Source organism: Spea bombifrons, chromosome 5 (assembly GCF_027358695.1).
Source record: "Spea bombifrons isolate aSpeBom1 chromosome 5, aSpeBom1.2.pri, whole genome shotgun sequence".
NCBI lineage: Eukaryota > Metazoa > Chordata > Amphibia > Anura > Pelobatidae > Spea > Spea bombifrons.
This window is the reverse complement of record NC_071091.1, coordinates 42,100,881-42,389,238: the sequence shown is the minus strand read 5'-3', so window position 1 is coordinate 42,389,238 and position 288,358 is coordinate 42,100,881. Positions and strand designations below refer to the sequence as shown.

The 288,358-nt window shown below is 43.3% G+C and overlaps 1 protein-coding gene across 3 annotated transcripts; it reads right to left on the bottom strand.

The window, feature by feature from the left end:
• Positions 1–53,861: 53,861 nt before the first annotated feature.
• HUS1 (HUS1 checkpoint clamp component) lies at positions 53,862–206,520 on the bottom strand. Of its 3 annotated transcripts, XM_053467782.1 has the most exons (9): positions 206,262–206,519; positions 205,327–205,404; positions 181,787–181,914; positions 174,635–174,811; positions 153,943–154,050; positions 138,957–139,031; positions 100,797–100,896; positions 60,718–60,849; positions 53,862–54,761 (listed from the first exon to the last, which is right to left on the bottom strand). In XM_053467782.1, exons 3-9 carry the CDS (start codon positions 181,805–181,807, stop codon positions 54,679–54,681), a joined length of 696 nt encoding a protein of 231 aa, XP_053323757.1. In that variant the 5' UTR covers positions 181,808–181,914; positions 205,327–205,404; positions 206,262–206,519; the 3' UTR covers positions 53,862–54,678. The 3 variants fall into 3 exon arrangements, with proteins under 3 accessions (XP_053323757.1, XP_053323755.1, XP_053323756.1); XM_053467780.1 differs by lacking the exon at positions 205,327–205,404 and having other exon boundaries at positions 206,262–206,520; XM_053467781.1 differs by lacking the exons at positions 153,943–154,050; positions 205,327–205,404 and having other exon boundaries at positions 206,262–206,520.
• Positions 206,521–288,358: the final 81,838 nt, after the last annotated feature.

Below are 288,358 nucleotides of genomic sequence, written 5' to 3'. Positions count from 1 at the left end.
AAGTGACCGGGGTTCGCAATTCACCTCAAAATTTTGGAGATCCCTTTGTAAAGGATTAAAAATTGAACCGGCTCTATCCACTGGCTACCATCCTCAAACTAATGGACAAACCGAACGAGTGAATCAAAGTCTAGAGCAATACTTACACTGTTTTACTTCTTACCTCCAATCAGGCTGGTCCTCTTGCTACCTGTGGCTGAATTCGCACATAATAATGTTAAAAATGTGTCCACACAAGAGACTCCGTTCTTTTTGTTATATGGCTATCACCCACCTGATTTACCCATATCCATACCCTCAGTAATGGTACCCGAAGCAAAGAAAAGATTAAGAATAATACAAAGAGCCCTACGAACGGCAAAACATAACCTATCACTTGCTCAACAACGGTACAAGAACCAGGCAGATACACGAAGACGTAAGAGCCCTGAATACCAACCAGGTGACAAGGTAAGGCTATCTACCCGACATATGAGATTAGCCATTCCCTCTCTAAAGTTGGGACCCCGATTTATAGGTCCATATGCGATTACTCACCGTATCAATCCTGTTACGCACCGGCTTGCTTTTCCCCCGTCTCTCAAAGTCCATCCGGTATTTCATACCTCATTACTCAAATAAGTGATAACTAATCGATTGACAAAACGATCTTCACTTCCTCCTCCACCCATCGCTGTCGAGGGATATCCAGAGTATGTTTTTCAGGACATCTTGGATTCACGCCTCAGGGGAGGCCGTCTCTACTTTTTAATCGATTGGAAAGGTTAAGAGCCCACAGATCGTTCCTGGGAACCAGCATCTTCAGTTCACTCACCTACTCTGGTCAGACATTTCACAGGAATCACCCTTCTAAACCTGGTCCTATTGGTTCCTGGAGGGCACCGTTCTGGAGGGGGTACTGCCATGAACTTAGTACTCTCCTCACTCTACGCTCCCACGCTGAAACTCTGCTTCGTACAGCATCCTCCCGTCCCCTGTTCGCCGATCAGTCTTTCTCCAGCAGCACACCCCCGCAGCTGCCGTCTGAGGTCAGCAGGAGGGAGGGGCGCTCACTGACTCGTTGTCATGGAGACGCGTCCCTCTCTGCAGTCAGAGACCAGCTGAACGAAGGATGCGCTCTAACGTTGTCATGGCAACGCGTCCCACTTGATGACATAATTTGGCGCCAAATTTGACCACATTTAAGCATACAACACTCATCAACCCTTGCTGAAGTATCAGTTGAAGTTGTCTCCTGTACCCAAGCGTTCTCTATTTGATCCTTCGTTTACCAGACCCTGCTCCGTGACTTTGTCTATCGATACTTGCAGCCTGCCTTGACCCTTTGCTTCGTGACCTGAGCTCGCTTCTGGATTTTCCCTATTGTACCTTGCCTGTATTTACAGGTATACAATAATAATGTATGGAAACATAGCTTGCAGGTATAGCTCAACAGAACACACAAATCCAGGACTGCAGGTATAGATCAACTGGAAATCACATGTAAACTCAGCACCGAAGGAATAGATCAAATAAACAACACATGGAAACAGCACATCAGGTATTGATCAACTCAATAAGACATACAAACCCTGTATTTGCAGGTGTATATATAAATAATGTATGGAAACATAGCATAGCAGATATGGATCAACAGAATAACACAAAAACCCAGCTTTGCGGGTATAGATCAATTGGAATTCACATAAAAACTCAGCATTAACGGTATAGATAAAACCCTAAATTACAGGCATAAATCACAGGGTGCACACCCAAAAGCCAGCCCTGGCATCCACACTGCCCACATAGAGCCTGACCAGCACCCAAATTACACACATAGGACGTGCCTTCTTTGTCCCGAAACAGCCCAGCATGAGTCAACTTTGTCCCAAACAGCCCAGCGTACAAAATTTTTGCCCCATAAACACGCTACCTGTGCCATCTTTGTCCCATAAACACCCTGCCTGTGGCATCTTTGATACACGCAAACACTTTTACAGTCACTCACTAATTCAGACAATTCATCCACACATTAATTCATACTCTCACTCATTCAGACGATTCATCCACACATTTATTTATTAATTTATTCTCACTCTTTATTTAAATATTCTTACTACCCTCCTTTCTCACTATCAACCCCTCTCCCCCCTTTTCTCACTATCTACCCCCACTCCCTCTTTGTAGTTCACTTACCTTACAGAAGTTCTGCAGTGGGAGCGTGAGGCCTCTGCCACGATGCGCGCTGCTTCACTGCTGAGCCCCGGAGGAGAGTGAAGGGCGGCGAGCGGTTGCTGAAAACATATTACTGAGCGATCGCTTGGCATCCCCTCTCTCTCCTCCGCAGTTGCAAAAACAAAATTACGCAGTTTCAATTGGGGGGCACACGGTGGGGCACATGTAGGTTGTGTCACGTCCTACCCAGGCTGCGGAGCTGCATATCTCGCTCTTGCTTCAGTTTCCCTGTTTTGCTTCGATCCATTCCTGGATTTCCTTTTGCTCTGTTCTGATTTTCCATTCCTTGCTTCTGCTTCAGCTCTTTGCTTCAGCTCTGTTTCCTTTATAAGGTGTGCTCCACCCGTGTGTTCTGTTTGTTTCAGTCTGCAGTCTAAAGGTATGTCTCAGTGCTATGTGTTTGGGTTTCATGTTTGGTTTGTTTCGAACCACTGTCAGCAGGGATTAGCGTTAGGACCCACCGTCATTGGAGTACTTTGGCGTAGTGGTGGGCTAAGCATACTATGGCCATAAGATGTGACGGAATCTCCAATAGTTATCAATAGTCCTAGGCTAGTTTCTGTGTGTCAGTCTGATGTAACCTGTCTTGTATCCCCGGCAGCGGGGTGTCCTGTCTTGTATCCTGGCAGTGGGGTGTCCTGTCTCATATCCCCGGCAGCGGGGTGTCCTGTCTTGTTCACTGTTGTGCCCTGTATTATGTATGTCTTGTCTGGTTATGTTTCTAGCTTGGTCTCTCGCTCGCTCTGTTCCCCTTGCTTGTTATGTTTCTGCTACATCCTTTGCTTAGCTTCCATACTCCCAGCCTGCAGCATCCTGCACGTGATGTTTCATGCCTGCTCCAGGGTGCTTGCAGGATATCACTTCGTTTCCTTTTGGACTACATCTGCTGCTATGTCAGGGTGCTGGTATGTGGCTGCACAATCCTAGGTGCTCAACACCTGGGTGAGTGTGGTCGCCCTGCAACCAGGCCCTGTCCAACTCCGCTACTGCACCGTAACTCCTGCACACAATCTTTGGGTGCGCTGTGTCCTTTCAGTCATCTGTATGGACCCGGCTCCGTGACAGGTTGGGCCATGGCCCCCTCTGGCCCAACCTGCCTCCAGTTATGCACATGTGCCCCCCAGATATGCCTTAAACCCCCTTATATGCCACTCTGCCCCCTAGAAATGCCTAGTCTGGTGATCCATATAGATTAAAATATTATTGGAAAAGATAAAAGGATCAATTTTATTTTGCTGCCGTATCATAAGTTTATTATATGAATTGGTGTCTTGTTATGAAGCAATATTCAGTCCCATCAGTGGTGCAGATTGTAATACAATGCCAGTGGATATTTGTAGTACACGATGTTTGATTACCAGCTGTAAAATGCTTTGGGTTTAAAGCAATTGCTGATTGCCAGTGTGTCTAAATGTTGTCTCTAGATGTGGTCTTTGAAGACTTAGAAGGTGACCTTGAGTATAAGACGATGGTTATTTTTAAGAGCATTTGCTCAGGAAAAAAAAACTCGTCTTATAATCGAGCAAATATGGTAATATTTTGTGTACAATAAGTATGCAAGGAAAATTGTGAAAATGTTTTTTTTTGCCATTTTGTTTTTATTTTATTCATACAAAATGTCTTACATTTATGAATATGGCTTCAAAAGAAAGTCCTACTTGTACTGAAAAAAACAATATATAATTTGTGTGGGTACATTCATTGAGAATGAGAGCGAAATTATGAATAGAGACATAAAATAAAAATTGTTCTTTGTGTAAAAAAGGCCTGATCCTAAAGAGGTTAAAGTATTCACATTGCATGTTAATTTGCATGCTTCTATAGTGGGGTATCTTAAGCCTAAAAGTCCTTTATCTGATGATTTAGCTGTTATAATGAAATCAACTTATTGTTAGAACAATATTTGTGATTATCTAACAAAAAACATCAGGCAGGAAACTAAAATTAGAAGTGTGAAATGCAAATAAAGAGAAAAACCATTGCATACAATATAAAAATCTAGTTTCTAAGTGGAACTAGAACTAGAAGAGGTAAGAAAAGAATTAGGTTACCACCTGGTCTACATATTTAGCAGTAATTAGGTCAGAAGATAAATAGTATTATGTAGATTAGATTTATGCTAATCACTCACTTGGAAAGATTGACTACTAGAGAACAAATATTTAAATAATTAAGTAACATTTTCACGCCCTATTAAGAATAACATTTCTGGAATAATATCAGATCAGTATGCCCTTTCATTATTTGCCAATTTCAGTTGAAATAAACAAATTAACTTTATCAGAGATGTTTTCTAGTAAATTCATATATTTTCCTATTTTTATCAGTAGTTCTTTATAGTTTAAATTTTAATAGGCCGGACATTTGCCATCCATATCCATATCTCATAACACATATTGAATGGTAAAAGCTTTATGTACATATTTCCCCTAATGATATTGAAGACAGATTTGCTTGAATTTATCTCAAATAATAGGATACACTCTTTAGCTGTTTGTAGCATATGGCTTTATTTCCAAATAGGTAGATTAATGAAGATTAGAACCTTGCATGTGACTGACTAGCAAGGGAGGGGGAGGTAGGTCCCATAGGGCCAAGGTGAGGCAGGGTTTAACACAATTGCAGATGGAACATGTGAAATAGATTATTTCCTTGCATCTGGATATATTTGTCATTATCCCAAAAGTCTTTATGTGGCTTTTTTGAAGATCACCAACAACATGGAAAAAATGCAAGTAAGTGATGTATATATATCATAGAAGCAAAAATACAAATAAACAGCTTCAGCTAAGCTCCAAATCTTACCTTACTTCAAAGACTTAGTACCTACATACCCAGTAACATACAAATAAACACGATACAATATATTGTATATACATTTTTCTTTAAGTAGCTAAATATTTGTTTAAAAATTACCGTCTATGTCAATCAATGTGTAAGTACATGATCCCAGCACTTGACATATTGTGTGTCCTGCTGACATTAACGCATCATTGTTTTATGACCTTACTCATTTAAAGGACAGACAACCAACTGGATTTTTAAAGGCCACAGCCTTATTTATGATCTAAGCACTGTGACACATAAAACCTTTATTTTAGAACTTAAAACATACATACTAACTACATACCTTAAGACAATAATTCTAATTAAGCAAACAGTATCCCCTCCCTCTGGGAACTCTCACCAACTTGTACCCATACCACGAGCCGTAAACTGCACCAGCACGTGGGAATAAGCACAATGGCCCTTGGGACCATGCCCGTAGGAAAAGGCCCACAAACTTCACAATTACTTTGGTTCCCATTAAGGCTGCAACTAACGATTATTTTCATAATCGATTAGTTGGGCGATTATTTTTTCAATTAAACGATTAATCGGATATAAAAATGAATGGAATTTTTTTAATTTATTTAAATAATTTAATAAATAAACAGGATGTTAAAAACAAACAGCAGAATAAAAAAAACTTTGATAAAATGCATTTCTTGTTTTTATTTCCCAACCTGCCTCCCAGATATGCCACACTGCCTCCCAGATATGCCACATACCCCAGATATGCCACACTGCCTCCCAGATATGCCACTCCACCCTCCCCACATATGTCTTATGACCCCTGATACGCCACTCTGTCCTCCCCCGATATGCCTTATACCCCCTGATACGCCACTCCGTCCTTCCCTGATATGCCACTGTGCCCCCTGATATTCCACAGTGCCTCCCAGACATACCACACTGCCCTCCCCACATATGCCTTATATACCCTTTATGCCTTATACCCCCAGATATGCCACTGTGCCCCCTGATATGCCACTCTGCCCTCCCCACATATGCCTTATATACCCTATATGCCTTATACCCCCTGATATTCCACACCCCCCCAGATATGCCACTCCACCCTCCCCACATATGCCTTATACCCCCTGATATGCCACTGTGCACCCTGATATGCCTTATACCCCAGTATGCATTATACCCCCAGATATGCCACTCCGTCCTCCTAGATATGCCTTATACCCCCCAGATATCCCATAGTGCCCTCATAGATTCACAGACTCGTTCACAGCACACTGACACAATACTTTTATAAATAAATACAGGATTAATCTTCACTGCCCCCAGGATTTAGAGTCCCCTTGGATTGCCCCCTTTACCTCAAACTGCACCTTAAGTTAACTTTATTAAATTAATTAAATTAACCCTCAGTCCTCAGCATTAAATTAACCCTTAAGACCCCATTAACCACAACTGCCCCTAAATTAACCCTAAAGACCCCATCAACCACAACTGCCCCTAAATTAACCCTAAACACCCCATTAACCATAACTGCCCCTAAATTAACCCTAAACAACTCATTAACCATAGCTGCCCCTAAATTAACCCTAAACACCCCATTAACAAAACCTGCCCCTAAATTAACCCTAAACACCCCATTAACCATAACTGCCCCTAAATTAACCCCCACTCCCCTAACTTTCAGCAGCCCAAATATTAATTTTATACTCACAGTTAGATGAGTGTCTGAGCCATGTGGACGCTATGGGAAATGGTCATCAGTGTGACTGCAGGGAGGGACTGGGAGAGAGAAAGGGGCGGGGCCAATCATCAGAGTGACACACTGAAGCGCATGAAGAGCATGATCCCCTCCCTTCGGAGACTGGGCCGCAGGGCAGTATTCCAACATGATCGACCCCAAACACACCTCCAAGACGACCACTGCCTTGCTAAAGAAGGTGAGGGTAAAGGACTGACCAAGCATGTCTCCAGACCTAAACCCTATTGAGCATCTGTGGAGCATCCTCAAGCGCCAGGTCTCTTACATCCACCAGCTCCGTGATGTCATCATGGAGGAGTGGAAGAGGACTCCAGTGGCAACCTGTGAAGCTATAGTGAACTCCATGCCCCAAGAGGGTTAAGGTTGTGCTGGAAAATAATGGTGGCCACACAAAATATTGACACTTTGGGCCCAATTTGGACATTTCCACATTTGTACTCACTTTTGCTGCCAAGGCTTAGACATTAATGGCTGTGTGTTGAGTTATTTTGAGGGACAGCTAATTTACACTGTTATACAGGCTGTACACTCACTACTTTACATTGTAGCAGAGTGTCATTTCGTCAATGTTGTCACATGAAAAGATATAAAATATTTACAAAAATGTGAGGGGTGTACTCACTTTTGTGAGATACTGTATAGATGGATTGCAGCATCTTTTAGTTCTCTAGTTTTTTGGTCAACACAAAACAAAAATTAAGCATTTGACTGCGCTTGCACACATATAGTTGTTTATTTATACATAATACATAATATTATATTTACACTACCAGCCAAAAATCTGGTCATTTGTGGACGATTTAAAAAAAATGTTAGGATCTTTATATGTTATCATGTTCGTTGACAAATATTGGTGACAAAACCAGACATTTTAATGGGCTTGAGCACAGTGTTGCAGTTGTTTAAAATCTGTTTCTGAGTAGAGTTTTTTATTTAAAATTAGTTGCCTATTTACACTACAAGGACTCGTTGATGTCTCTCCTGCCCGACGGCCACCTAATGCGGGCCCACAGCTTACTGCTGTGGCACCTGCGCACTGTGTGAGGAAACTATTTTCCTGCGTAGTTAAAGCAAAAACCTGCGCAGGAAAAGAGCATTTCTTTGCACAGTGTGTGAGCTCCACAGAAGTAACTTGTGGGCCCGCATTAAGTGGCAGTCAGGCGGCATAGACATCTGTGCTGCTTGGCCAACTGCTGGACCAGCCAGCCCACTGGTTTCCTGGTAGGCCAGTCCGGCCCTGTATGATATTAAATCTCTAAATATTGGAGACAAACCCAGGCATTTTACTGGGCTTGCACACAGTGTGACTGTGTTTCAGTTGTTTAAGCCCTTAATGATAATTGATGGTCCGGGCACGTCACCCGAAAACAAAGGGTTAACGACAATTGACGTGCCAGGACCGCGATCTACACTATGGTTTTATAGGGCACACTGAAATGGCCGGGCATGGGCAGTGGATCACCAAATGTCTAAGTTCAACATTGAAAAACGTGCATGACCCAAATGTGGCCCTTTTGCCCCCAAACCGTCAGGTAAACCCATTCATGTGGGGTATCACTGTACTAGGGAGATGTTGCTGAACACATATTGAGGTGTTTTATGACAGTGACATATACCAGAACCTGTTAATTTATACCTGAAGTAAAATGTGCCAGACACAATCTGGCATTTGACTGTGTAAAATTCCCGAGTACATGGTGGGAGGCATGTATGTAAAAGTAGTCAGGTGACCTCTGGTAAGTCCTAAATAGGCAAGTAATCCCTTCTTGCTTGGGGTCAACTACCACATGCAGCAGCAATACCCAACATCCTTGTGCTAAAATTGTGTCCACCCCACCTACCAAAGTTACGACCAAGTACTCATTGTGCTAGTGACATGGTGGGATCCAGGGCAAAGACAGCTTGTAAATTATTTTATATTGAAGTAAGCACTAAAACCACCACTACCAGTGCCTCCACAAGCGCCCCTGGTGCCTTGACTACCGCATGCCCTGTCAGCACTCCCCAGAGCAAAGATGGGCAGGCACTGTCAGAGGATAGCAGCAGATTTACTCTTGCTCCAGAAGATAGTGATGAAGAAGATAGAAGGTCTACTCATGCAGCAGGAGTGGATTAAGTGCCATGCGTGACATATTTCCTAGTAATAATTTATTTGTTAGATGTGCTTAACTGGCACAAGAAAAACACGGAAACAAAATAAATTACTAACACAGAGTTTGACAAAGGCTGGTAGTATGATTAGTGCATGAAAATTGTTAAAATACAAGCATTTGAAATACCTAGAGGTGTCTACATGGTTTTATGGGGGTAAATTAAATTGTCCAACTTCAAAGATGTCCCAAATAGGACAGGGGACAGGATTGCCAGATTTGGGAGGGGGGCACATGAGTATTTCTAAACCCAGGTCAAATAGTAGAATCTATTTAGCCATTTTTTCCATTAGCTTTTGTAGATGAGTAAACAATGTTTCAAACAAAAGAGAGAAAAAAAGACTGGTCCTTAAGGGGTTAATGTATTGTTTATTAAACATTCTCTTTGCTAGTATTTGGATGCAGATTGTTGATTTGTGTATTGGTTGTTATGATATATAACTTACAAAATCCAGTATGCATCTGAAACCAGCTGCTCAAATGCAGTATTGGCAATGAGCTCATAAATTAGAAATAAATAGTTTTTTTTTTTCTCCAGTGCTTGGAACTGCATTTGGTTCCAGTAGCTTCACTTGTCTCTTTTTGTCTTTAAGGAGTGTTTGTTAGTGTAAGTAATACTGTAAACATTTTTATCTGGTGAGTGCTATGAGTGAAATGGGTTGAAGCGTCAATGTCTGGCTCAGTAAATAGTCATGGGGCATATGCTGCACTACCATCAGTATCTGGCTCAGTATATAGTGATACGAGCTATGCTGTACTAAATATGTTCAGTAAATGTTATTTATTTAAACTTTAATTTATTTTTTCAGATTTCTATTTTTTCTCAGTTGACATACAGGTTACAAATTTGCGTAATAAATATTTTTGTCAACATTACATTTTTTTGTGGGTGTCTTTATATTTAAACGTGGGGTGGTGCCACATACAGTATCCGCCCCGTTGGCCAAACACAAGAGTACGCCCCTGACTGACCCTCTAAGTTGTTGGGATAAGAAAACCACTCTCTGGCCAGCCCCCTTTTTAGTGGCCTAGCAGCTGTTTTCATGCATACCTACCAGTGTCCAACCTGAGAGGGTTTTCTCTGTGTCTGGCAACATACTGAACCCCAAGAGAACATTGCTCTTTTCAACACCTAGTGGAGCAGTCAATCTTCCCAAAGTCAGAGCATCTCCAAAACTACAGCTTTTGTGTGTTCTTGTGGATTCTGACCTCAGCTTCCTGACTACGCTTTTGCTACCCTTGTTTCCTCCTGTGTCTCCAACCTTGCTGTGTGTGACAGTATCAGAGGGCCAGCATGGAGACCCGCATCGGTGGGACAACAAGGGCCCTTTGCTGCTCGTCTGGACGAGATGGATCATCGCTTGGACCAATTTGCTCTTCAGACCTTGTTGCAGCTCACAGCAAGACCTCTCCTCCTACAGTTAAGCTCCAGCTCTTGCTCTAGTGGTTCACGCTCCTATGAACCTGCCCCCACAGCGACGCTATGGAGGAGATTCTACTGCATGTCATGGTTTACTGAACCAGTGTGACTTTGAGTTATCTCCTTATGAATTCCCTACTGATCGAGCTAAGGTGGTGAATGTCATTTCACGCCTCACCGACAAGGCCTTGGCATGGGCCACTCCTCTCTGGGAGCGAAATACCCCAGTTTTGCACTCCTACTCTGAGTTCATGCTCTGTGCTCAGTATTGAACATTCCTGGTAGAAGATCCATCGCATCGTCCCTATTCTTCACTATTCGGCAGGAGTGGTCTAGAAGAAGGAGAGAGGTACTTTGTATGTACTGTGGAGCGGCTGGGCATTTAGTAAGGTCCTGTCCCAAGAAGCCGGGAAACACACACACCTCTGGGGACCTGCCCAGGGCGTTTTAGGTTTGTCCCCTGATACCCCTGTCACTCGTATGATCGTTCCAGTTCGTCTGTCTTGGTTTATGGAGTCTCAGTCTTCATTAAGTTTTTTTCTGGATTCTGGAGCTGCAGATAACTTTGTTGACTTTGCATTCAGCAAGCAACATCTCATAGAGCCGCAGCCTCCGCAGAGGAGAGGGAGACCCTCCTACTTGCAGCAGGTTGGTCCTGTGACAGAGGATTTGCTACAGGACTTTATACTGGAAGGTTACTCCACACTCAAGATGGCAGTTTGTCTTGCTGTCATCTGGTATCAGTTCACCCACCAAGAACAAATTCTGCAGACTCAATCCAATGGTAACAAGGAATTCTGAATAATTTTGAGGAACAAGGTAAATTATATTTTGCAATTTAATAAATATCTTGTGAAACAATATTTTTGATGCACTTCATACTTTGTAGCTATGCCTCCTTGTCTAATAAAAACATCACATCAAATATGTAGTTATATTAGCATGCTCCAGATATTTATATAAAAAATATCTCTTTTTAAAATGCATTTCAAATAAAGCACGCTTCTTTGCTAATGCTTGCTGTCTTTTTGGGTATTTGTGCTCAGCTTGACAAACTGATTATGAAGACATTTTTTGCTCTAAAATCCATTCCCTCAAGACTAAAGTCAGTGGAAAATGCTGTTGTTAAATTACTTATAAGATTTTAAAGTATTTTACTAATTAAATATTTATGGTGAAGCTCTCAGGTTTGCAAGTGTTTAAATTATCGAGGAGGCTTTAACACATACTTTACTTTTAGAGCGTTCATACAATACACAGTTTTAACTGCAACCGGGTCCGCCACTCTAAGGCAGAGCCGGCCTTAGGTGTTCTGGCGCCCTGTGCGGACTACTCCTTTTTACCTGTCCGAAACCGAAATGACCTCCCCACACCATAAAAAAATCTAACACTTTAATTTAAAGTAAGTAACACACCAAAATAGGACAAAACAATTAAAAAAACAATATTATATGTATATATATATGATTGTTAACAGCAATCACATTCCTATCATGCCCAGGCATACCCAGATTCCAGGATGTACTCGCAGACTTGGCATGATAGGAGTATGATTGCCCTATCTACCCCTTCTCACTCCCTTCTGCCCCATCTACCCCTTCTCACTCCCTTCTCCCCTATCTACCCCTTCTCACTCCCTTCTCCCTATCTACCCTCTTTCCCCCGTCTCACGCCCTTTTCCCTATCTACCCACTCCTAACTATCTACCCTCTCCCTCTTTGAAGTTCACTTACCTTTCAGGAGTCCTGCAGTGGGGGTGCAAGGCCTCTGCCTCCCAGCTCTGCCACTGTATGGAACAGTATAGAGTGATGGGAGTTATGATGTACTTTTAGAGCATAATTAGATCATGAAAAAGACATTGGAAATGGTACAGCATAACACCCATCACTCTCACACACTTACCAATCCACACATATATACCAATCCACACGTATACCAATCCACACCTATACCAATCCACACATATATACTAATCCACACACATACCAATCCACACACATATACCAATCCACACACATACCAATCCACACGTATACCAATCCACACGTATACCAATCCACACGTATACCAATCCACACACACATACCAATCCACACACACATACCAATCCACACGTATGCCAATCCACACGTATACCAATTCACACATATATACCAATCCACACATATATACCAATCCACACATACACCAATCCACACATATATTCCAATCCACACATATATACCAATCCACACATGCACCAATCCACACATATATACCAATCCACACATATATACTAATCCACACATATATACCAATCCACACATATATACCAATCCACACATATATACTAATCCACTCTCACTGAATATTTTCCTACCTTTCCTCTTTTCTCCTTACAGCTCCTTTTCCTCCTCTTCGCTCCTCTTCTTCAGTTCTTCTGTCTTCTCTGTCTTCTTCCGGTTCAGAGGGCAACAGCTGCTGTGCGCCGGGGTTTGTTGTCAGATCCCGGCGCACAGCAGCTGTTGCCGCGCAGATCACAAGGGAGCGGTATCGGAGGTCTTTAACAGACCTCCGGCTCCCTTGAGTGATTTTAAGCCGGGTTGAACCCGGCTTAAAATCACTCAAGGGAACCGGAGGTCTGTTAAAGACCTCCGATACCGCTCCTATGCGAACCTGCTCCTCCAGCGGCGGACATTACTGTCCGTCTCTGGAGGGGTGCCGGGTGCCGCTCATCAGGGGGTGCCAACTTGCGGCACCCGGCACCCCTCCAGAGACGGACAGTAATGTCCGCCGCTGGAGGAGCAGGTTCGCATAGGAGCGGTATCGGAGGTCTTTAACAGACCTCCGGTTCCCTTGAGTGATTTTAAGCCGGGTTCAACCCGGCTTAAAATCACTCAAGGGAGCCGGAGGTCTGTTAAAGACCTCCGATACCGCTCCCTTGGTGGTGACCGCCCCCCGCCCCCTAGAGTGTGACGCCCTGTGCGGTCGCACACCCCAAAGGCCGGTCCTGCTCTAAGGGGCCGGGAAGCCCCCACCAGGGCCGGCCTTAGGGGTCTGCGGCCGCGCAGGGTTTAAATTAAAACATCGGGGTTTTTTTTCAACTTTATTTAACATCCTCCATGTTAAATAAAGTTAAAAAAAACTTTATTTAACATGGAGGATGTTAAATAAAGTAAAAAAAAAAAACCCGATGTTTTAATTTATACCCTGTGCGGCCGCAGACCCGTAAGGCCGGCCTTGGTGGGGACTTCCCGGCCCCTTAGAGTGGCGGACCCGGTAGGTAGGGTAGGGGCCTGGAGCTGCGGCTCCATCAGCCCCTAAGTTAATGCGGCCCTGCCGTGGCCCGGCCCACCGGGCAAATGCCCGGTGTGCCCGATGGCCAGTCCGGGCCTGGTGGAGACCCATAGACCGCTGCCTCAAATTCCGGCGACTGCATGCGGTCCATAATCCCCCGGAAGACTTCCTCCAAAAAGTGATCGCCCACTTTCCCTTCTTCAGGCTCTGGCTGCAGTACCAGGGGCAGAGTGGCTGAACTTTCAAGTCCGGAGGCTTGCCATTTACAGTGAGTGGCCTCCGGAGCTCGCTCTGTGACATCTGTGGACTCACACTGCAGGGCGTAGCACCCCTCAAACAGTGCCAAGTATTCTGCCTCGAGGCACCATTCTCTGTCTACTAGTCCCTCAAGGTCTTGACTGAGTTCACTTGTTGCAGTGGGCGGCAGGGCTCTCCGGCACTTGTCACTAATGTCCCACCATCAGTCCATGTTGCCATTGCCAAAGTCATCCCTTTCCTCGAATGCCTCCCACAACAGGCCAGGCCCGCCAACATCCATCCCTTCCGGAGAATGGGGCTTTCTGAATTTTCGCTGCGGGCCTCGGGCTTCCCAGTATACGGCTCGGTACTCCTCTTCGAGCCCAATCTCCTGTCAGACCAGCCTCTCTAGCTCCGCAACCTCACCTGGAGACGCAGGTCCCCCGAACAAGTAGAGCCTCCTATTAATCTGGTCCCTGACTCGTTGTTCTAGGGTGAGCAGATGTGTACCTTGGTGGGCGCTCCACTTTTCTAGGGCCGCTCTCCATCTCACGAGCCGGGCTTGGGTCCGTCTCTCAAACTCCCATACTGGAGTCTCCGATTCGAGGGTCTCGACTCCCCTCCAAGTCACCCTGTATCCCGGTGACTGTTCAATCCACTCCATCTGTAGATCTGTTTGGCTCTTCCTCGCCAGGGTATAACTGTGTTCTGCGGCTAGTTGCTTTGGTCCGCTCTGGTCTGGAAGGAGCACTTCCCACCGCTTGCCACCAATGTGACGGATCATCCTGCGCCCCAGACTAGACACATCCGCCCATCAGCTCCTTCCCTCTCCCAGTAAGCGGACACGCTGTGGCTGTCCGAAGAAAGCAGTCACAGACCAGCACTTCCCTCAATCATGAGACAGGACTTCATGCTTTGAGGTTAAAACAGAACTCCCTTTTATTACAAACACACAGAATTTATATACAATCTCCATTCACTGTGCACCGAACCCAACCCCCAATCCCATCAGCCACATCCCCTCACAAATCCCATCAGTATACAGGGGATGTATCAGGTGAGGAGATTAAGGGATAAAATGGGTTTCCCCCACCTGTGTTATCACCCCTGTAGTGCGGGTGCCATCTGGGCAGACAGGGCTGTGCTGGCTGATTAAGAGCCCCAGCCAAGTTACAGGATTGTCTCTTTGAAGGCCAGAGCCACAGCCAGGGCCGGCCTTAGGGGTGTGCGACCTGTGCGACCGCACAGGGCACCATGGTAGCAGGGGCGCCTGCCCGGGACTTAACTTAAAACATCGGGGGTTTTTTGTTCTTTTTTTAAACTTTATTTAAACTCATTCATGTTAAATAAAGTTTTTAAAAAAACAGTAAAAAAATGATGCTTTAATCTAAGTCCCGGGCAGGGGCGCCGAGCGGTTGCTCGTGAAGTTCTCAGCAACCGCTCAGCGTCACTTACTCTCCGCGACTCCATCGCGGGGCCGGCATCTCATGTTGAGCGCCGGACTATTCCGGCGTTCAACATGAAATGCCGGCACCGCAGCAGAGCGAGAAGACGGATGCCTCCAGCTCTCACCGCAGGACTCCGGCAACAAGGTAAGTGGGGGGGGGTTGTAGTTTGAAGGGGCAGAGGGGGGGTGTAGTTTGAAGGGGCAGAGGGGGGTGTAGTTTGAAGGGGCAGGGGGGTGTAGTTTGAAGGGGCAGAGGGGGGGTGTAGTTTGAAGGGGCAGAGGGGGGTTTAGTTTGAAGGCGCAGAGGGGGTGGTGTAGTTTGAAGGGGCATGGGGGGGTGTAGTTTGAAGGGGCATGGGGGTGTAGTTTGAAGGGGCATGGGGGGTGTAGTTTGAAGGGACGGGGGGTTAGTTTGAAGGGGCAGAGGCGGGGTAGTTTGAAGGGGCAGAGGGGGGTAGTTTGAAGGGGCAAGGGGGGGTAGTTTGAAGGGGCAGAGAGGGATGGTAGTTTGAAGGGGCAGAGAGGGGGGTAGTGAGGGGGGGTACTGAGTATCTGTCAGGCTCCTCACTTTACCTCCTCACCATGGAAGGTCTTCACCCGGTGGATACAACACCAGACGCCGGTTCCTCCATCCGTGGACCACACGGTCGCGTACTAGGCCGCATCCCCGGGCACTAGTAAGACACACACTGCGAAGGGCGAGTGCCAGCGCCTTACTGATGGCGAGGGGCGTGTCCTGCGGCCCAATGACGCAGCTCCAAGGGAGGTGGACAGACTGAAGGTGAGGACAGGTTACCTCTAATAGAGTCCTATTGGGAGAGGAGTCAGGATTTGGCGGACTATTTAAACCCCCAGCACTATTCAATCAATGCTGGTTTGTTCAAGTTCCCTCCTGGATTTTCCATACTTTGTTACCATATACTCCATTTTGGATTCCATGGACTTTGACCTTGTTAATGTCAACAAAGCTCCGGGGCCTGACGGTATTCACCCACGGAGCTGAGATTCTTTTCTTTCAGGAATTGTACCAGAGGACCGGAGGAAGATGTGGTTCCTATATTCAAAAAGGGTTCAAACTGGAAATTATAGACCTGTGAGCTTGAGTATTTGAAGGCTTATTAAGGGATAATATTCAGGAATTCATTGGGAAGAACAGTATTAGCAAAAATCAGCATGGTTTTATGAAACATAGGTCGTGTTAAACTAATTTAATTGCGTTGTATGAAGAAGTAAGTAGAAGTGTAGATCGGGGTGTTGCAGTGGATGTAATCTACTTGGATTTTGCCAAGGCATTTGACGCGGTTCCACACAATAGGTTAGTATTCAAACTGAAGGAAATTGGTCTAGATGCAAATTCTTGTTCTTGGGTAGAACATTGGCAGAGTACAGAGAGTTGTTATAAATGGTAAATTTTCAAGCTGGTCAAAAGTGGTAAGTGGTGTCCCTCAGGGTTCTGTTCTGGGACCAATTTTATTCAAAATTTTTATAAATGACCTAGCAATAGGCATTGAAAGTCAAGTTTCTGTGTTTGCAGACTAGGTAAAGTAATACAGTGCGAGCAGGATATTAATGTGCTGCAGAGGGATCTAGATAGACTGGGGGACTGGGCACACAAATGGCAGATGAATGGCAGATGAAATTCAATGTAGATAAATGCACTTCGGGGTAGGGAATGCACAAGCAACCTACACCCTAAATGGCAGTGAATTAGGGATAACGACAAATAACAAAGATATTTGGGAATTGTTATAGACAACAAACTAGGCAACAGTGTGCAATGTCAGTGAGCAGTTGCTAAGACGAGTAAGGTATTGTTGTGTATAAAAAGCGGCATTGATTCACGGGATAAAAATATAATTTTAGGGGGGCGTGGTTAGCCTGGCAAGGAAGTTGGCTGCTTAACTTGGGAGCTCCGCACCACACGCTCCTTCAATAGCTATACACACCTGCAAAACCCAACATGTGCAGGAATAAAAAGGCACCGGCAGAGCCGGCCACCCCAGGGACCAGCGGCAGACCGCAGACGACGTCCCTGAAGAAGTATTTTGGCACCCCGGCTCCGCTACACTCACAGCTTGAGGATCCCAACATGGCGCCGTCCCCCGCGTGCTCCCAGGCCTCGCACGGGACCCTGCCTCACCAACAAAATTGACTAACTCACCGGAACCCTCTACACGAGACTGACGACGCATCCTTTCCTCGCTTCCCACCAAGGACGACTTCAGTCTCCTTGTAACGGAGGTGAAGCAGACGGTGCGCGCCGAGGTCACGGCCCTGAGAGCAGACATTTCGCACCTAGACACTAGAGTCTCAGCTGTTGAGACTAGAACTCGCAAGGCAAGCTTTAAACGATCCTGTTCCTCCCAAATTGCCAACCTGTATTACCACCTGGAGGATCTGGACAACCGAGGCCGGAGATCCAACATCAGAGTGAGGGACATGCCGGGAGGTGAACGCCCTGAGGACCTCGGGTGACTTCTTGACAAGCTGTTCTCCATGATCCTGAAATGGCTCGAGGATCCGGGCAGGAAGGCCATCAAATTTGATCGAGCTCACAGAGCCCTGCGGTACAGAGGTGGTCCTGGGGACCCCCCCAGAGATACTGTTTGTTGTCTCCACAGCTTCTCTTTAAAAGAGGAGATCATGCTGAGGGCAAGAGCACAAAGATTCTGGACTTTTGAAGGGCACAAGATCTCCCTATTCCAGGATCTCTCCCGCTACACGGTTCAGGCCAGACGAGCGCTTCGCCCAGTCGCGGCGGTTCTTCAGGAGCACAAGATCGCTTACTGATGGGGTCACCCTTTTGCCTTGACGGCACGCAAGGGCACCACCACTGCTACGATGAGGACGCCTGCGGATGTGAGGCCGTTTCTGCTGGCGCTGGAGCTACCGGTTATGGAGACAGAGGACTGGCTACGCAGGGACCCGGGACCCTCCGACAACGGAACGCGTGGAGACTTATGGACCGGATCCTACCGACGGGCCGTGGTGGAAGACGCCCGAGACCTGCCTCAGGAGGACTGACGGACGCACTTTGTCACACCTTGGCAGAGCGATCCCGACCACGTCGGATACATTGCTGTACCCGCTCCATTTCCACACACTTTGTCCGCCTTCACAGGGACTGCACAACCGGGACTTAGAGACTTGGACTCTTCTCGCCATGCCGAGTTCATGACCCACGTGAGCCTCCACCTTATTTTATTTGATCATGATTTATCTTATGATGTTTTTTCTGTTTCTTATAGCGTACTCATACTGTATTGTTGTAGACATGCTGTTGTAGACCTCCGCGATATGATATATATGTGATCGTGTTACCCTACCTGTGGTGCTGAGCTACCCTGGACCCCCTGTCGCACCCTATCTGGGATTTACTGATGTGTCCATGTCTACGGGTCGGTGTCTCATACTGCAGTCATGTTTGGTGTCTGTACCGCTGATCACCCCCCCCATACACGATTGGTACTTTACACACTGACACTGCTTAGTGGCAGCCATGTCGCTCTGGTGCAGGATTCGATGTTCCCTACTATTCTGGAATCCCAGGGTCAGATGCCTGGATATGAATGTCAAATGCCAGGATATGAATAAGGTCAGATAGCTTAACTCGTCCCCTATAAAAGCACACAAAGTCTTCTGTATTTTTTTTGCTTTATTAGGAAAGTCACAGAAATAAAGGCACTTGTTCATTGTATAATGTTGGAAAAGTGCTTCTCTAGAAGAAGGTGCTTTGGTATGAGTGGAAGTGCTTCTGCAAGGGGAAGGTAAAAATGGATTGCCTTGCAAGGGAGAAGAAAATCAGAACCTGTACTCACAGAGGCTGCTGAGATAGAATGTCCAGGGGAGAGATACAGGGAAACAGGAAAACACCCAGGACAAACCAACTACAGAAAAGTTGCAGGGGAGGAGGAATAGCCCAATCTCAACTATGAGAATTGGAAAGTTGCCAGGGCAACCAGACACTTAATGGGAGAAAGGTGTCATGGAACAAGTTTGTTTCATGACACAGTAGGTGTCATGGAACAAATTTGTTCCATGACACCTACTGTGACTACTGTGACCACTGTGCCTGATACCCTCTCGACAGGCGACAGTTCGGTTGTTTCATGCTAGGTTTACACACCCCTCCCTGTCCTCCTCCTTATTGCCCTGGGACATTGCGTTCGTTACCTCCTCCGATGGCTTATCGCTCAGCCCCGTTGACATTTTATTCTGCAAATGCCAAGGGTCTTAATATCCCTGAAAAAAAGATCTAGAGCTCTTCAGGAATTCCGCTTTCATAAGGCATCTGTGGTATTTTTACAAGAGACACACTTTAAGGAGGGTTAGGCCCCTAGTTTTAGGGACTCACACTTCCCCGTAGGCTACTTCAGCAATAACACAGAGGCCAAAACTAAGGGGACGGCTATTTTGATTGCCAATTCGGTACCGTTTGTTCTCACAGACTCTCTGCTCGACAAATCGGGTAGTTATACCTTTATAAAGGGTCTCATCTCTCCTGGATTGGCTGGGTGAATGTTATTAAAATGAATCTGCTCCCGCGGGTACTATACCTGTTTCAAACGAATCCCCAGGTGTTCTTTACTTCCCTTCGATCTGCCGTGACTAAATTTATTTGGAGCAACAAGATCCCTAGGCAGAGGTACTCTCAGCTTACCCGCCCCAAATCCTCAGGTGGCCTAGCTTTACCAGATTTTTACAAATACCAATCAAGCCACGCATTTGCTACGGGTTGTTGAGTGGAATGGGTCGGGTCCAAAGGCCAAACCTTGGGTCGCTTTGGAGTTGGGCGACCTGGGGGGTAGGGTGTTGCATGCTGTATGGGGCCCTGATTGGAAGATCGAGGGTGGGTCACGTCCCTTCATATCGACCACCCTGTCAGTGTGGAGATCCACGGGGCAGAGCGCCAAACTATCCACATCCCCTTCACCTCTGCTGCTGCTGTGGTTCAACCCGGATTTCCCACCCTCCCCCGGAGTCTGGGAGAAGTCTGGGTTCCTGGGGTTGCCGATGCCGGTCCGGGCCCTCTCTGATGCGGACTCGGAGAGAATATTCACTTTCACACATAAAAGCTCCAGGGCGACTAAGACACAAGAAACGAACTATAAACTTCTGACACAATGGTACCGAACACACCTGATACATGCTGGCGATGTGGTGGGGCTGATACATGCTGTGCCCTTAGTCGTGCAGGTAGTTGTGATCGCTCTTTGATTAGCTCTTTCTCGCTCGCCCAGCTTCACTGATATTTATACACGCCTTGTGTTATGCAATGACTCCATGTACTGTGCTGACTTACTATGTACGGTTTGTACACGAATGTCCCTACCCCCCCATCCCCCCCATTTCCTTCTGTACCCTTATACCCCTCCCTCTTCATTTTGAAAATGTTGAAAATCACAATAAACATTGGATTTTGAAAAAAAAATATATAATTTTGCCTCTGTATAAATCAATGGTAAGGCCACACCTTGAATATGCTGTGCAGTTTTGGGCACTTATTCTAAAGAAGGATATCTTAGCACTAGAAAGGGTGCAGAGGCGGGCTATAAAATTAATAAAAGGAATGGAGCACTATAGTTATGAAGAAAGGTTAACAAATTTAAATCTGTTGAGAAAAATGGTGCCTCAGAGGGGATATGATAGCATTATATACCGTATTTGCTCAATTATAAGACAAGTTTTTTTCCAGAGCAAATGCTCTGAAAAATACCCCTCTTCTTATAATCTGGGTCATTTTATAATCAGACCTCAAGTAGGTCTGACTATGAGACTAAGATCCATATCCCCCACAGCGATGCAGGGGACCTGGATCCTCCTGTCTCCGCCCCCCCAACATACCGGTACTTCTGAGTCCCCAGTGCTTAGTCCGGGCAACATGTAGAGCTCTATGCGATTCGCGTACACAACTTCCACTGCAGCCTGGAGGAGGCGCGGTTAGCGGCAGGGGTTGTCTAGGTCCATCGCACAGACCTTCCCCATCTGTCAGAGATCAGAGTTCCCCGTGATCTCTGACAGCCGGGGAAGGTCTGTGCGATGGACGCAGACAACCCACGCCGCTAACCGCACCTCCTCCTGGCTGCAGCGGAAGTTGCCTACGCGAAACGCATAGAGCTCTACACACTGCCTAAGCACCGGGGACTCAGAAGCTCCGGTAAGTTTGGAGGAGGGAGGGGGAGGGAGTGTTAAATGGGGGGCATAAGGCATTTCTGGAGGCAGAGTGCTCTGTGAAATGCCTTTTAACCCCCGTAATGCCACTCTGCATCCAGAAATGCCTTTTAACCCTCTATATGCCACTCTGCCTCCTGAAATGCCGTTTAACCCCCTAAATGCCATATAGGGGTATAAGGCAATTCTGGAGGCAGAGTGGCACATAGGGGGTCAAAAGGCATATCATGGGGCACAGTGGCGGAGTGTCCAGCACCAGAGTGTTGACCAATGAATACAGAGAGGGTAAAACCCAAAAGATTGTGGTTGTCTCTGGTTGCCACAAGATCGATTCCTAGAAGGCCAAAAAAGGATGGAGAAGATCTTTTTGTTTAGGGATCAATTCGAACTGCTGAGGTCGTCTGCAACAACTGTCCCTTCCCCTGAAACGCGTGGCTGACAAATCTTCTTGGTTTTTTTGAGCCCATGCCATGACTTCTTCCGAGAAGGCCTGAAGTTTCGGAATCCGGGCGCCACCCTGTCTGTTGATATATGATATTGTGGTAGTGTAGTCGGATTGGATTCTTACAGCTTTCTCTTTTAGCCAAGGGCTGAACTACTTGAGGGCCAGAAAAAAACGATTTCAGTTCTTGATAATTTGAGGACTGGGAAGATTTTTAGTGACCATTTGCCCTGCCTAAAGAGGTAACCAAAATGCGCTCCCCAGTCTATTTTTGAGGCATCTGTGGTCAGAGTGATCCACTGAAGTTGATGTAAGCAAAGACCCTTGCTGAGAAGATCTATCCTCTTCCACCAGTTCAATTGGGCTTGGAAACTGAAGTTGATGTCCGGATCTTCTTCTTTCTGGGACAAATGCCTAAGGATGTCCCATCGAAGTGGCCTATATGTGCCTTGGAGCAGCTCGCTGAGGGATACAAGTCATCAGAATGCCCAAGATGCTCATAGCTTTTCTGAAGGACCAGATAGGATTTTGTTGCAAAGCTGACACAACCCTTCTTACTTTTCTGATCTTTGATCATGGAATAAAGAGCCGTAAGGAGCTGGAGTCCACTATCAGCCCCAAGCACTGCATACTTACCAACAATTACCAGCCGACCAACAATTCCATCAGAATTAGCCTAAGCTCTTGTTTCTTAGGATGTTACTGAAACATTTATCCTGGCCTTGTCTACAAAAATTCTGCACCTTATAAAAATGTTGAAAAGGCCTGGTGCTTTATATAGGCACCTCCTGTTCCATCTGGCCTTCTTATCCTGGGGAAGCGCACTCTTGCATTAGACATGTGCTTGATGAGCTCTGCCAATGGGGAAACACTGCCGTCTTCTTGAGAACAAAGGCCGGAGCTGAAATGGCTTTGATAAGCCAGTCCTCTAGGTATGGGATGACCCTGATACCTAATACTCTGAAAGTTGAGAGACCCAAACTGGAAATGGAGAACTCTTGCCTTGTTCCTAAAAGCGAACCTGAGGAATTTAGTGGATTCAACAGGAATAGGCACATGCACATAAGCATCCGTCAGGTCCATGGTCACCATGTAATCTCCTTGTTCAGTAGTTGGGTGACTGTGAGGATAGTTTCCATTCTAAAACGCTTGTATAAAATACAGGCCTAAACCATCTTTAAACTGGACTGAAGGATCCAACTGGTTCACGACCAGGAACAGCCTGGAGTAAACACTCTGAAAACTCCTGATGTTTGGGATTGATTCTTTAGAGGGATGGATCATGAGACAAAGTATTAGATATCCCATGTCTGCAGGTTTAAGATGGCTGAACTGGGCAGCTTCCCTCGCAACTCTTTCACGTTCACTAACTGGCTTGAGAAACAAAACGATACCAGTGATGATTTGACTGTGAAAGTTCTAAAAAAATAATGTTTCACAGGAGTGTGGCTTGTGTTGGCCATTTAAAGGCAAATCGTCTGCACTTTGTTAAATCAAACAAGGCCGACTTAGATGCTGAGTTTGCCGTATACGATCGCAGCCAAAAAGCTCTCCTGGCCACTGATGACAGACACATATTTTGGGCTGAGAGATTAAGCATTTCTTTGACAGAGCCTTTCTAATTGCTTTTCATTGTATCTATTTCCCAAATTGACTAGATACTTCTGTATCAGGAAGGCCTCCCATCCAAGTGCTAACCAAGCCCAACCCTGCTTGGCTTCTGAGATCAGACGTGATCAGGTGCATACAGGGAGGTAAGGCTCTAATGCCTGTTACCAGATGCCTAGAGCTCTAGCCGCTGAAGCGCTAGACAAAGCTACTTGCACTGGAATCCTGAAGATTGGAAAATAGGCCTACAGGATGTCTTTGCCCTCTTATCCATCAGGCTTTAAGACCAGACACAACTCCATGGGATGGATGTTCTCTTTGAAAGCTGAGCAATCTGAACTATTTACCTTTGTTCTCATTTCTCTTCACTTTAAAGCTAAACCCCTAAAATGCTCAGAAAAAGTCTCTCTCGCCCAGATAGACTATTCCCTATGCATCTGATCCTGTAGCTTAGGCAACATGCCAAATCCTTTGGATGCTTCTCACGGAAAACCTCTTTCTTAGAAAATTTACACAGCTCTTGTGGAGGAAGGGGAGCTTTATCTTCTGGATCCTCACAAGACGAGCCTGAATTAGTAGATTTTTAACAACTGGTATTCCCAGGTGGAAATTAACCAGGCCCAAGCTTTCTTAGCTACCGAGATGCATTAAGGGTGTTATGGCCATAGGCTAACTCCCTGGAAATCTCCCCCTAGGACAACAGATTCAGGAACCAACATTTAGTGAATCAAACTTGGGCTCCAAAGCATAAACAGAAGAAGTCTTGAATGGTTAAAAGGTACGTGCAAGGTTGTCTAGAAGCCAACGCCCAAAAACTGCATTTTCTGTTTTCCTTTAGCAAAAAGTTAAGCTGAGCAAGGATTACATAACTCCTTTTTGCAGCTGTACGGCAAGGGGGTGGCACACTCAGTACACGAAATATATTTGGACTCAAAAGGAGCCTTTATCTTTTTTAGAAAAAAATGTTACAGGGCAGAGGCTTTTTTAAGGTTAAGATAAATGAATCTTACCTTAAAACGCCTCAAACTGTGTGGGGGGTTGGTGCCACGGATATCCAGTACTGACAAGCCCCACTGCTGTCATACTGGACTGCACAGCTGAAATAACATTTAAATTTTGTGCCCTGAAGATCGGATCCGCGCATGCTCTGTAACACAATCAGATCTTCGGCGGAATGCAACGCCTCCCGGGTGTGCGTTCCACCGCTGTGCTTATGCTCCTTCCCTTGCCGGCTTGAAGAGAGAGAACTCTCATTCCGTTCCGTAACATCCGCCGATGTGGATGTTCCTACCTCACTCTGCTCACCACACGAGGAGCAATCGGAGGAGGGATCCCCCTGGATGTCTGTCCCTGACAAGGGACAAGGAGGAACTGGCTGTGTTTGGTCCGGTGTGCTCTTATGGGTAAGGAGGAGGAGGAGTTAGAGAAGGGGGAGAGTTTAACTCTTTGTATTTCAGATCCTTGTCCCTCAGGAAGAACAACACCCTTCTGTACTGCCACTATATGCCAGGAAAAACATCTCTCATATCCGCCCATTCCTCACCCGAGAATCCACAAAAACTCTGGTTCATTCACTTATCATTTCTCGTCTTGACTACCCCAACACTCTGGTTGGCACTCCACTGTCTCGACTCTCTCCTCTACAGTCTGTCCTAAATGCCGCTGCTAGGCTTATCTTCCTTGCACATCACACCTCTTCTGCTTCCCCCCTCTGTGAAACCCTCCACTGGCTCCCAATTACCTTTAGAATTAAATTTAAAATCCTGGTACTGACTTATAAGGCTATCCATAATACTGTTCCTCCATACATTTCTGACCTCATTAGCAAATACTCTCCTACTCGATCCCTACGTTCTTCCCATGGGCTAAGGCTCTCCTCCTCACTTATCATCTCTTCCTTTTCCCGTCTACAAGATTTCACTCGAGCTGCCCCATATCTCTGGAATCTACTCCCAAGGAACCTTTAGCATTCACCCTCCCTCCCGACATTCAAGAAACATCTAAAAACCCACTTCTTCAGAGAAGCATACCATCTTAGCTGCTAGAACTTCCTTGTCATTGATACAACCACCACACTACCTCTCACCCTTTCTCTATGCCTTATGTTTGTCACCCCATTTCCCTCTAGATTGTAAGCTTGCAAGCAGGGCTCTCTCCACCGAATGTATCGGTTTGTCTTAGTCTGTCAATTCTTTTCGCGGAGGAGAGAGGCGCCGAGCGATCGCTGAGGAAGAAGTTTTCAGCAACCGTTCGGCGCCTCTCACTCTTCTCCGCGAGGCCTCTGCCTTGGTCGCGGTGCCGGCATTTCAAGCTGAGCGCCAGACAATATTCCGGCGCTCAGCAGTGAAGCTGCCCACACCGCGGCAGAACAGGGAGACAGAGGCCTTGCGATCCCACCGCTGGACTTCTACAATCTAAGTGAACTTCAAAGGGAGGATAAGGGTAGATAAGGAGGGAGGGAGAGGGGGTAGATAGGGAGGGAGAGAGGGTAGATATGGCAGAAAGGAGGGAGAGGGGGTAGATAGGGAGAAAGGAGGGTGGCAAGAATATTGAAATAAAGAGTCAGAATGAGATAGAGAATGAATGGATTAATGTGTGGATGCATTAATGACTATGTGTAAATAATTTGTGTGAAAGAATAAATGATTGTGTGAATGAAAGTGAATTAGTGAGTGACTGTAAAAGTGTTTGTGAATCATAGGTGTATTATTGATTTGTCAAAAAAACAAAGATGGTATAAGCAGGGTGTTTAAGCACTGGGGACAAAGATGGCATAGGTAGCATGTTTATGGGGCAAAGATGATGTAGGCTCAGCTGTTTGGGGACAATCATGCTGGGCTGTTTGGTGACAAAGATGGCACGTCCTATGTATGTGTAATTGGGGTGCTGGTCAGGTTCTATGTGGGCAATGTGGATGCCAGGGTTGGCTTTGGGGTGTGCGACCTATGATCTATGCCTGTAATTTAGGGGGTTTTATCTGTACCTTTAATGCAGAGTTTATATGTAATTTCCAATTGATATATACCTGCAAAGCTGGGATTTGTGTTATTCTATTGATCTGTATCTGCTATGTTTCCATACTTTTTTTTATGTTTACCTGCAAATATAGGATTTGTATGTCAAAGGGACTCTGGGGATGATTACAGGGGAGAGGACCTCTCAATGTCACAATGCAGTCAGAAGGACTGACTCTCACTGTCTTCCCCTGTTCTGCAGTCAGTGTGGCAAATATATATTTTTTGGTGTGGTAGCTGAGTCCCCGGTGTGTAGCTGGGGCAGCGTGTAGATGTCTACGCGATTCGCGTAGACAACTTCCGCTGCAGCAGGAAGGAGGTGTGGCTAGCAGCGGGGGTTGTCTGCGTCCATCGCGCAGACCTTCCCAGGCTGTCAGAGATCACGGGGAACTCTGATCTCTGACAGTGTTAAATGGAGGGCATAAGGCATTTCTGGAGACAGAGTGCTCTGTGAAATGCCTTTTAACCCCCTTAATGCCACTCTGCCTCCAGAAGTGCCTTCCTCTTCCTCCTGAATGCCTTCAACCTCCCTATATGCACTCTTCCTCATAATATGCCTTTTAACCCTCTAAATGCCAGAGTGGGATATAGGGGTATAAGGCATTTCTGGAGGCAGAGTGGCATATAGGGGGTCAAAAGGCATATCATGGGGCACAGTGGCATTTAGAGGGTTAAAAGGCATATCATGGGGCACAGTGGCATATAGGGGGTATAAGGCATTTCTGGGGCAGATGTGCATAACTGGGGGGCAGGTTGGAAAATAGAAGGAAATAAAACCAAAATATTTTTCTCAATCATAGCTTTTATTAAAAAAAAAAATAGTTTTAGATGAATTAACATTTACTGGTAAAACTTTTTTCCTATAGGGTCGTCTTATATTCAGGCTTTTTCTTTTTTTCCTAAATTAATATTCAGATTTGGGGGGTCGTCTTATAATCAAGCAAATACGGTATTATCGTCAGCAGGGACGGATATTTATATTTTGTTAGCAGGGTCTAATATTAATATATATCAGTAGCAGGGGCTAATATTAATATATATCGGCAGCAGGGGCTAATATTAATATTTATTGGCAGCAGGGTCTAGTATTTATATTGTTAGGGATATTAATGAGACAAAATCGGTAAAACCAATATTTTATCACACACGCAAAATAACGACGCTACCAAATATTGTAGTACCACATCCACAATATTAATTTAAGGAGATACCCTATATTTTATCTCCGATCCTAAATCCTTTCAGATCGTCGAAAATTATAATTCAAATTAGATATATATCACGAAGATAATCAATCAAAAATATTATTTATTGTGAAGACAATTTATAAAATCTATATATAAGTCACACAGTGCAGAATACAAAATACAAAGTTCTTAAACATGTCAAATTGCAGTATATCCAAATACGGTATATTATCGAAAGTTATCAATATGAATTAATACTTTATGAGTCTAACACATGAGATCACTAACTCTATTATATTAGTTTAACTAATATGACAATTAAAAATAATTTAATAATGTCTAAGAGTGTTTAGTGAAATTCCTAATAGATGCAAATAATGTCAAACTCCATCTACAGGTAAAAATACCTTTTCATTATTGTCATTATCACGGGTTATAAGCTGCAGTCCCACAAGCCGTCATATACAATAATGCAATATAGTACTTCCCAGAAACAGGGAATTCTATACGAAGAAGACAAAATTCACCTCTATTTAGAATAATAAAACAATTATAATTACCACCACTTGTTGCTGTTGTCCAACTGGTCCTTGTAGAAGTTAATCCAGGTTCAGTGGCAAGAAATTAAGTGGAAAGAAATATAACTTACTAAAAGTTATAAAGGTTGGGACTCAAAGTAATTCTAAGAGTAAGATTATGGTGCCAGGATCTTGAGATTCCAATTCTTTGGGGTAAATTAAATGAAATGAGTCCGTCAGGGTCTGTCTGTTTCAGGGTGCGTTTCTCAGGTGAGCCCCTTTTTAGGTCAGTTCCCTAAATTATTAAAGACATAAGCTTTTAAAGACGTAGCTTATTATCATAGCCTCCACCTCTTGATTGGAATTATCCAATCATAACGGTGGGTTTTACCCATTATAATTAGGACTTCTACTCATTTTTACACGTTGTAATTTCTTAATTTACCTGCGAGAGACGCTCTGGTCTAAGAAATAACTTAAGACCATTACATATGTGTTAGGAATTCATTCATGGTGACCTTATCTTTAGATGTTACCTCCTAGATAGTAAATTAGGTTTTGGTGGTCTTACGACGTATCCCCCATTCCAATTTACATTCCTAAGGATATGCAGTGTCTACTCCTTAACTTTCTCATGGAAGATAACATTAATTGGATCATATATACGCTGAAACATCATTATACATGAATACTCCTTTGTTCTCAATTATAGAGGGAACAAGGACAAAAAGAAATAATCACTACATGATTAAATAAAATAAAATGGCTCTGACTCCATTTTGTGCTCATGTAAATACAGAATATATAGAATACATGTTTTCTAGCATAAAATATCTGACATAATCCCCCCTTTAGATTATGACAAAGCAAAATCCAGTTTGCTTTAGAATGATCTAAACAAGCGTCAGATTGCATATTAACGACTTAAAATCATGTTGTCTGACATGGGACTTGTAGGGGTATAATGCACAGATTGGAACACCTTTGCTCCTGTAAGAGAAGTCATTAATGAAAACTTTCTTTATCGACATTCATTTCAGTAATCATGTTACGAACGATGTCTCTGACACGAAATATAAAGAAATGTGTCCTCTGGTCAAATCAGTCATTCCAGATTGCACTTCTTCCAAAAATGAAGTTGTGTGGAATATTATCGGGTCGTGCATAAACAAAAGTTCACGTTTGAATTGTTCATGACTTTGGTGTAAATTAATGGAGTGAGAGATTAATTTAGAATGCATATTCGTGGTTACAATGGTATCATTTACCATAACCATTAAGTCTACTAGATACTCTCTTTGTCGTTCCATTTCCCGATGAATAGCATTGATTTCTCCTTTTAAACCTTGAATTTCGTTCTCCAAAATTTTAACAGAAACAGAGTTTGCGGCAGACATACCGGTTGCAACGACTGCACCTATGGCTGTACATACCAAGGCGACAATTAAGGCAACAAGGAATCTTTTAGCTCGATGATTCATTGTAATGGAGCTTGATACAAACGGCTTCCTGGCTTGTTCCAAAATGTCTTGAATGCGTCTTTGTGCTCTTTCAAGATGCATCTGGTACCAGGCCTTTAATTCAGGGAGCTGCATCGATGAAACGTTGTACTGTTTTTCGATGGAGATCTTCGGGTCTAAGCTGACAAACACACGTTGTGTTAGGATCCTCTTTTCTGTAAGGATGAATCCAGGAGTTTCTTGGATCATGATGCCAGAGGATGGTCCAGGCTCTGCGATCGGTTCCATCCGCATCTCGTGACACAGGAGTAATACGATCCAGACAATCGCCACATCCTTCTTGGACATCTTTCAGAACTCGAATCCTTGTCTTAATATTCAAAAAGAAGAAGATATGAGTATACGTACTTGTAATATCACTTGACATTAAAACATAGCTATCCAATCTACCTATCGATATTGATATAGTTGCTGGATGGTATGGAAATTAATGATATGGATATACATGATCGCATAACATAACACATCTGTCAAGTTGTATACGATACCACATTGTTGATTTGGATCTTCTGATTCCACACAGGTGTTCAGTCTTCTATTTCCGAATCATTATCTATAATTCTTAACTGAGATCTAGGATGACTGGTTAATGTGAACCCATTTTTCAACAAAATCACCATCTTTAGGAATCTTGATCTTATAAGCTACTGGTGAAATCTTGTCAATTATGACATATGGACCCTTCCAAGAAGGTAGAAACTTCTTTTCCTTCACTTGGTTTCGTGCAAAGTTATACAGATAAACTTGGGCGGAGATTTCATATTCTTTCTTAGTAGTCTTCAGATCATAGTAGGTTTTAGCACTGATTGCTGCTTTTCCTAGATTCTTTTGTGCGAAAGCAAATGCATGTTGAAGATGTTTACGTAGATTTTCGACATACTGATGGGTTGTCGCAGCGTTGATCAAATTATGATCAGATGTACGATATAGCAAATGTTGTGGTAAAACCATCTTCCTGCCTGTCATCAGTTCAAAAGGTGACATCTTAGTAGCAGTACTAGGTGTAGCTCTAATAGCCATTAGAACTAAAGGCAATTTAACATCCCAGTCCTTGCCAGATTCTTTCACATACTTCTTGAGTATATTTACTATGGACTGGTTATAACGCTCTACCCCTCCGCTAGAAGCTGCACGGTAGGCGATATGTAACTTGCGTTTCACACCTAGGATTTTCCACATTTTTGTCATCACTTCACTTGTGAAATGACTTCCACGATCTGACTCAATTCTCTGAGGAAGGCCAAATCTGGAAAATACATGATTAATTAGTAATGCTGCACACACAGAACTAGTGTTCTCTTTGCATGGGATACATTCTACCCATTTGGTGAACATACATGTAACAGTTAACATATACTTGTTACCTCTTGAGGATCTAGTTACAGGTCCTATGAAATCGATTTGTATGTCAGACCAAGGTAGAGACATTCCTCGTTTTTGAAGTGGTGCACGATGAGTTGGAGCATGAGGTTGGAATTGCGGACAAATCAAACATCCTCGACAATAAGTTTGCACATCTCTTAGCATATGTGGCCAATAGGCATAATCACGCAATATCTCGTAGGTGATCTTATCCCCACGATGACCAGAAGTAGGTGCATCATGTGCGTGTTGCAACATTAAACCTCTAAAGGCGGTAGGAACTACCCATTGTTGTATGCCATGTTTGGATGTTCTGATCAGCAATCCATCCATCAAGTTGAATTGGACTTTATATCTCATCAAGATTCGCAAGTCTTCATTATTCTTACAATCATCATCAGTGATAGGATTGGCAATGGGATCTTTTATATATTCATAAAATCGACCAATAACGGGATCGTTCTTTTGACTAGTGATCAGATCCTCATTGGGAAATTCATGACTCCATTGTACAATATTAAGGTCCACTTCATTTCTAGCTTGCTGTCTAGTTATGGCTTCAATCTGAATTGATCCAGTAAGATCATCAATGTTAAAAAGTTCTCCATTGATGGCTGCCTGTTTTGCTAATGAATCAGCCAAATCATTACCTTCTTTATCGATACTTTGTATCTTAGAATGACCTTTGGTTTTCTTCCAGTAAATGGTCAAACCATGTTTGATTACCAATTCATCAATCTTACAAAACAGCTTACCATGCTTCACAGGTTTATTGTTACTTCTCAGCATTTGGTTATGTTTCCAGCTAGGCAGATACTCGACAAAACTGTTGCGCACGTAGTTAGAATCAGTTATGATAACAAATTCTTTAACACCATACTCAATTGCCATTTGAATGGTTTTATATACGGCACAAAGTTCAGCTATCTGACTGCTTTTAGGACCAATGCTGTATCCTACAGATATATTTGGATAATCACCCGTCCAGGTGATTCCAATACCTGCGTTCAATTTTCGTTCATTATCAACAGTGATATGATATGAACAACCATCTATGTATACACATGATAGTGGTCGACAATATTCCTCGTCATAAGCTTTATAAGGAGAAAGTAATTGTTCCTCTAGGAAATCATATCCGGTAGAGTTATCATCCAGAGGTATAGCAGCACAATCATGTAGATCTGCTAGTCCTTGGGCAACTACATTCTTCTTATTTTGATTATAACGGACTTCTAACGGCCATCCCTGTAAGAATAAAGTCCATGCAGTAATTCTACTGTTAGAAAGATTACTGTCTCGTATCCTGTCGCTCTGCAAATATTGTAGAGGTTGGTGAGCAGTTTCTACAATAATCTTCTCGCCGTGGATATAGCTCCGAAAATTCTGTAATGCCCATACCGTAGACAATAAAGCTTTCTCACAGTTGTTGAATTTCATTTCAACCGGTGACAAGGTTTTGCTTGCATATGCGATAACCTTGTTCAGATTATCCTGTTTTTGATACAAAACCGCACTTATGCTTAAGTTAGTAAATCCTGTTTCCAGATAGAAAGGCTTACCTCCCTCCGGATATGCCAAACAGGGTGCCTGAGTGAGTTTTCTCCTCAGCTCATCTATGGCTTTGTCCTGGGCTTCCCCCCAGTTCCATCTTACATCTTTCTTAAGCAGCTGTAAAAGAGGTTTTGTTATTTCTGCATAGTTATCAATAAACTTACGGGAATAATTAATCATTCCTAAGAACGATCTTAATTCTTTGACATTGGTAGGAGTTTTGGCATTCAGAACAGCTTCAACTTTCTTCTTCTGCGGACTTAACCCTTCAGAAGTTACCTCGTGTCCAAGGAAGTTGACTTTGGTGCGACACCATTGGGCTTTCTGTAATGAAAGTTTAACTCCTGCCTCTCTTAATTGATTAAGAACATGTCGGATCTCCAAAATATGTTTATCAAAAGAAGTACTTTTGAGTAAAATATCATCCACATAGGCCAAGGTTCCCCTTTCAAATGCATCAGGCATAACTTTATGCATGAATACACCAAATTCATGACCAGAATTTATGTAACCAAAAGGCATCCGGGTCCAAGTATACTGCTGTTTTCCAAATGTAAAGGCCAACTTGTATTGGTCTTCCTTGTGTACCGGAATAGTCCAGTATCCCTGGGCACAATCTAGGGCAGTAAATATTTTGGATCCTTGCATTTGTACCAAGTATTGGTCTATGTAGGATACAGGCCATCCAGACATATACACACGTTTATTTAGCTGTCTTAAATCAGCACACAAACGCCATTGACCATTAGGCTTCAGAATTCCTAGGATGGGGTTATTATACGAACTGTGTACCGAACGGATAATGCCTCGGTCCTTTAAATTCCGAATGATATCCCGTAGCGCATCATAGGACGCTAAAGGTAGTCTATATTGCTTGATACATACGGGTGGTAGATCGGGATCAGTCTGGATCCTGGCGACATGAAGGTTAGTAAAACCACAATCATAAGAATCTTTAGCAAAGATCTCTTGGAACTCCATTAGGATTTCCCTTAGCTGTTGACGTTCACTGTCATTAGCGCAAGCATCAGCCATGGATATCTGTTCTTCCACCCTTTCCTGAAATCCAGGAAAAACTTCAGGTTGACCTATTTCAAAGGATTCCTCAAGTTTAGAGGTTAGATCCTCTCGAGGTGGATTGATTTTCTTTTGGTCATGATATTCTTGTTCATCAATTAGGTGGTCAAAGATGATGGATGATTCTTCAATCCTGCACGATCCTTCACCTATACTGAAAGGATAAACAGATTGGATAGTGAATAAACCTTCTGGAATAGAATTAAACGTTTGTTCCACTATTTGTTCTTCTGTCAGATATTCTTCAGGAATGAGACCTATAACATGATTTTGAAATCCAAAAGTATAATATTCTGAATCCAATGCCAAACCTACAACAGTACCTTTGGATAAGGTAATATTATGAGGTGCAATGTTGTTTATAACAACATAAATAGGGTTTCCTTGAATATTTACCATTGGTGTGGGTGTTACCATGACACCTAGCTGCTGCATCCGGTTGGATAAACAGATAAATGCATTAGGATTTCTCAATCTCTGGCCTTTCTTAACCTGTATGGGTAGAAGAAAGTTACTGCTCCCTTGTGGAATGGTTACATCTTCAGGAACTTGAACACTGATTGCATATGGCAATAACTGTGCCGATTTCAGTGCTTCATCTTCATCCTGAAATTCACAAGGATCGCTTTTTAATCTGGTCCAAAGATCAGAATTAATCAGATCCAAATTCATAGCAAAGTGATGTATAATATCATTGCCCACATAAATCTGGTAACGAGGTTCATCCAACACCAGAAACAAATGTTTGGCTGTCTTATTTCCAATAGAAATGGATAATAAACATTTTGCAATAATATTATGGCTATCCGATTCGCCATCCAGATTATGGATCCACCTGTCTTGGGGAGAAAGATACCGGATCACTTTAGGATTAGCGATCTGCTTTAACAGACTCTTGCTGATATAGCTGTTTTCGATCTCTAAGTTCAGCTTGGCATTCTTACTTCTCCCTAGATCATTCACTTGAACAGGGAAAAATAAATTGTTATTAACCCTTTCAATTTTGTCAAGGAATTGCACATGATCTGCTGATTCCACAGATTCCACATAATCCCTGTGAAGAGAAATGGTTAAAACATCGCCTTCCAGAGAGACATTTCGGATCCTCTCCGGTTGAACTTTTATGGAATGATCATCTGCAGGGGAAATAAAATCATTAACCTGCAAAACAGTAACATCAGATGACTGACTATTCCTAAAATGAATTTCAATTGAGTCCGGCCTTTCCTCAATCACATGGCAATTACGCCTGGATTGCTGATGAGACTTATCATATGGAATGGGTACTTTGGCTTGTGACCATACAATCCCATTCACACAATCTATGATTACATTAAGTCTTCTGAGTAGATCTATGCCCAAAATCAATCGGTCATAGGGGAGATTTACCACTATTACCGGGTGTCTCAAGGTCTTATTACCTATGGTAAACTTTAACCAGGTAGAACCTAAGACATGAAGGGAATTACCTCCAACACTCAGTAGAGTATTCGGAAAGTCTCTTAGCTTCGGCTTTTCTGTTGCTAAGTTCATTACCTTCTGAAAGTACACATTTGACAATATAGTTGCCTGTGATCCAGTGTCAATTAACCCCATGAAGGGTTGTGGCAATGAATCCTGTACATTTACAGAAACATAATATCTTCCTTCATATTCTTCTAGTTCACATAAGAACTTAGAATGTGTCAGCATATCACTTGTCTTCCATATGTTACCTGTCACAGCAGTAGTTCCAACCTGTACTGATGTGTGCGCACTCTTACCCACTAGTTCTTCCTTCTCAGGAATGTCTTGAGCATTCAAGCTCTTATTAGTGGTCGGCATCTCATCGGTTAACTCCTTCAGAGCCGGTTCCTGGGAACTAGGTGCTTTTAAAGACAAGTTAGCTTGCGGACTCATTTGGTCTGGCTGCAATATAGAAGAAAAAGTTACAGACACGTCCCCCCCAGCCAAAAGTGGAGGGACCACATAGGTTTTACCATCATTAACACAATCATCCGATAGATGATTAAGATCTGGAAGTAAAACAGGGTTAGGAATTATATCATCTGATAACCATCCCTGTATTGCCACATCGGCTTTAGCTTCGTTATGATCTATTGCGGGGGAGCTGGCATTGTGACAGGACCTGCCCCTAAAAAAGGATTGGTGGTCGCTGTAGCCATGGTTTGACTTAATTTAGTCATTTGCTCCGTTAACAATTTCATTTGGTCACTCATTTGATTGACATGATGACGAAAATTGTTTTTCCCATTCCTATACTGCCTATTAGGTTTGGAGTTATTTGGCTGAGACTGTTGGGAGTTGTCAGACTCAGATTGGCTGGATCTGTCCCTATTAGTCCTGTAAAATTTCCTCCTTGCCTGCGGGTTTTTATTCCACTGTGGATTCTTTTTGGCAGTAGGACTTTTTCCTTTGTTATCCTGGGATTCCACATTAAGAGTTTTAGGCCTGACAACAGGTGAGGCTGTAGCCGATTCCTGTTTCTGAGGTTTTGGGGATTTAACCACCTCAGCATAGCTTCTCTTTTTCTGTGACTCTAATCCCAGATGGGCTTGGGTTTCTGCCACCTCTTGTCCATGAAATTTCTGACTCTTTTTATCAGGCAAATCATCATTGGCATGCAATACTGTATACAGCATCATGCATTCATTAACAAGCCAGTCTAATGAACAATCGCTATCATAATCTCTAGCAAGATTTGTCCGAATTGGAGAAGGCATTGCATAGAAGAAAAGATCTCTGAATTCTCGAGAGTCATATCTGGGCTTACGTTCTGTAAGAGAATAAGCGTTCTTTAGAACTGTTAAAAACTCTCTAGGACTTTGGTGAGGCCTACATTTCAGATTATGCACAACCTTTTTAGCAGCTGAGACAGTTTTATACTGTCCAAACTCTAACTTAATCTCATATTTCATTTTAGACCAAGAAAGGGTTCGCATACTTTGTAAACCTTCAAAGTAATGTCTGTGATGACTTGAAAAAGTCCACGACACATAGTGCTTCTTATGGATATCATCATCCATTCCCAAAAACTGCATTGCCCTTTCAAATGATTCTAAATGGTCAGCAATATTAGCTGTGCCTTTTTTAGAAAATTCAGCAACAGTCTCCTTAAGGAATTTAATTACCTTAGGGGCATCATAGACAGGTACGGGTAATTTCTTAGTACCCTTTACCACTCCTTTAAAGTTACGGGAGCGCCCGTCTGATCTGTGTGTTCTGGCCGTATTGGCACCTTGTAACATCACAGAGGGTTCACCTGAAACATGACCTTCTGAATAAACGGAAGATTCACTATCACTTTCATCACTACTCTGATTCTCATCAGAGTCAGAGGAATCACATGTATCAGAACATTTAACCTTATGATTCCACTGTGATTGGACAGAAGCCACCTGATTAACCTGTTCTTGTAGAGTTTGTAATTGCTTACTTATACTCAGAACAGCAGACTCTGTTACGGTGGTGTGGGTTTTAACCCCTTCATCACCTTCACCATACAAAGATAACTTAGGCATTTGCACACTATCCTGGTTAGACAATTTGGCTTGGAGTTCTCGTATCTCCCCACGACAATTAACAAGATCATACTGACAATCAGTTACCCTGTTCTTAGCATCAAAGTACTGGCCATGAAGTGCCAAATGCTTATCAGTTAAATCATCAAACTTTAGTCTCAACTGTTTGTACTCTGCCTGGGTATCATTTAACTGATCCAGGGCTGCTTTAGAAGCATTCACCTCTTTCTGGAGACTAGACACTTCTTTTTGGAGACTAGACACTTCTTTTTCTCTAGTTTCACGATCTCGCAACAACCGAGAAGCCAATACAAAGAAATAGGGCCAGGATGATAAGATTAACCCTTCTCTCTCCTTTAAATCAGATGTTTGAACAATAGCATTCAAATTTCCAACCAAGGGTGATCCTTCAGACCTTTCATTTATTAGGGTCATTTGTACATCATCCTTAAGGGATTGGAGCCACTCTCCATAAGTCTCTTTGATTTTCATATTTTTATGATAACCTCTCATAATATCCTGTTTAATGTTATTAACATGTACCAGCATTTGTGCTTTATACATCAAAACATCTTCATCAGAAGTAGCACTCGATTTGCTAGATACAGACATGTTTTATGCACTGATCAGTATGCAATACACAGTACCAAAAATATACTATGTGAAACAACCGAAAATGACAACAACTACCGTATATCAATAATTTGAATTATTCTTTTACGTGAAATATCTCAGCAGTGCCTCCAAGTATGTTAGGGATATTAATGAGACAAAATCGGTAAAACCAAAATTTTATCACACACGCAAAATAACGACGCTACCAAATATTGTAGTACCACATCCACAATATTAATTTAAGGAGATACCCTATATTTTATCTCCGATCCTAAATCCTTTCAGATCGTCGAAAATTATAATTCAAATTAGATATATATATCACGAAGATAATCAATCAAAAATATTATTTATTGTGAAGACAATTTATAAAATCTATATATAAGTCACACAGTGCAGAATACAAAATACAAAGTTCTTAAACATGTCAAATTGCAGTATATCCAAATACGGTATATTATCGAAAGTTATCAATATGAATTAATACTTTATGAGTCTAACACACACAATTAATTTCCATTCCACTCAGCAACCAAAAATGATAATCAGGGCAGTAATAAAAAGATCACTAACTCTATTATATTAGTTTAACTAATATGACAATTAAAAATAATTTAATAATGTCTAAGAGTGTTTAGTGAAATTCCTAATAGATGCAAATAATGTCAAACTCCATCTACAGGTAAAAATACCTTTTCATTATTGTCATTATCACGGGTTATAAGCTGCAGTCCCACAAGCCGTCATATACAATAATGCAATATAGTACTTCCCAGAAACAGGGAATTCTATACGAAGAAGACAAAATTCACCTCTATTTAGAATAATAAAACAATTATAATTACCACCACTTGTTGCTGTTGTCCAACTGGTCCTTGTAGAAGTTAATCCAGGTTCAGTGGCAAGAAATTAAGTGGAAAGAAATATAACTTACTAAAAGTTATAAAGGTTGGGACTCAAAGTAATTCTAAGAGTAAGATTATGGTGCCAGGATCTTGAGATTCCAATTCTTTGGGGTAAATTAAATGAAATGGGTCCGTCAGAGTCTGTCTGTTTCAGGGTGCGTTTCTCAGGTGAGCCCCTTTTTAGGTCAGTTCCCTAAATTATTAAAGACATAAGCTTTTAAAGACGTAGCTTATTATCATAGCCTCCACCTCTTGATTGAATTATCCAATCATAACGGTGGGTTTTACCCATTATAATTAGGACTTCTACTCATTTTTACACGTTGTAATTTCTTAATTTACCTGCGAGAGACGCTCTGGTCTAAGAAATAACTTAAGACCATTACATATGTGTTAGGAATTCATTCATGGTCACCTTATCTTTAGATGTTACCTCCTAGATAGTAAATTAGGTTTTGGTGGTCTTACGACGTATCCCCCATTCCAATTTACATTCCTAAGGATATGCAGTGTCTACTCCTTAACTTTCTCATGGAAGATAACATTAATTGGATCATATATACGCTGAAACATCATTATACATGAATACTCCTTTGTTCTCAATTATAGAGGGAACAAGGACAAAAAGAAATAATCACTACATGATTAAATAAAATAAAATGGCTCTGACTCCATTTTGTGCTCATGTAAATACAGAATATATAGAATACATGTTTTCTAGCATAAAATATCTGACAATATTCATATTGGCAGCAGGGTCTGATATTTATATATATCGGCAGCAGGGGCTAATATTAATATATATCGGAAAGAGGGACTAATAATATATATCGGCAGCAGGGACAAATATTAATATATTTCTGCAGCAGGGTCTAATATTAATATATATCAGCAGCAGGGGCTAATATTTATATATATATTGGCAGCAGTGGCTAATATTAATATTTATTGGCAGCAGGGTCTAGTATTTATATTCATATTGGCAGCACCCTTACGAAAAATTACTGCAGTTTTTCTGAAGTAATACTGCTATTTTTTAGACATGAAAAAACTGCAATACTGCACATTTACTGCACTTTTACTGCATTTGTACTTCACTGTACTGCAGTTTTACTGCACATTTACCGCACTTTTTTTTTTATATTGCAAACCTACAGTTGTACTTCAAAGTACTGTAGCTTTATTGCATTTGTACTTCCGTACAAAAATAACTGCAGTAAAACTGCAGTACAGTGAAGTACAAATGCAGTAAAACTGCAGTAAATGTGCAGTAATACTGCAGTAAAAGTGCAGTATTGCAGTTTTTTCATGTCCAAAAAACTGCAGTATTACTTCAGAAAAAACTGCAGTATTTTTTTGTAAGGGCAGGGTCTAATATTTATAAATATTGGCAGCAGGGTATCATTTTTATGTATATCCGCAGCAGGGTGTAATATTTCTATATATCTGCAGCAGGGGCTAATATTAAAGAAGGAAAAATAACTGCCAGTTCAGCTGTTATTTTGAAATCATATTTCAATCACGGTCTTTACTTCAAAGAGATAAGTGTCACGGACCGGGTCCATACAGATGACTGCATTGACCCAGCGTGCCCAAAGATTATGTGCAGGAGTTACGGTGCAGTAGTGGCGTTGGATAGGGTCTGGTGCAGGGCGAATGCACTCACCCGGGTGTTGAGCACCTAGAGTAGTGCAGCCACATACCAGCACCCTGAAACAGCAGCAGATGTAATCCAAAATGAAACGAAGTCCTGGCACCCTGGAGCAGACATGAAACATATCACTAGAATCACGTGCAAGATGCTGCAGGCTTGGAGTATGGAAGCTAAGCAAAGACAGGACACCCCGCTGCCGGGGATACAAGACAGGACACCCTGCTGCCGGGGATACAAGACAGGTTACATCAGACTGACACACATAAATACAGGAACTAGCCTAGGACTGAATGATAACTATTGGAGATTCCATCACATCTTATGGCCATAGTATGCTTAGCCCACCACTCTGGGTGGTCACTTTGTGCCCACGTCCCATACTTGGGACATCTTTGAAGCCGGCCAATTCGATTTGCACCATCAAATCATAAATTTTCTAACATTAGGCACCCTATGGGCATTTATAATGCCAATATTTTAACTCTTTCCGTGTAGGAATTTTTTGGCAAGATATAGCGCAAATTGTAGGACCTGTCCGTAAAAAACTTATACATATATATCTATTTGCACTTTTTTGTGACAGTAGGGAATTATTTTTACATGTAACCATATATATATATATATATATATATATATATATATATATATATATATATTTATTTTTGAAATTTTTAAACAATTTTTTTTAACTATACACTGAGGTTGTGTAGCCAGCTCTGAGGCTACACAACCTCAGTGTATAGTTAAAAAACGTCATTGCCTCAATAAAGAGACATCCTGGAATGCCCCTCACCAGATTTGCATCTGGCTGGGGGAGGGGCGTGATTGACAGACCAGTGATTTCAGTCACTGGTCTGTCTTTTAACCCACCGATCGCCGCGATTCACTGTGAATCACGGGGATCTGGAGGTTGTGAAGCCCCCTCTGGAGCATTGCAGGCTTGTCTCAATGAAGAGGCAGCCTGGAATGACCCTCACCCAATTTGCATCGGACTCGGTGGCGTGTTTAACAGATCGGTGATTTGCATCACCGGTCTGTTGTTTAAACCGCCGATCTCGGTGATCGGAAGGTTTGAAAACCTTTTTGCGAAAGGGCCGCGATCAACGGCAAATAACGCTACCATGTACATGTACGTGGATTGTCGTTAAGGAGTTAATACAATTGTGACTTTACATCATGAAGGTTAGAAAAATCTGGAATTTTTTGGTATATAGATCTACAATTGTGGAAATTGATTCCCTTGGTGTATGCAGGACTCCTTTATGATAGTATATGTGGGTTCAAGTGAATACACAAGATCAACCTGTTTTGTTTCTTGATCCCGCTGTTTTCTGCCAATGCTGAACTGATGGCACTGCTGGACATCTTCCAATTGTGAAGGGAAATAAGCGTGATCATCTGCTGCACAAAGTTTCTTTGGCCAACCACAGCATCTATGGTCCCTTTAACAAGAGCTTGGACAGAACATCTGAAAACCCGTCTGCTTAAATTTTTTTTTTTTTTTTATATATATATTTCAAGTATGAGTGTTATGTAATGATTAGATAACAAATGATTTATAATTATTTGCACATTAATCACAAGTTTATGAGTCAATAACACAATATGTGGTCATCACTTTAATATTTGATTAGTTCATGAATTCTTTGATTATTCCATGAATTTTTTCTTTTGGTTTTATAATTTCACTTATTTATTAATCTCTATCATAACGTATTAATTTATATATATAATTTATATATATATGAATAATTATCACTGGCACTAATATTGTTTTGCACATTGATTTATACATGATATGAATTTATATAATAACCAAGAGGAATAGTTGCCACATGGATAATTGAGGCAAGATAACTATGCACTTTAATTAAGTTTTGGATGAAGCACTTAATACACTTTAATTGTTTATTTATTTATTTATTCGGCATAATGGTTTGTAGACTAGAAGTGAGGACCAATAAAGGGAGGATTAGTTCCATGTTGAATCTTAGCGCGCCGGCGTGGCGGTATCCACCCGGAGGTCCTGTCTTTGTCCGATGTTTGGACTGATGTGCGCATACTCGATGAAAGTTTTCTCGAGCCTGTGCACTACGGAAAAAGCATCAGATGCGGGGCAGTGAATGACTGGGCGGAGACATGGTGCCAGCGCCAAATTGTTTTCAACATGTAACTTCCGGTGGGAGTTACTTGCATTTTCTAAGTGACTTGGGGGGCTTGCATTTTCTAAGTGACTTGCTTTCTGTAAGTGACCAGTTTGTGCACCACAGCAGCGGCAGAGAAGTGGTATTATAAGTATACCAACAGTGGGTTTGTATCTCAACCAACAACAAGAGGGTTGAAGGGTTTGTGGTAAAAAAACAAAAAAAACAAACTGTGTTTTGCATTAACTGTTTGGTTTTTTTCTCTCCCATTTTCTATAGTGTAATTAGTTAAGGGTGGGGTTTATAATCAATTAACTGTGTTGCTCTGTATATAAGGAAGTGGTTAAACTCACGGAGCTTGCTCACTGTAAGGGGCTTGCATTTTCTAAGTGACTTGCTTTCTGTAAGTGACCAGTTTGTGCACCACAGCAGTTAGTGCAACACAAGAGTGCAAGAGCAAGGAGGGTAAGTGACATAAAGCAATTGTTTAAATTCTATACTCGCGTCCCTTTATAAAGAATGAGCAAGCTTGGAGATTTCACTCAGTGCACATCATGCCATATGTATGCATGCTTGGAACAGCAGTTCCTGGGTCCATATCGCTGTGGTAAGTGTGATCAATTGGTCTCTCTGGAAGCTGAGGTTGGTGCTCTGAAGAGGCACATTGAAACACTGAGAGAGATTGACAACCTTGAGAGGAGTCTGTTGCTCACTGAGCAAAGTTTAGATGGGGCCCCTAGCAATGAGGGAGGAGATCAGTCAGAAGGGAGTCAGGCACATAGCTGGGTGACAGTAAGACGTGGTTGCAGTGGGGAAGGGAAGAGGAAGAGGCAAGCCAGCCCAGAGTCTCTCCCTCCCAACAAATTTGCCCTTTTAAGTGAGCATGTTGGGGAGGCAGACTCAGAGGTAGGCTTTGCGGAAAAAGCTGTTCTCCCTAACAGCCGGGAGAGCAGCTCATCCAATGTGCAGGGGATCCGAAAGGAAATAAAGCCCAGGCAGGTTGTGGTGGTAGGGGATTCAATAATCAGGAAAACAGACAGGGTAATCTGTAGCTCTGATCGCAGCAACCGAATGGTTTGCTGTCTCCCGGGTGCCCGGGTTCGGCATGTTGCGGACAGAGTGGATAGATTATTGGGAGGGGCTGGTGAGGATCCAGCTGTCTTGGTGCACATTGGCACCAATGACATAGTAAGAGGAAGATGGAGTGTCCTAAAAGCTAATTTTAGGGACTTGGGTAGTAAGATTAAGAAAAGGACCTCCAAGGTAGTATTCTCAGAGATACTACCTGTGCCATGCGCTACACCAGAAAGGCAGCGGGAGATTAGGCAGCTAAATGCATGGCTGAAGTCTTGGTGTAAGAAGGAGGGCTTTGGGTTCTTAGAGCACTGGGCTGATTTTGCTTTGGGGTACAATCTCTATAGTCGTGATGGATTGCACCTAAATGCAAGAGGGTCCAATGTGCTTGGGGAGAGAATGGTTAGACAGTTGGAGGAGATTTTAAACTAGGAATGGGGGGGAGGGAATAAATACCGGGTTAGACAGTATAGAAAGGGAAGGCGATTTACTTAGTAACCAGGTGGGTGGATCTGGGGGCTTGGTCTATAAAGATAATAGGGAGAAGCATATGTTTTGCCCCCCAAAGCAAGGACAGAAAGTGATTGCAGCATCGGTGTTAAATGACAAGCTAAAGGTCATGTCTACAAATGCTCGCAGTTTAGGGAATAAGATCCATGAACTTGTAACAGTTGTGGCAACTGAGAATGTTGATATAGTGGCTGTTACTGAGACATGGTATAATGAGAAAAATGACTGGGACATATCAATACCGGGGTACTCTTTATATAGAAAAGATAGAAAGGGCAGGAAAGGGGGAGGGGTGGCCCTATATGTGAAAAATAACATAAAATCTAACTTAATACAAGTTGGTGAAGAGAACTTAGAGTCGGTTTGGGTTACAGTACAATTTGGCAAAAGTAAAGTAACTCGCATAGGTGTGATTTATAGACCCCCAGGAAAAGTAGAAGAACTCGATAATCTACTAGTGGAGGAAATAGCTAAAATGACAGTGAAGGGGGATGTTATAATCATGGGTGACTTTAATCTCCCTGATGTGAACTGGAAAACGAAAGTAGCTGGTTGTACCAGGAGTGTGGATATTCTAAACTCCTTATTGGGATTATCTTTAAAACAGGTGGTTGAGGAACCAACTCGTAAGGAGGCCACATTGGATTTAGTGTTCACAAATGGAGATTTGTTAACAGATATTTCTGTAGGTGAAAGTTTGGGATCTAGTGATCATCAGTCTGTGTGGTTTAATATACGAACAGTGACTGAGTCACACCACACAAAAACAAAAGTTTTAGATTTTAGAAAAGCTGACTTTTCTAAAATGAGAAAATGTATAGAGGAGTCATTATCAGACTGGCACAATTTAAATGGTGTTCAGGAGAAATGGGATTTTGTAAAAGCTGTTTTATCGAAGATAACAGAAAATTGTATTAGGTTGGTCAGTAAGAGTAAAAAATTAAGGAAACCGCTGTGGTACTCTGCAGAAGTGGCCAAAATCGTGAAAGACAAGAAGTTAGCCTTTAGTAGATACAAAAATACCCAAAGTGAGGAAGATAGACAGATCTATAAAATTAGGCAGAAAGAGGCAAAGAAAGTTATAAAAACTGCCAAATCACAGGCAGAAGAGCGAATTGCCCTATCAGTAAAAAATGGAGATAAAACATTTTTTAGATATATAAATGAGAAAAGGAAAGTTAAACAAGGATTAGTTAGACTAAAAACAAAAGGCATATATGTAGAAGAGGATAAAGGTTTAGCTGACTGCCTCAATGAATATTTCTGTTCAGTTTTTACAGATGAGAATGATGGAATGGGACCTCAGTTGGGAAAAAAGACTGAATCATTTGAAATATGTGAGTTTATCGAGGCGGAGGTTTTACTTCAGTTGTCTAAGGTAAAGACAAATAAGTCGATGGGGCCTGATGGGATACACCCCAAGTTATTAAAAGAGCTTGGGGGTGTACTAGCAAAACCGTTAACTGATATATTTAACGAATCATTGGTAACGGGAGTTGTCCCTGGGGATTGGAAAGTAGCGAATGTTGTGCCTATACACAAAAAAGGCAGTAGGGAGGAGTCAGGCAACTACAGGCCAGTTAGTCTTACATCTGTAGTGGGAAAATTAATGGAAACTATGTTAAAGGAAAGGATTGTTGAACATCTGAAGTCACATGGCTTTCAAGATCAAAAACAGCATGGGTTTTCCTCAGGAAGATCTTGCCAAACAAATCTTATTGATTTTTTTGATTGGGTGACTAAAGTAATTGATCAAGGTGGTGCAGTAGACATTGCGTATCTGGATTTCAGTAAGGCCTTTGACACTGTCCCACATAGAAGACTTATAAATAAACTGCAATCTCTGGGTTTAGATCCCAATGTTGTTGAATGGATTAAGGAGTGGCTGAGTGACAGAAAACAGAGGGTTGTAGTCAATGGCGTATATTCAGAACAAGGTCTTGTTACCAGTGGGATACCTCAGGGATCTGTACTTGGACCCATTCTCTTTAATATTTTCATTAGTGATATTGCAGATGGTGTTGATGGAAAGGTATGTTTATTTGCCGACGACACAAAAATTTGCAACAGGGTTGATGTTCCTGGAGGAAGAAGCCAAATGGCAAACGATCTAGGTAAGCTGGAAAAATGGTCAGAGCTGTGGCAATTGGCATTTAACGTGGATAAATGCAAAGTAATGCACCTGGGGCATAAAAACCCAAGGGCAGAGTATAGACTATTTGGTACTGTCCTGACCTCAACGTGTGAGGAAAGGGTAATTATTTCTGAGGATTTAAAGGTAGGTAGACAATGCAGTAGAGCAGCAGGTAATGCTAGCAGAATGCTTGGTTGTATAGGGAGAGGTATTAGCAGTAGGAAGAGGGAAGTTCTCATGCCGCTGTACAGATCACTGGTGAGACCTCACTTGGAGTATTGTGTACAGTACTGGAGACCATATCTCCAGAAGGATATAGATATGTTGGAGAAGAAGTGTTGGAGAAGAAGTGCAGAGAAGGGCTACTAAAATAGTTTATGGATTACAAAATAAACCTTACCAGGACAGGTTAAAGGATCTTAACCTATATAGCCTGGAAAAAAGACGGGACAGGGGGGATATGATAGAAACATTTAAATACTTAAAGGGAATCAACAAAGTAAAGGAAGAAAGTTTATTTAAAAGAAGAAATAAAACCGCAACAAGAGGACACAAGCATAAACTAGAGGGGCAAAGGTTTAATGGTAACATCAGAAAATATTACTTTACGGAAAGGGTAGTGGACGCATGGAATAGCCTCCCAGTGGAAGTGGTAGATGTTAATACAGTAAAGTCGTTTAAGCAAGCATGGGATAGGCATAATGCCAAGCTAGATATAGGATAAGGGCAAGTACTAAAGGAGAGTACTCAGAGGTTGGGCAGACTGGATGGGCCTTCTGGCTCTTATCTGCCGTCACTTTCTATGTTTCTATGTTTCTATATCTACATAAGAGGGAAATAACAGCGGCCCCTTGAGAAAGGAGAACCGAAACGGCGTAGGGGAAGTGGAGGTCATATTTACCAAATGGGTAAGCACTAGAGCACTTTATGGTCATATTTTGATTAATAATGATTATCGGATTATCCATGTATATATGTTATATTGCAAAGGAACAACATGTTATAATGGATATAGGTGCACTCCATAGTGAGTAACTGATGTGATAGCACCTTATTCTTATTTATACTATTGTCAATATGCACACAAGTCACTTTATATATACAATTATAGTACCTCCACATGCTCGGATTTGTGCCCAAGAGACTTTCTTGTCCAACATTTGAATGCTGTATGTGTTTTTATATTTTTGTATAATAAAGAAATATATTTTACAATAGAAGGGCTTGTTTGGAACTCTTTTTCTTTTAGTATACAATTTATAATGAGTTTCCCTAAATTTATGATACGATCCTAATATACACCAAGGAGTTTATATGATGAAATTACATATGAGAGGTGTTCTGGGATTCTTTTGTGTTACGAGTTGCATGTCTGCTAATTTATATATTTTAAGTTCTTACACGCAATAATGTACATATAATAGTGATAATGGTCCCATATTCCATTAAGGTGTTAAAATCGTATATTTTCCCATCATGTGATATAACAGCAAGATGCTTAAACATCTTTATAAATGAATCAATATAACTGAGCTGATAAAGCCTGCACACATAGGGCAGGGTGACATGAAGATGTGGGGACAGGTACAGGTTATATGCCATTGACAGCAATGGTAAAGGGTTATGGAAAGGTCAGGAGTTTAAAAAAATAAATAAATAAAGTTATATAAGCTAAGTGTGTTTGCGCCTGCGCTGGCGCTTTGCCGCGTTTTTTGGCCGTCTCGTGGGCGCCTCGCGCTGCGTTTAGAGGGCTCATGAAGGGGCTAGTTTACTTACCTGGCGAACCGCTGAGCCGATACTGCACTGTCCTTGAGGCTGGTGAGCAGTGGCCGAAGCGGCAAGCTGAAGATGGACGAGTTAATGAAGATGCTTCAAGTCTGGATAGCCGAGAAGGGAGGCGAAGAAGAGCCAGAAGAAGAGCTCCAGATACCGCACAAAGGAAGAAAAGACCCGCTTCTCGGGTGAAGGAAGCTGCAAAACGGGCGAAAACTCCCCAGGTCCCGGAGGAAGGCTGCAGCAAGCACTTGACCAGTCGGGGGAGGCCTCTGACTCAGGCTGTTCCGGAATCGGCTCAGCTGCAGGATGATGAAAGAAGAGATCTGAGGGAAGAGCTGGCGAAGTTAGTGGTGAGTCTGCTGGTTTATCTGTGAATACTTTGAATGAAGCTGTGTCAGCTTTGGTGAATATTTTAAAAAATATGCAGGAAAAAAGTCCAGCTCAGGCTTGGGTGTCTGATAACGTTGGTTTGAGGTCTAATATTGTTAACGAAGCATGTATGAAGGAGGTGATGTCTTGTGAGGTTTCACCCCTTGGTTTCCATTTAAGTAAAGCGGTCAAGGAAAAAATATGGAATAACGAATATTTGGATATACTGTCTTTGTTACCTGCTTCAAAGGAATTTCTTATGAAAAATGATAAGGATGAAGAGACGTAGACCAGTTGTGAGGTCATTTAATAATTGGCTACAGTCTTTTTGTATTTTAGCCAGGGTTTATTGTGAGAAGCATAGAGAAAGCTGTACAGGTCTTTTTCAACATCTAGATACGGATGAAACGTTTAGGCAAAAATTATCGGTTCATAAAAATTTGAAGTGGGGAATGAGAGATATGGGATCATGGGTCAGTATTATGTTACCTCAGAAGCATACTAATAATAGTCTCAGGCTAAGCATATTCCTGGAAGTAAGAATATTTTGGCTGATGCTTTGTCTCGTTTCAATTTCAAGCTTTTCAGGTCTTCGGCTCCACAAGCGGACAAAGAAGGGATTGTAGTTCCAGAACGCGTTTGGGATTTGACTTCGCCCAGTTGAGCGATCTGTTGGCAAAATCTGTGTCAAGAAAGACATGGGAATGTTATTCCAAGGCTTGGAAGGCTTGGACTTGTTTTGTTCGGGAAAAGGAATTGGATGTTTTTGAAGAGGAATTTATGGCGCATTAGCTTTTGTTGTTGGTTTAATTAGTAGGGGTATTGTGAGATCAAGTATTGATAGGTATTTAGTTGGTGTTGCTTTCTTCTTTAAGATGGCTGGCAGACAGCATTCTTTTAAAGATTTTCTGATTAAGCAAGTGCTAAGAGGGTATAATAATAGGTTGAAGATGCTGGATGATAGGAAACATCAGTTTTAAGAGGTTTAGTAGGTGTTTTATATAAAGTTTGTTGGGATAGTTTTGAATGTTTACTGTTTAAAACTACATTTGTGGTAGCATTTTTTGGAGCGTTCAGGGTGAGTGAGATGGTGGCGAATAATAAGAAGGGAGGTTCGCAGGGGCGGGCTGGGCCGGGGGGCAGGGGGGCAATTGCCCCCCAGGCCGCCCTAAATCCGGGCCGGTGGGCCGGACGGACGAGCATTCAATGCAGCTGCGGCCGCAAAGTTAAAAACTAAGCGGCCGCAAATTAAAAACTAAGCGGCCGCGAGCAGGATGGAATGCGGCCGTCATGCGTACCTGGCGGGGGGGGCGGTCCGCTTGATGTCAAATCCCGGCGCACAACACTGAAGCCACGCCCACCGTCTTCAGTGCACCGGAAGGACAGGAAGAAGAAGAAGAAGAAGAAGAAGAAGAAGAAGAGGAGGAGGAGGAGGAAAAGTGAGAGTGAAAGAAGAAAAGGTAGGAGAGAGTGGATTAGTAAGTGTGTGAGAGTGATGGGTGTTATGCTGAATGTAAGTGTGTGAGAGTGATGGGTGTTATGCTGAATGTAAGTGTGTGAGAGTGATGGGTGTTATGCTGAATGTAAGTGTGTGAGAGTGATGGGTGTAATGCTGAATGTAAGTGTGTGAGAGTGATGGGTGTTATGCTGAATGTAAGTGTGTGAGAGTGATGGGTGTTATGCTGAATGTAAGTGTGTGAGAGTGATGGGTGTTATGCTGAATGTAAGTGTGTGAGAGTGATGGGTGTTATGCTGAATGTTTGTGAATGAGGGTTTCAGATAGCATGGATGTGTAAGTGTTGGGGGATAACTTGGCATAGGGAGTCCGTAATCACATTCCTTTCATGCCCAGATTCCAGCATGTAGTGGCTGCCTAGGCATGATAGGAGTGTGATTGCTGTTATAAATTATTTTTTGGTCCAACTTCGGTGTGTTAACACTTTTATTGGACAGAATAATTCAATGACAGTATTAATATATATATATATATATATATATATATATATATATATATATATATATATATATAATTGCAAACAGCAATCACACTCCTATCATGCTAAGTCAACCAGCACATGCTAGAACCTGGGCATGATAGGATTGTGATTGTTGTTATATATATGTGTGTATATATATATATATATATATATATATATATATATATATATATATATGTTAATATTGTTGTTGATTTTTTTGTCTAATTTTGGTGTTACTTTTAATAAAGTATTTTAAAGGTTTTTTTTTTGTTTTTTTTTTTCAGTTTTGGCCAAGTGAATGCTGAATTTTTAGTTTCAGTCCAGAATTTTCATTTCGGTGCATCCCTACTATATACTATGCCAGTCACTAAAGTGGTAAGCCTACACCACATCAATGTTTGGCTTAGTATATAGTGATAGGGGTTGTCAGTGTCTGGCTCAAGGTATAGGCACACATTGACGGTGGTACCACATAATCCCTAAGTATATAAAGATAACAGTTATGCTGTACCCCTGTCAATGTTTGCCTAACCATAGAAACTATGCAGTTTTAAAGTGTGTGTATGTGTGGGGGGGGTGCCACATACAGGGTCTGCCACAGGTGCCAAATACTCTAGGTACGCCCCTGCATCATGCGGCAGTCAGACCCAACGGCCATGCCTCAGCTCCTCTTCCCACGTCTTAAAAGGGGTGTGATGAAGAGCTGAGGCATGCGGTGCGTGCACGCCGGCTACTTTAATTTCATTAGGTGCTGGTGGAGTGACTGCCGCACGACGGCCGCTTTCAATGTCGCTCGCAGCCGCTTTGATGGTGCAATGGGCCAGTTGACTAGACTTGCCCCCCAGGCCTTAGGCTGCCAGCCCTCCCCTGGAGGTTCGGGTTTGCAGTTTAATGATGTCATATGTAATATGGATTTGAAACTGTTCATTAGAGCGTCAAAGACAGATAGGGATGGAAAAGGTTGTTGGGTCTTGCTAAATAGGTTGAATGGTTCGGATATTTGTCCTGTTTTGGCAGCAGAAAGTTTTAATGCTCCCTGTCCTGGTGTCAATGGAAATTGGTTGGTGCATCGATCGCATCTGCCTTCGACTAGGTTTCAGTTTAGGAGGGTTTTGAGCTTGGGTTTGCATGAATTAGGTTTGAGTAGGGATAGATAAACAACTCATTCATTTAGGATTGGTGCTGCAACAGAAGCAGCTTTATTAGGATTAGATGAATCTTTTTTGTAAAGAGTTAATTTTATGTATAACCCCATCGTGACAAAGGCTGATTTTACTTTTTGTACCCTTCGGGGCAAAAGGGCCATATTTGGGGCATGCGCATTTTCAATGTGTTTGGTGTTTGGCGATCAACTGCACATGCCCTATTTGGTACATCTTTGAGCCAGGCCATTTCAGTGTGCCCAATAAAGCCATATATTTTTGAAAACTAGACACCCCAGGGTATTTAAAATGCTAGTATTTTAACTCTTTTTTCCAAATCTGGTAATTCTTCCCCCATGTACCATTTCGGGTATCCTTGAAGCCGGCCAACGCAATTTACCCCATCAAATCATATATTTTTGAAAACTAGACACCCCAGGGTATTTAAAATGCTAGTATTTTAACTCTTTCCATGCACCATATCTACCACCAGTCTTTGTCAAACTTTTTAGGAGTCATTTTTTTGCATTTGTTTTTTCACACACGTTTTACTTGAGGTATGAATAAACAGGTTCTGGTATATGTCACTATCATAAAACACCCCAATATGCGTTCAGCAACATCTCCTGAGTACAGCGATACCTCACATGAATGATTTTGCCTGGCTGTTTGGGGGGGGGGAGGGCCACATTTGGGGTATGCACATTTTTCAATGTTGAACTTTAGCATTTGGGGATCCACTGCCCATGCTCTATTTGGTACATCTTTGAGCTGGGCCATTTCAGTGTGCCCAATAAAGCCATATATTTTTGAAAACTAGACACCCCAGGGTATTTTAAATGCTGGTATTTTAACTCTTTGCATTCACACATTTTACCACCAGCATTTTTTCAAAGTTTGCAGTAGTATTTTTTTGTGTGTATTTTTCCCCCACACACCTACTTTATGTATGAATTTACAGCTTCTGGTATATGCTGCTGTCGCACGACACTCTCCTGAGTACAGTGATACCCCACATGCATGGGTTTGTAATTTTTTGGGGGAACTAAAAGGCCACATTTGGGACGTGTGCATTTTTCTAATTGGAAATTAGATGTATGGCCATCCTCCCCCCCCCCCCGTGTTAATTGGGACATTGTTGAACCCGGTCAATTCAATTTACCCCATCAGATCATACATTTTTTTAAAGTAGACACCCCATGGGCATTTAATATGCCAGTATTTTAACTCTTTCCATGCGAGAATTGATTTAAACTAATGTGCTAATTTTAGGACTTGCTCACAAAAATATATTTTTCATATATATATATTTTATTTTTTTTTGCCTTTTTTACATTTTTTTCAACTTGAATGTTCCCCTGATAGTGACATCAGTGGGAAATAATTTTTACATTTTACTGTTTTTTTTTTAACTATTTTTTTCTAATTATTATTAATTTTTTTATTTATTTTTAATCACACTGTGATTAGAAAGCTGGGCTCCATTGACTTGCATGGTTGAATTCAGTACCTGTATTCAACCTGCAAGTGAAGCCAGAGTTCTCTAGAGGGTCTAGAGACCTGGGGTAAGTGTTTGGTGTCGCTGAATGCCTCCTGATCGAGGCATTCCAGCGACAGCATTTAAGTTTAGGAGGTGATCGCTGATCGCCTCCTAAACGCTTTTAAAACGGGATGTTGACGCCCCGGGGAGGGGCCAGACATGGCCCCTAGTGCTGATCATGGCGTTGCTGAATGCCTCGAGGTCGAGGCATTACAGCAACACCGTTTGGTGTCTACGTTCGCTTTCTGCACCCGTTTAAAGTCATGACGGTCCTGGCACGTCAATTGTCGTTAACCGTTCGTTTCCGTGATATATTGTTTATCTGGTCCGAGATCATTCCTCGTCTTCTGTGGCTGCAGAGGCCAGAATTTTGTACGCTGTAGAGAGTCCGGCGTAAGTTCAATAGAACTATGGAAAAAATGTATGATATTGGAAGGGGGTTTTACAGGATGGTATTCATCTGTCTGACATTGGTTGCAATATTTTTAATGTTAATGTACAATGTATGGTTGAACAGGCCGTGGTTTTGTGGGAAAGGGCCTCAAATGGTTTTAAAAAAACAAAAACATTTGAGGCGGTTGGGGTGAACTGATATTTGAGTTATGCCAGCTGGCTTAGGATGTGCTCTGGGACTTGTGCCAAGGGCTGGAGTTTTTGTTTATATATGTATCAGTTATAAAGTTTCAAGTTATAATTGAAAGTTATTTGTATGTGATGGTAAAACTAAATAAAAGTCCACGGCCTGATTCATCCAAATTATGTGTTGTGTTTTTATTATTTGATTTAAAGACACTTATGTCAGTACATTCATTTCAATTATGTCCCCTACAGCTTCATGGCTTTCAATTGTTTAAAGAAGCTCACATCTTGCAGGCATGGATGTTTATTGCAGAAACAAAGAAACAGCAGGTATCTATACTAGAAAAGAATATCATTTGTATCAGTGGTATGCACTTTGATATAACTTCCCCTGCCCAACATTTAGACTAGCAAGAGTGAACATAAACAGAATACTGCAATATGTTTAATTAACAGAGGCACACTTGACATAATCTAACACTGACACGACAATAAAAACACATGAAAAAAAAGTCTGGATTTTAAACTGTTTAGGTTAGATGCTGAATGCCAACCTGCTGTGCACCTACTATAGATGCTGTTATACATTAAGCAGATCATGTATCAGAACCTTGGAGATATTTATGTGATTGTAATGTGGGTTTATGCCAACAATATTTTTATGACATGAATAAACAACTGAATATTAACATCGTAATCCTAAGGTGCCTAAAAATCACTTCTAATTTTTTCTCCCTATAACAAACTGCTTCAAAATGCACTAAAAGTTCTTATTGAGAATGCAAAAGTGTAAAAGTGAAAAGCATGTGTTTAGAACATATACAGAATACAATCAAACAAAAACATTGTTACTTTTTTATAGGGAAAAAAGGGTTATGTGTGAATGCATATTTTTTCATATTGGTGGTAAGTGTAGCCTAAATTAGTTCCAGGTCAGGTTTTTTTTTTGTTTGTTTTTTCAGTCTTGTTCAGTTTAAATGAACTTCAGGCATGGGCAGGGATAAAATATTGCAGGGACACTTCTTCGTGCATTAAAAGAAAATGCACCATCCGCTCATGGCTTATATCTGCAATTGAGAAAATACATTTAAACAGCATGAATTTTAAACAGCTAATCATATGCTAAAGATGATTGGACAAAGTGGTCTATTCACTAAAGATAAGGGGCATAAGTCAACACAACATGTGTACACGAACATACCACAACTCGACTAGCAGTATCAGTTTTCACTAAGTTCTCTGTAGTTGTTGAGGATATATGGGTGATAAGGTAATTTCTTTTCATAGTAGCAGATGGGTTTCAGGCAAGTTAACTTTCAACTAAACTTACATGTATTAGACACCCACTTTAATGTAACACCAGCAATCATCTCATTTTTACCAACTTTCCAATGCTTCATTGCCAGGATAACAGGAAGTGCTTAGCCCACCAAATGTGCCATATTTTCCCATTTGGTTCCCCACATACAAACTAATTTCAGAGCTGTCCATGATAAGCTGCCAGTTGTCCAAACTAGCAGAATGTTTATAGCTAAAGTTTACAACCAGAATATAACTTGTTGGTACTGCTCAGAAAATGATGAGATTGTTGGCAGATATGTTATTTTAAGATTTGTTCTCAGGGTTTCTATAATTTCTTCATTTACTTTTTTCATCAGTGTTGCCTTGTAAGGGTAGGGGAGGAGAATATGAGAGGAAACAATGAGTGGAAACAAAGAACGGATATTAAAGGTACACTAGCTATGCACTTTAATGGTAGCTGAGTGGTCCCTTTAAAATGTCCCTTTTTCAAATGCATAGGGGTATTTTCCTGCTATGTGATAAGACTTACCACCAATCCTCCCGGGCACTGGTTCGGTGTTATAGGGGACGAAGCATAACAAGACACACTATGTGCAGAAATTGTTCACATTGATTTAACCCCTTAAGGACCAGGCTGTTTTTTGCCTTTTGTACCCTTTGGGACCGAGGCTGTTTCAACACTTTTGCCGTGCTCGTGTTTAGATGTAATTTTCTCCTCACTCATTTAGTGTACCCACACAAGGTATATGTTGTTTTTTTCAGATATCATTTTTTTTTGTAGAAGGTATTCACTGGCAATGTCAGTTTGTTTTGTGTTTACATGACTCGTTCTGTTATAACATCACACGGTGTCTCTCCATTCTCCAAGTATGATATTATAAGCTTTATTCCTACAGATATGGGGTCCTATTGACTCTGGTATGTTGTTTTTTTTTTTTAAATCCTGTGGTACTATATTTTCTTTGGTGTTTTTACACTTTTTTTATCACATTTAATTTCCTATAAAAAATAAAATATGATGAAAAAAAAAAATCTTTTACTCATCCAAAAAAGATTCTACTATTTGTCTTGAGTTTAGAGATACCCAATGTTTTTATGTTTTTTTGCTTTTTTCTACACGTTATGGGGCAATAAGTACAGGTAGTGTTTTGCTATTTCAAAGCCATTTTTTCCAAATCTGGAAATTCGGAGGACTACACTTCAGCCACACACCTAGGCCTGATGGCAGAAAGGGTGGTGGTGTAGGCATCCTTCTCTCACCTCACTGCACCTTCCAGCATATACCAAGCCCTCCCTCCCTCTCATTCTGTTCCTTTGAAGTTCACACAATCCGTCTTTTCTCTCCACTCTCTCTTTAAATTGCTGTCATATATCGCCCTCCAGGCCCTACCTCACAGTTCTTTGACCACCTTTCTGCCTGGCTCCCTTTCTTCCTCTCTCCTAATATCCCCTATCTTTTTCTGGGTGACTTTAACATTCCTTTAGATATATCTAAAAACTATGCTAGCTCCAAACTCCTCTCCTTAACATCCTCCTCTGGTCTCTCTCAATGGACTAATTCCCCTATGCACACTGAGGGACACTCACTTGATCTGGTTTTCTCCAGATCATGCTCCCTTTCAGATTTCTCCATCTTCCCCTTCCCTCTGTCTGACCACCACCTTCTATCCTTTTCTCCATTGCTAACCCCTAACAAAACAAACTTACAGCGCTCACCTCCTATTTGTAGGCCACTACCAGAAAATACCATTACCCAACTGTCAGCCTCACTTGAACCTCTCTTACCTTCCACGTTAACCCTTTACTGCCCAGACACAGCAGCCTCTTTTTATAACAACACACTTGCTTCATCACTCGACACCATAGCTCCAATTACTACGTTACCCACTACAATTTAAACGCCAACCATGGCATACCAAAACCACACTGTTTCTTCAGAAGTGCTGCCGCACAGCTGAACGCTACTTCAGAAAATCAAAATCCAGCGAAGACTTTACTCACTATAAATTCATGCTTCACACCTACAACTCTGCGCTCTCTCTCGCCAAACAGCTCTACTTCTCCACTCTCATATCCTCCCTTTCTTCCAACCCACAACGCCTTTTTTCTACTTTCAACTACCTTCTCTGTCCCTTCACACCCACAGCACAAACCTCTCTCACTGCCCAAGATCTTGCTACCCACCTCAAAGAGAAGATCGAGATTATTAGAAAAGACCTCTTCCTTACAACTCCCTCCAACACCACCACTCTCTCCACTCCTCCCATACTAACTGCCTTTTCCCCTACAACCGAAGAGATAGCCACTCTTCTTTCTTCCTCTCACCCAAAAACCTGTCTCCTTGACCCCATCCCATCTTACAAAGTCTTTACGTCCATCCCTTGGTCCATCACTTACCCACCTATTTAATCTTTCTCTATCATCTGGAACTGTACCATCAGCCTTCAAGCATGCGCTAATCACACCCATTCTAAAGAATCCTTCCTCAGATCCCGTCTGTTTGACTGACTACCGCCCTATCTCTCTCTGCTTCCTTTTACCTCTAAGCTGCTTGAACGGATTGTGTACAATCGCCTTACTAACTTCCTCTACAGTCTGGTTTCAAACCTCTTCACTCCACTGAAACGGCTCTAACAAAAGTCTCCATTGACTTGCTCTCTGCCAAAGCAAAAAGTCACTTCTCTATTCTAATACTACTAGATCTCTCTGCTGCTTTTGATACTGTTGATCACCACATTATTCTAGACTCACTTGCTTCTATAGGCATTCGAGATACAGCTCTCTCCTGGATCTCCTCATATCCGACTAACCGTTCCTTCTCTGTCAACTTCTCTGGCAAGACATCATCGCCCCTTTCAATTTCGGTTGGTGTCCCCCAAGGTTCAGTCCTTGGCCCTCAGTCCTTGGCTGTTCTCTCTTTATACTTCATCTCTCATGTCCCGTATTACCAATTGCTTGTCTGCTATTTCTTCATGGATGTCACAACGCTATCTGAAACTTAATCTTTCTAAAACTGAACTCATTATCTTCCCTCCCTCCATCTCCACTCCACTACCTGAATTCTCTATCACCATTAACAACATGACTATCTCTCCTACTAACCAGGCCCGATGCCTTGGGGTCATCCTTGACTCTAACCTTCATCCATTGCATTCAGTCCCTCGCCAGGTGCCGCGTGCACCTAAAAAACATGTCTCGTATCCGCCCATTCCTCACCCAAGAATCCACAAAAACTCTGGTTCATTCACTTATCAATTCCTGTCTTGACTACTGCAACACTATTCTGGTTGGCACTCCACTGTCTCGACTTTCTTCTCTACAGTCTATCCTAAATGCCGCTGCTAGGCTTATCTTCCTTGCACGTCGCTCCTCTTCTGCTTCCCCTCTCTGTGAAACCCTCCACTGGCTCCCAATTACCTTTAGAATTAAATTTAAAATCCTGGTACTGACTTATAAGGCCATCCATACATTTCTGACCTCATTCAAATACTCTCTTACTCAATCCCTATGTTCTTCCCATGGACTAAGGCTCTCCTCCTCACCTATCACCTCTTCCTTTTCCCGTCTACAAGATTTCACTTTAGCTGCCCCATTTCTCTGGAATCTACTCCCAAGGAACCTTCAGCATTCACCCTCCCTCCCGACATTCAAGAAACATCTAAAAACGCACTTCTTCAGAGAAGCATACCATCTTAGCTGCCTGAACTTCCTTGTCATTGATACAGCCACCACACTACCTCTCACCCTTTCTCTGTGCCTTATGTTTGTCACCCCATTTCCCTCTAGATTGTAAGCTTGCGAGCAGGGCTCTCTCCACCGAATGTATCTGTTTATGTTAGTCTGTCAATTCTTGTCTTGTCATATCCCTTGAATTTATGTATCGTATTAAGCGCTGCGTAAACTGTTGGCGCCATATAAATAAAAGATAATAATAATAATAGTCTAGAACGAAGCAAAGTGATATCCTGCAGGCACCCTGGAGCAGGCATGAGACACAGCACTATAATCATGTGCAGGATGCTGCAGGCAGGGAGTGTGGAAGCTAAGCAGAGTAACAGCTGAAACATAGTGAGCAAGGGACAGGGAGACCAGGTACAGGGCACAACAGGGAGCCAGACAAGGAATACTCAAGATCCGACATGAACAGGACAGGACACCCCTCTACCGGGGATACAAGTTACATCACAGACTGACACACATAAGTACAGGAACTAGCCTAGGACTATATGATAACAATTGGAGATGCCGTCACATCTTATGGCTATAGTATGCTTAGCCCACCACTACACCAAAGTACTCCAATATACGGTGGGTCCTAATGCTAAACCCTGCCTACTGAGGTACTAAACAAACCAAACATGAAATCTAAACACATATCAAAGAGACATACCTTAAGACAGCAAACATAACGAGTGGGGCACACCTTATGAAGGAAACAGAGCTGAAGCAAAGAGCAGAACTAGAAGCAAGGAATAGAAGATGAGAAGATAAGGAAATCCAGGAATGGATTGTAGCGAAACAGAGAAACTGTAGCAAGACTGAGATATGCAGCTCCGCAGCCTGGGTAGAACATGACATAGTTACACATTCCTTCTCCACTATTGAATAATTATTTTCTCTAGGTTGAAGTTTCCTTCTTAGGTATAAGATTGGGTGCTCTTCATCTTGAGTTTCCTGGGAAAGTACTGCTCCCAGTCCTACATCTGATGCATCAGTTTGTAGGATGAATTCCTTTGAGAAATTCGGTGTGACCAGTACAGGTTGAATGCAAATAGCTTCCTTGAGACTTTGAAATGCTTGTTCAGGAGGAGACCACTTCACCATGACAGGGGCTTTTGCTTTTGTGAGATCAGTTAAGGGACCAGCTATAGTAGCAAAGTTGGAAATAAATCTCCAGTAATAGCCAATAAGGAATGTTCTGACCCGTTTTTTAGTCAATGGTCGGGGCCGATTTCGTATGGCTTAAATTTTAGCAAGTTGCGGCTTCACTTACCCTCTCCCAATGGAATGCCCTAGATACTTAGCCTCCTTTAGGCCAATAGTACACTTACTAGAGTTTGCTGTCAGGCCAGCATTTCGTATAGAATTAAAGAAGGCCTGCACTTTTGGTAAGTGAGACTCCCAATCTTCACTGTGTATAACCACTATTAAACAACACCCCAATATGTGTTCAGCAACATCTCCTGAGCAGGGTTTGCCTGGCTGTTTGGGGGCCAAAGGGTCACATTTGGGAGGTGCACATTTTTCAATGTTGAACATTGCCCTATTTTTGACATCTCTGAAACCAGCCAATTCAATTTACCTCATCAAACCATATATTTTTGAAAAATAGACACCCCAGCATATTTCAATTGCTTGTATGTTACGAGGAACTCTTTCGTGTGATCTTCATTAATGCACTGGGGGGCATGGTGCCTGCACTTCAAAATCATGAAGTGGATGGCGGAGGCATCCACAATAGCATCCCATGTGACATGGGTGTCCCTGCTATCACATACTTTGCGCTCCATTTATTTCACTTTATATAATACTGGATTTGACAGCTAAGCATAGTAATCCACGTAACTGGCTTTTATTGCATGCTTATGCCCATAACCTATAGGAAATACTTTTACAATTAAATCAACAGTGAATTGCAACACAACTATAAAGCCATTATGCATTAATGCGCATTACATCCAAATACTAAAAAAAAATAAAAATGAATTACAATGTACTTACTACAGATGGCTTTGGTAGGATTCACCTGCTGCCCTGCAAGAAATTGCAACAGCTTACGAATATCCACTCTAGCTTCTGACATTTTATCTGGATATTTTTCCTGGGTGCTATTTTGAGTTGCTTCATTACAAGCTGCACAAGAAATAGACAACACATATATCTTAAATAGAGGTTTAGACTATAAAATACCATTAAGAGTAAAGGAAAAATACTAAAATAGGCTACATACCGCATATAAATAGCCAAATTCAATAAAGTACAATACTGAGGTGCTACGATACCTAGTTATCAATAAGCAACTACCACCCTTAAAGAGAAACACCCTTAAAATAAGCACATTAGGGAATTATCAAAAAACATGTAATGGAATATTATTTCAAACCCCTCCTAGATCAAGAACATACAATTCATTAAAATCATATCGGTGTATAAAACTCAGGAATTAATACCAATGAGTTAATATGAACTCCACATTTGTGAAACAAAAATAAATATACGTGTGAAGCCAGGGCCGGCCCTGGCCGCCCCAAGCGCTTTTTTTTTTGGTTTTTTTTTTTTGAAGCGGAGGAGAGAGAGGGGGGCACCGAGTGGTTTTCGCTTACCCGCTCGGCGCCCCTCTCTCTCTCTCTGTTCTGCGGCGAGTCTCCCTGTTCGGTCCCGGTGCCGGCTTGTAATGCAGAGAGCCGGAAGTGACGTCAATTTCCGGCGCTCAGCATTACAAGCCGGCACCGTGGCAGAGCAGGGAGACTCGCCGCAGGACTGTTTAAAGGTAAGTACTGTGGGGTGGGGTGGGGGGGAGCGTCGGCGAAGTTTAAAATGCCCCGCCCCCCCGGCGTCGGCGGGGGGGGGGGCGGCGTTTTAAACTTCGCCCCAGGCGGCGTTAAGTCTTCGGCCGGCCCTGTGTGAAGCAAAATAATACATCTGCCGAAATTAAAATCAAACCAACAGATTAAAACATGCTCAGTTCATATCATATATTATTGTATACTGGTTTAATGGGATCAGTTTCATCAACCCAAAGTTTGATGCATATTGGTTAAGAAATGGCAAGGAGTCTGTCTTATGAGAGAGAGAAAAAAGTTTCTTAAAATACAATTTTACCCAAAAGTTTTGCAAATGTACAAACAAGGGGCAAGAACTAATAAGGGGGGGGGGTGATGGTTACATAGGGAGAAAGGAAGAAAGGAGAGGAGAAAGGAAATACAAAAAAGAGGAAGGGAAAAAAAGCATGAGAGAGAGGAGAGAACAAGGATAACCCCTAGAGGCATAGAAATGATGACTGGTTGAGGTGTTTATTATCTACACTTCCCACACAGTTCCTGGTAACGTATTAAGGGTTCCATTCATTCTAAATATTTTATATTGATGTCTAGTTTTATATATATTGTGAATTGAATTAACCACATAATAGTAGCATAGTTATGTCTTATTCTATCTGCAGTCTGAGTGAGATATAACTGACATCAGGAATACTGTTAATTGTTATATACATATCACTATATGTATATAATCAAATAAGGGACTTTAAATAATACATTATAGATTACTAAGGGTAAAGTAAAAATATTGGCCTTGTATTGTTGCATCATAACAACTGTTATTCTTCTTGGTATCACTTGGCAGGATTGTTGGATAGGTGTAACTAGTGGAGATAATTATACTATAAATGTGTAATATCTTATTATTGGCTATATATGCTGGGATTGGTCAATTAACTTGTATGTAGTCTAATTGTGGTAAGATTAGATACAAATAGGAACTTTGTTGGCCTGTAGATCTATCGGATAAAAGGATTGGCTTTGTGATTTAATAACTTAATGTAACAAATCAGTGGTAATTGGATGTTGATTGTGGTGTATCTTATTGTGGTGTGTTTTATTAAAATTATACCTATCCACAATGTAACAAACCTGCAAAACACAAATTGTTCTGGAGAGACTTTTACTGATGTTATGGCAACCCTCCAAATACAATAAAGCGCAACAGGTGACTCAACAGACTTTTTATCATCGGACAACAAATGGATGTTTCTATAAATTTCATAACATAAAATAATTGGTTAATTAAAACTTGGTCATAACTTTATGAAAAAACTGTTTAAGTTAATCAAACTTGCATTTTGATTATGATTGTTTCGTTGTTGATGAAAATGTATTGATTTGATTTTACACTTACATCTGAACTACATTTTTTCCATGTACTAGTTAAATTTGATCATCAATTAAATAATAAAAGAAACATAGAAAGTGACGGCAGATTAGAACCATTCAGCCCATCCAGTCTGCCCAACCAACTGCTTGATCACGTAAACGGACATTGACATAATAGCAAGGGCACAGCCTATCCAGCAAGACTTGTGTTTACAATTTTATGATCACCATAAGAGGTGGATGCAATAAACTTATTGAATTATTTAATTAGAATTAAAACCACCTTTTTGATGTATTAATTGATCATGATTGGTATTAATGAATATTACAATCATTACGAATGATTGTGACTATGTCATTATATATACAGTATAAATAGGTTTTATTTATGGAGGGATGACAGAATATAAGTGGAATATTCTCTACAGTATGGTTGGTGCATTCTTGATTAATATGGTATGGAATGTAATTAGTTTATTGAATCAGATATTTTTTTATCAGATTTAAATTGTATTTTTTTATACATTAATTGGTAATAACTGCCCTCAATAATGATGTAGCGGGCATTCTCCCAACACTTTAGGTCACTTTGTTTTTGTTTGTTACGTTGGGTCTTAGGAACGATTGTGGGATTAACCCCTTCGTGACAATCGCTGATTTTATTTTTTTGTACCCTTTGTGACAATGGCTGTTATATCGTTACTGCGGTTTGTTTAACTGTAATTCTCATTTACAGAACCCACACAAATTATATATTGTTTTTTTTAAGGACAGTAAATATTTTACTCATCTACAAAAGCTAATGAAAAAAAAACAGCTAAATCACAGGACATCCATGCTATCACACACACATATTCATTGACTCATTCACAAATATCTATTCACTAATTCACAGTTAATCATTCACTCATTCAGATATTCATTCATACATTCTCATTTACATATACTCATTCACAACATTCATTCACGCACTCACTCACTTCACAGATACTCATTAATTCACTCACGCACTCAATCCCACATACTCCTTCATACAGCCTCCCTCATCCCCTTACCTGAACTGATGATCTACGCGCCGCTCTCAGACTTCCGCGGACAACCTGTTCTACTGCACAGGGGAAGCAGACGCGCAGCAGGGTCATGTGACGTGTGTAACGTGACTCAGTTGGATTCCTGCGTCCCCCTGGGCGTAGAAGCTGCTCGCGCGCTTCTGCCAGGTGAGTGGCGGGCCAAGTCGCAGTTGCTGCGGGCTTAAAGGGCAGGTGCCCCTTTTGCCCTCCGTTAAGGACGGCCGCATAGGCCCAGTCAGTCCAGTCCTGACGGGCCTATTTTAAGGTAGGGGCCTGGAGGTGCAGCTCCATCAGCCCCTACGTCAATCCGGCCCTGCCGCCGCCCGGCCCCCCAGGCAAATGCCAGTGTGCCCGTTGGCCAGTCCGGGCCTGTTTGCACATACGACTTCTCTCTGGGAGAGGGGATAGACGTAACGTACCCATATTTAAATAGATTCTTCATTTATCGCGTCCAGGGATAATATTTCGATTTCTCAAGGGTATTAATAATCATTATCCTCTAGGTTGTCCTCTGAATATAATATCCATAGTTCCCAAATCCTGTTAATTTTTTTGAGGTTCTTTGGTTTAAGAAAGTATCCCTTTTCCATTATGTATTGATACTGAATTTGATTAATAACCATTGTCCAGTTGCTTGGACCAGCTTTTTCCCAATCTCTAGCCAGATTTTTATAGCAAGAAATATATGAGCAACTAAGATCTTCTGAGTAATCTGTAAATCTTCTAATCCCAAATAGAACAGGAACATCCACAGCTCCAATTTCCTCTGGGATTGAAACAACGTATTTAATAATAGTTCAATATTTTCTTTAAACTTAAGTAGTTGGGAGCAGTCCCACCACATGTGAACAAATGTTCCAATAGAGGTAAGACAATGCCAGCATCTATCTGAGTTTGTGTGGTTAATATTTTAAGGCTACTTGGAACTAGGTACCATCTATAAACAATTTAAATATAAGTCTCTATTAGGTTGGCCGAATGAACATTTTTTTTTAATTAAAAAGGCTTGTCACCATTGTTCCAATTCAAATTCTTCATTTAAGTCTGTTTCCCACCTCACGATTGGGGGGTCCTTTTTATCAAGATTCAATCTTTGTATCATATTATTCGTACTTGATATTTGCTTCTGTCTCTTATGTTAGGACAACCAGTGGTCGATATTAGAATGTTTTACTATTCTCATCTGTTTGATGAGATTCTTAACCCTTAAATATGTATATATCTCAGAGAGTGGAAGCGAAAATAGTTCTATCAGCTCGGGAAAGGGCATTAATTTATCCTGATCTAAAATATTTTCCAGGCAAATTATACCACTATTAAACCATTTTCTTAGATCTATATCTCTTATATAATATCGAATCATCTCTATAGGTATAGAAGATAACAATACATTATTTAATCTAGCTTTTCGTCTAAATCTGTCGACTGTATTAATTGTATCCTGGATAACAGGGTTCCATTTAATTACCCCTTTTATTCGATGAGAATCAACCCAAAAAAGAGAATGTAGATCTCTCTTTTCTATGTAGGTTTCCTCGATTTGCATCCACCTCGGAAAATTATTTGATCTTTTATCCCAAGCTAGGAAATGTGACAGCATTGTTGCTTCATTGAGATTGTTAATACAAGGGTAAGAGATACCTCCTCTAATAGGTTTTTTGGTTAATATACTTTGAGCTATTCTAGGCTTTTTCCTAACCCAAACAAATAAATCAATGACAGATTGAAGTTTCTTTATAATATGGTGATGTATCCTCATAGGAATTGTGCGGAAATAGTATAGAATTTTTGAAAGTAGATAGCCATTAATGAGATTTATACGACCTAGCCAAGCTACCTCTAGGTTTCTCCATCAAAAAAAATGAGATTTAATCTTTACCAATAAATTTTTATAGTTACAATCCACTAGAGAACCCAGATCTCCCTTAATTATAATTCCTAAATAATCTATAGCCCGAGCTTCCAAATCAATTTTATAGAGGGACTCCAGTTCATCTCTTTCCCTTTGGGTATTTGCTCGATTATAAGACGACCCCCCAAAATCCGAATATTAATTTAGAAAAAAAAGAAAAAGCCTGAATATAAGACGACCCTATAGGAAAAAAGTTTTACCAGTAAATGTTAATTCATGTAAACTATGTAAACTATTTTTTTAATAAAAGCTATGATTGAGAAAAATATTTAGTTTTTATTTCCTTTTATTTTCCAACCCGCCCCCCCCCTTATGCAGATCTGCCCCCAGGCTTGCCACTCTGCCCCAGAAATGCCTTATACCCCTCTATATGCCACTGTGCCCCATGATATGCCTTTTAACCCTCTATATGCCACTCTGCCTCCAGAAATGCCTTATACCCCTATTTGCTACTCTGGCATTTAGGGGGTTAAAAGGCATATTATGGGGCAGAGTGGCACATAGGGGGTCAAAAGGCATATCATGGGGCACAGTGGCATATAGAAGGTATAAGGCATTTCAGGAGGCAGAGTGGCATTAAGGGGGTTAAAAGGCATTTCATAGAGCACTCTGCCTACAGAAATGCCTTATGCCCCCCATTTAACACTCCCACCCCAACTTACCATGTGATTCTGACTCCCAGTGTGTTGTCCGGGCAGCAGGTAGACGTCTACGTGATTCGCGTAGGCAACTTCCGCTACAGCCGGAAGGAGGTGCGGTTAGCAGTGGGGGTTGTCTGTGTCCATCGCGCATACACCTTCCGACTGTCAGAGAGAATTCCCCGCACCGGTGCTCTGATCTCTGACAGCCATGGGAAGGTCTGCACGACGAACACAGACAACCCCCGCTGCTAACCACACCTCCTTCCGGCTGCAGCGGAAGTTGTCTACGTGAATCTTGTAATCGTCTACCTGCTGCCCCAGCTACACACCAGGGACTCAGAAGCACCTGTAAGTTGGAGGGGGGGGTAAGACAGGAGGATCCAGGTCCCCTGCAGAGCTGCGGGGGATCTGGATCTTAGTCATCGCATAGTCAGAGCTATTTGAGGTCTGATTATAAGACGACCCTGATTATAAGACGAGGGGTATTTTTCAGAGCATTTGCTTTGGAAAAAACCTCATCTTATAATCGAGCAAATACGGTACTTTGGTTTTCCCAAAATTAATTTTATAATTTAAAAAAGAGCCGTATTGATCTATCAGTCTAAATAGTGCAGGAATAGAAGACAAAGGATTCGATCTGCGTAAAGAGATATTTTATAAGGGACAGAATGAATTTCCACTCCAGTAATTTCTGATGATTGTCTAATTGCTTCTGCAAGGGGTTCTATACTAAGAACATATAGTAGTGGAGCTAATGGGAATCCTTGGCGCGTTCCATTGTTTATAGGGAACCAATCGGAATCCAACATATGTGCAACTACTTTGGCCGTCGGGTTAGAATATAGTGTCATGACATAATCTTTAAATATTCCATTAATTCCAAAGTTTGATAGAACTGCCTCTTAGTAAGTCCAATTGACTCGATCAAACGCTTTTTCAGCGGCAAGCGCCAAGAATATGGATTTAATTTGATAGTTGTTAACATTATGTATAATATTAAGAATTTTACGAGAATTACCCAGTGCACTTCTTCCTCCCACAAACCCAGTTTGGTCTTTATGCACAATAAAAGGGATAACCTGTTTCAATCTTTGAGCCAAAGTCTTCGAATATATTTTAGTGTCTAAATTGATTAAACCCTTAATGACCTTTGACGGTCCAGAACCGTCATTAAATAAGCTTAGAAAGTGATCACTTTCTTCGCTTAAACGGCGTTGCTGTAATGCCTCGATGTCGAGGCATTCAGTAACGCCGAGATCGGCATCAGGGGCGGACGCCCGTTCTAAAAGAGTTTAGGAGGCGGTCAACAATCACCTCCTACACTTCAATGGTGTCGCTGGAATGCATCGATCAAGAGGCATTCAGCGACACCAAAGACTTACCCCAGTGACTTCTCAGTATGTACCACTAAGGTAATAAATATAAAAGAAACAAATTTAAACCAATGTGGCTTAGTGGGGACATTAAGTAGAAAATTAAAAATAAGAAAATGGCTTTTACAGCATTTAAATCAGACGAATCAGAGGCATCATATATAACAGATAAGGAAGCCAATAAAGCATGCAAAAGGGTGATTAGATGGGCTAAACTAGAAAATGAGTGAGTGATTTTTTAAGTACATAAATTTTAAAAAAATAAAATAAAAAAAACCCATGGCAATGGATATACATATGACTACTGAAAAAAAATTACAGTCAAACTGCGATTGGATGGCTCAGGACAAGGTGCTGCAGCAATGTCAACAAAGCTCCGGGGCCTGACGGTATTCACCCACGAGTACTTAAGGAGCTGAGTCAAGAAATAAGTGAACCTCTGTTTCTAATCTTCCGGGATTCTTTTCTTTCAGGAATTGTGCCAGAAGATTGGAGGAAGGCAGATGTGGTTCCTATATTCAAAAAGGGTTAAAACTCTGTGAGCTGTGAGCTTAACTTCTTTGGTTGGAAAGTATTTGAAGGCTTATTAAGGGATAATATTCAGGAATTAATTGGGAAGAGCAGTATTATCAGGAAAAATCTGCATGGTTTTATGAAACATAGGTCCTGTCAAACTAATTTAATTGCATTCTACGAAGAAGTAAGTAGAAGTGTAGATCAGGGTGTTGCAGTGGATGTAATCTACTTGGATTTTGCCAAGGCGTTTGACACAGTTCCACACAATAGGTTAGTATTCAAACTGAAGGAAATTGGTCTAGATGCAAATTCTTGTTCGCGGGTAGAACATTGGCTTAGTGAAAAGAGTACAGAGAGTTGTTATAAATGGTACATTTTCAAGCTGGACAAAAGTGGTAAGTGGTGTCCCTCAGGGTTCGATTCTGGGACCAATTTTTTTCAACATATTTATAAATGACCTGGCAATAGGCGTTGAAAGTCATGTTTCTGTGTTTGCGGGATGACACTAAACTAGGTAAAGTAACACAGTGCGAGCAGGATATTACAGTGCTGCAGAGGGATCTAGATAGACTGGGGGACTGGGCACACAAATGGCAGATGAAATTCAAATGTAGATAAATGTAAAGTTACGCACTTCGGGGTAGGGAATGCAAACTACACCTAGGGCCGTAAGCTAGGGTGAGGCGAGTGAGGCACTCGCCTCAGGCGCAGCTGAGAGAGGGCGCAAAGCCGCCCGATCAGCAGCTGCAGCCTCCAGGACAGGTTGGGAAGATCACGGATCTCCCTAACCAGAACAACATTAAGAAACCATCTTAATGCATGGGCACTCTGGGCAGTTGCCCGGGGCCCAGAGTTCTAGGGGCACTGTGGTGAATTACATTGCTGCCAGCAATGTGATTCACCACAAACCCCCTAAAAAATAGCAGCGTATGTATAGGGGAGGGGTGATCAGAGAGGCCACCTCCCCTGGGGCGGTCTTCAGGGGAGTGTAGAGGCAGCTGCACGATTGTGCTGTCCCCAACCAGCCCTGCTCATTGGGCACCCGGTGGGCAGTGTGCTGATCTGGATATGAGGTGTCCGATGAGAAGGGCTGGTTGGGGAGATCACAATCCCCCTCTAACCAGCCCAACATTAGGGAGCGCGGGGTCTGTCAATTCAGACCTCGGCTTCCGTGCTCCCTAACCACTACGCGCCGGCAAATGATGCAAAACGCGGAGATATGACGTCACCCCGGTGCTTTGCATCAATAGCCGGAGAATAGTGATGAGGGAGCACTAAAGCAAAGGCCTGAAGTGACAGACCTCACGCTCCCATGACAGCATGGAAGAAAGAAGATAATGTATGATGAAGCATGATGGAAGATGATAGAAGATGAGAAAGGTAAGACATGGGGAGAAAAGGTTGTAAGGACTGTGTATATATATATATATATATATATATAGAGAGAGAGAGAGAGAGAGAAAGTATGTAGATAGTGAGAAGGGAGGAGAGGGAGTAGATAGTAAGAAAAACAGGGTGTAGATAGTGAGAAAAGGGAGGAGAGGCAGCTAGAGAGAAACGGGTCATAGGAATACTGAAATAAATAAAGAGAGAGTGAGTGAGCGAGAGAAGGAATTAATGTGTGGATGAATAGTGTGAATGAGTGAAAAAATAAATTATTGTGTAAATGAATTGTGAATAAAGCTGTGGATTAATGAGTGACTAGGAAATGTTATGTTTCCATACATTATTATTGTATACCTGCAAATACAGGATTTGTATGTCTGATTCCGTTTATTTGATCTATACCTTAAATGCTGAATTCACATGAGAATTTCAATTGATCTATACATGCAAAGCTGGGTTTGTGTGTTCATGTGTTGATCTGTTTCCATACATTATTTATGGAAATGTTTCCATACATTTTTTATATATACCTGCAAATATGGCGTTTGTTTGTCTTATTCAGTTGATCTATACATGCAAGTGCTGTTTTATGTATTTGATCTATACCTGAACTACAGGGAGTAAGTAAAAGAGATTAGTGAATAAGGGGACAAAGAGATTCTGGGGATGATTACGGGGGAGAGGACCTCTCAATGTCACGGTAGGGTCAGAAGGAGGGAAGACTGTACTGACTCTCACAGTCTTCCCCTAATTTGTAGTGAGTGTGGCAAATATTTTTTATGGTGTGGTAGTGGAGGAAATTATTGCATGCTAGGGAGTGTAGAGTGAGGCCCAAAGAAATGCTTGCATAGGGTCCAATTATTTCAATATAAAATTGTCAGCAGGGTCTTATTTATTTATATTGTCAGCAGGGGCTAATATTAGTATATATTGTAAGCACTGGCTAATATAAGTATATATTGTCAGCATTAATACAGATCGGCAGCAGGATCTCATATTAAATAATGAAAACTAACTGACAATTCAGCTGTTAAATCACAGTCTTTACTTCAAAGAGATAAGTATATATATATTATATGTATATATATATATATATATATATATATATATATATATATATATATATATATATATAATGTGGTCACCCCAGTGTGTGTGTGTGTATGAGCAATGAGAAGGATTTGGGAATTGCTATAGACAACAAACTAGGCAACAATGTGCAATGTCAGTCAGCACTTGCTAAGGCCAGTAAGGTATTGACGTGTATAAAAAGGGGCATCAACTCACGGGATAAAAATATAATTTTGCCTCTGTATAAATCAATGGTAAGGCCACACCTTGAATATGCTGTGCAATTTTGGGCACCTATTCTAAAGAAGGATATCATAGCACTAGAAAGGGTGCAGAGGCAGGCTACAAAATTAATAAAAGGAAAGGAGCACTATAGTTATGAAGAAAGGTTAACACATTTAAATCTGTTTAGTTTAGAAAAACGGCGCCTCAGAGGGGATATGATAGCATTATATAAATATATTTGGGGGCCAATACAAACCATTATGTGGAAATCTGTTCATAAACAGGACTATGCATAGGACACGTGGTCATGTGTTAAGACTGGAAGAAAGGAGATTTAGTCTAAAGCAGGGGAAAGGGTTTTTTTTTACAGTAAGGACAATAAGGATGTGGACTTCTCCACCTGCAGAGGTAGTTTTATCGGAGTCTGTACAGACGTTTAAACAGCAACTGGATGGATACTTGGAAAAACATAATATTCGGGGATATAATCTTTAATTATGGGGAAACAGCTTATTGATCCAAGGAGAAATCTGACTTCCCTGGTTAGTGCAAAATTGGAAAGAGCCAAACTGGGGTTTTTTGCCTTCTTTTGGATCAACAGCAACAAATTAACAGATATAGGAAAGGCTGAACTTGATGGACGCATGTCTTTTTTCAGCCTATATAATTATGTAACTATGTAGCATAATCACACACCCATGTTAACATACACAATTACATATCCATGTTGTGATGTCTTCTCTCTAGATCTGGTGCTGTGTGATTTGCTGCTCTCAGTGATATACACTCACTGGCCACTTTATTAGGCTTGCTTGTACTGGGTTGGACCCCCTTTTGCCTTCAGGACTGCCTTCACTCTCCGTGGCATACTTTCTACAAGGTGCTGGAAACAGTCCTCAGAAATTTTGGTCCATATGGACATGATGGAAACATGCAGTTGCTGCACATTTGGAGTACAGTGAACTCATTGTCATGTTCAAAAAACAGTTTGAGATGATGTGAGCTTTTTGACATGGTGCATTATCCTGCTGGAAGTAACCATCACAAGATGGGTACACTGTGGCCATAAAGGAATGGACACGGTCAGCAACAATACTCAAGTAGGCTATTGCGTTCACCATCCGCCTGAACCGTTGATACAAGGCAGGATGGATCCATGCTTTCATGTTGTTTACACCAAATTCTCACCCTGCCATCTGAATGTTGCAGCCGGAATCAAGATTCATCAGATCAGGCAACGTTCTTCCAGTTCTTCCCTTGTCCAATTTTGGTGAATGTTATTCATGGGTTAATTAGCTAAGTATAGTAACTTGAAACTTAGGCGTCAGACATCGACATGTACAGATCACCGTCCCAAGCACATAAGCACAACATGGCAAAGGACATCATAAAATAGAGGGCCATCCAGGGTCACAGAACAGAAGCCATCAAGAGAATACCATGACGCCCCTGGAAGATTCTTGAAAGTCCTCCCAACGGCTATAAAGACCCACTTCCGCAACTATAAACTTTGAAGCCTCACCTGCGGTGTTTGCAAGAACGCGAATGGGCAGCCCAGGATGGATCCAGGGATCCTTATGTCCAAGACAAGTGGTTCTTTGAAAAGTATGTTCTCAGGGGTTTCCCAGTCCCTGCTGAGTTGCGAGTTAATCAGCTAGAGCAGTAATAAGTACTTGGCTTGGTAATGTATTAATGTATTGACATTTGAAATTATAGCATTGATTGCTGTGATACTGATTGATTGCTTAACTCGTTTTACACACACACACATACACTCACTGGCCACTTTATCAGGTACACCTTGCTAGTACTGGGTTGGACCCCCTTTTGCCTTCAGAACTGCCTTCATTCTTCTTTCTACATGATGCAAATCTCCCGTTTCACCACATCTCCAAAGTGCTCTATTGGATTGAGATCTGGTGACTGCGGAGGCCACTGGAGTACAGTGAACTCATTGTCATGTTCAAGAAAACTACTTGAGATGATATGAGCTTTGTGACATGGTGCATTATCCTTCTAGCCATGGGTACACTATGGTCATGAAGGGATGGACATGGTCAGCAACAATACTTAGGCAGGCTGTCGTGTTTACATGATGCTCAATTGGTACTAAGGGGTCCAAAGTGTGCCAAGAATCTTAATGTCGCAGCTGGAATCGAGACTCAGAGCAGGCAACGTTCTTCCAGTCTTCCATTGTCCAATTTTGGTGAGCCTGTGCGAATTGTAGCCTCAGTTTCCCGTTCTTAGCTGACAGGCGTGTACATTATTGAAGTGTCCTCCAGTGCTGTGAGCTATACATACTCATTATTGTAGTAGTAACTAGATTATATTGTGACGTTAACTAGTGTGTTGAAATGGCTCTATTTGGAAATTTACCAGAGTTTATTTAAGACACAGATAACTGGCTATCTTGGGCAAAAAGATTTGACTAATTTTACAAATACAGTATCATCTGACAAAACAAGTAGCAGTATTTCTTTTTGCTGTTGGATCAAAGACTTATGAGGCTCTGTGTCATTTACTCTATCCAGATATACCGGGAATAAAAAATTCAGCTGAATTGTTGAGAACGCTTCATAATTTTTATCAACCTAAACCTTTAGACATGTCAGAAAGATTTAGGTTTTCTAAACATCTACAGCAACAAAATGAGGATGTAAAATCATATGTCATCGCATTAAGGAACTTAGCATCCACATATTCATTTGGGAATCAACTCTCCACTGCATTAAGAGATATGTTTGTCATTGGCGTTAAGAATGAGGTTATAAAAAAAAAACGTTTAACCGAAGATGACTTAATGTTGAAAACAGCAGGCGTAATGGAATTAGCAGTAAAAGACACAGAACAACAAATTCTACAAATACTACAGTGAAAGACAAGATTTTAGGGCTGTAACAACTAATCGATTAAATAGATAATGAAAATCGTTGCCAACAAATTTCATTATCGATTAGTTGAATCGACTATCGATTATAGGATTAGAGTTTTTTCTCCGGTCCCTCCCTACAGTCACTCTGACAATTAGCCCTGCCCCTTTCTGCTTCCTAGTCCCTCCCAGCAGCCACACTGATTGGCCCCGCCCCTTTCCTTATAGCATCCACACTGCTCAGCAAATCATCTAACAGTAAGTATAACATTAATATTTGGGCTGCTGAAAGTTGGGTGGGGGTTAATTTAGGGGCAGTTATGGTTAATGGGGTCTTTGGGGTTAACTTAGGGGCAGTTATGGTTAATGGGGTCTTTAGGGTTAATTTAGGGGCAGTTATAGTTAATGGGTCTTTAGAGTGAATTTAATGCTGAGGACTCACCGGGGCCACTGGATCCGCCCGGTGACCTCACGCACAATGACGTCACCGCGCAACTTAATTAATAACTGACAATTGTCAGTTAAAGAGGTATGGGGGCATGCTGCTTAGATGCCTGTCTCTCAGGCAGCTAAGCAGCTATAGACCCCCAACATATACCGTTGGAAAGGAAATCACCTTACCTTTCCAATGCTTGTAAAAAAGAATAAAACATATTAAGATCAAAATTGCATAGAGACCCCCAAATGAAATTATCTAAACATAAACTAGTTTAACTTCTTAAAAAGATCATTTCCTATCACTTTAAAATCTACCAAAGAGAATTTGTTACATATATTGGAAGAACTATAAGAGAGTTGAAAGTAAGAGGCCTGGAGCACCTCGGGGGGATACGTAATAAGAGTCAAAAACACAGTGTCCCGAAACATTGCAATACATGTAACAAATTCTCTTTGGTAGATTTTAAAGTGATAGGAATTGATCTTATCTCTCCACATTGGAGAGGGGGAGCCGTAAAACAAATACTTGCAAGAAAAGAAACAGAGTAGATATTTAAATTTCAAACACACAAACATGGGGGTTTAAATACTGATTTAGACATTCTAGCTTTTATGAATGATTAATAAAACAAAACAAAAAAAAAATAATAATTTAACTCATATAATTAACTCACCTGTACAGTACTGACGGTATTGACTGTATGAATTTATGGTGAAATATTGTCACCACCTTCTAAGCACGTTTTGCACTTTGTTATGCACTGGTTCATATATTTATGGTATGAAGTATTTGTATGTATATATAATTATAAATTACATGAAGCACTTTATAGCAAGTGCAATATTAAAATATCACATGAAGCACTTTATATTTATGAAGCACTTTATAGTAATGAAGAATGAATTTAGTATATATTCTGTATATGTGGATAATATCTGTGCAATATTAATGATTTTTCTTCTATTTATTCATTTACTTTTTTGGTTTTATACAATTAAAGTAGTATATTTTCTATAGCTGAGACAATATCTATGTGGCTGAGACTATATATATATGTGTATTTCCTTCTATAAGGTCCAGTGATTCCTTTATAATGTCTAGGATTCTCTTTTACAGGCTTATATCATAAAACATTATATTTTTATCTTGTTGCAGTATTTTTTGATTTATTAATATTTATGTAAATTAAAGGATTAAATACACTAACAATCATAACTATATACAGCAGCGTATCCGATGTTTTTATCTATTTATTTATTATTTGTGAGCCCCGGGACAGTATAAGATCTGTCAGCGAGTAATAGGACTTTACGGGATAAACGAGCCGCTCCGCCCGATAATAATAAAGAGAAAAGCTGCACGCCACATCGTACAATATGCAAATTTACACATTCAACTTGAGACGGGATGACGCCGACACGCAGCTCCAGCCAGAGACGCGGTGACGCCGACAGACAGTCCAGATGTAGGATCGCGGCGACGCCGGCATGTAACTGCATGCAGCCGTAACCAAGACGTGATGACGCGAATGAGGACGTTTTTTGACGCGATGACATACCCGGAAGGACTCCTATCTATTTAAATGGACGGTTGACGCTACACGGAACTTTATTATATATTTTATGCTGCTGTTATATTTACACTGCAGTTCTATTTATTTTTCTCCTGATGAAGCCGACGACCCATCGGCGAAACGCGTTGAGAGAATAAATTGGGAAGATTTTACCATATACCGGATGCTGTATTTTCTACTTGCTTTTGCACAATACTCATTGAGTTGTGCTACATCTTAATTGTAAGTGCATTTGTGATCTTTTAAGATCAGTTGTTTGAGGATACTGCACCATCTTGGTCTATGCTTGTTTTTACAGAAGACTACATATAGTTTTAGAAGCCTGATACTTGATGAGCCTGCTTAGTCCAGTCCTTTTGTGAGTGGAACTTACACATTTAATAATTCCCCTTTTGTTTGAAATATTACACTATTGTATTTGTTTTTGTTTCTTCTCTATGTGTATGCGCTCCATTATTCCTGGTTTGCTTCTGTGTACACTTTGAGGAAGAGTGTAGTTTGGTAGCTGCTCGCATTTTGGGAAGTATTTTTATTCATTTATTTATTTTTATTATTTTATTTTTTACATTCACGTGGTTTCTCGGTTTTTTATTTGTGTTCATATAGGAGGTATAAGGCATATCCGGGGCAGAGCGACAAGCTGGGGGTCAGATGTGCATAACTGGGGGCAGTTTGGCAAATAAAAGAAAATATAAACAAGGCTTTTTTTCTCATAGTTTTTTTGTTTGTTTTTTTTTAACACCCAGTTTGTTCATTACATTACTTTAAATAAAATAAAAATGTGCATTTTTTTATTCGATTAATCGAAAAAATAATCGATTATTAAAATAATTGTTAGTTTACTGTATTGTTATTGCTGTTCTGTAATTGTTGGAAGGAGAGGAGATATGATGTGATGTCTTCTTTCTAGATCTGGTGCTGTGATTTGCTGCTCTCAGTGATATATATAGTTGTGATGTCAGGCTGTGTGAGAGATGTCACATGATGTGAGGATGTTAAGTAAGGGTGTGTAGCGTTGAAAGGAAGCCAGAGGAGCAGAAACTGGTGATTTCATGAGAATTACTATGTTACCTCTACAAATCTTCTAATCTAATAGAGTTACAAAGGATTTCCATAATCATTTCTGCAAGTATATAACAATGTTCACATATATACATAAATACAAACACATACATCCCAGCTCCTGCAGCTTCCTCTCCCGACTGCTCGTACAGTGTGCGGGCAGCCTCTGTTTCACTGCGGGGTCACGTGATGTAACCTGACCCCGATATGTTCGCAATGATTTAGAAAGGACAGGATTTAGAAATCTGTATGAGGAGAAAAGAACATGGGGTCTCAGGGCTTGCCCTGGGCCACCAAGACAGCTGTGGCCCCTGTAGTTACACCAGTGTTTATAAACATTGATGATCACTCTTCTGAGTGATGTGAATGCTAGGAGTGTTCATGACATCCAGAGGGGTCCCCCAAACATGTAATTGCTGGGTGCCGCCATATTGAAACACTGTATTTCAAAAACGTAGGCGCCGTGCTGGAAAAAAAAGCGTTCAGGGATAATTTCCTTTGTTAAACAAGTGTTGTTAAAATGCCTCAACTTAAATTTGTAGAGACATCTTGGCAACACTAGCTGACCGAAGGATTGCAGCAACACCATTTGAGCAAAGAAAGCAATTTTAGATCACTTCTTATGCTCATTTAACCCCATGACGTACCAGGCACATCAATTGCCATCAAGGGGCTACAAAGCAGAATGCATGCTGGCTTTTGAAGGTACTGAAGAAATACTGTATACGTATCTCTATTCTTGTTAAGAAGAACATTTCCATAGTATCTCTGACAAAGCCCATACTGAATCCACGTCAAGATACTGTATTGTAGGGCTGCAACAAACAATTATTTTCATAATTGATTAGTTGGCCGATTATTTAATCGGATAAAAAAATTAATGTAAATTTTTCATTTATTTAACCTCTTAATGACAACTGACGGTCCATGCTGTGACTTTAAAAGGGTGCAGAACGTGATCTACGTTCGCTTACTGCACCCAAACGGTGTTGCTGTAATGCCTCAACCTCGAGGCATTCAGAAACACCACCATCGGCACTAGGGGCCATGTCTGGACCCTCCCCGGGGTGTCAACATCCGCCATACATTGTATGGCGGCAGACGCCCGTTTTAAAGAGTTTAGGAGGCGATCAACGATCAACTCCTAAACTTCAATGGTGTCACTGGAAAGCCTCGATCAGGAGGCATTCAGCGACACCAAATACTTACCCCAGCGTCTCCAGACCCTCTAGAGAACTCTGGCTCCACTTGCAGGTTGAATACAGGTACTGCATTCAACCATGCAAGTCAATGGAGCCCAGCTTTCTAATCACAGTGTGATTAGTAAAAATAAATTAAATAATAAAATTAATAATAATTAGAAAAAAATAGTTAAAAAAGCAGTAAAATGTAAAAATAATTTCCCACTGATGTCACTATCAGGGGAACCTTCAAGTTGAAAAAAATGTTAAAAAAAAAATTTAAAAGGCAAAAAAATATATACATATATATAAAATATATTTTTGTGAACAAGTCCTAAAATTAGCACATTAGCTTAATACAATTCTCGCATGGAAAGAGTTAAAATACTGGCATATTAAATGCCCATGGGGTGTCTACTTTTAAAAAAGGTATGATTTGATGGGGTAAATTGAATTGGCCAGGTTCAACAATGTCCCAATTAACACGGGGGGGGGGGGGGATGGCCACACATCTAAATTCCAATTAGAAAAATGCACACGTCCCAAATGTGGCCTTTTAGTTATCCCACATGCATGGGTTTGTCATTTTTTTTGGGGGGATCACTGTACTCAGGAGATGTTACTGAACACATATTGGGTTGTCGTGCGACAGCGGCATATACCAGGAGCTGTAAATTCATACATACAGTAGGTGTGTGGGGAAAAACACACACAAAAAATACTACTGCAAACTTTGAAAAAATACTGGTGGTAAAATGTGTGCATGCAAAGAGTTAAACTAACAGCATTTAAAATACCCTGGGGTGTCTAGTTTTCAAAAATATATGGTTTTATTGGGCACACTGAAATGGCCCGGCTCAAAGATGTACCAAATAGGGCATGGGCAGTGGATCCCCAAATGCCAAAGTTCAACATTGAAAAATGCGCATACCCAGAGGCGTATCTAGGGTATGGCACCTATGGCTCGTGCCATAGGCGCCATTTGAAGGGGGCGCCAGTGAGCGGCTTTCAAACGCCGTCTTTTTTTTTTTTTTTTTTTGATGCGGAGGAGAGAGAGGGGCGCCTAGCAACCGTTCTCCTCCACGAGGCCTCTACCTCCGCCCCGGCGCCTCATGCTGAGCGCCGTAATATGACATCATATTTCGGTGCCCAGCAGTGAAGCAGCGGGAACCAGCGAGCGGCTTTTAAATGCTGTCTTTTTTTTGATGCGGAGGAGAGAGAGAGTTATATATTGTTTTTTTCAGGACAAGAAGGGCTTTCTTTAGATGACAATGCTTTGATTGTATCATATTATTTACTATTAAAAAAAGTATAAAATATGGTGAAAAATTTAGAAAAAAATGACTTTTTCTAAGTTTTAGTTGAAAAATCTTTTACTCATCTATAAAAGGTAATGAAAAAAACTGCTAAATAGATTCTACTATTCATCCTGAGTTTAGAAATACCCAATGTTTTTTTATGTTTTTTTGCTTTTTTCTACACGTTATGGGGCAGTAAGTACAGGTAGCTTTTGCTATTTCAAAGCCATTTTTTCCAAATCTGGTAATTCTTCCCCCATGTACCATTTCGGGTATCCTTGAAGCCGGCCAACGCAATTTACCCCATCAAATCATATATTTTTGAAAACTAGACACACCAGGGTATTTCAAATGCTAGTATTATAACTCTTTCCATGCACCATATCTACCACCAGTCCACACACATTTTAGTTCAGGTATGAATAAACAGGTTCTGGTATATGTCACTATCATAAAACACCCCAATATGTGTTCAGCGATACCTCACATGAATGATTTTGCCTGGCTGTTTGGGGGAAAAGGGGCCACATTTGGGGTATGCGCAGAGGCGTATCTACTGAAAATAGCGCCTATGGCAAGCAATGAAATTGCGCCCCTGTCCAAATATCTAAAACCCATTTACTAGCCCCTGCTGCCCATATATATATATATATATATATATATATATATATTTATTATATATATTTATTATATATATATATATATATATATTTATTATATATATGTAACCCAGTGCAGTTATTTTGTCTAATAACATTACAGCTGGGTTGTCATGGATACTGACCTTTCCTTCCAGCACCAGGTTACTTGTCTCCTCTGAGCCAATCAGTATCTCTATGGGACATATGTCAGTTTTCCTAAGCTAGGGAATGTTTCTCAGCCTATCAGAGGAGAGGGTCTAGGAAGAAACTTCTGGAAGAGCAGAGCTAAGCAGGGGAGTGAAGAAGGAAGAGAGACAGACTGCCCTCCCTGTAAGCAGGCCTGAAGTAAACCTGTTGCCTTTAGTGTGTGTACTGCTGACATCCAAGCAGTACACTGAAGTTGAAGTAGAAGTGTGCAGAGAATACAGCATGGTGCTGTATGTTCCTGAGTGAGAGTGAGAGACTGCAAGTACCCAGAGCGTCCTGCATCCTGTACCAGTGAGGTGAAAGCAGAGCTGCAGACAGACATCTGTGTGGGAAGACAGTTATTATTCTCAGCCAGGAGGTTAAAGGGGCAGCATCCCAGAGCTGCCTGAAGACATTAAGGAGAGGTACTTCACTAATATATATCTATCAACATAAATATATCCTTGTCTCCCCGGGTAGCGCTACCTGCATCAAGGGCCCCAACAGTGCACCAACACTGGGACATCTGGGTGGGAAGAACACCTACATTTGGGGTGGGGAGCGGCTGTTGGCAGTTATCTGTGTTAAATATATATATATTCTCAGGACTGTTCACCCACTGCTAGAACTGAACTGCATAGGCACAGCAGCTGGGTCTTTATATTATAATACCTGTTTATTTCAATATAGTCTATAAATAATTTGCATTTTAGTTGTGTGTGTTATTTTCTTGTGTGAAAGGGGCCATTTCTCAGTGGGTGGGTTCCCCTACTCAACATAGTATAAATCACTGAGTGGAGGCACTGCATAAAGAAAGAAGATGTCCCGATCTCCCAGCAATTGCGGAGGCTCAGGTTTCCTGTCACCAGCGTCACTGAAATTTGTAACTACCAGCCTGACAGCGGAGCAAGGTAAAAAAAGGGTTACATATATATATATACATATATACACACCGTATTGGCTCGAATATAGGTCGCACTTTCCCCCCCAACTTTAAGTCTTTAAAGTGGGGGTGCGGCCTATATTCGGGGTCTAGCGCCCGACGCCCGGGACATGCAGTCCCGGGTGCCGGGCAGGCAGCGAGGTTAGGATACAGATCTCCCGCAGCGGTGCAGGAGACCTGCATCCTACTCTCTGATACGCTCAGACAGCCTCCCCTACCAGCACTTCGGGGGGGGCGGCCCGGGAGGTTGTCTAAGCACATCGTCCGGACGGTCACCGGCTGCGGCGATGCAGGTAAACAGCCTCCGGGTTGTTTACCCGCATCGCCGCAGCCGGTGACCGTCCGCACGATGCGTTTTACCTCTGCCCCCAAGACTTACCGGAGCAGACTCCCAGGTGTCTTGCGGGGCCGGCGGGGGACATCTGCGCAATACGCGTATACAACTTCCGGTTGTATACACGTATTGCGTAGATGCCCCCCGCCGGCCCCGCTAGACACCGGGGAGTCTGCTCCGGTAAGTCGGGGGGGGCAGAGTGGCAGCATATCTCGGGGGGGGACAGTGGCAGCATATCTCGGGGGGGGGAACGGTGGCAGCATATCTCGGGGGGGAGGAGGACAGTGGCAGCATATCTCGGGGGGAGGAGGACAGTGGCAGCATTTCTTGCCACGCTGCCTCCCAGATATGCCACTCCGCCCTCCCCACATATGCCTTATATACCCTATATGCCTCATACCCCCTGATATGCCTTATACCCCAGTATGTCACTCTGTCCTCCCCAGATATGCCTTATACCCCCCAGATATGCCATAGTGCCCTCATAGATTCAGACTCAGAGAATCGTTCAGAGAATCGTTCACAGCACACTGACACAATACTTTTATAAATACAGGATTAATCTTCACTGCCCCCAGGATTACGATTCCCCTTAGTTTGCACCCCTTTACCTCTAACTGCACCTTAAATTAACTTTATTAAATTAACCCTCAGCCCTCAGCATTAAATTAACCCTAAAGACCCCCATTAACTATAACTGCCCCTTAATTAACCCCAAAGATCCCCATTAACTATAACTGCCCCTAAATTAACCCTAAAGACCCCATCAACCATAACTGCCGGTAAATTAACCCTAAAGACATCATCAACCATAACTGGCCCTAAATAAACCCTAAAAACCCCATTAACCATAACTGCCCTTAAATTAACCCTAAACACCCCATTAACCATAACTGCCCCTAAATGAACCCCCACCTCCACTAACTTTCAGCAGCCCAAATATTAATTTTATACTTACCGTTAGATGAGTTGCTGAGCAGTGTGGACACTATCAGGAAAGGGGCGGGGCCAATGATCAGTGTGACTGCAGGGAGGGACTGAGCAGCAGAAAGCGGCGGGGTCAATCAGATTGACTGCAGGGGGGGCTGGGAGGTAGTAACTGCTGTAAGTGACATTGAATGAACCGAAGAATCGGATACGAACTTCATCGCACACCCCCCACCGGGTGTTAGAGAGGAGGATCCGGGTCCCCTGCAGCGCTGCGGGGGATCTGGATCTTAGTGTTATTATTTGCTCTGAAAAAACCCTCATTTTATAATCGATAAAATTGATTCAACTAATTGATAATTAAATTCATTGGCAACGATTTTCATTATTGGTTATTATCGATTTTATTGATTAGTTGTTGCAGCCCTACTGTATTGCCGAAATAACTCTACTTGGTGGACTGTAATGCTGGCAGTAAATAAACCAGGACTGCTATTTTATTATTTCTAATGAAGGTTTATGCACGTAAAAACAACACTAACTTTAAAAAAGTTTTTTCAGTTCCATTGACAATGATAGACAGTGACTGCTTTTGTGTCCCATTACAATTAAGTGTACCCAGAAAAAACATCAATAACCAAAATGAAAGAATTATATCAAGGAAGGCTTTGGGCACTTAGCAGTACTAGGGATTAAGTTTATAATGCTACATTTACCGTATTTCCCCATGTATAAGACGCACCTTTTTTTAAAAAATTAGTGGTGTAAAAACAGGGTGCGTCTTATACAGTGGTTGTAGATTGTATTTTTTCACTCACCTCTGTGTGGCTCAGCAGGGTCTCTTGTTCCGTTAAGGAGATACCGGAATCCAGTGGAATCACGTGAATGTACATCACATGACTCCGCTCCATTCCAGCTCCCGCTCCCCTGGCCAGAGAAACAAAGTCCGCAAGCGGCACCGGAAGACCTGCAGTTCAGGTAAGGGTGGGGGAGGGTGTATGAGTCTGCGTGAATGGGGGAATGAATGAATATGTGTGTGTGATAGCATGGATGTGTAAGAAGGGGGGGGGGCAGGGCACAGGGAGACCGAAAGTGATGTGCATGTGTTGGCTGCTTGTGCATGATAGGAGTGTGATTGCTATATTAAATATACATGATTGCTAACAGCAATAACACTCCTAGCACGCCCAGGCATACCCAGATTCTAGATAAAAAAGAGGTAAAAAAAAGGCTGTTCTTAAAATAACAGATATGAGATAAGCAATAATAGTTAATAAGCTGCTATGGTGAGAAGCTCTTAAAAGTGCATATAAAAACTCCCCCAACTAAATATGCAATAGTACAAATGTAAAAAAAAAAAATATATATATATATATATATATATTTCTAACCCAGCAAATATAAAATCTATAGATTATAAAGTAACCTTAAAATACTTAAATGCAGATATCGTATGAAATATAAAAGGCCAAGAGAGACATCATAGTGCAAAAAAAAAACTTAACTATAAAATGAAAATGTTAAAACCTATACACAGTCTGGTCACCGTATTCAGAGCCAAATCAAAAATTTAGGCTCATAAAAGACACATATGGGCACTCTTAAGGTGGTGTCCTAGCCCCTTTCTGAGAATAATCACTCAAGACATTCGTATTAATTTAAAAGCTTTTAAATAATTTAATACTTCAAGTAGTTACATTTTAAAAAAAATAATAAACACTTAAAATAAGATATATTATGATAAAAGTGCTCAATACGTTCACTGGGACGTGTTTCGTCAGTCCATGACTTCCTCAGCCAGTGTAATGAGCTTCCATCATCAATATTGCCTTTTTATACTAAAATCCAGTCCAACTCTTAAAATTCTCAATAGTCCACAGCTGTTGTTGTTTCCTGTGTCCATATATGGGCATACCATTTCCTGTGTTATGCAATATTATTATATTAAAAAAAAAAAATAAAATCCCTCCTCAAACACCTTTCGGCGTTAAAGTTTAAAAGCGTTTTTCGGTTTTTGGTATTCGGAACGGTAGCTGATACTCAATAATCACATTTTCGTTAAGAGTAGATCTGGAAAAAGTAATTTAAAAAGCATCAGATTTTTTTTTTTTTTTTAAGTCAGTTTATTGATGTTGACATTTACACAATTAATAGATAATGAGACAATTGTACAATCAGCCAAGGAACATTGTGCTAAGAACAGACATAGCATGTAAAAACAGCTACAGTAGGTGATGCTGACCGTTGTACATAGAAGAAAGAAATTACATACAGAGATGCATGTCACAGCATACAGTGTAGCAATATGTGAAAAAGCTGTCCAAATATCAATCGACATGTTTTTATTTTTTATTCAGTGTTGTGTTAGATGGGTCATTGTAGAAGGACGATAACCAATGGTAGCTGGGGAGAGGATAGGAGGGGTGACAGCGGACTGGGACATAGGGCAGAGAAAGGAAGAGGAGGGAGAAAGAGAAGAGAAGGAGAAACGAAGAAGAAAAAAAAGAGATTTCCCAATAGGATAGATCTTCGTATTGTCGGTCATGTTCATAGAGAGACTAACGGCATCACTACGCTCTCCCAGAAGCTCCAAATATCTGAAAATCTATGCATCTCGTCATGAAGTTTAGCTGTGATCCTTTCCATTGAGATAATATGTCAAATGTTGGATTGAATTTCATCATCAGATGGCGGGACACCCTCCCTTCGTCTTGCTAGTGTTTGTTTGATAGCGGCACAGATCCTAAACACCAATTTTTGGCCTGGCACGGTTACCTGTGGCGTCAGTATTTCCATGTTTAGCAGGGCTATTTTAGGAGATGCCGTCAGTTGGACTCCTGGGGCTGTTGATATGTCCAAATAGGGAGGACATGTGGACAGGACCACCAGGCGTGGAGGTAGGTGCCCACTTCGGCACAGTTACAGAAACAGCTGTCATCAGAACTTTGGCTTAATTTGGAAAGCCTCACCGGCGAGAGGTACCAGTGTGCAATGACCATATAGGAAGGCTCTTTTATAGTCGTGTTGGTAGTGATTTCATGTGTGTTAGTCGCTGCCTTGCTTCAAACATCGTCAGCAAAGGTTTGTTGTAAGGCTTCATGCCAGCGGGCTCTGTATGACGGGGGAGAGCCATACGTTATAGCCAGAAGATGCGCATAATGTAAAGAAATAGAGTTTTTCAGTCTGCGACGGGTAAGAAACCACTGTTCTGAGATTGAACAAAGTGCCTAATCTGAAGATAACAAAACCTCTCGATTTGGGGAATGCGCTTGTGTTGTTGTAGTTCATCAAAGGAAAGTATCCGTCCTCTCCGCACCATCGTTCCTAATCGGCTCAGTCCCACCTCGATCCACCACCTAAACCGACGAGCATCCGTGCCCTCCGGGAAGAGGGGGTTGAACAAGATCGGTGTCAGTTGGGACACACGTCCCCTCAGCTGGAATTTAAATCTAGATTCCTTCCACAGAGAGTAGGACGTTTTCATAGTGGACAGAAGCGGGGAGCCCGGCAGATGATCATGATCGAGCCATAGACTTAACTGTAGCTGGTGGTTAGGGATACAGCTGCGTTCAATGTCAATCCAGGGCAGCGTGCCAGCCGGAAAAGACCAGGCTTCCAATTGTGAGAGTCTCGCGGATAAATAATAAAGGTGAAGGCATGGCACTGCCAGACCACCCCGTTCCTTGGGTAAATACATTGTCTGTCGGTTTATTCTGGCTCTCTTGCCATTCCATATACATTGGTATATGCATGTTTGGAAGGATTCAATGTCGCGGGCATTGATAGCAATCGGTAGGGCACAAAATTGATACAACAGTCGTGGTAGAGCGTTCATTTTCACAGCGTAGTTTCGTCCCCTCCAGGAGATGTGGTATTGAGACCACTGTCGAAGATCCTGTCGAAGTATTGTCAGAAGTGGTGGGTAGTTGGCTGCATACAGCGTCTGAGGATTGTTAGCGATATTAATGCCCAAATATTTGAGCGACGGAGATTTCCATTGGAATGGGAAAGCGGCGGCTACAGTCTGTTGAGTCCGTGCATCCAGGTTGACATTTAAGGCTTCACATTTGGTAGTATTAATCCTTTAGCCCGAGATCTGTGAAAATTCACCTAGGACTGCGTAGAGATTTGGCAGAGATACGAGGGGTTGAGACAGAGTTAGCAGGATGTTATCCGCGAAGAGTCCCAATTTATAGTGACGGTCTTGAACCGTGACACCAGTGATATCTGGGTTTCGGCGAATAGCTGTCGCAAGTGGTTCAAAACATAAGGCAAATAATAGGGGCGCAAGCGGTCACCCCTGCCTTGTGCCTTTAAGAATGTCAAAGGACTGAGACTCACATCCCATCAGAGCGACCAAGGCTGTCGGGTTATTATAGAGTGCATGTATACCGCGAACAATATTGCCACGGAAACCAAACCACTCCAGAGTCTATGTAAGTAAGTCCAATCTATTCTGTCGAACACCTTTTCGGCCAACAGCATGGTCGGTTGATTGGTTAGCGTCGTAATTTCAATTAGGTCAATTGTGCACCTGATGTTATCTGGCGCTTCCCTGTGCGGAATTGTCATGTTCTGCCCAGGCTGCGGAGCTGCAAATCTGTCTTGCTTTAGTTTCCCTGTTTTGCTTCGATCCATTCCTGGATTTCCTTTTGCTCTGTTCTGCTCTTCCATTCCTTGCTTCTGCTTCAGCTCTTTGCTTCAGCTCTGTTTCCTTTATAAGGTGTGCCCCACCTATGCGTTCTGTTTGTCGCAGTCTTCAGTCTAAAGGTATGTCTCAGTGCTATGTGTTTGGTTTACATGTTTGGTTTGTTTCGTACCACTGTCAGCAGGGATTAGCGTTAGGACCCACCGTCATTGGAGTACTTTGGCGTAGTGGTGGGCTAAGCATACTATGGCCATATCATGTGACGGAATCTCCAATTGTTATCAATCAGTCTTAGGCTAGTTTCTGTATTCATGTTTGTTTGTATCTTATGTTCCTTTGCCCTTCTCCCTTGTATCATCTGAGGATTCTGGTTCCTCTCTCCTCTCCCCTTGTCCTAGTCAATATGGCCTATCCTTGCTTAAAGGAGAAGCGTCCGAGGATTCCGGCTCCTCACTCCTTCCCCTGTGTTCCTTGCCTTCTTCCCTGTCCTTTGTTGTGCCCTGTATCATGTATGTCGTGTCTAGTAATGTTTATTCCTTGTCTGGTTCACTGTAGTGCCCTGTAACATGTATATCTTGTCTGGTTATGTTTTGTGCCTATCCCTTCCTTGTTATGTTTCTGCTATACCCTTTACTTAGCTTCCATACTCCCAGCCTGCAGCATCCTGCACGTGATTCAAGTGATATGCTTCATACCTGCTCCAGGGTGCCTGCAGGATATATCTTCACTTCATTCTGGACTTCATCCGCTGCCATATCAGGGCGCTGGTGTTTGGCTGCACAACCCTAGGTGTGGTCACCCTGCAACCAGGCCCTGTCCAAACTCCACTACTGCACTGTGACTCCTGCATACAATCTTCGGGCGCGCTGGGTCCTTTCAGTCATCTGTTTGGACCCGGTCCGTGACAGGAATAAAGCCGACTTAGTCGGGATGGACTATGGAGTAGATGATCTTGCCCAAGCGGGTAGCCAGTATTTTAGCATAGAGTTTCAATATCAGTGTTGATGAGCTAGATCGGTCTATAGCTACCGCAACGAGATGGATCCTTCCCCTCCTTGTGAATTACAATAATTTTGGCCTGCATCATTTCAGGCTTGGGAATCGTGCCCTCCAAGAAGCTATTGAAAAGGTGCAGTAATCGTTGCTGTAACTGATCTTTGAATTTCTTGTAAAAAGATCCTGGGAGACCATCCGGCCACTATATCCAAGTGGACGAGATGGTCGGATATCCAAGGGAAAAGAAGAGAAAAGAAAAGAAAAAAGAAAGAGAAGGAAAAAAAAAAGGGGAGGGGAGGAGGACAAGGGAAAAAACACAGAGGGAACATGCCAAATCATTACAGCAAAGCAATCACGCATATCTGCAGCCAAAGTAAAAACATTGGATAATATGGCATGAAACACATAGTGAACCACAACAATGACTCTTGGTCCATACAAACTACAGCTCCGAGTAGTGGCTAATCCTCCCTCCATAAGCCGTCTGGGGGAAGAGCCATCATGCTGTAACGTGACCGCAAACGGTCGTATGGGGGAAGGCAACAGCACTTCCATCAAGGTGGATACTCCGCCCTAGCGGTATACAATCCTCCTAGCATATGAAAATAGAAAACCGAGGAGTAGAAAATACAAACATGTACATGGCAGATTGCTTAGACGTCGAAGAATCAGCCCAGTGTAGGTTAAAGGTGAACTTCCCGATCTCGTCTAGCCTCTAGATACCACAACCTTCTCTAGGTATAAAGGGCGACCGGCCTGAGCGTGGAGAACATCAACTCCAGTTGCCGCAGCAGCGACTCAGAGTAGAAGGTAACAAGGAGACATTCATTATGGATGCGCTAGGAGGGCCTGGTGTCCGTCTCCGGTTGGCATAATAGTGGTTTCAAATACATGTATGTAAGAGGGTGAAAGAGAAAAAAAACCCAATGAAGTATGAGTGTGGTCGCTATTAAGCATAGTGGAGAAGTGTTCCATATAAAAGTGTACGGTATCTGTGGCGCCGGATCTCGGCAGGTGTCCAGCCTCCCCATGTATGGGTGGGCACGTGTCACGAAGAGTGTCAACTCCAATTACCAGGGACCAAAGAAATATATGACCAAGTCATATCATAATGGCGGAAAATCAGTCAACGGTGGAAATGAGTGTGTGTAAAATAAAAAATAAAAAAAAGCCCCTTCCCGAAATCGTGATATTACATCAAGCTCTATATTTACATATATAGTAAAACACTAACGAATATTGCCGCAACAGATAAAAAGTCAGCCAGGAAAAATATAAACTATTAAAAGTCTGTCAAACCAGACAGCTCACTGTTTCGCTGCTGATTTCCGAAACTCGGGTCCCATCATGGGGGATTGACCGCCGGTATCTCTTGCCATTCTCCCGGAGTGTGGTCATCAGGTTCACATCTGCTCCTTTTTCGACCCAGGGAGAGAGGGGGTAGATCCAAGGCCTGTAAAAAGTCCTCCATGTCCGAAATGGAGCGTAGGGAACCTTGCTTGTCGCAGAGGACCTGCAGTGCGAATAGAAACCTCCAACAGTAAGCAATGGCGTGTGCGCGAAGCTGGTCTGTGAAGAAGCTGGTCGCGAAGCTGGTCGCTTAAGAAGTTTACGTCTCTGAAGCGTCTTGGGTGAGAGGTCTGCATTGACCTGGATTTCCAAGTTGTCGAGTGTAAGCGTCGTCGATCTAGCCGCCCTTCATCACCTCTTCCTTGATGTTGTAGTCACGCAGTTTGACGATGACATCTCGAGGCTTCTCTGTGGGGCCCTGGCGAGGTCTCAGGGCCCTGTGGATCCTGTCCACCAATAGACCCTCCAGTGAAGACTGCGGAATAAGTTATTGGTAAGGTATGTTTCGGCGATCCCTCTCAACTGAAAATTGGAGCGCCGGGATCTATTTTCTAGATCCTCTTGTGCTTCTTGGAGCGCATGAACTTCTTGCTTCAAAACTTCAATTTCATCTGCCATTTTGCGCTTTTCGCATTGGATGATGGTGTGTGATTTTTCTAGCGTCAGTGCGGGAGCCGATGTCGTGGATATCCCGTTTCAGATCTTTAATCTCTTTGTGGATATGGTCCATCAGGTCCTGTTTGACTGATTGGACAAGATCTTTTATTTCGGCAATTTCCTATTTCGTGCAAGGCTACGTCGCTATGTCATCCAGAGGCCTCGTGTCTTCCTCTAGGTTAAGCGCAGGAAGCTCCGGTGTTGTAGGCTTTTTAGTAAAGATATCCATTACTGACTTCTGTTTGGAGGATTTTCGAGGTCTCCCGGACATCCTCTAGTTTAGTTGCTGGCTACTTTTAGAAATGGTTTTAGGTTGGATTGTAGTGCTAAATTAAAACATTTGGAAGGGCTTGGTGGAGGAGCAAAAGCTCTACACGTCCATCTTGGGTCATTGCTTGCCACACCCCAAGCATCATACTTCTTAAAAGATATTAGTTGAAGTATATATTATAAAATTGAAGTACACTACAACAGAAACATAGTAAATATATAAAGGACCATTTAATGTACTAGAGGATTTCATAAAAACTAGCATTTTTGTCAAAAAGTCAAATATAATTTTTTTTAAAGCCATAAATAACTAAAAATCCAATAATTAGGAGAATTGTATAAAAAAAAACGTTCTTTCATAAAATACGTATCATAAAATTCGATAAAATGGCACAACTCAAAATCAGCTTTTAAACCAATCGGTTGAAGTGTGTTAAAATTATAAATAAAAACGCTTTTTTTCTTTCCCAAGGGTTTGATTAAAATCTCCACCCCTTTTATTTTGTTTGACCTTTTTTAAGGCTAAAAAGGTCAAACCCTTGGGATCACACGTTTAATTTTAAAATGCAATGACACACTATGTTTTTCAAACCCATTCCGTATGTTCCGGATATGTTCCTGTATCCTTTGATTAAGCTGTCTTGTTGCTCTACCTACCGTATTGGCTCGCATATAGGCCGCACTTTTTCCCCCCACTTTAAGTCTTTAAAGTGGGGGTGCGGCCTATATTCGGGGTCTAGCGCCCGGGCAGGAAGCGGGGTTAGGATACAGATCCCCGCAGCGGTGCAGGGGACCTGCATCCTACTCCCCGATACGCTCAGACAGCCTCCCCTGCCAGCACTTCCCACGGGGGGGGGGGTGCCAGCACGGGAGGTTGTCTAAGCGCATCGTCCGGACCGTCCGCACGATGCGTATTACCTCTGCCCACCCCCGACTTACCGGAGCAGAATCCCGGGTGTCTTGCGGGACCGGCGGGGACATCTACGCAATACGCGTATACAACTTCCGGTGCCGGCACTGGATGTGCCGGCACCGGAAGTTGTATACGCGTATTGCGTAGATGTCCCCCGCCGGCCCAGCAAGACACCCGGGAGTCTGCTCCGGTAAGTCAGGGGGGGGCAGAGGAGGACAGTGGCAGCATATCTCGGGGGGGGGTGAGGAAGACAGTGGCAGCATATCTCGGGGGGGAGGAGGACAGTGGCAGCATATCTCGGGGGGGGAGGAGGACAGTGGCAGCATATCTCGGGGGGGCAGTGGCAGCATATCTCGGGGAGGGAGGACAGTGGCAGCATATCTCGGGGGGGGCAGAGTGGCAGCATGTTTTTTTTGGTGCTTTTTTAAAGAAAAAAACTTTTTCTTTAAAAAAGCACCAAACTTTTAGGGTGCGGCCTATATACGGGGGCGGCCTATATCCGAGCCAATACGGTATATACCGTATTTGCTCGATTATAAGACGACCCTGATTATAAGACGACCCCCCAAAATCAAAATATTAATTTAGGAAAAATACAAAAAGCCTGAATATAAGGAAAAAAGTTTTACCAGTAAATATTGATTCATGTAAACTAATTTTCATATTTAATAAAAGCTATGATTGAGAAAAATATATATATTTTATTTCCCTTTATTTGCCAACGTGCCCCCCCAGTTATGCACATCTGCCCCCAGGCTTGCCACTCTGCCCCCAGAAATGCATTATACCCCCCTATTTGCCACTCTGCCCCATGATGTGCCTTTTAACCCTCTATATGCCACTCTGCCTCCAGAAATGTCTTATACCCTACTATATGCCACTGTGCCCCATGATATGCCTTTTAACCCCCTATATGCCCCTCTGCCCCATGATATGCCTTATACCCCTATATGCCACTCTGGCATATAGGTGGTTAAAAGGCATATCATGGGGCTGAGTGGCATATAGGGGGTTAAAATGCATTTCTGGAGATATATATATATACTGCTAACAGCAATCACACTCCTATCAAGCCAAGGCAGCCAGTACATGCTGGAACCTGGGGATGTTAGAAGTGTGATTACACCCTCCCTATGCCATGCTACCACCCCTACCCCCCCTTACACATCCATGCTATCACACACACACTCATTCACAAACATTTAAATACTCATTCATTCCATTAATCACACATACACACACACACGCTCAAACCCCCCACCCCCTTACCTGAACTGCAGATCTCCCACTCGAAGACTTCTGCAGGGGCCCGGCTGTGCGAGCAACTTCTCTGGCCCCGCCCCCAGAGGAAGGAGGGGGGGAGGTAGAGTTATGTGAGGACTGTGCTAGCTTCCTGTTTCCTGCTGCTAATAGTAGAGACGCTGCTCGCGATCAAAGCCCGGTAAGCAGCACGGTCGAAGCAGAATGAGGTCTGATTAGAAGACGACCTCGATTATAAGATGAGGGGTATTTTTCAGAGCATTTGCTCTGGAAAAAACCTCGTCTTATAATCGAGCAAATACGGTACTTTAATCGGCATGGGCATATTAAAAAATAAATTACATTTGGTAAAAACAGATCTTCGATCTTAAAAACTTCTCTTCCCATATCCACATCTGGTATAATCCTCTTTTTGCTACCAGTATTTTTACAGTTTAGGCAGTTTCCACATCCGTGGAAACCTTTAGGTATATCAAATGGGTTAGTTCCTTTTCTTTGATCTTGTATTTCGTCTTTAAAATCACTTTTTACTAAAACCTGCTTTAAATTATTTGTCTCTCTACATACAAAATTGGGTTTATCTGGTAAAAAAATTCTTTAAAATTGGATCTCTTACAATCCTGATTTGTCTATTCCAGGGGTGGGCAATTAATTTTCCCATGGGGCCACATGAGAAATTGGAATGGTTTTAGAGGGCCAGACCTCTACAAACTACAAACTCCGAAGCCTTGTCCATTTTGTTAACTTATGTGCTGTTTAATAAAGTTATTCAAGCCTACGTCATTGGTAGAGGTGCTTGAATAAGTAAGGCCTGAATAACTATTAGCACAGCACAGAAGTGAACAAAATGAACAAGGCTTCGGAGTGCATACCGTATTTTTCGCTCTATAAGACGCACCTGCTGATAAGACGCACCTAGATTTTAGAGGAGAAAAAAAAGGAAAAAATATTTTGAGCTAAAAAATGGGCTAAAATATTTATTACAATAACTGAATAAGCTATGAACACAGTAAGACACACGCAGTAAGACACACACAGACACAGTAAGACACACACAGACACAGTAAGACACACACAGACACAGTAAGACACACACAGACACAGTAAGACACACACAGACACAGTGAGACACACACAGACACAGTAAGACACACACAGACACAGTAAGACACACACAGACACAGTGAGACACACACAGACACAGTAAGATACACACAGACACAGTGAGACACACACAGACACAGTAAGACACACACAGACACAGTAAGACACACACAGACACAGTGAGACACACACAGACACAGTAAGACACACACAGACACAGTAAGACACACACAGACACAGTGAGACACACACAGACACAGTAAGACACACACAGACACAGTAAGACACACACAGACACAGTGAGACACACACAGACACAGTAAGATACACACACACACAGTAAGACACACACACACAAACACAGTAAGACACACACACACAGTAAGACCTCCCTCCCTAACCCCCCTTCTCAGTATCTCCCCTCTAACTCCCTAACCCCCCCTTCTCAGTATCTCCCCTCTAACTCCCTAACCCCCCCTTCTCAGGATCTCCCCCCCCCCGCCCCGGTCACTTACCTTAAACTCCTGTGTTGGAAGCGTGAGGCGTTTGTCTCGGGTGCCGGCGCTTCACTGCTGATCGCCGGCGTCTGACGTCATATGCCGGCGCCCAGCGTAAAGCGCCGGCACCCGAGACAAACGCTTCCAACACAGGAGTTTAAGGTAAGTGACCGGGGCGGGGGGGGACACCGGACTCATTGGTGAGTCACCAGGACACTCTTTGCGGGCCGGTCCGAGCTATTCAGCGGGCCGGATGTGGCCCGCGGGCCGTGCTTTGCCCAGGTCTGGTCTATTCTGTTGGTTAAAAATAAAAAATAAAAGGGATAACATTTTCCTTATTCTTGTTCTGTTTGTATTTTATCAATTCTTCACGTTCCAGCGTGAAGAATTGATATTGTCTAGATCTCTCGTCATATACTTTCTCGTCGAATGCATCAATTAAAGCACCTGCTGGCTCGAGGAACTCTTTTTCCTCGGTATAGTTCCGCTTTAATCTTAAAAACTGGCCTTTCGGTATGTTTTCCAGCCATTTTTGAAGGTGACAACTTTCTTTTAAAATATACCGTATTTGCTCGATTATAAGACGACCCTGATTATAAGACGACCCCCCAAAATCTGAATATTAACTTAGGAAAAAAAGAAAAAGCCTGAATATAAGACGACCCCAAAGGAAAAAAGTTTTACCAGTAAATGTTAATTCATGTAAACAATTTTTTTTAATAAAAGCTATGATTGAGAAAAAGATTTTTTTTGTTTTTATTTCTTGTATTTTCCAACCTGTCCCCCAGTTACGCACATCTGCCCCCAGGCTTGCCACTCCAATATGGCACTGTAGCCCATGATATGCCTTTTAACCCTCTATATGCCACTGTGCCCCATGGTATGCCTTTTGACCCCCTATGTGCCACTCTGCCTCCAGAAATGCCTTATACCCCTATATCCCATTCTGGCATTTAGGGGGTTAAAATGCATATTATGGGGCAGAGTGGCATATAGGGAGGTATAAGGCATTTCAGGAGGCAGAGTGGCATTAAGGGAGTTAAAAGGCATTGTATAGAGCACTCTGCCTCCAGAAATGCATTATACCCCTTTATGCCACTCTGCCATTTAGGGGGTTAAAAGGCATATTATGGGGCAGAGTGGCATATAGGGAGGTATAAGGCATTTCAGGAGGCAGAGTGCTCTATTAAATGCCCCCTTAACGCCACTCCAGAAATGCCCTATGCCCCCATTTAACACACACACACACCCTATACCCCCATTTAACTAACTAACACACACACACACACACACTCCCCCCCCCCCCTCGACTATTGCAACTATAACTCCCGATTGAGCACATCTGGGACATCATGTCTCGCTCCATCCACCAACGCCACGTTGCACCACAAACTGTCCAGAATTTGGAGGATGCTTTAGTCCAGGTCTGGGTGGACATCCCTCAGGAGACCATCCGCAACCTCATCAGGAGCATGTCCAGGCATTGTAGGGAGGTCATACGGGTGTGTGTGTAAATATATATATATATATATATATATATATATATATATGTATATGTATGTATATATATATATATATATATATATATATATATATATATATATATGTGTATATATATTATACATATATAATATATATCTCCATACACACACACATATATATATATCTCCATACATACACATCCATACATATATATATATATACATATATAAAAAATCTAGGGCTTCAACTAACGATTATTTTAATAATCGATTAGTTGGCCGATTATCTTTTCGATTAATCGGATAAAAAAATGCAATTTTTTTAAATTTAAAATAATGTAATAAAAAACGTACAATTTACACTTTCATCTCTTTATTGCAATGGCCTCTCTCTATTCACCTTCTTATTTTACTGATATAATAATAAAAGCTACAAGAACCCAAACACAGTGTTTCTCAAACTAGGTTTAAATACAAAGTTATTAGTAAATATTAATTCATATGTTAACTTTTTTTCATATTTAATAAAAACTATGAGAAAAAAGCCTTGTTTATTTTTTCTTTTATTTACCAAACTGCCCCAGTTATGCACATCTGACCCCCAGCTTGCCACTCTGCCCCCATATATGCCTTATACCTCTTATATGCCAGATTCCACTGTGGCCCCTGATATGCCACTGTGCCCCCGATATTCCTTATACTCCTTATATGCCAGTGATATGCAACTGAGCCCCCTGATATACCTTTTAACCCCAGATATGTTTTATGCCCCCCTGATATGCCTAATATCGATATGCCTTATACCCCCTATATGCCCTGAAATTCATAATACCCCCCCATACACCACTATAACTCACCCATACACCACTCTGGCTCCTACCCCTCCCATACACCACCCTGGCTCCTACCCCTCCCATACACCACCCTGGCTCCTCCCCTCCCATACACCACTCTGGCTCCTCCCCTCCCATACATCACTTTGGCTCCTCCCCCTTCCCATACACCACTCTGCCTCCTCCCCCCTCCCATACACCACTCTGCCTCCTCCCCCCTCCCATACACCACTCTGCCTCCTCCCCCCTCCCATACAACACTCTGCCTCCTCCCCCTTCCCATACACCACTCTGCCTCCTCCCCCCTCCCATACACCACTCTGCCTCCTCCCCCCTCCCATACAACACTCTGCCTCCTCCCCCCCATACAACACTCTGCCTCCTCCCCCTCCCATACTCCACTCTGCCTCCTCCCCCTCCCATACTCCACTCTGCCTCCTCCCCCCTCCCATACTCCACTCTGCCTCCTCCCCCCCTCCCATACTCCACTCTGCCTCCTGTCAGCAACGGAGGTTTACAAGACACCAGGGAGCCGGGTAGAGAGGCAGAGTGGCATATGGGAGGGGGAGGAGGCTCCCATACACCCCTATGACTCCCCCCCCATACATCGCTCTGCCTCTCTACCCGGCTCCGTTGCTGACAGGCACTTTCACTGCAGCTTCATAGAAGCCTCAACGTAAGTGAAGGTGAGTAACGGAGGCTGTGCGATGCAGACCCCCACCAGCTGACAGAGAGAATGATTAGGAACCATTATTAAAATTTTGTTTGAAGTAATTAAGGAGATTAGGGCTGCAACAACTAATCGATAAAATCGATAATAATCGATAATGAAATTCGTTGCCAACGAATTTCATTATCGATTAGTTGAATCGATTATTATCGATTATTATCGATTATATAATCCGTTTGAGTGACTCACAGCAGCAGCTCCTACTTACCAGTCCCTCCCTGTAATCACTGTGACAACTGGCCCCGCCCCTTCCTTCTCCCAGAAGGCCAGAACCACATGGCTGTGACACTCATCTAACCAAGTATAAAATTAATATTTGGGCTGCTGAAAGTAAGGGGAGGTGGGGGTTAATTTAGGGGCAGTTATGGTTAATGGGGTGTTTAGGGTTATTTTAGGGGCACTTATGGATAATGGGGTGTTTAGGGGAGCTATGGTTAATGGGGTGTTTTGGGGCAGTTATGGTTAATAGGGTGTTTAGGGTTAATTTAGGGGCAGCTATGGTTAATGGGGTGTTTAGGGTTAATTTAGGAGCAGCTGTGGTTAATGGGGTGTTTGGGGTTAATTTGAGGCAGTTGTGGTTAATGGTGTGTTTAGGGTTAATTTAGGGGCTGTTGTGGTTGACAGGGTCTTTAGGGTTAATTTAGGGGATGCTGTGGTTAATGGGGTGTTTAGGGTTAATTTAGGGGCAGTTATAGTTAATGGGGTGTTTAGGGTTAATTTAGGGTAGTTGTATTGATGGGGTATTTAGAGTTAATTTAGGGGTAGTTATGGTTAATTTAATGATGAGGACTGAGGGTTAATTTGATTAATTTAATAAAGTTAACTTAAGGTGCAGTTAGAGATAAAGGGGGGCCCAAATTAAGGGGAATCTAAATCCTGGGGGCAGTGAAGATTAACCCAGTACTTATTTATAAAAGTATGGTGTCAGTGTGCTGTGAACGGGTAAGTGACTCTATGAGGGGACTATGAGATATCTGGGGGGGTATAAGGCATATCTGGGGAGGATGGAGTTACATATCTGGGGGTATAAGGCATATACATTATATAAGGCATATGTGGGGAGGGCAGTGTGGCATGTCTGGAGAGGACGGAGTGGTGTATCAGGTGGTATAAGGCATATCTGGGGCCACAGTGGCATATCTGGGGGTAGAGTGGAGTGGCATATGTGGGGAGGGCAGCGTGGCATGTCTGGGAGGCAGTGTGGCATGTCTGGGGAGGATGGAGTGGTGTAGCAGGGGGTATAAGGCATATCTGGGGCCACAGTGGCATATCTGGGGGTAGAGTGGAGTGGCATATGTGGGGAGGGCAGCGTGGCATGTCTGGGAGGCAGTGTGGCATGTCTGGGGAGGATGGAGCGGTGTATCAGGGGGTATAAGGCGTATCAGGCACAGTGGCATTTGTGGGGGTGGAGTGGTATATGTGGGAGGCAGCATGGAATGGTATATGTGGGAGGCAGCGTGGAATGGTATATGTGGGAGGCAGCGTGGAATATGTGGGAGGCAGCGTGGAGTGGTATATGTGGGAGGCAGCGTGGAGTGGTATATGTGGGAGGCAGCGTGGTATATGTGGGAGGCAGCGTGGCATATGTGGGAGGCAGCGTGGCATATGTGGGAGGCAGCGTGGCATATGTGGGAGGCAGCGTGGCATATGTGGGAGGCAGCGTGGCATGTCTGGGAGGCAGCGTGGCATGTCTGGGAGGCAGCGTGGCATGTCTGGGAGGCAGCGTGGCATGTCTGGGAGGCAGCGTGGCAAGCCTGGGCTGAAATGTGCATCAATTGGGGGGGCTGGTTGGGAAATAAAGACAAGAAATGCATTTTATCAAAGTTTTTTTTATTCTGCTGTTTGTATTTAACATCATTTGTTTATTAAATTATTTTAAATAAACGAAAAATTTACATTCATTTTTTTTATCTGATTAATCGACAAAATAATCGGCCAACTAATCGATTATGAAAATAATCGTTAGTTGCAGCCCTAAAGGAGATACTAAACCTTAAAATCGCTCCATCTCCTCAAATATTTTTATTTCATGTTGGATTACATAAACTACCAAAAAAGCAGAAAATGTTAATAGTTCAACTAGCATTAGCTAGTAAATTGGTTATTGCAAGAAACTGGAAAAAAAACAGGAAAAATATCTTAGGAAGAGATATAGGCACAAATACAATTCCAGTGTAAAATGGAAGAGGGCTACTATATGAGTATCGGGAAAAGGACAAAATATCTAGAGATATGGAATCCTTGGACAACCCATGCACATTCAAAAGAAAGATCCATTGAATAAGTTAACAATTAAGCTTAATAGCTTAATACACATGAACGATACCTGATAAATTAAAAACAAAGTCGTATATTTGATGAATGAATGGATGAATGACAATTCTTTAACAATATAACTCGTTACATAAATTTATATTACTTACCCATTTAGAATACAGTTTATTAAATGAAGGTGTAAGGGTAAAGTAAAGATAATTCGGGTTATAATAAACATAATATATTAATATAATTAATGTAACGTGGTGTCCGTATGTCTATATTGCGTAGTTATATTATATATATTAGTATGATATAATATAATATGACTACTCATGATAAGAAATATTATAAATAGAATACGGTAAATTTTATATATCAACCGTTATGTTTATTTATGTTTGTATGTTTTAAATGTATTTTTATGTTTATAAATAAAAATAATAAATTATAAAAAAAAATAAAAAAATAAAATAAAAGTGCAGCCAGCTGACCAGCTTTGGGGTAAAAAATGGTTTTGAAATAGCAAAACGCTACCGGTACTTATTGCCCCATAATGTGCAGAAAAAACAAAAAAAACTTTGGGTATTTCTAAACACAGGACAAATAGTAGAATCTATTTAACAGTTTTTTATTAGTTTTTGCAGATGAGTAAAAGATTTTTTTTTAGTAAAGTGAGAAAAAGTAATTTTTGTAACAAAAATAATGATATCTAAAGAAAGCCCTGTTTGTCCTGAAAAAAACAATATATAATGTGTGTGGGTACACAAAACGAGAAAGAAGAAAATTACAGCTAAACAGCAAAAATGTGCCTTTGTCCAAAAATGTACTACGAGTAAGAAACGGTCTTGTCATTAAGGGGTTAACCTCCATAACATCCCCTCATGAGAGTTACTTGTGAAAACAAATCATTCATGCTTGAGCAATCAACAAACTCACCTGCAATTTATCAACACAGTGCCAGAGTTCACAGAATCTTCCTGCATAGTAGATATGTTATCTAATTTAACTTACATAATACTGTGATAAACTAAACGCTGATATGTGACTATGAAAATGGAAAGTACAATAAGTGCATCTAGTGTGAACATTTTTTGAACAATTAGTAATCTGCATTCATTTAAGTGGATTGTTGACTAAGTACAAAAAGTTGCCCATGTGTATCACTTCTACACCAAGCTAATAGAGTGTGCATAATAACTACTGAGACACATCTGTCAGTTTTTAATATAAAAAATAATTAAATTATTTTGAAACAGTTTAATAAAATTTTACTTTTAAACTTACCCCAAGGTGGGTTCCCCAGATCTTTGAAATGAGTTGAAACAGACACCAAATCTGTTTCTATCTTTAAATTAATAACTCCATTTCCATTAGCTTCGATTACCTGTTGTTATAGTGCAAGAAAATTTAAAACAAATCAGACTTTTTAAACATGACCTTTTATTCCATACAGTAATATTGATTCAAAAAGACAGGGGAGTGCTACTCTATTTGGAAGTCACTACAAGAAGCCTTGCTTTTTATATTTGAGCTCCAATTCCATATATGGACACAAATTATTCCAATCAGTGATTAACTGCTTCAGAACCGTGTTTTTTTTTTTGTATCATGTTTGTACTAAATGACCAGAGCAGATTTTGTGCTTTTGATATGACTTTATTCAACTGATTGCCCACTAACTGATTAGTTACCCATACACGCTTTGTTTTACTCAGTACAGATAGGGCTTTCTTTTGAAATACTAATTATATATATAAACCATTTAGTATGAATCTAAAAACGTGGGGAAAATTAGGGGGGAAAAAAGGAAATATTTTCAGTTTCACCTATAGAAACTATATATAACCAGTGCAAATGGAAAAACCTTCAAAAGTGTATTTAGGTATTTGTCCTGTTATTGGAAACTCCACATATGCCTGGTATTTTCATTTATTTGGGCACTTACAGGGTTAAATATGAATGACGGGCATCACTGTTTCTAAACAAGATTTTTTTAAAAGTGGTATGCTGGGAGTTGCGCCCCAATAGCGCACAGAAAAATAAAAACTGCTAAACAAAAGTACATATTTTTTGAAAGTTGACATCCCAAAGTATTTTCCTAGGGTTTTTTTAGTAAAAATAATTTCCCTAGGTATGTGAAATTACTAAAACAACTTGTGATTTGTATTCAAAAACACCCCCAGAGTACAGGAATACCCCATATGCATGGGTATTATTATTATTATTTATAGTTTTATATAGCGCCATCAAATTCCGTAGAGCTGTACAATGGGTAGACAGGACATAACAAGTAGCATGTAACAAATTGACTAACAGAGATAACAGGTGAGGAGGGCCCTGCTCAAACGAGTTTACAATCTAGAGGGATTTAGGGTGTATTACACAATAGGTAAAAGGTAAAAGTGCCAGTGTAAGGGATGGACCAGCCACACTAGTAAAAGTATTGCAGGAGAAGGACTAGGAAAGGTGAGCTAAAGGAATATGGGAGGGCGTTAATGGGCTATGTTGTAAGCGTCCTTAAAAAAGTGGGTCTTTTTTGAAGGAATAAAAGGCACGGAGAAAGACGGATAGGCCGGGGGACAGCATTCCAGAATATAGAGGCAGCCCTTGAGAAATCTTGTAAGCGTGCGTGAGAACTAGAAATCAGAGGAGAGGATAGAAGGAGATCATTGGATGAGCGGAGAGACCGGTCAGGAGTGTATTTAGAGATGAGTGAGGCGATGTAGGGAGGGGAACCACTGTGAAGGGCTTTGAAAGTAAGAGTGAGGATTTTGAAATGAATCCTGAAGCGCACAGGCAGCCAGTGAAGAGACTGACAGAGGGGAGAGACATTAGTAAAACAATGTGAGAGGAAGATAAGTATGGCAGCAGCATTCATGGTGGATGTTTTTAAGATGGAGAAAACAGTTTTTAGAGACAGACTAGACTAAATATGGTGTGTGAACGAAAGGTCGGAGTCAAGGGTGACACCAAGACAGCGTGCATGAGCAGACGGGGAGATGATAGGACTAGGGCTTAAACAACTAATCGATATTAATCGATAATGAAAATCGTTGACAACGATTTTCATTATCGATTAGTCGAATCGATTTTTATCGATTATAAAAAGAGGTTTTTTTCAGAGCAAATGCTCTGAAAAACTCCTCTCCTTATATAATCCGATCTCAAACAGAGATCGGATTATAACACTAGAATCCAGATCCCCCACAACGCTGCAGGGGACCTGGATTCCCCTCACTGTCAGCCGGTGGGTGCCCGTCTCTCCCCTCCACTTCCGCTCCTACGATGCAGTGGCAGCATCACCTGATGTAGAAGCCCCAGCGGAAGTGAAGGTGAGTAACGGAGGCTGTCTGTGCACATCGTGCAGACCCCCATCGGGAGAGAGGCAGAGCGGTGTATGGGAGGGGGAGGAGGAGGCAGAGTTGTGTATGGGAGCCACCCTCCCATACACCAGTCTGGCCCCTCCCCCTCCCATACACCACTCTGCCTCCGTTGCTGACAGGAGGCAGAGTGGTGTATGGGGGGGGAGGCAAAGTGGTGTATGGGAGGGGGAGGAGGCAGAGGGGTGTATGGGAGGGGGGAGGCGGCAGAGTGGTGTATGGGAGGGGGGGAGAAGCCAGAGTGGTGTATGGGAGGGGGGAGAAGCAAGAGTGGTGTATGGGAGGGGGGAGGAAGCAGAGTGGTATATAGGAGGGGGGAGGAGGCAGAGTGGTATATAGGAGGGGGGAGGAGGCAGAGTGGTGTATGGGAGGGGGAGGAGGCAGAGTGGTGTATGGGAGGGGGGAGGAGGCAGAGTGGTGTATGGGGGGTATAATGAATTTCAGAGTGGCATATCTGGGGGAGGCAGAGTGGTGAATCAGGGAGTATAATGAATCAGGGTGGTGCAGGGCATTTATGGGGGGCAGAGTGGCATATCAGGGTACACAGTGGCATATAGGGAGGTATAAGGCATAAATGGGGGCGAGTGGCATATTGGAAGTTATAAGGCATATCAGGGGACACAGTGGCATATAGGGGTATAAGGCATATCGATATTAGGCATATCAAGGGGGCATAAGACATATCTGGGGGTAAAAGGTATATCAGGGGGCTCAGTTGCATATCACTGGCATATAAGAAGTATAAGGCATTTCGGGGGCACAGTGGCATATCAGGGGTACAGTGGAATCTCTGGCATATAGGAGGTATAAGGTATATCTGAGGCAGAGTGGCAAGCTGGGGGTCAGATGTGCATAACTGGGGGCAGTTTGGTAAATAAAAAAAATATAAACAAGGCTCTTTTTTTTTATATTTACTAATAACTTTGTATTAAAACCTAGTTTGAGAAACACTGTGTTTGGGTTCTTGTAGCTTTTATTATGTCAGTAAAATAAGAAGGTGAATAGAGAGAGGCCATTGTGATGAAGAGATGAAAGTGTAAATTGTACGTTTTTTATTACATTATTTTAAATTAAAAAAATGTGCACTTTTTTATCCGATTAATCGAAAAAATAACCGGCCAACTAATCGATTATTAAAATAATCGTTAGTTGCAGCCCTAGATAGGACCATTAACATTGAGGGAGATTGATGGGGGAATCTTAGCATTGGAGGGAGGGAAGATGAGGAGATCGGTTTTGGAGAGGTTAAGTTTCAAGAAACGTGCAGACATCCAGGTAGAGACAGATGCAAGGCAGTTAGTTACATGATCTAAGACAGAGGGAGAGAGATCAGGGGAGGATAGATAGATAGCAATTGCCCCCCCTAGGTTATTCCTTGCCCCCCCCTGTTGCCCCCCCGCCGAATTTGTAACCCCTTGACTGCTAACAACGGCATGGTGCTGCCGCTAGCAGTACCAGTCAGGTGCTAATGACGGCACCATGCCGTCACTAGCAATGCCTTACCTTGATGGAGGTCTGTGGACCTCCATCACCACCTACCCCGGCGATCTGCCCTTAAAATGGAGGGCATCACCGGGGCCACCCGATCTGCCCGGTGACGTCTCGCGCAATGACGCGATGACATCACCGCGCAACTTTATTAACAACTGACAATTGTCAGTTAAAGAGATATGGGGGCATGCTGCTTAGATGCCTGTATCTCAGGCATCTTAGCAGCTACATACCCCCAACATATACCGTTGGAAAGGTAATCGCCTCGCCTTTCCAACGGTATATATATATATATATATATATATATATATATATATATATATATATATATATATATATATATATATATATATATATATATATATATATATATGTAAAAAATAATAAAAAATATTAAGTTAAAAAAATAAAAATGTAAAAAAAATGATTTGGGGGTCTCTAAAGGCAGATAAAAAAAGATCAAAATTGCCTAGAGACCCCCAAATTAAATTATTTAAACATAAAGTAGTTTAACTTTAAAAAAAAAAAAAAAAAAAGTTTAAGTATTCTAGCTAAATGATCACTGTGGTAGCCAATGTTACCACAGCGATCATATAGCTATAAAAAGTCACATTCCCTTTTTAAAAATGGCCGATACTAATTTTTAATCCTATGATCCCTTTGATCATGGGGTTAAATTTAGCCAACGGTAGAGGGAGGCAATTTTTGAAATCCTGATGAACTGCAAATATTATTAAAATCAGCCATTTAGAGTGTGCGGTACGTGAGTAACCATCTCATCCCTGGAGCACCTTGCATTTTTACTGCAAAACTTATTTTTGCTGTAAAAGTGATTTTTTTTTCTCCCTTTACCATCTTTTCTTTGGGATTGTAAGGGGAAAGAATGGTGTGTGAGTGAATGTATGGAAAGTATGGTGTGTGCTTCTGTGATTGAATGGAGATATGAAAGGCGTGTGAATGGTCAGTAATTAGGGTTGAAGCCTTGACGTGGCATTACTGCTCACTTAGGAAGTTAAATTATGGCACAAAAAGTACACATTTGCAAAAACGACATCCCTTGGCGCATCAAATGAGGGGCTGTATGTGTTTCTAGTACAAACCTGGAGTGCGCAAGACACAAATGAACATGTCGCTATGGTTAGAAAAAACATATTTTCTAGCCAAAGCGACATATTCTATCATTATTTGTGCACTCAACATTTGTCCTAGAAATACATGTAACCCCTCATTTGAAGCTCCAAGGGATGTAGTTTCTTAAAATGGATGAATTGTCTGAATGAGGGAGAGCATGCGTTAATATGTGGATGAATTGTCTGAATGAGGGAGAGTATGAGTTAATATGTGGATGAGTTGTCTGAATGAGGGAGAGCATGAGTTAATGTGATTGTGCGTATCATAGATGTATAATTGTGGAAGGGCAAAGATGGCACTAACAGGATGTTTGAGCCTTGGGGACCAAGATGGCACAGGCAGGGTGTATATGGGACAAAGATGGCAAATCGTATGTGTGTTATCTGGGTGCTGGCCAGGTTCTATGTGTGCAGTGTGGACACCAGGGCTGGCTTTGGGGTGTGCAACCTGTGATCTATCCCTGTAATTTAGCGGGTTTTAAATATACCATTAATGCCGTGTTTTTATGTGAATTCCAATTGATCTATACCTGCAAAGCTGGGTTTTTGTGTGTTCTTCTGTATATGCTATGCTATGTTTCCATACATTATTTATGTACACCTGCAAATACAGGGTTTGTATGTCTTGTTCAGTTGATTAATACCTGCAATGCTGTTTCCATGTATTTATTTGATCTATACCTGCGATGCTACGTTTCATATATTATTATTGTATACCTGCAAATACAGGATTTGTATGTCTGATTCTGTTTATTTGATATATACCTTCAGTGCTGAGATCACAAGTGAATTTCAATTGATCTATACATGCAAAGCTGGGTTTGTGTGTTAATGTGTTGATCTATACCTGCTATCGGCAGCAGGGTCTAATATTTATATATATATTTATATATATATCGGCAGCAGGGACTAATATTAATATATTTGGGCAGCAGGGGCTAATATATATATATATCAGCAGCATGATCTAATATTAGGCCCTGAAATCATTTAGTGCAAAAGTTAAGGTATTGTGTTGTTTAAAGGATTTCAAGGATTAGTCGTACTAAATTGTGGCTTCAGGCTTCCCATGTTGAATGATAAAGTATTGTATTGGCCAATAACAAAAGTATCATTCCATAGCACATTACTTTTGGCAATATATATATATATATATATATATATATATATATATATATATATATGTGTGTGTTTTTTCAGTGGTATGATTTAATGGTGGAAATTATTAATGCCCCCCCAGTTTGACTGTGGTATCTTGTGTGCCCCCCCTATATATTGTTTCTAGAGTCGCCACTGATAGATAGATCTGGGTGTCATCAGCATACAGGTGGTATTGAAAGCCAAAGGATGAGATCAGTTTGCCAAGGGAGGAAGTGTAAGGGGAGAACAGAAGGGGTCCTAAAACTGAGCCTTGGGGTACCCCAACTGAGAGAGGGAGGGGAAGTGTTACTGGAGACAGAGACGCTGAAGGTACGATCAGAGAGGTAGGAAGTGAGCCAGGAGAGAGCAGTGTCACGGAGGCCAAGATCATGAAGCATTGAAGGAGAAGAGGGTGGTCCACAGTGTCAAAAGCAGCAGAAAGGTCCAGTAGGATTAGCATGGAGTAGTGGCCCTTGGATTTAGCAGCGAGTAAGTCATTAGTAACTTTTGTAATGGTGGTCTTAGTAGTGTCGAGGGCGTTGTCTCTTTGGCACTACGGTTTCAAAACTGGAACGTGTATTACAGTTTTCAAACATGAAACATTGACAGATCAGGTCTTATTTTAACCCCCTAAAACTATATAGTTCCAAAAACTAGACCGCTCAGGGGATCTAGTTAGGGGCATATTGGCTTGTCCTAAGCAGCTGACTCCACACTTACGCCTTCCAAAGTTAGTCTAACAAAAAAAAAGAAAACATTTTTCACATCCACTTTGCAGTTTCACCATGTTTATTTTTCAGAGTGGATATGTGAAATAACAAAATAGTTGTTGATTTGTGTTCAGTAGCACACCACAAATATAGCAACCCCCAACATCCATGGATAAGTAATGTTTCTCAGATATTGTGGAGTCAAAACTGGAACATGTGCATTTAAATTTTTAAACTTTGTTTAATATATTTTTATCAGATCACTTGTAAGTTACAAGTTTAGGCCACTGACATTGATCAGGGAGACTAATCTCTCTTTCTAGGGCAGGGTCATTCACGGACTGCCATAATGATCAGACCACTCCTATTGGCTAGGAGTGATCTGATCATCATCAGCCCCAACTGCTGCAGAAACTTAACTGACAGCAATTGACCTGGAAGCACCCTTGTGGGGACAAATATTAACCCCTGCAATGCCGCGATGGTGTCATATGCTATCACGGCATTTAATGGGTTAACACTGCACGATCACTCTTAATGGAGCAATCAAGCAGCAGGGGAGGGTTAATCTTTACACTCATGTGGAGACCAAAGAAACCTTGGTCCCTGTTCCTGAAGCTGCCTCTGGCAGCAGGAACACAATTGCCGGTAAACAATCACAGCATTGAACTGATTAACGCTGCACTGTCGCTCTCAAGGAGCGATCAGGCAGCAGTGGAATGTTGTGGCAGGTCCCCACACTTGTGGGACCCAATCAACACACAACTCCCTTCCATGAAGCTGCCTGTGTCAGCTGAAAACACGATCAGAATTGCTCCCGTGGGAGTGATCAAATGCTCTGGGGTACTGTGCCGGTCTGCCCATACACCTGGGCAGACAGCAGCAACAGTGCCCCATGATCAACACGATTGTGGCGACGTGGTGGCATTTTTTTTTTTTATGAAGTACCAGGTCATAGAACCGCTGAGCCCACCACCATGCTCAGTCAATGCTATATTAAAGTATTGTGCAAAAATTTTAGGCAGGTGTAAAAAAATGCTATAACATAAGAATCCTTACAAAATAGATTTTTTTTATATATCATTTAACAAAGTACATTGAACAGGAGGAAAATCTAAACCAAATAAATATTTGGTGTGACCTTAAGTTCAGAAGACTTCAGTGATGATGTTGCACACAACATAGCATGCAACATAATTGCGTAAATATGGAGGCCCTTTAAATGTATATACCGTATTAGCCCGAACATAGGCGGCACTCCCCCCCCCACCACTTTCGGTCTTTAAAATGGGGGTGCGGCCTATATTCAGGGTCTAGCGCAATTCATATCTCCCGACGCCCGGGACATGCAGTTCAGGGCTGGTGTTTTTTTTCCTCTTTCATTCATCCCTGCTGCTTACCAACGCTGCTGGGGACCTGGTGACATTACCTTCCGGTGCTCCACCATAGAAGCCCAGCAAAAGTCCCGGCAGCGGAGGTTGTCTACGCGTTGAATGATGGTCGGCCCACCGGGAAATCGGTGTCCCTGTTAACGCACCTTGAAGTCCGACAGGCCGCATTTGGCCCGCGGGCCGCACGTTGGACGCCCCTGAAATAGCTACTTTACATATCTGAACTGGAGGCACATTATTATTATATTTATTATCTTGTATTTACCGTATTTGCTCGATTATAAGACGACCCTGATTATAAGACGACCCCCCAAAATCTGAATATTAACTTAGGAAAAAAAGAAAAAGCCTGAATATAAGACGACCCTAAAGGAAAAAAGTTTTACCAGTAAATGTTAATTCATGTAAACTATTTTTTTTAATAAAAGCTATGATTGAGAAAAATATTTTTTTTTTGTTTTTATTTCTTGTATTTTCCAACCTGTCCCCCAGTTACGCACATCTGCCCCCAGGCTTGCCACACCAATATGGCACTGTGGCCCATGATATGCCTTTTAACCCTCTATATGCCACTGTGCCCCATGGTATGCCTTTTGACCCCCTATGTGCCACTCTGCCTCCAGAAATGCCTTATACCCCTATATCCCATTCTGGCATTTAGGGGGTTAAAATGCATATTATGGGGCAGAGTGGCATATAGGGAGGTATAAGGCATTCCAGGAGGCAGAGTGGCATTAAGGGAGTTAAAAGGCATTATATAGAGCACTCTGCCTCCAGAAATGCCTTATACCCCTATATGCCACTCTGGCATTTAGGGGGTTAAAAGGCATATTATGGGGCAGAGTGGCATATAGGGAGGTATAAGGCATTTCAGGAGGCAGAGTGCACTATTAAATGCCCCCTTAACGCCACTCTGCCTCCTGAAATGCCTTATACCTCCCTATATGCCACTCTGCCCCATAATATGCCTTTTAACCCCCTAAGTGCCAGAGTGGCATATAGGGGTGTAAGGCATTACACACACACACACACACACACACACACACACACACACTTACTTACCGGTGCTTCCAATTTCCTGCTGCATTGCCGGGGCAGCGGGTTGACGTCTCATTCCGCGGCAGCCGGAAGGAGGTGGAGTTGGCAGCGGGGGTTTGTATGCGTCCGTCGCAAATACCTTCCCCGGCTGTCAGAGATCAGGAACTCTGGAACTCTGTTCTCTGACAGTCGGGGAAGGTATTTGCGACGGACGCATACAAACCCCCGCTGCCAACTTCACCTCCGGAAGCACCGGTAAGTGTGTGGGGAGGGGGGGGCGACGACAGGAGGATCCAGGTCCCCTGCAGCGGTGCGGGGGATCTGGATCTTAGTCTCCTAATCAGACCTCTATTTGAGGTCTGATTAGAAGACGACCCCGATTATAAGACGAGGGGTATTTTTCAGAGCATTTGCTCTGAAAAAAACCTCGTCTTATAATCGAGCAAATACGGTATATAGCACCAACAATTTACACAGTGCGTAATACAATACATATATTCGGTGGAAGTAGATTCCAGAGATATGGGGCAGCTCGAGTGAAATCTTGTAGACAGGAAAAGGAAGGGGTGATAAGTGAGGAGAAGAGCCTTAGCCCATGGGAAGAAGGTAAGGCTTGAGTAGGAAAGTATTTGTTTATGAGGGTCGAGACAGTGGAATGCCAACCAGAAGAGTGTTGCAGTAATCGAGACAGGAAATTATAAGTGAATGAACCAGAGTTTTTGTGGATTCTTGGGTCAGGAATGGCGGATGCAAGAGATATTTTTTAGTTGCAAAGCGGCAGGATCTGGCGAGGCACTGAATGTGAGGGATGAAGGAGGTTAAACCTAAGGATGACCAAGGATGACCCCAAGGCATCGGGCCTGGTTACTAGGAGAGATTAATTGTGTTGTTAATGGTGATAGAGAATGCAGGTAGTGGAGTGGAGATGGAACGAGGGAAGATAATGAGTTCAGTTTTAGAAAGATTAAGTTTCAGGTAGCGTTGTGACATCCATGAAGAAGTAGCAGACAAGGAGTTAGTATTACGGGACATGACAGACGGAGAGATCAGGAGAAGACAGGTAGATTTGGGCATCATCTGCATATAGATAATACTGGAGGCCAAATGAGCTGATTGGTTTGCCAGATAAAGTATAAAGAGAGAACAGCAGACAGCCAAGGACTGAACCTTTGGGGATGCCAACCGAAAGTGGAAGGGGTGATGATGGCTTGCCAGAGAAGTTGACAGAGAAGGAACTGTTAGACAGATATAAGGAGATCCAGGAGGGATCTGTATCTCGAATAGCTGTCGATGCAAGTAATCAACAGTATCAAAAGCAGCAGAGAGATCTAAGAATGGAGAAGTGACCTTTTGCTTTAGCAGAGAGCAAGCCATTGGAGACTTTTGTTAGAGCCTTTCAGTAGAGTGAAGTGGTTTGAAACCAGAGTGTCAAGGAGGGAATTAGAGGAAGTTAGTAAGGCGATTGCACACAATCTGTTCAAGCAATTTAGAGGAAATATAGAGTTAGGGTGGTAGTTAGTCAAACAGAGGGGATTGAAGGAAGGATTTTTTACAATGGGTGTGATTAGCGCATGCTTGAAGGCTGTAAGTACTGTTCCAAATGATAGAGAAAGATTAGTAAGAGACTTGTGTGAGGTGTGATGGGATGGGGTCAAGGGGACAGGTTGTTGGGTGAGAGGAAGAAAGAAGAGGCTATTGTACAGTTGTAGGGGAAAAGGCAGTTAGTATGGGATTACTCTGGACTCCTGAATTGAAATGAACAAGTTGAGAGATGTGCAGCAGCCTTTAAAAATAAATCAACAGAGATCATCTAACATCCGAGGATTGTAGGTGTTTCAATAAGTCCCATGTTGGCAAGTCTGGAAGAGACATCTGGATAACCTTGTCAGAAATCTTCAGACCCAAGAGTGAGAGGTCAAGTTGACGTCTAAAAAGGAACTCAAGACTGCAATATGAGCTTTACCTGTAGCCAGTCATATACCCTTGAAAAAGCCAGAATGTAGAAACTCTGGAGCTTAAGGAACCAATGGATGGAACAGAGAGGAGTTTCTGAGTGAGCACCACCTTTCAAGAGGATAATTATAACTAATATTGAAAGACTGCATGTGTGTAAAAGTGCCTGTTCAATCTCAAAGCCATCAGCTGAAGTAGATGGCTGGAGACGGGTGAAGAATAGGTCCTTGTTAGAACAGGTTTGGAGGGCAAAAAGGTGGACTTATGGATATCAGTACCAAATCCGTGTTCCCCGCACTCTACTTGGCCAATTTTGGGGCAACCAGAACAGCAGCTCCTCTCTCTGATCTTATCTTATTGAGCACTCTGGAAAGAAGGATGGAGGATAAATGTAGCCTGGACTCCCTGGCCAGCTTTGGGGAAAAATTTGCTTGTTGATAATGCCATCAAAATCTATGTCTAGGAAGCTGAAGCGAGTAACAACCCCCTGGAAATATCCATATGAAGAATGAATTATCCTGTTTGAATTTGATGTCTGCTCAAATAGTCTGCTTGAAGATTAGGGGAACCATCAATCATTATTTCACTTTTGTAAATCATACTCTGCCAAGTCTGTAAGGTCTTCTAAACCATCAAGAGTTCCAAATACTTCATATGGAGATGGGCTTTTTGAAGTGACCATAGCCATAGGAGGGAAGAAGTTCCCTAGACATGCAGTTTTGTGTCTGTATAAGTATGCGTTAGACAGAACACACTTGGAGCCAAGGCTTCACTGAAAAGAATTAGCCACACAAAGAAAGCCTGGCATCAAGACTTAGAGGGGCTGGGCTGCTCCCCTCTTGACTTATTCTTGGAGGAACTACTATGAGTGTGTGGTTTATCCTTGTATGACCTAGAAGATCTGCATGTTTCTTGGTCCTTTGTAGAATGAAAGGTAATTGATGTAGAACTAAGAGAATGCTTGAATAGAGTGCCAGTATTTATCTCTGAAACATTACATTTATTTATAAAGCGCCGGCAGATTCCGCAGCACTGTTACAGTCAGTAGAACAATTTCACATACAAAAACACATACAATAACAAACTGGTGCAAAGGAGAGGAGGCCCCTGCTTTTCGAAGCTTACAATCTAGTCGGAGGTTGAGGGGGAAGTGAGGCAATGGGGATGAGTTGATCTGGTTCCGATGATGTACATGTTCCAACTAGTCTTCCAGATTATTGCAAAATAAGTCTTTGGCAATTATTATTCTTAGAAGCAACTCACTTGAGTTGCTTCTGCATAGATAGTCTCTTTTGAAGTAGGCCATTTTAAGTATAAGTTTAAAAAGAAAACAGGAGTTTAAAAGAGAAAAGCAGATTAGACAAGGTACCATTATATAGATTTCTTTGGGCTATTTTTGTTTAACTTTTAGTTTTGTACTTTTAACTGTATCTGAAGGGTGTTTTTCTGTTTATTGTTTAGATTTCTCGTTATTAATTTTTCTTTCCCCATACTTGTTGATTCTGTGTGTGGTTATGGGAGTTAGCAAGATTGATGGTCTGGCTCAGTGCACATCTTGCTCCATATATGCATGCCTGGATGAATCCATCCACGGTCCATACCTCTGAGGCAGGTGTGAGCAAGTGGCTTCTCTAGAAGCTCATATTGGAGATCTGGAGAAGCAAGTAGCTGTACTGGAGGAAGCTGTTCCTTCTTACAGCCGAGGGAGCAGCCCCTCTAGTATGGTGGGGTTGAGAGTGTAAGAAAGACTAGACAGGTTGTGGTGGTAGGGACTCTATAATAAAGAGAGTAGACAGATTGGCTCAACCGGACAGTTTGCCGTCTCCTGGGTGCTCGGGTCCAGCATTTTGGGAGGGGATGGGGAAGACCCGGCTGTCATGGTCCATATTGGTACCAATGAAAAAGTCAGTGAACTGAAGAAAAGGACCTCCAAGGTAGTATTCTCAGAAAAATTACCTGTGCCGCGCGCAACAGTAGAGAGGCATCGGGAGATTAGGGAGGTTAATGTGTGGCTAAGGTCATGGTGTCATGAGCAGATCTGTCATCTGCCTTGAGCAGATTCACATGGTATATCTGCTCAGGTTTTCTTTTACCTGGTTGCTGTACTTTATAATTCACTTCACCTACTCTTTCTATTATAGTGAAGGGACCCTGCTATTTAGCTAGGAACTTGCTCTCTATGGAAGGGACAAGTACCAACACGCGATCCCCTGGTGTAAATGTACGGATCTTAGCACCCCTATCATAAACCCTTTTTGTATTCCTTGAGCCTGTTCTAAGTGTTTTTTTCACAGTTGGCATCACAGCTGAAATTCTGTCCTGCATTTGTGAAACATGTTCTATCACACTTTTGTAGGGAGTGACCTGCCCTTCCCAAGTTTCTTTAGCCACATCCAACAACCCACGTGGATGTCTACCATATACCAGCTCAAATGGTGAATACCCTGTAAATGACTGAGGCACTTCCCTTACCGCAAACATTAGATATGGAAGCAAAAAGTCCCAATTTTTTCCGTCTTTGTCCACTACTTTCTTTAACATCTGCTTAAGAGTCTTATTAAATCTCTCCACTAAGCCATCAGTTTGAGGGTGATAGACTGAGGTACGTAGTTCAGACACCTTAAACAATTTACAAAGTTCCTTCATCACCTAAGACATAAAGGGGGTTCCTTGATCTGTAAGTATTTCTTTTGGAATGCCCACCCTACTGAAAACCTGAACCAACTCCTTTCCAATGGTCTTAGATGAAGTAATGCGCAAAAGTATGGCCTCTGGATAGCGTGTAGCATAGTCCATTATGACTAAAATATGTTGGTGACCACGGGCTGACCTTATCAGGGGACCAACCAAATCCATCCCAACCCGTTGGTACTTCAATTATCGGTAAGGGAACTAAGGGGCTACGGAAATGAGGCATAGGTGCATACATCTGACACTCTGGGCATGATTCACAATACTCTTTTATATCACAATCCATGCCAGGCCAGCAGAATCCTAGCAATATTCTCTCTGTAGTTTTCTGGATCCCCAAATGGCCACCCACAATGTGCCCGTGTGCCAGATCTAATACTGTCCTCCTATAGGCCTTTGGAACCACTAGCTGCTGTACGGTATCCTCCCCTTTTTTTATCAACTTGGTATAGTAAATAATTTTCCAGGACCATATATGGAAAAGCAAGGCTAGCTCCAGGCTCCACATGTACCCCATTCACTATTTTTACGTTTTCTCTGGCTTGAACCAGTGTAGGGTCCTTTAACTGCTCACTTTGAAAATCATCTTTTCTGACCTCTAAATCGGATATACATGATTGTGGGACCCCTTGAGTTTCTGTCTCTGACAGTGGTTCTTCCAAGTCCCCTGTCATAACAGTAAAGAGAAAGGATAGGGGCCTTTCTGCCAACACCCCAACTACATCCTCCGTTGGGGAACTCTCAAATGGATCAGGGCTTAGGTTAGCCGGTGGAGGCCTATCAGGGGCACCATGTTTAATCACAAGATTGTTCTCCCATAATTTCCAAAAATAAGGAAAGTCCCTTCCAAGAATAACCTCATGCATTAAGGCGGGGACTATCCCCATCTTGTGATACACGGAACCATAGGGAGTTGAAATACAAGCTACAGCAGTTTGGTACTCACAAGTATCCCCATGTACACATGTTACTGTGAAAGTGTCTGGTTGCCTGTTAGAAGAACCTATGAGGCTGGCCTTTATCAGACTTACTACACTCCCGGAGTCTAACAAATCCACCACCTTTTTATCATCCACTGTCAGCTCGCACAGGGGTCTGTTAGAACCTTCTGAGCTGGTAGCGGTACACACTACTTCAGCAAACAGACATACGTTTCTTCAAAAAAGCTGCATCACACGGCATAGGTTCAACAGTCACAGGACAGATCATAGCAATATGACCCAACTCATGGCAATGAAAACATCTTATGACATCTCTGCTTTGTCCATAATCCTGCATGTTAGGTTTTCCTGAGCCCAGTCTCATCCTTCTCACGGAAAGTCTTTACATTCTTCCCAGCTCCCATAAACCCCGGAACAGTCTTACCAGGAACTCTTGCCATCCGGACAGTTGAGCGCTGGTGCTGGGTGCTACTGAACAGCTCGCCAGCGGCAGAATACCGTTCCACAAGATCCACAAGTTGGTCTGCTGTTTTAGGATCTCCGTGGCTTACCCACTTTCTTAATGCTGGGGGTAGAGCCCTTAGGTATCGGTCCATGACAACACGTTGCACCACCTCAGGTGCTGATAAAACATCTGGTTGTAGCCACTTCCTGGTCAGATGGACGAGGTCAAACATCTGGGAATGCGGTGGCTTATCCACATTGTATGCCCACTGGTGTACTCTCTGAGCTCTGACAGCTAAAGTGACACCCAAACGAGCAAGGATCTCTGCTTTGAGTTTATCAAAGTCTTTGGCTGCCTGCGGTTCAAGATCAAAATAAGCCTTTTGCACTTCCCCTACAAGGAATGGGGCCACCAAGCCTGCCCAACGTGCCCTGGGCCACGCTTATTGCATAGCTGTCCTTTCAAACGCCTCCACATCATCCGCTGGGGTGATCTTTTGCAAATAGTGGTTCACATGGATAACCCTTGTGCGGGGACTCTGGTTGCATGTTTGGCAAATTTGCCACACCCTGTACCACCTCCTGCAGCGTCTGGCGGTCCTTATTTGTGGCCTCGGTTAATGCAACCAGCTGGACTGCCAACAGGCGGTTTGCTTCCTGCAAGTGTATATTAGCCTCCGGCTGAGCTGCATTTGTGCGCTGTTGCTCTCTGGTAACCTCCAGCTGAGCAGCAGCCGATCGCACCAAGGCACTCACCACGTCATCCATTTTATGACACTTAAACATGTTGCGTCAGCCCGGTCGGTAGCCCCTGGCAACGGCTCCGCAAACTTTACAGCCAACGGGTGGGCCTAACGACGTGGTACCCGCATTCTCCACCAATTGTGAGATAGGTGTGGGATCGCCCCTCGCTGATGTCAAGGGGCAAGTGCCCGTCTTCATTCAAACCAGGCAAACAGCAGTAAGTTCGTGCAATCTGACACAGGGTCAGGTTTATTAGAAAGGTTGCAAAGACAAAAGAAATATAACACAGCAACAAAAGAAATACCGTATTTGCTCGATTATAAGACGAGGTTTTTTTCAGAGCAAATGCTCTGAAAAATACCCCTCGTCTTCTAATCGGGGTCGTCTTCTAATCAGACCTCAAACAGAGGTCTGATTAGGAGACTAAGATCCAGATCCCCCGCACCGCGGCAGGGGACCTGGATCCTCCTGTCTCACCCCCCCCCATCATACACACACTTACCGGTGCTTCCTGCTGTATTGCCGGTGCAGCGGGTTGACGTCTACACGATCCGCATAGACAACGTCCGCTGCAGCCGGAAGGAGGTGTGGCTAGCAGCGGGGGTTTTCTGCGTCCGTCGCGTAGACCTTCCCCGACTGTCAGAGATCAGAGTGCGGCACCGGTGCGGGGAACTCTGATCTCTGACAGCCGGGGAAAGTATACGCAACGGACGCATACAAACCCCCGCTGCCAACTCCACCTCCTTCCGGCTGCAGCGGAAGGCGACGTCAACCCGCTGCCCCGGCTGGAAGCACCGGTAAGAGAGGGCTGAGAGGGGAGAGAGGGGGAAGGGGGGGGGGAGAGAGTGAGTGTGTGTGTGTGTGTGTGTGTGTGTGTGTTAAATGGGGGTATAGGGTGTGTGTGTGTTAAATGGGGGCATAGGGCATTTCTGGAGTGGCGTTAAGGGGGCATTTAATAGAGCACTCTGCCTCCTGAAATGCCTTATACCTCCCTATATGCCACTCTGCCCCATAATATGCCTTTTAACCCCCTAAATGCCAGAGTGGCATATAGGGGTATAAGGCATTTCTGGAGGCAGAGTGCTCTATACAATGCCTTTTAACTCCCTTAATGCCACTCTGCCTCCTGAAATGCCTTATACCTCTCTATATGCCACTCTGCCCCATAATATGCATTTTAACCCCCTAAATGCCAGAATGGGATATGGGGGTATAAGGCATTTCTGGAGGCAGAGTGGCACATAGGGGGTCAAAAGGCATACCATGGGGCACAGTGGCATATAGAGGGTTAAAAGGCATATCATGGGCCACAGTGCCATATTGGAGTGGCAAGCCTGGGGGCAGATGTGCGTAACTGGGGGACAGGTTGGAAAATACAAGAAATAAAAACAAAAAAAATATTTTTCTCAATCATAGCTTTTATTAAAAAAATAGTTTACATGAATTAACATTTACTGTAAAACTTTTTTCCTTTGGGGTCGTCTTATATTCAGGCTTTTTCTTTTTTTCCTAAGTTAATAATCAGATTTTGGGGGGTCGTCTTATAATCAGGGTCGTCTTATAATCGAGCAAACACGGTACCTTGTCTGTCCGGCACTTACTATACAAGGGATGTCCCTCACTACCAGCTGGAGAGCTTCTCTCTGCCAACTTAACATAATATGTCCAGCAAACTTTACTCACATGTCTCTCCCACATACAGGCTTTCTGTGTCCTCAGCCAGAGAGCTATCTGCCCTCCTGGCTTCCCTTTTATATCCGCCCTCTCATTCACCTAAATTAATCACCTAGCAGGTGGAAGAATCTGGTGTTACTTCACATAGGAAAGGAATCTAGGAGAAACATACCTCCCTTCCACCACCAATCCTACATTAATGTCACAGTAATAATAAAAATTCACATAAAATACAAGAGACTCATTATAATATTAAATGTATGCTTACTAATGCAATAGCATACACTAAGCAATATGACATAATAGGCATAACGGAAACATGGGGGGATGAGATGCATGACTGGGCAGTTAACTTAAATGGTTACATGTTATTTAGAAAGGATAGGAAAATCAGGAAGGGTGGTGGAGTATGCTTGTATGTTAATGAGCTAAAGTCTAATATTAAGCAACTTGAATGTGACAAGCAAAAATGTAGAAGCTTTATGGGTAGATATCAGCTTGTGGCAAAAGAAAAAGGTAATCAAATACTGGATGGGATATGTTATAAACCACCTAATGTTAATACTGATGAGGAAGAACAGCTGTTAGAGCAAATTGAGAAAGCTGCATATTTGGACAACACGTTAATTATTGGAGATTTTAATTGCCCGGACATAAATTGGTATAAAGGGACTAGTAGTTCAACAAGGGGATTCAGGTTTTTAAATGACACCTTCATGTCACCACTGGTACAAGCACCAACTAGAAATCAGTCTTATATGGATCTTGTTATAACAAAACAATGTTGATCTACTGTCAAACATTCAAGTAGGGGAGCACTTGGGTAATAGTGACCACAATATGGTGTCTTTTGAAATAAACTCAAAAAAGAAATTGCAAATGGGGAATACTAAAACATATAATTATAAAAAGGCCAATTTCAATAGGATAAGGGCAGCTTTACAACATATTGACCGGTGATAAAAACACTGAGGGAAAATGGCATATCTTCAAACAAACAATAAAAAGGTACACTTCTCAGTATGTACCATTGGGTAATAAATATAAGAGAAACAGATTGAAACCAAAGTGGCTTAGTGGGGAAGTAAACCAAGAAATTTAAAATAAGCAAAGGGCTTTTAAAGCATTAAAATCAGACAAATCAGAGTCATCCCATAAAAGATATAAGGAAGCCAATCATGCATGCAAAAAGGTGATTAGATGGGCTAAACTATGTCAACCGGAAGTTCATCGGAGGACAGGATATCCCCTGCAGGGGATATCCTGTCCTCCGATGAGGCACAGACGCTGCGATCTCTATGCAAGTCTGTGGGGACTTGCATAGAGATCACAGTGTGATTGGTGCAGGGGGATCACGGGGAGGAGAGTGAGACACCACGTTTCTTATCCTCCTCCCATGCTGAAAAAAGAAACAGAGAAAAAAATGGTCATTTAAAAAAAAAAAAATCATTAAAATAATACAATAAATGATAATAAATAAAATCAATAAAGTGAGCTAAGTGATGTCATTGTGACTAGGGCTGCAACAACTAATCGATAAAATCGATAATAATCGATAATGAAAATCGTTGCCAACGAATTTCATTATCGATTAGTTGAATCGATTTTTATCGATTATAAAATGAGGGTTTTTTCAGAGCAAACGCTCTGAAAAATACCCCTCATTATATAATCCGTTTAGTCTGACTCACAGCAGCAGCTCCTACTTACCAGGAGCTGTGACAACTGGCCCCGCCCCTGTGACAACTGGCCCCGCCCCTTCCTTCTCCCAGAAGGTCAGAACCACATGGCTGTGACACTCATCTAACTGTAAGTATAAAATTAATTTTATTTGGGCTGCTGAAAGATAGGGGAGGTGGGTGTTAATTTAGGGGCAGTTATGCTTAATGGGGTGTTTAGGGTTAATTTAGGGGCAGTTATGGTTAATGGGGTGTTTAGGGGCAGCTATGGTTAATGGGGTGTTTAGGGTTAATTTAGGGGCAGCTATGGTTAATGGGGTGTTTAGGGTTAATATAGGAGCAGCTGTGGTTAATGGGGTGTTTGGGGTTAATTTGAGGCAGTTGTGGTTAATGGGGGGTTTAGGGTTAATTTAGGGGCTGTTGTGGTTGATGGGGTCTTTAGGGTTAATTTAATGATGAGGACTGAGGGTTAATTTAATTAATTTAATAAAGTTAACTTAAGGTGCAGTTAGAGGTAAAGGGGGGGACAGACTAAGGGGAATCTAAATCCTGGGGGCAGTGAAGATTATTTATAAAAGTATGGTGTCAGTGTGCTGTGAACAGGTCTGTGACTATGAGGGGAATATGAGATATCTGGGGGTATAAGGCATATCTGAGGAGGATGGAGTGACATATCTGGGGGTATAAGGCATATACGGTATATAAGGCACATGTGGGGAGGGCAGCATGGCATGTCTGGGAGGCAGTGTGGCATGTCTGGGGAGGATGGAGTGGTGTATCAGGGGGTATAAGGCGTATCAGGCACAGTGGCATATGTGGGGTAGAGTGGAGTGACATATGTGGGAGGCAGCGTGGAGTGGCATATGTGGGAGGCAGCGTGGAGTGGCATATGTGGGAGGCAGCGTGGAGTGGCATATGTGGGAGGCAGCGTGGAGTGGCATATGTGGGAGGCAGCGTGGCATGTCGGGGAGGCAGCGTGGCATGTCGGGGAGGCAGCGTGGCAAGCCTGGGTTCAAATGTGCATAAATTGGGGGGGCTGGTTGGGAAATAAAGACAAGAAATGCATTTTATCAGTTTTTTTTATTCTGCTGTTTGTATTTAACATCATTTGTTTATTAAATTATTTTAAATAAATGAAAAATGCACATTCATTTTTTTATCCGATTAATCTACAAAAATAATCGGCCAACTAATTGATTATGAAAATAATAGTTAGTTGCAGCCCTAATTGTGACATCACTGGCATTAATAACATCATTTTTAAAAATATATATATATAAAAAATACAAAAAAATATAAAAAAATATATAAAATATATATATAAAAAAAATAAAAAAAATTACATTCCATTGCCCTAACACAACATCTACCCAGTATAAGCTGTCCACGCAAACCAAAAAAAAAAGTTTTCCAGACCTTCCAATCGCCGTAATTCACAGCGATCGACAGTTTAACCCCTTAATGACAATTGCCGGTTCTGGCACGGCACGGAAAAACAAGTCGATTATGACAAATGACGTGCCAGAACCGGCACGTCTTTAAACGGGTGCAGAAAGCGATCTACGTTCGCTTTCTGCACCCAAAACGGCGTTGCTGTAATGCCTCGACCTCGGAGAGCGGTAATGCCTCGCTCCGGAGAGCGGTCACAGCCGCCGCTACTGGTGATCTTCACCATCAGCAAGATGGCGGCGGCCAGGGGAAAAAAATAATAAAGATGAAAAAGTTCGCTAGACGGTCTCCAGACCCTCTAGAGAACTCTGGCTCCACTTACAGGTTGAATACAGGTACTGTATACTGTATACAGGCAAGTCAATGGAGCCCAGCTTTCTAATCACAGTGTGATTAGTAAAAATAAATAAAAAAATAAAATTAATAATTAGATAAAAAATGGTAAAAAAAAAAAACAGTAAAATGTAAAAATAATTTCCCACTGATGTCACTATCAGGGGAACCTTCAAGTTGAAAAAAATTTGTAATTTTTTTTTTAAAAAGGCAAAAAAAATAATATATATAAAAAATATATTTTTGTGAGCAAGTCCTAAAATTAGCACATTAGCTTACAACAAGTCTCGCATGGAAAGAGTTAAAATACTGGCATATTAACTGCCCATGGGGTGTCTACTTTTAAAAAATGTATGATTTGATGGGGTAAATTGAGTTGGCCGGGTTCAACAATGTCCCAATTAACACGGGGGGGGGAGGATGGCCACACATCTAATTTCCAATTAGAAAAATGCACACGTACCAAATGTGGCCTTTTAGTTCCCCCCAAAAATGACAAACCCATGCACCGGTGCGGGGAACTCTGATGTCTGACCCCTGACAGCCGGGGAATGTATACGCGACGGACGCATACAAACCCCCGCTGCCAACTCCACCTCCTTGCAGCTGCAGCGGAAGGCGACGTCAACCCGCTGCCCCGGCTGGAAGCACCGGTAAGAGAGGGCTGAGAGGGGGGAGAGAGGGGTGAGAGGGGGGTGAGAGGGGGGGAAGGGGGGGAAGGGGGGGAGAGAGAGAGTGTGTGTGTGTATGTGTGTTAGTTAAATGGGGGTATAGTGTGTGTGTGTGTGTGTGTGTGTGTGTGTGTGTGTGTGTGTTAAATGGGGGCATAGGGCATTTCTGGAGTGGCGTTAAGGGGGCATTTAATAGAGCACTCTGCCTCCTGAAATGCCTTATACCTCCCTATATGCCACTCTGGCCCATAATATGCCTTTTAACCCCCTAAATGCCAGAGTGGCATATAGGTGTATAAGGCATTTCTGGAGGCAGAGTGCTCTATACAATGCCTTTTAACTCCCTTAATGCCACTCTGCCTCCTGAAATGCCTTATACCTCCCTATATGCCACTCTGCCCCATAATATGCATTTTAACCCCCTAAATGCCAGAATGGGATATAGGGGTATAAGGCATTTCTGGAGGCAGAGTGGCACATAGGGGGTCAAAAGGCATACCATGGGGCACAGTGGCATATAGAGGGTTAAAAGGCATATCATGGGCCACAGTGCCATATTGGGGTGGCAAGCCTGGGGGCAGATGTGCGTAACTGGGGGACAGGTTGGAAAATACAAGAAATAAAAACAAAAAAAATATTTTTCTCAATCATAGCTTTTATTAAAAAATAGTTTACATGAATTAACATTTACTGGTAAAACTTTTTTTCCTTTGGGGTCGTCTTATATTCAGGATTTTTCTTTTTTTCCTAAGTTAATATTCAGATTTTGGGGGGTCGTCTTATAATCAGGGTCGTCTTATAATCGAGCAAATACGGTATTTAGCATGTTTTTTCATTAGTTTTTGCAAATGAGTAAAAGATTTTTCAAAGAAAGGTGAGAAAGTCATTTTTTAACAAAAGATCACCATATTTTATAATTTGTTTTATAGTAAATTAGATATGATAAAAAGAACGGTATCTAAAGAAAGCCCTGTTTGTTCTGAAAAAAAAACAATATATAATATGTGTGGGTGCAGAAAATGAGAAAAGAAAATTGCAGCTAAACAGCAACACTGAAAAATGTTAAAAGAGCCTTTGTCCCAAAATGTACTACGAGAAAGAAACAGTCTTGTCATTAAGGGGTTAATGAGCTAAGTCTGGAAATAAGTGAACCTCTGTTTTTAACCTTCCGGGATTCTTTTATTTCAGGAATTTAGTCTAAGGCAAAGGAAACGTTTTTTTTTATAGTAAGGACAACAAGGATGTGGAATTCTCTCCCTGCAGAGATAGTTTTACCAAAGTCTGTACAGATATTTAACCCCTTCGTGACAAAGGCTGATCTTACTTTTTGTACCCTTCGTGACAATGGCCGTTTTAACATTTCTGCGCTGCTCGTGTTTAGCTGTAATTTTCTTCTTTCCAGTTTACTGAACCCACATAAGTTAGATATTGTTTTTTTCATGCCCAGAAGGGCTTTCTTTAGATGAAATTGTTTTGATTGTATCATATTATTTACTATTAAAAAAGTATAAAATATGGTGAAAATTTTAAAAAAAATTATTTTCTAACTTTTAGTTGAAAAATCTTTTACTGATCTATAAAAGGTAATGAAAAAAACATGCTAAACAGATACTACTATTTGTCCCGAGTTTAGAAATACCCAATGGTTTTATGTTTTTTTGCTTTTTTCTACATGTTATGGGGCAATAAGTACAGGTAGTGTTTTGCTATTTCAAAGCCATTTTTTCCAAATCTGGTAATTCTCCCCCCCCCCCCATGTGCCATTTCGGGTATCTTTGAAGCCGGCCAATGCAATTTTCCCCATCAAATCATATATTTTTGAAAACTAGACATCCCAGGGTATTTCAAATGCTAGTATTTTAACTCTTTCCATGCACCATATCTACCAACAGTCTGTGTCAAACTTTGTGGTAGTAATTTTTTTGCATTTGTTTTGTCACACACATTTTACCGTATTTGCTCGATTATAAGACGAGGTTTTTTCCAGAGCAAATGCTCTGAAAAATACCCCTCGTCTTATAATCGGGGTCGTCTTCTAATCAGACCCCAAAAAAATGGCTGGGGCCATGCTGCTTACCGGTCGCGAGCAGCGTCTCTTCCGTTAGAAGCAGGAGGACAGGAAGCTTGTAGCTTCCTCACAGAACTCTATCTCCCCCTCCCTCCTCTGGGGGCGGGGCCAGAGAAGTTGCTGGTACAGCCGGTCCCCTGCAGAAGTCTTCGAGTGAGAGATCTGCAGTTCAGGTAAGGGGGTGGGGGAGGGTTTTTGGGTAAGTATGTGTGATTAATGTGTGAAGTATGTGTGATTAATGGAATGAATGAGTATTTAAATGTTTGTGAATGTGTGTTTGTGTGTGATAGCATGGATGTGTAAGGGGGGTGGGGGTTGTAGCATGGCATAGGGAGGCTGTAATCCCACTACTATCATCCCCAGGTTCCAGCATGTACTGGCTGCCTTGGCTTGATAGGAGTGTGATTGCTGTTAGCAGCAATCACACTCCTATCAAGCCAAGGCAGCCAGTACATGCTGGGTTAAAAGGCATATCATGGGGCTGAGTGGCATATAGGGGGTTAAAATGCATTTCTGGACCTCCAGAAATGCATTTTAACCCCCTATATGCCACTCAGCCCCATGATATGCATATATACCTCCAGAAATGCATTTTAACCCCCTATATGCCACTCAGCCCCATGATATGCCTTTTAACCCCCTATATGCCAGAGTGGCATATAGGGGTATAAGGCATATCATGGGGCAGAGTGGCAAATAGGGGGGGTATAAAGCATTTCTGGGGGCAGAGTGGCATAACTGGGGGGGGGCAGGTTGGCAAATAAAAGGAAATTTAAAAAATATATTTACATGAATTAATATTTACTGGTAAAACTTTTTTTCCTATAGGGTCGTCTTATATTCAGGCTTTTTGTTTTTTTCCTAAATTAATATTTTGATTTTGGGGGGTCGTCTTATAATCGGGGTCGTCTTATAATCAAGCAAATACGGTACTTTAGGTATGAATAAACAGTTTCTGGTATATGTCACTATCATAAAACACCCCAATATGTGTTCAGCAACATCTCCTGAGCACAGCGATACCTCACATGAATGATTTTGCCTGGCTGTTTGTGGGCAAAGGGGCCACATTTGGGGCATGCGCATTTTCAATGTTGAACTGCCCTATTTGGCCATTTGGCCCTATTTGGTACATCTTTGAGCCGGGCCGTTTCAGTGTGCCCAACAAAACCATATATTTTTGAAAACTAGACACCCCAGGGTATTTTAAATGCTGGTATTTTAACTCTTTGCATGCACACATTTTACCACCAGCATTTTTTCAAAGTTTGCAGTAGTTTTTTCAGAAGTGCTGCCGCACGGCTGAGCGTTACTTCAGAAAATCCAAATCCAGCGAAGACTTTACTCACTATAAATTCATGCTTCACACCTACAACTCTGCCCTCTCTCTCGCCAAACAGCTCTACTTCTCCACTCTCATTCCTCTCTTTCTTCCAACCCGCGACGCCTTTTTTCTACTTTCAACTCCCTTCTCTGTCCCTCCACACCCACACCACAAACCTCTCGTACTGCCCAAGATCTTGCTACCCACTTCAAAGAGAAGATCGAGACTATTAGAAAAGACCTCTCTTCCTTACAACTCCCTCCTACACCACTCACCACCACTCCCTCCACTCCTACTATACTATCTGCCCTTTCCCCTACAACCGAAGAGAAGCCACTCTTCTTTCCTCCTCTCACCCAACAACCTGTCCCCTCGACCCCATCCCTTCACACCTCACAAAGTCTCTATGTCCATCCCTTGGTCCATCACTTACCCACTTATTTAATCTTTCTCTATCATCTGGAACTGTACCATCTGCCTTCAATCATGCGCTAATCACACCAATTCTAAAGAATCCTTCCTCAGATCCCGTCTGTTTGACTAACTACCGCCCTATCTCTCTGCTTCCTTTTACCTCTAAGCTGCTTGAACGGATTGTGTACAATTGCCTCACTAACTTCCTCTCCTCTAATTCCCTCCTTGACCCTCTACAGCAGGCATGTCCAAACTTTTTTCGAAGAGTGCCAGATTTGATGAAGTGAACATGTGCGAGGGCCGACCATTTTGCCTGACATTTTCTGAACCATTAAAATTAAATGCAAATTAACTATTTTATGCAAAGATTATTGAAAACGACATACCACATCTATCCCTTCCTCACTATCTCCCCTCTCCCTCGCTACCCCTTCTCACAATCTCCCCTCTCCCTCCCTACCCCCTTCTCACAATCTCCCCTCTCCCTCCCTACCCCCTTCTCACAATCTCCCCTCTCCCTCCCTACCCCCCTTCTCACAATCTCCCCTCTCCCTCCCTACCCCCCTTCTCACAATCTCCCCTCTTCCTCCCTACCCCTCCTTCTCACAATCTCCCCTCTTCCTCCCTACCCCTCCTTCTCACAATCTCCCCTCTTCCTCCCTACCCCTCCTTCTCACAATCTCCCCTCTCCCTCCCTACCCTTCTCACAATCTCCCCTCTCCCTCCCTACCCTTCTCACGATCTACCCTCTCCCTCCCTACCCCCCTTCTAACGATCCACCCTCTCCCTCCCTACCCCTCTTCTAACGATCTACACCTCCCCCCCTTCTCACGATCTACCCACTCCCTCCCTACTCCCCTTTGTAGGTCACTTACCGTCAACTCCTGTGTTGGGAGCGTGAGGCGTTTGTCTCGGGTGCCGGCGCTTCACTGCTGAGTGCCGGCATATGACGTCATATGCCGGCGCGCAGCGTGAAGCGCCGGCACCTGAGACAAACACCTCACGCTTCCAACACTGCACTCTGGGCAGCGCAGAGGCAGGCGGCGGCAGCAGCGGCGGCGAGCAGAGGAGTCCTGGATTTCTGTCAGTCAGGGGGGCCCAAGAGGTGCCGAGCGGTCGTTTTCAGCAACCGCTCAGCACCCCTTAGGCCCCCCTGACTGGCAGAACTCCAGGGCCCGGTCGCAGTCGCGACCCCGGTAGTTCCGCCACTGCCTACAATTTCTTCGTCAGATGCCCTTGTGGCTGTGTGTGCCGGCGCAGGGAGAAGGAAAGCCCAAATCTAGCGACGTCCGAGATCGCAAGATTTGGGCTTTCCTTCTCCCTGCGCCGGCACACACAGCCACAAGGGCATCTGATGAAGAAATTGTGTAGGGGAGGGTTAGATTTCAACCCTCGTCTACAGTCAAACATGAACCCTGTTTAAAGTTACCGTATATTCCGGCGTATAAGACGACTGGGCGTATAAGACGACCCCCAACTTTTACAGTTCAAATATAGAGTTTGGACTATATTCGGCGTATAAGACTACCCCTCTACCCAGCATACAACAACCAGCCAATCACGGCAAGCAATGTACCTTACCGGTGATTTGCTGACATATACATACATGCACTGCCCTTACACACACACACATGTATATATATATATATGTGTGTATATATATATATATGTGTGTATATATATATATGTGTGTGTGTGTGTATATATATATATATGTATATATCTACACATATGCCTGTCCATACATACACATTTATACACTGCCCTCACCACACACCCCTGCCTTTACACACACATGTATATACATATATATATATATACACACACACGTATGTATATATATATATATATATATACACACACACACACACGTGTGTGTGTATATATATATATATATATATACATATATATATATATATACATATATATATACATATATATATATATACACATATATACATATATACATACACACAACAGCTTACAAATACACCATATCACACCAACATACATACACTGCACTCACACCCCTTTCTCCCCATCTCTTACTTTATCTTGTTTCTTCCATCCAGTTGTGGGAGCGCGAGGTCTGGCACTTCAGACCTCAGCTTCCCTGCTCCCTCATCACTACGCGCCGGCAATTGATGCCGAGCGCCGGGACATGACGTCATCCCTGCGCTCAGCATCAATAGCCGGCACGTAGTGATTAGAGAGCAGGGAAGCCGAGGTCTGAAGTGCCAGACCTCGAGTTCCCTAATGTCGGGCTAGTTAGAGGGAGGTCGTGATCTCCCCAACCAGCCCTGCTGATCAGGGCTAGTTGGGGGAGGTCACGATCTTGCACCTACCTCGGCACGGCCCTGAAGACCGGCCCAGGGGAGGCGGCTTCTTCACTCGCCCCTCCCCTAGAGATTGGTGGCTTCGTGGGAACCTCCGGCTTGGTAAGTACCCGGTGGATGCCCAAATCTCGCGCTTTCCTTCTCCCTGCGCCGGCTGATGACGCCAAGTCCCGGTGCTCACTTGGGGGGCCGTATCAGTCCGGAACGCGGGCCGCAATTGGCCCGCGGGCCGGACTTTGGACATGCCTGCTCTACAGTCTGGTTTCAAACCCCTTCACTCTACTGAAACAGCTCTAACAAAAGTCTCCAATTACTTGCTCTCTGCCAAAGCAAAAGGTCACTACTCTATTCTAATACTACTGGATCTCTCTGCTGCTTTTGATACTGTTGATCACCACCTTCTTCTAGACTCACTTGCTTCTATAGGCATTCGAGATACAGCTCTCTCCTGGATCTCCTCATATCTGTCTAACCGTTTCCTCTCTGTCAACATCTCTGGCAAGACATCATCACCCCTTCCACTTTCGGTTGGTGTCCCCCAAGGTTCAGTCCTTGGCCCTCTGCTGTTCTCTCTTTATACTTCTTCTCTTGGCAAACTAATCAACTCATTTGGCCTCCAGTATCACCTATATGAAGATGATACCCAAATCTACCTGTCTTCTCCTGATCTCTCTCCATCTCTCATGTCCCGTATTACCAATTGCTTGTCTGCTATTTCCTCATGGATGTCACACTACCTGAAACTTAATCTTTCTAAAACTGAACTCATTATCTTCCCTCCCTCCATCTCCACTCCACTACCTGAATTCTCTATCATCATTAACACGACTATCTCTCCTACTAACCAGGCCCGATGCCTTGGGGTCATCCTTGACTCAAACCTCTCCTTCATCCCTCACATTCAGTCCCTCGCCAGATCCTGCTGCTTGCACCTAAAAAACATCTCTGGTATCCACCCATTCCTCACCCAAGAATCCACAAAAACTCTGGTTCATTCACTTATTTCCCGTCTTGACTACTGCAACACTCTTCTGGTTGGCACTCCACTGTCTCGACTCTCTCCTCTACAGTCTATCCTAAATGCCGCTGCTAGGCTCATCTTCCTTGCACGTCGCTCCTCTTCTGCTTCCTCCCTCTGTGAAACCCTCCACTGGCTCCCAATTACCTTTAGAATTAAATTTAAAATCCTGGTACTGACATATAAGGCCATCCATAATACTGCCCCTCCGTACATTTCTGACCTCATTAGCAAATACTCTCCTACTCGATACCTACGTTCCTCCCATGGGCTAAGGCTCTCCTCCTCACTCATCACCCCTTCCTTTTCCCGTCTACAAGATTTCACTCGAGCTGCCCCATATCTCTGGAATCTACTCCCAAGGAACCTTCAGCATTCACCCTCCCTTCCAACATTCAAGAAACATCTAAAAACCCACTTCTTCAGAGAAGCATACCATCTTAGCTGCTAGAACTTCCTTGTCATCGATACAACCACCACACTACCTCTCACCCTTTCTCTATGCCTTATGTTTGTCACCTCATTTCCCTCTAGATTGTAAGCGGGCTCTCTCCACCAAATGTATCGGTTTGTCTTAGTCTGTCAATTCTTGTCTTGTCATATCCCTTGAATTTATGTATTGTATTAAGTGCTGCGTAAACTGTTGGCGCTATATAAATAAAGGATAATAATAATAATAATAATAGTATTTTTTTGTGTGTATTTTTCCCCCACACACCTACTTTATGTATGAATTTATAGCTCCTGGTATATGCCGCTGTCACACAACACCCCAATATGTGTTCAGCAAAATCTCCTGACTACAGTGATACCCCACATGCATGGGTTTGTCATTTTTGGGGGGGAACTAAAAGGCCACATTTGGTACGTGTGCATTTTTCTAATTGGAAATTAGATGTGTGGCCACCCCCCCCCCCGTGTTAATTGGGACATTGTTGAACCCAGCCAATTCAATTTACCCCATCAAATCATACATTTTTTAAAAGTAGACACCCCATGGGCATTTAATATGCCAGTATTTTAACTCTTTCCATGCGAGAATTGTTTTAAGCTAATGTGCTAATTTTAGGACTGGCTCACAAAATTATATTTTTTATATATATATATATTTTATTTTTTTGCCTTTTTTTATTTATTTTTTTTAACATTTTTCTTCAACTTGAAGGTTCCCCTGATAGTGACAATAGTGGGAAATTATTTTTACATTTTACTGTTTTTTTTACTATTTTTTTCTAATTATTATTAATTTTATTTGTTAATTTATTTTTACTAATCACACTGTGATTAGAAAGCTGGGCTCCACTGACTTGCATGGTTGAATGCAGTACCTAAACACTTTTAAAACGGGTGTCCGCCGCCATGCAATGTATGGCGGATGTTGACGCCCCGGGGAGGGGCCAGACATGTCCCCTGGTGCAAATCGTGGCGTTGCTGAATGCCTCGAGGTCGAAGCATTACAGCAACACCGTTTAAAGACATGACGGTCCTGGCACGTCAATTGTCACTAACCTGATGTTAGTGCATGACATGCCAGAACCGGCAATTGTCATTAAGGGGTTAAACAGCCACTGGATGAATACTTGCAAAAACATAATATTCAGGGATATAATTTTTAAATTATGGGGAACAGCTTCTTGATTGCCATTCTGGGGTCAAGAAGGAATTTATTTCACTAGTTTGTGCAAAATTGCAAAGAGACAACAGTTTTTTGCCTTATTTTGGATTTACAGCAAGAAATAAATGGAAAAGGCCGAACTTGATGGACGCATGTCTTTTTTCAGCTTATGTAACTATGTAAGCAGAGTGAGCTGCCTATGGCTTTAACCCCTTAACAACAATCCACGTACATGTACGGGGCCACGATGCGATGTGTTAGTGACAGTGCCCGTACATGTACGTGGTAGCGCTATGTGCCGCTGATCACGTTGATCGGCGGCATCGCGGTTTTCCTGGAATTCCCAAAATGTACTACGAGTCATTAAGGGGTTAACCAAAGATTTGTGCGAGCAACAAAACAACAAGGCTGAAGCCACATAAAATGCCACACATTTTTCTGCTTGTTGCAACCACAAAAGAGTGGTCAACAGCATGAGCTACATATGCTGCTGTAACACTAGGACAGAATCCAATAACAGCTTATTTGAAAGTCTTCTTAACTGCTCAGTTTATTTTTTATATCAAGATCTTTTTTATTGTCAAAAAATCCACATATCAAATAACATAGGCCTATATGTCCTGAAATGCATGTTGCAACCAAGGTATATCACTCATTGCTCAAAGTGAGATACATCCCTGGGTGATATATCGCATCAAAGCATACCACGACATTTAAAAAGGTCACGAAAACCGAATTCTTCAGAAACAGAAGTAGAACAACAGTAACGTGAACCAAAAAATACATTGCTCGGTTGGAGGTAAGCATTAAAAGCCTCCAGTTATGTTAGGTTCTCATATATTAATCAGACGATGCCCTTGGCACTCCCTGATCCAAAAATCTGCACCACAGAAGCCATTTCATTTCGCATTGTGCCCCTGCCCCCCCCCTAGACGCCTGAACCAGGGCCTCCATGCACCTTATCCTATCCACCTCCTCTTTCCAATAACCCATTGTGGGAACCGATGTCTGCTTCCAATGTCTAGGAAACATTAACTCGTATACGGGCAGAGGAGGTATGATATAGAGCCGTTATAACATTCATCATATTAGGCCCGATACCTAGCTGGCAGAGGGTGGAGAACAAAAATGGCCACCCCACCCTATCGAAGGCCTTCTCCGCGTCAGTTGAGAGAAGGACCATTGGGATCCCCCCGGGACTTGGAACAGTGAATAGCGTTGAGAATTTTGGTAGTATTGTCGCCGGCCTCTCGGCCAGGGACAAACCGGACCTGATCTCTATTTAACCATTCCAGGAGAAGGTGTCCCAACCTATTTTCCAAGACCTTCACCAAAATTTTGATATCGACATTTAATAAAGAAATCGGGCAGTGGCTGTGGCACAGCTCCGGGTCTTTACCAGGCTTAGGTATAATCACTATGTGAGCCTCCTGCGCCTGAGGTGTTAGTCTGGTGCCTTTGGCTAGAGATTGAAATAATTTGGTAAGGTAGTAGAAGCGACCTAAATGTTTTGTAGTAAGTAATGGTGAACCCATCTTGACCTGGGCTTTTATCAGCTGGGGTGGATTTAATAACTTCCTCTATTTCTTCCTGTGTGATATCCCTTTCCAAGAGATCTCATACATCTCTCTCCATACCGTCGTTCAGATATCTAGAAAGGTAATCATGAATACGACTATCGAGTGCCCTCTGGGTTACCCCACTCTGAAGGTCAATATTGTATAGTGAGTGATAGAACTTTCAGAAACAGTCAGCTATGTGGTCAGAGCGGAATCGCAGTTGCCCTTTGTCATTCCTAATTTTAGGGACGAATGTAAGAGCCTGCCTCTGTCTTAGTGCCCTTGCCAAGGCCCTGCCCGTTTTGTTTCCATGTTCGTAATATCGAGATTGGGTATAGGTTCTCCCCAGGGACTGTAAAGTGAAGGCCGTGAAAAAATCTCACTCTGTATGATGCTGTCGGTCTCTGGATTGCTGCATCAGGGAACCCGGTCCCGTCAATCTCTCCCCGATGGTGCGTCTCCTTCTCTGTGGCCTGAGTAACCTGTGGCAGTCCCGAGACCAGCTGATTCTCCTCAGACCAGTCCGGTAGAGGGGTTGGAGGTATGTCCAAGGCTGTACAAAAATCCAGTACATCCTCCGGCCTGCGTAGAGAGTGAATAACGGAGCCTTTCTTCACTGAGAGCCCTATAGGAAAACTCCATCGATAGGGTAAATTTTCTTTCCGCAGTTGTTCTGTTAGAGGTCTCAGAGCCTTCCCTGCTTGCAAGGTATGCCACGACACGTCCGGCAAAAAATTTAAAACAGCACCCTTAAAAGAAAATTTGTGTTATTTTCTCGCCGCTTGCATAATTTCTTCCTTCACTCTGTATGAGTGGAGACAGCATATGATGTCTCGTGGCGGTGAGCCTTCAGCCCCCTTCGGTCTTAAAGCTCTGTGGACCCAGTCTATGTCAATTCTGTGATCGGAATCCCTCTAAAGCAGAGTATTAAATATGACAGGTATCACACGTTTCAGATCTTTTGCATCACCTCCTTCCGGTAGGCCTCTGATTCGTATGTTGCATCTCCTACCCCTATTATCCAAATCTGTGATATGTGCCACAAGCTATGAGATTGTGCATTGCTGGGTGAGTAGTTTGTCATCCATGACTTTCAGTGCGGCATGGAGCATCGTCTGATCTTCCTCCAAAGTATTGATTCTGTGGCCTTGTTGTTGCAAGTCAGACTTGATCTCCGATAGTTCCTCTTTAATGGTGGATTTAAGTTGATCAGCGAGGGCTGCAAAATCTGTTTTGATCTGCTGAGTAAGAGCCTGTAGGTCTTCTTTTGTAGGGATATTCATGATTCTGCTCCTCCACTCGTCCGTATCGTCGCTTTGTAAGGATTCTCTGTCTTCGCGTGCGGTTTCATGGCTTGATGCTACCTCCGCCATATCGTCGGCAGGATGCTCGGCCTGTTGGATCGGCTTTAAAAAGTATTTCACGGAGGAAACTCCACTCATCTTTACCCCTTGTGAGGTGGAAGGAGTCTGGGGCTGTTTCTTCAGGTGTTTCCCCATAGTAAGCCTCTAAATCTCCACTTGTGATGGCGAGGGAGCTACTCTCACTAGCTTCTGCTCACGTCGGCGGTCGGCCACGCCCCCCTTAACTCATTCTGCTTTCGTATTGATAGGATCAGCAAAGTAACTACCTCCAGGGGAATAGTGGATTTTATTGTGGCTTTTGTTACAGCCAAACCTGGCCTAAGCACTTGCCAAAGAGCCATCACAAAAATACATTAACCCTTCTGGAGCTGAAAAGACTTTTCTTTGGGTGACTCCACTGCTTCAAAATTTAAATGCCTCTGGCATTTTAGAATAATAGGCTAGAACTTAGCAGATTTTGTGTCCACGGCTTCTTCAGGCATCTCTAGGGTCATTCTCACAGAGTTTTCGGTCTCTTCCTCTAGAAGATTGCGTCTTCTCTCTTTCGATCTTCTTCTGAAGAAAGGGCTTCATAAGAAAAACCTTGAGGCTCAGGGATGGAAGATGTCCAATATCATCTGTTTAGAGATGTTGCTGGAGGGCTCTGGTTTCTGAAAAACTCAAAACGTACTCTCAGCTCAGACCGAATCCACTTAAAAATTTCACTGCCAGCTTCTTCTGGAGCAGACCTTGGACTTGGAGTCACTCAGAGGCATTTACAAAGGAAGCATGTTAAACATTTAGCTTTTAAACAGTCTTTCCAAGTAGTCTACTCCTTAGCTTGTTCCCTAGCCCTAGTAACAACATTACCTGTAAATAGCATTTTTCCCTTTAAGTATCGTGTCCATGGAGCCAGACCCCATGCACATGTTTCCAGAAACAGGTGTACTTGAAAATCAAACAAAAGACAGGCTTATTATTATCCTTAACCTAAGTGTGCCTCCTGCCGAATGTACCAGTGACCTCCCATCAAAGGAAGGAAAGAGCAGATCTATACAGGCCTGAGGGGACAGCCCGTCCAAGAGCCTCCCTCATCTGTGACTGCCACCACGCAATTGCAGGACCAGGGCTTCAAGGATGCAAGTACATCAAGCCCAAGGTATCTCACCTCTAGGATGGGTGTGGTGTCTGAGCACCAACCCCCCCCCCCAGTGGAAGCCCAGGTAGTCTTCTAGAAGTCCACCTGAGGACCCATCCACTACCTGGCTTTATATTCCCACAACTGTTCTACTGCGAACAATTTTGGTGAGTGTACAGGTCTTGACATGGCAAAATGAAAAAAAGGCAAAGAAATGGAGCTCATACTTGAAGTCGGGCATGAAAAAACACTTTTTTCCCTCCCCTACGTGGAGAAGAAGCTACACCTCATAGGTCAGTGCTGCTGGGGATCACAAGAGAAATTCTTTTTAGACCCCTGTGCACAGTAAGTGCTCCCACTGACTTCAGTGGCCATAAAGTAGAGGAGGAGGGCAGCCGCAGTAATAGGGTTACAGATAAGGTCACATAAGTGGTTTTTTAACTTAGTTATTACTTTTGTTGCTACTCCTTTTCTGTCAGAGCCTCTTGAATTGGCCTTTCCTGCTACAACATATCAAACAAATGCACTAGACTTTTCAAATGGCATTTTCCTGTTCTGGTATTCCCTAATCTGGCTCCCCACATACCAATTCAGGTCTTCAAATATAAAACTTTGTACACTGACTCAGGGGCGTACCTAGAGTATTTGGCACCCGGGGCGGATCCTGTAAGTGGCACCCCCCCCAAATGTAAAGACATCTACAAAATTATGTTGGCAAGAATATTTATTGCACCAATTTGTAAACTGTATGTTAACTGTAAACAACAAGAAATCTGAAAAAATAAATTAATAACTTATAAGTAAAATAAATATGTTTAAATAACATTTACTGAACATATAATAGTGCTTTCTTTAATAACCCCCCCCCAAAAAACAACAAACACAACAAGTTTCTAAGAAGACCTAACAAATGAGTGACAAACATTACAAATTAAGTACTGGCTAAGCAGCTAAAGACACTATAAACTAAAAAAAATTCTGATATTATAATCAGGAGTCACCATAACATTGTTCTCTTTTCATTTAAGCATTTGCATATATAGTGGTGTTGCCATGTCGACTCATGATTATATATACCATATGAACCAGACACTGACTGTGGTATAGCATGACACCTATCACTATATACTGAGCCAGGCAGTGACGGTGGTACAGCATAATGCCTATCACTCTATACTGAGACAGACATTGACGGTGGTGCAGCTTAAGTAATTTCATTATATATTGAGGCAAACATTACAGTGAAACAGCATAACTCCTATCACTATACACTGAGCCAGATACTACAGTGGAACAGCATAACACCTATCACTATAACTGAGCCAGATATTGATGGTGGTACAGCATAACCGCTATCTTTATATACTGAGCTAGACACTTATAGTAGTACAACATAACTATCATTATACACTGAGGCAGACATTGACAGTTGTGCAGCACAACTGCTATCATTATATACTGAGACACGCGCTGACAGTAGTACAACATAACTGTTTCCATTATATACTGAGGCACGCGCTGACGGTGGTACAACATAACTGTTATTATATACTGAGGCCCACATTGCCGGTGATACAGGATAACACCTATCACTTTATACTGAGCACACATTGACGGTGGGGCAGCGTAATCCATATCACTATACATTGAGCCTGACATTTACAATAATGCAGCATAACCCATATCACTATATACAAAGCCATTGATGTGGTGTAGGCCTACCACTTCAGTGTCTGGCTTAGTATATAGTGGTAGGGGTTATGCTGCATTATTGTAAATGTCTAGATCGATGTATAGTGATAGGGATTATGTTGTACTGCCCTCAACTGCAGATCAGGGGAAGACTGTGAGAGTCAGTACAGCCTTCCCTTCTTCTGACTGCACCGTGACATTGGGAGGTCCTCTCCCCGTAATCATCCCCAAAGTCCATTTGTCCCCTACGTCACTAAACCACAACTCTCTTTTAATTACTCCCTGTAGTTCAGGTGTAGATCAAATAAACAACACATGGAAACATCACGTGTAACTGAATAAGACATAAATATCCTGTATTTACAGGTATACATAAATAATGTATGGAAACATAGCATTGCAGGTATAAATCAACAGAACACACAAACCCAGCATTGCAGGTATAGATCAACTGGAAATCACTCAGCACTGAAGGTATAGATCAAATAAACAACACATGGAAACAGCACCCCAGGTATTGATCAACTGAATAAGACATACAAATCCTGTATTTGCTGGTAAACATAAATAATGTATAGAAACATAGCATAGCAGATATAGACCAACACATTAACACACAAACCCAGCTTTGCAGGTATTGATCAATTGGAATTCACATAAAAACTCAGCATTAAAGTTATAGATAAAACACCCTAAATTACAGGCATAGATCACAGATTGCACACCCCAAAGCCAGCGTCCACATTGCCCACATAGAACCTGACCAGCACCCTGCGGTGGGGGTGCAAGGCCTCTGTCTCCCAGCTCTGCCACTGTACGGAACAGTATAGAGTGATGGGAGTTATGATGTACTTTAGAGCATAATTATAATGAAAAAGACATTGGAAATGGTACAGCATAACACCCATCACTCTCACACATTTACCAATCAACACTTACCAATCCACAGATTCCACACATACCAATCCACAGATTCCACACATACCAATCCACAGATTCCACACATACCAATCCACAGGTCCCACACATACCAATCCACAGATTCCACACATACCAATCCACACATTCCACACATACTAATCCACACATATACCAATCCACACATATCAATCCACAGATTCCACACGTACCAATCCACAGGTTCCACACATACCAATCCACAGGTTCCACACATACCAATCCACACGTTCCACACATACCAATCCACACATTCCACACATACTAATCCACACATATACCAATCCACACATATCAATCCACAGATTCCACACATACCAATCCACTCTCACTGTCACTCAGTCTTAATGAATGATTTCCTACCTTCTTTTCTACTTCTTTTCTTCTTACAGCAGTCTTTTCTTTTTACAGCAGTCTTCCTCTTCTTCTGTCTTCTTCCGGGTCAGAGGGCACTGTGGGCGCGGCTTCAGTGCCGCCGGGGTTTGTTGTCAGATCCCGGCGGCACTGAAGCCGCGCCCACAGTGCCCTCTGCACAGCAGCAGTTGCCGCGCGGATCGCGAGGGAGCAGTATCGGAGGTCTTTAACAGACCTCCGGCTCCCTTGAGTGATTTTAAGCCGGTTCAGGGGAACCGGCTTAAAATCACTCAAGGGAGCCGGAGGTCTGTTAAAGACCTCCGATACCGCTCTCTTGCGAGCCTGCTCCTCCAGCGGCGGACATTACTGTCCGTCTCTGGAGGGGTGCCGGGTGCCGGCAAGTTGGCACCCCCCTGATGAGCGGCACCCGGTGCGGACCGCCCCCCCCGCCCCCCGCTAGGTACGCTACTGCACTGACTACTTCATCATGTCTGACACACATTTCCTTTATTATCGTTACCTGCCGCCATTAAAACATATATGGCTTTATTTCTTACATAATTTTAACTTTACTCATTTTTCCACAGATTAACAACCAACATAAAGTAAAAAAGAAACCAAATAAACTTGCACCAGCACTGCAAAATGCATTTGTTATTCATGGGTAATAAAAAAAAAATGCAGGACTCCTGTATTGGTCTTGAGAACGTCCAATACAATGTTTTTTACTAGGTGATGTAGAAGGTAATTTTAAGCATATAACTTACCATAAAATTACTAAGATTCTTCATTCTCTCTACAACATTCTTCATAGTCTTGAGTGCTGGCAAATATATGCTGACCTGAATAAAGACAAGCATGTAGTATTAGGTGATATTTGATTAAATATATTACAGACTCTACCTGAATATACCGTATTTGCTCGATTATAAGACGACCCCCCAAAATCTGAATATTAATTTAAGAAAAAAGGAAAAAAATATAAGATGACCCTATAGGAAAAAAGTTTTACCAGTAAATGTTAATTCATGTAAACTATGTAAACTATTTTTAATAAAAAGCTATGATTGAGAAAAATATTTTGTTGTTTTTATTTCCTTTTATTTCCAACCTGCCCCCCAGTTATGCACATCTGCCCCAGAAATGCCTTATACCCCCTATATGCCACTGTGCCCCATGATATGCCTTTTAACCCTCTATATGCCACTGTGCCCCATGATATGCCTTTTGGCCCCCTATGTGCCACTCTGCCTCCAGAAATGCCTTATACCCCTATATGCCACTCTGGCCACTCTGCAGCTTCAAATGCCCAATCAGGCATTCCCTTCCAGGTTGCGTCACTGCTGACGTAACCCAGAAGGAGGCACAGACGCTGCGATCTCTATGCACATCTGTGAGGACCTGCATAGAGAGCACATTGTGATCGGTGCAGGGGGATCGCGGGGAGGGGAGTGAGAAACCATGTCTCTCACCCCCCTCCCGTCCTGAAACGGAAAAAAAAATGTTAATTCGTTTAAAAAAATAATAATAAAAAAATCATTAAAATAATAATATAAATAATACTAAAAAAAATAATAATGTGAGCTGTGATGTCATTGTGACATCACTGGTATGTTCAGGAGGTCCCTAAGAGGCCCTCTAAAATAAAAAATAAAATATATATATATATAAAAATATAATAAAAAAAATATAATTAAAAAACCTTACATCCCATTGCCCTAGCATAACATCTAGCCAGTATAACCCTCCTGCCCCAGTTCACAACCCCCCAAACCCGTTAAGCCATAGGCATAAAGATTTTACAAAAAATGTACACCTTATAGTATGCTCCCTGGTGCAGGGAAAATATGGAAAATCTATATAAGTTAGGTATTTCTGAAATCAGGACACCTGAATTGATAAACTTGGAGGGGATTTTCCATCACTTTACCTAATTTTGTGAGGATTCAGAGGGAAAAGAAAAAAAAATCATTTTTTTTCCCTAATTTTCTCTAGCTTTTACTAAATTTCTCATTCTAAATTTTCAGCTAATCATCCAACTATGGTATCAAAAGAAAGCTCTATCTCTCCTTGAAAAAAAACAATATATAGTTTAAATGGGTACACCGTTCACAGGAAAAGAGAATAATCTCTGAACCGACATAGCGCAAAAATGGCAAAATTGCTCTGGGGCTTTGAGGTACCAAAAACCCCTGGGATTGAAGGTGTTAAGGAGCGAATCGAATCTAGGCTCGTACGTTTAAGAGAAGCGCCGAGTCCGACCAGGTGGCACCTCACAACCGCCTTATAGGCCTCTCAAACGACTGGAATCAAAACATCAGGAGTGGTATTTTCTTTCAAATAGTTGGTAAATGTAGAGTCTCATTGAGTCTCCAGCTCCACATAGTTTTAGGAAGACCTGCCAAGGCAAGTTGGAAAAAGACAGGGGCATGGTCACCAAGAGTCATGCTTCCTATCCCAGCAGAACGCAGGAAAGGTAGATGTTAATGAGAAATAAAAAAGTGTCAATCCTGGTGTATGTATTGTGACATGGGGAAAAGTAAGGGCTGCAACAACTAATTGATAAAATCGATAATCGATAATGAAAATCGTTGCCAACGAATTTCATTATCGATCAGTTGAATCGATTTTTATCAATTATAAAATGAGGGTTTTTTCAGAGCAAATGCTCTGAAAAATATCCCTCATTATATACCGTATTTGCTCGATTATAAGACGAGGTTTTTTTCAGAGCAAATGCTCTGAAAAATACCCCTCGTCTTCTAATCGGGGTCGTCTTCTAATCAGACCTCAAATAGAGGTCTGATTAGGAGACTAAGATCCAGATCCCCCGCACCGCTGCAGGGGACCTGGATCCTCCTGTCTCACCCGACCCCCCCCCATCATACACACACTTACCGGTGCTTCCTGCTGTGTTGCCGGGGCAGTGGGTTGACGTCTACGCGATCCGCGTAGACAACGTCCGCTGCAGCCGGAAGGAGGTGTGGCTAGCAGCGGGGGGTGTCTGCGTCCGTCGCGTAGACCTTCCCCGACTGTCAGAGATCAGACTTCCCCGCACCGGTGCGGGGAACTCTGATCTCTGACAGCCGGGGAAAGTATACGCGACGGGTGCTAGCCACACCTTCTTCCAGCTGCAGGAGAAGGCGACGTCAACCCGCTGCCCCGGCTGGAAGCACCGGTAAGAGAGGAGGGAGTGCGGGGGAAGGGGGGTGAGAGAGGGGGGGAGAGTGTGTGTGTGTGTGTGTGTTAGTTAGTTAAATGGGGGTATAGGGTGTGTGTGTGTGTTAAATGGGGGCATAGGGCATTTCTGGAGTGGCGTTAAGGGGGCATTTAATAGAGCACTCTGCCTCCTGAAATGCCTTATACCTCCCTATATGCCACTCTGCCCCATAATATGCCTTTTAACCCCCTAAATGGCAGAGTGGCATAAAGGGGTATAATGCATTTCTGGAGGCAGAGTGCTCTATACAATGCCTTTTAACTCCCTTAATGCCACTCTGCCTCCTGAAATGCCTTATACCTCCCTATATGCCACTCTGCCCCATAATATGCATTTTAACCCCCTAAATGCCAGAATGGGATATAGGGGTATAAGGCATTTCTGGAGGCAGAGTGGCACATAGGGGGTCAAAAGGCATACCATGGGGCACAGTGGCATATAGAGGGTTAAAAGGCATATCATGGGCTACAGTGCCATATTGGAGTGGCAAGCCTGGGGGCAGATGTGCGTAACTGGGGGACAGGTTGGAAAATACAAGAAATAAAAACAAGAAAAATCTTTTTCTCAATCATAGCTTTTATTAAAAAAAATTGTTTACATGAATTAACATTTACTGGTAAAACTTTTTTCCTTTGGGGTCGTCTTATATTCAGGCTTTTTCTTTTTTTCCTAAGTTAATATTCAGATTTTGGGGGGTCGTCTTATAATCAGGGTCGTCTTATAATCGAGCAAATACGGTAATATGTTTCAGTGACTTACAGCAGCAGCTCCTACTTACCAGTCCCTCCCTGTGATCACTGTGACAACTGGCCCCGCCCCTTCCTTCTCCCGAACCACATGGCTGTGACACTCATCTAACTAAGTATAAAATTAATATTTGGGCTGCTGAAAGTTAGGGGAGGTGGGGGTTAATTTAGGGGCAGGTATGGTTAATGAGGTGTTTAGGGTTAATTTAGGGTCAGTTATGGTTAATGGGGTGTTTAGGGGCAGCTATGGTTAATGGGGTGTTTGTGGTTAATTTAGGGGATGCTGTGGTTGATGGAGTCTTTAGGGTTAATTTAGGGGATGCTGGGGTGTTTAGGGTTAATTTAGGGGCAGTTATGGTTAATGGGGTGTTTGTGGTTAATTTAGGGGATGCTGTGGTTGATGGAGTCTTTAGGGTTAATTTAGGGGATGCTGGGGTGTTTAGGGTTAATTTAGGGGCAGTTATGGTTAATGGGGTGTTTAGGGTTAATTTAGGGTAGTTGTGGTTTAGGGTTAATTAAATTAATTTAATAAAGTTAACTTAAGGTGCAGTTAGGGGTAAAGGGGGGGGCAAACTGAGGGGAACCTAAATCCTGGGGGCAGTGAAAATTAGCCCAGTACTTATTTATAAAAGTATGGTGTCAGTGTGATGCGAACGGGTCTGTGACTCTATGAGGGGACTATGAGATATCTGGGGGATATAAGGCATATCTGGGGAGGACAGAGTCACATATCTGGGGGTATAAGGCATATAGGGTGTATAAGGCATATCTGGGGCCACTGGCATATCTGGGGGTAGAGAGGCATATCTGGGGGTAGAGTGGAGTGGCATATGTGGGGAAAGGAGCGTGGCATGTCTGGGAGGCAGTGTGGCATGTCTGGGGGGGACGGAGTGGTGTATCAGGGTGTATAAGGCATATCTGGGGCCACAGTGGCATATCTTGGGGTAGAGTGGAGTGGCGTATCTGGGGGTAGAGTGGAGTGGCATATATGGGGGTAGAGTGGAGTGGCATATCTGGGGGTAGAGTGGAGTGGCATATGTGGGGTGGGCAGCGTGGCATGTCTGGGAGGCAGTGTGGCATGTCTGGGGAGGATGGAGTGGTGTATCACGGGGTATAAGGCATATCAGGGGCCACAGTGGCATATGTGGGGGTAGAGTGGCGTGGCATGTCTGGGAGGCAGCGTGGCATGTCTGGGAGGCAGCGTGGCATGTCTGGGAGGCAGCGTGGCAAGCTCAAATGTGCATAAATTGGGGGGGGCTGGTTGGGAAACAGACAAAAAATGCATTTTATCAAAGTGTTTTTTATTCCGCTGTTTGTATTTAACATCATTTGTTTATTAAATTATTTTAAATAAATGAAATATTTACATTCATTTTTTTTATCCGATTAATCGAAAATCGGCCAACTAATCGATTATGAAAATAATAGTTAGTTGCAGCCCTAGTAAGTGTAATCTCCACACATCCATGAGCAGGTGCATTTTAACCCCTTCGTGACAAAGGCTGATTTTACTTTTTGTACCCTTCATGACAATGGCCGTTTTAACATTTCTGCGCTGCTCGTGTTTAGCTGTAATTTTCTTCTTTCCTGTTTACTGAACCCACACAAGTTATATATTGTTTTTTTCGGGACAAGGGCTTTCTTTACATGTGCCATTTCGGGTATCTTTGAGGCCGGCCAATGCAATTTACCCCAAAAAAATCATATATTTTTGAAAACTAGACACCCCAGGGTATTTCAAATGCTAGTATTTTAACTCTTTCCATGCACCATATCTACCACCAGTCTTTGTCAAACTTTGTGGTAGTCATTTTTTTGCATTTGTTTTTTCACACACATTTTACTTCAGGTATGAATAAACAGATTCTGGTATATGTCACTATCATAAAAAGGGCCACATTTGGGGCATGCGCATTTTTCAATGTTGAACTTTGGCATTTGGGGATTCACTTGGTACATCTTTGGCCAGGCCATTTCAGTGTGCCCAATAAAACCATATATTTTTGAAAACTAGACACCCCAGGGTATTTTAAATGCTGGTATTTTAACTCTTTGCATGCACACATTTTGCCACCAGCATTTTTTCAAAGTTTGCAGTACTATTTTTTTGTGTGTGTTTTTCCCCTACACACCTACTTTATGTATGAATTTACAGCTCCTGGTATATGCCGCTGTCACACGACACCGCAATATGTGTTCAGCAACATCTCTTTTGATTGATACCCCACATGCATGGGTTTGTCATTTTTGGGGGGGAACTAAAAGGCCACATTTGGGCCGTGTGCATTTTCCTAATTGGAAATTAGATGTGTGGCCATCCTCCCCCCGTGTTAATTGGGACCTTGTTGAACCTGGCCAATTCAATTTACCCCATCAAATCATACATTTTTTAAAAGTAGACACCCCATGGGCATTTAATATGCCAGTATTTTAACTCTTTAAATGCGAGAATTGTTTTAAGCTAATGTGCTAATTTTAGGACTTGCTCACAAATATATATTTTTTATATATATACCGTATTGGCTCGAATATAGGCCGCACTTTTTTCCCCCACTTTAAGTTTTTAAAGTGGGGGTGCGGCCTATATTCGGGGTCTAGCGCCCGACGCCCGGGACATGCAGTCCCGGGCGCCGGGCAGGCAGCGGGGTTAAGATACAGATCCCCCGCAGCGGTGCAGGGGACCTGCATCCTTCTCCCCGATACGCTCAGACAGCCTCCCCTGCCAGCACTTCCCACGGGGGGGGGTGCCGGCACGGGAGGTTATCTAAGCGTTTTACCTCTGCCCACCCCCGACTTACCGGAGCAGACTCCCGGGTGTCTTGCGGGGCCGGCGGGAGACATTTACGCAATACGCAAATGCAACTTCCGGTAACGGTACCGGAAGTTGCATACGCGTATTGCGTAGATGTCCCTCGCCGGCCCTGAAGACACCCGGGAGTCTGCTCCGGTAAGTCGAGGAGGACAGCGGCAGCGTATCGCGGGGAGGGAGGACAGCGGCAGCGTATCGCGGGGAGGGAGGGCAGCGTATCGCGGGGAGGGAGGGCAGCGTATCGCGGGGAGGGAGGGCAGCGGATCGCGGGGAGGGAGCGCAGCGGATCGCGGGGAGGGAGGACAGCGGCAGCGTATCGCGGGGAGGGAGGACAGCGGCAGCGTATCGCGGGGAGGGAGGACAGCGGCAGCGTATCGCGGGGAGGGAGGACAGCGGCAGCGTATCTCGGGGAGGGAGGACAGTGGCAGCGTATCTCGGGGAGGAGGACAGTGGTAGCATATCTCGGGGAGGGAGGACAGTGGCAGCATATCTCGGGGGGGAGGACAGTGGCAGCATGTTTTTTTTTGGTGCTTTTTTAAAGAAAAAAAACTTTTTCTTTAAAAAAGCACCAAACTTTTAGGGTGCGGCCTATATACGGGGGCGGCCTATATCCGAGCCAATACGGTATATTTTTTATTTTTTTTTGCCTTTTTTACTTTTTACATTTTTTTCAACTTGAAGGTTCCCCTGATAGTGACATCAGTGGGAAATTATTTTTACATTTTACTGTTTTTTAACAATTTTTTTCCCCAATTATTATTAATTTTATTTTTTAATTTATTTTTACTAAACACACTGTGATTAGAAAGCTGGGCTCCATTGACTTGCGTGGTTGAATGCAGTACCTGTATTCAACCTGCAAGTGGTCCCAGAGTTCTCTAGAGATCACCTAGCGAACTTTTTCATCTTTATTATTTTTTTCACCGGGCGGCCGCCATCTTGCGGATGGCGAAGATCACTTGCACTGGGGGCTGCTCTCCGGAGCGGTCACAGCCCGTCCTGGGGTAAGTGTTTGGTGTCGCTGAATGCCTCCTGATCGAGGCATTTCAGCCATTTAAGTTTAGGAGGTGATCGTTGATCGCCTCCTAAACGCTTTTAAAACGGGTGTCCGCCAAACATGGCCCTTAGTGCCGATCGTGGTGTTACTGAATGCCTCGAGGTCGATGCATTACAGCAGCACGGTTTGGGTGCTGAAAGCGCACGTAGATTGCTTTTCTGCACCCGTTTAAAGTCATGACGGTCCTGGCACGTCAATTGTCACTAACCTGATGTTCGTGCAATTGTCATTAAGGGGTTAAAGTGTTTAATAACCTTACGGAATGCGAGAGCGCCCTGAAGTCGTGTCTAAAATTGGGTCATACCATATTGAAATCCCCTCCCAGGACAGCGATGCCCTGCTGGAAGTCCGACAACCGGTTGAAAACGGAGATAATATAATATAACAACCGTGTTTCTTGTTAGGAACATAAATGTTCGCAAAGGTAATTTTTTGAGAGCCAATATACCCCTTCACAAATATGCAACGTCCCTCAGTATCCCTCCATTCCTCACATAATTGAAAACGGACAGCCTTATGGAGGAGAATGGCAACTCCCTTAGTTCTGGTGGAGGGTGAGCTAGAGAGGAAGGAATGTACAAAGTTCCTGTCTAGAAGTCTGTATTCTTTGCATCGTCAAAAAATAAAAAAGGAAAATAAAAGGAAAATGTGTATATCAAAACAAATAACGCAGCAGGAAAATGCGTGTAAAAAAGTAAAGGTGTTATGGGGCAGATTAAATAAAAGTAAGAGCGATAGCAGCGTCGCTTAGCAGAGTAATCCCGTGGAGAGCCAAATACAGGCAACAACCTGGGGATGGATATAGATGTGTTAACTCCACAGGGAGCCCCCGGTTACTGACTGGGGGATCGAGTGAAAGAGAGGAAACAATAAAACATAGCATTAAGTAAAATAAATTATATGTTATGTATCCCACCACCCTCCCCAGCAGAGAAACGTGAAAACTGGCGGGGGGGGCATAAATCAAAAATAATACCGTGTATGGGTGCAAAAAGTTCGACCAACAGTCCTACGGAATCCAACTGTATCAACCCACTGGAAGCAACTGGAAATTCAGCGGACGAGTAGTCCAACAATTCAAGTCGAAGGGAGCGGTCCAACGGGACATAGCGGAGAACAAATTTCTGTGGAAACTGAAGTTGTTCATCCTTCCTTGCCATCCGATGAAGCTGCATGGCGGGCCCTCTTCATCCGGGTGGAGCGCATTGACCAGGAGCGCACTGGGTCTGTCAAAGGCTGAAGAGGTGAAGGTGTCGGATCCCATTCCGGGATAGAGGCGGCAGGCAAGCCAAGTTGATCCAGGAAATTCTTCATCTCACTGGGTTGTCGCAAAACGAAGGTCTCTGTACCTCTCCGAGCAAGTAGGGCAAAGGGGAAGCCCCATTGATAGGGGATATGCGCCTCCCGCAGTGCAGACTTGATGGGTTTTAGTAGCCTCCTCTTCTGAAGGGTTATTGGGGAAAGATTCTGATAAACGGAGATCTTCTCGCCTTCAAACTCCAAGTGATCGGAGGAGCGACATGCTTTAAGGATAGCGTCCTTCACCGAGTATTCGTATAAACAGCACACCACATCTCTTGGCGGGACAGATGAAGAGCCCCTTGGACGAAAAGCCCTGTTGTGAGCTCTGTCAAAACGTATAGGCTGATCTTCTGCTACTGCAAGTAGTTTGTTAAAGATTTGCTGTAGTGTTGAGCGAAGAGATGACTCAGACCCAGGTGGTGATCGCGGGGGCACAGGTGCTGCTGTCTGCCCGGGTGCCCAGGCAGACGAGCACAGCCACCCTGAGCAACCCCCCCCGACCGATTCTGTGGGCTCAAAATGTTATCACCGGGGATGGGGGTTGTTTGTTGATTGGGTCTTCACACAAGTGTGGGGACCTGCCACAACATTCCCCTGCTACCTGATCGCTCCAACTAATCGATTATGAAAATAATCGTTAGTTGCAGCCCTATATCGCTGTATATATGTATATATATATATATATATATATATATATAAACACACACACCTTTTTTTTGGCTAAAACAGTTATAAAACAGTCAACAATATTTCAAGGCATCAACTGAATTTTACAATTTGGTACAATATTCTGCTTTTTTTTTTTTTTTTTTTTTTTTTTTTTTACAAACCGCCCTCTGAATGCTGCCCTGGATGTTCATCTCCTTCTGGAGATAGGGTCTACATTGTACACAATACGTTAAGTGAGATCTGACTAGAGATCTGTATACCATTAATGCATTTAGCTATACAACCCAGCAACTTACTTGCTCTTTCCAATGCTTAGTTGTCCTCAAATAACTACTCTAATAGCAATGCCTTTTTTACTACTTCAGCATTCTTCTAATTTACTTACATCATTAGTCTTTTGGCTTATTTTACCATGAATATCTACCGTACTTTGTTGCAGACAATTTGCAATATCACTAACAAGAATACTAAAAAGCATGGGTCCTGAATGCTGATTCCACCACCTAGTAAAATGATCTTTCCTTGAATATACACTATTAACTAAAACCTACTGTATCCTGTCACACAGCCATTCCCAAACACTGCAATTTATGTATGAGTCTTCTATAAGGGACAGCGCCAAATGCCTTACTTACTTTTAGATGGGCTAAATCCTCCAGGTCTATTATTTTAGTAACCCAGTGATGTTTCCGATGTTGCAAACCATTTACAGCTAGATATTTTTCAATTATTTCTCTTAACAGTTTCCATTAATTTCCTAACCGCTGACGTAAGTCAACTTTTTTGTAAAGTGGTTCTACAATTGTCAAATTCTAGTCTGTATCAGTAAGTGGTTTTTGCCAAAACCAAAAAACATTAAATGGTATTTCAAATGCTGGTATTTTAACACTTTCTGTGCACTGATTCTACCACCAGCCTTTGCCAGAATTTAAGTAATTTGTTGATGTGTTTTCTTCACACACACCTTGTATTTCAGGTATGAATTTACAGCCATATGAATATACCTGGTATATGGCACTGCAAAAGAGCACCAAAATATGTGTTCAGCAACTTCCAATGTCCCATGATAGCATTCGTGCGAAGGTTTGTTGCATTGCTTAGGGGCTAAAAGTCCACATTTGGGGCATGCACATTTTTCAACTTGTAACTTTGACATGTGCCCATGTCCTATTTGGGACAACTTTTCAACCAGCCAGAATGTGTCAGATTTTTCTTTAAGGAAAAGTGACAAATTTGTGACAAAAAAGCCTGGTAGAGGAGACCAGGATGGTCAGTGGTAAACTCCTTCCTTATGTCTGTTTTACTGTGTATTCTGCTTGCTTATGGGCAGCCAGGGGAATTCCTTGAGGCAAAGACCTCAGTGGGACTATATTTTCTGACAGCAAGTTTGCAGGAGTATGGGGCTGCTCCTATTGGGTATGCATAAATGCTTTTATCTGGTGTTCTAGGAAGCTACATGTCTTCCCTATACAGCTTTTTCGTGCAAAATGTACAGGCCATTTGAGTTAAATATATACATACTAGGTATTTGATTTGTGCTGCACAAGGTATACTATTATAAATTGCTCTGCAAGGTCCACTACTTCATGTCTTTTTGACTTTATGTATTGCTTGAAAAGCAATCGGTCTTTAAATCGCATAAGTGATTCATCTATGCAAATCTTTTGGTTGGGCACATATTTGAGATGTTTTGTGACAGATCAGTTAGAAGGGACTTTAGCTTAAAGAGCCTGTCATGTGAGGGATCATTTTTTGGCAGAAACTAAGCAGTTTCATTGAAGTGGAGGAAGTGTACCTCTGCCTGGTAAATATGGCTGGAAAAGGCAGGGTGCCTAATGTAGGATGTTTGCTCCAACAGGAACATATACTCGGCTTTTTGATAATCTCAATCACCACCAAGAGTAAAATAACTCCAGTATGTCAGTGGGGTGCCAGGTCTGCTGCCTTGTGTGATATGAGGTGGGGTTAGCTACAATGTACTGCTCGGCATAAGGATTTATTTGCGCAGCAATAGACTCAAATAATTGATCAGTAAGTGTCACGCACAGGGCTATCGATCGAGCCATGAGAGTATGGGTGTAACAAGGGTTAAACCAGTGCGTTTGGTCACTTTTACCCGCAGAGCACCAAGCAACCGCCACCAACCACAACCAGTCGCTGCCTGAGAAAAAGCAATAAATACCCGTTTTTTTTATCTCTAAGATTTTGTTTGATAAATATCTCTCTATACTTCTGTCTCTCTAACTGACTAAACCAATAACAATGTAACATAATTCTTTTTTTTTTCCTTTTTTGACTTTTTGGTCTGCACATGCTGGACTCTGTTGTCGATCATTGATTTGCCTAGGTTAGTTGGGTACAAGGCCTCCCTCTGCAAATTCGAATTATTGGTTAAGCAGGGCCCTCCTCACCTGTTGTGTCTAAGTCAATTAATGTAATGTTATGTTACATTCTACTTGTTATGTCTTGTATACCCATTGTACAGCGCTACGGAATTTGATGGCGCTATATAAAACAATAAATAATAATAATACACGCTCACATACTGCTGCTGAATATCAAGCGATTCATTGTGGAGGCCGTCCCGCGCTACTTTGTGCACAAGAGCACTTATGTGTGAATGATGTGCAGCTGATTCTGATATCTTGCGCCCTTTGGGAGGCTTTGGCAATTAAATCTTTATCAATATACTGAGCATCCAAGAACAAATGCTCTGAAAAATACTTCGTTTTATAATCCGGTTCATTCAATATCTCTTACATCAATATCTCCTATCATCAACTGAAAGCTTGGGAAAAGGATCTGGGAGGATGAATAGAGACTGAGTAATGGCGTAGGGCCTGGTTCAAAACTTTAAAACACGTCCACTGCCTTAATCATTTTAAAGTAATCAATAGGTGGTATCTGGTTCCATCCAGGCAGGCTGACATGCTTCCGTCCATCTCACCCCTTTGTTGGAGGTGTGGTAAAAAACAAGGTACCTACTTACACATCTGGTGGGGATGCATTGAAATTAGGGCTGCAACTAACGATTATTTTCACAATCGATTAGTTGGCCAATTATTTTTTCGATTAATCGGATAAAAAAAAAAATTTTTTTATTTTAAATTATTTAATAAAGTAACATATCCTATGTTACTTTATTAAATAATTTAAAATAAAAAAAATTTTTTTTTTATCCGATTAATCGAAAAAATAAAACGGCAGAATAAAAAAATTTGCTTGTTTTTATTTCCCCAACCTGCCCCCCAGTTATGCATATTTGAGCCCAGGCTGGCCACACTGCCCTCCCCGACATGCCACACTGCCTTCCCCACATATGCCTTATATACCCTATATGCTTTATACCCCCAGATATGTCACTCCGTCCTCCTCAGGTATGCCGTATACCCCCCTGATATGCCATAGTGCACTCATAGGATTTGCAGACTCATTAACAGACACAATACTTTTATAAATAAATACAGGATTAATCTTCACTGCCCCCAGGATTTAGATTCCCCTCAGTTTGCCCCCCTTTACCTCTAACTGCACCTTAAGTTAACCTTATTAAATTAATTAAATCAACCCTCAGTCCTCAGCATTAAATTAATCCTGAAGAGAAGACCCCATTAACCACAACTGCCCCTAAATTAACCCTGAAGACCCCATCAACCACAACTGCCCCTAAATTAACCCATTAACTATAACTGCCCCTAAATTAACCCTAAACACCCCATCAACCACAACTGTCCCTAAATTAACCCTAAACACCCCATCAACCACAACTTCCCCTAAATTAACCCATTAACTATAACTGCCCCTAAATTAACCCTAAACACCCCATCAACCACAGCTGCCCCTAAATTAACCCTAAACACCCCATCAACCACAGCTGCCCCTAAATTAACCCTAAACACCCCATTAACTATAACTGCCCCTAAATTAACCCTAAACACCCCATTAACTATAACTGCCCCTAAGTTAACCCTAAACACCCCATTAACTATAACTGCCCCTAAGTTAACCCTAAACACCCTATTAACAATAACTGCCCCTAAGTTAAGCCTAAACACCCCATTAACAATAACTGCCCCTAAGTTAACCCTAAACACCCCATTAACTATAACTGCCCCTAAGTTAACCCTAAACACCCCATTAACTATAACTGCCCAAGTTAACCCTAAACACCCCATTAACTATAACTGCCCCTAAGTTAACCCTAAACACCCCATTAACTATACCTGCCCCTAAGTTAACCCTAGACACCCCATTAACTATAACTGCCCCTAAATTAACCCCCACCTCCTCTAACTTTCAGCAGCCCAAATATTAATTTTATACTCACAGTTAGATGAGTGTCACAGCCGTGGCGATGCTAAGGAAATGGGCGGAGCCAATCGGCCATTTGGCTCCACTCCTTTCTTCCTCCCTGCCCCTCCCTGCAGTCACTGCTGATTGGCCCCGCCCCTTTCTTTCTCCAGCAGCGATTGCAGGGAGGGACTGGAAAAAGGAAGTGGGCGGGCCAATCGGCAGTGACTGCAGGGAGGAACTGTAAGTAGCAACTGCTGCTGTGACTCCTGTGAGTCAGACTAACACGGATTATAACACGAGGGGTACTTTTCAGAGCATTTGCTCTGAAAAAACTCTCATTTTATAATCGATAAAAATCAATTCAACTAATCCATAATGAAATTCGTTGCCAACGAATTTCATTATCGATTATCATCGATTTTATCGATTAGTTGTCGCAGCCCTAATTGAAATGAATCGATTGCAAAGACCTTTGAATTTATTTAAAACCTTTCCGGTGCCAAGCTAAATAGGACACCGGAGGTGGTCCTATTGCATATCCCCTAAGGAAGGCCGAACTTTGTTTAGTTACTCATTGTTTTGTGGCTCTCAAGGTAGTATTGGCCCGTAGTTGGAAAAAGCGGACCACTCTACCTTGGATTCAAGTCCAAAATCTGATTATTTTGCAAATTAGAATGGTCATTCCTGAACTCCCCCAAAACTATTTGGCATTTGGGATAAGTGGGGGAAAAAAAAGTGGACCATTCCCTCCAACTGGGCCCTGTGCCATTAAGTAAAAAAGCTGCAGGATTCCCCCCTTCCTCTCCTCCTTGTCCCCTAGCCGGCATCTTATCCTGTCTTTTTTTTTGGTGCCATATTGTATATGTCATATATATGCTGTATGTATATCTAAAGGCTATATCTGCTCAACTTTGGTCTAGGATCACAAAATATGTGATACAACACCCGCTAAGCTTGGCATAATTATAACACCAGGATCATCATAATCTGGTCCTAGAGATCATTTTCATACCAAACCCCACACCTGTATCAGTTGGCAAAAGGACACGTTCGCGTAACACTTGTTACGGTCATGCCTGCATGGCGTGTTTGGTTTCCCTGAAACAAACACATTGCAGGCATAAGGATGCGATGTATGATGGGGCCCAAAAGTTTTGCACCCATCATATTTTGGTAATTATGCGTTCAATAATTTTACCCTGTGTCCCTTGATACCCTGTCTCCACACCCCAGGGAGATGTAGCCACAATGCCTGGCCCTTCACTCTTCCACAGGAATCCCTTCCTGTCAAAGGTGACAATACCCAGTATGGGGTAATCAAATTTTATATTGGGTTCTGGCTCCAAAGGGAATAGTGTGAACAAATGTTCATGGTCAAATCTCTTAACCATTCAGTGGCAAGCCCAAGTTACTCATGCCGCGGCATGACAGTAACTAACAAATGCAAAAGTTGATGTGGCTCACTATCTGTTATATATGGGGTATGACCAGTTGCGCAAAATTAGGTGGCACCCACGTATTTTCATCAGGCATAGACTCTGTATCCTTCCTTTTTGGGCAGGCAATGGTCAGGAATTACTTATTTCTGATTAAAAAAATATTTGTAAAAAGTATATTTTTAGTATACAGTGCCTTCACAAAAATATAAATTACTCACATCAAAGTTGGGTACTCTGGGCTCTCTATAGTCATTCCACAGTCTCCTGGGAATAATTTTCACAGGAAGGTCATGTGTAACAATGCGGCTGGAGCCTGATAAAGAAATCTATCAAGATAAGATGACATTAATTCATTTACAGAAATAAAAAAATAAATAGCTCTTAAGAGTTATGTTTCTACATCAATTTTTCGATATTAACAACATATTTTATTATAATACTGTAGCATGGGCCTAAAACCTGGTATAATATTTTTAATTAATTCACCTATTATATATATATATATATATATATATATATATATATATATATATATATATATATATATATATATATATATATATATATATATATATATATATATATGTGTGTGTGTGTGTGTGTGTGTGTGTGAATAAATACAACCTCTGTCAATTTAAAGTACAGAAATATGTAGTTGTGATATAGGTACATTATAATACATTATGGTCCAAGACAACGCAAGCAGGACCTTAGGATGATACAACAATGAAAGTACATAATCACATAAGAATGCCAAGTAGTACCTTACAATCATACAATGTTCTGCACAGAATCATATTGTTTTGAAAAAATAAAACCATTTAACATATAATAGTAAAGGTTAGCGAGGATTCTGTGAGATGCCCATCAATCAAACAATTACACAAGACTTATGTTGCAACACATAAATGGTATTTGCTGCAACTTTATGCTCAAATTATCTCACAGAGTTACCAATTCACTGGGGGCATTGGTCAAAATTAGTGAAGATGTGATTAGGTTAGAATGTGGATGGTGGGTCTGGTGGCTCAATATAGATTGGAACGTTGGTGAAGTCAGAAATGTAGGCCAAAGAAGCTACTTGAAACCATTTTTATATGTATGTCCTTGAGCCATTGTAACAAGATCTTTCATATTGCATATAATTATTACTCTTTTAATCTAGGCTAGGGGAGCAGGGGTAGACGGAACCATCCAATATTTCGGGATCATTGCCCTTGCAGCGTTTAAAAGGTGAACCATAAGCGAGCGCTTGTAGGTGTCCACTGGGGAATGCGTGAAATGGAGGACGATTAACTCCAGTGTAAGCTGGAATCCGGAGTCAACCACCTCCTGAAGGACCCTTTCAAGTGTTGGGGTAAATACAAAGTATGTATATCTGTAATTAATATGTGCTTGATTAAGTTTATGTGTGTATATATGTATGTATGTATGATAGCTGCAAGCCACTTAGGGGGGGAAGTAACAGGAAAGACAGCTGTAAGAAGATATCACACCTACATACTATGTAGAGAAGGAAGGAAATGCATCACCTAGAGATAGGCATGGGAAATATAGCAAGTCAATAACATCACACGGTGGGGTCTTGGGAACACAGGACAGGGACCTCATTTACACATCAAGAGAGAAATCCCTTAGGCTAGGTTTCCACTTGGGTTTTTGTCCGGCGTTTTTTTCTTGATGAAAAACGCCAGGAAAACTGCCAAGAAAACTGCCACTGCATTTACCTGCGTTTTGGCGTTTTTTCTGCAGTTTTTTCTGGCGTTTTAGCCTTTCTGTGGAAATTGCTTTTTTTGACCTTAGGCAGTTTTTCCAGCCTTTACAAGTTAGAAGTTTCACCCAGCTAAAAGGGATTAGGATAAATGGCAAGTATCTGCCCTCTCCTGATGTCATTTACTTGGTAGACCCTTTTGTCTCTTTTCTGTGGTTTGTAAGGAATGCTTTATTTCGAATGTCTGCTCCTCTGGGAAGATTGGCCCCAAATGATGGTGCAAATTGTTTGCTGTTGCTTTTGGCACGCAGGATCCGGTCGCGTATGTTTGTTTGTAATGGCATGTTTGTTCCAAATGGTGTAAAATTCAATATGAACCAGTCCAGGACTTTGTTTTGTGTGAAACTGTTTGTTTTCAGCCTATTTCTCGTAGGACACACAGATACTGGGTCCATCCTCTGCATTGTAACTGTGGAAAAAACGCCATAAAAAACGCCAAGGCAATAAACCCACATGGCTTTTTCATGGCGTTTTTTCACTCTCACATAGACTTCTATTGGAGAAAAAAAGCCAAGATTTCTTGCAAAAAACGCCAGAGTGTCAACATGCTGCAGTTTTGAAAAACTGCCACAGAGCCCAAAAAAGCAGAAAAACGCCAAAGAGGACTGAAAAAACGCCAAACAGAAAAACGCCAAGTGGAAATGGCATTTTGCGATTTCCCATTGAATTACAGCTAACATCTGGCTGCAGCCGTTTTTCACAAAAAAACGCCAGGTGGCGCTATTGGCGTTTTTATAGGCGTTTTTAGCATAAAAAACCCAAATGGAAACCTAGCTTTAAAAAGACATTGTAGAAACACACACAAAAGGAGACTGGATTGGAGAGTCTCACCTTTGGCACATCACCCACACAGCATACACACTTAGCAGCAGATATTAGATAGATGGGATGTTTGTGATCGGTATGAATGATTGTCATCTGTATATCACTGTAACTCTGGTTTTGTCTTTGCTGTAACATTAATCTGGGTAGATTCTAATTAAAGCTCTCTCTCTGGTAAGAATCTTGGGTTGGCTGTTTTATTGTAATATCAGGTAGAAAACCTTAGTAGAACTAGACATATATATTATCTGGAAAAGGGGATACGGTTATATGTTAGTTCTTGGAGGAGGTAACAAGGGGTATTACATTTATCATTAATACACAACGCAGAGCAGATTATTCTCCACGCATATCAATTGGTGGTATTGGTTTGAGAGAGGAGAAGTATATACAACATCAAGAACAGCCCGAAATGAACGTATGAGGGCACATTCCCACCATATATGTGTATAAGAGCCTACCGCCCCTTCACATCTCCGAAAACTCAGGCGGCACTTGTGAGATAAAATGATAAAGGTCTTTTGGGACCCTGTACCACCATGTGAGCAATTTGTAGCTAGCCTCTTGTCCTTTACTATAAATGTCGCAGTTATGGGTTAACCTTGTACCTAAGTCCCCTTCCCATAGCCCCATGAAATACGGTTTAGTTGTTGAATAATCCCGTAAAGTTTGGAAAGTAAATGGGAAGTTTTAGTTCCCTGAGCTTCTCAAATGGTGTAAGTTGTCTAGAAAAGTTGTGGGTCGCAATGTGGTGAGAAAAACTGGGCCAGTGGGGACTGATATCTGCCTTTAGCGGGGCCCTGCTATTTGGATTAGTTATACGGTTGTAGTGAAAATAACGTGGAATCTCCAATGTGGGGGGGGGTACTTTACTCGTTATCAAATATTTTTCTACTTACCTTCGGGCTTTCTGTCTTCTACGTATACTGCCTTGAGGGAGTCCATATCCGAGAAGAGCACAGATCCTTCTTAAAGGGCTATTCTATGCCCTATATGATATAAGGGGCTGTATTTGTATTTATATCCTCCACATTTATCTACTTACTACATTATATAATGTTTACGTTTTGTTTCTTTTTTCATATATTTGGATCCATTTGAGTCTCTTCCAGCACATCAAAGATTTGTTGTGTATTTTTTTATTAATCACTCACACACGTGGCTTAGCAACCAGAGTGCGCGATTATTTATTGTTTCTCTTTATTTTCTTTGTCACTAAATCAGCGGTGAGGTCTGGATTTATAACACACAGCACCAGCACATTTGTGTTTATTATTGCTTTCTTTTATACCAACACATCACTTTGTTTTTTTCATTAGAAATATTGGTAGTGTTTGTATAATGCATAGAAACCGAGGAAGCATATTCATCTTCAGGACCCCTATTCGTCAAAATCAGGACAAACGAAGAAACGACCATTTCCTTAAATCCACAGTGACAGCAGAGAGTAAAGAGTGATAGTTCAAAGTAGCCAGCTGCGTAAAAGATACAAAGGAATTTTCAACCCCAAATATGTTAAATAAGAATCACACCATCTAAAGAGAATTTCTGGATAATGTCACTTCTCATGGCCTCTGATATGTTAATTTCTAAAATTAAACTACTTTTGGAGATTTATTTTATAACTGGATATCTCATGAAATGTCCGAGGCTCTGTGGTAATATTGAAAAGGGAGTCTGTGGGATTGGAAACCATATATAATAGGTAATCTGCCAAGGGCTCAATGGAGAGAACAGAGGGGAAATTAAGACAGGGGACAGGCCTGTCAGGTGCCATTCGACAGGTCGACCCTAAAAACTGGCATATTACTGTATTTGCTCGATTATAAGCCAAGGTTTTTTGTTTTTCTTTTTTAGAGCGAATGCCCCTCGTCTTATAATCGAGGTCGTCTTCTAATCAGACCTCAAAAAAATGTCCGCCGGGGCCAGGCTGCTTACCAGTAATTTGGTCGTGAGCAGCGTCTCTTGTACTAGCAGCAGGAGAACAGGAAGCCAGCAGAGTCATCATATGTTCCTTCTTCCTCTGGGGGCGGGGCCAGAGAAGTTGCAAAGGGAAGCAGTTGGGCCTCTGCAGAAGTCTGCGAGTGAGAGATATCCCCAAGGGATAGGTTCAGGTAAGGGATGGGGGAGGGTTTATGAGCAAGTATGTGTGATTAATGGAATTGAGTATTTAAATGTTTGTGAATGAGTGTATGTGTGATAGCATGGATGTGTAAGGGGGGTGGTGGTGGTGGTAGCATGGCATAGGCAGGCTGTAATCACATTCCTATCATCCCCAGGTTCCAGCATGTACTGGCTGCCTTTGCTTGATAGGAGTGTGATTGCTGTTAGCAGTTATATATATATGCATTTTAACCCCCTATATGCCACTCAGCCCCCTATATGCCAGTGCAGTGAGGCTGCATATCTTTATATTAAAAAAAAACTAGTTAGATTTGCATACTTTTAATCCAGACACGTTAGGCCTACCCTACACCACTTCCATTCAGGCCCGGACTGGGACAAAAAATAGGCCCGGGCATTTAAGACTGAGCAGCCCATTTTTATTTATTTTTTTAATGTATTTGTTAAACCAAATTTTGACAAATTTAATTTACCATTTCTTGTGTTCTATTAGTTATATTTCAGCATGCTTTTGTCACTGTAATCAATTAGCATTACATAAATATATAATGAATCATAATGTCATGCAATTTATAAAGCACTATATCTTTAACGAAAGATTCGTAACTAATCTTTGACCATTTAGTTGGTACTTAGAGAAAAAACTAGTGGCAGTGTGGCACTCCTTGAGCCTTGGCTGGTCAGATCACCCTCATGACGAGCGAGTCTGTCAGTCACAGACTCACAGCACAGCAGAGCCTAGAATGTTTTGTCCTCTGAAGTGACTACAAATTCAGGAGGGTGTTTTATCTCCGGACAAGGAAAAATTAAATAGTTCAATTTATTCCTACAGAACGTAAAGGGTCAGAAAACAGATGACTAAATATATAGCAGGACAGGCTCTGCCACCCAGACACACACACAAGGACAGACTGCCACCCTGACACCCAAACACACACACCAGGACAGGCTCTGCTACCCAGACACCCAAGCACACACACCAGGACAGGCTCTGCCACCCAGACACACACATCAGGACAGGCTCTACCACACCGACTGAAGATTAGGGGAAGAGTGTGAGAGTCTGTGCAGTCTTCCCCGTTCTCAAAGTCATGGTCAGGGTGAGAGGTCCTCTCCCCTGAAATCATTCCCAGTCCCTTTGTCCCTCATTCACTAAGCCATACCTCTCCTTTCCTTCCTCCCCGTGAACTATAGATCAAACACATATAAACAACACTTTCATGTACAGATCACATACAAACCCTATATTTGCAGGTATGCATAAATGATGTATGAAAACATAGCATAGCAGGTATAGATCAACAGAATCAACACAAAAACCAAGCTTTGCAGGTATAGATCAACTGAAAATCACATGTTAACTCAGCGTTGAAGGTATAGATCAAATAAACAGAATCAGACATACAAACCCTCTATTTGTAGGTATACAATAATAATGTATGGAAACAGAACATACCAGATACAGATCAACAGAATAACACACACCCAGCTTTGCAGCTGTAAATCAATTAGAATTCACATATAAACTTAGCATTAAAAGGTATAGATTAGGGCTGCAACTAACGATTATTTTAATAATCGATTAGTTGGCCGATTATTTTGTCAATTAATCGGATAAAAAAAATACATTATTTTAAATTGAAGAAAAATTGCAATAAAAAACGTACAATTTACACTTTCATCTCTTTATTGCATTGGCCTCTCTCTATTCACCTTCTTATTTTACTGACATAATAATAAAAGCTACAAGAACCCAAACACGGTGCTTCTCAAACTAGGTTTTAATACAAAATTATTAGTAAATATTAATTCATATGTTAACTATTTTTCATATTTAATAAAAACTGAGAAAAAAGCCTTGTTTAAATTTTTTTATTTACCAAACTGCCCCCAGTTATGCACATCTGACCCCCAGCTTGCCACTCTGCCCCCATATATGCCTTATACCTCTTATATGCCAGATTCCACTGTGCCCCCTGATATGCCACTGTGCCCCTGATATGCCTTATACTCCTTATATGCCAGTGATATGCAACTGAGCCCCCTGATATACCTTTTACCCCCAGATTTGTTTTATGCCCCCCTGATATGCCTAATATCGATGTCTTATACCCCCTATATGCCACTGAGCCCCCTGATATACCTTTTACCCCCAGATATGTTTATGCCCCCCTGATATGCCTAATATCCATATGCCATATACCCCCTATATGCCCTAAAAATTCATAATACCCCCCATACACCACTATAACTCACCCATACACCACTCTGGCTCCTCCCCCTCCCATCCACCACTCTGGCTCCTCCCCCTCCCATCCACCACTCTGGCTCCTCCCCTCCCATACACCACTCTGGCTCCTCCCCCTCCCAAACACCACTCTGGCTCCTCCCCCCTCTCATACTCCACTCTGCCTCCTCCCCCCTCCCATACACCACTCTGCCTCCTCCCCCGCCCATACATCACTTTGGCTCCTCCCCTCCCATACATCACTTTGCCTCCTCCCCCTCCCATATACCACTCTGCCTCATCCCCTCCCATACACCACTCTGGCTCCTCCCCCTCCCATACTCCACTCTGCCTCCTCCCATACATCACATTGGCTCCTCCCCTCCCATACATCACGTTGGCTCCTCCCCCTCCCATACTCCACTCTGCCTCCTGTGAACCTCCGTTTCTGACAAGACACCAGGGAGCCGGGTAGAGAGGCAGAGTGGCGTATGAGAGGGGGAGGAGCCAGAGTGGTATATTGGAGGGTGGCTCCCATACACCCCTCTTGACTCCTCCCCCTCCCATACACCGCTCTGCTTCTCTACCCGGCTCCTTTACTGAAGGCACTTTCATTGCAGCTTCATAGAAGCCACAGTGTAAGTGAAGGGCCGTAACGGAGTCTGTCTGTGCGATGCAGACCCTCACCGGCTATCAGAGAGGATGATTCTCTGTCAGCCGGTGGGGGTTTGCATCGCACAGACAGACTCCGTTACTCACCTTCACTTACACTGAGGCTTCTATGAAGCTGCAGGGAAAGTGCCTAGCAGTAACGGTGCCGGGTAGAGAGGCAGAGCGGTGTATGGGAGGGGGGAGGAGGCAGATGGGAGGGGGAGAGAGACGGAAGTGAGAGACCGGCCGACAGTGAGGGGAATCCAGGTCTCCTGCAGCGTTGCGGGGGATCTGGATTCCGGTGTTATAATCCGATCCCTGTTTGAGGTCGGATTATATAAGGAGAGGAGGTTTTCAGAGCATTTGCTCTGAAAAAAACCTCTTTTTATAATCGATAAAAATCGATCCGATTAATCGATGATGAAATTCGTTGACAACGATTTTCATTATCGATTTTATCGATTAGTTGTTTCAGCCCTAGTATAGATAAACCCCTAAATTATAGCATAGATCACAGCCAGCTCTGATCAGCACCCAGATTACACACACACACATTACAGCCCAGCCTGAGCCAACTTTGTCCCCTAACAGCCCAGTGTAAGACATCTTTGTCGACAAACAGCCCACTCTTCATGTACAATTCACAATTCATCCACACATTTATTCATTAATTCTCGTATGCATTCACACAATTCATCCACACATGAATTCATTCTCGTACGCATTCACACTACCCCCTCTCCCCATCTACCCGATGGCCAGTCCGGGCCTGCTTCCATTCCATGTTGCTTAAAAACGGTGAGCAGGTTATCTGAACTATGAGCATATAAAGGTGTAAAGTGTTTTGACTATGCTAGGGAAATATCAGTGCCTACTTTTAATTACCTTAACTGGACCAAGATTCATTTTCCTGCCAAAAAAACGTCATATTTTTGTTTAAACATGGTCACGTGGCACGTTAATATTCTCAATATAGTGAGCTATTCTTTGTTGCAATTGTATAAAGCCTTTCACACGTTTTGTGTTCTGGTTTGCCATTTGCTGACTTGCTGAGTGGATAACCACATAGGCCTTGTTTAATCTACAGGGGTGTACTAGTCAAAGGGGAACTCTCTCTACGCTGCCTATTTTTTAACAAAAAAAAGTTTAGATGTTGCACACCATAAAACGGTATTAGACTCTTTACACGAACACTCATATTTCCGAAAAGGCATCAAAACGCTGCCTTGTTTAAGGCAATATGTGGCTTCATGACATCAGCAGAGGATATCACTACACTCAAGAAAATCACAGCAGTCTGTGCTCACAGGAGTAACCAAATACTGAGAACACAACTATAAAAAAAAGTAAGGTTTCCCCTTTAAATTAGAAGTATGTAGTCACTTGCCATGGGTGGTTTCCTTAGTTTCTTTGAACATGAACATCTTGTATGCCAGACTCAGTCTTGAGTACTGTTCTTGGGTATAAAACGCACATGTAAGATTAAAATCTACAAAGCTGAACATCTCAGCTAACAACTGCAGAAAACCAAATGTGGTTGACTAATAACAATAAAACACCACTTTGCTAGCATCAGTTGTAGTGTGAATCTGTGACAGTTAACCTTTGTAGCAATTGGTGTGATGGTGATGGTGTTCACAGCATTAAAAGATTCAGGTTACAAGCACTTTAATTTTATTTACAATAATTATAATAAAAGTTGTATAATAGACATAAAAACAAGTTAAACAAAAAATACACAAGCCAATTCACACCAGATACCCAAGCCTGCTTCGCAATTCAGCTTAATCAGAGGGGTAGATATGCGGAGTAACCTTATCTGTGTGGATAGATAGAACAAAAAGAAGAAAGGAAAAAGTTAAGATCCAAGGAAATGCCAGATGTTATGATAATTCATTGTGTTTGCGTTTACTTTAGTTTTAATTGGTGTTATGAACCGGATGAAAATTTGTATGTGATTAAGTTGTGTTTTATTTAATTTATTATAATATTCAGATTAAATTTAACATTAAAACATGTTATAAATGAGATTAATAACATTAATATTTTTTTCATGTTGTGTGATTCATTATAATTTAGTTGGGATTTTTTATTTTATCAGCTACTATCAAGAGACTTACTTGTAGGTTATGTTCACTCAGTAAGTAGCAGTAATATCCTTATGGTGAATGAGCAGGGTTTTTTTTTTTTAATCATAAAAGGACCGCAAAAGAGAAAAGTTTTAATACAATGAAGATATATTCATTCTATCCATAGTTTAAATATGTCAATTAAGTTTTACTCACATTTGCAGTTTACTGTCACCCCAGGATAGTTGTTTTATAGCGATTAGAAAATTGTAAATAACAGAGCTATTAACCCCTTCAGGACTTAATTCAACTCTGATTGTCCACTAACACTAATATCTAAAAATGTGGGAAAATTAAGAAAAAAGGAAATATCTTCAGTTTCACCTATAAAAGCTATATATAACCACTGCAAATGGGGAAAAAAACATAGTTGTGCACCATGGGAGGGGTCTGATATTAAAGTAAACAATGGTGGTCACTCCGTTTTTTTTTTTTGTTTTTTTTTTTACACATCATTTCTTTGTCACCCTTATGATACAATGCATGCATTACTCACAATTTCAATGATAACTTTGCAAATGCATTCTCAGAATGTCTATACCCATTCAAAGCGGTAAATCACTGTACTCTGGTGTTCTGGATATTTTGTTAGCCAATGCTAAGAAACGTCCACCGGAAGCTCTTAGCTTGGTTCACCCAAATCCAGGAGAGGAGTTTTGAGTTCCTTTCCAAATAGACAGAGATGCATCTCTTCAGATCTAGAACAGTACCAACAACCTTCAAGCATGCGCTAATCACACCCATTCTAAAATATCCTTCCTTAGATCCCACTTGTCTGACTGTCGCCCTATCTCTCTGCTTCCTTTTACCTCTAAGTTGCTTGAACAGATTGTGTACAAATGCCTTACTACAGGGCTCGAGAAATCCCAGACGCCAGGTCGCCATGGAGACTTAGAATTTTGTCCTGGCGCCTAGGAGTTTGTCAGCCTCTTACATCCACAAAAAAATGCCCCCGCGTCACCACGCGGGGGCGCTGCTGCTGTCTGCCCAGGAGTCTGGGCAGACAGCACAGCCACTCAGAGCCCGCCCCGAGCCTGAGATCACTCCCACGGAGTGATTCTGTAGGCTTAAACCGCGATTGCAGGAAAACCTGCAATAGCGTTTTCAGCTGCCACAGGCAGCTTCAGGAAAGGGGGTTCAGTGTTGATTGGGTCCCCACACAAGTGTGGGGACCTGACACAAAATCCCCCTGCTGCCTGATCGCTCCATGAGAGCGACAGGGCAGCGTTAACCCCTTCAATGTCGCGGCATTTTAGGGGTTAATTCCCGTTTTGTACGGGGCTCTGCTGCTGGTGGTCTGCCAGGCAGGCCAGCAACAGCAAAAACGAGCCCCCCCACAAGCCCTTTGATGACTCCTGTAGGCATGGAAGCCTACAGCAGTCATCAGAGAGACTCCCCCCTGCAATAGCTGGTCTATAGACCAGCAATTGCGTCCCAGACAAATGTTAACCCCTGCAATGCCATTCGTGGCATTGCAGGGGTTAACATTTGTCCCCACAAGCTTCATGACTCACTTGCTTTGACAGGCATTCAAGATACAGCCCTCTCTTTGATCTCCTCATATCTGTCTAACCGTTCCTTCTCTGTCAGCTTCTCTGGCAAAACATTATCACCCCTTCAACTTTTGGTTACTGTCCCCCAAGGTTTAGTCCTTAGCCCTCTGCTGTTCTTTCTTTATACTTCATTACTTGGAAAACTAATCAGCTCATTTGGCCTCTAGTATCATCTAAATGCAGATGATATCCAAATCTACCCGTCTTCTCCTGATCTCTCTCTCTGTCTCTCATGTAACATATTTCCAACTGCTTGTCTGCTATTTCTTCATGGATGACACAACGCTATCTGAAACTTAATCTTTCTAAAACTGAACTCATTGTCTTCCATCTCCTCTCATCTACCTGAAATCTCTATCACCATTAACACCACCATTAATCTCTCCTACTAACCAGGCCTGATGCCTTGGTGTCATCATTGACTCAAACCTCTCTTTCATTTCTCACATTCAGTCCCTCGCCAGATCCTGCCGCTTGCACCTAAAAAACATCTCTCGCATACGCCCATTCCTCACCCAAGAATCCACAAAACTCTTCATTCACTTATTTCCTGTCTTAACTACTGCAACACTCTTCTGGTAGGCATCCCACTGTCTTGAATCTCTCCTTATCAGTCTGTTCCAAAGGCTGCTGCTAGGTTTATCTTTCTTGCACGTCACTCCTCTTCTGCTTCCCCACTCTGAATTCCTCCACTGGCTCCTTATTACCTTTAGAATTAAATTTAAAATCCTGGTACTAACATATAAGGCCCTCCATAACACTGCTCCTTCATTCATTTCTGCACTCATAAACATACACTCCACTACTCCATGGGCTAAGGCTCTCCTCCTTATCCTTTTCCCGTCTATAAGATTTCACTCGTGCTGCCGCATATCTCTGAAACCTACTTCCACCAATCCTTCAGCCTTCACCCTCCCTCCCAAGTCAAGAAACATCTCAAAACCCACTTCTTCTGAGAAGAATATCATTGTAGCCACTAGGAACGTCCCTGTTACTCATACAAACCCACACGCTCACCCTCTCTCTGTTCCCTATATTTGTCATCACCCCATTACTTCAAGATTGTAAGCTTGCAAGCAGGGCTCTCTCCACCTAATGTATCAGTTTGTCTTAGTCTGTCAATTCTAGTCATGTCATACCCCTTGAATATATATATATTGTATGAAGTGGTGCATAAATTGTTGGTGCTATATAAATAAAAGATAATAATCTAGAGCACGAAGGCACTCTTCCGATGCATTTTCAGGAGACAGGGAAAACAATTGACAGATTTATTTCCTGCGTCCGACAGAACGAAGAGTAGACTTTAGGTGCGAATTCCGAGGGCAGAGAAAGGACCACTTTATCTGGAAAAATCTGAAGAAAAGGTTTTACTAAATATATGTAGCTCACTGATGCTTGTAGCAGAGGTAATGGCAATTAAGAATGCTGTTTTCAATGACAGAAGGTGATGAGAAACAGATTGAAGAGGCTCAAATGGAGGGAGAAAAAGTTCCAGACTTTTGAAAGGCCATCACGTCCACTTCTGATGAACCCCAAATTGCTACGATGAGATTGAAGGATTTCAAAATTCAAGGCCCATTCTCCTCCCAGACTGACGTTCTGCTTAGGAAGCCTGCGTGCGTTTTCATAGATCCCTCTACATGAACGGAGGATTGGAAAATGGAACGAGCCTCTGCCCCTTAGGAGGGCTATGCAAAGCAGAACAGGGCTCCTGGTGTCACTTTTCTTGTTTATAAAAGCCACCACACATCGATTGATCAAATCAGAACATCCTTTCCTGCAAATGATCTAGAGCTCAAGGTGGGATCCCAGAAGCCTTGAACGAACTGGTTTAGGTAAGTAGCTCCCCATCCCTTGTAACTTGCGTCTGTAGTTAAACTTCCTTTTTTGATATTGACCAAAGTCTTCAAGCTGACACAACTACTGTTTAAGGCCAACATGCAGGAGATGTTCTGACGTGAGCATGCAGTCCGATCCGGCGATTCAGCAGTGTAGGATGACATGCTGAAGGACCCGTAGATGGGAGACCCCCCAGGTGACTGCATAACAGGAAGAGGCCATTTTGCAAATTAAGGACATATAACTTCTTATGGAGCATCTGTTGGAAGACAAGACCTTATGGACCAATGACACAATGTCTTCCATCTTTGAAGGAGTTAAGGAGGCTTTCCCTGACTGCGTGTCCAGGAGTAGGCCCAAAAACCCACAATTTCTTGGGTTAGGATGAGGCTTGACCGTTGATAGGCGAGACTACAGGGAGGATACTGAAAAAGCCCGGACAAGCCAGTCGTCCCAATACGGGATGACTGATATGTCCTGGAGTCTGAAGTGTGCAGCCACTACTGCTACAAGTTTTGCAAAAGACCCTGGGGGCTGAGGTGAGTCCAAAGGGAAGGGTCTGATATTGATGGACCACTCCCGATACGCAGGTATCTCTAGTGAGATACGTACATGTACGTACGCATCCTTCAGGTCTATAGTACCCATAAAATCTAAAATATCTAGGGTATTCAGGGTAGATCTGACGGTTTCCATTTTGAACCTGGAATACATGATGTGCTGGTTTAGAAAACAGAAAACGTAGGTCTATAATAAGGCTGCCACCTCCTGTGTATTTTGAGACCACAAATATGGGGAAATGTATTCCGTGACCTTGCTGCACCATGGGGACCGGGATGAGAGCTTGCAATTCTTGAAACTGGTTCACTGCCTCAATGAGGAAAGAACGTTTCAAAAGATTTCTTCATCGACACTTCCACATTTTTGTCCATGTGATCTGAAAAGTAAGGGTAATCTGGTTTTCTTGGACACCTTCATAACTGCTGTATCAATAGTAGATGTTTCACAATCCGATAAAACTATTCATCAAAGGTAAGATCACGTCTGGATAGGTTACGTTTGTGCTCTGGATGGTTCCATTCTTGCTTTATGATGTCTGACAAAACATGGTGGACAGGAAAGCAGGGATTCTGTTTAGAGAAGCCAGAGGAAAAAAAAAAAAAAAAAAGGGTCTTTAAAAGCAGCAATCAGGGCGTCCACTTCCTCAAGTGGAAAAAGGAAGGAATTCTTATCTGTCACTTCTCCCTCTTCGCGTTATCTTCCAATTCAGGATAATCAAATTCAGAGAAACGTGATGATTGGTTGAACATGGCCGGCTCCGGGGAAGCACAGAAGAGTGTCTAAGGAGTAGACATAGGTTGTTTGAAGGTGGAGAATGTGGTTACATCTCACCCTTTAGCCAGGTAAAAAATATTTACCTCCGGCTTTTCTTAGGGTCTTGAAGAGACTTATGGCAGCCAGCACATTAAATGTGGGATAATAGCTTGTTGAAGTACTGAACTTAGCATCTTCTGCAGCCATGAGGTCAAGCTGTGGTGCTTAGTGAATGTGTGGAATTTTTTTCAGGTGGCAGCCTTGTATATTATAGAAGGATCTAGGCATGAAAGTTCAGCCCAGGAGGTAGAAATGGATCTTGTTGAATGAGCTCTCAAGTTGGATGGAGGTTCCAGACCCGCGAGACATTACATTCAGATATTGCTTTTTTAATCCAGCAGCCTATCAAGGTCTTGGTCACTTTAATTCCCTTTCTGAGAAGGAAATGAACAGGCAGCTGGATTTCCTCTGAGGTTCTTTTCTGATAAGGTATATCTCCGTAGGTCTAATGTGTGCAGCAGTTGTTCTTTGGGATTTAGTTCTGGACAGAATGAAGGCAGGACAATTATGGAAACCGGAAAACACTTTCCGTACAAATTAAGGGGGGTAGTTTTAGCACCACTGCTTCTGATAGAATTCTGATGAAGTGTTCTTTCATTGACATTGCTTGAATTTCACCAATCCTTCTTGCAGAAGTGAACACCACTATGAGCACTGCCTTGAGGGTGAGTGTTTTGAAAGCAATGTCTTCCAGAGGTTCGAAGTGGGAAGAGGTCAGTTGTTGTAACACAGGATTAAGATCCCACGGGGGAAATGTAGGTTGATGTCTAGGTGTTAGGCTACAGATCCCTTTGCAAAACAACTAGATACAGGGTTGTTCGGCTAGGCGAAAATCAAGCAAGATGCCGAGTGCAGCTACTTGTAATTTCAAGGTGGTTGGTTTTAGACCCCTATTAAACCCGTTCTGCAGAAAAACGAACACAGAGTGGATATCTGATGGCGAAGCTTTGTGGACTTTGCACCAAGAGAGGAAAGTCCTCCAGATCTTTTGCGAAAGTGGAACCCATCCTGCTGGAGATCAAGGTTTCGATAACAGCTGGGAGAAAGCCTTTGGATTTCGATATTTCCCTTTCAGAATCCATGCCGTAAACTTGAGACGATCTGGGTGACAGACTGGACCCTGTAGAAGTAAGTTCTTTCGAGGAGGTAGACGGAAAGGACTGTCACAGGCCAGTTGGATGAGATCGGTAAAAAAAAGCCCTCTTTGGTCAGTATGGAGTGATGAGTATCACCGGGTGAGAACCTTCTCTTATTTTCTTTAGGACTCTGGAAAGGAGTGGAATTGGAGGAAATACATAAAGACAGCTTGTATTCCCATGACCGTGACAGAGCCTCTAGTCCTTTTAGATGCCCTATGGGAGAGGAAAATTCTGACCTTAGTTTTGGATTGGTCTATTTCGGATGAGCCCCATTTCTTCGTAATTAACTGAAAAACATCATCGTGCTCAGAAGATCATGTGATGCCAGTGCTCCATCATAAAAGCCCCACCGGAAGTGAAGGGCAGTAGAGGACTGCATTGGGAGGCGGGACCCGCCAAGAAAGTCGCGGGCAGGAGCAGGCGGTCAGGCACTGTACCTGCGGGTCCCGGTAATCCCGCAAGGCTGCCTTCTCGCTGCTCCCTTTCAGTGTCTCCTCTCTTGCTCCGCCAGGAACAAAACAGAGTCACGTGATGTGATGTCACTTTCCGTGATTCCGCCTTGTTCCTGGGCGCAGCAAAAGAAGAGATGCTGTGAGGGAGCAACACGAGTGCAGCAAATGCAAATGTGGCGGGATCATGCGGGATTGGCCACAAATATGGCGGAAGCAGAACACCCACATTGCGGGAGCGGGTGGGGTTGGTCAAAAAATCATCGGGAGCGGGATAAAAAAAAACAGTCCCGCGCAGGGCTCTAAAGGGCAGTAGCGGATGTTGTCTGCGTGCATCATTCAGTCGTTCATCGGCTGCCAGAGAGGAGTATCCCCGCAGCGCTGAAGGGGACCTGGATCCTCCTCTTTGGCAGCGGGTGGACGTTTATGCGATGCACAGAAGTGGAGGTTGCCCGCGCGCATTGAGCAGACGTTCACCGGCAGTCAGGGAGGAGGATCCAGGTCCCCTGCAGTGATGCGGGGATCTGGATTTTAGTGTTATAATCCGACCTCTATTTGAGGTCAGATTATAAAACGAGGGGTATTTTTCAGAGCATTTGCTCTGAAAAAACACTCATATTATATTCAATAAAATCGATTCAACTAATCGATAATGAAAAATGTTAAAGATTTTCGTTGTGGTATATTATCGATCCCAGTGCTCAGGGTCTCATTGTCAGGCGAGACTGTGGTAGGACTTCATAGGGTGCTGCAATCAGCCAGTCGTCTAAATACGGGATTACTTTTATGCCTTGTTGCCTGAGAAACACAGAGACCGCCAACATGACCTTACAGTTATTGAAACTTATAGTTCATAAGGTTAAAAAAGACCTAAGTCCATCAAGTTCAACCGTTCTACCGAACCTTCCTATTCCTTGGTAAAGATCAGTGGTGCAGATGCCACTCCAATAGGTAGGGCCTGAAACTGAAAATGTCGAATCCCTTGATTTGATGGATAAGCGAGACGAAGGAATTGTTGAATGTTTCTTGTAGATTGGAATATGGAGGCTAGCATCTTGTAGATCTATTGATGCCATGTAGTCTCCCGGTGAAAGGATCTCTGCAGTTGATTTCAAGGTCTACATACGGAACCTGTAATTAGTGATGCACCTGCACCAAGCATAGGTTTATTATTAGCCTGTATTTCCCTGAAGGCTTTTGTACCACAAAACCGTGGGAGTAGGTACATTTTCCCCTTGGAGGAGGGGTATTGGGATCAAAGCACCCTTTCTTATGAACTCCTGAACAGTTAGGTACAGACCAAGAAGTTTTTGAGAATCCTTTGGGGGCTGAGAAATGAGGAAACTAAGTAGGTCGATGATTGAATTCCATCATGTAACCCTGACTGATTATGCTTAGAATCCATGGGTTTGAAGTAATCTCTGTCCAATGTCAGAAGAACTGTGTCAGCCCCCCCCCAATTGGGTCTGCTTGTAGTCAATCTTGTACTCTCTATCTCTTCTTCTGCCTCTCTGATTTCTTCCTCTGTATGATCTGTAAAGAAAGGATTGATAATCTTCTCTACCCAGTCCACATGACACCTTATTCTTGTAAGGTCGGAAGGTGGTGGACCTAAAGTGAGGTGGCACTCTTCTTTGGGGCAACCAATTTTTCTCGGCTGTTTTAGACTCCATAATTTCCTCCAGGTTTCTGCCAAAAAGCTGTTTTTCAATGGTGTTGCTGAAATGCCTCGATCAGGAGGCATTCAGCGACACCAAACGCTTACTCCAGGACGGGGTGTGACCGCTCCGGAGAGTAGCCACAGCTGCTACTGCGAGTGATTTTCGCCATCCGCAAGATAGCAGCCGGCCTGTAAAAAAAAAAAAAACAATCAAGTTGAAAAAGTTCGCTAGATGGTCTCCAGACCCTCTAGAGAACTCTGGCTCCAATTGCAGGTTGAATACAGGTACTGTATTCAACCATGCAAGTCAATGGAGCCCAGCTTTCACAGATGTATACGCGTATTGCATAGATGTCCCCCGCCGGCCCCGCAAGACACCCGGGAGTCTGCTCCGGTAAGTAGGGGGGGGGCGCAGAGGAGGACAGTGGCAGCATATCTCGGTGGGGGGAGGAGGAGGACAGTGGCAGCATATCTCGGTGGGGGGAGGAGGAGGACAGTGGCAGCATATCTCGGGGGGGAGGACAGTGGTAGCATATCTCGGGGAGGGAGGACAGTGGTAGCATATCTCGGGGAGGGAGGACAGTGGCAGCATATCTCGGGGGGGGCAGAGTGGCAGCATGTTTTTTTTGGTGCTTTTTTAAAGAAAAAAACTTTTTCTTTAAAAAAGCACCAAACTTTTAGGGTGCGGCCTATATACGGGGGCGGCCTATATCCGAGCCAATACGGTATATATAAAATATTTTTGTGAGCAAGTCCTAAAATTAGCAAATTAGCTTAAAACAATTCTCACATGGAAAGCGTTAAAATACTGGAATATTAAATGCCCATGGGGTGTCTACTTTTAAAAAATGTATGATTTGATGGGGTAAATTGAATTGGCCGGGTTCAACAATGTCCCAATTAACACAGGGGGGGGGGGGGATGGCCACACATCTAATTTCCAATTAGAAAAATGCACACATTCCAAATGTGACCTTCTAATTTCCCCAAAAAACGACAAACCCATGCATGTGGTATCACTGTACTCGGGAGATGTTGCTGAACACATATTGGGGTGTCATGTGACATGTATATATTTATATATATGTGTGTGTGTAAAGGCAGGGGTGTGTGGTGAGGGCAGTGTATAAATGTGTATGTATGGGCAGGCGTGTGTGAGTATGTAGAGATTATATATATATATATATATATGTGTGTGTGTGTGTGTGTGTGTGTGTGTGTGTGTGTGTGTGTGTGTGTGTGTGTGTGTGTGTGTAAGGGCAGTGTATGTATGTATATGTCTGTATAACAACCAGCCAATCACCGGTAAGGTACATCGCTTGCCGTGATTGGCTGGTTGTTGTATGCTGGGTAGAGGGGTAGCCTTATACGGCGAGTATTGCCCAAACTCTATATTTTAAGTGGAAAAGTTGGGGGTCGTCTTATATGCCCAGTCGTCTTATACGCCGGAATATACGGTAAATAAGATACAATCAAAACAATGTCATCTAAAGAAATCCCTTCTTGTCTTGAAAAAAACAATATATAACTTGTGTGGGTTCAGTAAATGAGAAAAGAAGAAAATTACAGCTAAACGCAAGCAGTGCAGAAATTTTAAAACGGCCATTGTCACGAAGGGTACAAAAAATAAAATCAGCCTTTGTCACAAAGGGGTTAATATAGAACTCTTACTACAGCAGATAGAAAATAATTATGTGTGTAAACTTATATGTATGTATATGTGTATACACAGAGCCAAGTATTTATCACCCTCTAGCCGATTAACTTGCAACTCAGTGGGGACTTGAAAACCCCTCATAACAGTCTTTTCGAATAGCCACTTGTCTCTGAGGCAAGGATCGCTGCATCCTTCTTGGGCTGCCCGTGCACATTCTTGAAACACAGCAGGTGAGGCTTCAAAGACTAGGTCGCTGCCATGGGTTTTTCTAGCCATTGTGGAGACTTTCCAGAATCTTCCAGGGGCGTGTGTCTTTACGTTGTGGTGTTATCTCTAGCTTCTGTTCTGAGACGCAGGCTGGACCTCTATTCTATGGTGCTGGCCAGGCACTTTAAACAGAGGTCATTCGCCATGTTATGTGCTTGTGAGTTTATCTATTCGGCACAGTGATCTGTACATGTTGAAGTCCGACGCCTAACTTACAAGTTATATACTTAGCTAATTAACCCTGTCGTGACCAGGCCCAGGAGTCATAACTAAAACACATTACACCGTCGCGCCAAAAGTGACACACACCGAAACCGGAAGTCTGTTCGGCATCATGCTGGAGCTGTGCTGTGTCTGTTCCTAGCGGACCAACCTTCCTAGGTGGTGCAGGGGAGTTAAAGAAATGCAGTAAGCTTCTTAAAGGAACCTGTTTAAAGGTTACCTCTTCTGAAGTCTTTTACCCGCCGGGGTAGTGGAGTGTACGGGGCCTTTCCACATAAGTATCGCCCAATTTCTACAGTACCCCGTAGGGTTCCCGTAGAGGTTATAATCCAAAACTAGAGGATCAGAGGTTTAGATATAACGTAAGGATGTTTTTACTTTACTTAGAGGTTGGTAGAGATTAATAATGTAAGACTTTAAAATGTATAGGTTAGGCATACAGCTATTCGGAACAGAAAAGGAGACTGATTTCAGGACTGTATTTCTTATATGCCATGAAATTCTACGTTCCTATGTATCAATAAAACAATTTTCAATTTCTGCCAAAATCAATGAAGAAAGTGTCTGCCCCAATCTAAACAATCTTGTTCATGGTGAATTTTCTTGTTGGCTTCCTGTGCCTGTTTAGTTGTTTGCTGTGAGCGGTGTAAATTTTTTTCCTGTAAAAATCTCCTAGATACAAACTCCTGCTATTCTTGGCATTCTATAACGAGGACTGTCATTGTCACACTTTGGACCCTGGTAGAAGGATATCCTGCTACCAAACTCTGAGTTAAGCATCCAAACAGCCTGTTGTGATACCTTTGTAAAAATTGATTTAATTTGTATGTTTTCCAGATGTTTAACTAGCATGAGATACAAACAAGATCTCTTGTCCATTAAACAAATCTCAGACTCATTTTCACCAATATAAATATCAAGCATCCTACCCCGTGTATATTTGGTTAAAAAAAGTGCAGATATAAAAATGAATTTATGTTTTTAGCACTGAACATCAAAGGAGTATTCATTTAATTATCTTACCAATTCTACCGCCACTGTAAGACACGGTGATTGCTTGTTCGTCAGTTTGATTTTAACAGTTTTGGCATTCTGTGCCATTTTCAATGCTCGAGAAAGATTCTCAGGAACCAACTCTAGATATATTTCATTTTGTTCTGCAGACACTCCTTCCATCTGATATTCATCAAAGAAGTTACCCTTAATTGGAAAGACACAATCTTGAATGAGTTCACAAGTGAAAGCACAGTTATAAAGCAATGGACAAAAGCACAACACCACAAGTTTGCGCATCCTTGCACCTATAAAGCAGTAATTAGGGATGCACCGAAATGAAAATTCTGGTCCGAAATCAAAAATTCAGCATTCACTTGGTCGAAACAAAAAAAAAAAACAAAAAAAAAACCACTTCTATTAAAAATAAGTAACGCACCAAAATTGGACAATAAAATGCAATAGCAATATTATATATATATATATATATATATATATATATATATATATATATATATATATATACATATATACACAATGTCAAAAAATAGAGTATTGCAGAGTATGCGGTGATACCTTTTTTATTGGACTAACATAATATTAAAAAGACAAGCTTTCGAGAGTTATCCTCCCTTCATCAGGTCTGAAGCAATACTAATCAACATGATAGAGGTTACAACTTAAAACTTGCAACCATGGATGTGGATGGATGTGGAGTCTTTATATAGCAACATTCCCCATAAAGATGGTATTGAGGCCTGCATCAAATTCCTCTCCTCCAGCAATGCAACACAACAAAGTGAAACCATCGCCAGGCTCATAGAATTTATACTGGCACACAACTACTTCAAGTTCTATGACACTAACTACCTACAAATGACCGGGACAGCCATGGGCACCAAAATGTAACCGCAATATGCCAACCTTTTCATGGCTGACTTGGAACAGAGATTCCTAGCCACTCACCCCCACAAACCGCATAATTATTACCGTTACATCGACGACATCTTCATAATATGGACAGAAGGAGAAGAAAACCTTTTAAAATTCCACGAATCTTTCAATTCATTCCACCCATCTATAAAACTCAAAATGAATTTCTCAAAACACAGTGTGAGCTTCCTGGACTGCACTATAACTGTCACCTCTGGCTTTCTTCACTCTTCCGTGTATCGAAAACCCACAGACAGGTACAGCTACCTTCACAATTCAAGCTTTCAACCCAAACACACTAAACAAGGTGTCATTTACAGCCAAGTCATAAGATACCACCGTATCTGCTCTGACACTCAGGACAGAGACAAACACCTGGGCGCGCTGGCAGAGTCATTTCAGAAGAAGGGCTACAAGGAAAAAACTATATCCAAAAAAATTAAATCTGCTGTAAGAACGCCACGGGAAAGGCTTCTAGAATACAAAAAAAAGGATAACACAAGCAGGATCCCTCTGGTAGTTACCTACAACCCAACTCTTGAGGAAATCCGCAAGACCTACAGCTGATATTCTCAGAAGACCCCATACTTAAAAAAATATTCCCTCAGCCCCCAATATTGGCATTCAAACAACCACCAAACCTAAGGAAAAGATTAGTGCGCAGCAAACTGGCCCCAGAACAGGAGCATATACAGAATGTCACTGTACCATGTAACAAATCCCGCTGCAAACTTTGCCAACATATATGTGACAGTAACACAGCCAGTCACAACAACAAAACATACAGCAAAGATTCTTACTCATGTACATCGGCAAACGTGGTGTACATGATACAATGCTCTGCATGTGACAAAGGGTGCTACATTGGAGAAACTGGGCTTAAGCTGCACCTTAGAATGAACCTGCACCGAAGCTCCATCAAAAACCATGAGGAAGAAAAATATTGCACCCCGGTAGGACATCATTTCACACAGAACAATCACTCCATCCAAAACCTAAAAATTAAAGTACTCAAAGGAAATTTCAGAGACTCTCAGGAAAGAAAAACATTTGAGATGAAAATGATTACACATTTTAACACCATAAAAGAGGGACTTAATGTGGATTCTGGTTTCCTTACACACTACCAGAACTTCGTATGAACTTCATCTAGTCATCCAATGTCTAATTGCTGTTATCTTTGATGTTTTACTGTGGTTATTGGTTTCCCTAAATTTATTTGTTCTGTCCCTGGGTTATCTCTCTACCTCTCTGCATTTCTCACCTCCAGACCTATTATTTACGACACCCCACTCAACCCCCCCCTTCTCTTATACCATCACTTGTTTTAAGTTGTAACTAGGGCTGCAACAACTAATCGATAAAATCGATAATAATCGATAATGAAATTCGTTGCCAACGAATTTCATTATCGATTAGTTGAATCGATTATAAAATGAGGGTTTTTTCTGAAAAATACCCCTCATTATATAATCCGTTTGAGTGACTCACAGCAGCAGCTCCTACTTACCAGTCCCTCCCTGTAATCACTGTGACAACTGGCCCCGCCCCTTCCTTCTCCCAGAAGGCCAGAACCACATGGCTGTGACACTCATCTAACCAAGTATAAAATTAATATTTGGGCTGCTGAAAGTAAGGGGAGGTGGGGGTTAATTTAGGGGCAGTTATGGTTAATGGGGTGTTTAGGGTTATTTTAGGGGCACTTATGGATAATGGGGTGTTTAGGGGAGCTATGGTTAATGGGGTGTTTTGGGGGCAGTTATGGTTAATAGGGTGTTTAGGGTTAATTTAGGGGCAGCTATGGTTAATGGGGTGTTTAGGGTTAATTTAGGAGCAGCTGTGGTTAATGGGGTGTTTGGGGTTAATTTGAGGCAGTTGTGGTTAATGGTGTGTTTAGGGTTAATTTAGGGGCTGTTGTGGTTGACAGGGTCTTTAGGGTTAATTTAGGGGCAGTTATGGTTAATGGGGTGTTTAGGGTTAATTTAGGGTAGTTGTTTTGATGGGGTATTTAGAGTTAATTTAGGGGTAGTTATGGTTAATGGGGTGTTTAGGGTTAATTTAATGATGAGGACTGAGGGTTAATTTGATTAATTTAATAAAGTTAACTTAAGGTGCAGTTAGACATAAAGGGGATCAAACTAAGGGGAATCTAAATCCTGGGGGCAGTGAAGATTAACCCAGTACTTATTTATAAAAGTATGGTGTCAGTGTGCTGTGAACGGGTCTGTGACTCTATGAGGGGACTATGAGATATCTGGGGGGTATAAGGCATATCTGGGGAGGATGGAGTGACATATCTGGGGGTATAAGGCATATGTGGGGAGGGCAGTGTGGCATGTCTGGGGAGGACGGAGTGGTGTATCAGGGTGTATAAGGCATATCTGGGGCCACAGTGGCATATCTGGGGGTAGAGTGGAGTGCCATTTGTGGGGAGGGCAGCGTGGCATGTCTGGGAGGCAGTGTGGCATACCTGGGGAGGATGGAGTGACATATCTGGGGGTATAAGGCATATACGGTATATAAGGAATATGTGGGGAGGGCAGCGTGGCATGTCTGGGGAGGATGGAGTGGTGTATCAGGGGGTATAAGGCGTATCAGGCACGGTGGCATATGTGGGGGTGGAGTGGCATATGTGGGAGGCAGCGTGGAGTGGTATGTGTGGGAGGCAGCGTGGAGTGGTATGTGTGGGAGGCAGCGTGGAGCGGTATGTGTGGGAGGCAGCGTGGAGCGGTATGTGTGGGAGGCAGCGTGGAGCGGTATGTGTGGGAGGCAGCGTGGAGTGGCATGTCTGGGAGGCAGCGTGGAGTGGTATGTGTGGGAGGCAGCGTGGAGTGGTGTGTGGGAGGCAGCGTGGAGTGGTGTGTGGGAGGCAGCGTGGAGTGGTATATGTGGGAGGCAGCGTGGAGTGGTATATGTGGGAGGCAGCGTGGCATGTCGGGGAGGCAGTGTGGCAAGCCTGGGCTCAAATGTGCATCAATTGGGGGGGCTGGTTGGGAAATAAAGACAAGAAATGCATTTTATCAAAGTTTTTTTTATTCTGCTGTTTGTATTTAACATCATTTGTTTATTAAATTATTTTAAATAAATGAAAAATTTACATTCGTTTTTTTATCTGATTAATCGACAAAATAAAATCGGCAAACTAATCGATTATGAAAATAATCGTTAGTTGCAGCCCTAGTTGTAACCTCTATCATGTTGATTAGTATTGCTTCAGACCTGATGAAGGGAGGATAACTCTCGAAAGCTTGTTTTTTTAATATTATACAAAAAACAAAAACTGTCTGCGCTTCTTACCCTAATAAAGTTGGCAACAAATATATAAACATAATATAAATGAGAGGTTTTGGTTATATGAATTGGCCAAAGCATAATTAAGCTCACCCGCCACGTCAAGGCACACTCTCAATAGGGTGAGAACCTATTCTCACCTCCTACATAGTGGACACACAAAGCAGTTTATACTGACACCAAAACCTTATTAATGTGTTGGGGGAGGTGCAATTAAACCTCCTCCCCATTGACCCCTGGACAGCAAGCTGCAACCAGACTGATGAGGAGCCAACAACCTCAAATATGTGCAAACAGGGGGGAAAAAAATGTCGGTGCACTAAGCTAGTCACAGGCTCTAATAATATAAATGTGTAATACTATTAATACTAATAATTAATACTAATACTAATAATTAATATTATGTTAGTCCAATAAAAAAGGTATCACCGCATACTCTGCAATACTCTATTTTTTGACATCGTGTCTACTGGACTAATACGGCTTCACTCTTTTACATATATATATATATATATATATATATATATATATATATATATACACACACACAAACGAATTTCATTATGGATCAGTTGAATCGATTTTTATAGATTATAAAATGAGGGTTTTTTCAAAGCAAACACTCTGAAAAATAACCCTCATTTTATAATCCGTTTCATTCAGTGACTCACAGCAGTTCCCACTTACCAGTCCCTCCCTGCAATCACTGCCGGAGAAAGAAAGGGGCAAGGCCAATCGGCAGTTACTGCAGGGAGGAACAGGGAGAAAGAAAGGGGCGGGGCCAAACTGCTGATTGGCCCCGCCCATTTCCTATTGCATCCACATGGCTGTGACACTCATCTAACTGAGTACAGAATTTATATTTGGGCTGCTGAAAGTTAGGGGAGGTGGGGGTTAATTTAGGGGCAGTTATAGTTAATGGGGTGTTTGGGGTTAATTTAGGGGCAGTTGTGGTTGATGGGGTCTTCAGGGTTAAATTAGGGCCAGTTGTGGTTGATGAGGTGTTTAGGGTTAATTTAGGGGCAGTTGTGGTTGAAGGGGTGTTTAGGGTTAATTTAGGGGCAGTTATGGTTAATGGGGTCTTCTCTTCAAGATTAATTTAATGCTGAGGACTGAGGGTTAATTTTATTATTTTAATAAGGTTAATTTAAGGTGCAGTTGGGAGGTAAAGGGGGGCAAACTGAGGGGACTCTAAATCCTGGGGGCAGTGAAGATTAACGTCTATTTATTTATAAAAGTATTGCGTCTGTGAACGAGTCTGCAAATCTATGAGTGCACTATGGTATATCAGGGGGTATACGGCATACCTAGGGAGGACAGAGTGACATATAAGAGGGTATAAGGCATATGTGGGAAGGGCAGTGTGGCATATCTGGGAGGCAGTGTGGGAAATAAAAACAAGAAAAAAAAACAAGAAAAACAAGAAGTTTTTTATTCTGCCATTTGTTTTTAACAGGTTACTTTCTTTATTAAATTATTTTAAATAAATGAAAAATTTACATTTTTTTTCCGATTAATTGAAAAAATAAAATCGGCCAACTAATCAATTATGAAAATAATCGCTAGTTGCAGCCCTAATCACACCCCTATCATGCCCAGGAAGCCAGTACATGCTGGAACTTGGCCATGATAGGAGTGCAATTACAGCCTCCCTGTGTCATGCTATTCCCCCCACCACCACCACACACACACACACACACACACACACACACACACACACACACACACACGTTCATATACTTCATTCCCTTAATCACACATACTTGCTACTGATACACCCACCCCCTTTCCTGAACTGCAGATCTCTTACTCGCATACTTCTGCAGGGGCTGCTGCTTCCCTCTGTGTTGCTTGCAGTCTGTGCGAACAACTTCTCTTGCGCCCGCCCCCATCCGGGGAGGTAGAAAGAACAGAGCAGAGCCGTGTGATGTGTATTCACGTGACTCACACACTATGCGACCAACACACAGGCAAGCAGCCTGGCCCCTGCGGACAATTTTTTTTTTATTTCGGCATTTTGCCGATAATGGCCTTTCCGGCCGATATGTTTCGTCCACAGATATATCGGTGTATCGCTAGCAGTAATATATCTGGACTTTCTGCTATCAAAGCTTATCAGATATTTACCTATAACCACCTCCAATGTGATCACAATGTGGATTGCAAAATCCATGCAATGTACCATACAACGTAATATCCTTCTCCTTGAATTCAGATTTCATATTGCTAGAATATTCTCCAACAAATAAATAAATTCAGATCACAAGCATTCTCATAGCAAAATTTAATCGGACAGAATACCGTATTTGCTCGATTATAAGATGGGTTTTTTCAGAGAAAATGCTCTGAAAAATACCACTCGTCTTATAATCAGACCTCAAATAGGTCTGACTATGAGACTAAGATCCAGATCCCCCGCAGTGCTGCAGGGGACCTGGATCCTGCTGTCTTATGCCCCCATTTAACTTCCCCCCAAACATACCAGTGCTTCTGACTCCCCGGTGTGTAGCTGGGGCAGCGGGTAGACGTCTACGCGATTCGCATAGACAGCTTCCGCTGCAGCCAGAAAGAGGTGCGGTTAGCAGCTGGGGTCGTCTGCGTCCATCGCGCAGACCTTCCCCCAGCTGTCAGAGATCAGAGTTCCCCGCACCGGTGCACAGTGGCATATAGAGGGTTAAAAGGCATATCATGGGGCACAAAAGTGGCATAAAAACTAAATATTTTTCTCAGTCATAGCTTTTATTTAAAAAAAAAAAAAATAGTTTACATGAATTAACATTTACTGGTAAAACTTTTTTCCTAAAGGGTTGTCTTATATTCAGGCTTTTTCTTTTTTTCCTAAATTGATACAGATTTTTGGGGGTCGTCTTATAATCGAGCAAATACGGTAATGTTTGTTGCTTTCTAAAATGCGTATGAAGGAACAGTTGGCTGAGAGTTTATTATGAAAGTACTTACTTGACTTAACTCACACCACATGCTTACTCCTCCATTTGCCACTTTATCAGTCAGAATCAAATAAAGGTTGTCAACTGTAAGTCTCAGGGCACATGACTTGGTGAGTTTGGTTATTGTATTCACAACCCCTGCAAGAAATAGAATTAATTCCACATGGTGGGAAATAAATGGAAGCCTTTGGGATGTTGACAAATGTAATACAATATGTCACTATATGACAACTATTCTTAAAAAATGAAGTACAGTAGCCACCCAGAATGCGTTAAAAAACACTGCACACCTTTAAGCCATGATGCACACAATCTTTTAATGAACCCTATGTAGCGTAGGTAGGCTGGTTGAAGAGATCTCCCATATAAGCAGCCCATTGTGCACCAGAACACCAGGGGCATCACTGGTGACAGCATGTACAATGCAACCAGTGATCAGTGGCAGCCCCTAGCCACACGATATATCTGGAACCACTAACTTTACACGTTTTAAAGCTCTAGTAGCACATAGTTCAGTTCAAGTACCGGCAGTGTGCCAATGATGAAAATGCACAACCTTGTCAGACACATACACTGACCCCTTTCCTTCTGGCAATGCTACTCCCCGTCCTGTATTAATCCTAATTTTAAATATAATATATAAAATTTGCAACACTAGATAGAAACAATGCACTAATAACCAGTCAATGATTACCAAAAAAAGTTGTGCTGAAATGTTAACCCCTTAAAAACTTCATGATGTTCCATGCAGTCATGAAAATAAGTGCCCAAGAACTATTATGATGGCATGGAATATCCTGAATAACGCAGCAAGTGTCTGCCTCACAACCACAACAGTCCTCATGTGGCGACATAAGACTTACTTTAAGAATAAAAGCCTCACATTCAAAGTAAAAAAGATGCTTCGTTCATGTGTAGTGTGTGCTCCAGATTAGCAAGCTCAGAAAAGTTAGACACATTTTATTTATTTATTTTATTTAGTAAATAACTAAATAAAATAAATAAATAAAATGTGTCTAACTTTTCTGCATTGATCAATTTTTTTCTTTGTTCTATAAATAATAGAACAAAGAAAAAAATTGATCAATGCATTAAGCAGACAGACTACTTTGACCGCTACCTTGCCAACAAAAATTTAAAAAAGTAAACAAAAATGTGCCATTATGTTGCCTGCTGGTAGTTGTAGTCCACAAAAGCAGACGTACCAGAAAAGTGAAAGGCTGCCATCAGCACCTTGTCCCCTTGCCCTTGTAAATCACATATACACTACACAGGCACACATTTACAAACACATCCCCTAACCCCCGGGCAGCTCCTTCAAAATATAAAAATAAAATGTTTGTATAGTGTATTATGTCATTTAACTCTTTATATGTCATGCAATGAAATAGGTGTGTATTGTAGTGTACCCTGTAGATTTCAAAGAAAATGTATACAATAACCTATACATGTGGAGTATTTCTGTAATCTGACAGGGCAGCTGATACATTTTGGCATTTTTTGGGGGCATCTGCATACAACCTGTGCAAAAATATGCTACCCAACCCAAAAGCATTTTTGAGGAAAACAAAAACACAGAAAAATTATAATTTACAAACACTGGTGGACAAAGGTTGCATAATAAGAGCCTAAAACCTTTCAGTTAAATACCTGAAATTCTGGATTCTGGGTAATTGTTTTATTTGTGATTACCGTTACAAACCTATATGTTTTGAAAATAATGCAAAAAAAAATAAAAAATACTTCGACCCTTGCTGCACACAATTGTGGAGTAGGCCGAAGCCGCAGGATAAAGTTTACACTTGGGGAGAGACCTCCAATGGCCTGGGATCAAGCTAGCAGAGGGATGTATTGTGGAAAGTCCTCAATCAAGGCAGGGGAGGAATGGACACCTGTTGCACTATAAAAAACCCTCAGGCATCTTTCTCATGGTTCCAGGGTTCCAGTGAGTCCTCAGACTCCAGATCTAGCCTCCTTTTTACAGTATATCCTTTGGATTACCCAGTATTTGACCTCTTGTCTGTCTTCTGGATTACCCTATTTGCCTTTACCCTTGACCACTGCTTGACTCTCTAGCTCACTATTGCTGCCTGCCTTGACCTTTTGAATGGTTCCTGATTTTGTCTGCTACTCATGCCTTTACTTTTGCATCCCTGTGCTTCCACCTATACCAAGGAGGGTCCTGCCTATTTACCACAGCAGACCACTTGATAGGGGGTCCAGGGAAGAGCATCTCTTGTTCTAAGCTCCCACTACAACCCTGACAAACTTTTCAAGTATCTACATTCAATTATATTCCTGCTTACACCAATCAGCCATAACATTATGACCACCTGCCTAATATTGTGTAGGTCCCCCTTTTGCCGCCAAAACAGCCCTGACCTGGCGACGTATGGACTCCACTTGACCTCTGGAGGTGTGCTGTGGTATCGGCACCAAGACGTTAGAAAAAGTTCCTTTAGGTGAGAAAATGTGATTCATCAGACCAGTCCACCTTCCATTGCTACGTGGTCCAGTTCTTATGCTTATGTGCCCATTGAAGGCGCATCCTGGTCTGCAGCTACGCACAGCTCACACGGGCTAGCCTTTGCCCCTCCCATGTGCATCCCTTGTCAAAGTCACTTGCCAATTTTTCCTGCTTTTAACACATCAACCTTGAAGACAAAATGTTCACTTGCTGCATACTATATCCTACTCGCTGGCAGGTGCCATGATAACAAGAGTATCAGTGCTATTCAGTTCACTTATCAGTGGTCAAGCCGTCAAAAGTTTTTTTTGTTTGAAATAGTATTAGAAATAGTCATAAATGAAACTATGGTTAACCTTAGGCAGAGTTGTAACACATATCCCCATACAATAGTATAACTTTACTATAACGTTTTAAAAAGGTATAGAAAATCAAATATCAGTCCAATTGACTGGAAAAATCTCCCAGTGGATATATTTGTAATATATTTACATTGTGTTAACCTCACACATAACCCCATCTATAATATATTATACTACGGTATGAGTTCACTGTGGACATTTAAAGAAAGTAATATTTTTCAACATTCCATATAGGATAAAATCAAAATCTCCCATTGAATCAATGTTTACATACAGATGTGTCACACATCTCCCTCTATAATATATTACAACATTTAATATAATACAATAATTTACCGTGAAGATGTAAAGATATGGGCTCTAGATTTTTCAATACGTCTATATTTGGTAACAAAAAAAAAAAAACAGTTTCCCTTCTGACCAATATGTTTAAAATGCATAAGTGTCATATACACACACCTGTCTATCTAACAATATAGTATCATTTTATTAGGAAATTTAACCCCTTCAATCCCAGGGGTTTTTGGTACCTCAAAGCCCGGAGCAATTTTGCTATTTTTGCGCTGTTAGTTCAGCGTTGATTCTCTTTTCCTGTGAATAGTGTACCCATATAAACTATATATTGTTTTTTCAAGGAGAGATAGAGCTTTCTTTTGATACCATAATTGGATGATTAGCTGAAAATTTAGAATTAGAAATTTAGTAAAAACTAGCAAAAATTTTAAAAAAACATCTAAGTTTTTTTACATTTTCCCTCTGAATCCTCACAAAATTAGGTAAAGAGACAGAAAATTCCATCCAGATTTATCAATTCAGGTGTCCTGATTTCAGAAATACCTAATTTATATAGATTTTCCATATTTTCCCAGCACATATAGGCAACATACTATAAGGTAGGGCTGCAACAACTAATCGATAAAATCGATAATAATCGATAATGAAAATCGTTGCCAACGAATTTCATTATCGATTAGTTGAATCGATTTTTATCGATTATAAAATGAGGGTTTTTTCAGAGCAAACGCTCTGAAAATACCCCTCATTATATAATCCGTTTAGTCTGACTCACAGCAGCAGCTCCTACTTACCAGTCCCTCCCTGTAATCAATGTGACAACTGGCCCCGCCCCTTCCTTCTCCCAGAAGGCCAGAACCACATGGCTGTGACACTCATCTAACTAAGTATAAAATTAATATTTGGGCTGCTGAAAGTTAGGGGAGGTGGGGGTTAATTTAGGGGCAGTTATGGTTAATGGGGTGTTTAGGGTTAATTTAGGGGCAGCTATGGTTAATGGGGTGTTTAGGGTTAATTTAGGGGCAGCTATGGTTAATGGGGTGTTTAGGGTTAATATAGGAGCAGCTGTGGTTAATGGGGTGTTTGGGGTTAATTTGAGGCAGTTGTGGTTAATGGGGTGTTTAGGGTTAATTTAGGGGCTGTTGTGGTTGATGGGGGTCTTTAGGGTTAATTTAGGGGATGCTGTGGTTAATGGTGTGTTTAGGGTAGTTGTGTTTGATGGGGTATTTAGAGCTAATTTAGGGGTAGTTATGGTTAATGGGGTGTTTAGGGTTAATTTAATGATGAGGACTGAGGGTTAATTTAATTAATTTAATAAAGTTAACTTAAGGCGCAGTTAGAGGTAAAGGGGGGCAGACTAAAGGGAATCTAAATCCTGAGGGCAGTGAAGATTAACCCAGTACTTATTTATAAAAGTATGGTGTCAGTGTGCTGTGAACAGGTCTGTGAATCTATGAGGGCACTATGAGATATCTAGGGGGGGTATAAGGCATATCTGGGGAGGATGGAGTGACATATCTGGGGGTATAAGGCATATACGGTATATAAGGCATATGTGGGGAGGGCAGGGTGGCATGTCTGGGGAGGATGGAGTGGTGTATCGGGGGTATAAGGCATATCAGGCACAGTGGCATATGTGGGGGTAGAGTGGAGTGGTATATGTGGGAGGCAGCGTGGAGTGGTATATGTGGGAGGCAGCGTGGAGTGGCATATGTGGCAGGCAGCGTGGCATATGTGGCAGGCAGCGTGGAGTGGCATATGTGGCAGGCAGCGTGGCATATGTGGCAGGCAGCGTGGCATATGTGGCAGGCAGCGTGGCATATGTGGCAGGCAGCGTGGCATATGTGGCAGGCAGCGTGGAGTGGCCTATGTGGCAGGCAGCGTGGAGTGGCCTATGTGGCAGGCAGCGTGGAGTGGCATATGCGGGAGGCAGCGTGGAGTGGCGTATGTGGCAGGCAGCGTGGAGTGGCTTGCGTGGCAGGCAGCGTGGAGTGGCTTACGTGGCAGACAGCGTGGAGTGGCTTACGTGGCAGGCAGCGTGGAGTGGCTTACGTGGCAGGCAGCGTGGAGTAGCTTACGTGGCAGGCAGCGTGGAGTGGCTTACGTGGCAGGCAGCGTGGAGTGGCATATGCGGGAGGCAGCGTGGAGTGGCATATGCGGGAGGCAGCGTGGAGTGGCATATGCGGGAGGCAGCGTGGAGTGGCATATGCGGGAGGCAGTCTGGAGTGGCATGTGTGGGAGGCAGCGTGGAGTGGCATGTGTGGGAGGCAGCGTGGCATGTGTGGGAGGCAGCGTGGCAAGCCTGGGCTCAAATGTGCATAAATTGGGGGGGCTGGTTGGGAAATAAAGACAAGAAATGCATTTTATCAAAGTTTTTTTATTCTGCTGTTTGTATTTAACATCATTTGTTTATTAAATTATTTTAAATAAATTAAAAATGTACATTCATTTTTTTTATCCGATTAATCGACAAAATAATCGGCCAACTAATCGATTATGAAAATAATCGTTAGTTGCAGCCCTACTATAAAGGTGTACATTACTTTATACAAAGCCGTTAAATTTTTACATTACGTATGATGGGACTGCAACTCTAATTTTAAACAAATAAAACAAAAACACCCACAAAGGTATATATTTCTGTAAAGCAGACAATCCAGGCTATCCTATCAGGGGTATTTGGGCACTCTACATGCAGGTATTTGGCCACCAATCACTGTCAAAGGTGGCCACAGAAATTAATTCCTGCACTTTTTTCACGAACGCATCTTAGTATTTTGTAGTATTCTTAGGATTTTTTGTACAGGGTATGTGTTACGGCAGAGAAATCTATCCTAAATTGTTCAGCTGCCTCTCCTGATTACAGAAATATCCCACATGCCTAGTTTTTTTGGGGTTTTCTGGACATTACAGGGCACAAACAGGACCATGCGCGTTATAGATTCCAAACGTGACATTTTCACATTTTGCTTTAGTAGACCTATGTTTCATTTGGGGCGACGCTGGCTTCTGCTGCCAGGGGGGAGTACAGGCTGTCAAATGATCTCCCGTGCGGCGGGACGTCCATAGGGGTCCATAGGGGTTTCTTAGTGGGCGTTTTTTGGACGTCCCGGTACGTCTTTAGGGGATTGAAGGGGTTAAAGACACATTTAAGTGGAAACCATCTACAAAATATTAACAGCTATGTTCAATGAAATTAGTAAACAAGGTGAAGCTCCGGAAGAACTTTTAAGAGCTAATATACTCCCAATACTTAAAAACAATAAAAATGCAGAAGACGTTAGAAATTATAGACCGATCTCGCTCATTAATGTTGACATGAAGATTTATGCAATGATCTTAGCAGGAAGATTGAAATCGGTAATAACAACTTTGATACATCCCGATCAAATAGGCTTTGTTCCACAGAGACATGCATATGATAATATTAGGCGAGCTATTGATATCCTAGACCAGGGCTCGACAAATCCCAGGCGCCAGGTCGCCATGGCGACAGAGAATTTTGTTCTGGCGCCTAGGTTTTGTCAGCCTCTTACATACAGGAAAAATTGTGGATGTAAGAGGCTGAGTCACCACACGGGGTGCTGCTGCTGCTATCGGCCCAGGAGTCTGGGCAGACAGCACAGCCACTCCGAGCCCGCCCCCGAGCCTGAGATCACTCCCACGGAGTGAGCCTGTAGGCTGAAAACACGGTTGCTGCAAAACCAGCAATCGCGTTTTCAGCTGCCACAGGCAGCTTCAGGGAAGGGGGTTGTGTGTTGACACAACACCCCCCAGCTGCCTGATCGCTCCATGAGAGCGACAGTGCAGCGTTAACCCCTTCAATGCCGCGATCGCGGCATTTAGGGGTTAATTCCCGTTTTGTAAGGGGCTCTGCTGCTGGTGGTCTGCCTGGAAGCCCAGACAGACCAGCAACAGCAAAACGAGCCCCCACAAGCCCTTTGATGATTCCTGTAGGCATGGAAGCCTACAGCAGTCATCAGAGAGACTCCCCCTGCAATGGCTGGTCTATAGACCAGTAATTTGAGTCCCAGGTGCCAGAGGCAGCTTCAGGGACAGGGGAGAGGGTTCTTTGGTCTCCCCGTGAGTGTGGAGAGCAGCCCCAACACCCCCCTGCTGCCTGATCGCTCCCTGAGAGCGACAGTGCAGCGTTAACCCCTTCAATGCCACAATTGTGTATGACACATTCGTGGCATTGCAGGGGTTAACATTTGTCCCCACAAGCTTGTGGGGACTAAATATCAGTCAATGCTGTGCTTCAATGGAACATCAGCATTGAAAGGGTTAAAAAAAATTATTAAATTAAAAAAAAAAACAGCACTGACCTGAAAGTCCAGGGTGCTTCCAGGTCAAATGCTGTGAGTTTAGTAAGTGGGCTGATGATGATCAGATCACTCCTGACCAACTGTTAGTTTAAAAAAATCCTCGCTCCTAACTTTTTTACCTGGTGCCTAGATTCACAACAAATTTGTCAAGCCCTGTCCTAGACTGTGCACATTTAGAAAACAAACCATTGTGCTTAATAGCACTTGACGCAGAAAAAGCCTTCGATCGGGTGAGCTGGGACTTTATGTTCCAATCGATTCAGGCTTTTGATGGTCACTTCCTATCAGCAATTCAGGCACTCTACTCCAAACCTTCAACGAGAACAATTGGACAAAATATTAAGGCTGATTGGTTTTATTTGAAAAATGGTACTCGACAAGGATGCCCACTATCACCTTTGTTATATATACGGTCTATGGAGATTTTAGCTATTGATATAAGAAATAATGAAAAAATCTCAGGCTTTCGATTTGCAGAGGAAGAATTAAAATTATGCATGTATGCTGACAATGTTCTTATAACAGTGGAGGACCCTGAAGAATCAATTAAGCCTTAATGACAACGATAAAAAATTATTCAGAACTCTCGAATTATAAATTGAATACAGGAAAATCTGAAATTATATCATTAAATACTTCAACACAAATTAAAAAAATAATACAACAAGAACATAACTTTAGCTGGAAGTTATCAGAACTAAATTACCTAGGAATAAAAATTACAGTAAAAATAGAAGATATGGTAGAAAGACATTTTATAACTCTCCTAACTGCAACTAATTATACATTGAAAAAAATGGAAGAATACTCATTAATTATGGATCGGAAGAATAAACGTAGTTAACGCATTCATACTTCCTAAATGGACGTATCTGTTTCGACATATGCCTTTAAAAGTTCTGAGACCCTGGTTGTATATGTTACTATCCAGTATAAATAAATTTATTAATAAAGGGAAGCTGTTGAGGCTAGGAATTACCGTATTTGCTCGATTATAAGACGACCCCCCAAAATCTGAATATTAACTTAGGAAAAAAAGAAAAAGCCTGAATATAAGACGACCCTAAAGGAAAAAAGTTTTACCAGTAAATGTTAATTCATGTAAACTATTTTTTTTAATAAAAGCTATGATTGAGAAAAATATTTTTTTTGTTTTTATTTCCTTGTATTTTCCAACCTGCCCCCCAGTTACGCACATCTGCCCCCAGGCTTGCCACACCAATATGGCACTGTGGCCCATGATATGCCTTTTAACCCTCTATATGCCACTGTGCCCCATGGTATGCCTTTTGACCCCCTATATGCCACTCTGCCTCCAGAAATGCCTTATACCCCTATATCCCATTCTGGCATTTAGGGGGTTAAAATGCATATTATGGGGCAGAGTGGCATATAGGGAGGTATAAGGCATTCCAGGAGGCAGAGTGGCATTAAGGGAGTTAAAAGGCATTATATAGAGCACTCTGCCTCCAGAAATGCCTTATACCCCTACATGCCACTCTGGCATTTAGGGGGTTAAAAGGCATATTATGGGGCAGAGTGGCATATAGGGAGGTATAAGGCATTTCAGGAGGCAGAGTGCACTATTAAATGCCCCCTTAACGCCACTCTGCCTCCTGAAATGCCTTATACCTCCCGATATGCCACTCTGCCCCATAATATGCCTTTTAACCCCCTAAGTGCCAGAGTGGCATATAGGGGTGTAAGGCATTCCAGAAATGCCCTACACACACACACACACACACACACACACTTACTTACCGGTGCTTCCAATTTCCTGCTGTATTGCCGGGGCAGCTGGTTGACGTCTCATTCCGCGGCAACCGGGAGGAGGTGGAGTTGGCAGCGCGGGTTTGTATGCGTCCATCGCAAATACCTTCCCCGGCTGCCAGAGATCAGGAACTCTGGAACTCTGATCTCTGACAGTCGGGGAAGGTATTTGCGACGGACGCATACAAACCCCCGCTGCCAACTTCACCTCCGGAAGCACCGGTAAGTGTGGGGGGGGTGACGACAGGAGGATCCAGGTCCCCTGCAGCGGTGCGGGGGATCTGGATCTTAGTCTCCTAATCAGACCTCTATTTGAGGTCTGATTAGAAGACGACCCCGATTATAAGACGAGGGGTATTTTTCAGAGCATTTGCTCTGAAAAAAACCTCGTCTTATAATCGAGCAAATACGGTAAATATTTGACAAAAAAATGAATAGAGGAGGTATAAACCATACCCGAATAGAAACTGCATATGAAGCATGTCTTTTATTACATATATATATAATTTACAACTATATATAAATTATGATCAATCTTGGTTTAAGTTGGAGAAATATATGACAGATAATAAACATTTATCAGCATACATGTGGCAATTTGAGCAAAATGTAGGTCGTAAAGTTAGTGAAATAAAAAATTATATAATCAAAGACACTATAGACGAATGGAGAAAAAGTTTAAAAAAAAATTAATCTTCGTAATAAGTTGTTAGACAATGCAGAATTATACCTAATAGAAAGTAATGTACCAAACATGAATCTTAAGAATTGGAAAACGGCTGGGATCACAGAAATAAAAGATATTATATGCGAAGATACAATAAAACCATTTAATCAACTAATGTTGGAATATAAACTGCCTAATTCAGAAATATTTACATATCTAGGACTAAAATCTTTCTTAAGTTATGTAAGACAGAAGACAGATAAAGAGTTTTATGGAAAACTTGAAAGTATATTTAACAAGAGAAGCATAAAGAAAGTGATGGCTAAATCTTATGAATTGATTAATAAAAATAGATGAGGCTACACCAGAAATGTTCCTAGTAAAATGGTCTAAGGATTTAAGAACACAAATTACAGAAGAATGGTATACAGCAATTAAGATCACATAACATTGTGCATTCAATAACGATTAGGGAAAATTACTTTAACCCCTTCAGGACCGGTATTTTTAAACTAGGGTGTCGCTAAAGGACCGGAGCCGTTTTTTGTTTTTGCCATGTCTTTCTTCAACTGTAATTTCTCTCTTATCAATTGGTTCACCCAAACAAATCATATATTGTTTTTTCAGCACAAGTAGGGCTTTCATTTGTAACCATATTAAGCTGGGTAGTACATTGTTTTGTTTGAAATAAAATGGAAAAAGTGGGGGGGGATTAAAAAAACACATTTTTTTACAGTTTTGTATACATACAAATTGTACACACATTGAACCAATGGGAAAAAATTATCCCAAATATATTCATTAAGTTGTCCTGATTTGGAAACCACCCAACATGGCCAGGATTTTTATCTATTTTGACCAGTATAGGGAAAATATTGCAAGGCATGCATCACGTTTTTGAAATGTAATTTTTTTTTCCAATTTGGCATGGTAGTCTAATAATTGCAATAGTTGTCACAGATACTGATTATCCCCCCAAAATTATATGTTTATGAACAGTATATAAGTCAAGGTGTACAACTAGGGTCATTTTGACACTTTTCAAACAGGGATTTTATCGCCAACTGCTGCCAAATTTTGAGGTATTTTTATATTTTTTTTGTTTTTTTTTGCATATGTTGCAATGTTGCTTTAGATTTTATATTATATTTTGTATAGAATATGTGCAACTGCAGAAGAAAACACCAAATTGTGTTCACCAACATCCCCCGGTTCAAACAAGGCCTCACATGCATGGTTCATGCATTGTTTGAGGAAGCTATGAGGGCAAAACTGGAACATGCTTTTTATTTTTCAAATTTGGAATTTTCAGAAATTGGTTTCCTGGGCCCATATCCCATTTGGGACATTTTGGAAACCCCCCACTGTAAATTACCCCATAAAAGTATATATTTATGAACAGTAGACGAGTCAAGGTGTTCAACTACGGTAGTTTTGACAGTTTTCAGCCAGCAATTTCTTCACTGATGTCTGCCAAACTTCACAGGGAAATTATTTTATTGCGTTTTTAACGCATACATTTCAATGTTGCACTGAATTTCTTGCACACCATAAGTGCAACAGTGGAAGAAAACACCACATTTTGTTCACCAACATCCCCCGGTTCCAACAAGGCCTCACATGCATGGTTCATGCATTTTTTGAGGAAGCTATGAGGGCAAAACTGGAACATGTGCATTTACATTTTTAAAAAAAAATCAATAATCAGCGACTTAAAATGTCACCGACAAGTGATCAGGTAATAATTATGATTTTTTCATTTATTAATAATTTGTGTTTTTTCATAATTACCCTAGATGACCCCTTTCTCTTTGTAGAGCAGGGTCATCCATGGGCTGCCATAATGATCCGATCACTCCTATTGGCCAGGAGCGATCTGATCAGCCCAGCCCAGCATTTGACCTGGAAGCACTTTCAGGTGCTTTCAGGTCAGTGCTGTTATTTTTTTTATTATTATTATTATTATATTAATTTTTTTTTAATTTATTTATTTTTTAAATTTTTTTTATTATTATTTTTTACATTTTTTTTTTTAACTCTTTCAATGCTGATGCTCCATTGAAGCACAGCATTGACTGATATTTAGTCCCCACAAGCTTGTGGGGACTAATATTAACCCCTGCAATGCTGCAATGGGGGTTATACACAATCGCAGCATTGAAGGGGTTAATTGAGGAAGAGGGGGTAGGGGTTAACTGAGGAAGGGTGGAGGGGGGGGCTGGTCTCCACACTCATGTGGAGACCAAAGAATCCTATCTCCCTGTCCCTGAATCTGTCTCTGGCAGCTGGGACACAATCTCCAATAGACTGGAGATTGTAGGGGAGGAGTCTCTCTGATCAGTCCTACAGGACTGATCAAAGGACTTCTGGGGGCTCGTTTTTGCTGTTGCTGGTCTGCCTGGGCTTCCAGGCAGACCACCAGCAGCAGAGCCCCCTACAAAACGGGGGTTAACGCTGCATTGACGCTCCATTCAACACACCACCCCCTTCCCTGAAGCTGCCTGTGGCAGCTGAAACCCCGATTGCAGATTTTTCTGCAATCACGGTTTCTGCCTAGAGAATCACTCCGTGGGAGTGATCGTAGGCTTGGGGGCGGGCTCTGAGCAGACTCCTGGGCAGACAGCAGCAGCAGCGCCCCCACGATCGCCACGATTGTGGCGATGTGGGGGCGGTTTTTGGAGGAGACGTACCTGGTACGTCCCGGTCTACCGGTGACCAGTAACCAGGAAGTACCAGGTACGTCCCGGTCCTGAAGGGGTTAAAGTAATACATTGATGGTATTTAACCCCTACAAATTTGAAGAATATGTATCCAAACCTATTAGACGTATGCTGGAGATGTAAGGCGGAAAGGGGGGGATTTTAAACATATCTGGTGGGAATGTAAGGAAATAAGGTCCCTATGGAGGGATTCATATGTAATTCTAGAAAAAAAATGATAATATTTATATTGGGAAAAATATGAAGATTGCTCTTCTACAAAAGAAAATTAATTATAATACATGTATTGGCGGCAACTAAAATATTAATTGCTAGATCTTGGAAAGATTGCAAACCAATACTCAAGACGCAATTGGTAAAGCAAATAGCGTTTCAGTTACAAATGGAAAGAGGCTTAAGTTGGGTTAGTACATCATACAAAAAAAAGTCAGAAATATGTGAGGACTGGATCAAAAAGCTACAAAATGTTTAGATCTAATATTTCTGAGATTAATTATAACCGGCTTTGTGTTGTGTGTTTTTTTTTTTTTTCTCTTCCTCTGAGACGTTTAATATACCGTATTTGCCCGATTATAAGACGAGGTTTTTTCAGAAAAAAACTTCTGAAAAACCGACCTCGTCTTATAATCGAGGTCGTCTTGTAATCAGACCTCAGATCATCCCCCACGATACCTCACAATTACATCGGCAGCCGCCGCCGCCGTATCTGCCGCAGCCACCGCCGCCTCCGTATTCGCGGCAGCCGCCGCCGCCTCTGTATTCGCGGCAGCCGCCGCCGTATTCGCGGCAGCCGCCGCATCCACGGCAGCTGCCGGCTCCGCCTCCGTAATCCGCGGCTTCAGCATCCTCCGATGCGGCCGAATCACAACATTCGCCGGAAGCTGTGACCATAACTGATGCGCGGTGAGCAAGTTTTTTTGCACGTTTGCTATTTTACAGATAATCTGGTTGTTACATGTTAATGATTAAACTATTTTTATGACAAAAACAGTGGTTTTGATTTTTTTTCCCATTAGGGTCGTCTTATATTCAGGCCTTTTCTTTTTTTCCCCAATAAGATCCAAAATTTGAGGGGTCGTCTTATAATCGGGGTCGTCTTATCATCGAGCAAATACGGTAATTGTAGTATTAAGCTATGGAATTGCATAGGATTTGATGAATGTTGTATTCTCGATTAGATGTCTTGTCTCATTATGTATGATTATGTTGACTACATGTTTTATGTATTGTGAAAAAATAAATATGATTAAAAACAAACAAAAAAAAACAAAGGAAATTAAAAGGAAAATAAAGACAGAGCCCATTTCTTGAAAATGTGTCCAATATTTATGCATAGAAATAATAAGAAAACTGGCATTTTACAATACTCCAATGTTGCAAATGCATCATATTACATCTCCACTATTATATATTACTCTAGATTGAAAGCTCGTTGGAGCAGGGCTCTCACCTGCTTTTTCTGTAAGTGGTTGTGGTTGGTGGGGTCTTTAGGGTTAATTTAGGGGCAGTTGTGGTTGATAGGGTTTTTAGGGTTAATTTAGGGGCAGTTGTGGTTGATGGGGTCTTCAGGGTTAATTTAGGGGCAGTTGTGGTTGATGGGGTCTTCAGGATTAATTTAGGGGCAGTTATGGTTAATGGGCTCTTCTCTTCAGGGTTAATTGAATGCTGAGGACTGAGGGTTAATTTAATTAATTTAATACGGTTAACTTAAGGTGCAGTTAGAGGTAAAGGGGGGCAAACTGAGGGGACTCTAAATCCTGCGGGCAGTGAAGATTAACCCTGTATTTATTTATAAAAGTATTGTGTCTGCGAACGAGTCTGTGAATCTATGAGTGCACTATGGCATATCAGGGGGGTATACGGCATACTTTGGGAGGATGGAGTGACATATCTGGGGGTATAAGGCATATGTGAGGAGGGCAGTGTGGCATATCTGGGAGGCAGTGTGGCAAGCCTGGGCTGAAATGTGCATAACGGGGGGGGGGGGCAGGTTGGGAAATAAAAACAAGAAATGCATTTTTATCAAAGTTTTTTTATTCTGCTGTTTGTTTTTAACATCCTACGTTACTTTATTAAAATTTTTTAAATAAATGAAAAATTTTAATTTTTTTTATTCGATTAATCGAAAAAATAATCGGCCAACTAATCTATTATGAAAATAATTGTTAGTTGTAGCCCTAGTTAATTTGATTAATTTAATAAGGTTAACTTAAGGTGCAGTTAGAGGTAAAGGGGTGCAAACTAAGGGGAATCTAAATCCTGGGGCAGTGAAAATGTATTCTGTATTTATTTATAAAAGTACTGTGTCAGTGTGCTGTGAACGAGTCTGAACGAGTCTGTGAATCTATGAGGGCACTATGGCATATCTGGGGAGTATAAGGAGTATCAGGAGGCACAGTGGCATATCTGGGGAGTATAATGAATATCAGGGGGCACAGTGGCATATAGGGTATATAAGGCATTTGTGGGGAGGGCAGTGTGGCATATCTGGGAGGCAGTGTGGCAAGCCTGGGCTCAAATATGCATTACTATAAAGATATAGAGTCCACAAACATCAGCCCATTAATTTTCACAATTTCCAATGTTAATGTACAGGGTTAAAAAAAAAAAAAAGAAAAAATAATAATAATCGCATTGGACCAATACGTTGCATTCAACTAACTCATTTTTATTCTCTAGTCAGATTGCCCTGTAACTATGCCCTGGGAGGGGGCTAAACCATGACCATGCTGGTGATTATGTTTTATTCTTACAATATTTCCACTGTTGCTATTGACCACAATTAAGCTGTAGTCCCACTACCAAAAAGAATAAAAATGTTTTAGAAACCAATGGTTTTGCAGATGTACAGCACACAGCAAAAGTTCTAGGTGTGGAGGTAGCGTGCAGACTATGTCAGACACCATAGGAGCATTATAGCATAATTATATTAAAATTATGAATTCCAGTCATTATGGGTGTAAAAGCAGTTAAAGTGATCTGACCTAACTAAACAACATTTGGGCAGTTGAATTCACATACTCACAGAAAGGAGAGGAGGAGACTTATTTAAGTTCTAATGTAGCCCTCCAAAGCCCACATCAAAGGGCAACTGTAAATCATGTATTACATTGTTTGTAAATAATATGTGATAGTGTTAGTATTGTCTTTTAATGCGTTTATCCATAGAATTGTAAATTGTATATTGTATAGTTTTAGTATTGTCTTTTGATATTGTATCCATAGGATTGTATCTATAGGATTGTAAATTGCACCGTATTTGCTCGATTATAAGATGACCCTGATTATAAGACGACCCCCCAAAACCTGAATATTAATTTAGGAAAAAAGAAAAAGCCTCAATATAAGACGACCTTATAGTAAAAATGTTTTACCAGTAAATGTTAATTCATGTAAACCAGGGCTCGACAAATCCCAGACGCCAGGTCGCCATTTTTGTCCTGGCGCCTAGGTGTTTGTCAGCCTGTGATCGCGGGGGGCGCTGCTGCTGTCTGTCCAGGAGACTGGGCAGACAGCACAGCCACTCAGAGCCCGCCCCCGAGCCTGAGATCACTCCCACGGAGTGATTCTGTAGGCTGAAACCACAGGCAGCTTCAGGAAAGGGGGTTGAGTGTTGATTGGGTCCCCAAGTGTGGGGACCTGACACAACACCCCCCTGCTGCCTGATCGCTCCATGAGAGCGAAAGCGCAGCATTAACCCCTTCAATGCCGCGATCACGGCATTTTAGGGGTTAATTCCCGTTTTGTACAGGGCTCTGCTGCTGGTGGTCTGGCAGGCCAGCAACAGCAAAAACGAGCCCCCACAAGCCATGTGGTGATTCCTGTAGGCATGGAAGCCTACAGCAGTCATCAGAGACTCCCCCCCTGCAATGGCTGGTCTATAGACCAGCAATTGCGTCCCAGCTGCCAGAGGCAGCTTCAGGGACAGGGGGAGAGGGTTCTTCGGTCTCCACATGAGTGTGGAGACCTGACACAACACCCCCCTGCTGTGTGATCGCTCCCTGAGAGCGACAGTGCAGTGTTAACCCCTTCAATTCCACAATTGTGTATAACACATTCGTGGCACTGCAGGGGTTAACATTTGTTCCCACACGCTTGTGGGGACTAAATATCAATCAATGCTGTGCTCCAATGGAAAATCAGCATTGAAAGCGTTAAAAAAAAATAATTTTAAAAAAAAACAAGCAACAACAAAAACCAGCACTGACCTGAAAGTCCAGGGTGCTTCCAGGTCAAATGCTGTGAGTTTAGTAAGTGGGCTGATGATGATCAGATCACTCCTGACCAACTGTTAGTTTAAAAAAAAAAAGCCCTGATGTAAACTGTGAATTTAGGGGGTTAAAAAGCATATTATGGGGCAGAGTGGCATATAGGGAGGTATAAGGCATTTCAGGAGGCAGAGTGGCGTATAAAGGGTTAAAAGGCATTTCTGGAGGCAGAGTGGCATTAAGGGGGTTAAAAGGCATTTCACAGAGCACTCTGCCTCCAGAAATGCTTTATGTCCCCCATTTAACACTCCCTCCCCCTCCCTCCTCCAAACTTACCGGAGTCCCTGGTGCGTAATCCGGGCAGCGTGTAGAGCTCTACGCAATTCGCGTAGACAACCTCCGCTGCAGCCGGGAGGAGGTGCGGTTAGCGGCGGGGGTTGTCTGCGTCCATCGTGCAGACCTTCCCCGGCTGTCAGAGATCAGAGTTCCCCGTGAATGTCTGCGCGATGGACGAAGACAACCCCCGCCACTAAACGCACCTCCTCCCGGCTGCAGCGGAAGTTGTGTACGCGAATCGCGTAGAGCTCTACACGCTGCCCGGACTAAGCACCGGGGACTCAGAAGTACCGGTAAGTTTTGGGGGGGGGGAGACAGGAGGATCCAGGTCCCCTGCATCACTGCGGGGGATCTGGATCTTAGTCTCATAGCCAGACCTAGTTGAGGTCTGATTATAAGATGACCCTGATTATAAGACGAGGGGTATTTTTCAGAGCATTTGCTCTGGAAAAAACCTTGTCTTATAATCGGGCAAATACGGTATGTTGTGTAATAGTGTTAGTATTGTCTTTTGATATTAGTTAACCAATAGGAATGTTAATGGAACGTACCTTTCATCCCTCCCTATAAAGAACTCCCTTTATGTCCTTAGTTGTGTTACAATTTTTACATCCTTGTGGCAGTTAGTTACAATCTTTACATTCTTGCTGCAGTTACATCTTCATTACCAATGTAACCCTGTGTGTGTTAGCCTTTCATATGCTTCATCACAGCATTAAACCCTCCATTTTCCTATCAAAGAAGCATTTTCTTGTGATTATTCGAGCTACGTAGATTTAAACTATTTACCCCTAGACGAAGGTGTGTCGGCACCTAGAATCCCCTTTTCGAAATATATGGAAAAAACAGAACAAATTCTGGGGATACAGCTTTAAAAGGACTCTGTAAAAAGAATGAAAACCACAAATGGTGCAATAACGTTTAAAAAAGCCCCCACTAGTTGCGCCACACTCACAAGATTGTAGTAGGTACTGCGCCTTTAAGATAACCTGTATCTTAGGAATCCTGGAGGTTTGCTGGAACTTTTAAAACCACCTCAAAGTTTTAAGAACTGGTCATCTGCTGGATAAAAACGAATGGCAGGCAGGGTATCTTCCAAAAGCTCTTTATTTGCAATAGCCCATTAAAAACACTTAACGCTTTAAAAAACTAAGTCCAACGCGTTTCGTCATGTACTGACTTCATCAGGGAGTAGTTATAATACATTTAGCGTATGTTTGTTGATGTATTATAACTAGTCCCTGATGAAGTCAGTACATTACACAAGGCATTTCAAATGCTGATATTTTTAACCCTTTCCATGCACTAATTCTACCACTAGCCTTTGTCAAACTTTATGGTAGTAAATTTTTTTTTGTAATTTTTTTTCCCACACACGTGCTTCAGGTATAAATTTACCGCTCCTGGTATATGTCCGTGTCAAACAACACCCCAATACGTGTTCAGTAACATCTCCTGAGCGCAGTGATTTGTTGGGTTATTTGGGAGGTAAAAGGCCACCTTTGTGAGGTGTGTATTTTTTTGCCATTTAGACATCTGGTCACTCTGTGCCCACGTCCCATACTTGGGACATCTTTGAACCCGGCCAAGCCAATTTACCCCATCAAATCATACATTTTTTAATGTATGCGATGCATGTTTAACAGATCAGTGATTTGCATCACCGGTCTGTTGTTTAACCCCTTTGTGACAAAGGCTGATTTTACTTTTTGTACCCTTCGTGACAATGGCCGTTTTAACATTTCTGCGCTGCTCGCGTAATTTTCTTCTTTCCCGTTTACTGAACCCACACACATTATATATTGTTTTTTTCAGGACAAGAAGGGCTTTCTTTAGATGATATTGTTTTGATTGTATCATATTATTTACTATTTAAAAAAGTATAAAATATGGTGAAAAATTTAGAAAAAAATTATTGTTTCTAACTTTTAGTTGAAAAATCTTTTACTCATCTATAAAAGGTAATGAAAAAACCTGCTAAATAGATTCTACTATTTGTCCTGAGTTTAGAAATACCCAATGTTTTTATGTTTTTTTGCTTTTTTCTACACATTATGGGGCAATAAGTATAGGTAGCGTTTTGCTATTTCAAAGCCATTTTTTCCAAATCTGGTAATTCTTCCCCCCATGTGCCATTTCGGGTATCTTTGAAGCCGGCCAATGCAATTTACCCCATCAAGTCATATATTTTTGAAAACTAGACAGCCCAGGGTATTCCAAATGCTAGTATTTTAACCTTTTCCAAGCACTAATTCTGCCATCAGCCTTTGTCAAACTTTATGGTAGTAATTTTTTTTGCATTTGTTTTTTCACACACATTTTATTTCAGGTATGAATAAACAGGTTTTGGTATATGTCACTATCATAAAACACCCCAATATGTGTTTAGCAACATCTCCTGAGTACAGCGATACCTCACATGAATGATTTTGCCTGACTGTTTGGGGGCAAAAGGGCCACATTTGGGGCATGCGCATTTTCAATGTTGAACTTTGGCGTTTGGCGATCAACTGCCCATGCCCTATTTGGTACATCTTTGAGCCGGGCCATTTCAGTGTGCCCAATAAAGCCATATATTTTTGAAAACTAGACACCCCAGGGTATTTCAAATGCTAGTATTCTAACTCTTTCCATGCACCATATCTACCACCAGTCTTTGTCAAACTTTGTGGTAGTCATTTTTTTGCATTTGTTTTGTCACACACATTTTACTTCAGGTATGAATTAAAAGGTTCTCGTATATATCACTATCACAAAACACCCCAATATGTGTTCAGCAACATCTCCTGAGTACAGCGATACCTCACACGAATGATTTTGCCTGGCTGTTTGGAGGCAAAAGGACCACATTTGGGACATGCGCATTTTTCAATGTTGAACTTTGGCATTTGGGGATCCACTGCCCATGCCCTATTTGGTACATCTTTGAGCCGGGCCATTTCAGTGTGCCCAACAAAACCATATATTTTTGAAAACTAGACACACCAGGGTATTTTAAATGCTGGTATTTTAACTCTTTGCATGCACACATTTTACCACCAGATTTTTTTCAAAGTTTGCAGTAGTATTCTTTTGTGTGTATTTTTCCCCCACACACCTACTTTATGTATGAATTTACAGCTCCTGGTATATGCCGCTGTCACACGACACCCCAATATGTGTTCAGCAACATCTCCTGAGTACAGTGATACCCCATATGCATGGGTTTGTCATTTTTTGGGGGAACTAAAAGGCCACATTTGGTACATGTGCATTTTTCTAATTGGAAATTAGATGTGTGGCCATCCTCCCCCCGTGTTAATTGGGACATTGTTGAACCCGGCCAATTTACCCCATCAAATCATACATTTTTTAAAAGTAGACACCCCATGGGCATTTAATATGCCAGTATTTTAACTCTTTCCATGCGAGAATTGTTTTAACCTAATGTGCTAATTTTAGGACTTGCTCACAAAAATATATTTTTTATATATATTTATTTTTTTTGCCTTTTACAAAAAAAAATGTAAAAATTTTTTTCAACTTGAAGGTTCCCCTGATAGTGACTTCAGTGGGAAATTATTTTTACATTTTACTGTTTTTTTTTACTATTTTTTTCTAATTATTATTAATTTTATTTTATTTTTTAATTTATTTTTACTAATCACACTGTGATTAGAAAGCTGGGCTCCATTGACTTGCATGGTTCAACCTGCAAGTGGAGCCAGAGTCCTCTAGAGGGTCTGGAGACCGTCTAGCGAACTTTTTCACCTTTATTGTTTTTTTTTCCCGGGCCGCCGCCATCTTGCGGATGGCGAAGATCACCGGCAGCTGCGGCTGTCCATCCAAAGGTAAGTGGTGTCGCTGGATGCCTCCTGATCGAGGCATTCCAGCGACACCATTTAAGTTTAGGAGGAGATCGTTGAACGCTTTTAAAACGGGCGTCCGCCGTGTGTGGCGGTTGTTGATGCCCCGGGGAGGGGCCAGACATGGCCCCTGGTGCCGATCGTGGCGTTGCTGAATGCCTCGAGGTCGAGGCATTACAGCAACGTCGTTTGGGTGCAGAAAGCGAAGTACATCGCTTTCTGCACCCGTTTAAAGACGTGCCGGTTCTGGCACGTCATTTGTCATAATCAACTTGTTTTTCCGTGCCGTGCCAGAACCGGCAATTGTCATTAAGGGGTTAAACAGCCGATCTCGGTGATTGTAAGGTTTGAAAAGCTTTTATTTATTTTTTTGCAATGCCGCAGATCGCGGCAAAAACACCGTGATCAACAGCAAATAACGCTACCACATACATGTACGGCATTGTCACTAACACATTGCATCGTCACCCCGTACATGTATGTGGATTGTCGTTAAGGGGTTAATATAATACATATATTCAAGGGGTATGACAAGGCGAGAATTGACAGACTAAGACAAACCGATACATGAGGTGGAGAGAGCCCTGCTCGCAAACTTACAATCTTGAGGGAATGAGGTGACAAACATAAGGCACAGAGAAAGGGTGAGAGGTAGTGTGGTGGTCGTATAAATGACAAGGAAGTTCTAGCAGCTGAGATGGTATGCTTCTGTGAAAAAGTGAGTTTTAAGATGTTTCTTGAATGCTTGGTAGATTCCAGAGAAATCTTGTAGATGGGAAAAGGAAGAGGTGATAAGTGAAAAGGAGAGCCTTAGCCCATGGGCAGAACGTAAGGATCGAGTAGGAGAGTATTTGCTTATGAGGGCAGAAATGTATGGAGGAGCAGTGTTATGCAGGGCCTTACATGTTAGTACCAGGATTTTAATTTTAATTCTAAAAGGTAATAGGGATCCAGTGGAGGTTTTCACAGAGTGGGGTAGCGGCGTGCAAGGAAGATAAGCCTAGCAGCAGCATTTAGGAGAGACTGCAGAGGAGAGAGTCGAGACAGTGGAATGCCAACCAGAAGAGTGTTGCAGTAGTCAAGACAGGGAAATTATAAGTGAATAAACCAGAGTTTTTGTGGATTCTTGGGTGAAGAATGGGCGGATGCAAGAGATGTTTTTTTTTTTTAGGTGCAAGCGGCAGGATCTGGCCAGTGACTGAATGTGAGGGATAAAGGAGAGGTTAGAGTCAAGGATGACCCCAAGGCATCGGGCCTGGTTAGTAGGAGAGATAGTCATGTTGTTAATGGTGACAGAGAATTAACGTAGTGGAGTGCAGTTGGAAGGAGGGAAGATAATGAGTTCAGTTTTAGAAGAAATAGCAAACAATTGGCAATACGGGACACGGGAGATGGAGAGAGATCAGGAGAAGACAGGTAGATTTGGGTATCATGATACTGGAGGCCAAATGAGTTGATTAGTTTGCCAAGAGATGAAGACTAAAGAGAGAACAGCAGAGCGCCAAGGACTGAACCTGGGGGGACACAAACCGAAAGTGGAAGGAGTGATGATGTCCTGACAGAGAAGGAACGGTTAGACGGATATGAGGAGATCCAGGAGAGAGCTGTATCTCGAATGCCTGTAGAAGCAAGTGAGTCAAAAAGAAGGTGGTGATCAACAGTATCAAAAGCAGCAGAGAGATCCAATAGTATTAGAATGAAGAAGTGACCTTTTGCTTTGGCAGAGACTTTTGTTAGAGCCGTTTCAGTAGAGTGAAGGGGGTTTGAAACCAGACTGTAGAGGGTCAAGGAGGGAATTAGAGGAGAGGAAGTTAGTAAGGCAATTGTACACAATCTGTTCAAGCAACTTTGAGGTAAAAGGAAGCAGAGAGATAAGGTGGTAGTTAGTCAGACAGATAGGATCTGAGGAAGGATTTTTTTAGAATGCGAACAATGCCGAGGGAAGCAGCAGCTCCTGCGGAAGTCTGCGAGCAAGGCCCCAAGAGCTACAGTGCCGGTAAGGGGGTGGGTGTATGAATGAGTATACGTGATTGAGGGAATTAAACTGTGAATGAATGAGTATATGAATGTGTGTGATAGCATGGATGTGTAAGCTATGTGCAGACCCCATACTGCTGGCAGCATCAATACACAAGGGGGCAGCTAGCCAGGTTCCAGCATTTACTGGTTGCCTGGGCTAGGAGTGTGATTGCTATCATGCCAAGTCAGCCAGTACATGCTGGGACCTGGGTATGCCTGGGCATGATAGGAGTGTGATCGCTGTTAATCATATTTATTTATATTAACATTGTTATTGAATTTTTTTTTTGTACAATTTTGGTGTGTTAATTTTATTTAAAAACAAAGGGGGGGGGTCGTTCTCGGTTTCAGCTAAGTGAATGCTGAATTTTCGGTTTCAGTCCAGAATTTTCATGTCGATGCATCCCTAGAATAAATAGAACTTATCCAAAATCTTGAATTTGTAGTCACTTTAGAGGACAAAACTTTCTAGGTACAGAAATCAGTGAGAGGAAAAGTAAAGGTTTTGTGTCATTTACTTTATTTCTATCTGCATACCTTATTAAAGGCCAAATTTGTTCTCAGTGGAAAATGAGTGCAGCCCACGCACGTATACATTTCTGATTAAGTGGCCCACTGCAGAAAAAACGTGGACACTCCTGCACTATCAAACTCAGATTAAGAGGTTAATAAAACTATACAAAGTTAAATAATGTAGACTTCTAGAAATATATAGTTTTGCTTATTTACTTTGACATATCAGTTTGTACATAGCACTTGTACCCTTTTTATAAAAGAAAATTTCATAAAGGCGATGCTTTCTGCCAATTTTCAGTACAAGTTTACAAATAAAATATATTTACACATTAAATAAAATTGAAAAACATTTCAACAAATTCCTTGGGTTTTTTTTGGTTTTACAATATAAACTAGTATTAATGACTTTGGCATATCATTGTACGACTTCATATCTTGTATCACGAATAAAATTGATCTCGGCTCATCCAATCGAAAGCTAAAGTTCCGGAAATATATACATAAAATTTACACTAATAAACTTAACAGTTTTCTCAGGAATTAAGTTAAGGTAAACGATGCAAAAACTATTGAAAATGTTATGGTCGCCAAGGGGTGAGGGGAAATCTGGCCAGATATCAGACATTAAAAAAGGTTAAACAAACACAGGGTAAAAATGTCGAAAAAGCTCGGGTCATAAGAGTAGGAATATCCTAGTCATAAAATGACACACGTCTGTGTCGGTATATTCCTCTGTAACAGATAGCAACATGACAGAACCAAGCCACGGCCTGTTCATGCTTATATTACCCGCTAGCTATAACACAAGGGAGACGTGAGCGCCCTTTTAGACCATTTCGCATGGCAACAAAGCTCGCGGTGCAAGGGACAGCTAATTGGGACTCAATATATATTTACTATTAACATACATTAAAACATAAGAATGCAATGAAGAATATAAAATATTGGATACGCACGTGTAAAGTTGTTCAGACAAACAACATCTGCAACCTTACAACGGAACCTCATGATGCATCCGGAGCTGAAACGTGATCTTCTTGAAGGAATTCCTAATTAATTTGAAAAAGGTGCTCCCAAGCATGAGTTAAGGATGTTTAATTGTGTTAGAATACTAACGTTCGTAGAAGCACATTGCAGGGTTATGGACATAGACGTTTTAAGTTATTCGCGTTGTTTTAACATAATTCAAATATGTCCCTCAAGAAAGGATAATTTCCTTTGACGTCATTCATGGCTCCACCTCTACGTCGCCATCGTTTCCTAGTCCATTTCTCAGAATATAAAACGTGTGTTTTATAATTGGTGCCTGAGCTCCCTTTATGTGACTCAGTGTCATATTTCTCAATGACTGTTAGGCTTTCGATTACATGAAAACCCATGAACGAACGATTACAGTCATTATGTGGAGTCTAGAATTTGTGGTAGAACGCTACGCGGAAACCCTAGCGTTTGGCGTTGTATTCTTTAACCCCTTGGGTGCCAGGGGTTTTTTTTTACCTTGTTTGCGCTAAATGACCAGAACAGTTTTTGTGTTTTTGCTGTCTCTTTATTCAACTGTGAGTGCCACTGATTCGTTTAGTCCACCCCCACAAAATATATATGTATTGGTTTTTTTTCAGCACAAGTAGGGCTTTCTTTTGAAATAATAATTACATATATATAAACCATCATTTAGTATGGAAAATATCTAAACATGTGGAGGAAATTAGGAAAAGAAGGCAACAGTTTCACCTATACAAACTATATATAACCAGTACAAATGAAAAAAAAAACTCCAACAATGTATTTAGGTATTTGTCCTGTTTCATTTATTTTAGTACTTACAGGGTTAAATATTAGTGACACATATCACTGTTTCTAAAGATTTTTTTTAAGTGTATGTTGAGAGTTGTGTCCCAGTAGCGGGCAAAAAAAGAAAAACTGCTAAACAAAAGTATAGATTTTTTTTAAAAAAGTATTTTACGTGGGGCATTTTAACACTTTTCATTTAACCATTTTAGCGCCAATCTTTTCTTCATTTTCAACAAACTGGTTCTTTCTAACCACAGTATTTCACTACATTTCTTTCCCTGGGTACATGAAATTATTGAAACAGCTTGTGATTTGTATTCAGAAACACACCCGAGTACAGGAATACCCCATATGCATGGGTAGGACATCTCTATTAGGTACTGTGGGTTAAAAATATGAACATGCGCATTACAGTTTTCAAACATAGAATTTTGACAGATCAGTTTGCTGTCCACATCTCATTTGAGACACAGTAGAGGTACCATATTTCATTTAAACCCATAAACCTTTAACCCCATAAAAATATATATTCCTTGAACATACAAAGCCCAAGCACCATAAAGTCACCCCCTTACCTTTCAGTTTACTGGAAATAGGGGTTAGCTAGGTTAAATATGTAATTTTTTTTATAGGTATAGCTATCAGATCACTTGTAAATGAACAAATAAACAAGTTTATGTCACTGACAAGTGATCAGGTAATAATTATGTATTCAATTTTTTATTACCGTATTTGCTCGATTATAAGACGAGTTTTTTCCAGAGCAAATGCTCTGAAAAATACCTATTGTCTTATAATCGGGGTCGTCTTATAATCAGACCACAAATAGGTCTGACTATGAGACTAAGATCCAGATCCCCCGCAGCGCTGCAGGGGACCTGGATCCTCCTGTCTTATGCCCCCCCAACTTACCACTGCTTCTTACTCCCCGGTGTGTTGTCCGGGCAGCGGGTAGACGTCTACGCGATTCGTGTAGACAACTTCCGCTGCAGCCGGAAGGAGGTGCGGTTAGCAGTGGGGGTTGTCTGCGTCCATCGCGCAGACCTTCCCCGGCTGTCAGGAGAGTTCCGGTGTGGAAATGTTAATCCACACAATCGTCGGTAAAGCTCCTGTAGGAGCAATCAAGGGCTCAGGGGTGGCTGCAGGGCCACTTTATTCAGCGGGCAAAGTGGGCATTTTCCCAGGGCCCACTAACCTTCGGGTGCCCACTGGCAGTCATACTGCCAGTTTGGGGCTAGGGTGACCACATGTTCCAGATTGCCCAGGACAGTCCCGCAATGGGACTTTAAGTCCCAGGTCCCAGGCAGCCTCAATCTGGGACAATACCTTGTGAAGGAGGTCTCTCCTGATTGCCTGAGAGTTCAGAAGCCTCTCCTGATAGGCTGAGTTCCTCCTTCACACCAACTCAGAGTAAGCTGCAGCCAGCACCAGGTATGTTTGACTGTGTTTGTCAATTTGCATCAGTGTATCATTTATTATTTTTTTTTTAATACATTTTGTTTTGAATGTTATAATCAACTAGTTTTCCCTCAGCACCTTTTCCCCACGATACCCTTTACCCCCCCATACAGCACCTATCCCCTCCAGTACACTACCTATCCCCCCCACTACAACACCTCCCCCCCCCACAGTGGGGGCGGTGGCTGTAGTGGGGAGAATAGAGGCTAGTGGTGGGGGGAACAGGGCTAATGGGCCCTCCACTACAAGCCCCTGTCTGCCCGCCCTGTCCCCCCACCTACAGCCCCTGTACTCCCCACCACTACACCTGCCCACCCACTACAGGACAGGATGGGGGCCCACTATTAAATTGTTTGCCCAGCGCCCACCAGAGCCTTGAATCGGACCTGGTTGTAGCCAATGGCGTATATTCAGAGCAAGGCATTGTTACCAGTGGGATACCTCAGGGATCTGTACTCGGACCCAGGCCCAGTCTGGGACAAAAAATAGGCCCGGGCATTTAAGACTGAGCAGCCCATTTTTATTTATTTATTTATTGTTAAAGCCCACCCTTTATGTACCATCTTTGCATTTACTCATTCACACAAATCATTAATGCAGTCTCACAAATCATTCAAGCAATTCATCCACACATGAATTCATTAATTGTCATATGCATTCACACAATTCATCCACACATTTATTCATTCATTCTCATACGCATTCACACTACCCCCTCTCCCCATTTTATCTGCCCCTTCTCACTATGTTCCTCCTTTTCACTATGTACCCCCTTCCCCACTTCTCAATATGTACCCCCTCTCACTATCTATCCTCTCTCCCCATTTCTCACTATCTAACCCCCCACCCTCACCCTACTTACCTTGTTGCCGGAGCAAGCAGCAACTGCGACCGGGCCCGCGGCAGGGCCGGATTGACTTAGGGGCTGATGGAGCTGCAGCTCCAGGTCCTTCCTTAAAATAGACCCAGTCAGGACCGGACTGACTGGGCCTATCCGGCCTCTACGGCCGCATTAACGTAGGGCTCCTTAAGCCCGCCGCAACTGCGACCGGCTCCGCCACTCTAAGGGGCCAGGAAGTTTAACTTTATTTAACATCCTCCATGTTAAATAAAGTTAACAAAAACTTTATTTAACATGGAGGATGTTAAATAAAGTAAAAAAAAAAAATGATGTTTTAATTTAAACCCTGTGCGGCCGCACACCCGTAAGGCCGGCCCTTAGAGTGGCGGACCCAATCGCAGTTGCGGCGGGCTTAAGGGGCAGGTGCCCCTTATGCCCTGCGTTAATGCGTCCGTAGAGGCCGCATGAGCCCAGTCAGTCCGGTCCTGACTGGGCCTAATTTAAGGTAGGGGCCTGGAGCTGCAGCTCCATCAGCCCCTAAGTCAACCTGGCCCTGCCCGATGGCCAGTCCGGGCCTGCTCGGACCCATTATCTTTAATATTTTTATTAGTGATATTGCAGATGGTCTTGATTGAAAGGTATGTCTATTTTTTGACACAAAAATTTGCAACAGGGTTACGGATGCATGTATATGCTTATGTAATTTTCTTTTTTGTACTTCACGTGATATCTTCTGTGCATGTATAATATTCTGCCAGTCCCGCTGCGTCGGGACTCATGTTTCCCTTTCCCTTCTTTTTGGTGTATTGTACTCCACCTCTCCCTTCCCCCCTCCCCCTCCTGCTGTAATTGTAAAATCCAATAAAAATACATTACCTAGGGAGAAGCCGAATGGCAAATGATTTAAGTAAACTGGAAAAATGGTCAGAGCTGTGGCAACTGGCATTTAATGTAGATAAATGCAAAGTAATGCATCTAGGGTATAAAAACCCAAGGGCAAAGTATAGAATATTTGAAACAGTCCTAACGTGCGAGGAAAGGGATTTAGGGGAAATTATTTCAGAGGATTTAAAGGTAGGTAGACAATGCAGTAGAGCATCAGATAATGCTAGCAGAATAATTGGTTGTATAGCGTGAGGTATTAGCAGTAGAAAGAGGGACGTGCTCATGCCGTTGTACAGATCACTGGTGAGACCTCACTTGGAGTATTGTGTACAGTACTGGAGACCGTATCTCCAGAAGGATATAGATATGTTGGAGAAAGTTCAGAGAAGGGCTACTAAAATGGTTCATGGATTACAGGATAAACCAGGACAGGTTAAAGGATTTTAACATATATAGCCTGGAAGAAAGACGTGACAGGGGGATATGATAGAAACATTTAAATACTTAAAGGAAATCAACAAGATAAAGTAAGAGAGTTTATTTAAAAGGAGAAATACTACCACAACAAGAGGACATAGCCATAAGCTAGAGGGACAAAGGTTTAATGGTAGCATCAGGAAATATTACTTTACGGAAAGGGTAGTGGACGCATGGAATAGCCTTCCAGCAGAAGCGGTAGATGTTCATACAGCAAAGACATTTAAGCAAGCATGGGATAGGCATAAGGCCAAAATAGATATAGGATACGGCCAGGTAATAAGGAAAGCACTCAGAGGTTGGGCAGACCGGATGGTCCTAATGGTTCTTATCTGCCATCACTTTCTATGTTTCTATGTAATACAATGTAAACAATAAAATGCTTATTTTTATTAGTAATGTGTGTTGTGTTTTTTTTCTTCGCTCACACTCTCTGTCTTCCTGCCTTCTCCACCGACCGCTTCCGTGTACCTTTCCTTTCCTGTAGCTCCACGTCTTTTCTTGACTCTTCTTTTGTCACGTCTGCCCACACTTGTGGCACTCACCGCGGAAGTTCTTCTGCCCAGAATACTGCTACCAAGAGAGAAGCCCTTAGTAGCAATAATCCAGGACTTAGATGATCCCAACAACAAGGAGCAAGTGCTGGCAGGTAATATAGGTACTGAGTCTAAATAGCAAGGTATAGGGTCAGCTACACACAGGCAGTATGGAATGGTAGGGGTAACTCAAGCAGGATGGTCAGGATGGTCTGTGGGTACACAGAGCGGGTAGTCGTACAAGCCAGAGGTCAAAACACAAAGCGGGTAGTCAGCCAAGCAGAACTGGTACACGAAATATACAGGCAGAGGTGCAGAATCACTAAGCAGAGAGTAGTCAGGCAGGCCAAGGGTCAAAATATCCGAAATCAGGAACACAGGCAATGATACGCAGTAATGGACCACCACAGGGTGCCAGAGAGAAGCATTTCCTGATTTTTAAATCCGGCGCCTGTTCTGGACCCCGCCTCCTACATCATGGCCGCACCTCCAGCCGTCCATCAAACCTGAGGCTCCAGCTGCGAGGCATTGCCGCGCCCCCGTGTTCCTGCTGCCAGAGCCTCCAGGAACAGGACCTGGGTCCGTGACGCTTTTTGTTCTTTGTCCGCTTCTCCCCAGCCTCCAGTGAACTTTCAAGAAGGGTGGAGAGGTTGTCTCCATGTCTCTTCCTTTTAGCAAAAATGCACTGAGAGGCCAGAATAATGCAGCTTGATTTGTAGATAAAGAGAGTTGCAGAAAGGCTTCTCTCTTTCCCCACAACTCTGATTTCATAATGTTAGCCTGCTGGTAGACTTCTGCAATAGGGTAGAGCCTCCAGGCACATTTTAGTCTATAACTGGGGGCAGGTTGGCAAATAAAAGGAAATAAAAACAAAAAATACATTTTTCCTAATCATAGTGTTTACTAAAAATAGCTTACATGTGAATTAATATATACTACAAAAACGTTTTTCCTATAGGGTAGTCTTTTAATCAGGCATTTCCTTTTTTTCCTAAATTAAAATTCAAATTTTGGGTGGTAGTCTTATAATTAGGGTCATCTTATAATTGTGCAAATACGGTATTTCCTTAAATTCTTTAAACTCTAATAACATCAGATCTGCCGTAAAACTTTAATGCAAGGATTTAAGAAATACCCTTTTTCCCAGCTCCAACAATCTCCATATAGCCTGCTGTGCGCATCTACTTTGATTAATATTTCTGAAGATGCACATCCCTACTGTGATGTTTTGCGCATACACAATGGCCATTTTGGTTACTGGCAATAGTATTACAATTTATTGCGGCAACTGTTAAATCTTCATGCACAGAGCCTGAGCCCAAACTCATCTACTCACTATGAAACAAAGTAACTTTACCATAATTACCATAAAGCAGAAGCCAGGAATATCTCTGTTTGTGTAACAGTAAAATATCCCTGCAAACAAGTCCTTTAGATGCAACATGGGTGCAGGTGCAATTAATGGAGTTGCAAAGTGGGTGCAGTGGCAAGTCCATCATTTTGCAACATGGGTGCAATAGAAACATCAATTAAAACATTGAGTTAGCCATAAACAGATTAATTACCCATACCACACCCATGTTATCACTTTCCACAAAGCTACTACCAGTGGAAATAATTCCATCAGAACTACCGTATTTGCTCGATTATAAGACGAGGTTTTTTTCAGAGCAAATGCTCTGAAAAATACCCCTCGTCTTATAATCGGGGTCGTCTTCTAATCAGACCTCAAATAGAGGTCTGATTAGGAGACTAAGATCCAGATCCCCCGCACCGCTGCAGGGGACCTGGATCCTCCTGTCGTCGCCCCCCCCCCCCTACACACACACACACACACACACACACACTTACCGGTGCTTCCGGAGGTGAAGTTGGCAGCGGGGGTTTGTATGCGTCCGTCGCAAATACTTTCCCCGACTGTCAGAGATCAGAGTTCCAGAGTTCCTGACCTCTGACAGCCGGGGAAGGTATTTGCGACGGACGCATACAAACCCCCGCTGCCAACTCCACCTCCTTCCGGCTGCCGCGGAATGAGACGTCAACCCGCTGCCCCGGCAATACAGCAGGAAATTGGAAGCACCGGTAAGTAAGTAAGTAAGTGTGTGTGTGTGTGTGTGTGTGTAGGGCATTTCTGGAATGCCTTACACCCCTATATGCCACTCTGGCACTTAGGGGGTTAAAAGGCATATTATGGGGCAGAGTGGCATATAGGGAGGTATAAGGCATTTCAGGAGGCAGAGTGGCGTTAAGGGGGCATTTAATAGTGCACTCTGCCTCCTGAAATGCCTTATACCTCCCTATATGCCACTCTGCCCCATAATATTCCTTTTAACCCCCTAAATGCCAGAGTGGCATATAGGGGTATAAGGCATTTCTGGAGGCAGAGTGCTCTATATAATGCCTTTTAACTCCCTTAATGCCACTCTGCCTCCTGGAATGCCTTATACCTCCCTATATGCCACTCTGCCCCATAATATGCATTTTAACCCCCTAAATGCCAGAATGGGATATAGGGGTATAAGGCATTTCTGGAGGCAGAGTGGCACATAGGGGGTCAAAAGGCATACCATGGGGCACAGTGGCATATGGAGGGTTAAAAGGCATATTATGGGCCACAGTGCCATATTGGTGTGGCAAGCCTGGGGGCAGATGTGCGTAACTGGGGGACAGGTTGGAAAATACAAGAAATAAAAACAAAAAAAAAATATTTTTCTCAATCATAGCTTTTATTAAAAAAAATAGTTTACATGAATTAACATTTACTGGTAAAACTTTTTTCCTTTGGGGTCGTCTTATATTCAGGCTTTTTCTTTTTTTCCTAAGTTAATATTCAGATTTTGGGGGGTCGTCTTATAATCAGGGTCGTCTTATAATCGAGCAAATACGGTATATTTTTGGTCCAACATGACAACATGTGACCTTTTCGATGCTGCCCTTCTACCCTCCCCAAAAAAGTGGGTGCAGTGGCAAGTCCATCATTTTGCAACATGGGTGCAATAGAAAAAATCAATTAAAACATTGAGTTAGCCATAAACAGATTAATTACCCATAGCACACCCATGTTATCACTTTCCCCAAAGCTACTACAAGTGGAAATAATTCCAACAGAACTATATTTTTTGTCCAACATGACAACATGTGACCATTTCGAGTCCTTATCTATAAAATCTGTTGTTACACGGAGGAGGTAGTAACACAAGCCATGATTTAGTACACAGAGAAGGTAGTCATACAAGCCAGGAATCGCTACACAGAGAAGGTAGTCACACAAGCCAGAAATCGGTACACAGTGAAGGTAGTCACACAAGCCAGGAATCGGTACACAGAGAAGGTAGTCATACAAGCCAGGAATCGGTACACAGGACAACAATATAGGAGAAAAGTGCTAGCACGTCTGAACACGAAGCCCACACAAGGGTAACTGCAAGCGAGACTTCAGGTCCGCCCAAGCAGAAAGTCTGTCTTCAGACCGGACGCACCCCCTCCTGTGAGCCACTCGCTGGCTGCCATGAGACGGACGGCGTGCAGCAGAGACTCGTGGTCTACTGTGCTGACGCGAGCAGGAGAGACGGGGTCCGGATGAAGCTTCCATGGTGGAAAGGTAAGTTGTGACAGATTCTTGACATATGCCTAGAAAAAAACCCTTCTCATATGAATAACTATAGATGCAAAAATCAGCAAACCAAGCAAAGATTGAACTGTTTAACTGTAACCTTAATTGAACCTAAAACATCATCAATGCTACATCTCCCAATCTTACCCTGAGGTAAGCTAAAAATAATATTAACCGTATCTATTTAATTCCCAGAAATAACAGAGCTGTTGCGAGGAAAAAACGTCTTATCCTTAGCCTTAAGGGAATAGCAAAGTGTTCTGCTAGTTTCAACAAAGCCTCAAGGAGCACTAAAAAATCATTGCTAACTTCTTTTCCAGTAAACAAAAAAATATCTGAATAGTGTATAACTGAATCCAATCTTGCTACACTTTTAACAGACCACTCTACAAATGAAGCAAAGGCTTTAAAATAAAAACATGAGGCCGGGGGAAAAATAGTCAGAGATGACGTATCTACGTACCGACGTGCTGGCGTGAGGCATGCGTCCTTTTCCATAACGGGCGGAGAGGATGGTGATGGAGCTGAAAGGGAAGCTGCCGACAGCCCAGCAGAAAACTGAACAAGATAAGATAGAAAATGTCACGTTCTACCCAGGCTGCGGACCTGCATATCTCTGTCTTGCTACAGTTTCTGTGTTTTGCTTCAATCCATTCCTGCATTTCTGATCTTCCATTCCTTGATTCCAGTTTTGCTCTTTGCTTCAGCTCTGTTTCCTTAATAAGGTGTGCCCCACCCGTGTGTTCCGTTTGTGTCAGTCTGCAGTCTACAGGTATGTCTCTCTGATGTGTATTTAGATTCCATGTTTGGTTTGTTTAGTTCCTCTGTATGCAGGGTTTAGTGTATGGACCCACCGTAAATTGGAGTACTTTGGCATAGTGGTGGGCTAAGGATACTATGGCCATAAGATGTGATGGAGTCTCCAATTGTTATCTTGTAGTCCTATATCCCTTATGAAAAATTACTGCAGTTTTATCTGAAGTAATACTGCAGTTTGTTTGTAGAAAACTGCAGTTTTTTGGACATGAAAAAACTGCAATACTGCACTTTTACTGCAGTATTACTGCATTTTTACTGCAGTAAACATTTTTGAAACTTCTATGGGAACTAGGTGCCACCTATAAATAATTTTAAATTGTAACTCCAATAGATTTAAACAGTGTACATATTTTTTAACTTTTAAAATTATTCCAAACCAGTCCTTATGCTGAATTTCACCTGCTATATCACTCTCCCATTTTTTCCAAGTATTTACGGAATTCTATCTTCTGAGAATTATTTATCAGATTTGATTCCATAATTAGATTTAAGTTCCTATTTTTATTACATACCGTATTTGCTCGATTATAAGACGAGGTTTTTTTCAGAGCAAATGCTCTGAAAAATACCCCTCGTCTTATAATCGGGGTCGTCTTATAATCAGACCTCAAATAGGTCTGACTGTGAGACGACTAAGATCCAGATCCCCCGCAGCTGCAGGGGACCTGGATCCTCCTGTCTACACTTACCGGTACTTCTGAGTACCCGGTGTGTAGGTGAGGCAGCGTGTAGATGTTCAACTTCGGCTGCAGCAGGAAGGAGGTGTGGCTAGCAGCGGGGGTTGCCTGCGTCCGTCGCGCAGACCCTCCCCGGCTGTCAGAGATCAGAGTTCCCCGCACCAAAATATTTTTCTCAATCATAGCTTTTATTAAAAAAAATAGTTTAGATGAATTAACATTTACTGGTAAAACTTTTTTTTATCTCCATCTAATAAATCATTTATTTTAGTGATTCCCTTACTTTGCCATTCTTTAACGTCTATATTCTCAATTTCCGTCTGTAAAATAGCGACAGAGCAATATATTCCATCCAATAATACCACATTCTCCGGTATTTCTCACTCTGGTCGTCAGAGGACATAGCTAATTCTTCCAATGCTCTTATGTGTTCCACTTTCAAGACCCACTCCTTGAATGAAGGAGGTAAGGAGTCTTTCCAACGAAGTGGTATTAAGGCTTTTGCGGGGTTCAATAGGTGAGGTTCTTCCTATAACTTGAGATCGATTGATTGGTATGGTGCAATAGGAATGTTTAAGGCAAAAACGGTATTGAACAGTCTGTGAACCTAGGCAAGAGCGCATGAATCTGTCGCCAGAATGGAACTATCCCCGGGCACTCCCACCAGAGATGTAAAAGCGTACCCACCCCAGTCTTGCATCTCCAACACGTATTTGGCAAGTCTGGAAAGGCACCATGGAGCGCTTCAGGGGACCAGCAAGTAAGGAGCTTATGCAAAGTTTCTTATAACTTTGTGCTACGGGAACACTTATGAGTGAGAAGGAAAATCTTTTCCCACTCCTGCGGGTCTAAAGTGATCTGTAACGCCTGCTCCCAATAGCCCTGAAAACGTAGCGGGATGGAATTCTGTGTGTGTAGTAGGTGCTGATACAACAGCCAAATGCCATGGGTAGGTAAGGAAGGCCTGATACGCAGGAGCTCAAAACTAGTAAGGTCCCTTGTCATAGCCAGTTTCAGCAGAACTTTAGAAAAAAAACTTGCCAATTGATGGTAATGAAATTTGTCCATAACGGTAGGTAATCTGTCTGCTATAATGGCTTCTAAGGGTCACAATTTGGCGTCAACCAAAAACTCTGAAATCGGCGCTTTGTCCGTTGGTGACGTCAATTAAAAGGAACCCGCTCTGTCCCTGGGGGAAGTCGGGTTATTTCTGATAGGCTTCAAGGGTGAGGGGTATGTCGTCAAAGTATGCGTCAAATGTAGGTAAGAGCTCGGGAATTATGGCGCGGTAGCCACAAAAGGTGATATAACGGCATAGCAATTCCATGAGTTTCAACACCCACCCAAAGTTTATCAGTAGGTTGATGGGACCACTCCAAGGCCCTGAAAAGATGACATGCCTGATAGTACAATCATGGGTTGGGGAGGCCCGCGCCACCGCACCGTTTAGTCCTACACAGGAATCAGTAGGCACCCTATTGACCGTAATTCTGGCTGACGGGCAGGAGTACAAAGATGCCACCCAACGTCTCATGTTGGGACCAAAACCCATATGATTCAAGACCTCAAACATAAATGACCAATCCAGCCTGTCGAAAGCGTTCTCAGCATCCGTTGACAGGAGAATAGTTTGAGTCTTGGATTTTAGCGCGTAGTGTATCAAATTAAAGGCTCGGATTGTGCTATCCCTGGATTCTCGCCCTGGGACAAACCCCCTTTGATCAGGGTGGACTAGGGTCGGGATAAAGCGCTGTATCCTAGTGGCCAAACTTTTAGAAAATAATTTAAGGTCTGCATTAAGCAGGGAGATGGGCCGAAAGCTGCTACATTGTTCCAAATCTTTACCTTCCTTAGGGATCAAGGAGATAGTAGCCATCAGGGTGTGTGGGTGAATATCCTTGCCGTCTAAGATGGCATTAAAGGAGTGCGCTAACTGTGGAACCAACACCTCCAACAATCTCTTATAACAAAGTAAAGGAAGCCCGTCGGGCCCAGGGCATTTCCCCAGCTTCGACCACTTAATTGCCTCCCCCAATTCAGACAGAATGATAGGAGCCTCATTAGTTTCCACCTCCGCCACAGTTCTAGAGTCCTTAGAGTTCTAGAGAGGTAAGTATGTATTTAAGCCGATGCAGCAGCTTGGGCAACGGGGGAAGTAGTGTCGGACAGGTTATATAAGCCAGAATAATATTCAGCAAAGGCTGCCATTATCTTGTGAGGGAGTCTACAATGGGGCCCTGATTTAGATCTTATTTTAGGAATATAGAACTTGGAGGTCACAGGAGATAGTGGTTGCGCATAGAGGAGAAGAAAGTCACAATAATATAATATGTGGCTGGCACCGTGTGGTAAGGAGTTAAGGAATGGATACTCACATTTTTTGGGGACTTAAGCAATTAGTCCCACTCGCCTGGGGATATCTTTAGCAGCAGTCCTGTGTAGTTCTTTTTTTTTGGTTCTCAGGATAAGATGCACATAAAAAGTTAAACAGAAATAGGCATAGTGCTTTCTGTATAATAAAATGAATAAAACAAATAAAAACAGTTCACTATATACTCACGATATGGTGAGCAATAAATGGATTGCTCACACCTTCTGGCGGAGGTGGAATGATCCCCACCGAGGATATAAACTTGCGTGTTTAAAACAATAAAAGGATACCAGGAGCAGAAAAGAATGGTTTTTAAAAAAACGTATTTATTTTCAGCTTTCTGGTTAAAAACCATTAAAAAGTCAATAAAAAATAGCACAAATGCGTTTCACCTACTAAATAGGCTTCCTCAGAGTGTCTAAAAGAGCTCCTGGTACTGAAATCCTTATATAATAAATTCAAACAGTGTGAAATTGCGCCAAAATGACATCATAATTAAGGGGTGTGGCTGATGGCATCATCAGCAACAATCCACATGTTTAACCCCTTAATGACAATTGCCGGTCCTGGCACGGCACGGAAAAGCATGTGCTTTACGACAATTGACGTGCCAGGACCGGCACGTCTTTAAACGGGTGCAGAAAGCGATCTACTATCGCTTTCTGCACCCAAAAAGCGTTGCTGAATGCCTCGACCTCGAGGCATTCAGCAACGCCGCGATCGGCACGAAGGGGCCATCTCTGGCCCCTCCACGGGGCGTCAACATCCGCCATACTTTGTATGGCGGCGGACGCCCGTTTTAAAAGCGTTTAGGAGGCGATCGACGATCGCCTCCTAAACTTAAATGGTTTCGCTGGAATGCCTCGATCAGGAGGCATCCAGCGACACCAAACACTAACCTTTTGATGGGCTGTGACCGCTCCGGAGAGCGGTCACAGCCGCAGCTGCCGGCAATCTTCGCCATCAAGGAAGATGGCCGCCGTCCTGTAACAGGAACCACAAATTTTAAAAGTTCGCTAGATGGTCCAGACCATCTAGAGAACTTTGGCTCCACTTGCAGGTTGAATACAGGTACTGCATTCACCATGCAAGTCAATGGAGCCCAGCTTTCTAATCACAGTGTGATTAGTAAAAATAAATTAAAAAATAAAATAAAATTAATAATAATTAGAAAAAAATAGTAAAAAAACAGTAAAATGTAAAAATCATTTCCCACTGATGTCACTATCAGGGGAACCTCCAAGTTGAAAAAAAATGTTAAAATTTTTTTTAAAAAAATAATAAAAAAAAAATATATATATATAAAAAATATATTTTTGTGAGCAAGTCCTAACATTAGCATATTAGCTTAAAACAATTCTCGCATGGAAAGAGTTAAAATACTGGCATATTAAATGCCCGTGGGGTGTCTACTTTTAAAAAATGTATGATTTGATGGGGTAAATTGAATGGGCCAGGTTCAACAACGTCCCAATTAACACGGGGGGAAGGATGGCCACACATCTAATTTCCAATTAGAAAAATGCACACGTACCAAATGTGGCCTTTTAGTTCCCCCAAAAAATGACACACCCATGCATGTGGGGTATCACTGCACTCAGGAGATGTTGCTGAACACATTATGGGGTGTCGTGTGACAGCGGCATATACCAGGAGCTGTAAATTCATACATAAAGTAGGTGTGTGTGGGAAAAATACACACAAAAATATTACTGCAAACTTTGAAAAAATGCTGGTGGTAAAATGTGTGCATGCAAAGAGTTAAAATACCAGCATTTAAAATACCCTGTGGTGTCTAGTTTTGAAAAATATATGGTTTTGTTGGGCACACTGAAATGGCCCGGCTCAAAGATGTACCAAATAGGGCATGGGCAGTGGATCCCAAATGCCAAAGTTCAACATTGAAAAAAGCGCATGCCCCAAATGTGGCCCTTTTGCCCCAAAACAGCCAGGCAAAATCATTCATGTGAGGTATCGCTGTACTCAGGAGATGTTGCTGAACACATATTGGGGTGTTTTGTGATAGTGACATATACGAGAACATTTTAATTCATACCTGATGTGGTAAAGTGTATGGGAGTGTGGTTGATGGGATATATATCTCACCTGGTTACCTCAGCCAGGCATGGTAGCGCTCTCAGGTGAGGCTTCCTAAGCTCGTTACTGGGGAGGAAGCCTTAAAAGAGAGGGCTGTTAGGTTTGCAAGAGGGAGGGAGAACCTGAATGAAGGAGCAGCTACAGCCAGCGCTGCAGCCCACCAGGTATGAAGCTTTACCCCATACAGAACTGGTTACTTTGCTTTGTGACAGACCTTAGGCTGCTAGAGAGGTATCCTGCTGTTTAGTTAGAGCCGGACAGGCTTATAGTTTGTTTTGTTTACAAGGTGCTCTGTGACTACAACATCTAAATAAACGCGCTTTTACGTTGGAAACCTGTGTGAAACCGTCATTGCCGCCCCATGCGTGAGCTGTCCCCTACAATTGGTGGAGAATGCGGGCACAGTGGTGCTAGGAGCAACGGCAGGACAAAACACAGCATCTGAATTTTGTGGACATTTAAAGGGCCGGAAGCATATGTCCTGAGTGAAGGCTGCAGCACTGTAAGGCCCATCCGGCACAATGGAGGAAGTGATAAAGCAGCTGATACAGGCTAACCTGAGACATGAGCAGGCCTTGGAACAGCAACGGAAGTTTCATGCAGAGGCTTTTCACGCCCAGCAACATGCGCAACAGCAGACTATGGCCCAACAACAGGAAACGAATCGCCTGTTAATGGAGCAGATTGCTGCGCTCAGAGAGACTGTTGTGGCTCAGCCCCAACAAGTGGAGGCAAGCCCCCTTGAGACTGTTAACGTGAGGAGGGCCGTTCAGCGGGGCTTACAAAAAATGACACCCGACGACGACGTTGAGGCATACCTCACTGTATTTGAGAGAGTGGCGGAGAGAGAGAGACTGCCAGTTGCAGAGTGGGCAGAAGTGATTGCACCCTTCCTGACTGGTGAACCGCAAAAGGCCTACTATGACCTCGGGGAGCAGGATGTCCGGGACTTTACAAAACTAAAAATGGAGATCCTTGCTCGCCTGGGTGTTACGCCCGCTGTTCGGGCCAAGAGAGTCCACTGTTGGAAATACACCATGGACAAGCCTGCCAGGTCCCAGATGTATGATCTGATTCATCATGTACGCAAGTGGCTGGAACCAGAATCCACTACACCAGCCCAGATTGTGGAAAAGGTGGTAGTGGACCACTACCTCCGCGCCCTCCCGGCGGAGCTACAACGGTGGGTTGGGCATGGAGACCCCAGAACTGCTGAGCAGCTTGTCAACATGGTGGAAAGGTTCATAGCAACCGAGGACTTCCTCCGTGAGGTCCCTGCGGCACCAACACCTTCCAAGACTGTCAGACCCGCGACATCTTTGGGTAAGAGAGTTCCAGCTGGAGGTGTATGGAAAAATGTGAGAGAGAGCAGGGCTCTAGAGTTTGGGCAAGGGCAAAAGACTGATCCTGAACCCCTGGGACCCCACAATCCTAGAAAGGGCTCCCTACTAAGGAGGCCAGGGACCCCCCAGTGCTGGAGGTGCCATGAGTGGGGACACATAGCCGCCTATTGCCCTCTTAACTCAGAGCCCATGTTGTGTGACGCTAGTCGGCGTCAGTCCCTGTTTGCAGAACCTGTTTGTGCAGCCATTCCAGAATCAGAGACTGAGCCGCATTTTTGTATGGTGAAGATAGGTGACTGCTCCGTGAAGGCACTTTTGGACTCGGGTAGCCTGGTGACTTTGGTTCGGGCTGGCCTTGTGACTATGGACTACGTGCCGAACAAGCACATAAGAGTGCTATGCATCCACGGGGATATTGTCGCTTACCCTGTGGCCCCCATTAAGTTGGTGACCCCATCTGGAACTGTGACCTACGAAGTCGGAGTTGTAAAAAGACTTATGCATGCGGTTATTTTAGGCCGCGATTTCCCCTTGTTCTGGGAGTTGTGGAGAAGGGGGAACGTTTCTGCAGCTGGGGAACAAACTCCGGCAGAGTCTGTACCCCTCCCTGTAAATAATGGGTCAGGTGAGACGGCCATTGGGAACAATGATACCAGTAAGGGGCATGATGAAAAGGATCTAGGCCCACCTGAAATGTATAGTGAAGATTCTTTCCCCTTGCAGGTGTTAGCTGGGGAGGAAGAAGAAGAAACTTCCCTACCCGGCCAACAGGTCTTAGATTTAGAAATGTCTCGGGGTAACTTCGGGACCGAGCAAGTGAGAGACCCCACTCTGGGAACTGCACGGGCAAATGTCACGGTAGTAAATGGGGTACCACAGGAACCCGAAGCTGACCAGAAATTTCCGCATTTTGCCATGAATGGGGATCTAGTGTACCGGGTCACCAAAGTTAACAAGGAAATTGTGGAACAGCTTCTGGTGCCAAAACCATACCGACACCTGGTGCTGGACATAGCCCATAACCATGTGTTTGGGGGGCACTTGGGGACTAATAAAACACAAGAGAGGGTCCTCCAAAGGTTTTATTGGCCTGGGGTATATGAAGAAGTAAAAAGGTATTGTGAGTCATGCCCCACATGCCAGAAGAGTGCCCCAACACCACACTTCCGTAGCCCCTTGGTGCCACTTCCCATCATTGAAGTACCATTTGAGAGAGTTGCCATGGATTTGGTAGGGCCCATTGTCAAATCTGCTAGGGGACACCAATACATTTTGGTTGTCTTGGATTATGCTACCCGGTACCCAGAGGCGGTACCCTTAAGAAACATGGCCTCCAAAAATATTGCTAGGGAGTTGTTTTACATGTTCTCTCGCACGGGGATCCCTAAAGAAATTCTTACTGACCAGGGTACGCCCTTTATGTCACGGGTCATGAAAGACCTGTGTAAGTTGTTTAAAATCACTCACCTCCGTACCTCAGTGTACCACCCTCAAACAGACGGGTTAGTGGAGAGGTTTAACAAAACCCTAAAGCATATGCTAAAAAAGGTGGTAGAAAGGGATGGTCGGGATTGGGACCGTCTATTACCCTACCTCATGTTCTCTATCCGGGAGGTGCCCCAAGCGTCTACAGGGTTTTCCCCCTTTGAGTTAGTCTATGGCCGACATCCACGGGGTTTGTTAGATATTGCCAAAGAAACTTGGGAGACCGAGGCCACCCCATATAAGAGTGTTATTGAACATGTGGCTCAGATGCAGGAGCGAATAGCGACGGTGATGCCTATAGTTAAAACGCATCTGCAAAGAGCGCAGGAGGCCCAGAGCAGAATTTATAACAGATCTGCCAGGTTGAGGGCCTTTAATCCTGGGGACAGGGTCCTGGTTTTAGTGCCCACCGTCGAAAGTAAGTTTTTAGCCAAGTGGCAGGGTCCCTATGAGGTTGTAGAGAAGATGAGTCAGGTGAACTACAAGGTCCATCAACCGGGCAGGAGAAAACCCTTCCAGGTTTACCACGTAAACCTGATCAAGCCGTGGAAAGAGCGGGAGTCTTTGGGGGCGACCCAGGCAGGGGTCAAAGAAGTGGGGCAACCAGTTCCCCCAGTAGCAATAGGAGAGGCACTGTCAGTGCCCCAGAAGCAGGAGGTGAGGGAGTTCCTGCAGGAAAACAGACGCAAGTTTTCGGACCTACCGGGCCGTACCCACCTCATAAAACACAATATTAAAACTGAGCCTCACAGTAAAGTGAACCTGAAGCCATACAGGATACCAGAAGCCTGTAGAGAGGCGGTATCCACGGAGGTCAGGCGCATGCGTGAATTAGGTGTTATTGAGGAATCTACTAGTGAATGGTCAAGCCCCATAGTGCTAATCCCAAAGCCCAACGGGACGTGGAGGTTCTGTAATGACTTCAGGAGATTAAATGAGGTCTCAAAGTTTGATGCGTACCCCATGCCCCGAGTGGATGAACTGGTTGAGAGGCTTGGGAAGGCAAGGTACATTACAACACTTGACCTTACAAAGGGCTATTGGCAGATACCGTTAACTGAGGAGGCTAAAGAGAAGACTGCCTTTTCCACTCCAGAGGGCCTGTTCCAGTATGTTGTGATGCCATTTGGGTTACATGGGGCCCCTGCTACCTTTCAGAGGCTGATGGATCTGATTTTGAGACCACATCGTGATTATGCCGCTGCTTACCTGGACGATGTGGTAATTTTTTCGTCTGACTGGAAAAGTCACCTCGGTAAGGTACAGGGCGTGTTAGACTCCATTAGTGATGCAGGCCTAACCATAAACCCTGAAAAATGTGCAGTGGGTCTGGAGGAAGCAAGATACCTGGGTTATATCATTGGTAGGGGGCTGGTTAAACCCCAGATCAATAAGATTGAGGCGATACAGAACTGGCCTAGGCCAGTAACAAAGAAACAAGTGAGGGCTTTCCTTGGCATAACCGGGTACTACCGTCGGTTCGTGCCCAATTTTGCCTCCATGGCCACACCATTGACAGACTTAACAAAGGGTGGTAAGTCAGTGATGGTAAAGTGGAACCCCAAGGCAGAAAGGGCTTTTCAGAGTCTGAAGTCTGCCCTGTGTGACCAGCCAGTGCTCGTTTCCCCTGATTTTAGGAAACCGTTTCTGGTTCAGACAGACGCGTCTGCTAGAGGTTTGGGGGCAGTTTTGTCACAAGTGGTTAATGGGGAAGAACACCCAGTGCTGTTCTTGAGTAGGAAACTGACCCCAGCCGAGGAAAATTATGCCATAGTGGAAAGGGAGTGTCTCGCCATCAAGTGGGCGTTGGAGTCTCTGAGATATTACCTGCTGGGCCGGGAATTCGTGTTGGTGACTGACCATGCTCCTCTGGCATGGATGAAACAGAATAAGGAGAGGAATGCAAGAGTGACCAGATGGTTTCTCTCCTTGCAAAATTTTAGATTTACAGTGGAGCATAGACCAGGGAAGTTACATGGGAATGCGGATGCGTTGTCCAGGGTGTACTGTATGGTTGCTGACGCTGTCCAAACCTCTGGTCTGGAGTCGACGGGGGGGATATGTGGTAAAGTGTATGGGAGTGTGGTTGATGGGATATATATCTCACCTGGTTACCTCAGCCAGGCATGGTAGCGCTCTCAGGTGAGGCTTCCTAAGCTCGTTACTGGGGAGGAAGCCTTAAAAGAGAGGGCTGTTAGGTTTGCAAGAGGGAGGGAGAACCTGAATGAAGGAGCAGCTACAGCCAGCGCTGCAGCCCACCAGGTATGAAGCTTTACCCCATACAGAACTGGTTACTTTGCTTTGTGACAGACCTTAGGCTGCTAGAGAGGTATCCTGCTGTTTAGTTAGAGCCGGACAGGCTTATAGTTTGTTTTGTTTACAAGGTGCTCTGTGACTACAACATCTAAATAAACGCGCTTTTACGTTGGAAACCTGTGTGAAACCGTCATTGCCGCCCCATGCGTGAGCTGTCCCCTACACTGAATTAAAATGTGTGTGGAAAACCAAATGCAAACAAATGACTACCACAAAGTTTGACAAAGACTGGTGGTAGATATGGTGCATGGAAAGAGTTAAAATACTAGCATTTGAAATACCCTGGGGTGTCTAGCTTTCAAAAATATATGGGTTTATTGGGCACACTGAAATGGCCCGGCTCAAAGATGTACCAAATAGGGCATGGGCAGTGGATCCCCAAATGCCAAAGTTCAACATTGAAAAAAGCGCATGCCCCAAATGTGGCCCTTTTGCCCCCAAACAGCCAGGCAAAATCATTCATGTGAGGTATCGCTGTACTCAGGAGATGTTGCTGAACACATATTGGGGTGTTTTGTGATAGTGACATACACGAGAACATTTTAATTCATACCTGAAGTAAAATGTGTATGACAAAACAAATGCAAAAAAATGACTACCATAAAGTTTGACAAAGACTGGTGGTAGATATGGTGCATGGAAAGAGTTAAAATACTAGCATTTGGAATACCCTGGGCTGTCTAGTTTTCAAAAATATATGACTTGATTGGGTAAATTGCATTGGCCGGGTTCAAAGATACCCGAAATGGCACAAGGGGGGAAGAATTACCAGATTTGGAAAAAATGGCTTTGAAATAGCAAAACGCTACCTGTACTTATTGCCCCATAATGGGTAGAAAAAAGCAAAAAAACATAAAAACATTGGGTATTTCTAAACTCAGGACAAATAGTAGAATCTATTTAGCAGGTTTTTTCATTACCTTTTATAGATGAGTAAAAGATTTTTCAACTAAAAGTTAGAAACAGTCATTTTTTTCTAAATTTTTCACCATATTTTATAATTTTTTTAATAGTAAATAATATGATACAATCAAAACAATGTCATCTAAAGAAAGCCCTTCTTGTCCTGAAAAAAACAATATCTAATGTGTGTGGGTTCAGTAAACGGGAAAGAAGAAAATTACAGCTAAACACAAGCAGCGCAGAAATGTTAAAAAGGCCATTGTCACGAAGGGTACAAAAAGTAAAATCAGCCTTTGTCTCGAAGGGGTTAACCACTTCCTTTATACAAAGCAATATAGAGGAGTCAAATCACTCCTTTCCAAGTTCTATTTTTATTTATTTATTTTATTTTTGAAATATTTCCCTGCCATCCCAGGTGACACTGATGAGAGACTCCTCCTCCGTACCTGAGATAGGGCAGGACTCAAAAGGTTAAAAGGCCCCTCCTAGCACCCTCAGTGTTTTTTTCCTGCCCTACATCAGGACTCGTCTCCCGTTTGTTATTTTATACGGCTCTAGGATGAGCCGGTTCTCCCTGGGCTAAGCCCTCCTGGGTGGGGGATACCTTCACCGTGGCCGGATGGCTGGTGCCGCGCTGCCCCGCGCTTACTCACCTTTGCTGAGCGGTTGTACCTCCGGCTTCCTCTCCTCTGCTCCCGCTGCTACCGCTGCAGATCCGCCGGTGCCTTCAGTGTTTTTAGACGCCGCGGTCCGGCGGTCTGGCATTTTTCAAGATGGCGTCTCTGCTTCTTCCGGCTAGGATTTCTAGGCATGTCCGGTACGCGTTCCTAGCCTAGTTTTCATCTCAATTCAAAATTGTGGCACCAGATTTGCTGCTGTTGCCTGGTATGGAGCTATTTAAGCGGTGTGGTGAGTTAATGATTGATTAATGATTGATTATTTTATGTTTCTGACGGTGCTGTTGCATCCTGTTTGATTATGTCTGCTCCAGATAATACTGATCCTCCGTCTGTTGAGGAGAGACCTAAAAAGGCTTTAGTTAAAACCAAGCATGCGCAGTGTTCTGGTTGTCACAAGCCTCTGCAGGATTCCAAGAAAAAGCTCTTTTCCGCCTGCCTAAAGTCCGTTTGCGGATTCTGAAGCCTCTGGTGGGAGAGAGTTTTTGGCCTGGCTTAAGGTGGAGATGGAGTCCACCTTTTCTGCCTTTTGTCAGTCGGTTCCTGCTCCTTCCCATCTTCCGGCGGTACGGGAACCATCTCTCTTGGGTTACCAGCAGTTCTCTGACTCCGAGTTCGATTACCCTGAGGTGGAGGAGTGTTCATCAGAGGAAGGAGAAATCCGGGAAGAAAGTTTCTTTTTGTTTCCGGTGGAAGAAATTGATACTCTCATTTCTGCTGTAAAGTCTGCCGTGAACTTGGAAGAAACAGCTACACATAAGAGGGATCACTTCTTTTCCAGCTTCTCTAAGCAGTCACCTTCTTTCCCTGTGCACCCTGCTTTATCCGAGATCATTAAGCAGGAATGGCTTCATCCAGAGAGGAGAGTTAACCTGTCCAGGCGGGTGAAACGCCTTTTTCCTTTTGAGGAGGACTTTGCCCAGTTCTGTGCAACTTCGCTGGTTGACACCGCGGTGATGAAAGTCTCCAGAAAGACTGCCTTGCCACTGGAGGATGGCTCTCATTTTTCGGATCTTATGGAAAAGAAGGCTGAAGCGGCCGTTAAGAAATCTTTTGAAGCCTCCACTGCTGCTTTTAAACCTGGCATAGCATCTGCCTCGGTTTCTCGGGCTGTTAAAATCTGGCTGTCTCAGATTGAGGAAGATGTTGCAGCAAAAACGCCTAGAGAGACTATCCTCAAGAACATTGCTGCTGTGAAATTGGCAGTGGATTTTCTCTGCGATGCCTCAATTGAAAATGTCAGCCAGGGCTTCTGCACTTTGTGGAGGCCAGACGGGCCTTATGGCTAAAAGACTGGGGGGCTGACAATGCCTCAAACAGGCTTCTTAATATCCCTTTTAAAGGAAGGTCTCTGTTTGGCGAGGAGCTGGAGTCCTTGCTTGAGAAAACGACTGGGGATAAACATTGGATGCCACAACGCAGAACTGCTTCCAGAAGGCGGCAGTCCTTTCGTCCATACTTTCCAGTCCAGGGGCTATGGTTCCGGTTTCTCTCGCCCTGCAAGGGAACATGCGTTCCGGGGCAGATTTCATCGTGAAAGGGGTAGACATGACAGGTTCGCCTTCCCCAAAGCAGCCCAGGACCCCAAAAGTTTTGCATGACTTAGCCTGCATCCCAGTGGGAGGAAGACTTCGGCATTTCATAGACAATTGGTTTTTCATCACCCAGGATTCCTGGGTGAGATCCATCATATCCCAGGGTTATCGACTACAATTCAAGAACAGGCCTGCAGACCAGTTTTTGATTTCCCACCTTCCTCAGAACCTGGAACAGCATGGGATTCCTGTTGTCTGCTGTCCAACAGTTTGCAGATACAGAAGTCCTCGTGCCCCTGCGGGAACAGGGTCAAGGAATTTATTCTCGTGTGTTTTTGGTTCCCAAAGCACCAAGGGGATTTCGTCTCATAATAGACCTACGTTTCCTGAACCGTCACCTTTGTTTCCTGAGGTTCAAGATGGAGACTGTAAGATCAGCTCTGGACTCTCTAAACCTCCGAGACTTCATGGTCTCCATAGACCTAAAAGATGGGTATCTTCATGTCCCTATGCACCCCTCCCATCAACGGTTTCTGCAGATAGCTATTCCTTGGGGTTCAAGAATCAGACATTTTCAATTTCAGGCCCTTCTATTTGGCCTGTCTCCAGCCCCACAAAAGTCTGTTAAGAATATGTATGTCCCTTTTCTTCAAGATGACTTCAGCAAGGTATGCAGTTCCCTGGGCCCTGGCTCACATGAGGGTCCTTCAGAACCATATTCTTCATCTCCTGGAAGAGAACCCATTCGCCCTGGACAGACTTGTTCGTCTTCCTCTGCATGTCAAAACATCCCTCTCCTGGTGGCTCCTACGAGACACTCTGGCCTCAGAAAGACTATGGGCCCTGTCATCCATGGACGCAAGCAGAACAGGCTGGGGAGCCACTTATCGGGACAGCTTTGTTCAAGGCCTTTGGTTTCCTGCCACTCAGCTCCTACCCTCAAACTGCCTGGAGCTGCTGGCGGTGGAGAATGCCCTACATCACTGGGAACAGCAGCTCTTGGGCGAACATCCTGCTTCGTTCCGACAATCGGGCGGTAGTCGCCTACATCAAGCAGGGAGGTACGAAAAGTCCTCGTCTGCTGCGTCTAGCTCTCAGAATTCCCTTTTGGGCAGAATCACGTCAAATGACTTTGTCCAGCGGTTCACCTAAAGGGGGCTTTGAATTCCCAAGCCGACTTTCTGAGCAGGACTTCCGCTCAAAGCAACGAATGGGCTTTGCATCCTGCAGCCTTCCACATGATTGACCAACGGTGGGGAGTGCCCGAAATAAATCTTATGGCCTTCAGGGACAATGCTCAAGTTCCAGCATTCTTTTCTCTCAATCCTCAGGACCAGCCGCTGCTGGTGGATGCCTTGCCCAGACTTGGAGTTTCAGCCTCGCCTATGTTTTCCCTCCGTTTCCTCCAATATCCAAGATTCTGCAGAAAATCAAGACCGTCCGTCTGTTATACTGGTAGCCCCAAACTGGCCCAAGCGTGTCTGGTAAGCGGACTTAGTTACACTCAGCCACGCACTGCCTCTGCGGCTCCCGGCCTAGAAAGACCTGCTTCACCAGGGTCAGTTCCTTCACCCGAATCCTGCGGTATTCCAGCTGACGGCTTGGAGGTTGAACGGAGAATTCTGAGGGCTCGAGACTTCTCTAATCCAGTTACGGAGACTCTTCTTCACAGTCGTAAGAAGGTCACATCCCTCAGATACATTAAAGTGTGGAAGAAGTTTTGTAGCTGGTGTGGCTCCAGGAAAATTCTTCCTTCAGACAGTTCACCGGCTGGCATTCTGGAATTTTTACAAATGGGGTTTGACCATGGGCTTCAGCCTTCTACCATCAAGGTCCAGATTGCTGCCATCAGTGCTCTACTTGGCTTTGATTTGATTTCTATTCCAGTCGTCAGGCGTTTTTCCAAGGCTATCGTGCATATTCATCCTCGCCCTGTATCCAAGATGGTGCCCTGGGACCTGAACCCAGGCTCATGTTACCACCTTTTGAGCCTCTTCAATCCGTTTCCCTACACCTGTTGTCTCTGAAGACGGCCTTCCTGGTGGCCATTATCTCTGCGAGGCGTATTAGTGAACTCCAGGCCCTTTCTACGAAGGAACCGTTCCTGCGGGTTTTTCCGGATAAGGTCATCTTCGCTTTGCCCCCAGAATTCTCACCCAAAGTACAGACGGCTTTTCACAGGGACCAAGAAATTGTGTTGCCTAATGTTAGGGACCAGGAACCAGACAGACACAAAACGTAAAATGCAATCACCTTTATTGTAATGACAAAAGTGAACAAAGCCAAATCGTGATCCAAAAGCATATACTAAAAGACAAGCCGGGGTCAGGAACCAAGACGGGTACTCAGACAAGCCGGGGTCAGGAATACGGAGATCACCAAAGTCAGGAACAAGCCAGGAATCAGGAGCCGGGAGGGACGTCAGAGAAAGCCAGGTCATACACAGGAATTCAGGAACACAGAGATAGCACTTGCAGCCGGAAACATAACAAGGGCAATGAGGAAGTGAAGTCTAGCTGCTTAAATAGCCAAAAGGGGCTGGCTGTGGGCTGGACAATGGACTGAGTCACAGGAGTGACCGGAATGTAGCCATGGCAACCCAGCCAGGCTCTATTAGCCTCCAGAAATGCAGAAGAAAAGCAGCTAGAGCATAACACCTACGTTCTTCCCGTCCCCTCAATAGGCGGAAGAAGAAGCCCTGCATACTTTGGGCTTAAAAAGATGTCTTTCAATTTATCTGGAACGTACACAGCCTCTGCGCATGTCTTCTAGTTTGTTTATAGCCTCTTCTGGTCCCAGTAGAGGTCTTAGCATTTCCAAGCGTACGATGGCGAAATGGATTGTGTCAACTATCAGCTTGGCTTACACCCTTCTTCTTTGTTATATGTCTCATCAGTGTCACCTGGGATGGCAGGGGAACATTAAGTTCTACTTACCAAGAGCTTCTTTTCCTTGCCAATCCCTGGTGACACGTTTGGTTCCCTCCCTTCCTTTCAATAAATGTTTTTGCAGCAGTTCTGTTTTCCTGTGTGGTCTTTGATATTCACTGAGGGTGCTAGGAGGGGAGGTGCCTCTTAACCTTTTGAGTCCTGCCCTATCTCAGGTATGGAGGAGTCTCTCATCAGTGTCACCAGGGATTGGCAGGGAAAAGAAGCTCTCGGTAAGTAGAACTTAGTGTTTCAATGCTAGTGCTTCATATGAGCACTGATTAACACTCTGTAAAGGTAGTGAAACGCGTGTGGGCTATGATTTTCTTCCTTCATGTTCAGTGCACATACACAAATTGCAAGTTTCAGAGTCTTTAATTATTATACACTTAGCGTATGCAGAAGACATCCAGGGGGTCCACACCTTCAGAAACCGCTCAGTAGTGTTGTGTATGTATGCAGTGAGTTTTTCCATGTGCATAATGTGCCAGATTTTGGACAGAATCTGTAGTCGGGAGGGCACCTGTTTATTCCAGTTTTTAGCAACGGAGAGCAATGGATGAGCCGGTGTGTAGGTAAGTGAAATCGTGGGTTAGGGTAATTCTTATTGAGCAGAGCTGTCAATGGACACAGATCCACTCGCATGCCCAAGATTTCGGTAAGAAGGTGAAAGACCCATTTCCACATGTCTATGATTAGAGGGCATGCCCACCACATATGGATGTACGTGCCCCTCTCTCCGCAACCTCTCGTGAACCCATCGCTAGCTCCCGGAAAAATTCTGGCAACTCGAGAGGGGTGTAGATACCACCTGCCAACAACCTTAACCCCTTAATGACAATTGCCGGTCCTGGCACGGCACGGAAAAGCATGTGCTTTACGACAATTGACGTGCCAGGACCGGCACGTCTTTAAACGGGTGCAGAAAGCGATCTACTATCGCTTTCTGCACCCAAAAAGCGTTGCTGAATGCCTCAACCTCGAGGCATTCAGCAACGCCGCGATCGGCACGAAGGGGCCATCTCTGGCCCCTCCACGGGGCGTCAACATCCGCCATACTTTGTATGGCGGCGGACGCCCGTTTTAAAAGCGTTTAGGAGGCGATCGACGATCGCCTCCTAAACTTAAATGGTGTCGCTGGAATGCCTCGATCAGGAGGCATCCAGCGACACCAAACACTAACCTTTTGATGGGCTGTGACCGCTCCGGAGAGCGGTCACAGCCGCAGCTGCCGGCAATCTTCGCCATCAAGGAAGATGGCCGCCGTCCTGTAACAGGAACCACAAATTTTAAAAGTTCGCTAGATGGTCCAGACCATCTAGAGAACTTTGGCTCCACTTGCAGGTTGAATACAGGTACTGCATTCACCATGCAAGTCAATGGAGCCCAGCTTTCTAATCACAGTGTGATTAGTAAAAATAAATTAAAAAATAAAATAAAATTAATAATAATTAGAAAAAAATAGTAAAAAAACAGTAAAATGTAAAAATCATTTCCCACTGATGTCACTATCAGGGGAACCTCCAAGTTGAAAAAAAATGTTAAAATTTTTTTTAAAAAAAATAATAATAATAAAAAAAAATATATATAAAAAATATATTTTTGTGAGCAAGTCCTAAAATTAGCATATTAGCTTAAAACAATTCTCGCATGGAAAGAGTTAAAATACTGGCATATTAAATGCCCGTGGGGTGTCTACTTTTAAAAAATGTATGATTTGATGGGGTAAATTGAATGGGCCAGGTTCAACAACGTCCCAATTAACACGGGGGAAGGATGGCCACACATCTAATTTCCAATTAGAAAAATGCACACGTACCAAATGTGGCCTTTTAGTTCCCCCAAAAAATGACACACCCATGCATGTGGGGTATCACTGCACTCAGGAGATGTTGCTGAACACATTATGGGGTGTCGTGTGACAGCGGCATATACCAGGAGCTGTAAATTCATACATAAAGTAGGTGTGTGTGGGAAAAATACACACACAAAAATATTACTGCAAACTTTGAAAAAATGCTGGTGGTAAAATGTGTGCATGCAAAGAGTTAAAATACCAGCATTTAAAATACCCTGTGGTGTCTAGTTTTGAAAAATATATGGTTTTGTTGGGCACACTGAAATGGCCTGGCTCAAAGATGTACCAAATAGGGCATGGGCAGTGGATCCCAAATGCCAAAGTTCAACATTGAAAAAAGCGCATGCCCCAAATGTGGCCCTTTTGCCCCAAAACAGCCAGGCAAAATCATTCATGTGAGGTATCGCTGTACTCAGGAGATGTTGCTGAACACATATTGGGGTGTTTTGTGATAGTGACATATACGAGAACATTTTAATTCATACCTGAATTAAAATGTGTGTGGAAAACCAAATGCAAACAAATGACTACCACAAGGTTTGACAAAGACTGGTGGTAGATATGGTGCATGGAAAGAGTTAAAATACTAGCATTTGAAATACCCTGGGGTGTCTAGTTTTCAAAAATATATGGGTTTATTGGGCACACTGAAATGGCCCGGCTCAAGGATGTACCAAATAGGGCATGGGCAGTGGATCCCCAAATGCCAAAGTTCAACATTGAAAAATGCGCATGCCCCAAATGTGGCCCTTTTGCCCCCAAACAGCCAGGCAAAATCATTCATGTGGGGTATCGCTGCGCTCAGGAGATGTTGCTGAACACATATTGGTGTGTTTTGTGATAGTGACATAAACGAGAACATTTTAATTCATACCTGAAGTAAAATGTGTATGACAAAACAAATGCAAAAAAATGACTACCATAAAGTTTGACAAAGACTGGTGGTAGATATGGTGCATGGAAAGAGTTAAAATACTAGCATTTGGAATACCCTGGGCTGTCTAGTTTTCAAAAATATATGACTTGATGGGGTAAATTGCATTGGCCGGGTTCAAAGATACCCGAAATGGCACATGGGGGGAAGAATTACCAGATTTGGAAAAAATGGCTTTGAAATAGCAAAACGCTACCTGTACTTATTGCCCCATAATGGGTAGAAAAAAGCAAAAAAACATAAAAACATTGGGTATTTCTAAACTCAGGACAAATAGTAGAATCTATTTAGCAGGTTTTTTCATTACCTTTTATAGATGAGTAAAAGATTTTTCAACTAAAAGTTAGAAACAGTCATTTTTTTCTAAATTTTTCACCATATTTTATAATTTTTTTAATAGTAAATAATATGATAAAATCAAAACAATGTCATCTTAAGAAAGCCCTTCTTGTCCTGAAAAAAACAATATCTAATGTGTGTGGGTTCAGTAAACGGGAAAGAAGAAAATTACAGCTAAACACAAGCAGCGCAGAAATGTTAAAAAGGCCATTGTCACAAAGGGTACAAAAAGTAAAATCAGCCTTTGTCTCGAAGGGGTTAAACACACCCTCCTTGATAAGCGTATTGGCGGTAAGTGAGAATGTGTTAGTGTAAATCTCCGTCCAGTCTGTTGGGGTGAGAGGGGTATCCAGATCTTGTTCCCATAGTCGACGGTGTGGAGGGGTACCGAGAAACGCGTAATTGATGAGGTCGGCGTAAAGCAGCGAGATCGCGCCCGGGCGTTTTTTATCGGGCCAACAAAGGCGTTCAAATGGGGTCAGTGGTGTCATTGTGCGGGAAAATTTGAGTGCGGATAAAAAGGACCGGAGCTGGAGGAAGTGAAAAGTCTCCCCCGGAGGTATCTGAAAGGTTGTGGTGAGAGTGTATAGTGTGTGTAGATAGCCCCGATGATATATGTGGCCAACCTTCGTGATACCCTGCGCCCTCCACCAGTGGAAAGACGCTGGAGCCAGGCCCGCGGGAAAGTCCGGGTTGCGAAATAAGGGAGTAAGATTAGAAGGTGTATGAAGCAAACGGCATTTCAGTTTAAGACGCTCCCACAAAGACAGGGAAAAAGATAGTGTGGGGGTACCTGTACATGACGGGTGCGCGCTCTTCCACAGCCAGCAGACATCCGAGATGTGGTACATCTCCAGATAAAGCGAAAAATCTCTGCCTGGAGGAGCTCCATGTCTCGAGCCACCAATGGAACCGGGAGCGAGCGAAAAAGAGAGTCATCTTGACACTATATACCCTGCCTAATAGAGAAATGTTATATGACATCCACCTACGGAGGTCTCCTTTCAGCCGTTGTAACAACGGAAGGTAATCAGTCTTATAAAAATCAGATGGGTCAGGAAGACCCGCAAGTAGCAGAGTCGGTGAGGTTGCCACTTAAAATCAAAGTTAATTTCTATGAGTTTGACGGTGTGTGGTGGTAGAGTAATGTTAAGCGCCTCGCATCTACAACTATTAATCTTGTAACCCGATATGGCAGAGTAGCGGGACAAAAGAGCGTACAGGTTTGGTAGGGATACCAGGGGGGATGTGATGGAGATGAGAACATCATCAGCGAAGAGGCTTACCTTGTAATAGGAACCCCCCACCTGCACACCCCTAATGCGCGGGTTTAGTCGTATGGAAGCAGCAAGCGGCTCTATGCAAAGAGCAAACAGAAGGGGAGAGAGGGGGCAACCTTGTCTCTTCCCGTTCCGTATAGGAAACAGGGAGGACACTGCCCCCCTGGTGTCCACCACAGTGCTAGGAGAGAAATATAGGCTGCGGAGAGCAGTCAAAATACCTCCGGTAAAACCAAAAACCCTGAGTCGCAATCGATCCGGTCGAATGCTTTCTCCGCATCAATCGAAAGTAACAGGGCTGGAGACCGGGCCAACCGGGACGTGTGCACGACGCCCAGGGTGCGTTGAATGTTGTCAGGGGCTTCCCTACACAGCACGAAACCCACCTGGTCTGGGTGGATCAATCGTGTCAAACACGGCGCACGAGTCGCAGCGATAAGACCTTGGCATAAAGTTTGATGTCAGTGTTGATAAGGGAAATAGGATGGTAATTGGAGCAAAAGGAAGCTTCCTTGCCTTCCTTAGGGTTCACAACAATATTAGCGGAGAGCATCTCTGGGGGGATAGGAGAGCCCGAAAGAAAACAGTTAAATAGTTTGGTCAAGTGTGGGGATAGAATGAGTTTGTAGTGTTTGTAATATGTCGTTGTGAAACCGTCAAGCCCGGGGGCCTTAGCACCCTTCATGGTGCCAAGGGCTAGATCCACCTCCTCTTGGGTGATCTCCGCGGACAGGAGCGTCACCTCATCATGGGAAAGGGTCGGTAAGTGTGAGTCTGTCAGGAAATCTTGCATGCGTTTAGCGGTTTGAGGTGTGTGTGGGAAATCTTATGGCCGTCATATAGGGCGGTGTAGTAATTAGTACCGTATTTGCTCGATTATAAGACCTCTTATAATCGAGGTCGTCTTCTAATCAGACCTCATTCTGCTTCGGCCGTGCTGCTTACCGGGCTTTGATCGCGAGCAGCGTCTCTGCTATTAGCAGCAGAACAGGAAGCTAGCACAGTCCTCACATAACTCTACCTCCCCCTCCTTCCTCTGGGGGCGGGGCCAGAGAAGTTGCTCGCACAGCCGGGCCCCTGCAGAAGTCTGCGAGTGGGAGATCTGCAGTTCAGGTAAGGGGGTGGGGGGTTTGAGCGTGTGTGTGTATGTGTGATTAATGGAATGAATGAGTATTTAAATGTTTGTGAATGAGTGTGTGTGATAGCATGGATGTGTAAGGGGGGTTGGGGGTGGTAGCATGACATAGAGAGGCTGTAATCACACTTCTAACATCCCCAGGTTCCAGCATGTACTGGCTGCCTTGGCTTGATAGGAGTGTGATTGCTGTTAGCAGTATATATATATATCTCCAGAAATGCATTTTAACCCCCTATATGCCACTCAGCCCCATGAAATGCCTTTTAACCCCCTATATGCCAGAGTGGCATATAGGGATATAAGGCATATCATGGGGCAGAGGGGCATATAGGGGGTTAAAAGGCATATCATGGGGCACAGTGGCATATAGGAGGGTATAAGACATTTCTGATATGCCTTTTAACCCCCTATATGCCCCTCTGCCCCATGATATGCCTTTTAACCCCCTATATGCCAGAGTGTCATATATGGGTATAAGACATATCATGGAGCAGAGGGGCATATAGGGGGTGAAAAGGCATATCATGGGGCACAGTGGCATATAGGAGGGTATAAGACATTTCTGGAGGCAGAGTGGCATATAGAGGGTTAAAAGGCACATCATGGGGCAGAGTGGCAAATAGGGGGGTATAAGGCATTTCTGGGGGCAGAGTGGCAAGCCTGGGGGCAGATGTGCATAACTGGGGGGGGCAGGTTGACAAATAAAAGGAAATAAAAAATACATTTTTCTCAATCATAGCTTTTATTAAATATGAAAAATAGTTTACATGAATTAATATTTACTAGTAAAACTTTTTTCCTATAGGGTAGTCTTATAATCAGGCTTTTTCTTTTTTTCCTAAATTAATATTCAGATTTTGGGGGGTCGTCTTATAATTGAGCAAATACGGTAAATTCCTTACAAATTTTGTCTGGGTGGGAGGTCATACCCCCCGATGAAGTGTGTATTTGTCGAATATAATGTGATTTCGTGGCTTGTCTAAGAAGCCTTGCTAGCATAGTATCAGACTTATTGCCCTTTTCAAAAAATGTTTGGTTCGTCCAGCTGAGGGCTTTCAGGACCTCAGCAGAAATAATTAGTTTAAGTTCTCCCTTTTTAGTGATCAAGGAGCGAAGGAGCTGGGGGTCCCCCGTGGACTTGTGTCTACGTTCAAGGTCTCGGATGTCAGCGCGCAAGAGTTTGCTCCTGGCGGAGCCTCTCTTTCTTTATGGTTGAGGATAACCTAATGAGGGCACCGCGGATAACCGCCTTGTGTGCCTGCCAAAGTGTCCCTACCGCCAAGTCAGGGGAGGAGTTGAGTGAGAATTAGACTCACTAATTACAGAATCCGTGAGTAAAGGGTCGTTCAGTTTCCATGTGTAACCCGGGGGACGAAGGGAAAGACCTGAGAACACACCCTTGACGATCCCGTGATCGGACCAGGTGATCTTGTGGATAGAGGAAGAGAGTAAAGTCAGAAGTAAGTTTTGCGAAATAAAGAAGGTCTATGCGGGAGTAGCTGTCATGAGGGTTGGAGTAAAAGAAACATAGAAACATAGAAAGTGACGGCAGATAAGAACCAGTAGGCCCATCCAGTCTGCCCAACCTCTGAGTACTTTCCTTTAGTACTTGCCCTTATCCTATATCTAGCTTGGCCTTATGCCTATCCCATGCTTGCTTAAATGACTTTACTGTATTAACATCTACCACTTCTGCTAGAAAGCTATTCCATGCGTCCACTACCCTTTCCGTAACGTAATATTTTCTGATGTTACCATTAAACCTTTGCCCCTCTAGTTTATGGTTATGTCCTCTTGTGGTAGTATTTCTCCTTTTAAATAAACTATCTTCCTTTACCTTGTAAAGGATATCCCTGCACTCCCACCACAAGTGGAGAAAGGAGCCATCTGCCTCCTCCTACCTCCAGCACAGGGGGAGACCTGGGGCAAGTAGTGGTGCAGTTCCAGGGGAACCTTGTACCATCGAGATAATATGAGCCGGTTCTTTGGGGAGAATGCATAACTGCTCAAAATTAGACAATTCCCTAGTGAGTAAGGCATTAGGGAGGAGAAATGAGACATAGTGTTAGAGATGAGACATAGTGTTAGTCGATGCTGTAAGAATACTGACCGAAAGGGAGGGGGGCTTGTCCAACCAAAGCTGCAACGGGTTTAAACTCAGAGCCCTGGAGAAGATGGCAGAGTCTAAAAAGTTTCGTCGCCAGACGTGTGAAAGAGCCAGGTAAGCTTCCTCGTAAATCAGGGGGAAGAGTCGGATTGTGTGTGAGGGGAAGGAGGGGGCACGGAGAGGACGTGAGAAGGCGACGGCGTGAGAGTCGACCCATGACTTGTAGCGTAGCCGAAATCGTGGGGTGTTTTATGTACCAGTAAGTGACGGAAACAGTCCGGCAACCATGGACCCGCTGAAACATGATGCACCAGGAATGAGTCTTCCAGAGGTATCCACAGCTTCGGTACCTCCAGGAACCATTCCACGACATGGCGGAGATGGGATGACAACCAGTACCACTCCACATTGGGGACCCCCAAACCTCCACGGATTTTGGGCCTGACCAGATGTTGGAACGATAGTCTAGGAGTGCGGTCCCCCCAAATGAATTTATGGAAAACCCTATGGCAAGCTTTGAAGTATGCTTTGGGGAGAAAGATAGGTAGGCATTGCAGAGATATAAGAACCTGGGGAGTATATTCATTTTTATGACCCCTATACGACCGAACCAGGATATATGTGGCACAGCCCGTCTGTGAAGATCGCCGTGTACTGTGGAGAGCAAGGAATCAAAATTCAGTGATTTGAGCTTGGAAAGGTCCGCCGAGATCCAAAGACCTAAGTACTTAATAGCCTTATGCTGCCAACGAAAGGGGAAGGTCCTAGCCAGGGTGTCCTGAAGGGGCAGGGGCAAATTTATTCCTAAAATCTCTGATTTTTGTAAATTAATGACATAATTAGAAAGGTCTTTGAAAATACCGTATTTGCTCGATTATAAGACGACCCTGATTATAAGACGAACCCCCAAAATCTGAATATTAACTTAGGAAAAAAAGAAAAAGCCTAAATATAAGACGACCCCAAAGGAAAAAAGTTTTACCAGTAAATGTTAATTCATGTAAACTATTTTTTTTAATAAAAGCTATGATTGAGAAAAATATTTTTTTTGTTTTTATTTCTTGTATTTTCCAACCTGTCCCCCAGTTACGCACATCTGCCCCCAGGCTTGCCACCCCAATATGGCACTGTGGCCCATGATATGCCTTTTAACCCTCTATATGCCACTGTGCCCCATGGTATGCCTTTTGACCCCCTATGTGCCACTCTGCCTCCAGAAATGCCTTATACCCCTATATCCCATTCTGGCATTTAGGGGGTTAAAATGCATATTATGGGGCAGAGTGGCATATAGGGAGGTATAAGGCATTTCAGGAGGCAGAGTGGCATTAAGGGAGTTAAAAGGCATTGTATAGAGCACTCTGCCTCCAGAAATGCCTTATACCCCTATATGCCACTCTGGCATTTAGGGGGTTAAAACGCATATTATGGGGCAGAGTGGCATATAGGGAGGTATAAGGCATTTCAGGAGGCAGAGTGCTCTATTAAATACCCCCTTAACGCCACTCTAGAAATGCCTATGCCCCCATTTAACACACACACACACACACCCTATACCCCCATTTAACTAACACACACACACACACACTCTCTCTCTCCCCCCCCTTCCCCCTCTCTCCCCCCTCTCTCCCCTCTCAGCCCTCTCTTACCGGTGCTTCCAGCCGGGGCAGCGGGTTGACGTTGCCTTCCGCTGCAGCCGCAAGGAGGTGGAGTTGGCAGCGGGGGTTTGTATGCGTCCGTCGCGTATACTTTCCCCGGCTGTCAGAGGTCAGAGATCAGAGTTCCCCGCACCGGTGCGGGGAACTCTGGTCTCTGACAGTCGGGGAAGGTCTATGCGACGGACGCAGACAACCCCCGCTGCTAGCCACACCTCCTTCCGGCTGCAGCGGACGTTGTCTGCGCGGATCGCGTAGACGTCAACCCGCTGCCCCGGCAATACTACAGGAAGCACCGGTAAGTGTGTGTATGATGGGGGGGGGGAGACAGGAGGATCCAGGTCCCCTGCAGCGGTGCGGGGGATCTGGATCTTAGTCTCCTAATCAGACCTCTATTTGAGGTCTGATTAGAAGACGACCCCGATTAGAAGACGAGGGGTATTTCTCAGAGCATTTGCTCTGAAAAAAACCTCGTCTTATAATCGAGCAAATACGGTAGGACCTGCGTGACCACGCAAAGCACGTCATCGCCGTAAATTGCGAGTTTATGCGTATGATTGGCGATGTGAAGGCCAGTAATGTCAGTATTTTTCTAAGTGCAGAGGCAAGGGGTTCCATTGCTAGAATGAATAGTAACTGGGAAAGGGGGCATCCCTGCCGGATGCCATTGTGTATGTGAATACGTGTGGATAAGATGCCATTTACTTTAATTTGCGCAGAGGGATTGGAGTATAGGGCCCTAACCGGATTGAGAAAGTTCACCCGGAGACCAGAACAGACGGAGCGTCTGGAACAGAAAAGGCCAGGCAACCCTATCGAATGCCTTTTCGGCGTCCAGAGATAATAAAGCGAGGGGGATCTTGTGGTAGGTTGCGTGTGCTATCAGGTTCAGCACCCTGATATTATTGTCCCTGGCCTCCCTCCTAGGAACAAACCCAACATGATCTCTATGGACCAGGGTAGGAATATACGGGCATAGACGTAGCGCCATAACTTTAGCCAGTAGTTTGAGGTCAATATTAATCAGGGATATAGGCCGGTAATTGGAGCAATGGTCCGCATCCCTCCCAGGTTTGGGGATAACCACTAAATGAGGGTCTGAGGGTCTAGTGACTGGCCCCCCGCCAGTGAGTTAAAAAGTTTGGTCATGTGAGTTCCCAGCACTGGGAAGAAACGACTATAATAGCCAGTAGTAAGGCCATCTGGGCCCGGACTCTTACACTTAGGGGAGACCTTCAGGGCGAGACTGATCTCCTCACTAGTAATCGGGGAGTTCAAGGACTCTATGATGGAGTCCTCCAGTCGCTGAGGGAGGTATTTATTCAGGTAAGCCTGAATAGAAGGGCGAGACTGTTGGCCGGGGGGAGTCGCAGAGGACAGGTTGTAAAGGGCTGAGTAATACTCATGGAAACATTGAGCAATCTCATTGGATTCATAACTAAGGGTGCCCTTACTATTCCTGATTCTGGGTATGTATGAGGTGGACGATTGCACCCGTAAAGCCCGAGCCAGGAGCTTCCCCGGCTTATCCCCCAATTCATAGAAGTGCTTCTTGGCCAACAGAAAGGAACGTTTTGTTCTATCTTCTAAAAGGGAGGCCAGCTGGGAACGAAGAGTGTGTAGTTGCGGGATAAGGTCAGGGGACAGGGTGGCCTTGTGGGATTGTTCCAGCCTATGTATCTGTCCAGTAAGCGACATTATTTCGGCCAGCCAAAGTTTCTTGAGGGTGGCACCCAATTGTATAAGGTGGCCCCTTATGACGGCCTTATGGGCCTCCCAGATTGTAGGAAAGGGAATGTCATCCGTAATATTATCGGCAAAATAGTGCTTGAGGTGGTCAGATAAATCAGATAAATGTGTAGGATTAAGCCTCCAAGTCCAAGGTTTAAAGCTAGGCTGCACCAACGTAAGGGTGAAATGTAGAGGGGCATGATCGCTGAAGGAACAAATATCAATATGAGATGAGTGCAGTTGTAAAAGATGGTGGTGTGAGAGGAATAACATGTCTATACGTGTATATCTATTGTGGGGAGAGGAGAAATATGTGTAATCTCTATCAGAGGGGTGTTGAGATCTCCAGACATCCACTAATTGGTTCAGATAAAGAGCACGTCTGACTTTTTTAATATGCCTGAAAGGGATGTGGGAGAATTAGGCAGAGGAATCCTTAAGGGGGTCTAGAATCATGTTGAAATCCCCCCTGAAGACGAAGAGGCCCTCTTGGAAATCTCCAAATTTCGATAAAATATGCGGCTCGGTTGATTACGATTCGGGGAGTATACATTAGCTAGCGTGATCTTTTGATTGCCAACAAAACCCTTAACAAAGAGGGCCCTGCCCTCCGAGTCTTTCCACACATCTAGAAGCTGAATGGAAAGGAGTTTATGAAGGATAATGGCGACCCCCTTAGTTTTGGAGTCAGGTGAACTTGAAGAAAGTCTCTTGAAGAAATGCAATATGGGATCGAAATGAGTGTAGTGTATGCAATAATTTGGACCGTTGCTGCCGCTTATTTAGGCCCCTCACATTGAGTGAGGTGATTTTAATGCAATCAGGAATAGGCATTGATAAGATAGAAAGGCCCTAATAGGTGAAGAGCAACCTGGCGGTGAGATACCAAAAAGGAAGAACAAACTAAACCAAAGTTAATAAAACAAAAACAAATAGAGTCTAGAGTGTGCCTATGTAAAGCAACCAAAGACTCTGGATGCCTAGGCATCAAATAGTGAGCCGAAGGACCTAGCGGTAGGTCGTAAACCATTACTCCACCTCCCAGGGGAAGAGGAGCAGGTCGGCTCCGTGGGGAGACCATGATGAGAACAAAAAGAAACCTAGCAAATTGAATGGTGGTATGAGCCAAGGGACGCGACTGGCCCAACAGGAACTACATGGGCGCCGACAGGGCTCTCCAGAACGTTAGTCAGGGTCACATAGATAAGTTGCCGTAAGGGTAGTTACATAAATCATAAGGTACAAAATAAGGTACAAAATAAACAATAAACAATAAGGCAGGGACGAACGCTATCGCCCCCCCCAGAGGCCACATGTATACAACCGGAGTGTAGGACACAAATCGGAAGGTCAGGGGGTGTAAGCATGTTAGTGAGGGAGAAAACCGGTGTTAGGCGCAATGTAAGAGATTGAGCAATGGGGCGATGCGTAGGCCCGATAGGGAAAAATATTAAAGCAGCAACACCTAGAGGCTCTCAATTCATGTAGCGCCCGAACCCCTTTGGTCGGCACATGGAGTCCACGGACGACGATAGAAAGTCAAGGCACGTAGGGCTTGGCAGAACGTCAGTCGCAGAGGCATAACACGTGCAATCTTTTTTTTTTTACAAGGAGAAGACAAAGCATACAATATAACAAAACAATGGTACACAGAGACAAGGTGACAGAGTAAATGCATACAGGTACAAGTAATGCACAATTCCAAAACACATACAGTGCAGGGTAGAAAAAAGAAAAACCCTTCCTCAATCACAGAACACCTAGCCATAACACAAATATGTCGTAACCCTTAACTAGATCAAAACCCCGGTATGGGGCGAATACCTTTGAGAACCTGAAGACAATACCACTCCGTGGTATTGAACGTGTGGAACAGGGACAACCTGCGGTGTTGAAGAGTCACGGGGGATAGGTCTTGGAACACCGAGATGGAGTAGGAGTCCCAAGTAAAAGTAGGCCTCGGATCCTAAGCTTGTTTCGCCTACTTCTATTATCGAGGTCGTCAAGTTTCCTCGTAAGTTGTTGTATGACAATCGATTGCTCCCGTAGATGAGACGTTAAGGAGTCCACCGTTTCAAAAACACGAGGTTGTTCCTCTTCCAAAGCCGCTACTCTTTCACCAACATGGCGGATGTCTGCCTGTATGGCGGTTAAGCTGGAACGGATACCTTGAGTGGCCCGGTCCACAATATCTGCGATGTCTTGTTTGGTGGGTAGTGATTCGATTTTTTCTCGCCAGGAGTCGAGCTTCGGGTCAGGAGAGGTCTGCCTGGCGTCCAAGGCACACTCGTCGGCAGCATCGCTTTCCAAGCTTGCCGCGGAAGATGGCGGCCTGGGATAGGAGTCGGGGGAGTCCTGGTCGGGCAGAGGATGAAAAAATGAGCGCATCGAGGTAAGTGACCCCTTTTCTTTAGACCCCGAGGGTCTCGGGGTGCCTGGAGCCCTGCCGTGTTTGCCCATGACGGTCTTGAATGCTTGACAGAAGCTAAATTTTGGGCCAGGTGCGTCGGAGCTCGGGACTCGGGACTTTCTTTGCCTCTTTCTGCCTAATTTTATAGATCTGTCTTTCTTCCTCACTTTGGGTATTTTTGTATCTACTAAAGGCTAACTTCTTGTCTTTTACGATTTTGGCCACTTCTGCAGAGTACCACAGCGGTTTCTTTAATTTTTTACTCTTACTGACCAGCCTAATACAATTTTCTGTTATCTTCAATAATACAGCTTTTACAAAATCCCATTCCTCCTGAACGCCATTTAAATTGCCCCAGTCTGATAATGACTCCTCTATACATATTCTCATTTTAGAAAAGTCAGCTTTTCTAAAATCTAAAACTTTTGTTTTTGTGTGGTGTGACTCAGTCACTGTTCGTATATAAAACCACACAGACTGATGATCACTAGATCCCAAACTTTCACCTACAGAAATATCTGTTAACAAATCTCCATTTGTGAACACTAAATCCAATATGGCCTCCTTACGAGTTGGTTCCTCAACTACCTGTTTTAAAGATAATCCAGTAGGGAGTTTAGAATATCCACACTCTGGGTACAACCAGCTACTTTCGTTTTCCAGTTCACATCAGAGAGAAATATCTACCTTCGGGATCCTTGGTCAGGGTGGTGAGGTGAAAGTCAAGCCTTTTGTGTAGGAGAATAATAACCCCATTACGCTTTGTTGGGTGAGTGGCGTGGAAGTACTGTTGGTAATGTTTGCCCCAGTATTTGGGAGGGTGGTCATGTTTAAAGTGGGTTTCCTGTAAGAGGACCACGTCCGCATTGAGAGCGATATAGTTTTTGATAGCTTTAAGGCGTTTGTGTGGCGAATTGAGACCGTGTGTGTTGTGGGTTATTACCTTCAGCGTAGACCCCCTGGACGTCCCCCTCGGATCCATCGGGCTCCGCATCAGCTTGGATCAAGGCGCTGGGAGAAACCGCGAGATGCCTCTGCGAGGGGAGGATATGCAAAAAAAACCCCCGAAAAAACAAAATGTAAGAGAGAGTGAAGGAAAGTGGCCCCTAGAGGCACCCCTAAGGGCTGAGATGAAGAGAGGGAGGGGACGATGTTGGCGGGCGAATGGGGAGAATATCAGCATAGGAAGGAATGGGGATCAGCCTACGAGCGCCTTATCAGTTGAATCAACTATCGATCTCAAAATATAAGTGGCAAATAGGTGCTGACTAAACGGTTCGTGGGATAAGCACCCGAATCTCAAGATCGAGAAGGGAATGCCTATATCGTGAGATCTTGAACGAAGAGCAGGACTCTCATCGGGTACCGGTAAGCCTGTTCTATAGGGGGACCTATATAGGGGGAAAAAAACACAATCGCCCCTCCCCACAACATCCCCGCAGAGCCGCTGCTTCAAGGGGAAACCATCCCACCATTGCAAAATGTCATAACGTGATGTACAAAATAAATAAACGCTCCAGGCACTCAAGGGTTCAAGCTCAGGCAGATTTATTAAAGGAAGAGAGCAATAACGTGATGTACAAGCCGGGAAAAAGGTGGGGAATTGTGTGAAGTTCTCATGTGTGGATACCCCGAGGAGCGCGTCAGGTAGAAGACTCAAGGTCTAGGTGAATGACGCAGGGGCCCAGATAAAAGCATACAATAGCACATACATGGTAGTCACACAAGCTAGCTCAAGGGGAAGAAGGAAAAAAGGAAACGTTGTGTCGTGTATTGTGCTTGGGGTAATAATTTATGGTAAAAGGCTGGGGCAAGGGCATAGGACCCAGAGCGGGCGATCAGCCGTGTATGACCCTGACCACAGCAAAGAACACTATCCCCTAGGGGGAAACATACTAGGGACAAAGTCGCTATCAAAAGTAAACAGGTACAATAAGGCACATGTGACAGCACCCCTCAGGTGGTTAAAGGTGGTTCGGGATCACCGATACTGCGAATGTCTCCAGGAGCGTCGTCATGCGGCGGGGATGGGAAAGCGGCAGGGCCGTTGCGAGGTCGGGGATCCATCAGGTTCTGCAGGTGAAGAACTTTGCGTGTAGCTGTAATCCCCAGGTGTTTCAGGATGTCCGGGCCATCGAAGGAATCTCGAAGCACATGTTGAGCAGCACCATGGTGTGCAATAAGGCAGAATGGGAATCCAATCTACCGTTGGAGCGAAGGAGCTCAGTGATGGATTTGAGTACCTTCCTCTTCTGTAATGTTGACAGAGCAATGTCAGCGTATAGTTGAGGTGTTATACTGTCAACGGTGCCCCGTTACGAATGGCTCACACACTGGGTAAGCAGGTTAGCGAGGGGCCTCGGTGCAGGGATAGTGTTGTCTGTTTGTACACTGCGATTCATGGTGCAAGGTAGACAGGCACACAGCAGACAGAAGAGCAGGACTGGAACTGGCAAGGCTAATGCTGAAACAGAAGCCCACCGGCAGGGCACACAACTGGAAGCTCACTGGCAGAGCACAAGACTGGAAACGCTGCTGGAAGCCCTCAGGAAGGGCACACGACAGGAACAATACAGGATCAGGTACAAAAGGAAGTCAGGAACAATTCAGGAACAGGGCAAACCGGTCCTATTACTACAATGCCAAGGCCCAGTTTGCAGGAAACTAATGCCCTTTATACTGCAGGGCAGCAAGTAACGAGGCCAGGTGGCAACAATAGGAGTAGAGCAGAAACATAGGCAGAGCACCCACTAGAGGCTGAACTTGGAACAGTCCAAAAACCTGAATGCACAATACAGGAGCCAGGAAACCAAAGCAGAATGTCACAATAGCTTCTTTTGTCATGTAGTGATGGCATTTAAGAAGGGTTATCAGATGGTCCAGGTCAGGGCCTGAGGGAACGGTGCAGCCTGTCAAGATGGAGGTCCGAGGCCGAGGCCTCTGGAAGCAGTAGGCTAAATAGCGTTCTATGAAATCTGGCAACGGAGCCGATTCAGGTACATTACGTACCCTGATGTTGCAGCGTCTCGATCTATTGTCCAGGTCCTCCACCTGTTCTTGTAAGCCTCTGTATTTAGACAGAATCCCCTCCAGGTCTGCTCTTGCGGCCTGTTGTTCTTCAGCCAACACCACGTGGCTGTGTTCGAGGTCGGTGGTGCGGGACTGCAGATCGCGGACTTCTTTCGTCAGGGTCACCAGACCATCTTTAATATCACGGTGTAGGTCTTTCATGACCGTTTTTAAAAGATCTGTAAGGTCTGCAATGTCCTTTTTGGTGCAGGGTGAGTCCAAGTCCTCATCTCTGGTGTCCAGGCAGCCAGAAGCGCGCGGTTGGGAGGAATCTTTCCTCCGAAAGTACGAGGCCACCGCAGTCGTCGATGGATCCTTCGGGGGATGTTTAGGCATTGTTATCCGGTCGGGCAGAACACCCAAGGTAAGCTTTGCCGCGGAAAATAGCTTTAATTCTCGGCGGGAGAGTCAGGAGCAACTTAACGTGCGGCCATCTTGGTTGAGCTCCAGGACACGCCCCCGATCTAGTGGGATTTTAACGCACAACATCTCTAGGTGTCAGGGCACACATCTCTAGGTGTCAGGGTACTTAGTGACGGATCAGGAGTCTCAATGCAGGGGCAGGTTCAGAACATGGCTGCAGGCAGGCTGATGTGTCCAGTTCAGGGCTGTGCTCTACTTTAGCTTTTCTCTTGGGCACCATCTGTAGGTGTTCAGAGAGAGCAGGATAAAAACAGGCAGGAAACTGGAATCATCCCACTGGCAGGGCAGACGGCTAGGAAGTCCACTGGCAGGGCAGACGGCTGGAAGCAGCCAGACAGGTAGGTACGTCTGGGACACACCGGGGTCTGGTATACAAATCGGGATCGTTGAAATAGCCAAGAGTCATACACGGAAAGCAGATCAGATGCAGAAACGCGGTAGGTCAGTATACAGGGCCAGAAACACAATGCTCTATCGATGAGGCTAGGCTGATGACTGGTTTATATTGAGCCTTAATTGACCAAACGAGGGGCAGGTGTTTCAAGTGCATTAGGGAACAGCATGGTCGTAGGAGAGGCAGAAGGAGACCGTGATCCAAGATCCATCCGGTGGAGTAGTGGATAGGTGATTCACCTAAATTCCACAAGGTAGCAGGTTTGAATCCCTGTGGTTCCTGACACTAGGGTTCACAGAGAGTCGTGTGGATGAAAATGCCTTGTTGATGTCAGAGGACAATGGGCAGACTGGTTCAAGATGACAGAAAGGCCACAGTAACTCAAATAACCATTCGTTACAACCAAGGTAGGTAAAATACCATCTCTGAACACGCAACGCATCGAACCTTGAAGTAGATGTGCTACAGCAGCAGAAGACCACACGGGTGCTAATTCTGTAAGCTATGAACAGGAAACTGAGGCTACAATTTGCACAGGCTCACCAAAACTGGACAATGGAAGACTGGAAGAACTTATGAGTTTAATGAGTTTCGATTCCAGCTTCGATATTCAGATGGCAGGGTCAGATTTGACGTAAAAAGCATGAAAGTATGGATCCATCCTGTCTTGTGTCAACGGTTCAGGCTGGTGGTGGTGAAATGGTGTGGGGGACATTTTCTTGGCACACTTTGGGCCCCTTAGCACCAATTGAGCATTGTTTAAAGGCGACAGCCTATCTGAGTATTGTTGCTGACCATGTCCACCCCTTTATGACCACAATGTTCCCATCTTCTGATGGCTACTTCCAGCAGGATAATGTCCCATGTCACAAGGCTCACATCATCTCAAACTGGTTTTTTGAACATGACAATGAGTTCACTGTACTCCAATGGCTTCCACAGTCACCAGATCTCAATCCAAAAGAACACCTTTGGGATGTGAAGGAACGTGAGATTTGTATCATGGATGTGCAGCCGACTAATCTGCAGAAACTGCGTGATGCCATCATGTCCATATGGACCAAAATTGTTGAGGAATGTATCCAGCACCTTGTAGAAAGTAAGCCACGAAGAATGAAGATAGCTCTGAAGGCAAAAGGGGGTCCTGGTAATGGCAAGGTGTACCTAACAAAGTGGCCAGTGACTGTATATATAAAGCATAAATAATAATTTATTTAAATAATTTTTATGAAAAAATGTAAAAAATATGGAAACATTAAGCAAAAAAAATAAAAACATTTTTCTCAGTTTTTCTTATGCAAACTACACATAGCAAATGCAACTGAAATAACAAACAAAATGTATTTAGGTATTTGCCCTGATTTGTGGAAACATCTCGTATGCTTGGTATTTTGGTAGTTACGAGGCTAAAAATTAATGACATGTATCACTTTCCAAACTTTTGTTTTACATCAGGAACCGACTTATCCAAGGAAACCAGATAATGTCAATCAAAAACTTGTACATTTGTTTTCATACAAACATTTTACCGAAATGTGTTTATAGGAATCAATGATAACAAGGGGAACCTAAGACAAAACTGATGAAAACGAACAGCAATAGTACAGAAAATTGTGAGGAAGAGGGAAGGTCTACTCTTGCAGCAAGAGTGGACCTTACGCCACCTTCTGCCCAGATGAAAAAGGATATCGTCATCTTTACTGACGATATTGATCAAGCAACAAAAGTTATAAAGAGCTGCCAAATCACACGCAGAAGAGAGAATTGCCCTGTCAGTAAAAAAGGAGATAAAACATTTTTTAGATATATAAATGAGAAAAGGAAAGTAAAACAAGGATTAGTTAGATTAAAAACAAAAGAAGGAATGTATGTAGAAGAGGATAAAGTAGATGGGGCCTGATGGGATACACCCCAAGTTATTAAAAGAGCTTGGTCGGACGTGCAGCGTGATGACGTAAGACGCCAGAGGGGCGGCGTCCCGAGTTCGCGGGCAAACTAAGCTCTGCATAGCTCACCTAGAGAATGTCTGACTGATGCCGGACGAAAGACAGAGCAATTTCGATTAAATTAAGAAGTAAACCGGACGGATACAGAACCGAGGCTATCTCTTTTTCGCTAGCCGAAATCCTTTGTTCCCTTTCTGGGATTAAAAGTCCTCAAGTGCCGAGAATAATTGAGTGAAAGAAAGCAGCTACTGCAACCGCAGCACCAAAAAGAAAAAACGACGGAGAGTATGATCTAAGGGAGCAGACTGGACCCGAAAGTGAAATCAGAGGCTATAAACCACCCTTCCAGGATAATTAAGTAGAACTGTCACAAGCAACAGGTCTATTCGAGATCTTTTACGGGTGAGGCCGGATCCTGAGCGCAGTGAGTTCCTATATATTAAATATTTACCGCTCCGATAGACATTATTTATATGCTGTGAAACACTAATTTTACGTTTGGGAAAACTAATGTTCAAAGAACTATAGAGAAGATAAGGCACAGAGGAAACGAAAGAGAAGCACTGTTAAAGCAAAAATAAATAACTCATGTAAAGTATCCCTCCGAAGGCACGAAAATGTATTATACATTTAAATACAGTCAGACCTATAAAGAAAAAACAAGAAAATTATATGCAGATATAACATTACAAAATCAGAATTGCATAAGGGGAAGAGAAAGAGAAAGAAAAAAGAGAGGAAAGGAAAGAAGAAAAAGAAAAAAAGAGACCAATACAATACACATGAGACAGAAAGCATAAAAATATGTCTCAAAGAAGAAATACTGAGGAAAAGAGAAAGGAAGGAAACACTGAGCCAAAAAAAGAAAGAAAAACAGCTTCTATATTTTCACCAAATTTAACTAAAAAGCAGCATACAATTCATGACGACTCAATTTCCACTACAATTTCCTCTATATTAGAAGATTCTGAGGTGTACTCAGATACAATTCCTCAGGAGAAAGCCATAAAAACTTTAAAAACACAAGATGAGTTATTTTCACAAACCAAAATGCAACAATGCATACAGTCTTGTGCGGAACACCAACTAACTCAAATAAAATTAGAATTACAAAACCATCAGGAAGAATTGTCTAAAAAAATGATAGCCATTGGTGAACATATGTCCTTAATAGAGAACAAAATGGACAAACTGGAATCAGATCTAAAGAATACCTCAGACAAACTAAAAATTTCAGAAGATAAAATACTACAATTAGAAATACAAATAACCACTATGAAAGATATCAGTCGCCGTAAAAACATCCGAATCAGGGGGCTTCCAGAGCAAACTAGGCCGGCTGATCTTCTTCCACAACTCACGGCTTTATTTCACGAAATGGGCATTGAGTCAACACAAGAGAAGCCGATAATAAAACGAGCGTATAGAATATCAAAACCTCAACAAATTCCAGCAGAGGTCCCAAGAGACATAATAGTTCTGTAACGATTATGGTGAGGTAGGACCCCAGATGGCAGAGTTAGCCAGGCCAAACAGGAACCAGAAAGTCAGAGAACCAACCGGGTCAGACAGGTAATAAGGATAAGCCAGATCAGAATCCAGAGACGAGGTCAAACAAGCCGAATCAAATACCAGACGAACAGGAATCAGGAGCCAAATCAGGAGACAGGAACGAAGTCAGCAAGCCGGGTCAAACGAAGAAATAGTCACAGCAACTCGTACAGGAAAACCACAGAATACACCAACCAAGGGTGAACCAGAAGAGGAAGTCCAGGTTTAAATAGGGACAGGTGGAGGTGTGTCCTGCATTAAGGAGGTCACCCGAGGCTATAAGAACACGTTATGTATGTAACGTGTAATATTACTTTTTGGCCACACGGTGGCGCTGTGCTACCTGTTTGCCGCGTGGTCGGCCACGCGGTGAAGACGCCGACCGGGTAGCGGTGGTACTAGCTGCCCGGGAAGCCGGCTGAGGAGGCAGCGTCGCGGGACCAGCCACGGCGCGGGACCGGAGAGGCAGGTAAGTCCTTACAGTACCCCCCCCTCGAGAACCGCCCGAAGGGCGACCAGGACCCCTGCCAGGCCTCCCGGGGTATTTGGAATGGAAGAGGCGAACCAGCCGAGGCGCGCGGACTTCGGAGGCGGGCACCCAAGATCTTTCTTCAGGTCCATAACCCTTCCAGTGAACCAGATATTGCAGAGCACCCCGGAAGATGCGGGAATCGAGGATGGAACGGATCTCGTAGTTCTCCGAGGAAGTGACAGAAACGGGACCAGGGCTGGCCAGAGGACGAGTAAAACGGGAGAACAACACTGGCTTCAGGAGGGAGACATGAAACGTGCGAGGAATACGAAGGTTACGTGGCAGGTTCAGTTCATATGTGACAGGGTTGATACGGCGGAGGATGGAGTATGGTCCAATAAAGCACGGTGCTAGTTTTTGCGAAGGACAGCGAAGGCGTATGTGACGGGTAGAGAGCCACACCTTGTCTCCAGGCATATAGGAAGGGGCAGGTAACCTTTTACGGTCATAATACCTCTTTTGTGTCTGAGAAGCAGCTATGGACGCAGAGCGGACAGAGGACCAAACAGAAGACAGGTGTTTTAGGTGTGCGTCCAAAGCAGGTACCCCTACCTCTGGGGTGTCTGTAGGCAAAACAACCGGGTGGAAACCGTAGACACAATAAAAGGGAGTGTGTTGGGTGGAGCCTTGCACGGAGTTATTGAGGGCGAACTCCGCAAGCGGGAGGAGGTCAGCCCAGTCGTTCTGGTTGTCGTTAACAAAAGCTCGTAGATATTGTTCAAGGCGCTGATTAGAACGTTCCGCTGCCCCGTTGGTTTGGGGGGGTGATAAGCCGTGGAAAAGGACAGGGTGATACCTATGGCTTTACAGAAGGACCTCCAGAACCGGGAGATGAACTGGACTCCACGGTCAGATACGATGTCCTGGGGAATTCCGTGGAGTCTAACAACTTCTCTCATGAAGATGTCCGCGAGTTCTCTGGCTGAGGGAAGTTTAACTAGCGGAACAAAATGAACCATCCTGGAAAAGCGGTCCACGATGGTGAGTATGGTGGCGGGATAGAGGAAGTTCCACTATGAAGTCCATGGCAATATGGGTCCAGGGACGACAAGGCACTGGAAGGGGCCGTAGGTGACCAGCTGGAGGAGTCCTGGGGGTCTTGGTAGTGGCACATATGCGGCAGGATCTGAGGTAATCAGCCACGTCTTGTCTCCAGGAGGGCCACCAAAAACGGAGGCCTAGGGCCTGGCAGGTGCGTCGAAGACCAAGGTGGCCAGAAAACTTTGTGGAATGGTGTAACTGAAGTATCCTTTCACGGTACACAGGAGGCACAAACAGTTTGCCAGGTGGGGTATGGGCTGGAGCAGATGGTTGGCTGGCTTGAATGCGTTGCAGGAGGGGAGAAGCAACGGCTAGAGATACAGCGGAGATAATACGGTTAGCTGGGACGATGGGTTCCGGGTCTGGTTTCTCCTCTGTGGCTGTGCAGAACATACGGGATAAAGCGTCGGCCTTGGTATTTTTAGACCCCGGGCGATAGGAAATAACATAATTAAAACGGGATAAGAAGAGAGTCCATCGTGCTTGCCTGGGGGTTAAACGTTTGGCATCAGCAATATACTGGAGGTTCTTGTGGTCTGTGAGAATAGTAACAGGTATGCGGGAACCCTCCAGGAGATGACGCCACTCAGTAAGGGCGAGGATGACTGCCAGTAGTTCCCGGTTGCCGATGTCATAGTTCCTCTCCGCATGAGAAAAGCGTTTGGAAAAGAACCCACAAGGATGTAGCGGCCCTTCATATGTTTTCCGCTGAGATAAGACCGCTCCAGCGCCGATTTCTGAAGCGTCTACTTCTATAACGAAGGGTTGAGAGACATCAGGGTGAACGAGGACCGGAGCAGACACAAACAGATTCTTCAATTTCTGGAAGGCCTGAACAGCGGAGGCAGGCCAATTATGACAGTCAGACCCCTTTTTAGTGAACGCAGTCATGGGAGCCACAACCTTAGAAAAGTCTCGGATAAATCGTCTATAATAGTTAGCAAAGCCGAGGAACCTCTGGAGGGCTTTCAGTCCTTGTGGTTGAGGCCATTGCAGAATGGCATGCAGCTTGTCAGGATCCATTTCGAACCCTGTATCGCTAATGACATAACCAAGTAAGGGTACGCGGGAAACTTCAAATACGCATTTCTCCAATTTAGCGTATAAACGGTTTTCACGAAGGCGTGCCAGGACCTTTTTAACGTGTATCCGATGTGAAATAGGGTCCGGCGAGTGGATAAGTATGTCATCAAGGTAGATGACAACGAATTGGTGAAGATAGTCCCGGAAACAGTCATTAACGAATTCCTGAAATACTGCTGGGGCGTTACAGAGCCCAAATGGCATTACTGTATACTCGTAATGGCCAGAGCGGGTATTAAAAGCTGTCTTCCACTCATCGTTCTGACGGATACGAATGAGGTTGTAAGCACCACGTAAGTCCAATTTAGTGAACACCTTTGATCCCTTCAGGCGGTCGAACAACTCGGTAATGAGTGGCAAGGGGTATGTGTTTTTAATGGTGATTCGATTGAGGCCCCGATAGTCTATGCACGGGCGTAGACCGCCATCTTTTTTAGACACAAAAAAGAAGCCTGCACCGGCGGGAGAAGCGGAGCGGCGGATAAAGCCCTTTTGGAGGTTTTCTTGGACGTAGGCCTCCATGGCCTCAGTCTCGGCCGGGGATAACGGATACACTCTGCCCCTTGGGGGTACGGTGCCAGGAAGCAGGTCAATAGGGCAATCATAGGGACGGTGAGGAGGCAAGGAGTCAGCCTCTTTCTTATCAAACACGTCAGCATATCCCTGGTATTGCGGAGGCAGGGTGGTGGTATCCAAAGAGGCGATTTTCACTAGGCATGGTTGAGGGAACATGCAGGAGGGGCACCGCCAGGAAGTGATCTCACGGGTAGACCAATCGATGTCAGGGTTATGCAGCTGCAGCCAAGGGTAGCCCAAGACAATGGGGGCAGCTGGAGTAGTTATCACATGGAGCGTTATAGTCTCTGTATGGAGAACCCCAACTCTGAGACGAAGCGGGATAGTTTCGTGGGTCACCGCTGCAGGTTGAAGAGGTCGACCGTCAATGGCCTCCACGAAGATCGGGGAGGTTTTCTCCTGCAAGGGTATATTGTGGAGCCTGCAGAAGTCATGGTCAATAAAGTTTCCTGCAGCTCCAGAGTCTATAAGGGCTGGAGCCAGAATGGTGCTTTCCTGAATAGTGAGAGATGTAGGCACAAACATACGAGGCGCCCGGTCATGGGGAAAGGCAGCAGAAAGGCCTAGAGGAGGTACCCCAACCCTCCTTAGGCCTTGTAGTTTCCCTGCTTCACAGGGCAGGAACGCACATAATGTCCTTGTTTGCCACAGTACATACAGAGGTTCTGTTGCCGCCGCAGGGATCTCTCCTCCTCAGAGAGACGTGTGGAGCCGATCTGCATGGGCTCCTCAGGCGGAAGAGAAGCAGAGTCAGAAGAAGCCGGACGTGGAACAAAACGTACTGGAGCCCTCCTTTGGCGATCTCGCTGTACCTGGCGTTCCCGGAGGCGCAGATCAATGTGGCCAATGTAGGCGATGAGTTCTTCCAAATCCGTGGGCAGGTCCCGGGCAGCCACCTCATCTTTTAGGCGGTCAGATAGGCCATTAGTTAAGGCAGCAACCAAGGCATCGTTGTTCCATGCCACTTCTGCAGCCAGGGTACGGAACTCAATGGCATAGTCAGATAAACTGCGTGTACCCTGACGCAGTGAAAAAAGACTTGACGAGGCAATATGGCCGCGACCCGGCCTATCAAACACTTGACGGAAAGTGGTTACAAAGTCAGTATAATCGTTGACCACTGGAGAATTGCGTTCCCAAAGAGGAGTTGCCCAGGCCAGAGCCCTGTCAGTGAGTAGGGAGATGACATACCCCACACGAGCTCTGTCGGAAGGAAACAAGTAGGGAGACATCTCAAAGTTAATGGAGCACTGATTGAGGAATCCACGACAGGTAGCAGGATCTCCTCCATATCTGGGAGGAGGTGGTAAACGGAGGGTATGAAGACCTGGATCAGCAGGCGGTGGAACAGCAACAGGTGCAGCAGCAGGCACAGGAGGAGGACCACGTGCTGGATCGGTCCTCGCCAGGAGTGTTTGCAAAGCCTGCGTAAACTGGTCCATGCGATGATCCAGACTTTCAATACGGGCTTCACAGGTAGACATCTTCTGGCCAATCTCCGCGGGGTCCATGGGGACCCTTGGTACTGTAACGATTATGGTGAGGTAGGACCCCAGATGGCAGAGTTAGCCAGGCCAAACAGGAACCAGAAAGTCAGAGAACCAACCGGGTCAGACAGGTAATAAGGATAAGCCAGATCAGAATCCAGAGACGAGGTCAAACAAGCCGAATCAAATACCAGACGAACAGGAATCAGGAGCCAAATCAGGAGACAGGAACGAAGTCAGCAAGCCGGGTCAAACGAAGAAATAGTCACAGCAACTCGTACAGGAAAACCACAGAATACACCAACCAAGGGTGAACCAGAAGAGGAAGTCCAGGTTTAAATAGGGACAGGTGGAGGTGTGTCCTGCATTAAGGAGGTCACCCGAGGCTATAAGAACACGTTATGTATGTAACGTGTAATATTACTTTTTGGCCACACGGTGGCGCTGTGCTACCTGTTTGCCGCGTGGTCGGCCACGCGGTGAAGACGCCGACCGGGTAGCGGTGGTACTAGCTGCCCGGGAAGCCGGCTGAGGAGGCAGCGTCGCGGGACCAGCCACGGCGCGGGACCGGAGAGGCAGGTAAGTCCTTACAAGTTCGCTTTTCATCGACTCCAGTGCGACAGAAAATTTACCAAGCCTCAAGATCTTACACCGCAGTGGATGTTAGATTTAAAAATATAATGTTTCTACAAGATCTGTCTAGGAAAACAAGACACTTGCGTTCCCAATATAAAGATCTAACTCAAATTCTACGAGAAAAACAAATTAGATACAAGTGGGATACAGCTTCTAATCTGATGATATTCGATGGAAATCAAACTCTTACTTTTAACTCAATAAGATCTGCTCAAAGTTGGTGGGATACTAACCAAATTAATAGATAAAATTAGTGATGAAAACTATCGACAAATCATGAATTTAAATATGCATTTTTTTTATTTTTTTTTTTTATTTTTTTTTTATTTATTTATAATTTTTTATATATATATTTTTTTTTTTCTCATATAATAATGTATCTCATATTAAAATCACTTAAAAATTAATTATCATTGGAAATTAGAATATATACACGTTAATTTATTTTATAATAATTTTATTGCATTTATAAATTTTGAAGTGAGATAATGTATTCTCAATATTTAAAAATTGATCACTGAAAACTTAATTTTTTTTTTTTTCCTTTTTTATATAATAATGTACTTTCATATCAAAATCACTTAAAAATGAATTATTATTGGAAATTAGAATATATGCACGTTAATTTATTTTATAATAATTTTATTGCACTTTTATAAAAGAGCTTGGTGGTGTACTAGCAAAACCGTTAACTGATTTATTTAACGAATCATTGGTAACGGGAGTCGTCCCAGGGGTAAGTCTTACATCTGTAGTGGGGAAATTAATGAAAACTATGTTAAAGGACAGGATTGTTGAACATGTAAAGTCACATGGGTTTCAAGATCAAAAACAACATGGGTTTACATCAAGAAGATCATGCCAAACAAATCTTATTGATTTTTTTTGGGTGACTAAAGTAATTGATCAAGGTGGTGCAGTAGACATTGCGTATCTGGATTTCAGTAAGCCCTTTGACACTGTGCCACATAGAAAACTTACAAATAAACTGCAATCTCTGAGTTTAGATCCCAGTGTTGTTGAATGGATTAGGGAGCGGCTGAGTGACCGAAAACAGAGGGTTGTAGTCAATGGCGTAAATTCAGACCAAGGTCTTGTTACCAGTGGGGTACCTCAGGGATCTGCACTTAGACCCATTCGCTTTAATATTTTTATTAGTGATATTGCAGAAGGTCTTGATGGAAAGGTATGTCTTTTTGCTGACGACACAAACATTTGCAACAGGGTTGATGTTCCTGGAGGGAGAAGCCAAATGGCAAATGATTTAGGTAAACTGGAAAAATGCTGTGCTGTGCAGAGCTGTGGCAACTGGCATGTAATGTGGATACATGCAAAGTAATGCATCTAGGGCATAAAACCCAAGGACAGTGTATTGAATATTTGATACTGTCCTAACCTCAACGTGCGAGGAGAGGTATTAGCAGTAGAAAGAGGGAAGTGCTAATGCCATGGTACAGATCACTGGTAAGACCTCCCTTGGAGTATTGTGTATAGTACTGGAGACTGTATCGCCAGAAGTATATACATATGTTGGAGAAAGTTCAGAGAAGGGCTAATAAAATTGTTCATGGTTTACAAGATAAAACTTACCAGGACAGGTTAAAGGACCTTAATATATATATATATATATATATATATATATATATATATATATATATAGCCTGGAAGAAAGACGTGACGGGGGGATATGATAGAAACATTTAAATACTTAAAAGGAATCAACAAGATAAATGAAGAGTTTATTTAAAAGGAGAAATACTACAACAACAAGAGGACATAGTCATAAGCTAGAAGGGCAAAGGTTTAAAGGTAACATCAGGAAATATTACTTTATGGAAAGGGTAGTGGACACATGGGATAGCCTTCCAGCAGAAGTGGTAGGTGCTAATACAGTAAAGGCATTTAAAGCAAGCATGGGATAGGCATAAGGCCAAGCTATTTTTAGGATAAGGCCAGTTACTAAGGAACGTACTCAGAGGTTGGGCAGACTGGATGGGCCTAATGGTTCTTATCTGCCATCACTTTCTATGTTTCAACACATCTTCCAGTTTCTCTGATGAATGCGTTCCTCTTTCAACTGCAAAAGCAGCAGCAGCAGCGTACTTATGCCCCAGGTTCCCCTTCATGTACTGGTAGAACTACTTCCACCATCAGAACCATTAATAATACAATTATGAAAAAAAGAACACTAATACCACTGCTACCTTGTCTGGTGGGCAATGTCATAGTAAAGTGTGGGAGCATTTTGAGACTGTGGGAGATGGGCACAGGGCAAGTTGCAAGTTGTGTTGTAAGTTAGCGAGCAGTAAGGTGAAAGGATATTTCACCAATTCTGGGATGAATCAACACCTACGTACACACCACAGTACAGCTTTGCTACAGGAGGAAACTAAAGGCATTGGCAATAACAGCAAAAGCACGACAGCTGCAACCAGCAGCACACATCAGCTCACATTTTGGCAGCTTTTAGGAATATGCTGGTGCAGTGAATTAGACCACAGGCAGCACGGCAGTAGAAATGGGAATGATGATTACTGATGGGGCGGCAAACATGGTGAAAGCAATTAGAGTTGTGGACAATGTGAGTTTGTGTTGCGCAGCAGATATACTACACCCTGGGGTAAGGGCAACTATTCCAACTCATGGGCAGTGTAGGCTTATGAAACTGATTGAAAAGTGGGAACTTTCACCGCAGCTTCAAGGAACAGGAGAAGGCAGGCCTACCCAACCACTGTCTATCTCAGAATGTAGTCACCCGCTGGAACTCCGCCCTGGACATGATGGAGTGGATCCTAGAGCAGCAGAAGGCTCTACACTCCATGTCCTCTGAGCAGAACATTGGGATGTCCAGGCCATTGGGCAGAGGGGAATGGATAGTAATGGGGAGGTGGTGGCGGTTCTTTACGGATATGACCGAGGACTTAAGCCTGAGCACTTACTGGAACAAAAGGAGGTAATTCCAGACAAAAGATTACAAGTGGATTTTGCGAAGCCATCAGGGACACCCCGGAGTACATGCTGGCCACCCTCTGTGACCCAAGGGTTAAGGGCAAGTTGGCCCTTACAAATACCGTATTTGCTCGATTATAAGACGACCCTGATTATAAGATGACCCCCCAAAATCAAAATATTAATTTAGGAAAAAAACAAAAAGCCTGAATATAAGACTACCCTATAGGAAAAAAGTTTTACTAGTAAATATTAATTCATGTAAACTAATTTTCATATTTAATAAAAGCTATGATTGAGAAAAATATATTTTTTATTTCCTTTTACTTGCAAACCTTGCCCCCCCCAGTTATGCACATCTGCCCCCAGGCTTGCCACTCTGCCCCCAGAAATGCCTTATACCCCCCTATTTGCCACTCTGCCCCATGATGTGCCTTTTAACCCTCTATATGCCACTCTGCCTCCAGAAATGTGTTATACCCTCCTATATGCCACTGTGCCCCATGATATGCCTTTTAACCCCCTATATGCCCCTCTGCCCCATGATATGCCTTATACCTCTATATGCCACTCTGGCATATAGGGGGTTAAAAGGCATATCATGGAGCAGAGGGGCATATAGGGGGTTAAAAGGCATATCAGAAATGTCTTATACCCTCCTTTATGCCACTGTGCCCCATGATATGCCTTTTAACCCCCTATATGCCCCTCTGCCCCAAGATATGCCTTATACCCCTATATGCCACTCTGGCATATAGGGGATTAAAAGGCATATCATGGGGCTGAGTGGCATATAGGGGGTTAAAATGCATTTCTGGAGAGCTATGTATATATACTGCTAACAGCAATCACACTCCTATCAAGCCAAGGCAGCCAGTACATGTAGGAACCTGGGGATGTTAGAAGTGTGATTACAGCCTCCCTATGCTATGCTACCACCCCCACCCCCCTTACACATCGATACACTCATTCACAAACATTTAAATACTCATTCATTCCATTAATCACACATACACACACGCTCAAACCCCCCACCCCCTTACCTGAACTGCTGATCTCCCACTGGCAGACTTCTGCAGGGGCCCGGCTGTGCGTGCAACTTCTCTGGCACCGCCCCCAGAGGAAGGAGGCGGGAGGCAGAGTTATGTGAGGACTGTGCTAGCTTCCTGTTTCCTGCTGCTAATAGCAGAGACGCCGCTCGCGATCAAAGCCCGGTAAGCAGCACGGCCGAAGCAGAATGAGGTCTGATTAGAAGACGACCTCGATTATAAGACGAGGGGTATTTTTCAGAGCATTTGCTCTGGAAAAAACCTTGTCTTATAATCGAGCAAATACGGTAATTTTAAAAGTTGGAGAGACATGCTTGTCCACAAGGTGCACGAGATGCAGTACAAAAGGTGTATGCTAAGCGTAGAGATGTAGGATTTGGAAATGGACATTCCAGCAGCAGTGGCAGTAGTACCAGCCACTTATCCCTGACACCAATGCAGAGCAGCGGCACTAGTCCCATGGGAACATCACCCGTTACTCTAAGTAATGTTTTGTTAATTTTGTTACATTCAGTACTGGTCATCAGAAGCCAATGTCTGCTTACCCAGGCCTAGTGCCCTACTACTACTACTGCTGCACCTTTCTGACCGTCCTTACTGGGAGAACCTTTTTTAAAAATAAAAAAAAATCTATAATGAAAGATTAGCCTAGAAGGCATCAGGGACCTCCCTCTTTGTGAACACCCCAAAATGTCATTCTGAAAAAATGGAAAAAGGCCCCTGAATTTCGTCTGAGCCTGGCGGCTTGGACACCAAATTTGTTGCGCATATGACATTTGTGATTAAATGATATAAAAGCTTTGGAATCCATTCTCCCTCTCATAACTATTATACAAGTTGTAACATTGATTCAACATCAGAAAAGTATAAACATTGTATACATTATTTGATATGTAACAGTATGCTCCAAATACAATAAACAATAAAACTTGTGTAAACCCATTGTACAGCTTGTCTTCTCTTCTGGGAATAAAATGATGCATTGAAGTTTTGTCTGTACATTCTGTCATTTCCCCACCTCTCCAATTTTTGGCCTGCTTCAGAATTTGGCCCTTTTGTAATAGTGAGCTGTTGGGGAAGGAGGTCATCAGATCGGTTAGAACATAACAGGTGGACAGTGGGAAATTGATGTGGTGGAGTACCAGGAGGAGTATTGGGACATTTTCTGGATCCAGTCTGTCAAAAAAGCCTTGCCAAATTTGAAATACTGTATTTGCTCGATTATAAGACGACCCCCCAAATCTGAATATTAATTTAGGAAAAAAAAAAAAGCCTGAATATAAGACGACCCTGTAGGAAAAAAGTTTTACCAGTAAATGTTAATTCATCTAAACAATTTTTTTTTAATAAAAGCTATGATTGAGAAAAATATTTTGGTTTTATTTCCTTCTATTTTCCAACCTGCCCCCAAGTTATGCACATCTGCCCCAGAAATGCCTTTTAACCCTATATGCCACTGTGCCCCATGATATGCCTTTTGACCCCCTATGTGCCACTCTGCCTCCAGAAATGCCTTATACCCCTATATGCCACTCCGGCATTTAGAGGGTTAAAAGGCATATTATGGGGAATAGTGGCATATAGGGAGGTTTAAAGCATTCAGGAGGCAGAGTGGCGTATAGAGGGTTAAAAAGCCATTTATGGAGGCAGAGTGGCATTAAGGGGGTTAAAAGGCATTTCACAGAGCACTCTGCCTCCAGAAATGCCTTATACCCCTATACGCCACTCCGGCATTTAGAGGGTTAAAAGGCATATTATGGGGAAGAGTGGCATATAGGGAGGTTTAAGGCATTCAGGAGGCAGAGTGGCGTATAGAGGGTTAAAAAGCCATTTTTGGAGGCAGAGTGGCATTAAGGGGGTTAAAAGGCATTTCACAGAGCACTCTGCCTCCAGAAATGCCTTATGCCCCCCATTTAACACATGCAGCTGTGGGGGATCTGGATCTTAGTCGTTTCATAGTCAGACCTATTTGAGGTCTGATTATAAGACGACCCCGATTATAAGACAAGGGGTATTTTTCAGAACATTTGCTCTGAAAAAAACCTCGTCTTATAATCGAGCAAATACGGTAATCTTTGGGTGGGGGACTGTTTGTCAGGATTGGCCTCCAATCAGTCCATCTGCATAACGTACAGCAATTTGGATTTCATAAAAGTTATGGTTTGAGGTGAAGAGTGTACACACTGATGCAGTGGCGTCGCTACAGGGGGGCAATTGCCCCCCCTAGGTTATTCCTTGCCCCCCCTGTTGCCCCCCCGCCGAATTTGTAACCAACCAGGACAGTCCTTGACTGCTAACGACGGCGTGGTGCCGTCGCTAGCAGTCCCAGTCAGGTGCTAACGACGGCACCATGCCGTCACTAGCACTATCTTACCTTGATGGAGGTCTGTGGACCTCCATCACCACCTACCCCGGTGATCTGCCCCTCACACTGAAGGGCATCACCGGGGCCACCCGATCTGCCCGGTGACGTCTCGCGCAATGACGCGATGACGTCACCGCGCAACTTTATTAACAACTGACAATTGTCAGTTAAAGAGGTATGGGGGCATGCTGCTTAGATGCCTGTATCTCAAGCATCTAAGCAGCTACATACCCCCAACATATACTGTTGGAAAGGTAATCGACTCACCTTTCCAACGGTATATAGATTGTAAAAAAAGAATAAAAAATATTAAGTTAAAAAAAATAAAAATTTAAAAAAAATGATTTGGGGGTCTCTAAAGGCAGATAAAAAAAGATCAAAATTGCCTAGAGACCCCCAAAATAAATTATTTAAACATAAAGTAGTTTAACTTTATCACTGTGATAGCCAATGTTACCACAGCGATCATATATCTTTAAAAAGCCACATTCCCTTTTTAAAAATGGCCGATACTAATTTTTAATCCTATGATCCCTTTGATCATGGGGTTAAATTTAGCCAACGGTAGAGGGAGGCAATTTTTGAAATCCTGATGAACTGCAAATATTATTAAAATCAGCCATTTAGCCTGTGCGGTACGTGAGTAACCATATCATCCCTGGAGCGCCTTGCATTTTTACTGCAAAACTTATTTTTGCTGTAAAAGTGATTTTTTTTCTCCCTTTACCATCATTTCTTTGGGATTGTAAGGGGAAAGAATGGTGTGTGCTACTGTGAGTAAATGTATGGAAAGAATGGCGTGTGCTTCTGTAAGTGAATGGAGATATGAAAGGCGTGTGAATGATCAGTAATTAGGGTTGAAGCCTTGACATGGCATTACTGCTCACGTTAGAAGTTAAATTACGGCACAAAAAGTACATATTTGCAAAAACTACACCCCTTGGCGCATCAAATGAGGGGCTGCATGTGTTTCTAGTACAAACCTGGAGTGCGCAAGACACAAATGAACATGTCATTATGGTTAGAAAAAACATATTTTCAAGCCAAACCAACATATTCCATCATTATTTGTGCACTCAACTTTTGTCCTAGAAATACATGTAGCCCCTCATTTGAAGCTCCAAGGGGTGTAGTTTCTTAAAATGGATGAATTGTCTGAATGAGGAAGAGCATGAGTTAATATGTGGATGATTTGTCTGAATGAGGGAGAGCATGAGTTAATGTGATTGTGTGTATCATAATTGTGGAAGGGCAAAGATGGCACTAGCAGGATGTTTGAGCCTTGGGGACCAAGATGGCACAGGCAGGGTGTATATGGGACAAAGATGGCAAATCGTATGTGTGTTATCTGGGTGTGCAACCTGTGATCTATCCCTGTAATTTAGGGGGTTTTAAATATACCTTTAATGCCGTGTTTTTATGTGAATTCCAATTGATCTATACCTGCAAAGCTGGGTTTCTGTGTTATTCTGTACTGTAGTTTGGGGTAGCCGTATTAGTCCAGTGTATACGAATGCAAAAAACAGAATGTTGCAGAATCTTGAAATACCTTTTTTATTGGACTAACAGTATTAAAAATAATAGACAAGCTTTCGGGAGTCCTCCCTTTATCAAGGCTTTTGACTTGATAAAGGGAGGACTCCCGAAAGCTCGTCTATTATTTTTAATACTGTTAGTCCAATAAAAAAAGGTATTTCAAGATTCTGCAACATTCTGTTTTTTGCATGTGTTATTCTGTAGATCCATATCTGCTATGCTATGTTTCCATACATTATTTATGTATACCTGCAAATACAGGGTTTGTATGTCTTGTTCAGTTGATTAATACCTGCAATGCTGTTTCCATGTATTGATTTGATCTATACCTGCAATGCTACATTTCATATATTATTATTGTATACCTGCAAATTCAGGATTTGTATGTCTGATTCTGTTTGTTTGATATATACCTTCAGTGCTGAGATCACAAGTGAATTTCAATTGATCTATACATGCAAAGCTGGGTTTGTGTGTTTATGTGTTAATCTATACCTGCTATCGGCAGCAGGGTCTAATATTTATATATATATATATTTATATATATATCGGCAGCAGGGACTAATATTAGGCCCTGAAATCATTTAGTGGAAAAGTTAAGGTATTGTGTTGTTTAAAGGATTTCAAGGATTAGTCGTACGAAATTGTGGCTTCAGGCTTCCCATGTTGAATGATCAAGTATTGTATTGTCCAATAACAAAAGTTTCATTCTATAGCACATTACTTTTGGCAATATATATATGTGTGTTTTTTCAGTGGTATGATTTAATGGTGGAAATTATTAATGCCCCCCAGTTTGACTGTGGTATCTTGTGTGCCCCCCCTATATATTGTTTCTAGAGTCGCCACTGCACTGATGTAATATTGCTATCCTGGCTGCAGCCATAAAGATTCTGTTGGCAAATTGTTGTGAGTAATCTTGAAAGAAAAAAATGTTTTGGTTACAGTACATTAGCTTTCCTTCGGCTCTGTAATCAGAATTTTACCTTTGTCATGGAAGTTTTAGACTTGAAAAATAACTGATCTTGGTCTATCTGTATTGTTTTTCCAGTGTGGACCTATTCTGTGTGCCCTTTTGACCCATAGTGACTTGGATTCATGGTATCCAGAGCCAGGGCTTCTGGTAGCTAGCACTGTATTGTTTGGAGCAGTTGGTGCGGTCTGATGTGTTCTGGTAGGTTGAGCAGCTTTAAATTATTATGCTTACTTCTATTCTCCAATTTATCAATCTTTTCCATTAAGAGTTGTATTGTAGATGATTGAGTTGACACTTCCCCTGTAGTTGTAGTGTCTTCTAAGTTGCTGTGTCTCTGTTCTAATTCAGTGATCTTATTAGTGTTGGTAGTACTTATCCAAGGATGACTGAATCTGAGATCGTTTTGTCTCTACAAGGGTCCATACGACTTTTACTGTTCCTTGGGCTGTGTTCACAGCAATTGAGTTAGCTATCTACAAATGCCCTGGGTCTGTCGCAGGCAGTTGTGAGAGATCTGGTCACTATAAGGTTATGAACTATATATTTCGCTATGTTTTGGAAGGTCTTGGAAATTGGTTGATTCTTTTTGTGTTGATGTTTTTTGTGAGAACGACTTATTTATTTTTTCATTTTGACAAGAAATGTAAAGCGGCTGTGTCGCACCGTAGAGGAGCAGTGAGCCGAAACTGGTTTTTACATATGATTCACCCCTGAGTCAATCCTACGTTGCAGTGAATATGTTGGCTCAATGTCTCTTTGATGGAAAGGACTCTTTAAGTATGGGAAATCACTGTAAAACAGTAGCGGTTAACATATAGTATTAACACGTTTCTTGAGCGTGCTACACAGAAAATAGCCACTAGATGCCAGTGTTGTTTCATGAATGAGATCCCGAAGTCTCAAGTGAAATTAAGTAAACTGTTAAGCTGTTTAACACGTTGCAGGCAATAGAAGACTGTCAATGACCTTCCTAACGTCGGGTGGGCTTTCAAATATTTTTGTTTCAAAAAGAAGATGTTGACTGTAATGTGTTACATTGCTAGCAACAAACCCCACTTATGCTTGGACGTATATCCCACACAGTGTGGAAGTATGGGCTTTCCAAGGTTATTGTCAAATGTCTCAAGAAGGGAGCTAAGTGAGTTCCAGCCTCAGGATGAATAACAGATTCTGCAATCAGGGTCTTAACCCCTTCCTGGCTACATTAATAAATGTACAGCCTTTATACTTTTTCTTTCTCTGCCCCCTTTACGTCATGGGCCTGTGGGACCCGCCCCAATCAGATGGCTAGAAAGATGTGCCTCACCGTGTGATATGTCTCTAGATGGCCATCTCACAGACTGTCTGCGTTACTATATCTGAGTCTCACCTCGATTAGTGTGGCATGCCTCATTAGCATATGAGCACATTGGTCCTCTCTCCTCAGGGTACCCTGAACAGCAACCTCCCGAGACGGTGATATGTGTAGATGTCGATTGTCCCTGGTGCGGTATGGTGTCTCTGGGTTTTACCCTGTGAATTGCATTGTGGGTGCTATGTGTCGAACGCTGGCAGATCTGTGGTGACTGTTATTAATTCAAATGTGTGCTTCAAGTGCTGACCTGTTGGCCAGGGGAGATAGGTCTGCTGTATCTGCTTGGCTTGTGGAGGGCCTGCAGAGCAAGATGGCAAGTCGATACCTGCAGGCCGGCTCAGTCGAGCTTGAATCCTGTGTAGCGTCCCTCCCAATTCTTAAAATTCCTTCCACCATCTACCCCTCAGCCCTTCAACAGATCTGGGCTGAAATATTTTAGTGCAGGATGGCTACAGCTGGTTGGATCGACGTAGGGGCTGATGGAGCTGCAGCTCCAGGCCCCTACTTTAAAATAGGCCCAGTCAGGACCGGATTGAGTGGGCCTATGCGGCCACTACGGCCTCATTAACGCAGGGCAAAAGGGGCACCTGCCCCTTAAGTCCACAGTAACTGCGACCGGGCCCGCTACTCTAGGGGCCCGGGCAGCCCCCAACACGACCGGCCTTAGGGGTGTGCGGCCGCACAGGGCGCCACTGCAGCAAGGGCGCAAGCCCGGGACTTAAATGAAAACATCGGGGTTTTTTTTAAAAAAAAAAACTTTATTTAACATCCTCCATGTTAAATAAAGTTGAAAAAAAACCACACAAAAAAACCCGATGTTTTAATTTAAGTCTCATTCAGGGGCGACGAGCGGTTGCTCGTGAAGTTTTCAGCAACCGATCGGCGCTCTACTCTCTGTGACTCCGTCGTGGTGCCGGTGTTTCATGTTGAGCACCGGAATATGATGTCATATTTTGCCGCTCAGCTGTGAAGCGCGCACCGCGGCAGAGTGGGAAGATGGACGCCTCACGCCCCCACCGCAGGACTCCGGCAAAAAGGTAAGTAGGGAGAGGGGGGGAGGCAGTGAGAAGGGGAGATGGGGTACATATTGAGAAGTGGGGAAGGGGATACATAGTGAGAGATGGGGGAAGGCAGTGAGAATGGGCAGAGGTGGTAGATAGTGAGAGGGGGCAGAGGGGGGAGGCAGTGAGAAGGGGGAGAGGGGTTAGATAGTGAGAAAGGGGGAGAGGGGATAGATAGTGAGAGGGGGTACATATTGAGAAGTGGGGAAGGGGTACATAGTGAGAAAGGGGGAAGGCAGTGAGAAGGGGGAGAGGGGGTACATAGTGAGAAGGGGCAGATAAGAAGAGGAAGGGGTAGATGGGGAGAGGGGGTAGTGTGAATGTGTACGAAAATGAATGAATAAGTGTGTGGATGAATTGTGTGAATGCATACTAGAATTAATTAATGAATGTGTGGATGAATTGCTTGAATCATTTGTGAGACTGCATTAATGAATATGTGTGAATGAGTGAGTAACTGTGTAAGTGTTTATGTCTGTCATGAATGTTTAAGTGATTTGGGGAAATGCAAAGATGGTACATGAAGGGTGGGCTGTTTGCCGACAAAGATGTCTTACACTGGGCTGTTAGGGGACAAAGTTGGCTCAGGTTGGGCTGTAATGTGTGTGTGTAATCTGGGTGCTGATCAGGTTCTATGTGGGCAATGTGGACACCAGGGCTGGCTTTGGGGTGTGAAACCTGTGATCTATGCCTGTAATGTTAAGTTTATATGTGAATTCCAATTAATTTATACCTGCAATGCTGGGTGTGTGTTATTCTGTTGATCTGTATCTGGTTACGCTCTGTTTCCATACATTATTATTGTATACCTACAAATAGAAGGTTTATATGTCTGATTCTGTTTATTTGATCTATACCTTCAATGCTGAGTTATTGTGATTTTCAATTGATCTATATCTGCAAAACTTGGTTTTTGTGCTGTTTATATGTGTTTGATCTATAGTTCACAGGGAGGAAGGAAAGGAGAGGTATGGCTTAGTGAATGAGGGACAAAGGGACTGGGAATTATTTCAGGGGAGGGGACCTCTTAAAGCCATGGTCAGGGTGAGAAGGGGGGAAGACTGCGCTGACTTTCACAGTCTTCTCCTAATCTGCAGTCAGTGTGGCAATTTTTTTGTTGGTGTGGTAGCGGAGGGAGTGATTGCATGCTAGGCAGCGTGGAGCAGGGCCCAAGGAAATGTCGGTGTGGCAGAGCCTGCCATGGTGTGTGTCAGTGTGGCAGAGCCTGTCCTGATGTTTGGGTGTCGGTGTGGCAGATCCTGTCCTGTTGTGTGTCTGGGTGGCAGAGCCTGTCCTGGTGTGTGTGTTTGGGTGTCGGTGTGGCAGAGTCTGTCCTGGTGTGTATTTATTCATCTGTTTTCTGGCCCTTTACTTTCTGTAGGAATAAACTATTTAATTTTTACTTATCCAGAGATAAAATGCGCCCCTGAATTTGTAGTCACTTCAGAGGACAAAACATTCTAGGCCCAGAAATCAGTGAGAGCAAAAGGTATTGTGTTATTTACTCTATTTCAACCTGTGTATCTTATTAAAAAGGATTAGTGGCACTAAATTGTGGCTTCAGGGGTCCTGTGTATGATTACTTTTTTAGTCACATTGCTCCGCCTAGAGGATTGGTTGAGTGCAGCAATTCAGTTGGGGTGGTCTGAGGTCTGTGCTGTGAGTCTGTGACTGACACTGTGACTCACTTGTTGTGAGGGTGATCTGACCAGCCAAGGCCCAAGGAGTTTTTTTTCTAACCAACTAGATGGTCAAAAATTAGTTACTGTTTTGAATCTTTCATTAAAGTATAGAGCTTTATAAATAAATGTAATAAATTGTAATGCTAATTGATTAGAGTAACAAAAGCATGCTGAAATATAACTAATAGACAACAAGAAATGGTATATTACATTTGTCAGAATTTGGTTTAACAAAAAATAAATAAAATAAAAATGGGCTGCTCAGTCTTAAATGCCTGGGCCTATTTTTTTGTCCCAGTCCAGGCCTGGCTACAGCTGACAAGTAAGATCAGAGGAGCAGCAGAGAGATGTGTGTGCAACCTTTTTCTCCACCCCCAGAAGTAAAAAAAAAAAGTATGCATGTTGAAATGAAATAATGCCACCTCGGGAACCTTCAAAACCTCACTACCTGTGAACAGTACTAAAATTATTTTCCAAATGGGTGTTATTCTAGAACAGTCCTTTTCAGAGAAGCACAGTGCCAGCAAAGGTTAGCATTAATATGATTAATTTTACACAAGATTTGGGAACCAAGTAACATCTAAATAGAATGTTTATATGCATTTCAATATATTTAAGTCATTGACTTCCTTTCTGTTGTACCATATCATATTGTAGAGATCAGCCGTGTTCTACACCTTTTATATTTAAGTTCTTTATGTTTGCTGTTCTTTTCCACATCTGCTCTGTGTATTCTTTTATACTAAGATATGAAAAACAATCCTTGTTGTCAAAAGGCTTGGCAGTTAACAGGTTTTTAATAATAATTGATTCAGCTTTCCTTATAAATTCTTCATATTTTGTTTGGTTTAACCATAGAAGAAGAGATAAGTCCTTCAACCCTGTCAAGCTGATTTCTTTTTTTTTTATTTTATTAAGAGGAAAGTTCAGGTACTCAGAAAATGACAAAGGGAATGCAACACAGTGAATTGCAAATTATGGCAAAAATACATAAAAACATCTAGAGAATTTAACATCCGAACAACAAGACATTGTCCCTCTTATTCCCCATATTCCTCAAAATGGCAGGTACTCTAGTTGGAGAGGGAAAAAGATAAAAAAGAGAAAAAAGTTTGGGGAGGGAGAGAAGGGCGAGGAGAAGAGATAGAAAAAGGGGTCTTTAGGGGAAGAGGGGACCTTGTACCAAGAATGAACTGAGACCTGATATACATTTTAAGAAAACAAAAATGATATCGTTGTGGCTAGTTGCATAAGGATGTCGAAAACAACAAGAACAAAATATTATGAAGAAACTTGTCGTAAACTATAAAGAAACTGGAGTCAGTCTCACTTAGACATTTTACAAGAGTATCGTAGTACAAGATACATGTGTTGTTACATTATCCAGTTGTTTGAAACAATTATCAAGCATTACAGAAGAAATTATCACTAACAACTAATGAAAAGCAATGAAAAATATACAAGAAACAAAAGTAATACAGAAAATGAGAAGGGGAGGGATTGGGGGCGACTCACACCAGAACAACCCAGGAACTAGCCCTGCAGCACATCAACTTCTTTAGCTTGACCCCATGGGGCCCAGATTTTGTTATATTAATGTAGTAGTTGCTCATTTTGAAAGGACATTTTCTCTAAGTTACGGTTGTGTTTTAAATGATGTAATATATTGGGCATCTGTGCGATTTAAGCAAATTTCCAATTTCTTGCAATTAATAATTTTGTAATTTAAAAAAAAAATAGAGATAGGACTACAAACAAAAATAGACTCTGACATGAGGCAATCCCAATCCCCATACCCAGAACTGCTGAGCCGATAATCCAGACTCCTTCAAGTTAATCTGTATGTTTTTAGCTCTAGCTCCACACGAAATACAAATATCGTTATATAGGTAATTTATTGTTAGTAGTTATTGTATGGTCTTACTGTATGACTAGATAGTAGACTTGCGCATTCGTCTTCGGGCGAACATGGAAACGAGCACGAAGAGGCCGGTTTTTTGTTCGTTCCGAAGACACGCCGAAGAGAATACAGTGTTGGCAAAACGTAGGAGAAGACGAAGACTCACAACCACGAAGAATCAAAGATTCTTCGTGATCGTCTTCATTTTTGCCGCACAACCGCCAAAATTTCAAACAGGAGTGAGCTGATCCTCGTCTCTCCAATCACGCCCCTCTTGTGACGTCACGCTAAGGGTCTCGTCCAATGCCTGTGCTGCTGTTTTTTTAATTTCTGAAACCGCCTTTATAAGACCAGAGCTTGCCTGAGAGATCCATTCATTTTCAAGTAATTCTTCTAATATTAATTATTATATAACATAATATAATAAATTCTAATTCATAATCTATAAAATATATACGTAATTCTTTCTAATTCATAATCTATATTCTATCTATAATCCATAATATAAGTAATTCTAATCTATTAATAATATAATATTATATATAACTTAACCTCACTTTAGCTTAGTGGGCTTGAGAGCGTCTGCCTAGAGTTAGACTAGAATACTAAGAAATATAGCTTTAGGTTTAGCATAGTAGTAGGATAGGCTCTTAGGCCTGTGTAAATTCAAAGTGTTTAATTTTTTTATCCCCCTTTCTTTTTTTTAAAGTTTTTTTTTTAAGTTTTTTAAACACTACACTACACACACAACACAAAATTTGAAATGGATCCTCCTTTTGGGACTAAGGAGGGACAAGCTCCATCTACCACCACCACCACCACCAGCACCACCACCAGTTCTAAGATGCAGCCTTTGCGTCAGTCTAGTCGGCCAAGTAGGCCAAGCTCTCGCTTATCATTTGGGGAAGCATTGCTTGAAGGATCATCAAGTAAAGGAAAGGCACCAAAAGCAGGCAGTAGTAGTGCTGCTAGGCCCACAAGCTCTATGTTTTTTTACGGAAAGCCTAAAGCACCAGAAGCACATTCAAAGTTAAAGGGTAGCACAACTAGTACTTCTACTAGCCCAGTGAGTAAAAAGAAGTGCCTTTTGCCCTAAGCAGCATCTTCCCCATCCACAAGCAGCATGCAAGGTACCAAGCAGAGCCAAATTAGCAGCAAGCGATCTCATTCCTTCGTAGGGAAAACCACCACCACCCCCACCTCTACCGCCTCTACCACCACTAGTGCTGCGCCTACTGTTCCCACCGGTACCGCCACGCCATGTCCTCCTAGTACCTCTAGCAAGCCACCAAGTCCTTACAATATTTTTGTAAAGACAGTTAGAGAGAGGGCTACACATAGTGGAACTCCACCTAGCGAGGTAGCAGAGTAGCAAAGTGCAGAGTCTGTTTTTCCTGCTCGCACTACTACTAGTCACGAGTCTCACGACGATATCAGTCTGAGCTCCAGCCTAGCAGGAATTCCATTAGATCTGGCTAATGAAGAACTAGACTATGAGCCAGAGGAAGTAGAGGAGATGAGTGGTCAGGAATCAGATTCCTCAGGGAGCAGTGTCCAAATGACTAGTGCACAATTTTCCCCAGAGCCTCCACCTTCTCCGCTACGATCATCACCACCACCAGCAGCAGCAAAACCTACCAAATCTAGAGTTAAAGCAATTAGCAGTCCCACTATGGCCAGTACTGTTACCACCAGTCCCACCACCACTAGTTTTGCCTCTGTTCATCCACCCCGAGCAGTAGGAGCAGCACCCAAGGCACACTCCAAGGCTATGCGCGCCCCAATTTGGGAGCACTTTGAAAATGTTGAAGAAGGGCGCTATGGAAAGTGCAAACATTGTGGGAAGCTAATAAGCAGAGGAAAAGCGTCTGGCCATTTTACCAGTGCTAGCATGAAGCATCACCTCACCACTCAACACAACGCTGTGCTATTGGGGAAAGATGCAGAAGTAAAACTTAGTGCAGGCAGCATAGCTGGTGGCCGTGGAAAAACCCCAACAGCTGCTTCTGAGCCAATAGCAGCAGCAGCAGCAGCAGCTAGTGCTGGCAGCCAGAGACCAAGGCAGGTTGGAGCACTGGATGTCCAGCCCACCCTAGAACAATTTGTGGCATTCCACTCCAAGAGAACAATGCCCAAACAGCATTCATTGCTGTTGGAGGGGCATCCTTCTCTATGATTGAAGGGGAGCCTTTCAAACAATTGAAAATATTCTGCATGCGATGAGGAAAATGTTCAGCTTTTGGGTGGGAGCAGAGGCAGGCACCAATGTTGAAGTTGGTTTTGTGGTAACTGACGGAGGTGCCAATATGGTGAAAGCGCTGCGAGATGGTCATATTGTTGGTGTGCGCTGTGCAGCCCACATCATCCATCTTTTAGTGAAGGCAGCAATGTCAGAAGGAACTAATGTAGCAGCAGTAGTTCTGTCTCGCTGCAGAAAGATCGCTGGGCACTTTTATTATAGTGTTAAGGCTAGCCAACTTTTGAGGGAAGAGCAAGAGAGGTCAGGTCTTCCCGTACACTGCCTACATCAGTACACGGTGGAACTCCACGTTAGACATGCTGGAGAGGATTTTGGAGCAGCAGAGGGCAATCCATAATCTTGCCTCAGAGCATAATATTGGGATTACATCTCCATTGAATAGGGAGGATTGGACAGTTATCGTCCAGCTAGTGGCAGTCCTTAAACCATTCAGGGATGCCACTGAAAATTTAAGATCAAACACTGCCAGTCTGGCCCAGGTAATCCCAGTGTTCTCCCATCTAGGCAGCAAGATGGATGTGTTCCTTGAAAACCGTAAGGCTGTTCAAGGTGGCACTCTACATCCTGACGTAGCAGCCATAGTCAGGAAGCTGAAGGATCTGCTAAAAGTACACCTTCGCAAACGCATGGAAGAGAGTCCCGAAATGATGCTAGCGTGCCTTTGCGATCCAAGAATTAAGGGAAAGCTAGCTCTGAAATTCAATGTTCTCAGTAGCTACCGGGAGCAATTGGGCAACAAGGTGCGTGACTGGCAGCGTAAAATGGGAATGCTGTCCGAGGAGGGAGAGGTGCAGGAGGAGGAAGAGATTATGTGGTCTGCTACTCCTAGCAGCAGCATCAGCAGCAGTGCCACATGCATCACAACACAGCTGAGTGGAGCAGCTGCGTTTTGGGAAGAGGCACTTGGGAGTATAGTTGGACCATCTGACAGAGCTAGCAGCAGAAAGGAGAGTAGTGCTGCTGAAATGGTCAAACTTTACCTCTGTGAAGTTCCTTCTGCACCTAGCTACTGGGATGAAAAGAAGAGTGTGTGGCCTGCACTCTCATGGGTTGCGCAGCAGCTTCTATCATGTCCGCCAACCACTGTTCAAAGTGAGCGCGTGTTTTCTATGACTGGAAACATACTGAGTCCACAGCGCTCACGCATGGCACCTCATCTGATGGAGCAGATTGCCTTTCTTAAATTCAATCTGCCCAAGTTGGGTTACCCAGCTCTTAGCTTGGAAAGTAAATTTTCTTTCTCTAATGTTCAAGGTAGTTTCTCCCCCTGGTTGCTCGTGTTTGTGGTGTGGCAACGTCTGCTACCTCCGCCGGTGTAGCCAATTTACACTAGGGCCTAGCGTCTGAGTTCTGGAAGTCTGCTCCCAAACGCCTAGGGCTGACAGTTGTTTGGATGCTTTGCCCTGGAGTGAAACAAGTGAGCGGGTCGCCAATTGCCCACTCATTCGCCTTTCCCAATGCTGCTGCTGCTGGTGGTGGTGCCAGCGTCTCTTTTCTGCCAGTTCGCATCCTGGCTAGTGTCATGCCTCAAATGTCCAAAATGTTTAAGGTAGTTTCTCCCCCTGGTTGCACGTGTTTGTGGTGTGGCAACGTCTGCTACCTCCGCCGGTGTAGCCAATTTACGCTAGGGCCTAGTGTCTGAGTTCTGGAAGTCCGCTCCCAAACGCCATGGAGTGACAGACTTTCATGCTTTGCCATGGGGTGAAACAGGTGAGCGGGTCGTCAATTGCCCACTCATTCGCCTTTCCCAATGCTGCTGCTGCTGGTGGTGGTGCCAGTGTCTCTTTTCTGCCAGTTCGCTTCCTGGCTAGTGTCATGCCCAAAATGTCCCTAATGGTAAGGGTAGTTTCTCCCCCCTGGCTGCGTCTGTTTGCGGTGTGGCAACGCCTGCTACCTCCGCCGGAGTAGCCAGCTTACGCTAGGGCCTAGTGTCTGAGTTCTGGAAGTCCGCTCCCAAACGCCATGGACTGACAGACTTTTATGCTTTGCCCTGGGGTGAAACAGGTGAGCGGGTCGTCAATTGCCCACTCATTCGCCTTTCCCAATGCTGCTGCTGGTGGTGGTGCCAGCGTCTCTTTTCTGCCAGTTCGCTTCCTGGCTAGTGTCATGCCTCAAATGTCCAAAATGTTTAAGGTGGTTTCTCCCCCTGGTTGCACGTGTTTGCGGTGTGGCAACGTCTGCTACCTCCGCCGGTGTAGCCAATTTACGCTAGGGCCTAGTGTCTGAGTTCTGGAAGTCTGCTCCCAAACGCCATGGACTGACAGTTGTTTGGATGCTTTGCCCTGGGGTGAAACAAGTGAGCGGGTCGCCAATTGCCCACTCATCCGCCTTTCCCAATGCTGCTGCTGGTGGTGGTGGTGCCAGGCAGCGTTTCTTCAATGCCAGTTCCCTTCCTGGCTAGTGTCATGCCTCAAATGTCCCTAATGGTAAGGGTAGTTTCTCCCCCCTGGCTGCGTCTGTTTGCGGTGTAGCAACGCCTGCTACCTCCGCCGGTGTAGCCAATTTACGCTAGGGCCTAGTGTCTGAGTTCTGTAAGTCTGCTCCCAAACGCCTAGGACTGATAGTCTTTGGATGCTTTGCTCTGGGGTGGAACAGGTGAGCGGGTCGTCAATTGCCCACTCATATGCCTTTCCCAATGCTGCTGCTGCTGGTGGTGCCAGCGTCTCTTCAATGCCAGTTCCCTTCCTGGCTAGTGTCATGCCTCAAATGTCCCTAATGGTAAGGGCAGTTTCTCCCCCCTGGCTGCGTCTGTTTGCGGTGTGGCAACGCCTGCTACCTCCGCCGCTGTAGCCAGCTTACGCTAGGGCCTTGTGTCTGAGCTCTGGAAGTCCGCTGCCAAACGTCTAGGACTGACAGTGTTTGGATGCTTTGCCCTGGGGTGAAACAGGTGAGTGTGTCGCCAATTGCCCACTCATTCGCCATTCCCAATGCTGCTGCTGCTGGTGTGGTGCCAGTGTCTCTTCAATGCCAGTTCCCTTCCTGCCAGTGGCTAGTGTCATGCCTCAAATGTCCCTTACGGTAAGGGCAGTTTCTCCCCCCTGGCTGCGTCTATTTGCGGTGTGGCAACGCCTGCTATCTCCGCCGGAGTAGCCAGCTTACGCTAGAGCTTAGTGTCTGAGCTCTGGAAGTCCGCTGCCAAACGTCTAGGACTGACAGTTGTTTGGATGCTTTGTCCTGGGGTGAAACAGGTGAGTGGGTCGCCAATTGCCTACTCATTCGTCTTTTCCATTTCCTTTTCCATTTCATTTTTTTCCGTCTGATACACAACCTACCAAACATAACACACACAATAACACATATAACACAATGACATAACACATAACACACATAACACATATAACACAGTGACATAACACATAACAAACATGACACACATAACACACACACGTACAATTCACAAATCACAAGGACCTTTCCTCCTGTTATTTGCCCTGGCCTTCACTTCTACACTCACTAGCATTAACGCTATAACTCACACTTCACCCTATTTTTTCCATCCACATACCTGCCAACAGACCCAAAAAGCAGTCCTGCTTTTTTCCTGTCCCATCAAATTTAGCTAAACTAGGTATGCTAGTGCACATAGGTATAGCTGGGTAGGGTAGCACTACAACATTAAATAAATATAATAAAGTAAATAATAATAAATATAACTTTAAAATAAAATTAAATAAAGCCATTAAAATTAAATTATATTTAGACATAATAATACACTTTTAACCAAAACAGTGCACTGCTAATAATCTTAAAAATAACCGTACATTAACCCTAAGCTATTTTTTAGTTCTTGTCCAACATTTTTCCATTCGCATACCTGCCAACACACCCAACATTTTCGTGGACAGTCCTGCCTTTTTCCAGTCCTGTCCAGTAAAAGTTGGGTTGTTGCAAAGTATGCCATTAAAAATAGGTAGCAAATGTTAGGCATGTATTACAAGTGATCCAAAATCGATTTAAAAATGTAAAATAATTAGGGATTAATCTAGCCTTGGTGCAGTATTAATCTAAATTTTATTAAAGACAGGAGGCGAGTATTTTGCATTAACCTTCTTTACTGTTAACCTCCAGCAGCAAAACAGTTAACAGAAACAATAAAAACAACAAATAAGAACACAGCAACAAGTCTATAAAAGTCTGCACATCTTGGCACTCCTCCTCTTTCTTTGCGCAGAAGCTGAACCGACAGTCAGGAACAGCCCGGAAGAACTCAGGAACACAAAACCACGCTGAGAAGGACCACAGCAGCATCAAAAACCTCAGACAACCGGAGGACGACCTGGAAAAACAAAAAATCGTGAAAGTACCACGCAACCATAGGCCAAACATGACAGAAAAAACACCAGGTACGGTAATGAGACAATATACTAACAACAGCCCGACAAACAACCCCCAACAAAAACCCCAAGACATCAGGGGAGGGGAAGGGCGGGAAAATACTCGCCTCCTGTCTTTAATAAAATTTAGATTAATACTGCACCAAGGCTAGATTAATCCCTAATTTTATAGCAAGACAGGAGGCTTCGTATTTTGCAATTTTAACGCCCCGAAACCAACGCCAAAGCGGCGTGAGCCGGGGCCCGAAAATAAAAAGTCCGGAAAGTAGATTCCCTGGACCAATCCGCCGCTGATAAAAGGTCGGAAAGGGAACAGCCGACGGAGAAAGCCGCGGAGGCAGCGGCACCGCGGACCGAGTGAGCCCCAAAGGAACTATCAATACCGGCCAAAACGAGAATCCACCGGATCCACCTGGAGAGAGTGGGAACAGAGACAGGCCGAAAAGGACGCACGTAGGAGATGAAAAACGGACCAGAGGAGGAAGACCGAAACGGGGCCGATCGGGCCAAATAAGCCTGAACACAGCGAGCCACGCAAAGGCGCGGCCGGTCAGGAAAATAAGGGTAAGAGACAGAAGTAGAACTGGATTTAGTTCTACGAAAAACGGAGACCGATACCCCGTCAGGAGAAAAAACAAAGGAGGATACATCAAAAGCCCGAACGTCAGACACCCGACGGAAAGAGACGAGGCACAACAACAGAGCAGTCTTGGCGGAAAGCTGGCGAAAGGACAAACCGTCGTTGTCCGGCCAACCCTCCAAAAAATAAACCACCCGGGAGACATCCCAAAAGGACTCATAACGAGGCCTAGGGGGTCTAGAAAGACGAACACCTCTGAGAAGACGGCAGGCGGCTGGATCCTTACCGACACCCGAGCCCTGAACCGGAACGTGAGCCGCCAAGATGGCCGAACGGAACAAGTTAATGGTGCGGTAAGACCGACCCAGGGAAAAAAGATGGGCGAAAAAATTAAGAACCGCCGTCACAGGAGCTGTAAGGGGATCAAGGTGTCGAGCCAAACACCAGCGACCCCAGGCATGCCAAGCCTGGAGGTAGGACCGTCTGGTTCCCGGAGCCCAGGATCCCCAGAGCAGATCTCGAGCCGACTCCGATAAGCCCGGCATATGCCAGGATCCCCGGAAACCGACCAGGCCACGAGAGTCAACCGATCCTCGAGGATGAGAGGGTGAGGGTTCCCCTCCGGATCCCGAAGCAGATCCCAAGTCGAGGGAAGGATCAGGGGATCCGCACACGACAGTTCCAGAAGCAACGGGAACCACGGCTGTGTCCTCCACAGGGGAGCTATCAAAAGGATTGAGACACCCTGACACCTGACGGAGTGGAGAGTCCGGAGGATCATGTTGAATGGGGGAAAGGCATACGCTCCCTGGAGCGGCCACGACTGCAGGAAGGCATCTACCGCCAAGGATAGCGGATCCGGGAGCCAACTGAAGAACGCGTCTGTCTGACAATTCGCTCTGGACGCGAACAGATCCAGATGGAGGGGCCCGCGACAAAGGTGGAGAGAGTGGAACACGCTTGGAAGGAGATGCCAATCGCTCACGTCCCTCCAATGCCGGGAGAACCAGTCGGCCACGAGGTTCTCCTTGCCCGGCAGGTACTCCGCGCGGATGGACAATTGGTTGTCCAGGCAGAACTGATAGAGCTCCTTGGTGAGCTCTGTAAGGAGCCTTGATCTCGAGCCCCCCAGCCTGTTGATGTAGCGGACGGCGGAGACGTTGTCCATGCGCAACACTAGGGAACAGTGAGTAACCCCCTTCAGGAAACTGCGAACCGCGAACGAGCCCGCGATGAGCTCCAAACAGTTGATATGAAGGTCGCGTTCCTCCGAAGTCCACGGACCCCCGGTAGCCACGTCGCCGCAAACGGCGCCCCAACCAGAGAGGCTTGCGTCCGAGTCCAGGACGAAATCCGGGCTTGACCCGAAAATGGCACGGCCGTTCCACGCATCCATGTGGACCAACCACCAATGGAGTTCCAGCCGAGCCTCGTCTGACAAGGAGATCATCGCGTCGTAGGAGGCCGACTCGCGAAGATGCCGCGTCTTCAGTCGCTGGAGGGCCCTGTAGTGGAGCGGGCCCGGAAAGATGGCCTGAATGGACGCAGAGAGCAAGCCAATGACTCTGGCGAGATTTCGAAGAGAAACCAGGCCGCCACGAAGGAGCCTGCGAATCTCCTTCTTTATGACCAGGACCTTGTCGCGAGGGAGCCTGAGGATCGCCGCCACCGAGTCGAGAGAGAAACCGAGGAACTGGATAGTCTGCGTCTGAACCAAGACCGACTTTGCCTCGTTGATAACGAAGCCCAAGTCCTGAAGCAGATGAACTGCAAGGTAGGTATCGCGACGAAGGGACTCGACGTCCTGGGCCATGAGAAGGATGTCGTCCAGGTACATTATGGAGCGAATCCCGCGCGCCCGAAGGAACTCCATGACGGGCTTCAGGAGTTTGGTGAAGCACCATGGGGCGGAGCTGAGTCCGAACGGAAGGCAGGTGAATTGCCAGAGGAGGCCTCGCCAGCGAAATTGAAGAAATCTCCGATCGTCGAGATGGACAGGGACAGAAAGGTAGGCATCCTTGAGGTCGAGGCGGGAGAACCAGTCGTTCTCCCTTAGCAGGTCGCGGAGGAGATGAATACCCTCCATCTTGAAGTGACGATACATCATGTCTGTTGAGAGACCGAAGGTTGATGACGGGGCGGAACTCCCCCGATTTCTTGCGCACCAGGAATATATTGCTGACGAAACACGGAAGGGAGAGCGCCTGTTCTATGGCACCCTTCTCTAGAAGGGAAGAGAGCTCGGAGTGGACCAAGGAGGCCGCATCGTGAGACAACCTGGGGAGTGGAGGAGGAGAACCCTGACGAGGAGTGGAAAGGAACTCCAGACGAAAACCCACTACAGTTTGAAGGCCCCAGGGATCGGACGTAAGGCGAGACCAAGCATGGAAAAAATGGGCGAGCCGACCCCCGACAGGAATATGAGGAAATATATGAATCAGTCTTACCTGAGGCTGATCTTCCTCTGGTGGACGTGTAGCCTCTGCCTCGGTATCCACCTCTGGAGAATGGGACTCGAAACTGGGAACGGTAGGTGGTCGAGGCGTCTGGAAAGCGGGGTCTAGAGGCCAGCGAGGCCGTTCTGCTGGCGGCACGACCCCTCTGCCGACCAGCACTGGGGGAAAAACGAGTTCCCGTGCGAAAGACACGTCTCATGTTACTCTGGGCCTTGTTGAGCGAGGTGAACAGGTTGACGTGCTGACTGAGGTCCTTGATGAACTTCTCACCGAAGAGTAGACCCTTGGCGTCAGCGCCCAGTTCCTTGGGACCCAATTCAGCCAATTTGGCATCCAATTTAAATAGGGCCGCCTTACATTGTTCAGACGATATCGCACAGTTGGCGTTGCCCAGCAAACATAAAGCTCTCTGGGTCCAGTCACGGACCAGATGGGGATTCAGGGGAGAGCCGTCAGAGATGGCCTCGTCGGCCATTTGGAACACCTGGGTCAAGGGGCCCGCTACATCGAGGAGCTTATCCTGTGCCGAACGCAAGCCCAGTTCAATGCCCTTACGAGGGTCTTTGCCATTCTTGGTTAGAAAAGTCACAAAGGTCTGATCAAACTCGGGCGTATTGAGAACTTTGTCCCGGACCGTGGGTCTAGGAGATTCCGAGCGGAGCCTCTGGCACACCTCTTTATCCAGGGGGCGACGAATCCAGAACCTCAGGAACTCTGCAATGTGGGCAGATGGTGTCCATTCCGAGGAACGAGGGTGGCGCAGAGCCCTGGGGTCGAACAGCGGGGTACCCAGATCATCCGTGACCTCAAAAGGTTGATCCGGAGCGTGAGACGGGTTGAAAGAGATCTTGGGAGGATCTGGAGCGAAGTCCTGGTTCCGCAATGGGGAGGCCGGACCGGAGGAGCCAGCACAATATTCATCTAGAACCTCGTAGTCGGTGAGGTCTGCAGTAGGGGAAACCATAGGAAAGGTTGAACTGCGGGGTTTCTTCAGCGGAGCTTTTCCCTTCCCAGATGTGGAGGGCAATTCGTCCCAGGTGCGCTTGTGAGAAACTGCCGTAGCCGCAGGGGATGCAAGGCCGCCAGTGTCAGAATCCTCCACCTCAGCAGGGGAAGCGGGAGGCGAGGAAGGGCGAGCGCAGTAGGGAAACGCAGTAGGGAAAGACGCCGCCAGGGCGGAGCGGAGCGAGGCTTGGACAGCGGCAGGAATTTGAGTTTGAGATTCGTCAGCCATTGCACTCCAAATGTGTCTATGGGAACACAAAAATAACAGGAGTGAGTAAAATCCGAGTTCGGATGTCGGCAGTAAACTGGGGTTCACCCAATATGGCAGTAAGCGCCGAACAGGGGGTCACCCCTGGGAGAGGCTGAATGCAGTCCGTAATGTGGTCGCAGAGTGGGGTTCACCACAAATGATAACCGCAGGGGTTTACCCTTGATATATGCGGTGGGGTCACCGAAAGGCCGAAAGGGGGTTACCCAATGGCAAATAGAGGGCAATGAGGAAGCCCTAGGCAGCAGGGGGTTCACCAAGAAATACTGAAGGGGTTAAAATCCAACTTGGGAGTATTGGGCCACAATAAAAGAAAAACAACCTTAAATGAAATCTGTGTTGTGAAGCTACACCTGTAAGGAAAAAGAAAATTTGCACACAATGCGGCCGACAAGGCCCAAATACAAAATAAATAATGAATAAAGGATGCGCAGCGTAGTGAAGGCCGCCGGAAAACACCAGAGCCGCCACCACGCCGCGGGACACCGGGAACAGAGGCCCCGCGATAAACGAGGCCGCCGTTCAAAGAAAAATAGGACGTCCCGCGGCAAGAATGAAGGCCGCGGAACGGAGACGAGATGGGCCGCAGCGGAGACCGGCCGCGGGGGCGAAGGAGCCGCGAGGACTGCGGCGCCAAGAGGCGGGCCAGAGCGCGGGAAAATAAACCGCCGCGAAAAGGACGACGAGCCGCCACGGGGGGCGAGCCCGCCGCAACGGAAGGAGTCGAACCGCCACAGGTGAGAGGACGAACGCGCAGCCGAAAATGGCGGGCCGCGAGGGAAACGCGGCAGCACACCGCTCGCGAGGGGAAGAACCACCTCGCGGAGAGGGAAAACAACCACAGAAGAGGGGCAGGCAGATAAATAACCCACGGGCAGAGATCCGCCCGGGTGTAAAGGAGCCCTGGGGCACGTGGCCAACAATAGGCCGACGCACCAGGGCAGGGAGGAGGAACAAACGCGAGAAACACAGCGCAGGTAATGGAAATATAAAAATAACAATAATAATAAGGATAAGGGTAGTGGCAATAGAAAACCAACTAAGTAATGTAAATAGAAGATACTGGAATGTTCTCACCTGGAGGTTAAGCAGCAAAGAAAGAGGAGGAGTACCAAGATGTGCAGACTTTTATAGACTTGTTGCTGTGTTCTTATTGGTTGTTTTTATTGTTTCTGTTAACTGCTGGAGGTTAACAGTAAAGAAGGTTAATGCAAAATACGAAGCCTCCTGTCTTGCTATAAAATCCCTATTCTTTTATTAAACATCTATGGATGTGTGACTGTATGATAAAAAGGAGGCCAAGTTCCTTGGAGCATTTGTCTAGGTCTCAGACAAGACAACTGCTCGGAGGAACTTGGCCCTCAGTTTCGGGCAATGTGTATTGTGTACAGTACACCTCGGTACGTGTGTGCAACTCTATTGGTCGTTTCGGCAGGGGGCACGCCTGCCATCAACGAATGAGGTGCATTCTGCAGTTCTGCAATTCATTTGTTGATGCCAGACCAGCCCCCTTCCGGCGACCAATAGAGTCGCACACACGTACCTTCACGGCGCGAATGCATCTGCTGCTGCTGCTGTTGCTGCTCCGATGTTTTCTTAACCCCGTATTAACCCCTGCTACGCAGCCGGGAGAAAACGAAGATGAAACGAGCATGAAGAATGTCCACGAATATTCGCCCGAAAAGAAGACAGGAACGGCCGAATATTCGCGGAATACGAAGTTTTTTTTTTCTCCGAAGATGAGTACGAAGACGAACGCGAAGAGCCCCCTGGTGCCCAAGTCTACTAGATAGACTGTAATGCATTTTAAATTGATATAGCAACATTATCTATGGCAAATTTAATGTTTCTATGTTTGTAATTTGTTTTTTTTTTATATATATATTTATACATTGAAAACCAATAAATATATTAAAAAAAAAGAATGATCCGTTTCTTCTTGTGTGACTGAATAAGTCTGTGGTGACATTTCATGCTAAGCGCCCTGGAATATGAAGTCGTATTCCGGCGCTCAGCAGTGAAGCAGTGCGCAGGTAGAGGCCTTGTGCAGACTGAGGGGTGTCGATCGGTTCCTAGTCTCCTCCACGTAAAAAAAAAAAAAAAAAAAAAAAAGCGTTTCTATTCATGCTGTCCGGGACACGGGACATGTGGTCACCCTAGATTGGTTGGTTCCAGAGTGGCATATAGAGGGTATAAGGCATTTCTGGAGGCAGAGTGGCATATAGGGGGTTAAAATGCATATCATGGGACAGAGTGGCATATGGGGGGTATAAGGCATTTCTGGAGGCTGTTTTGAATGTTGGTCTGCCAGCCCCCCGGCCCGCCGGGAAGTGTTGCAAGGAAAACTCTATGATAATAACTAGTCAGGCCATGTGGTCCGGAAGCAGATTTTTTTTCAGTTGGCCAATAGATTTTACTTCTTCCAGATCTATAGGGGCTTCCAGGCTAATTTTCATATTGTCCATGAGAGTGGGTAAAGATACAGAATTAGCAAATAGAGGTTAGAGTAGGTGAGCTGTGAACAATATAAATAAATATAAGTAAAAACTAAAAATAAATATAAAGATGAAAGTTGCCAAAAAATGTATACTTATATTTAAGTATCAAAATTCTTCTTTCCAGATGATATCGAAGGGTGAAACTCAATCGAAAGTGTACCACGGGTTAATCTCCATAAAACGGTTTAATGACAGCATATAAACGCAAAGTAGATATGCTTACAAGACAGGATTAAAAAGTAGGCATCGAAGTCCAGAGACAGTCTGTTGGCATCTACCTTCTTTCTGTAGCGCACTGGTTACTTCCGGATTCTTGCATGTGACGTCTCACACGTACAGGGTCTTTGGAGGTTCAAAGAGAATAGTGTAGCACTACAGGTTTCACCTGCTAATTTAGCTTCATCAGGTGTATATCTCATAGGAGTTGGTGTTCTCCTTATCCCCTTAAGGACAATAGGGGTTTTTACTCATAGTATATTGTGGGACAATTTTAACATTTTCCAGTGTTGCTGTTTAGCTGTGGCTTTCTTCTTTCTCATTTCGTGCTCCCACACATATTATATATTGTCTTTTTCAGGACACACAGGGCTTTCTTTAGATACCATTATTTTTATCATATCATCTAATTTACTATAAAAAAAAAATGATAAAATATGGGTATTTTTTGTTAAAAAATACTTTTTCTCACTTTTTAAACAAAAAACGTTTACTCATCTGCAAAAACTAATGAAAAAACCTGCTAAATAGATTCTACTATTTGTCCTGAGTTTAGAAATACCCAATGTTTCTATGTTTTTTGCTTTTTTTCTGCACGTTATGGGGCAATAAGTACAGGTAGCGTTTTGCTATTTCAAAACCATTTTTCCAAATCTGGTCATTCTTCCCCCCCATGTGCCATTTCAGGTATCTTTGAAGCCGGCCAATGCAATTTACCCCATCAAGTCATATATTTTTAAAAACTAGACACCCCAAGGTATTTGAAATGCTGGTATTTTAATCCTTTCCATGCACTGATTTTACCACCAGCCTTTGTGAAACTTTATGGTACTAAAAATGTTTTGTATTTTTTTCCACACATGTTGTACTTCAGGTATAAATTTATCGCTCCTGGTATATGTCCGCGTCAAACAGCCCAATATGTGTTCAGTAACATCTCCTGAGCGCAGTGATACCCCCCATGCATGGGTTTGTTGGGTTATTTGGGAGGTAAAAGGCCAACTTTGTGAGGTGTGTATTTTTTTGCCATTTAGACATCTGATCCTATATGTCCCATATTTGGCACATCTTTGAACCCGGCCAATTCTATTTACCCCATCAAATCATACATTTCATACAACTAGACACCCTATGGACATTTGTAATGCCAATATTTAAAATATTGGCATTACAAATGTCCATAGGGTGTCTAGTTGTATGAAATGTATGGAATTTTTTTTTCCATGCTGGAATTTTTTTGAAGACAAAGAATTGTAGGACTTGCTTATTGAAAACTTTTTTTTTTTTTGGTGACAGTGGAGATTTTTACATGTTACCATATTTTTTTTAAAAAAAAATTAACATTTTTGAAAGATAATTGTTTTAATTATTTTTTACATTTTTTTTTTTTTTTTTTTACTCATCACTGATTAGTGAGCTGGGCTCCATTGACCTTGCATGGTTGGATGCAGTACCTGCATTCAACCTGCAGGAGGAGCTCGAGAGTTCTCAAGAGGGTCTGGACCCTCTGTAAACTCATTCAGTTTTCTATTGTTGATGCCAACATCATGACGGCAACGTCATTTACAGGATGGCACTTGTGGTTGCTCTTCGGAGCAATCACAAGGCTATCGGAGGTAGGGG

What these genes read in the sequence shown, in the direction of transcription:
- HUS1 (XM_053467780.1), bottom strand. Translation starts at nt 206,313, where the DNA reads ATGAGGTTCCGTTGTAAGGTTGCAGATGTTGTTTGTCTGAACAACTTT. An exon ending in TTACAGTGGCGGTAGAATTG is followed by an intron (nt 154,051 to 174,634) that starts GTAAGATAATTA and finishes TTATCTTGATAG; the next exon opens with ATTTCTTTATCAGGCTCCAG. An exon ending in AGAATCTTAGTAATTTTATG is followed by an intron (nt 100,897 to 138,956) that starts GTAAGTTATATG and finishes CTATAACAACAG; the next exon opens with GTAATCGAAGCTAATGGAAA.